Raw genomic sequence first — 243793 nt, forward strand, 5'->3', positions numbered from 1 at the left:
TTTATTTCTCCAGGTTTTGCTCCATTTGCAGAGCTGCATGGTAGGGCACCAACGCACACACACAATTATCAAACAGAATGTATCTCAAGAATTCAAGGTTGTTAGACCTCTTAAAAACCAAATGAGGTGGGGCTGGGGATATGGCTCAAGGGTAGCGCGCTCCCCTGGCAGGCGTGCGGCCCGGGTTCAATCCTCAGCACCACATACAAACAAATATGTTGTGTCTGCCGAGAACTAAAAAATGTAAATAAAATATATTTTTTTAAAAAATGAGGGGCGGTAGAGCGCTCGCCTAGCACGGACGGGATCCAGGTTCGATCCTCGGCACCACATAAAAATAAAGGCATTATGTTGTGTCCATCTACACCTAAAAAATAAATATTAAAAAAAAATGAAACTTTGGATTGTGTAGAGGGGAGTGAGGGAAGGGGTGGGGCTGTGTGGACAGTAGAATGAGACAGACATTATTACCCTTTATACATGTGAGATTACACTACTGGTGTGATTCAGCACTATGTACTGCCAGAGGAATGAGAAGTTGTGCTCCATTTGTGTACAATATGTCAAAATGCATTCTACTGTCATGTTATTAGATCATGTTAATTAGCTCATTTTTAAAAAAACAACAATTGATGAAAATTACCATGTTTCTAGAATAAAAGAGAAAACCTATTTCACTTATGAATAATTTCACACAATTCAGTATCCATTCATAGTAAATTCTCTCAACACTAGGAATAGAAGGAAATATCTTCAATATGATAAAATATATCTACAAAAACCTGTGGCAAGCATCATGCTTACTGATGGAAGACCAAATGCTTTCTCTTTAACACCGGAAACAAGCACACATACCCATGCCACCACTTCTATTCCCTATTTTACAGGAAAGCCTGATTAGTGCAATAAGAGAAGGAAAAGACAGAAAAATCACATTATATTAAAAGAAGTAAAAACTATCTTTATTTTCAGAAGATATTCACATGTACATAGACAGTTCTAAAGAATATACCAACATATCTGTGAAAATAATAACTGAATTTAGCACGTTTACAGGATAAGACTTCAATAATTTTTTGAAGTGTTTTTTTTTTATGTCTTGACTCTTCGAGAAGGAATGAGAATTACCAGAAGCAAGACCTGATCACATGCCCTTATGGTTTGATGGAAGGAAGGAATTTTAATCAAACAGAAATTGAAGAGAGGAAAAAGAGATTCAGCAAAATTCTATATAATAAGAAGGAAGAGATTCCAGCTTCTTGCAGAAAGAAAACCAAAGCTCTGACTGATAAAATTGCTTTTCGTGTATAAAATCTCAAACTGTGTACAGAATTTCTGAGGGGCAGAGATAGATAGCTTTTCCTGTGAAGCAGCCATGTCTGGGCTAACTCCTTGTACTCAGCCAAGCATAGAAGATACTGATCTTAGGATCTGGGCAGGTTGCTTACATAAAAGAATGTTGAAGCTGGTTCCTTCTGGCTTCAGTTTCATGAGGGACCAATTCTATGACTGACAGATTGACATCAAAGTAAGAATAAGACAGACCTCAACCTATATATTCTTTTCTTGAATCCCTAGGCTAAATCAAGGCTACAGAAAATGTTCATATTTGGAGAAGAGAAATTTATGGGGAAAAAAATTTTTTCAGAGAACTGCTGCCTAGTTCTGCCCCTGACCCCTCTTTCAGATGAGAAGTGTGTTTCTCTCTTCTTCTTCTCAAGCCTCTAGGAGTTCCCTAGTGAGTCTTATACATGTCCCCCGGAGTCCAGGCTGCTGTGGACTCCACAGTTAGATTCTGGTCAAGGCATCATAGGAGGAAGGATAAGGTCTGACTGAGTCACTATTTTGGTGATGTTAGCAAAGAGAAGGCTGCCATGCCAGAATTGTCTGCATTGCTTTAATGGGTCTTAGGAGAAAAAAATGTCAGTGATTTCTGTGAATAAGACATCAATCACAGGAGTGTGGAGCTGGGGCTATTGGGGGTAGAACGGACTCTATCAAGGTAAACCTGGTGGAATTAGTAATGAACTAGAGTTTGAGGGCAGAGTGTTCAGGGAATCAAACACATCTCCTTTGTTTTGAGGATCGTGGTTATGAGGCTACAGGGAGCCTCTGCAGAACCACCGAAAGCACCCACAAGACAACTATCTACTCCAGCCAGAGAGGATGAGGTCACCCCATCAAATGAGAACGTGTATCTTTCCTCCCTCCCTTTGACTCGCCCATGATTACAGATCTAGGTAGGAACAAAGGAGTGAGGCAAGTGATGAAGGATGTCAGAGTAGAAGCCAATCACAGCCCAGATCCTTAACTAATGTGCAGTGTTAGCCAGGAAAAGGAGGCAGAGGATTAGCTGTGGATGAAGATAGAAGTGCTGATTCTCATATCTGATATTTTCATTTCAGAAATTAAAATTTGAAACTGAATTATATATGCTTAAAATTGTAAGAATAAGCCAAAAAAAAGTTGTCACAGAGATTGTAACGTGAAAAGCATGGCACATGAAGAGAAATTGACAAGTTGTAGTTTAAAAAATTGAAATTTTTGCTCTGCAAAAGGCAGAGAATAAAAAGACAAGCCATAAATTGGGAAAAATATTTGCCAGATACATACCTAATGAAGGACTTCCATCCATATTATACAAAGAACTTTTACATTTCAACAAGAAAACAAACAACCCAACTAAAAAGTGGGCAAAAGAGCTGAATAAAAAAAGAATGATATGCAGATAGAAAATAAGCATATGAAAAGAAGTTCAATACCAATGGCCATTAAGGAAATGAAAATTAAGACAACAATAAGATACACCAAATACATATTAGGATGGCTAAAATTTCAATAATGACCATACCAGCCAGGTGACTTGGCATACCTCTAATCCCAGCAATTTAGGAAGCTAAATTAGAAGGATTGCAAGATTGAGGACAGCCTCAGCAACTCAGAACCTAGTAACTTAATGAGACCCTGTCTCAAATTTAAAAAAGAAAAAAAAAATGGGAAAAGAACTGGAAATGTAGCTCAGTGGTAAAATTCCCCTGCATTCAATCTCCTGTACAAAAATAAATAAAATAATGACCACATCAATTAACTGGAAAGGTGCAGAGCAACAGGAACACTCATCCATTCCTAGTAGAAATGCAAATGGTACATCCACTTTAGAAAACAGTTTGCCAGTTTCTTAAAAAGCCAAACATAGTCTAACCATATGGTCCAGCAATTACACCCCTAAGTATCTACCCAACTGATGTGAAAATTTATGTTCACACAAACACCATCAAGTTGATGTTTGCAGAAACTGTGTGTGTGTGTGTGTGTGTATGAAAAAACCTGAAAGCCAATAATGTGTCCATGAATAAAGTTGAAAGGTGAATGGAAAAACTAGGTGTGGTACATCCACATGACAGAATACTATTTAGCAAACTAAACAAGCAAAAATCACACAAAAAATAATGAACTGTTAATCCACATGAAGATGAACAAATCTCAAATGCATGGAAGCCATTCTGTAAAGGCTTAATTCTGTATGATTCCAATGATATACTATTCTAAAAAAGACAAAACTGCAGGGATTGTAAACAGATCAGTTGTTGCTTGAGGTTCAGGGTGGGATAAGTATTGAATAAGTAATGCACAGTGTTTTTTAGGTGAAACTATTTTGCATAGTATTCTAACATTGAATATAGAGTAGAACAGTGCATATTTGTCAAAACCCATAAAATTTTTTTTTAATTTTTTTATTGTTGGTTGTTCAAAACATTACAAATTTCTTGATATATCATATTTCACACTTTGATTCAAGTGGGTTATGAACTCCCATTTTTACCCCATATACAGATTGCAGAATCACATCAGTTACACATCCATTGATTTACATATTGCCATACTAGTGTCTGTTGTGTTCTGCTGCCTTTCCTATCCTCTACAAAACCCATAAAATTTTACTGAACAAAAAACAAACCTTAATGTATACAAATTTAAAACAATCATTTAAGGAGGTCAGAAGATTCCAGGGTAGAATCATGGAATGCAGTGATGGAATGCAGATAGAACAAAAGAATCTAACAGTATCACAAATGTTTAAAACAATGTTACTGAAGGGGATGCAAAATAAAGGCACAGAATTTAGAAACTGAAACTTTTGAAAAGTAACTTTGGATATGAATGGAGTCTATGAGTCTCTAAAGGCAAAAGGTACTGCACATAAGCACTGAACTCTGTTTAATAAGTTATTTCCCACAGGAGAATGAGTGAATGATACTGATATTGCTCTGCATGTACATTGGAACTGAACATTAAGTAAATGAATGGCAGCTGCTGGGAGTCAGGATTTTGCTATTGGAGTGGGAGTTTATAGATAAGCAAGGAAAGAAAGTTAGATTAGAATTTGAGACACCAGTATAAGCTCATGTTTAACTTATGTAGATATAGATGGTTACATGTAAAAATGTCTACAACTATGTATTTACACACAAATTAGTATATACATCTCTATCTCCTTGCTTTGCCAAATGAAAGTTCCTAGAAGTAATGGCACCCAAGCAGCAAAGGGCACACCTGGCATCCAGATATTGATTTCTAAAATCAGTTTCCAGTAAATAGAGTGAGATTCCTTGGGAAAATAACTGATTCTCAGATGAGAGCAAGAAATACATAAGCTTGGAACATATCAGCTCCAGAAAACAAGGAAGTACTAAATCAAACAAATCCCAAGTTGAAGAGAGTGTGTCAAGTGGACACAGGAGCCAAACTAAAAGAGCTCCTTACAGCCAAAGCAAAATAAAGTAGTTTTAGACCATACTCCTGGAATAAAATAAGTATCATAAGTCCATATTTACATAAGTAAATGAATAATTAAGTGGGAGAAAAGATAAACCTGTGCAGCAGAATTCCAAGTAATTTATGTAGCTATTTCCATTCAAGGAGGTGCAGCATGGCTCCAATACTTAATTGTGGGCTGTGCCCCCAGTGACGTGTTCCAAAGAGTACAGCATAGAAAGGGGGGAATGACTTCACCATGAAAAAAAACCTGAGAAGTAGCACCTCAGCCAGATGATCATGTTTAATATGAGGAGTGATAGTCCACATTCACAGTGTGTACCTTTGATATAACATGATGAGAATGGCACTTTATTTCTGTGATCACTCCATCCACCCACCCACAAAATCTGTAATCCTGTCGGTCACGAAAGCATCAAACAAATCCCAATTGAAAAACATTCTTCAAAAAGATGCCAGAGCAGTACTCCTTAAAACTGGTGAGATCATCAAAAGCAAGTTTCAAAGAGCCTAAGGAGAAATAAAAACTAAATGAAATGTTGTATTCCAATGGGATCCTGAAACAGAAAAAGACCATTAAAAACTTAGGAAATGTGATTAAAGTATGGACTTTAGTTAAACTAGAGTAATGTATCCGTATTGGATCACTAATTAGGACAAATGTACCATAGCAATATAAGATTCTTATGTTAGGGAGGGTCATGTGTGGGGTGTAAGAGCACTCATTCTACTCTCTTCACAATTTTCTAGAAACCTGAAACTATTTTAAAGATAAATGCTTTTTTTAAAGAAATCACAGAGCCTGTCTAAGCTTTTAGCTAGGTATATGGGAAGATTACATAATGAATAAATTTTAAAATTATGGTGAAGTGAAAAGATAAAGATTGATTAAACAGGGACAATTCATCTAAATTCAGGGGGCCTTAATATTAACTCATTCCTGAGGATACCTACATACACGGCAATTTCACAGAACGTCTTTAGCCAATGATTCCTGCCAAATACAAGTAATAGGCAAAAATTACAAAACACACATAGGAATCCACTCTGGTTTAAAAAAGAGAGAGAGAGAAAGAGAGTTTTTAGGTATAACAAATAGGAAAATATGAAGAAAAGAAATGACAGATATGAACTCAATCTTTGAAGGACTTAGGTGTAGAATGACTAAGCTCAAACAGATAAAAGGAAGAATACTGTCTATAATTCAAGGAGAGGAAACAAAGAAAGAAAAGAGTGGACATATTTCAAAAATAAATATATAGTCATACTATGAATATAAGAAATAGGCATTTCAGGTGGATCCAAGATGGCAGGTCAGAGGGAGGCAGCATTCTGTGTTGCTCCGTGACCTGGGATTCAAGTAGTGAGAATACTGCTTCTCTGCAAGCAATATTCCCGTTACCTCACAGGAATCATCGTGCCTGTCCAGGAATCCAGGCCTCAGCATCAGAGAAGGATCCCAACCACTTGCCCACTCAGTACTACCCGGTACCGAGTGAGACCATCTGCTGTGACAGCACCCACAAAGAACTTTCGGCCACCCACCTGAGCAGAAATCATGTCCCATGCAGGACACCAGGCAGCTTCCCACACACAGGAACTCCAGCGGCCACTTCCATGTGGATCCCCATCTACCAATGTGGGGCTCCCCTGGTTGCTGCCATCTTGGGACTCTGCAGCAGCGCAGATAGTCCCCTATGTGCAGTAGCCTGCCCTCACCCAGGAACTTCACACAGGCTCTGAAGTCAGCCAATAGCCACACACTGCTTGCCACAGAGCTTGTCTCTGAACATTCAAGAAATAGCATGAAAAGACCAAATTTAAGAGTTATCAGGATAGAGAAAGGCATACAGTTCCAAACCAAAGGAATGATTAATCTATTCAATGAACTAATATCAGAAAAAATTTTCAAACATGAAGAATATCAAATTCAGGAGGCTTACAAGATGCCAAATATACAAAATCACAATAGATCCACACCAAGGTACATTATAATGAAAATGACTAACATACAGAATAAGGAGAAAATATTAAAAGCCACAAGAGAAAGGAATCAGATTACATATAGGGGGAAACCAATTAGATTATGTGCAGTATTCTCAACCCACACCCTGAAAACAAGAAGATCCTGGAACAACATATATCAAGCTCTGAAAGAAAATGGATGCCAACCAAGAATCTTACATCCAGAAAAATAAAGCTTTAGACTTGATGATGAAATAAAAACCTTTCATGATAAACAAAAGTTAAAAGAATTTACAACTAGAAACCCTGCACTACAGAATATCCTCAGTAAAATATTCCATGAAGAGGAAATGAAAAACAACAATGAAAATCAGCAAAGAGAGGTATTAAATTAAAGGGAAAACTAATCAAAGGAGAAACCAAGGGCTGGGGATGTGGCTCAAGTGGTAGCATGCTCGCCTGGCATGCGTGGGGCGCTGGGTTCGATCCTCAGCACCACATAAAAATAAAATAAAGATGTTGTGTCCACCGAAAACTAAAAAAAAAAATTCTCTCTCTCTCTCTCTAAAAAAGGAGAAACCAAGTCAAGTTAAATACCAAAATAAATAAAAATGGTTGGGAATACAAATAATGTCTCAATAATAACCCTGAATGTTAATGACCTTAACTCATCAATCAAAAGACATATTCTGGCAGATTGGATTTTTTTAAAAAATCCAACAATATGCTGCCTCCAAGAGACTCATCACATGAGAAAAGACATTCACAGATTGAAGGTGAAAGGTTGGAAAAATCATACCACTCACATGGATTGTGGAAGCAAGCAAGGGTTTCCATCCTCATATCAAATAAAGTAGATTTCAAGCCAAAGTTAATCAAAAGGAATAAATGGATATTTTATACTGCTTAAGGGGAGCATTCATCAACAAGACATAACACTAATAAATTTATATGCCCCAAACAATGTAGCACCTTCATTCATTAAAATACTTGGGAATCAACCTAACAAAAGAGGTGAAAGACTTATACAATGAAAACTACAGAACCCTAAAGAGAGAAATAGAAGAAGATCTTAGAAGATGGAAAAATATACCCTGTTCATGGATAGGCAGAACTAACATCATCAAAATGGCGATATTACCAAAAGTTCTCTATAGGTTTAATGCAATGCCAATCAAAATCCCAACGGCATTTCTTGTAGAAATAGAGAAAGCAATCATGAAATTCATATGGAAAAATAAAAGACCCAGAATAGCAAAAACAATGCTAAGCAGGAAGTGTGAATCAGGCGGTATAGCGATACCAGACTTCAAACTATACTACAGAGCAATAGTAACAAAAACAGCATGGTACTGGTACCAAAACAGGCGGGTGGACCAATGGTACAGAATAGAGGACACAGAAACCAATCCACAAAACTACAACTATCTTATATTTGATAAAGGGTCTAAAAGCATGCAATGGAGGAAGGATAGCATCTTCAACAAATGGTGCTGGGAAAACTGGAAATCCATATGCAACAAAATGAAACTGAATCCCTTTCTCTCGCCATGCACAAAAGTGAATTCAAAATGGATCAAGGAGCTTGATATCAAATCAGAGACACGCCGTCTGATAGAAGAAAAAGTTGGCTACGATCTACATTCGGTGGGGTCGGGCTCCAAATTCCTCAATAGGACACCCATAGCACAAAAGTTAATAACTAGAATCAACAAATGGGACTTACTCAAACTACAAAGTTTTTTCTCAGCAAAAGAAACAATAAGAGAGGTAAATAGGGAGCCTACACCCTGGGAACAAATCTTTACTCCTCACACTTCAGATAGAGCCCTAATATCCAGAGTATACAAAGAACTCAAAAAATTAGACAATAAGAGAACAAACAACCCAATCAACAAATGGGCCAAGGACCTGAACAGACACTTCTCAGAGGAGGACATACAGTCAATCAACAAGTACATGAAAAAATGCTCAACATCTCTAGCTGTCAGAGAAATGCAAATCAAAACCACCCTAAGATACCATCTCACTCCAGTAAGATTGGCAGCCATTAGGAAGTCAAACAACAACAAGTGCTGGCGAGGATGTGGGGAAAAGGGTACACTTGTACATTGCTGGTGGGACTGCAGATTGGTGCAGCCAATTTGGAAAGCAGTATGGAGATTTCTTGGAAAGCTGGGAATGGAGCCACCATTTGACCCAGCTATTCCCCTTCTTGGTCTATTCCCTAAAGACCTAAAAAGAGCATGCTACAGGGACACTGCTACATTGATGTTCATAGCAGCACAGTTCACAATAGCAAGACTGTGGAACCAACCTAGATGCCCTTCAATAGACGAATGGATAAAAAAAATGTGGCATTTATACACAATGGAGTATTACTCTGCATTAAAAAATGACAAAATCATAGAATTTACAGGGAAATGGATGGCATTAGAGCAGATTATGCTAAGTGAAGCTAGCCAATTCCTAAAAAACAAATGCCAAATGTCTTCTTTGATATAAGGAGAGTAACTAAGATCAGAGTAGGGATGAAGAGCAGGAGAAGAAGATTAACATTTAACAGGGATGAGAGGTGGGAGGGAAAGGGAGAGAGAAGGGAAATTGCATGGTAATGGAAGGAGACCCTCAGGGTTATACAGTGGAGGGGGTAGAGAGAGAGGAGGGGAGGGGAGGGGAGAGGTGGGGAGGGGGGAGGGTGGAGGATGGGAAAGGCAGCGGAGCACAACAGACACTAGTATGGCAATATGTAAATCAATGGATGTGTAACTGATGTGATTCTGCAATCTGTGTATGGGGTGAAGGTGGGAGTTCATAACCCACTTGAATCAAAGTGTGGAATATGATATGTCAAGAAATTTGTAATGTTTTGAACAACCCACAATAAAAAATTAAAAAAAAGAAGAAAAAAAAAAGAAAAACTCTTCTCAAGTTCAAGAGTCACATAGACCACAACACAATAATTCTGGGTGACTTTAACACACCTCTTTCACCACTGGATAGATCGTCCAAACAAAGCTGAACAAAGAAGATATGGAACTCAATAGTATAATCAATAACTTGACATAACTGACATATATAGGATATTTTATTCTTCAATGAATGAATACACTTTCTTCTCAGCAGCACATGGATCCTTCTCTAAAATAGACCATATATTATGCCACAAAGCAACTCTTAGCAAATATAAAAAATAGAGATACTACACTGCATTCTATCAGATCATAATGGAATGAAATTAGAAATCAATGATAAAATAAGAAATAGAAGCTACTCCAACACCTGGAGACTAAACAATATGCTACTGAATTAACAATGGGTTGCAAAAGACATCAAAGAGGAGATTTTAAAACTTTTTAGAGGTGAATGAGAACAGATACAATGTATCAAAATCTCTGGGACACTATGAAGACAGTACTAAGAAGAAAGTTCATTGCATGGAGTTTCTTCCTTACAAGAAGAAAAAGTCAACACATAAATGACTTAACGTTACATCTCAAAGCCCTAGAAAAAAGAAGAACAAATCAACATCAAAAGCAGTAGAAGACAGAAAAATAATTGAAATCAGAGCTGAAATCAATGATATTGAAACAAAAGAAACAACTGAAAAAATTGACAAAACAAAAAGTTGGGTCTTTGAAAAATAAATAAAGTTGACAAACCTTTAGCCATGCTAATGAAGAGAACGAGAGAGAAAACTCAAATTACTAACATATGTGATGAAAAAGGACATATCAAAACAGACACTACAGAAATACAGATGATAATTAGAAATTATTTTAAAAACTTGTACACCAATAAAATAGAAAACATCAAAGGCATTGACAAATTTCTAGACTCATATGACTTGACCAAATTGAATTAGGAAGATTTTACACAATAAACAGATCAATTTCAAGTGATGAAATAGAAGACATCATCAGAAGCCTACCAACCAAGAAAAATCCAGGACCAGATGGGTACATAGCCAAGTTCAACAAGGCCTTTAAAGAAGAACTAATACCAATACTCTTCAATTTATTTCAGGAAATAGAAAAAGAGGTAGCAGTTCCAAACTCACTCTATGAGTCCAATTTCACCTTGATTCCAAAACCAGGCAAAGACACAGCAAAGAAAGAAATCTTCACACCAATATCTTTAATAAACATAGATGCAAAAGTTCTCAATCAAATTCTGGCAAATCGAATATAAAAACATATCAAAAGATAGTGCACCAAATCAAGTAGGGTTCATCCCAGGGATGCAAGGTTGGTTCAACATATAGAAATCAATAAATGTAATTCATCACATCAATAGACTTAAAGATAAAAATCCTATGATCATCTCAATATATGCAGAAAAAGCATTTGACAAAAAACAGAGCCCCTTCATGTAAAACACTAGAAAAACTAGAAATAACAGGAACATATCTCAACATCATAAAGACTATCTATGCTAAGCCCCAGGCCAACATCATTCTAAAGGGAGAAAATTTGAAAGCATTCCCTCTAAAAACTGGAACAATACAGGGATGCCCTCTTTCACCACTTCTATTCAACATAGTCCTTGAAACACTGGCCAGAGCAATTAGACAGACAAAAGAAATTAAAGGGATTTGGATAGGAAAAGAAGGACTCAAATTAGCACTATTTGCCGACCATATGATTCTATACCTAGAAGACCCAAAAAATTCTACCAGAAAACTTCTAGAACTAGTAAATGAATTCAGCAAAGTAGCAGGATATAAAATCAACACCCACAAATCAAAGGCATTTCTATATATCAGTGACAAATCCTCTGAAAGGGAAATGAGGAAAACTAACCCATTTACAATGGCCTCAAAAAAAAAAAAATACTTGGGAATCAACCTAACAAAAGAAGTGAAAAATCTCTACAATGAAAACTGCAAAATGATAAAGAAAGAAATTAAAAAAGACCTTAGGAGATCTTTCCATCTCCCTTATTCTTGGATAGGCAGAAGTAATATTGTCAAAATGACCATACTACCAAAAGCATTATACAGATTTAATGCAATTTCAATCAAAATCCCAATGACATTCCTCATAGAAATAGAAAAAGCAGTCATGAAATTCATCTGGAAAAATAAGAGACCCAGAATAGCTAAAGCAATCCTTAGCAAGAAGAGTGAAGCAGGTGGCATCACTATACCAGACCTTAAACTATACTACAGAGCAATAGTAACAAAAACAGCATGGTATTGACACCAAAATAGACTGGTAGACCAAGGGTACAGAATAGAGGAAACAGAGACTAACCCACATAACTACAGTTATCTTATATTAGACAAACACACCAAAAATGTACATTGGAGAAAACTCAACTCAAAGTGGATCAAGGACCTAGGATTTAAACCAGAGACACTGCACCTATTAGAAGAAAAAGTAAGCCCAAACCTCCATCATATCAGATTAGGTCCCTACTTCCTTAATTATACACCTATAGCACAAGAATTATATCAAGAATTAATAAATTAGATGAATTCAAACTAAAAAGCTTCTTCTCAGTAAAAGAAACAATCAGTGAGGTAAACAGAGAGCCTACAGCTTGGGAGCAAATTTTTACCACTTGAACATCAGATAGAGCACAAATCTCTAGGGTATATAAAGAATTCAAAAAGCTAAACACAATAATAATAATAATAACAACAACAACAACCCAATCAATAAATGGGCCAAGGAACTGAATAGACACTTCTCAGAAGGTGATATACAATCAATCAACAAATATATGAAAAAATGTTCAACATCTCTAGCTATTAGAGAAATGCAAATTAAAATTACTCTAAGATTTCATCTCACTCCAGTTAGAATGGCAGCTATTAACAATACAAGCAACAATAAGTGTTGGCAAGAATGTGGGGGGAAAGGCACACTCATATATTGCTGTGGAAATAGTGCAGCCAATATGGAAAGCAATTTGGAGATTCCTTGGAAAACTGGGAATGAAACCACCATTTGACCCAGCTATCCCTATCCTCGGTCTATACCCAAAGGACTTAAAAACAGCATACTACAGGGACACAGCCACATCAATGTTTATAGCAGCACAATTCACAATAGCTAAACTGTGGAACCAAACTAGATACTAGATGCCCTTCAATAGATGAATGGATTAAAAAAAAATATATATATATATATATATATATATATATATATATATATATATATATATGAATATTACTCAGCATTAAAAGAGAATAAAATCATGGCATTTGCAGAATATAATGGCATTTAGAGAATATAATGCTGTGTGAAGTTAGCCAATCCCAAAAAACCAATGCCAAATGTTTTCTCTGATATAAGGAGCCTGATTCATAGTGGGGTTGAGAGGGGGAGCAAGGGAGGGTTAGACAAACTCTGGGTAGGGCAAAGGGTGGGAGGGGAAGGGAGGAGGTAAGGGGGTAGAAAAGACAGTGAAATGAGATGGACATCATTACCCTAAGTACATGTATGAAGATGCAAATGGTGTGAATATACTTTGTATACAACCAGAGATATGAAAAGTTGTGCTCTACATGTGTAATATGGAGTGTAATGCATTCTGCTGTCATATATAACAAATGGATTAAAAATAAAATGAAATCAAAAAAGAAATAGGTATTTATTTTTTTAAAAAAAATAAGTAATTGACTATATTCAGCTAAAGAGAAAAGCAATCCACTAAAAGATCTTTAGGAATTATGCAGGATGCAACACAGAGTCATAAGAAGTCAAAAAATATGAAAGGGAAATTAAAAGTCAAAGAGGATTTAATAAAACACTCCCAAACTGACAAGTAGAAGTTAGAGGGTAAGAAAAAGAGAAAATGGGAATAGGTAATATTCACTGTAATATTGTCAAGTAATTTTTCAGAACTCAAAAAAGACATAAATCCTTAGAGTGAAGATTCATACAGAATTCCAAACAAAATAAAGAAAAGCAAATACAAACTCAAAAACTTAGTAAATGTTCAAAATGTCAAAGAATAAGATACAATCTGAAAAGCTACCCACTTATGAGTCCAAAGGACATTATGTTTAGTGAAATAAGCCAGAAAAGAAAAATACCACAGGATCTCACTCATGGGTAGAATCTGAAGAGTTGAACTCATAGCAGCAGAGAGTAGAATAGATGGTAGCTGCCAAGGACTGGAAGGTGTGAGCAGGTGGTGAGAGAAATGGGGAGATGTTGCTCAAAGACTACAGAGTTTCAGTTCAGCAGGGTGAATAATTTCTGGAAGTCTATCATACAGCATGGTGAGTTAGTTAATAATAATATACTATATGCTTAAAATTTGGTAAAATAGTAGATCTTAAATATTCTTACCACAAAATGATAATTATGTGAGGTGATAGGAAGTTAATTAGCTTATTTAATAATTTTTATTTGTCATAATTTTTATTTTCCAATTATACCTTATTAAAACTGGGAGATTAAAAAAAAAAACTCTTCCTACAAAGGAAAGACATTCAAAGAGTGAAACGCTCATCCCTAAAAATAGATGCCAGAAACAATAAAATAATATCCTCAAAATATTAAGGAGAAAAGTGACAGTCAACCTACTATTGTTTATACAGCTTGTTAGTCAATTTTCTGTGACTATAACAAAATACCTGAAATAATCAACTTAAAGGAAGTAAAGGTTTACTTTGGCTCATGATGTCAGAGGTTCATGGCCGGTTGTCCAATGTGTCTTTGGGCTGTGACAAAGCAGTGCATCATGGTGAGAAGCACATAGTAGAGCAAATCTTCTCACCTCATGGCAACTGGGAAGCAAACAGAGAGAAAAAGGGTTGGGGCCCTAATATCTCCTTCTAGGACATAGCCCCAGTTACTTAACTTCCTTCCACTGGGCCCAACCTCCTAAAGGTTCCACTCACTCCTAATTGCACCACAAGCTGATGACCAAGTCTTTAACACCTGGGCCTTTTGGGGCCCAACTATAGCACAACTAAACTGTCATTCCAGAGTAAGGCTTAATAGAGTAAGTTTTTTATTTTTTGTTTGGTACTGGGGATTGAACGCAGGAGCACCTGACCACTGAGCCACATCCCAGTCCTATTTTGTATTTCATTTAGAAACAGGGTCCCACTGAGTTGGTTAGTGCCTTGATTTTGCTGAGGCCGGCTTTGAAATCTGGATCCCATTGCCTAGCCTCACAGGCCACTGGGATTCCAGGCACATGCCACCATGCCAGCTTAACAGAGTAAGTTTTAAAAAAAATAGAAGAAAGACTCGTGGAATAGACAAAGGGGGATGAAAGGAAGGGAAGAGGGACAGGATAAGGAAAGAGAGTGGAATGGATCTGACCTGCATTTCCTATGCACATATATGAATATACAACAGTGAATCTCACCATCATGCATATTCACAAGACACAGATTTTAAAAAATACTGTAAGTAAATAGCAGAAAGATCAGTAGAGTGGAAGGAAGAAAGGAGGATGGAGGGTGAAAGGAAAGGGCAAGTACTGGGGACTGAATTAGAACAAATTATATCCCATGCTTTTATAATTATGTTAAAATGAATCCTATTGTTATGTATAACCAAAACAACCAACAAGAAATTTTTAAAATAAAGTAAGTTTTAGACTATCAAATGCTGCAAGAGATTACTTTTTATAAATCTCTGCTAAAACACATACTTCAGGTTGGTTTATTTGATGATAATTCCAACTGCTTTCTTACATTGCTGTGTGTATATATATATATATAGAACATTTTAGACCCTTCTGTACCTGATCTGCATGTGACTTATGTTCTGGCAAGAGATATGCTCACAAAAATTTTGAAGCCAAAGTGAGCCATGAGAAGTGGAAACCGTGTCAAGGTCTAGGTGCTCTTCTAGAGGACACCGAGTTGGAGGAATAGAGTTCACTGGCGGCTGCAGCAGAGATTCTGCCAGCCTTAGCACTGAATGATGGCCGTGAGAGCATTTATGGCTGTACTGCTTCTTTGCTTTTTCAATTTGTACAATTGTCCAAATGTCATTCCCTAATGACCCTGAAAATTCTGTTTTTTCTCTGCTATCCTGTAATAAGATGTTTTTAGATTTAAAGTAGTCAAAACGGCTTGTTTTCTACAACAAAGAACAATGATTAACAAACAACTTGTTCCACAAATGGTGGCAGGTACAGACTTTTAGAATCTGGACTTAGTTTATCTCTTTTCCAGGATTTGAAGGCAATGAGAATAGGGTTAGCACAGATTTCCCATGGCATGCAATGACTAAGCAGTCACCATTTTACATTCCCACCAACCATAAGGGAGTCAAGCGATAAAGGGAATTTTGGCTTCATGAGCTTATTCTGTGGTTAGTCCCTGAGTTGCTAAATGTAGAGTGGGAATACTTAACCACTGGTGAATCTACACATGAACAGTTAGAGCAGAGTGCCAAGCAGACACCCCCGAAGCATCTTCTCTCCGTGGATTAGTGAGCCAACAGCAACATCATATCTTTGGAAGAATCCCAGAGACTGGTGCCTATATAAGTTCTTGAAAGGTGCACAGTTGGTGATCCCTCCTACAGTCCATTCAACTCATCTTTTTGGCCTCAATCTAAAATAGAAGGGTCTTAGAGCACATGCATAGGACTGACTCAGAAAAGTATCCAGTTTCTCAGCAGAAGATAGTGGAGCAACACTAGTAAGTAGGATAATGGCTCTCCCTGAAGATGGTCACATCCCAATGCCTAGAACCTGTGAATATGTCCAGGCAAAAAAGAATTAGGTTGGAGGATGGACTGAAGGTTGCTAATCAGCTGACTTTAAAATAGAGACATTATCCTGTGTTTCCCAGATGGGCTCAATGCAATCACGAAAGTCCTAAAAAATGAGGAGGAAGGGGCAAAAGAAGAGAGTCAGAGAGAAATGTGATGATGGAAGAAGTTCTGACATGGTGCTGCTGGTTTTGAACCTAGAGGAAGGGGGCCAAGAGCCAAGGAATGTGAGCCTGTGCAAGCTATCAAGGGCAGGAGAGAGGGTCTACCCAGAGCCAACAGACGGTAATGCAGCCCTTCTGTGTCAGACTCCTGATCTGCCTACAGAACTATAAGATAAGCAATTTTTGTTGTGTAAACCTCTAAGGCAGTGGTAATGAATTATGGCAGTAATATAAAACAAATACAAATGCCTTCAAAATTGTGAAAAAAACATGATTTTCAACTCAGTATTCTACACATTACCAATTAAATACAAGTTAAAATTAAACACATTTACAGACAGATCAGCTCTCAAAAGAAATGAGCACCGATGCACCTTTCCTTGGGATAATGCTGGAAGATGTGATCTTCCCAAATAAGGGAGTAAACCAAAAAAGAGAAAGACAACGCTGCAGAAGCTGAACTAGCTCTAATGCTGGAGAGGGCAACAGGCAGGGAGGACAGGTGTTCTGCAGGAGGAGAGCAGACAGAGTGGAGCCACTCAGGCAGCTCAGGAAGTCTGAGGGGACCAAGCTCGGGAGCTGGAGAACACTTAGGTCATGTGCCCATGTCACAAAGCAGTTTCGACTATTTTTAACACCAGAGAACAATTAGCGGCAGTGATTTAGAAAACTAAGCCAAAGCAAGTTTTAACTTCAGAAAAACAAGGTTGTTTTAAAAAGGAAAAATAATTGTCATGTCTTGGTTGTCTTAGCAGTGAACTCTAATTGCATGTTCTAATAATACAGATGTAAGTGGATTGGAAGAGTACAGGGAAGAAAAGTAAAGGCCTGGACCTCTCTCTAGGTCTCCATATCCATTGGTTTGTTGTTTTTTGGTTGGTTGGTTATAGACTTCAGGGGTGCATAATTGGATTCTCTATAACCTTGATCTGTGGCATGCTCCCTTTTGTCGTTGTTGAGATGGAGTATGGTGTGTTACCCAAGCTGGGATCTCAAACTCCTAGGCTCAAGCAATTCTTGTACTTCAGCATCCCTAATAGCTGGGACTATAGACTCCTGCCACCCATGCCTGGCTTCGTGGCACATCCTTCACATTGGTCAACACGTGACCTATTTTTAGCTATCTGGTTAGTTATTTGATTCATTACTTTTAATACATAATAAGCATCCATGAACCTATTGTCCAAAATAAAAGCTGGACAATTATCTGTATCTACCTTGTGGTCCCTACCCTACCCTGACACCAACCAGTACCCCAGCCTGCCATAATCAATATCCTAAATCCCATGCTTATGATTCCTTTGCCTTCTTCATAGTTAAGCTGAACATCTTAAATTCATGACCAATCTGAAGATAGGGTTCCTGCTGGGCTGGAAATGGAAGCAGGGGAGACCCTATGAAGTTCAACCCCTCTGTCCTCATGAAGCAGCTTAGTAGCTTATTCTCCACAATTCAGGTTATGATGCCTCAGAAAGAACACTGATCCCAGGGTTTTCTCACATTAGATACCACTTTTTTTTGTTTGTTTTTTTAAAAGGCTTCCAGCATTGCATTTATTTCTTATTCTTCTTGTGTTCCTTTCCCTAACTACTCATTGAAATGAAAGGAAATTTCAGGGGAGGAGTACATGGAAATGCTAACGGTCATCCTTCACAGCCTGGGAGGCTGGCTGCCATGGCTACCATCTTCAGGCCACACTCTAAGACATACATGTTTCACCCATGGATGCTCTAAAATCCCGGGTCTTATCAGATTCCTCCTGGATCCAGACATTCTGGAAAGGCTCCATCACCAGAGAGGCTCTGGTAGCACAGCAAAGGTTAGAAGCAGTAAGGGGTCATCTGAGTTCTGTTTATGTTATCTGAAGACCTTGAGGCCCAGGCTGGCTATTTTCCTTGGCAACCTACCATGGTCTAACAGGCACCAGCAATGTGAGAGTCACTTAGGAGCTTGCTTGGAAGATGATCTTAACCTAACAACTCATGAGGCAGCCATGTGACTTTTCTAGTACTAGAACCATGGATTTATTGACCACTGGGCTACAGGAGCCTTTGAGGCTCACCTAGTCAAGCATTTCCCAAAGTATATAGCTCAAACACTAATTATTAAGATGGTTAATAGATTTTAGATTTTTAAGATGGTTAATAAATTTTGGAGGATAAAAAAGTTATCTTCTAATCAAGAAAATTTAGAGAACACTGAATTAAAAAAAAAAGTAAGATTCTTTTCTGGGGCTGGGATTGTGGCTTAGCGGTAGAGCACTCGCGTAGCACGGACGGGACCCAGGTTCAATCCTCAGCACCATATACAAATAAAGGCATTGTGTTGTGTCCATCTACACCTAAAAAAATAAATGTTAAAAAAAAAAAGATTCTTTTCTGCATACTTTCTCAGAACCTAATGTTCAAGAAGGTAACTTGTTTCCTATTTAGATGTGTGCAAGTTATCTAAGTTTGCTGAGCCTCAGAAGAAATATATTTCTATATTTCTGCAATATAGAAATAATAATGCCCACTCTGAAGGGCTACTGTGCCTGTGAATGAGATAATGAGCTCAAAAGCCTTTAGCATGGTACTGAAATAGGAAATTTCAACAAATGTTAGTTCCCCTCTACTTCTTCTATGCCTTCCATTTTTCTTCTAATTTTCCTCTAAGTTTAGCAAATTACTCCAATTAACAACTGTCTGTGAAACTGTTTAAAATTTATTTTAACAGATGCTTTGGATGGCATCCGGGTAATTATGTGTGCAATGAAGGCTCCCACGCAGCTCCCCTGGCAGAATAGTGGGATCCCAGGCCCAGTATGGCAGATCACAGTAGGCACAGGGAAGGTGGTGCCCACTGCACACAGAGAGTGGGAGAATCACTCTCCAGTCTCCAGTGGCAGCTTCACCTCCTCCTCAGTCACCAAGGAACAGATGGAGTTTGGGGCTAAAACATGCAGCACTCGGCTGACTCAGAGGAGGAAGCTCTGGATCAGGAGACAGAGGCTTCTCAACTGGCTGTGTCCCCTCTTAATGCTGGACTCCTTCATCTGAGATCCCAGGCTTTGGGGTAGATGAGTTCCATGCTCCCTTCCTGAATCCATGTTGATCCCCATTTTAAAGGTTACCAGGTGTGACAGAATCACCAACCCAAGTGGCACAGCCTCCACACACACACACAAGATATTTTATTGAGACTGGAACAATTTACAGTGAAGCATTCTGTATATCACACTGAGAAAACTCAAGTTTTACAAATTTCACGTTCACAATTACAAGTCACTGTTTGCTCTGAGGACCACAGGAAACACACGGAAAGGGGCAGACAGGTGACAACAGGAGACCCAGACTTAAGGGTTTTCTCATAACTCAGCAGTATTTCTAGCCACCTTCAAAGACAAGGGGATGAAGCTGTCCCTATCCATGAGTCCAGAGCAGGGCACACTTTCTATATCCCTGCTGCCTCTTCTGGTTCTGGTTCATAGAATTTCTATTGGCAGCATGAAGAGGGACTAAAAGCTGCTTCCTGACATCACAGACAAGAACAAACACAGGAGCCATTTAGCCTGAAAAAACTCACTTGGGGATCCGTTTGGACTTAGAAAATGCTCTCAGCCCCCATGAAAGTCATTTTTTAAATCCACTTTTCAGAAAAAGATGATTGTTAAATTTTTTTTTTCTATTTTGAAAATGTTCTAACATCCTCATAAATAGACCAGTGTAAGAAACTCTTGTGGTTCATTATACAGAAGCAGATGATGAAACCAAGTTCAGTTTCAATTAACTGCCTGGAGATATAAGTGAATCTTGGCCAAACCCTTCTCCCTTAACACTGTTTCCCATTCAACTCCATCTGCACGCTTCCCTTTCAGGATTTCTCCAGGGCTGGTAAAAAACCTAAACCCAGCATGACAGCAGCAATTGTTCAGGGCTAGAGAATTAAGCTCAATTCTGCCTGACAAGTCTCTCTCTGAGTTGACACTGCGAGTCAAGTCAGGACCAGACGGAAAGTGACAAAAACATTCAGTCTCTGGAATGAGATTTTTCTGGCAAGTGGGCCCTTAAGGAAAAAGTTTCCTTAAGGATACCATAGGTTTTTGGAAGTGACATGTGAATTGCCAAGGTGATGATGACAGTGAGTCTTCTTTCAGAAACTGGTGTGAAAAAAATCTCATTATTCAGACAACATAGGGAAATGGCCTGTCTAGACAGCTTGGGTTGATGAAGTGGCTCAGCACAGTTATTTCCAGCATATTGGAAAGGCTGTTCCCTCATTTCCTGTGAAAACAGAACAACATTTCACCCCCTTTTGTTTCTGTGTGATTGTAAGAAAAAAAGGAATTATACCTCATGGCTGAGTCTTATCTCCTGGATCATCATGATGACCATCATCTGGGGAGAGGTACCTTAGCTGGTGCGGGGCCATCGTTGGCTGCAAGATGAAACCAGTTCTGTATGCTTGGGGACAGTCTTCATTTGGGGTTCCTCTCTCACCTCTTCTTTGATTTGTCTGGACTACTCTTGGAGAGAGGCTCATAAGTACTCTGCTGCACCCCTGTTCCTTGTTGATCATTACAATCTAATGGAAAAGTATAGTTCCTAATTTTAAAACTGCACACATGCATACATATACACGTCTACACACAAAGGGGAAAGCTGAAAATAAATTCACAGCGTTAGCAGAGGTGATCACAAATTGATGGGATGAAAAGATGGTTTTTTTTCTTTGTGCTTTTCTGAATTTTTCAATGTGGAAATAATGATTTCTGTTTGTTTTAAGGAAACTAATTTGGTCCTTTCTTGTCATGTATAGAGCTAATCTACTGAAAAATTGTGATTTATCTTGGTCCAATGACTTCAGAAGGCAAGGCATGAAAATCTATACCTGCTCTAGCTTGCTAACATCTCACTGGCCAGCGAATCTGTTTTCAGCAGAGCTCTGTGCATGTGGGTCAGCTGCACCCAAAGGATGACTTCAAGTTTCCTCTGTGGATGCTCAGCAGTCAGAAGGGCTATAAGGTAGCTGCCCAACAGTTGGAGTCCATTGACTGATTCAGCCCCCATCTGAGCTGAGGTTGCCTTGGTTCTCTTGCTCAGAGATCCAGGGTGCTATACCTCATAGCATTTTCTAAATAGGAATTTATGAACAGATGTCTAATTGGTAATTGAATTTTAGTTTGCACTTCAAATGGGGCTAGAAGGCCAGGCAGTTTCCTAGGAACTCAAGAGTCCTACTGTTTCTGTAGGAACTTGTTTCCAGCACTGTGAAGATCATGCATAAGAGGATAGGCCATTTTCCAATCTCCGCTGGAGGCAGATCCTCCCCTGCCTTCTCCCCACCTCCTCTAACTCATTGCCACAATGGGTTCCACAGATGACAGGTCTGTCTTCCCAGACTGGAGTTGCGAGGAAGGCAAGAGGTTATTAGGTAGTGGAGCCCTCCGACCATTGCTCTTCTCTGTCCAAGCCACCCTGAAGGAGGCAACTGGGGAGGGTGGCCTATCTTCCTGAGGCTTGGGGGGTCTTTGGCACATGCTCAGTAATGCCTTTAACTCTACCCTGAAGTTCTCATTCAGCCAGCAATAGATGAAGGGGTTGTAGCAGGTGCTACTCATGGCAAACCAGTGGAAGGCGAAGTAGAGGGCATTGTTGGTGCGGATGACCTTACTGGACAGGAGGAGGACGTAGCAGTTGAGAGGGAACCAGCAGAGGGCAAAGAGGACCACCACCAGCATCAGCATCTTGATGGTTTTCTTCTTCTTGCGGCGCAGGGCCAGGTACTGCTCGGTGGTCACATCGCCAATCGTGTTACACAGCCACAGCTTCTTGGCCACACGAGCATAGGCCACGGAGATGATGAGGAGAGGGAGGATGTACAGCAGGATGAAGGTGGCCAGGTCCAGGTACTTCCAGAAGAGATCGGCTGGCTCAGGGAAGTCTGGCAGGCATAGGGAGCGCACAATGTCCTCACTGCAGGCAGGAGAGAGAGAAAGAAGGTGACGGGGAGGAGAAAAGATGGAAAGCCTTCACCCCAAGAGGCGCCAGCCCCTCCCTCCCCTGGGCTCTTGGCACATCTGTCTGTTATAGCTCTTTTGACACTATAGCCTAAGTATCTGAACACGTTTCTCACTCCCCACAAGGTTGAGTTCCATAAAGGTAAGGAAGACACTGAATCTCTGACCCCTCTTAGTCTTGCGTTGTTCCTAGCCACAAACAAGATCTAATAGGTATTTGTTGAATGGTGAAACAGTAGTGTCCTTAAACTGAAAACTGATTCGTCCTTGAGGAAATCTTAGAATTTTCCATTGTACTAACTTCCCATTCCAAAGGGGAAATAAAATGACAGAAACAAATGAGAGGTCTTGGGAATGAGTGGGAAAGTCTGAACCAAGGAACTCATGTAAGCAGTTTCTATTTCATATAGAATGTACTCTGATCCTCTTCATATTTCTTAGTATGTCCATGTACCTTGTTGTTCTTATTATATGTAGCAAAATAAAAACTCCCTTTGCTCTTGTAGGGAAAAAAAAAGTCTTCCATGTGTGAAGGCAGATGGGGGGTGGGGTCTGAATGTGGGTGGATCTGAGTGTATGATTTCTTCCAATATCCTGGAATTCAAGAAGGGAGACTTTATCAATAATTTGAAAAATTGACCTTCAGGGCTTCTCTCTCTCTCTCTCTCTCTCTCTCTCTCTCTCTCTCTCTCTCCTGCTTTTGTCATAGAAGTAAGCAAAATGTGTCTTTCAAGGACACAGTGCATAGCCACTGTAGCAGACACTGGGAGTGCATTGTCTTGGTCCCCAGGACCCCCTTAACAGAGCATCAGCCCCCAGCTGCTGCCCTTCCAGCAGGAAATGCTGGTACCTGTGGTCTTCTAGGTGTCTAGGATTACCCTAGGGCCACTGAAAATTCTTTCCACAGATTCACTAAGAGCCAGAAGTGGGGGCAGTTTCTATTTTCTCTACTAAGCCTGGAGCCAGTGGCTGACAGGAATGTGAAAGCCAAGCTCTCTGGCCTGTAGCAGGGGAAACCCTGCTGCTCCAGACTCTACTCCTGACTCTAAAGATTGCTCCAGAGTCCCCAGCTTCCCCTTAAGCTACACCCTGGCATGGGTTCTCCCTTCCCAGTCCTGCCTCCCTACCCCCTCACCCAGTATTCCTTGGAGCATGGGCCTAATAAACTTCTTGCATGTGTGCATACCTTTATCTCAGGACCTGTTGGAACTTCACCTACAACAACGTGTGAAAGGTTGAAAATCCCTTTATAATCATTCATTCATTTATTCACTCAGTAAATACAGATTGAAGGCTTGTTACAAAGAGTATGGTTGAGATCACTGAGGTACCAAATCAGAAACTGAGCCAGCTTGGGCTGCGGTTGTGGAGCCGTGGCAGCACGCTTGCCTAGCATGTGTGAGGCCCTGGGTTTGATTCTCAGCAACACATATAAACACATAAAATAAAGGTCCATTGACAACTTAAAAAAATTAAAAATAAAAGAAACTGAGCCAGCTCTTTCTAAATTTAAGAGTCTACCAGGGAGATAGATCTTAATGAACTACTTTAAATTTTAAACACTGAATGTTTGAAAGAATTTCCCATCTGGTAAAAACACATGATAAAGAAATCTAGGTGAGAGGTGGGGGAATGAGGAGAATCCTGCCTCAGACACATACACTCATATATGTTTTCTAAGTCCTGTGAGAATTTAAACCTTGCTCGTTTTAAACTAGTTGCAGTTGATTCCCATCTCAGTCTATGTGAGCACATGCCCCCCTGGTGGCAAAACCTGGTAACTACTGCCTGGTCCTTGGAGAGAGATTGGAAAGACAATTAAGAGGAAGCTAAAGTGGTTGAGAAAAAAAAAAAAAAAAAAGACAAAAGCAGGATGGGGAGTGCAAAGAATAGGCATGGATCAGAAAGCAACATGATGGGAGAGAGGCCAGGATCATGGCTCAGTGAAGCAGGTACTTGTAACTCTGATAGTTGTGGATCCAGAGGGGCCTCCAGTTTCCCTTTGCCAGGGCTTCCTGTTGATTTGAGAGAAGGCAGGGATAGGCAATCTCCTCTGAAGCCTAGGCTTCTCCTACTTATTCATCTCACCTGTACTTGAAGGTAAACAATTTCTGACAGATAGCATGTGGGAGCGAGAAGAAGGTAGCCATTATCCAGATCACAGCGATGTAGATGATACCCTTTGTGATAGAGATTCGGGGCTTTAAAGGATGCATAATGACCTGAAAAACAAGCAAACAGCATCATTAGCTAAACAAGTTTAAAGCAAATGAGACTCCAGATACTGCAGCTCGATTGTCACTAATATATGCCTTATTTATTAAGCAAGCACCCTTTATATTCATTGTTGAGACCCTGAGCTGTACCAGGTATCCTGGGGTTGGGGGATGGGGACCATGCCCCACTCCATAGCCAACCTTCAGGAGTGTAAAAAATGGTGCTGTCTGGATTCAGAGAGTCTTGGCAGTTCAAATGCTTCTTGCTGCAGAGATGGGACCAAAGAGGACTTGTGGAGGAGGTCTGCTTGCATAGCCCCAAAGCAAAGCTGGTAGAGGGACAAGCCCATGCTCAGTGCCTACGTCCTTGAGATCTGACTTAATCTTCCCAGGATTCTAGACACCTTAGGTTATGCAGGGCTCTGAAAAGATCTGAAGCTGTTGTACCTCTCATGGAAAGCTGCATTGACACTTATTTGGGAGCTCACAACACTGTTTATGAAAGCTGCTAGCAAAATTGCAATGGGGCCCAGCATCCACACGCCTACAATAAAGCCAGTGTTATAGGCTTCAGGGTGAAATGCACTTGAAATTGCTACTGTATGCCAATCAATTCTTGTAAAAGGCTTAAATAAAAGCTTGAAAATTTAAAAGCATCTTCATTTTAAGATGCGAATCGTTACTTCTTGGGAAAGGCACTGGGGATAGGTGAGTTCAGGGTCAGGGAGACAGAGATTATACAGAGTTACTGCTGTCTTAGGACACTATCCTGAAACACATGCAATGTTCTGGATGTTTCTCGGAATTTTTTTTCTTCCCAATTTTTTTTAAGATCTTATGGGAGGTTGTGATGAGTTTTCGGAAGCTTCCCAGAACATCTCCATTCTGGACTTGGCCATCTCTGTCCCTCCTACTCCTGTGTTCAGGTTTGCAGAATGCAGTATTAACCTGGAAAAAAGTCTCCAGACACTGCTCAGGGATTTCATTGGCATTGGGTCAAGACCCTATGTTTGAAAATATGGCAACATGGTCAACATAAGCAAGATTTAGCCCCTGTTCCTCAGCCCCACTCAACCCATGCACCAACTCTTAACTGTGTTAGACAGGAGTAATCATAGACCAAGCACAGGTAGCCCAGAGATCTTATTGAATAAAAGGAGATTAAGAAAAAACCAGAAAATATTTGTATGTAAATGCTCACACTTTGCTGTAATGTATTTATAGCATATATGAAGAGTTCATTCTTACAAAACAATAGCATTTCAAAAAAATTTTTCAAAGTTTGGCTAGTCCAATTCCTTATCCCTTTGAAGACATTCTTATCAAGTTGTCATCCGGACTTTGCTTAGATATGGCTGGGAACATGGAATGCATTACCTCCCAGACAGCTTTGTCCACCTTTAGACATTTCATTAGAAAGTCATTCCTCACATTGGACTTCAGCTTTGAGCCTGCATCTTTGAAGCTCCTTATCCCTGGGTGCTACTCAGAATAAATCCCATTCCTCTTTGTCCTCTTTGTCCTGGTGGCCCTAAGGATACTTGTTTTTCAGGTTTCCTTGAGTCTTCTCACAGCAGAGTGGTCTAGTGATCACAGAATAGCATGGAGCCACATAGACCTTGGTCCTAGAGGCATTATTCATAGTCACATGATCTTGAAAAAGCTATCCATGCACTTTTCCAAGCCTTGGTTCTTTGATTCAGCATAGTCTAAACATACAACACAGACTCACTGAGTTAGCATAGGCAAGGCACCTGGCATGAAGCCATCCCCTTCCAGGATGGACACCCTCAGGTTCTCTGTGGGTTCCTACTACCATACCCACTCAGGGCTTCTAATGTCCTCACCCCAGGTGCTATCACCACCATGACACCTGCTCTTGCCATTGGATATCCTGGCTTGTTTTCCTCTTCAATAGTCTGGGCCAGTGAATACCCATCTCTTACTGAAGAGCCTATCTCCAACCTGCAATTATCTGTTGCTCTCTTTTCATCTGTAATTTTCCAGGTTTCCCTTTCTACCCCTAAAATGAGCTCATTGATTTCTGAGACAGAAAATGCCACCACTGAGCCTTCATCAGAACAACAAACTTTTTTTGAAACAACTAGGACAAAGTGTTTAAGATCCCTAATCTACATGCTTATCAATAAGAAAACATGCTCAATGAAATCTGGGCTAAAACCACTGTCTTGAGAGTATTTCCTGCAGACTCCAGGAAAGCAAAGCCTAACAGGGAAGGACAGTGTTGGAGATAGGTGCCCTCACCTGGTGGCGGTCCACAGCAATGGCCGTCAGTGTCAGTGCTGAGACATGCAGGGAGCAGTACTGGGCAAAGCGGCTGACATGACACATGCCCTTCCCAAACACCCATGTGCTGTTCACAAAGCGGACCTAGAGACAAGCAAACAGAAGTTAAGAGAAAGACAATCTTTGATTCTGACACCCCCTTGACCTCTTGGGGGTCTCTAAGGAGCATACCCTTGAGAGGCCTCTCCCAGCTCCTCCTTTCTTTCCATATATGAGGCCAAATCGTGATTACATGTGATTTCCCCCAGCACAGCTCATTATCATTCATTCAGTTCAACAAACCCTGATCATGATCCTATGTCATCAGGACAGGAGATCTTAGGAAAGACAAGGGCTTTGGAGGTGGACTTCCTACCTCTAAGAGTTTATCACTGTCCAACCTTGGCAATATATGTAACCTCTGTTAACCTCAGTTTTGTCATTTGCAAAGGAGGAAAAAAAAGGTATCACAATCTCTACCTTACAGGCTTAGTATGAAGTCTGTAAAGGATGAGAAGAAACTATCTGGCAGATTGTTAGAAAGCTATTAATAGAAAGAAGTGGTAGGTATTTCTATGTGTAATAATAGAATTCATTCTTTGCCCAACTAAGTTCAGTCTAGTGATTACATAACACAGCGTTTGGACTGTACCAGAAATTTGGGCTAAGCTGATCTTGTGACTTCTCATCTGGGAAGGAGAACCATGATGAGCTTGGAGTGGTATGAATCAGAGAGAGCTATGGTGCCCTAGGAGAACCTAATCCTCCTACCATGACAGCCAGGGCTGTTTGCTCAATTAATACATGAGCAGCTCCTGGGGAGTATTGCTGCTTGCCCAAGAGGGACCAAGCATGATTTTGATCAAGGAGCTTCCAATCTGGGCAGTGGGGAACCAAATAACCCAAGTACAGGGAGGAAAGAAGTCAATGCCCTATAGAGGCCCAGACAAAAGGCAATTAGATCACCATGTAGGGGTGTGAGTGGACAGAGGAGAGACAGAGGTGATGGAGACAGAAACAGAGCAAGTCAGCCCCACAGAAAAGAGTACAGTGTAGAGATTTACAGCAGATTTTTTGGTCATCCTGAGAAAGACATTTGGACCCTCTAAGCCTCAATTTACTCATCTGCAAAACGGAGCTGCCTCTTTTTTAGAAGGTTGTTATGGAAATCAAACAGGATAGGGAGAGGGAGCATGGGAGGAATAGACAAACTCTAGATAGGGCAGAGGGTTTGGAGGGGTAGGGAGGGGACATGGGGTTATAAATGATGGTGGAATGTGATGACCATTATTATCCAAAGTACATGTATGAAGACACAAATGGTGTGAATATACTTTGTATACAACCATAGATATGAAAAAATGTGCTCTATATATGTAATAAGAATTGTAATGCATTCTGCTGTCATATATAAATAATAATAATAATAATATTCATCATAAAAAAATCAAACAGGATGGACAACACACATCAAGTAGGCGCAACAGTGCCTAGAACCCAGCAAGTGGGTGACCCTATGCACTGCCACTGTGACTACATCAGAGACATCCAAAATGAGGAAGGACTTGCATGGGTGAAGATCAGACCAAAAGGCACTGAATCTGGATCATATCGTGGCTGGGAATGAGGAGTGGACAAGTCTGACCTGATCGTGAAACCAGGACAGCAGACGGTGGGCTTTCCTCTTTTCAGGGTAGACAGGGAGGAACCATTGAGGCTTTTGAGCAGTCTAGCCACATTATAGAGCTAGCAATATTCACCCCTACACTTCTCACCCCCACACTGAGTGAATGACCAAATCCAAACCTTTAATGGTTTTCAAATACATTCCCTTGTCCTTCAGCCCTGAGGTCATGGCCCTGGTACAGCTTCCTCCCCACTCTTAGCTCTTATCTCTAGCAACTCAGCCTGCACACCGCTGTTCGTAGCTTCCTTAATAAAAAATCAGATTGCTGTTACCAAACTGCTGAGCATGGCCCACAGTTCTCAGGCCACAGCCAGATGCCTCATCCAGGCCTGTTCAAACTTGGCCCTGGCCTTGCTTTCTGGTCCACCTCTGCCTCTCCAGCCCCAGGCCATCCCTCCTCTCATCTCTGCTGCTCCAGCTACACTGAACCACTCGATGTTCCTCAATACACTGTGAACTTTGATGTCTCCTTGCCTTTGTCTCCCTGGTCCCTCTGTCAGCATTGACTGTTCAGCGTGACCTGGAAACTCCCACTCATCTAGGTCCCTTTGAAATGTCATGTTCTTTGCAAAGTCTCCTTTGACCCTCTCATGGGACTCTGGTGGGTGGGAGTGAAAGACTCCCCCCTCTAGGTTCCACTGCATTTTGTGTATGTCTCTGCAATGGGAACTGTGAATAACTGTTTACTAATCTCTCAGTGGTCAGAGCTGGGCTTCTGATGACCGTAGTGAGTGAAGTAGATAGGAAGGGAGACATGGGAGGGAGGATACTCTCAACAACCAGCCAAAGCAGGATGCCTTGCCCTGCTGAGTAGACTAAGGGGTTAGAAGACCCTGCCCCCATACTCCTCTCTCTCCCTGATTACCATCACCTTATGACTTTAATAGGAATTTGGATTCAGCAGCTCTAAGGGTCAGGTTAAAGTCCAAGGTACTTTGGCTTATCCTGGATGGAGTGCAGGATTTTTAGCACCTTGACTTCCTCTCTTGCAGACCATGCTCTGGGGCAGGGGCTCCCAGCTCTCAGCTGTAGCTGGCCTTAGGTCCCTGGCCTTCTTGTTCCCCCATGTTTCTATAGCAGATTCAGCCCTATAGCCTGGCTCTGGGCAGTAGCACCAAGGCCAGGCCATGGAGACTTCCAGTTCCCACTGTGGATGACCCAGCACATCTCAGCACTGCCCACTGTCAGGTCAGAAACCAAGGGAGGAGGGGTAGATGTGTGGTGCAGTGGTAGAGCATTTGGCTGGCAGGCAGCAGGTCCTGGGTTCAAACCCCAACACCATAAAACAAACAAAAACCAAGGAGAGAAAGAGATGTTGCTTTCTTGTGAATCAAGGCAACAGAAGCAGTGCTCTTTGTCCTTGAGTTAGTACCCAAAGAACCCTGAATGGGCATCAATAAGTTCTATATAGACCAGAATGAGAATAGGGAAATTCCATAATTTGGAGCAGTGGAAGCAGAACATGGTCCTAGAGTGACCTCCATTCCTCTGGTGGTGTGGTGGACAGACATCTGGACTTGAAGTAGGGGATGTAATTCTTATCCTGGATCTGCATATTACTAGCCACACAGCCCTGAACAAGGGAACCTCTCTCTGCCTTAGTTTCCTTATCTGCCAAACGTGAGTGATGTTCTCATAACAAACCAAGAGAAAGAGAACGTAAGAGTTCTCCGAGGATTTAAGATTTGGAGGGACATTCACATAGGTGCATGGACTTACAGGAGTCAGCCTCTTCTTTTTGTTTTCTGTCATTTCTGGGTGTCTGTGTGTGTGTTGAGAGAGAGAAAGGCAGAGGCAGGCATGAACAGATTCTGCTTTGACAGTAACTCAAATAAAAATAAAGTTATTCCATAAATTGAAAAAGATGTAACCCACGATATACAAACAGGCAGATTGCACAGTCACAGCCTTCATGATTCCAAATTATCCATGAGAACTGCACTTTTAGGTCATAAAAGGACAGAGATTACACCACTAATGTTGAGTGGCCAGGGCTTGGGGAGGAGGCCATGAACCACCTGTGTGCTGGGGAGCCAGCCAAGCCAGGTGGGGCCCATGTTCACTTCACCCTCATCTCTTCCCCAACACAGATCTCATACACCGCCTCACTGTCAATCAACAGAAGGGAAATGAAATAAGCAATCTAGGAAAATGCACCTCAGGTTCCATTAACATTTAACAATTGTGTGATATTTTAGCTGCAGCATAAAACAGCACCCCATTGATATGTAGGGGTAGACCTTTAATAGGGAGAGAGGAGGTGATCTAATAGTCTCTGCTAATATTTTAAGGGCTTGATTTACTGTTTGATAATCAAAAGGGTGCATGCATCCAATAAGATTAAACAGCAATGAGATTATCCAGCTGCAGACACTGCAACCATTGACCCAATGTCACCATCTGCAGCAACTCTGGTTTAGAAATTAATGAGCAAAAGATGGGAGGGAGGGAATGAGGGAGAAAATGTGAGAGAAAGAGAGATGGAATGAGAGAGAAAATAGGAGAAAGGTAGGATTGACAGAAAACTAAGACCATAAGAAGAGAAGAAGGTGATAAAGGATGCAATAGAAACAGATAAGTAGAGAGAGAAATGAGAAACAGACTTCAGAGAGAGACAGCGACTGGTGGAAAGACTAAGAAAAATAGAGGAGGGTTGAAGCGTGATAAACTAGGGATAAATGACAAGAGAGACTAAAAGATGGAAGTCAGAAAGGCATAAGTACCAGAAATGAGGAGGTGGAAGAACCATAGGGGTGGAAAGATGGGGGTGGGGTGAAGAGTAGAGAAAGGGAGGGAGGCAATGACAGAAGGAGGGGAGAGAATTGAGAAATTAGATAGACAGATGAGAGGGAGACCAAGAAAGCCTGAGGCTGGGGAGCCAGCGGAGCCAGGGACCTTACCAAAGTGAAGGGGGTGTTGAGCAGCGTGATCATTATATCTGCCACCGCCAGGTTGACGATGAAGAGGCTGGTGGCCGAGTGCATTCGCTGGTTCTTGAAGATGACATGACAAACCAGCACGTTGCCAAAGAGCGAGAAGATGATGATGAAGGAGTAAGCCACGATGAGCAGGGCTTTCACCGTGGGGTTCTGGGACTCGGCCCCGTAGCGCCTCCTGCCCACAAAGTTCTGCCAGTCGGAGAAGGTATAGTTGTTCCAGGAGAAGAAGTGCGAGGTGTTGGGCACCGCCAGGGCCTCCTCCAGGCTCTGCTCCTCCGCCCGACCCTCGGGGCGCTCAGTGGCTTGCACCAAGTGGAGAAGGAGGAGCAGCAAGAAGTGATGGACCATTTTCCCGGAGCCGCTGATTCCCTGGGAGCGCGCTGTCGGGACGTTTCTCCCGGACTCGGGATGCTGGGAGCCGAGCGCGCCCGGGCTGTGGCGCCAGGGAGCCCCGGACCGCCGGCGCCCCGCTCGCAGCCGGACTCAGCCGGCTACCAGCCCTTGGTCGACAAGCTCGGGGCTTGTTTCAGCACTTTTATATCTGCTCCCCGCCAGGCTGCCAGCGAGCGCCTCGCCTATTGGGCAGCGCAGCGACTCTTGCGCCGACCGTGACGCGCTCGGGCTCTGACAAGCCTCGCTCGCTCCACGGTGCCTGGCGGCGTGGCTGCTGTCCCCACGCCCAATCCACTCCCACTCCAGCACACAACTCCCGTGGTGCTGCAAAGTGCTTTCTCCAATGCACCTTGGCTCGATTTCTCCTAACCTCTAATGAAGAGGACAGGTGGAAGCAGTCCTTGGGGGCGAGTGGGGATTATGTGGGATCACACATTGCAAAACTTGGTCTGCCAGGGGGTCTCCTTCAGTGACGAGGATAAATTTCATTTGTTTCCATCTGTGCTGTAGTATTAGCACAGTTGCAATATTGAGATGGATCATTGAGTTCTGGTGGACTAAGGAACGAAGCAAACAATGAAACAGAGGCCTTAGAATTGCTCCAAGCTCTCAGAGCATCTGGATTATAGGTGTGCTGGAGGGCTTTTTAAGGGCGTATTATTTCTTTGACAGCTCTCAGGAACGCAATGGGGGCGGGGGGACCTTTATTTTTCAAAGAAACTCTTCAGAACAGTTTTCCTGATAGATCAAAGGAAACAAGAAGGTTAGCTATGTGCCCACTTACTGGGTAAGAGTGAGTTTTCTGTCCTGAAAGTTGCAGAAACTGTATCTGATAGGAATATAATGATCCATGTTGCTTTTTAGTTCCCCACCTACTTCTCCATCTTGCTCACCTGTTTACACTTCCATTGTGCAGCCACCCATCCCCTGCTACTGACCTTTCTGACCTTGTTCTTAAGACCAGGGGGCTCTGAAATCAGGATCTAATCCCAGCTTTGTCACCTCCTCGCTGAGATATTAGGCAATTTATTTCACCTTTTTGGCCATGGTTACAGCTTTCTTTTCCTTTATGTGAGGTTTTCAGAGAACCCTGTACAGATCTCTCACCACACTACATTCTGTTACAAGAGATGCAAGATAGTTGACTACTTATAACTATGCCCTCAACTCCCCATTCTAATGGTAAACCTGGTGTAGACTTTCTAGTGTGTTCATCTACCCCTGCTGAGCAGTGCTCTTGAGTTGAGGCCTGAACAAAATACTCAAACCCAGATAACTTCTGAGCTATCCTCTTGGCCCTGGGGAAAGCCTGCTCCTTCCTCCCAACCAAAGCCTGGAGAACAGAACCTTCCCACCAATGTGCTCTTTTCTCACTGAACCAGCGGGAAAGCTCCAGTTACCTGCCACTTTGGAACTTTTCCAGGAACATTAGACTTCAGCTTCAATACTCCCTCGAACTCCAGGGACACAGCCCAGACTCTCCTGTTGATAAACAATCAGAAAATAAGTCAATAAGTGTCACCCTAGTAAAATACAAGGTGCACTTATCCTGGTTGGAGTCAGGGAAGTCTTATCAAGTGCAACTGAATCCTGAAAGAACAGCGGGAGACAGGTCATGGAAAAGGAGTCCTCAGTAAAGGAGTCGTAGTGCATTTGCAGACATGGAAGTCAGTCGTGTTGCAGGGAGGTGAGGGGAGAGTGAGCTGGAGAGGTAGGCAGGGACTGGAGCATGAGGGTCATTAGTCATGCTAAGAATTTGAAAGATTTCTGGGGATGCATGAAAAGACTATAGGTAGAGACTGATAGGATCAGGTTTGCCTTTTAGAAAGAACAGTCCAGCATATGAGTGGAGAATAGAGAGGCTGTGGCTTGAAACAGGTTTGAAGGCTGTTCAAGTAACCCAGGGGTAGAGGTGAGACCTAAGTCAAGCTGGGTGGGGGGAGGAGCAAATGTGACAGAGGTTGGAGGGAAAAATCAGGATGAATGCCCAGTTTTAAGTTTGGTTAAAATCAAACACAAAAAGCATGAAAGGTCTTTCTTTGGCCTCAATTTCTTCCAGAAATTTTAGGCTTTCTTCACTGTTTTATCAGTAAGTTCCTAGAAATCCCCTTTACCTCCAGTTTCTTGCCTTATATTCACCCTCCAAGCCACTTTTTTGAAGTGTTCCTCAATTCTGTTGATGGGCCTGGCAGGTCACACAGGATTATGTGTTGGAATAGAGGATTATGGACTGATCCCAGGAGAAAGGACAGGGTGTCAGGCTGATGAAATAACAGGTATATAGATAAAAAAAAAATTCAAGAGACTTCCTATAAACATGTAATCTAAGAGCTTGAATAGACTTGGTGCCCCATCAAGATGACTTGGAAACATTTCAGGGTGGTAAGGCTGGTATGTGGTGGTCATTTAGAAACAGAATCCTAATGAGTAGAAGAGGGCCAAAGAGCAACAAGCATAGAAAAAGATCAAAGGTAGACTAAGTGCCCTGCCGAACACTCCCTTCCAATCATCCTCCTCTAATCCATAGCAGGCATATTCTTAATCTGAGCCACGTTAACTAGTGCCTTTGCTTTGATTCCTTGCTTAGCCTGTCTACCTTTTAGGTATGAGGGCATTTGTGCCAGGTGCCTGGAATTGTCCCTCTGAAAGACAAGACGAGGTATTCAAGAGTTTATTTGGGAGGTGAAGGTAAACACCAGCAGGGAATGGGGAAGTGAGATAAGGAAGGAAAGGAAGGACAATGCACTCTTGACTGGCCACCTTTCCTTCCTTATCTCACTTGAATCAAAGTGTGAAATATGATATATCAAGAAACATGTAATGTTTTGAACAACCAACAATAAAAAATTTAAAAAAAAAAGAGGAAAGGGAGACTAGGAAAAAGCAATAGTCTAAATTACTGGTATTTGCTTGTTGGCTTAACATACCCACAAATTCTCCCATTTAAAGGAAAAGTGGAAAAAAAAAAAAAAAAAGAGTGCATTGTCAAGCCAGCTACCACTGTGAGTGACTGGAGCTTAGCCACCTGTAAAGTCAATATTAAGCACAGATGTCAGCTACCCAAGCCAAAGGGTAAAGGAACTGGGATGCCCATACACCAACTCCTGTCACTCATCAAAGTTTTCTCCCAAGGGGTGTATTAATGCTCCAGAATCGGCCTGCTAAGTAGGCAGTGGAATTAGGCACAAAAGAAAATAGAATTGATGTGCTCTAAAGGGGTGGGGCACTCAGAATATCCAATGGCAGGCACGGAGTCTGTAATCACTTCCTTTTCCTCTTCCCCAGACATTCAGTTCTCCATTCAGCCAGGTTTGGCCTCCCGACCTCAACTGAATTTCTACTCAGCACCATTGTCCCAGCTTACCTTGAATTTCTGGAACAACCCATTCACGAATAAGCAAGAACATCCTTCATGTTACCCCACACTAAGGTTAAGTTATTAGACGTTCTTTCCTCAGGTGCTTTATCTGTCCTGTAAATTACTGTTGCTCTAAGGAGTTATGGGAGGACACAAGCTGCTCTTATGGGGTAAACCAATTCCTTTTGTACATTCTGAGTAAAAATGAGGACACTGTGTATAGTCAGTGTGTGCCACATACTAATTAGATTTCTACATCTCCAATAATAGTTCCATGTATTAAACATACCAAAGAGAGTTTACTGTTTAACTCTCTCAAATGGCCTTGAAGAAAAGGAAGATGGGAACAAAGGAAGTAAAACACTTCATAAGTATTTTAACAAAAGTGAGACAGAGAATTACAGAGCAATAATTTCACACAGAGGCCTTAGAAAGAGGCATTTCTGAGCTCTTCGCCACATCAAGATTCTGGATGCTGCAAACAATGTTGCTTTGACACCAACATTGTTTTCTAAAAAGCTCCTACTTGAGTTAGAAACTCTCCACACTCACAATTCCCCCTGGCACCAATCACAGCAGCAGAAGGGAAAGAATTGCAAATAGCATGGTGACATGACAGTCACTTGAAGCTTGTTTAAATTGCACACGTTGGATATTGACATACTTGAATTACAAAAGAACCAAGTAGGCCTGAAATATCAAATATTGCTGAAGATTTACACAAATGCAGTAACAACACAAAAGGTATGGGTGGGCTAAGCCAGCAATTGCTTTCCAAGTCTGATACACTGGAGCCATCAAGTAAGAAGATATATTTAGAATAAGGGAAAGAAGAATACCAATGCTCCAAATTACAGTTTGTGACCCAAATTAAATTGCAAGTTGCTTTAACTTACCCTGCACTTTTACATAGAAATTTTTCATAAATAGTGATTTGGGTCTTGGGCCACCTAGTACCAATATGTTTAACCCATGTCATAGTATTAGTTGTACTCCAAGAAGGATAGGTAGTTTCCAGAATGGCATTCTCCATGATTTTGCTCATTTTGAACCAAATGTCCTTGTGAACGTTCCCAACCATATCCACAAGTTTAACTTTCCATCACTCATCACCAAGATCTATGTCTCTACTCACCACCTTTGTCAAGAGTTTCAGACCTGTATCACATATTCACTGTTGGCTGAATATTTTTACCTAGAATACTCCCGCACACTTCAAATTCAGCAAGCTCCAAAGTGAACTCATAGCCCATTCTCCCCCTACTTTCTTATACTTGTTCCCTTTTCTGTTCACTGTCCACCATGGTTAGAATCCTGGGGTCACCAATTTCACAATGGTATGTGTTTGAGAATGTTATTTCTCTACCTGCAAGCATTGTCTCAGCCATCCTAAGGTCAGAAAAACTCCTCTCTTCTTCAAGATCCAGTTCAAATATTGCCACTCCTCTGAAAACTCACTGATGCCTCACTTGACTGCCAAAGTCCCAGGACAAGCAAGGTCAGGTCCCAAATCTACTCTTTTTGTGTGTGTGTGTTGGCAGGGGTGGGGGAGGGGGGTGGGTACCAGGGATTGAATTCAGGGGTATTCAATCATAGAGTCACATCCCCAGCCCTGTTTTGTATTTTATTTAGAGACAGGGTCTCATTGAGTTGCTTAGCACCTTGCCATTGCTGAGGCTGGCTTTGAATTCATGATCCTCCTGTCTCAGCCTCCCAAGCCTCTGGGATTACAGGAGTGCACCACCATGCCTGGCCCAAATCTCCTCTTTTAAGAGTGCTCCCATAACATGCCATCCATTCTCTAATGTTGGACTTCCTCTGTTGTAGTCTTGTTGATATGCACTCCTTTTTCCCACTCAACTGTGAACTCCACCAAGGCTAGGAATGATCTTATTCCTAACATTACTTTCTGTAGCCTGGCACAGTACCCAGACAGGAGACATGGGTAATATTGTGGTAGACACTGAACTTGGAATCATCAAACAATTCAGGAAGCAAATTTCTCTGAATACTTTTTTTCTAGTAGGATTTGGAGGCATAGTTAATCATCTTCTACATGCAATGTAAAGCCTACCTTCTGTGATAATAACTATTTTCTGGTTCTGTTGCTGGTTAATTATTTAAAATGAACATGTCTTAATTAGATCTTGGAGGGAGCAAAAAAAAAAGATACAGTTCCTCTACTGGGTAGAACCAAGGAATCAATGTTTCCTTAAGGGATTTTGTGTAATTCCATAGGTTGAGTCATATTTCTTAGCACCAGTTTTAATTCTATGCTCTTAATTGCTGATGACCTATTTTTTTCTACTTCTTTATTATTTTTATGTGTGCTTTGTTTCAAATCAGATCCTTAGAATGTGAAAGAAGAGAATTACCCATGATATTTAAGCCATTTGAGAAATATTGCATCTTATATAAGGGGAAATGATGATTAAGGTGAATTTTTTTTTACAATACTCAGTAAAAATTTTGTTAAAGATATTTCTAGAAAGCATCACCAGATCTACAACTTATTTTCACCAGATGTAAGTAGTAGCCGTCACTGACATACCCTTTTGAAAAATGCTTTAATAAGATTTTTTTAAAATTATCACTTGAGGCCATTAATTTTGAGCTCCAGAGAAAAGCAGTCTTTTTTCATATTAACTTTTTCCTGACTTCTATTTCCTAAAGTTCATGCTATGATAAAGACAAATTCTAGCAATTACAGCTGAAAATCCTGCTTGCAGGCAGTGGAACCAAGGGAGGTTTGGTATTTAAAGTATGATGATGATGCCTCTTAGAGGAAAAACTGTCCACAGTGAAGTTAGCATGTGGTATTGGAAACGGACAGTCAGATCTTGAACCACCAGAGTATTCAAAAAAATCACATAAGGGGCTGGGGTTGTGGCTCAGCGATAGAGCGCTTGCCTAGCACGTTCGAAGGATGGTACCATTTATACTATACTTATAAGTTTAACTGCTAAATAAAAATTCTTAACAAGTAGTGACTTCTAGAAAGCTCTGGATCCCCAGCCTGGGTTCATCTTGGTTCATCCTCCCACCTCAGTCCTTTGTTACACTGTGTAATAACTATCCACACTCTGCCCTCCCATTGGACAGTTTCCTTAAGGGCAGGCTCTTAAGTGTCCTTAAACCAAGCCTAGCATAACACCTGGCACAGAGCAGGCTCTTACTAAATATTTAATGCATGAATATGTGAAAGTATAAATAGATTCTGTTAAAAGGAAAAATCCCAAAGCACTCAGAGAAATAAAGCTGAGCTGTTAATTCACTCCTTGACATCAAATGCTTCTCATAAATACAAAAAATGGCTGTGTTCTGCAGTGGAGGTAGTATACAAATTATAAAGCCAATGATTTGATTTCCCATTGCCAAAGACCCTCTTAGGTATAACTAAATATTGCACCCTGGTCAGATTGGCTCAATTGGCTAATCAGACAAGAAACCCATTCCTGATAGTGACAACAATAAGTAGCCTGTTATAGGTCAAGACTGACTGACCTCCTCTGTAAACCACTTGATTTTTGCCTAAGTTTATAAAACAATTTTTTTTGAGTATAAATTGTATTTGTAAAGAAAACTGAAAAATGCAAAAAAACATAAAAACATAATCACTGCAATCCTGCTATTAACATTTTAGTTTGCTTCCTTTAACTTTTTACATAATTGAAATGAAATTTTATCAGTTTTGTGTCCTGCTTGTATTACTATAAAAAACATATTTCTTGTTACAAAATTTTTCTCAAAACATCCTTTTAAATGCCTGCATAACATTTTGTTTCATGGAATACCATACCATAGTATTTTTTCACTATCATAAATAATGTTGGATGGAATCATCTTTTTACATAAATATTTTAGACTTTTTATATAGAGAAATGTGCATCCATCATGCAGCTTCGATCCATTTCCTTTCTGCTGGTCCAAATTATTGGCTAGGATAGAGTCCAAAAAAATAGAATTTCAGGTAAAGAGGATGAAAATGTTTTAAGGCTTATGATAATTTTGCCAGATTGCATTGTAGAAAGGATATATACATTTACACTCCTACCAGCAACATGAGAGCACTTCTTTTCACTGCACACTAACCAAACACCTAGTCATTTATTTGATTTTCTGAAATGCATTGTAAAAGGTTCCTTCTGTTGAATTTAGGCTTTAAAAATCTTCCTCACCCAGAAGCTAAGAGTAAGATCATTGGTCAGTCAGACCTGGACTTCAGTGCTCCCACTGTATAGCTCTGATTCATGCAAGTCAGTCTCTGAACATCTGCTTCCCATTCAGTGGATAAAAATACCTACCTTCATGGTGATCAGATGTAATGATGGTAACAAAGTGCTTAGCTCAGTTCCGGCTCAGAAAAAAAGAGCTCAATAAATGAAGTATCTCTTTTAGACTCAAAGCTTTGTGGGGTTATGTCTATCGTGGTTTTTTGGCATTTGCTTGATATAGAGCTGGAGCTAGCACTCACTATCGAAGAATAAAGTTCTGCTGTGATAGGTAAAAGTGATATGTTGTTTAAAGTTTAATCACTAACAAAGTCCTAGGCTAATTAGCTATTTGCATTTCCAGTCTGTCATTTTTAAGTTCATTCCTTTGGTTATTCAACCAGGCAACTTGACAGTTTTTACCAAGTCTTTAAATATGACCACACTGTATGTTCAATGCTTCACATCTAAGTCTATCCTATCGAAACAAAGAAGCTATTACAAATATACGTATGTATTCTTTATGCTGTTTAGGACTTTTCAGGTTTTCTACAATAGCACACTTTTGTTGTTGTTTAGGAAAAAAACTAATAAATATGATTTGGGTAGCAAAAACAATAAATAGAATAACTTCTTGTGTGAAATCACTATTAGATTTTTAGCTGATGGATACATTAAATCCAATTAATCCCAGGAATCCCAGTATAAACCAATTCTCAGTCTATCACCTATTACAGGTTTTATCTAAACCTATTGGAAGCTATTTGCATTTTCAACATTCACAATAACTTGGTCATCAGGTCACCCAAGGTTGCTACTCAATGTTTAATGACTCCCTGTACCATGTGAAATGTCTTTCTCTAAAGAAGAGCCCTCCTGTTGTTGTTTACCCTGCCTAGGCCAGTCGCCAATTTTAGACATGACTCATGTTCTTTCTTGGGCTTTTTCTGTCTTTTTTGTATAGTCCTGTTCAAACATGCTTCAGGATTTGAGGCTAATGTTTTTAGTTGTAAGTCAGGAAGTGCCTTAGGTGATGGGAGACAGGTGGAAAGAATGGAATGTGGATTTGGACAGAATTAGATTTAAACCTCAGTTCTACCATTTACATTAAAAATGCTTAAATTCATTAAGTTTAAAATTTTTATTTAAATGTCATTTCTGAGGTTGGGAGAGGTGGTACACACCTGTAATCCCAGCACTCAGGAGGCTGAAGCAGGAGGATTGTGAGTTCAAAGCCAGCCTCAGCAATAGCAAGGTCTAAGCAACTCAGTGAGACCCTGTCCCTAAATATAATAAATACAAAAAAGGGCTGGGATGTGACTCAGTGGTTGAGTGCACCTGAGTTCAATCCCCGGTATCTGTCCTCCACACCACCCCCCAAAATTATTTCTTACATTTAAATCTCAGTTTTAACATTTATTAGCTGTATGATTTTTTGCTTAAGCCCTTACCCTTCCCTACTTAAAAAAAAAAAAAAGAATATTAATGACTACTGTTTTAGTAAATTTTGTGTCACTGTGATAGGTAAAAGTGATATGTGCTGAGTGGGTACACAATACCCACTCAGCAAAAACAACTTAGAAAAGAAAAAGTTTATTGTTTACGGTTTCAGAGATCTCAGTCCATAGGTGGCTGGTTACATTTCTCTGTGCCCAAGGTGAGGCAGCACCTCATGGGGGAAGGTCCCAGAGAAGGAAAACCACTCATGGTGGAGATAGAAAGCAGAGAGCCAGAGGGGTCAGGAAAGATAACGGGAAATGGCCCAAGGGACCCAACTCCAGCCACACTCCCCCTGCCTATAGTTACTACCCAGTTAGTCCATTCAAACTAGGATGGACAGATTAGATCACAACTCTTATAATCTAATCATCTCACCTCTGACTATTCCTGATATTCCTGCATTAATAGGAGCTTTTGGGGGACACCTCATATCCAAACCAAAACACCTACTTTATAGTGATGTTATGAGAATTAAATAATATGTATACATAGCTAGGCCTGGCATAGAACAGTTAACACAATAGTTTCCTCCTTCCTTTATAGCACCTGCTGCATTTAATGGGAGAAGGAATCCATGGAGAACATGAGATGGCTGTTGAAGAGCAGGAAGTGAAGAAAAAAAAAGCTCTGGTTTCTTTGTTTCCAGGTGTGTAGATGGAGGAAAACTGGCGGATGGGAACAGTGAGGATCAGAACTGGAAGCAAGCCTAGGTTGGTTGTTCTGTAAAGGTAGGCAGGGTCTCAAGAGGAGACGGAAAGACAGCACATGCTTCACACAGGTTGAAAAAAGTGGAGGTGAATGAGATGGGGGTATAAGAAACGTTATTTCCCTCTCTTGACTGGGCCATGTCACAAATGGGTAAAGAATGGTAATTCAGGGAAGTGGGTTCATAACCATTTAGGTAGGAAACAGAAAGTCCAGCAAGAACAGAATGTTTCTAAGCTTTCATAGCAAGTTTTTTACCTCCAGGAACCAAAATCAGTTTATGTATCAAACAAAATGTCTCGTTAAGCTGGAATAAGGTCAAGGCTTTAATTAAATCAACTGCAATTGAAAATAGTTAAGAACTATAACACAACTGAAACTAGATGGATATTTTTTATATTACATTATGTCATGGCAGTATACATAATTATAAAATTTATGGAAAATGTAAAGAGCCAAGTTTTTCCAAAATATCCTTGAAGAATACGAAGTAGGAGAAACTGTTCCGTAGACAAAAAGGCTTATTATAAAGTTACAATAAGTAATTCCAAATAAGCCAATAGAACAGAACGGAGTCCAGAAACCAATTCATGCAGATGGGAACTCAAGGACTAAGGGCTCTACAGAGCAGAGGAATGGTAGTTATTTCAACAAATGGGCTGGAGCAAGTGCATTTTCACATGGAAATGTACCTTTACATTCAAATGAATGAAATACAACCCCCTCTCATACCATACATAAAAACCAATTCCTAGCTGCATTGTAAATGTAAAAAAAGAACAGACGGACTTCTGGAAAATAACACAAGAATCTTCATGACCTCAGTGGAGAAAGTGATTACCTCATGCAGGCACAAAAACAAAGCAGGCAACAATGGTTTAACTAAAAGGTTAACAAATCAGATATGAAAAAAATCAGGATACCAAAGTGAGCATATACCTTGAGAGAAGCACCAAATTACTTGGCTATACAAAGGGGTTCTAATTCAACAATGAGAGTAGTCATGCCAAAAGTAATTGAAGAAATGTACCTAATTGTTCACAAGGCACATGTGACAAGAGGATTACAAGGAAATATACACATTTTGCTATGTACTTCAGTATCTGAAGTTTGAAGAATAAGTATGCATTGCTTTCACCACCTTAGAATAGCTAAAATCAGATCTTATGATCTGTCACAAAAACATACAAATGTGCATGGCAATAGCAAACTATGAATTGGCTTTACAGAGATCAATTAAAATTTGAGTATTTCAGACCTAAAGAACATTAAATTCAAAATTCTTGGAAGTAAGATAAGCAAATGATGAAATGTGCATATTTCTCATTCAAGAATACAGAATCTCTATGGATAAAAAAACTCACATCTTTATTATGTAAAACTTTTATAATAATTTTAATGTAAGTTAGCTGTTAAAAACCATAAAATATTGTTAATTAAATGCTTGACAGATATAAAAAAGGATATCAGATCACTTTGGGGAAGTTACTTTTAAATATTATACACTTCCAAAGAAAAACTTTACATTGATAAACTCTTCTACTCAATTTTTCAAGAAAGGATTTTTGTCTTTATGAAAACATAAAACATTTCTTTCTTCTTGAATATTTATATGCAAAATTTATCAAACTGGCAATTTTTATAGTTACAGACCAAACCAGATAAAATATATGAAACATTTAAGATTAGAAGGCTAATTATGGTACTGTTGCATAGGTTTAATATTCCTGCATAGGTTCTAAATTTTTTTGGAAACTAGATTTCTTGAGCTTTGCAGAGGAAACATCCTGATATCTAGTGGTGAAAGCACCACCTTGTGGGAAAAACGAGCACTCTAGATTAGTCAGGACTGCATACTCAGAAGAGAGAACATTCAGTGGACTTCCAGGGCATTAGTGATACTCTGTTTTGTTACCTACATAGAGATTCCACAAGTGCTAACTATATAATTATTTGTTAAACTGTATGACTTTTTGGTATTTATTGTGATTAGAAATTTTAAGTTTATAAAAATAAAAACAAGTTTCACCTGTACCTGAATTAAAGATTGCCTCATCACTTGACTAAATGCCTGAATTGCCTAAGCAGTTCTATTTTCTAGAATTGCCTAGGAAAACACTGCGTTTGTACCCTTGCTGTATTTTACATAGGAGACAAGAAGTCAGCAAGATTTCTTCTTTGGTAAGCATGGAAGGACTCCCTGCAACATTTTCTTCACCATGTTTTCATCACTACTCTCACAGTCTCCAAGAGCAATTCCAAGTGGTCTGGAATCATTTGAAAGATCCCTATACAAACAGTTCTGAAAACTACCACAGAGAAACCAACAGTAGATTTTGTTGCCTCGATACAGAGAATCAAGGATATGTGGCACATTTAACTACGTTAACAATATTCAGTGAGACAAGTTTTCTTTACACATTTTATTTACCATATTTCTAGAGCTTGCCACACACTAACTATTCACAAAATGACTTGAATTAGTTGAAGAGATGTTCATTTTCTATAACTGCCACAGAATCACTTTTCTTAGCGGCTAACTGCATCATATTAAGTATCTCTGTTCATAACCTACAGCAGTGTTAAAGAGAGAAAGACTTACTCCTTTTGCCCAGGAACCTGCTAGTATACTTCAGTGGCCATGTCTTCACTTTCCCCCTTACCTAGGATCATTTAAACTGGCATGAGACCAGCCATCAGCTGACGCTGCCTGGTCCAAGCCAGTGTGCCATGTATATGGGTAGGAGGGCATGCCCTATCAGCTTCCCCACCACCATTTCACCCCAGACTGAATCTCTACTCCATTCAAATACAGGTCATATTGTGGATTTAAAGTGTAATAAAGATGTGGGCAGATCTGCCTTAGAGTGTTTCACAGAACAATGCCTTCTGCTAGGTTAATGCTACTTGCTAAAAATAATCCTTATGTTCAAGTTAGGCACAAAACTTAGTTTTTAAAGAAACTCATTAGAATGTTATAATGTAATTTTTGACTTAGGCCATTTCTAAGATGCTATAATATAGATATATCCATTATCTAAATGCTTCTTATAATTTGACAAGTTCCAGGTATAATTATTCTGATGCTAATGAATATTGTTTAATCAACTATTTGCTTCTATCTATGAAGAAATGTCAGGTTGTTGTGCCACAAAGATCCACCATTTCCTTAATGAGTCTTTAAACAGAACTGCCTCAAAGAATGAACTCTCTCAGCCAGACATAGTGGTGCCCGCCTGTTATCCCAGCAACTCAGAGGACACTGAGGCAGGAAGATCCCCAAGTTTAAGGCGAGTCTGGGCCACTTAGTGAAGCCTTATTTCAAAATAAAATTTTAAAAAGATAGTAGTGTAGTTCAGTGGTAAAAGATCCCTGGGTTCAATTCCCAGTACTGGGGGGGGGGGGGGGGGAGAAGGAATATTCTCAGGTATCTATTTTTTAAAGAGTGTTAAAAAGGAGAATGGGATTATTTCAATAAAACCTTCTTCAAGATTTCTGAAATTGCCCATTCAGAAATATTTTATAGGAACCAAAGTTAAAATTAAAAGAAAAGTTTTATTTTTGTCTTTTTGAGATGGGATCTTAGGCTGACCTTGAACTGTCTCTCCTCCTACCTCAGCCTCCCAAGTAGCTAGAACTATAAGTATCTCTTTTATTGAAAAAAGTTAACATTTGTAAAATATAAAATTTATTTAACATTTTTCTTCCTATAAATAGATGTAAGAAAGAGAACAGCCTTAATGACAGAGAATAATAGAGACAATTGCTACTACTCAATAGGAACATAATGTTTTAAATTTTTGCTACAAATGGAACAAAAACTCAGTAATTCTAACAGACTGTTTTGGTTTTTTTTAAATAAAAAAAATCTATATAGAATTATTCAAACTTTTCAGTACTTCTAATCATTCCAAATCTTTGGGTCTACTACTACATGAAGCACTAGGGGAAAAAAAAGAAAACCCATACTTAATGACAAATAGTGATGTGAGGCATAGTTTCACAAAGAATGTTCACTTCTGGGAAATACAAAGCCTCTAGAAAATTATTAAAAAAAAAAAGAGGTAAAATTTTATAAGCTCTTTCCTTCAACTCTGGCTAAATTAAACATTAAGATACTGATAGTCTTTGATCATGAAGCAGAAATGTATAATGGTGGATTTATTTTACTACTTATTCAAGAACAACCTTTAAGCAAAGCCCTTATTCAGTAAGATATACACTAACATGTCAGTAAAATACATTTTAAATTTTACAAAGCATTCCCAAATAATTTAACAATCAGACTAAAAAATGAGAACCAATGTTATTTTTAAAGCCATCAGCTGAGAAACACCTTCAGTAATAGAGTCATGTTCAGGAAATGATACTTAAAAATATAAATTCTTACATATTAGTTTATCTGTTAAGTAAGTCTTTTTCAAAATTTTCAGTTCACAGAAACAGTTTTAAAATCTTTTAACTATGAAGTCTTTGCTTGAAATGTTTTGATTCTTTCTGTAACTTGAAAATTTCTAAGTTACATTGAATATATTATCTTCTGTTTCTTCTTAAAGAACCAATGTTCATGAAAGGATCATCATCTTCATCCTGAAATGACAAAGATGTTAAATCAGTGTTGTTCCATGTTGCCCTGAAGCAAGACAGAAGTTCGTAGGACAAAACAGTAGCAATGGTGTCAGTGAGAGCCACTTTCGCTTCACACAGGCTAGATTTCATTTTTTGCATTTCCTTTATAAGTGTGAAACATATAATTCAATTCAAGTTCTTAATGAGCATTAAAAATAAAATTTGATCCTGCAATACACGAGTGTATATACACATATATAATGAACACCCATTTCTCTCAGTGATTAGACTAAATAAAAGCAAATGAGGTATGGGTAAGCCAGGTAAAACTGAATTAAAACATTTCTATTTGGTCTGTCAATAGTTTTTTTTTTTTTTTTTTTTTTCCCATTTCCTTCCCATTTACATTCTATTACAGTTGTCTGCTATCCTGAAAATTCACCAAAAAATAATGAATTCACATGCAGAAGATCTAACTTAGAAAGAGCTGTAATTCTTAGTTCCCATTTCCCATTTAGGGCTAGAAGTAGATAGCTACTCTCAGACTACTGAAGAAACAACTTATCAACGCAACCTTTTGGGTTTTTGAAAAAGAAGTAGATGGACTATTTCAAGAGTTTCCATTCTGATGAGCTGTAAATTACATGCATGTTGGAAAACAACAGGAATATGAATGAGATATTAACTAAGAATTTAACTAAAGAAAATGAAAACTAACAAACCTCAGGTAAGTTCAAGTTATATAATTTAATGAGGGATAATATAAATTGATTATATTCTATAATTCAATATTCAGAGGTAAAATAAATTTGTAAATTTCTGATTTATGTTTCTATTAAAAAATTAATAAAGGAAATCATTAGCTTATGTTAGTTTTATTGATGGTATTAACAAATTGAAGTGTTAGCTAAATTATCCATATCTGGTAAGAAATGGATACCTTGAGAAATATAAATTCACTTTCATTTACTGATTCATTTTCTGCTACTATCAAAAGCAGAACTTATTAAATATGAATCCAAAATGAAGGCCAATAGAGAGTTTTCTATCTTTGCAGTTAAACATGAACTAGTACACAAAATTTTAACTTTAATATATAACCACATGTATATACAAATGCTCTGCTTGCTTCTCTCCAAGAATAAATACGGTAGCATTCAATAGATAGAACGAGGTCTTGCTGTCATTTTTCGGCCCAGCTCAAGTTGTTTTAAAACTACAGCTGAGATACAGGGAACTTGGAAGGAGCAGTGGAAGCTCAAAATGAAAAGGGTAACTCATATGCCATACCATGTATGAATCCTGAGGACATTTTGGAAAGTTAATAAGTAAGTCACAAAACAACACATACTGTATGTTTCCATTTATATGAGCAGACAAATTCATAGAAAGAGAAAGTTTAACAGTGGGTACACGAACTGGGGAAAGAGGGAAATGGGACCATATTTAAAGGTTATAGAGTCTCGGTTTTGCAAGATTAAAAAGTTCTAACCTATCTATTATCCTGCATAAAACTCAAAGTGGATCAAGGACCCAGGCATTTGACAAGAGACTCTGGACCTACTAGAAGAAAAAATAGGCCCAAATCTCCATCATGTCAGCTTAGGAGCTGAATTCCTTAACAAGAGTCCTAAAGCTCAAGAAGCAAAATCAAAAATCAATAAATGGGATTATATCAAAACCTAAACATCTTCTTCACAGCAAAGGGAACAATCAAGAACATTAAGAGAGAGTCTATAGAATGGGAGAAAATCTTTGCCATCAACAACTCAAAGTATTAATCTCCAGAATATATAAAGAGCTCAAAAACTTCACACCAAAAACCAAATAACCCAATCAATAAATGGGCAAAAAAACTAAACAGACACTTCACAGAAGAAGAAATACAAATGGCCAACAAATATATTAAAAAAAATGCCCAACCTCACTAGCAATGAGAGAATTGCAAATTAAAACTACACTAAGATTTCGTCTCACTTCAGTCAGAATGATAATTATCAATAATACAAGCAACAATAAATGTTGATGAAGATGTGGGGAAAAGGGCATACTTATACATTGCCGGTGGGACTGAAAATTGGTGCAACCACACTGGAAAGTAGTATGGAGATTCCTCAAAAAACTTGGAATGGAACTACCATTTGACCCAGCTATCCCGCTCCTCCTCGGCAATACCCAAACGACTTAAAATTAACATACTCTAGTAACACAGCCACAACAATGTTTGTAGCAGCTCAATTCCCAAAAGCTAAGATATGGAAAACCAAGCTAGATGCCCTTCAACAGAAGATAAAGAAATGCATAAAGAAAACAAATGGATAAAGAAAATATGGTACATATCCAGAATGGAATATTACTCAGCCATAAAGAGAAATGAAATGATGGCATTTGCTGGTAAATGGATGGGACTCAAGACTATCATGCGAAGTAAAATAAGCCAACCCAAAAGATTAAAGACTGAATGTTTCTCTGATATGTGGATGCTGACTCACAATAGAGTGTGTGTGTGTGTGTTTCCAATCTGGGGTGGGGAGATAGAGGTTCCCTGATTGAATTATGGAATGGGGGGAATGATACGGGGTGGGAATGGGAATGACGATAGAATGAATGGGACAAGACTTTCCTATGTTCATATATGAATGCACAACCAGTATAACGCCACATCATGTACCACCACAAGCATAGGAAGTTATATCCATGTATGTATGATATGTCAAAATACATTCTGTTGGACTAGGGTTGTGGCTCAGTGGTAGAGCGCTCGCCTGGCATGTGCGAGGCCCTGGGTTCGATCCTCAGCACCACATAAAAATAAAATAAAGATGTTGTGTCCACGGAAAACTGAAAAATAAATATTAAAAAAATTCTCTCTCTCTCTCTCTAAAAAAAATACACTCTGTCATATATAACTAAAAAGAACAAATTTTTAAAAAGTTAAAAAAAAGTTCTAGAGATCTGTTTTACAACAATGTGAATGTATTTAATACCACTAACCTGTACGTGTTAAGATGGTTAAGTTTTATGTTAAAGTGCTTTTACTAAAATTAAATTTTTTTAATAAAAAGAAATAAATGAAAGGGCTGATAGGTCTAAGAGAAATACCTTCAAGGAATTCAACAAAAACTTGTAAACGTCCTTCAACTGGCAGTCATGTAGCTTTAATTCAACTTGATGAAAACAATAAATGAATGAAGGCAAGAGGCAAGTCTTGATCATACCTTTTCTATTCCTGCTCATTCAAGTCATAGGAGATTTAACATTTGTCCGATTCAGACAATCACCTTGAGTTTCCTCTATACATCTTATCAGAAAGCATTTCACTCAATGCCTGAACACTCTGACGTGAAAATCACCACCAGACACCATCTTATATATGAAACATGTGGAGCACACAGTGGGTAATTATTCTATTAAAGTAACATTAAAAGCTCTTACATTATCATCACCAACATTTCTTCAAATATAAATGGTAAAAGCTAAAAAACTATTCTTAGTTTTTATCATTTATATTTGAAGAAATGTTAACTGGAGTGAACATCATCTTTTAAAAATCTGCAGGACTTTCATATGAGAAATTACACAGACGGGCACTCAACAGATGTTCCCTATTGACTTTTAACATTATAGTTCAAAGAAAAGCTATCAATTAAACTATTAAATAACTTTTAGCCACTAGCTAGCAGTCTCTATTTACCTATCACAAAATTAAAAATTAATTAAAATTTAACAATAAAAGACTTTATTACCTCATCTGATTCAAAATCAACCCCTTTAGTTACTTGGCTCTGGGACATGTGCTTGCTTGCTGATGTGCTCGACCACCTGAGGCAAAAAATAAAGGGGAGGAGGGATAATAAACCAAAGACAATGACATAGAGAATGTATCAGAAATGCACTTCTAGTTAAGTTTCTCAATCCTGAAAGCACCCATGAATAAAAATAATACACAATTCCCTTCAATTGCACTACAGCAGTAAAACTCTATGTTTAGAAAAAGGACTCCTGGGCCGGGGTTGTGGCTCAGTGGTAGAGCGCTTGCCTAGCATGCATGAGGCACCAGGTTCAATCCCTGGCACCACATTGGAAAAATAAACAAATGAAATAAAGTTGTTTAAAAAAAGAAAGAAAGAAAAAGGACTCTAAAGTCAGAGTTTGGATCTTAATTTTTCCATTCACTAGCATGTGTCTTTAGACAAGTTTCTTTGTGCCTCAATTTCCTCATCTGTAAAATGAGAATAACAGTTTATTTTTTTTATTAAAGATTCAATGTGTTAATATGCTGAAATACACACAGCACAACCTGACATATCAAGCACTGATCAGAGGCTTAATTATAATTATAGTTCTTATCACATATCAAAATATATCTATTATCATCCCTCACTTCTGAAAATTATGGTAACACTGAAATATTTTTTATTCAAATCTCAGTTCTACAACAGAATAAAAGTATCTTTAAAAAGGCCCCACATATTAAAAGACAGAAAAAAGGCCCACCAATCTCCAGAGGTTTTCTTCTACCAGAGCCCACACTCCTGGCTCTTTATTTGAGCCCTTCCCATAAGCACTCACGATAAGGGCCTGAGTCATAATTTCACACATAATTATGTACTGATTCAATCTTCCTTTAATGGATTCATAAATGGGTTCAATTCTTTCCACAATTTAAGTTGCCTGAAGGCATAACCATATTAAAATAGTTGTTATGTCCCCCATCAGACCTAATATAATGCTCAAAAAGAAAATATTTAAAAAGGTCACTGATTATTTTCTTCGTAGAAATTTCCATTAATTGAGTTTTAGCTAAGCAGTGTTCACCCAAAATGTTAATTCTGAAACAAAATGGTACTACTGAATTAAGTCAAGCTCAACAGCAACAGGCAAAAAAAAAAAAAAAAAAAAAAAGGCCAGGAAAAGCATATAAATACTCTAAGGCAGAGTAAATCTACACCACCTCTTTTTAGCACTTAGTACAGCACCATGTGCAATTAAGTAAATAAACTATGGTAGTAAAGAAAAGCTGGAATCAAAAATTAACAAAATACAAAATTATTTTCTAGTAAATGGGAAGAAAATCATTGAGTAATAAAGACAAAAGGAAGTGAATTACAGGTTATTTACATTTTCAGTGACAATACTTAACAACACTGCAACAGTTTTACAATCTAGCCCTTTGTCTATTTCTTATTTCTGTACATACTCTACTAGTTGAAAATAATTCTGTTGAACTTATACAGCACAGAAAAATGTAAAACTAGAATTCTGGATCCTTTTTAATATTTTGGATTTTTTTTTTTTTTTTCAGGAAGTCCCCAACCTACCTTTGATCTGTTTTTGAAGTAGTAGGAAAAATGTCATCCTCATCTGATTCATCCACCTCAATCTCCTAAGGGTAGGGAAGGAAACAAAGCAACAATTTTTTTAGAATGGAACATCTATATATGAATTAAATAATTGAATCTGAAAGTGGTTTTTTAAAAAGTATATTAAAAAGTCACAAAAAGGGAGCCAGAAAACATGAAAGCAGTAACTATTAAAAATTAAAGTCAGCCTGACCTCCCTTCAATGTCCCTCTTTATTCACAAATGGTATTCTCTATCGCATGTCTTAGCTCACTTCTCTCCTTGCCCACACAAGGCCTGGGTACCTACAGGATACAAACTGGTGAGTGACTTGCACAGGCTTGAGGGCAGTGGTGACCTGTGATGTTCTTCCTGGATTCCGATGAGGAGCTAGAACTTCAGTGTTCCATCTCCAATTTTAAATGAAGTATCTAACCATGTGAGAAGTACCAGGTGTCTGTTACATTTGTCCCTGCTAAATACCATTTGTTAGAGTAAGAACCAACAAAGATATTTCTGATTTTTAATTCCATCATGCAAAATACTAGCTATTCCTTGACATTTTGTTATCTTGACATGCAACACACACACAAGCTGTCTTCACCTAAATGAAGCACAGATGAGGATAAAGCCCCTGAAACAACATCATGTAAGGCCAAGGATATTGCTAAACATCCTACAACATAAAGGACATTGCTTCATAAAAAAAGAATTATCTGATCTAAAATGTCAATAGTGCTGCTAGAGAAACCTTGATACAGGAGGAAGAGCACTGGCTTGGAAGTTAAGACATACGGGTTTTGAAAGTGAGGTACTAGGGGAGTCAAGCCCATTCTAGACTCTTTGGAAGCCAAAGGAAGAGAAGAAGGCCCATGTGAAATCCAAGCAAACCACGGAGATCCTTAGGCTCCAACCTTTAGTCTGTGTTGAGTCTAAACTTGCCTTGGATGTTAGTATTCCACACACATGCCCTTTTGTTTCAGTGTTGTTACCCTTGAAAATATTACCTTACATACACTCCTTATGGATATTTAGTAATGTGAACCACTATTTTTAAAGGAAGAAAAGAAATAAGAAGAATTCTGAGTTGCCCTCAGTCTATGTAAGTGATAAGCATCTTCTGGCTTTAATAGGTCCTCTTTTATTTACTTTGCAAGTCCAAGAATTGACAATTCATAATGCAGGAAACATAAATTATTAAAAGAGAACTATAAAACCTTTTTCTTACCTCTGAGTAATTCTTAGTAGCAACATTTCGGGAGGGCTGCTGTCTCACAGTTTTAAAAGCTAGAATGTAAAAGATAAAATACCATTATGTAATTCTTAAAATAACTTAGAAAAATTACACATTTCTTTAGCTGAAGATTTTATTTTGTTTTGTTTCTTTGGATTTTTTTCTTGGCTTTTAAAAAATGCTTTTATTAGTACATTACAGTTGTACATAATAGTGGGGTTCATTTCTACATAATCATATATGCATGGAATTTATTTTACTCCATTTCAGTCCCCAATGCCTCCTCTTTCCCTCTGCTCCTCCCTTCCCCTAGTCCCTTTCCCTCTGCTCCTCCCTTCCCCTAGTCCCTTACTGGTCTTAGCTCAATGTTTTTTAATTCCTATCTGCAAAAATCCATCATGACCAAGTATAAAACCATCTGTACCTTTTAAAATCGGAAGGCATATGGAACTGCATGTTCAAATAACTCAAGCTCTACCTGTCAGCCTTGCGCTTATTCAAATATAGTAACAGCAGTATTCACAAATACACCCGTACTAAAAATACTTAAAAATAATACCCAAAACATAAAACCTGACCCCCAACCACTGAGCTACAAAGATAATGAAGGTAAACCTCCCAATACCTTCCTTCTTTGTAGTCAATGATAGATTTTCTGTGGCTACATTATGAATTTTCTCATTCTATCTTGGTAGCCATATTTGGAAGGGTATTGGATATAACAGAACTATATCAGAGGGAAATTCTATAAAACAGTACATCTTTCTTTTATTCCATGATAAAACTTTCCTATGAATCTTTTTTTGCTGTATAAACTAGGTTCAAAGTTGAGGTTTAGCTAGCCCTTTACCTTTCCCCTTCTTTTCCCTTGAGATAAAAACTAAGGAAGGAGGAAGGAAGGAAGGAAGGAAGGAAGGAAGGAAGGAAGCGAGGGAGGGAGGGAGGAAGGGAGGAAGGGAAGGGAGGGAAGGAAGGAAAGGAAGGGAAGGAAGGGAAAGAAGGGAAGGAAGGAAAAGAAGGAAGGAAGGAAGATTGATTAACAAAGCCAACCACTCAAAGAATCTTTCAGAGTACAAAATTTCCTAGTCTGAAAACCTCAAGAATCTTTCTACCTAGCCTACATTTACTATTTGCTCCTGTTTCCTGTTCTAGATTCTATCCCCGATCTTGTGATGTCTGTCTGAGAGGAGAGATGAAAGGCAGCAGCAAAAGTTTGGTCTGACAAAATCATAGAATTTACAGGGAAATGGATGGCATTAGAGCAGATTATGCTAAGTGAAGCTAGCCAATCCCTAAAAAACAAATGCCAAATGTCTTCTTTGATATAAGGAGAGTAACTAAGATCAGAGTAGGGATGAAGAGCAGGAAAAGAAGACTAACATTTAACAGGGATGAGAGGTGGGAGGGAAAGGGAGAGAAAAGGGAAATTGCATGGAAATGGAAGGAGACCCTCAGGGTTATACAGTGGAGGGGGTAGAGAGAGAGGAGGGGAGGGGAGGGGAGAGGTGGGGAGGGGGAATGGTGGAGGATGGGAAAGGCAGCGGAGCACAACAGACACTAGTATGGCAATATGTAAATCAATGGATGTGTAACTGATGTGATTCTGCAATCTGTGTATGGGGTGAAGGTGGGAGTTCATAACCCACTTGAATCAAAGTGTGGAATATGATATGTCAAGAAATTTGTAATGTTATGAACAACCAACAATAAAAAATTAAAAAAAAAAAAAAAGTTTGGTCTGCTCTCTCAATTTTTGTCTCACATCCTACTCTACTAAAAAGGCTAGCAAATGAACAGAAAAGCCAATGACCATGACACTTGCAAAGAATATTTCTGCTCAATACTTATTTACTATCTCCTCAAACTCTGAGATCCTTTAAAAGAAGAAATCTTTCTTTTAATCCTCAGTGGATAGAAAAAGATGAAGATTTATGAAATAAATTAAGTTTATCAGAAAGATAAGCATACGTTTTGTTAGAAAGACAATATATTACAGTGATTAAGAGGCCTGGTTTTAGAGTTAAGACTCATTCTGACTTCCTCCCCAGGTAACTATGACAAGTTCCTTGGCTTCTTTCAATCTCAATATACTCAATTGTAAACTACTGTTAATACTTTATCCAGAAAATTGTTGAAAAGATAAAGAGGTATTTAACGCAAATTGTTTTGGCAAATGCCTAGTGGGCAATGGGCATTCACATACGTGGAGCTGTTAGTGGCAATACATGCAGCAGCAGCAGTGAATCTCATGATGGTAATCACACATAAATGCAGTGGCGGCAGAGGCATCTTTTAGTTGCTCAGTCACTGTCCTTGGCTAACTTTAATGGAAAAATCTGAGTTGTCAACTCTTCTTTACAACTGCTGTTAGCTAAAAGTGTAATTTCTACTGTTCCCAAAATTTCAGCAAAGCAATAGACCTCCAAATTCCATGGAGCTTATTAAAACAGAATTTGGCTTTTATTTTTCTCTTCACTCCTCCATTAATAATGGGGATATACAAGTTACAGTTTTAATGGTGCTTCTGTCCCAGTGTGATGACAAACATAGTTAATAGCCCATGGTTATTTTTTTAGAGACTTAAAAAAAAAACACCAAATCTAACAATAAAAATATTTCACACATTCATATTAAAAACATCAGTTTCTTTTTCAAAACAAGGCCCCCAAATTGGGAGGTAATCAATTAAATCAGCAAAACTATGAGATCAAATCAATTAGATAAAAGATAAATTTAGACTCATGATTTATATAGCATCCATCTGGGGCTAGGGATATAGCATAGCAATAGAGCACCACCCTGGCATGCAAGAGGCCCTGGGGGGTGGGGGAGTGCCACTAATACTAACTAGTGATCATCTATTGAGCTTTTTTTTTTTAAGAGAGAGAGAGAGAAAGAAAGAATTTTAATATTTATTTCTTAGTTTTTTCCAGCGGACACAACATCTTTGTTTATATGTGGTGCTGAGGATCGAACGCGGGCCGTACGCATGCCAGGCAAGCGCGCTACCGCTTGAGCCACATCCCCAGCCCATCTATTGAGCTTTTACTAAGTACTGTACTCAGTATCATGTATACTTAAGTTCACTTAAAATAACTATTCCATGAGATATGTACAACATTGTCAATTTTATAGCTCAGGGATCTGAGGTTTTCTGAATAATCACAGTTTACTCTTACTGAGACCTACCATGTTTAGACACTTGCAGGTCCCTCACGTAGATTTTCTCAGTAATTCTCAACATGACCCAATAAGGTAGAAACAATCATTACCCCACTTTAGAGATGAGGACATAGAAACTTCAAGATGGAAAGTGTAACCAATCTGCTGAAGGACACATAGCTAGACAACGGAGGAGTTAGGAGTACAAGCAAGGTCTTTCTGACTTCGGAATCATGCTCTAACCTTTACACTCTACAATCTCTGTGTAATTTTCATTTAATCAAGTTCAAGAATTTAATATGCATCTACTATGTGCCAGGCACTATGGATGCAATAAACAATAATGACCCAGCCATTGTTCCCCTAGCACTTACAGTGCAAGGGTAGCAGGTAACTAATGGGCCTGACCAGACCAAACCAGGACTAACTCTAGAGCTGGGTTCTAAATCATAATGCTACTCTGCCCATGGCACCACAATAAGATCTGGACCTTAAACACAACTCAAGGGGATCTGAAGCTTCAAATTAATGTGGTTTACTGACATAGCCTCTTTCAGAGGGGACTATTATTACTTTAAAAAATAATGTCATGATGCAGGCACATCAATGTTTACAGCAGTTCAATTCACAATAGTCAAGCTATGGAACCAAACTAGGTGCCCTTCAACAGATGAATGGATAAGCATGGAAGATTAGATGAATCCTAGATAGGGAAGAGGGGTGGCAGGGAAAGGGAGGGGGCAGGGGATTAGCAAGGACAGTGGAATGTGATGGACATCATTATCCAAAGTACATGTATGAAGACTCGAATTGGGTGTCAATACTTTATATATAAACAGATATGGAAAATTGTGGTATATATGTGTAATAAGAATTGTAATGCAAAAAGAAAAGTATACGAATAAAGGCATGAATTGGGCTGAGGATGTGGCTCAAGTGGTAGCGTGCTCGCCAAGCATGCGTGAAGCACTGGGTTCGATTCTCAGCACCACATAAAAACAAAATAAAGATATTGTGTCCACCTAAAAACTAAAAAAATAAATAAATATTTTTAAAAAAAATTTTAAAAAATAAAGGCATGAATTGGCATGAACATACTATATATACAAAGTTATGAAAAACTGTACTCTATATGTGTAATAAGAACTGTAATGCATTCTGCTGTCATGTATTTAAAAAAAATAAAATTAATAATTTTTTAAAAAAATTTTTTTAAAATATACACAATGGAATATTACTCGGTCATAAAAAAGTACGAAATTATGGCATTTCCCAGTAAATAGATGGAACTAGAGACTATAATACATAGTGAAATAAGCCAATGCCAAAAAAACCAAAGGCCAAATGTTTTCTCTGATATGCGGATGCTAACACACGATAAGGGGGCGTGGATAATAGAAATTCACTGGACAATCCAGTGAATGAAGGGAAGTGAGGAGGAATGGGAATATGAAAAACAGTAGAATGAATCAGACATAATTTTTCTATGTTCCTACGTGAATCCACGACCAGTAGAACTCCACATCATGTACAATCATAAGAATGGGATCTTAATTAGAATAAGTTATATTCCATGTATGTATAATATGTCAAAATACACTTTACTGTCATGTGTATCTAAAAAGAACAAATTTTTAAAAAGTGAAAAACAAAATAATGAAGTCAGTCCAATTTGTGATAAAGCACCATAACTGGCCCTTTGTCTTTCTACCCCAAAAGGAAATTTATTCCACACTCTCAATGCATAACAGGGCAGCTGTTATTAAATAAAAAGATGCTTTCAAAGTCTCTGTTGGCATAGTGATTCTAAAAGAAGCTGACACTGTCAAGTGAAAAATGCTCACAAACAGTATGAGCTAAAGTCCTCAATGCAAAGGAAGCGCTACAAGTGAATTCCAAATAAGTAAGGATAAAATCTCTGTATCTATTCACTATTTTTCATACAGTGCTTCTCCTGAAAACAATCCATGCTGCTCCTCAAGCAACAATAGAAAAATCTCAATGGTATTTGAAAAGCACATGACATAGCACAGAATTACCAGGCCAAAACAAGAAAAGCTAGAACTCAAAGAAGTACTAGTCCTTTTCCCTGAGGAACCATTCATTCATGGAAACATTAATGTTGGCTTTTAGAGAAAAGCTGAGTGAGACAATGCCTAGCGGTGGTAGGAGACTGAGGCATTTCCTCGACGCCATAAGCTGGCACCCCAACTGATAAAGAGAGAAGCAGAGGTAAACAAGATTTCATAAGTGCATGTCATGCCCCAACAACCCTCAAGTTGTACATTTAGTTTTAAGAGGCCTAAGATTTATTTTTTCAAAATTATTTCATGATTTTATTACTTTACATTTATCTCAAAATAAGGTTTTATTTTATTAGAACAATAAACTAATTTAAATTGACCTGTTTCACACAAATATATGTATACATATGTATATTTTTTATATGTTCTTTTTAGTTATATATGACAGAATGTATTTTTACATAGTATACATATGTATACATATGTAGTATAACTTCCCATTCTTCTTATAAATGATGTGGAGTTATACTGGTCGTGTATTCATACATGAACACAGGAAAATAACGTCTGATTCATTCTACTATATTTCCTATTCCCATTCACCCTGCCTTCCCTTCATATTACCCTTTGTCTAATCCCAAAGTACTTCTATTCTTTTCTACTTTTACCTTTACAGTGACTTTGTATCAGAGAGAACATTCAGCCTTTGATTTGGGGGGATTGGCTTATTTGATTTAGCATGATAAACTCCAGTTCCATCCACTTATCAGCAAATGCTATCATTTCATTTCCCTTTAGGGCTGAGTAATATTCCTTTCTGGATATGTACATTTTTTTATCCATTCATCTGTTGAAGGGCACCTAGGTTGGTTCCATAGCTTAGCTAATGTAAATTCCGTTGCTATAAACATTGTTGTGGCTGTGTCACCACAGTATGCTGATTTTAAGTCCTTGGGTATATGCCAAGTAGGATAGTTAGGTCAAATGCTGGTTCCATTCCAAGTTTCCTGAGGAATCTCTATACTGCTTTTCAGAGTGGTTGCACCAATTTGCAGTCCCACCAGCAATGTGTGAGTCTACCTTTTTTCCCACATCTTCACCAACATTTATTGATACTTGTATTCTTGATAATTGCCATTTTGAATGGAGTGAGATGAAATCTCCATGTAGTTTCAATTTGCATTTCTGTAATTGCTAGAAATGTTGAGCATTTTTTCATATATTCATTGACCATTCATATTTCTTCTTCTGTGAAGTGTTAAGTGGCCTAAGATTTGAGGTGCCCTAGAAGTCTGGAGAAACAAAGACAAATCTTTTCAAGAAGAACACTACTTCATCCAAGGTCTGATTATTCCTACTGACAAATTTTCTAGGAACAACAGATAACAAAACATCCAAAGAAATAAGTCACCATGAATAACAAACAACAGAAACAGAATTCACAAAAGAGGCCAAAGACATTCAGGCATTAAGTCATAGACACAAAACATAAAACAAGTGTCCTTACTACGCATACAAAAAATAAATAAATAAAGACCTAAAAACATCCACAGGGAATTCTTAAAAACTATGAAAAGTGACAGATCATATTTAAAAAGAATCAGATAGAATTTCAATACCGGAGTCCTCCCCCACCAAAAAAAAAAAAAAAATTCCAATTAACTAAAAATACAAAAGAATTTCAGAATAGATGAGTTAGAATATAGATCAGATATTGAGAGCTGCAAAAGAATCATTGCTTTGAAGTATGTGACCTTGGACAGCAAGAGGCCTCTCCTGGGTGCCTGGAGAAATGCCCACTCCCAAGTGGCTCCTGTTGATAGGGAGAATTCGATTCTTGTCATGGAATTTACTAGATCAAAAGCCTTGAATTCAAATCCCAGCTGCCTGGAGGTAGAAGAGTTGGGTTTAAACAGGTAAACCCCAACTAAGCTGTTTTACTTAAAACTTCCTCCTGTTTACCTCAAGAAGCCTTTTCATAGTGAATCCCTTTGATTTTTAAAACCTATATGATAAACATGCAGAACTTCAGCTCATTGTTCAGTCAGATCCCACCAGGGCTGATTCACCCACTTTTACCTGAGTAGTTCCCTCCCTTCCTCCCTCTCTCCCTCCCTCCTTCCTTTCTTTCTTTTTTTATTTTTACTTTTTGTGGTGCTGAGGATTGAACCCAGGGCCTTGTGCATGCGAGGCAAGTACTCTACTCCAGCCCTATCTTTATTTCTTGTACTTTCTTATTTTCCTAATCTGCCCACTGCCTGTATTTGGAGAACTGTTCACTCGCTGTGCAGGTCATGGCGATAATCAGATACGATTATTCAGAACGGAGTGCAGGAAAATAGCATATGCAAGAGAAATTAAGAATGAGCCAGGGGCAGTGCTGCACGCTTGTAATCCCAACGGCTCAGGAGGATGAGGCAGGAGTATCCTGAGTTCAAAAATCCCCAACCTCAGCAAAAGCAATTTGCTAAGCAACTCAGTGAGACCCTGTCTCTAAAATAAAATACAAAAACAGGCTGGGAATGTGGCTCAGTGTTCGAGTGCCCCTGAATTCAATTCCTGGTACCACTCTCCCCCCAAGAGAATGAAAAGGTCTCACAGAAGGAGGAATAAAATAGGAATGAGGAAATATCTGAAGGGATAACAGACAAGGCTTTTCTAGAATGATACAACACAAATTCAGAGATTTATGAACCAATAAACCCTAAGCAGCATAAAAAAGAGCACCATACTTAGATTTATAATAACAAAACTATAGAACACCAAAGACAACAAGGTGAGGGGAAAAAAATAGATTACTTAAAAAGAAAAAGGAATGCAGCTTAATTAACAGCTGATATCTTAACAACAGAGGAAGACTGACTTTAAATGATTAATTCTATTCACTCTATCAAGGAAAACTTCACATAAGTAAGCCAGGCAGAGCAAAGGTCATCGGGGCTAAGATAAAGGCAGGCCATCTATAAGTTGCCATCTGTCTGTAACATGCTAATCAACTTCTGGTGGTGTAACATAGAAGTGTTCATATTTTATTCACTCTCTTTTTCTCATTTTTTATAACAACAACATTTCATAAATGCCTACTATGTGCCAAAAATTTTGTTCAGAAAAGCCTAGTACAGTATGGATTATCATTCCTAATTAACATGTGAACAACCTAGGACTGTGACCTACTTGAGTAACGTCACAAAACTTTTCCATGTTGAATTCAGAGTTGAACTCGGCCTGCATTCTTTACAATATAAGATGCTGCCTTTTCTTTTTTTCCGCCTTCTTTGCTTTTGTAACTGAGGTATCAGAAATGGAAGATCTTCTTTCTGAACACCATTCTCTACCTGGCCAAAAAGACAAGTTTCTGAAATCAAAGCTAAGGATATTAGAAGACTCTTCAAAGTGCTGAATAATACTTCAGTAACTAGACCTTTATCTCTTCCCCTGCACTGAAGTCAACTCAAAATGGATCAAATATATCTAGGAATTAGACCAGAAACTATGCAACTCCTAGAGAAAAACATGGGGTCTACGCTCCAACATACAAGAACAGGCCATGACTTTCTCAACGGGACCCCTAAGGCTTAGGAAATATGCCAAGAGCTAATAAATGAAACAGCATCAAATTAAAAAGTTTCTGCACAGGAAAGGAAACAAGATCAAGAGAGAACCTACAGAATGGAACAAAATCTTTGCTAGCTACACTTCTGATAGAGGATTAATATCAAGAATACGTAAAAAACTTAACACCAAAAAAATCAAATAACCCAATAAATAAATGGGCAAATGAACTAAAAATACTTCTCAGAGTAAGAAATATAAATCACCAACAAATATATAAAAAAATTCAACATCAATAGCAATTAGGGAAATAACAAAACTACACTGAGATTTCATCCCACTCGAGTCAGAGTGGCAGCCATTAAGAATATGAACAAATTAGATGTAGAGAAAAGGAATACTTTTTCACTATTAGTGAGATTGTAAATTAGTACAACCACTATGGAAATCAGAATGGAAGTTCCTCAAAAGACTAGGCATGGAACCACCATGACCATCTATACCAATCCTCAGTATTTATCCCAAAGAATTAAAGTCATAACACTATAGCAATTCATGCATACCCATGTTATAGTAGCACAATTCACAATAGCCAAACTGTGGCACCAGCCGAGGTACCTATCAATGGATGAATGGATATCAAAACGGGGGTATATAAACACAATGGAGTTTTATTCAGCCATAAAAAAAATAGGAAATCATGACATTTGCTGGAAAATGGATGGAACTTCAGAACATTATGTTAAGCAAAAAAAACTCAGAAGGTTGAGGATCATATGTGTTCTCTCACATGTGGCAGCTAGAGGGAAAAAAGAAAGATGGTGGTAGGGAATCTCATGAAAATCAAAGGGAGATCAGTAGAACAGAGGAAAGGGACCAAGGCAGGGAAGACAGAGAAGACAAAGAAAGGGAAAATCCTGATGAATGATGTTGGCCAAATTATACTGTTATGTTGTGTGTGTACAAAGATATAACAACAAATCCTACTTTTATATACAACTGTAATGCACCAATAAAAAAACATGTAAATAAAACAGAGAGTTTTAATTGATCTGATGATTGTGTCCATTCTCTATCATCAGTTGCCATTCAATAAAGGCTGAAAAACTTCCTTTAAGGGAGAGATAATAATTCTTTACAAGGCAGCTTACTGCTCCTTTATTTTTATATTAATTAGATCCCATACTTCACTTTGCTAGGCAATCATGATCCCTCTGTCAAAGATAAATAATAATTCTATTTGTCTAAAAGAAATGATTTAAAACATTATTAAAGTTTACTCTCCAATAGTTTTGATGCATAACAAAGATCTTTTAAAGAATAACTTATCCTATAATCTTAATAGTCCTTTTAACTGTAATGAATGCAATACAAATAAATGAGGGCTACTATGAGGGGTTTCCTCAGTCTTTCTAAGTTGGAATTTATAAGTTCTGCTAGATAGTCACTTGCAGCCTGTACTCACCATCTATAATAGACATATTTCTAGATGTTGACACAGTGGCCTTTGAGTTCCTGCTTCGAGTAGAAGTCTCTAGAGCATTGCCTGCTATTAGAATAATGAACAGTCAATACACAATCCCAACAGTAACTAAGGCTTTTTCAAACACCACCAAAAAATGAAAACTATATAAAGTTATGCCAAAAGTTTGTAAAAACTGTAATTCCAGTCACTTGGTATCTGAGGCAGGAGAATCATACCAGCCTCAGCAACTTGGTGAGGCCCTAAGCAACTCAGCAAGAGCCTATCTCTAAATAAAACATTAAAAAAAAAAAAAAAAAAGGATTGGGGATGTGAGTAGTAGGTAAGCATCCCTAGGTTAATCCTTGGTTAAAAAAAAAAAGTTTGCAAAAAGCCAAAAGCCTATATTAGAAAATGTAGAGTCTGACCAATCAATTTTCAGACATTAGACTAATGCTTTTAGACTATGTCTGGTTCACATTCATCCATTTAAAATTTCAGAAAAAAAATTTTGTAAATATGAAGATAATGATATCACTAGAAGATAGAGATTTCTCTCACTGAAGACTTAAAGCTAAATTACTATTCATTTTGCCAACTTATAATTCACTTGAATAAATATTTAATGAAAATAATTAGGAAATTTCTTTAGGGACGGATTTAAACAACACATTAAGAAGTCACTGGATGACCATTTTTCATTGTCTGGACTATTCAATAGCAACAATAGTATATTAAATACAGAGATAAAAATAATTTTAACAATTGGTTTTAAAAATCAAATTATTTTGGGGGGGTAATTTTCCTTTTTGAATGAATTTTATGGAGAACACTTTATAAGATTGCAGGTATTTTACCTTAAACAGTAACAAAAATAATTCTTTTATGATCTGAAGTAGTCATTACCTAGCCATTTTCCTTAATGATTCATATTTGTCTCATTATTACTTTGCACATGTGAGAGAAAATGTGACAATAAATGTACCCATAATGTACTATGAGAGAAATACAATAAAGCTTCAAAAAAATATAGGTTAAGAACAATTAAAACTCTATGTTGGCAGGGTATGTTGTGGCACATGCCTGTAATCCCAGTGGCTCAGGAGGCTGAGACAGGAGGATCATGAGTTCAAAAGGCAGCCTCAGAATTAAATACAATAGCAGGGTAGCACATAAAAAAAAAAAAAAAAAAAAAAAAAGGCAGCCTCAGCAAAAAGTGAGGCGCCAAGCAACTCAGTGAGACGCTGACTCTACATAAACCACAAATTAGGGTTGGGGTTGTGGCTCACTGGTCAAGGGCCCCTGAGTTCAATCCCTGGTACCAACAAAACAAAACAACAACAAAAAACTCAATATTGCAGGTGACCATTCAAAATTCACTTAAGTTAAAGGTACATGTCAAAACTTAAAATGCCTTTTGCATTATAATAATCAAATTGTAACTGGGCATGGTGGTATACACCTATAATATCAGCTACTTGGACTTAGGCAGGATGATCTGCCTGGGAAACTTAGTGAGACTCTGTTTTGAAACAAAAAATAAAAAGGGATGGAGATGTAGCTCAGAAGTGTAGCACTTGCCTAGTATGCACAAGACCCTGGATTCAATCCCCACTATTGCAAAAAAAAAAAGGAAAAAAATGTTTTTTAAAGAATCATGTTCCAGAAACAAAGACGTGTAATAACACAATTCTGACCAAAAGATACTAGGTACTACTTCCAACTCAACTTCCAAGTCTGCAGCATGCAAGACAATATTTAGTACTAACCTCTGCCTCTTTGAGATCCTCCTCTTGATGCTGAATTCTGCCCTCTGCCTCCTCTTCGACCTCTGCCTCGGCCTCTTCCTTTGTTGAGTCCTGCTGAGATGCTATCATCAGAGTCATTTGCCATCTGTTCTGCTAGATCTATACTCATGAGGTCATCAGCACTAAAGGCAGATGTGTGGTCTTCTGATTGACACCTGAGAGCTCGGGCCCTATTCATGGCCTGTGTAACAGGAAAAACACACATCAGAAAATAGTGCAGCATCTTGACAATCACTAATTTTGTCATTCAGATGAACAGTTAATATTGTCAAACTGTACATTTTATTATTTTTCACTAACTGACTATAAAAGTACAAAAATTCAATGTATTTGTATAAAAAGTATAATCAAATTCGATGTCTATTATCTGTCAGGTCAATTTATAATACTACCCTAAAATGAAACCTTTTGAAAAGGTTTACCAATCAAAATAGAATTTAAAGAATCAAAATTTTAAAAACTAGATGGAAATCTGGCTATAACTCCTACTTCAAAACCACACTTACGAGCTACTTTTTAGAATGAGCTCTTAATAAACAACAATAAAAAAAACTTACACAAAGTAGTTATTTTCTCTAGGTGGTGAAATTTCAGGGTGCTTATCTTTTCTTTTTTATTCTTATACCTTATACAATATGCTTTTTCTAAAATGTTTGTTTCCATAAACAGAAACAATAAATAATCTCTTACAACTATAAGCATATTAAGGTTTGAGAAGGAATAAAAATCGTGGAACTAACAATATGCCACAAGTTTTTTATTTTGATAAGAAACCATCCAGAAAAGATAAGTTTGAGACTTAATCAAATATTCTAACTCTAAAATGAATACAGATTTTTAAATTAAAAATTGAATAAAAGCAATTCTGCCTTGTCTCTTTGCTTAAACTAGTAAATGTAAAAGGAGTACAAAAACAAAATGCATTTTTCAATAAAACTAGAAAATAATTCCAACCCCAAACACATAATCTATGAAGCAGAGTGAATAAATACAATGAACACTTGAGGTGGCTAAGGGAGAAAACTGAGAAGACTTCAGGAAGTGTAGAGTTCTCCAAAACAAATACAGATATCCCAGGATGTTATGACAATAGTTTTTTACTTGGAAAAGCAAGTTCTTAATCTAATAGATGATCAGAGCATTTCTAAGCATTATGGTACCACAAACGAGAGGCAGGACTAAAGAGAAGGGAACAAGGCATGCAGGGTAGAAATAGGAACGAAGTGTGGATAGGGCATACCAAGTAGACTAATTCAGTATTTAAAAAGTTAGGAAAAATAAAGACTTATGACACAATTGTACATAATTTGGAGAATTAGTAACATAAACTAACCAAGAAAAAACATGTTATCAACAGACTATCAGATAATACTGTTAAAAGAATGACACCACCAAAAAGAACAACCAAAAAATTTCATAGGTAAATTCAACCAAATTTTCAAAGTGATAATTCACTTGGTATTTCAATAGTTCTAGAACAAGGAAAGAAATCTTCCAAATGTTTGCAAACATGATACTGACAAAGGACTATACAAAAAGAAAATTAAAGATCAAAAGACGTAGTAATATATCATGAGGGCAAGGATGAGGGTAATAAAAGCACTCATACTATCGTGAGAGAGCAAACCCAAGTGATCTTTATAGCAGTAACTAGAATTTAAAATTCATATGCCCCATTACAATTGTTATTATTTTTTTAAAAGAGAGAGAGAGAGAGAGAGAGAATTTTTTAATATGTATATATATATATATATATATATATATATATATTTTTTTTTTTTTTTTTTTAGTTTTCGGCAGACACAACATCTTTGTTTTTATGTGGTGCTGAGGATCGAACCCGGGCCGCACACATGCCAGGCGAACGCGCTACCACTTGAGCCACATCCCCAGCCCTACAATTATTATTTCTTGAAGTTAATTACCAACCATCATTTCCAAATTCTACATTTTTCTCTTTGCCCAAACACAGTATCATCATCTTTATCAAACATTACATTTGAATAGCACTTTAACTCTACTTTTCTTATGCAGATTTTCATCATCCCAAACTGAAACTCTATATCCATGTCTGTTTATTTATATCAGGCTCTTTTTTTCATTCAGCATAATGTTTTCATGTTGTAGCACATATCTAAATTTTATTCCTTTTAAAGATTTAACCAACATTCCATTGCAAGTAGGTACCACATTTTGTTTATCCACTCATTTGTTCATAGACATTTGGATTGCTTCTAACTTTGGCTTCTTTGTCGTATCTACTTGAGTCCCTGCTTTCAATACTGTTGGTTATATACCCAGGTGTGGAATTGCTAGATTATATGGCAATTCTGTGTTTAATTTTTGGTTGCATCATTTTCCATCCCACCAGCAATGTATGGTGTTCCAATTTCTCCACATTCTTACCAATACTTGTTATTTTCTAAGTGTGTTTTTCTTAATAGCCATTCTAATGGGTGTGAGGTGGTATCTCACTGTGACTTTTACATTTCCCTAATCATTGGTGATGTTGAGTATCTTTCTACCTGTTTATTAAACATTTGTAAATCTTTAGAAAATTGTCTATTCAATTCCATTTCCCACTCTTTCAAGTGGGTTTGTTGTTATTGGTGAGTTGTAGAAGCCTTTTTAAAATATATTGTGGATACTAATCCCTTTGATATATGGATACATTATTTGCAAATAAGTTCTCTCATTGTGTGGACTACCTTTTCACTCTGCCAATAATTTCTAGTATCACATTTTGAAAGAGATTACCAACCCTAACTCTAATTCAGACAGAATATTAAGAAATCAGATAAACTAAGGACTATGCATAATATTTAGAAAAGTTTTTATATTCTTAAAAAGCTATTAAAAAACAACAACAGGGGTTGTGGCTCAGCATAGAGTGCTCACCTAGCACATGGGAGACACTGGATTCAATCCTCAGCATCACATAAAAGTAAATAAATAAAATAAAGGTATTGTGTCCAACTAAAAAATATATATATATATAACAACAAATTAGTATATGTGATTGAGACTACATATGATCTACAAAGTCTAATATTTACTGTCTGGCTCTCTGTTTCAATGTGAACTTATAATTAAAGAAAAATTTTTAATTTTTTCCATATGAACAAGAGTTTCAAAGTATAATGCTTTTTTCCTAAATGAAAGGACTAATATTTTTGTTTTGTCTGTTTGTTTAAATAATTTAAGCAATTATACTGGGATTAATATTCTGATCTAAATGATTATACAAAGCTATGAATTTGCATCTTGGGAAAATATCAAACTCTAACACCCAAGTTCGAAATAGTACACTGAGGCTGAAAATCTTTAATATCCTATGTATACAATGCTGAAAATTTTACCAGTGGTTTGAATGTGTCCCCCAATTTCATGTGTTAGAAATGCATATGTTAATAGTATTGAGAGGCAGGACCTTCAGGAGGTGACTGGTCATGATGGCTCTACACATATGAATGAATTATCCATCCATGAATTAATAAATAAATGAGTTATCAAGACAGTAGCTTGGGCTGAGGTTGTAAGTAGAGCACTTTCCTAGTATGTGTGAGGCCCTGGGTTCTATCCCCAGCACCATATAAAACTAAATAAAGAAAATAAAGGTATTGTGTCCATCTACAGCTAAAAGTATTTTTTTTAAAAAAAAGAGAGGCTTTATTATGAAAATGAGATCTCTCTAGCACACTTGGTGCTTCACCATGTGATGTCCTCCACCATGTCATGACCCTGCAGGAAGATATCACCAGCTGCTCACCAGATGCTTGCACCATGTTCTCTGGACTTCCCAACTCCAAGTACTGTGCGCTAAACAGATGCTACTATTTATAAACTGCCTGTCCTCAGACATTTTGTTAAGAGCAACAGAAATTGGACTAAAACACCTAAGAAGCCCTGGTCACTTGCAAAAGTTTTAGAAATATAGTTGAAAATCTAAACTCATTAAAGTCTTTCCTCTGAAAAATTCCAATTTGAAATGTGTCATATCCTTTCCTACCTTCCTTATGTAAAATGTGGAGGGTTTTTTGTTTTTTTGTTTTGATTTGTTTTTTTTCCAGTGCTGGGGATTAAACCCAGCACGTCATGCATGCCAGGCAAGGGTACTACCACTAAGCTATACTCCCAGTCCTCATTTTTACCCTTTCAAAAGATTAAGAAAAAATTGAAGCTAGCATCTTCAAACATAAAGGACCCACAGTAAGAAAGATTTCTATAATATGTTAAATTGAAAGAGGTAATCCTAATTAAGCTAGATGATCCAAGAACCAAAAAAGAACACTTCTTTCTAGCCTGCATTTTTGCTATTTGGCAAACTCTTTTCTATTTTAAGAGCAACTTGTAAAATGTAAAAAAAGGTAGCAAGGGATCCATAATCTATTGGCTCTTAAAAATAACTTAGCTTTCAAAAAAGAACTTATAAAAGTCATAGCAGTTACATCTATGTACAGTGATTTTGATGTCATTCATAATGGTTTTATAAGTTTTTAGCAATTCATTGGTCATGCATTATTATTATTATTATTATAACCTAATACTTTGATAATACAAAGGATGGTGGACAAATTTAGATTTCAAGGTTAAAACAGGTTCAAACTCTAGCCCCACCATGTGACCCTGAGTCTGGTCTCAGTCTTACTTGTAAACAGGAATTAAGATAGTGTAAGTAAGGCACCTATCAAAAAGAATTCAATAAATACTTTCTTTAGAGCTACTAAATGAAGAAAATCTTATGAACATAGATCACACCTTTTTCTAATTTGTATTTCTATCTAAAGTGGAACCATAACTGTTTAAAATGTCTGCTGATGGAAAGCAATCAAGGCAAAACCCAAGAGTAAATAATTTATGAGGTAACTTTTAAATACTAGTAGGCAAACATAAAACACTAAAGACAATCAGGAAAAAAAAAAGAAAAGAAAAACTGGCTGGGGATATATCTCAGTTGGTAGAGTGCTTGCCTCATATGCACAAAGCCCTGGGTTCAATCCCCAGCACCATAAAAAAAAAAAAATAAGAAAAAACTATTTCAATCACTAGATTGAACTAGATAGAAATGCAAAATTCTATTAGGTAGGGTCTCAAAACTTAATGAGGTGATTGCTAATTTGTTGTTCCTAACCTGCAAAGACAGAAACTAAGAGAAAAATTATTGTAGCCAAGCTAATTTTAACACTTAGATTGGACAACAGAAACTGCCAAGTCTTATCCAGGGTAACATTGCTAATCAAAATACTAAGCTTCTTTTTTGCCCCAAATAATAGGTTAGAACACTTGCCTAGTATATGTGAGGTCCTGAGTTCAATCTCCACTACCAGGGGGAAAAAATGGATTTCAAAAATATAAGCTCAAAGGATAAAATTTATCTTATATAGATAAGATGCTCTGATAGCAACTAGATATTATTCTGATAGAAAGAGAGCTTTTTTAATGTATCCCTGCCCCCACAATATAAACAAATTTTAGACAACAGCAAAAGAAAAAAAAAAAAGTAGCAATGCCAGCATGAAGAATACTGTAGGCAAACAAATAAATCAAAGGTAGCTATTCTCAGGCATCCCCTGCTCACTCCTGTCCATTACACCTGTGGACTGACTATTCTAAATAAACCTACTAGTTATTCTATTTTAACAAACTAAGATGAGTACAGAAATTAACAGCAAGAAAATTACCTCTCGAACTTCATCATCTTCTTCTTCAGTATTTTTTTGTCTGCTTTCTCGGAAACGACGTACCTAGGTCATAACACATTAAGTCACAAACATGTTGCTTATCCCAGTTAGGTAAATATAAAATAATGGACTACCACTGATTAAGAAATACTTTTCATTACAACACAAAACCTGGAAATTTAACTACAGTTTGTCTCACAAAAGACTGATTAAAGTCATATTTTTCCAGTTACTTAAATTAAAATGCTAGAAATGTTTTCTGAAGTAAATACGTGTGTATTCACACACACACACACACACACACACACACACACACATATATATATATATATTTTTTTTTTTTTTCTCTCTGAAGTTCTCTCTCTCTCAGAAAAATTACATTACCAGAAGCCAAAATGTTCCATGTTACTGAAAAAGTCTGTAAGACTGCAAAGAAAAAAGTTCCTAATATCCAATGGATATATATTTCAGTAAATAGTTAAAAACAAGTATTTCTCTTTTACATGTCTTGAAATATTTATTACATTCCTCAATTCACTCTTGTACACATGGCTGCAAAACACATAGGAGGCTCTCTAAAACAGTATCTGAAGTGAGTGGGTCCCTAAAGATCCATATTTGTTAATGGTCAACTACTAAATATTTGCTGACTGTGGCTCTGGACCCAAGAGGGGAACTACAAATCCCATGTTTTAATGGATCCTGCTCACAAGGATCTTACATAGCTAGAGACAAGCCCCATTTATTTAACAATGTACTCAGCACATATTTAGGTATTGAGTACCCACTATGTGCCAGGCACTATTGTAGAAAACAAGAAAACAAAAATAGTAAAAAAAAAAAAAAAACTGCTGCCTTCACAGAGGTGACAATCTAGTGAGTATATGGAAAAGAAGGGAGGACAGCCAATAACAAAACAAGAAGTTATATTGTTATTTAGAAGGTATCCAGGATCCAGTTAATAAAATTAACACTGGAAAGGCTTATCCTATGGGAGCCTTTGGCATCCTCAGGGTCAATGCATTTACTGATGGATTCAACCTACACATTATGATCACATGACCTTGATTATGTGAACAGAGGGCACAGAAGGACTACTTGGAGCCAGGCACAGTGTAGCACACCTGTAACCCCAGCAGCTCCAGAGGCTAAGGCAGGAGGATCATAAATTCAAAGCAGCTTCACCAACTCAGTGAGGCCTTAAGCAACTTTGTGAGACCCTGCCTCAAAATGAAAAATAAAAAAAGACAAGGATGTGGCTTAGTGGTTAAGTGCCCCTGGGTTTAATCCCTGGTACAAAAGGGGTGTGTGTGTGTGTGGGGGGGGGTTACTCCTTGGGAACACCTGCACAAATCTTGCTGCTCAATCCACGAACCACTGTTTGTGAATGTGGCCTTGGAGCGCTCATGCCTGGTGTCCTTCAGATTCCAACAGATGCCTTACTTCTTATTTTACTATATACTCTTTACCTTTAAAAACCTTAAGTGAATGTGCTCCCAGAAGTCTTGTGAATCCTTTCAAAAATTTAAACCTGTGAAATCTTTGCAAAAAGCCTGTTAAGTGCTCAGAGGAAAACAAAACAGGAAGAGAGACAGGGAGTGCTAGGGAGGTGTTGCATCTTTGTGAAAAGAATTATCACAAAGGCCTCAGGGCAAAGATCATATAATAGTGAAGATGTTAAGGGTGAGGCATGAATCAAGAAAATACTTAGGGAAAATCATTAAAATCAAAGGAAAAGGTATGTGCACTGCAAGGAAGTCACTGCAGCTAGAGCAGACAGAAGATAAAGAAATAATAGAAAGCCAGATTGAATAAAGCTTTGTAAGCAATTGTAAGTTTTTTGTTTGTTTGTTTTAAAGGCAGGAGTTACTAGATTCATAATCTGTTAGGATCACTAAACAGCTGAATTAAGGACAGAAATGGAGGAGCACTGGAAGAAGAGGAAGGGTAGGAGAAGGCAGATCAGTTTGGAAGCTACTGGGAAAATCCCCAAAATTGCCTTGGACTGTGATTGTAGTGTTACAGGTAGTAAGAGTAGTCAGAGTAGAAAAGACGGTGGAATGAGTTGGACATCATTACCCTAAGTACACTTTTGAAGACACGAATGGTGTGAAAATGCTTTGTGTACAACCAGTGAGTAAAAAATTGCCCCATATGTGTAATATGAAATAAATTGCATTCTGCCATCATATATAACAAATTAGAATAAATAAATAATTTAATTTTAAAAAAAGTAGTAGTCAGATACTGCATACATTCTAACAGTGGAGCCCAAAGGATTTCTAGACAGTCAGAATACAGGTGACAGAAGGACAGGAATCAAGGATGACTTAAAAGTTTTTGGCTCAGTAACTGAAAGAGTGGTGCTTACACTAGAACTGTAAAAGGACAGCAGGTCTGAAAGCAGAGTGTGAGGATGAGCCACTAAACTTAGGACTGTTACAAGTTTGAAATGCCGATTAAACATGCAGCTGGAAATGTCTAGCAGACTGTTAACTATGCAAGTCTTGATCTAAGAGGAAAGATTTGGGCTAGACTTTTGAAAATAACCACCAAATGCCAGGCTGGACAAGGTTATAAAGAGGATGTAAATTTGAAGAAGGGGTCCAAAGACAGTTCTGGGGACTCTAATTAAGAGGATGGAGAGATGAGAGGAATCAAGAATAGAGATTAGGAATACACAGCCAATGAAGCAGGAAAAATCCCTTAACAGTGTGGAGTCCTGGAAGCTACTGAAGAGAATGTCTCATGAAGAGGCCCAGGGACATTTAAGGTAGAACAATGACAGTAGATTTAGCAATGGAGGTCACCAGTGACCCCAAAAAGAGCAGCTTCACAGGAATGATGGGTCAAAAGCTTGATGGAGGACTGGGGTTATAGCTCAGTAGTAGAGCACTTGCCTAGCATGTGTGAGGCACTGGGTTCTATTCTCAGCACCACATATAAATAAATTAATAAATAAAGTAAAGGTCCATCAACAATTTAAAACATATATATATATGAGGTTGACGGATGGTTTTAAAATGAAAATAAGGGAGAAAACTCTCTGAAGCAATTCTTATGTAAAAGAGGAACAAAGAAACAGTACAGTAGCTAAAGGGAAATGGGATGCAGAATTGTTTGTTTTTTAAGCATAAAGATCAGTATGTTTGTTATGATTCAGGGAGGAATGCAGAAATAATAATCTTTTAAAAAGATGACATACTATGTAATAGTGTCCAGATGATATATAGCATACCAAAAGTGCCACTATTTGTAAAAGAGAATCAAAAGTCACAAAAAACACACCGAGCAGGCACTGTCTGGCAGCATCTGAGGATTTACCAGGCACTCATTCTTTTAATCCTCACAATACTGAAGGAGGTTCCATTATTATCTCCATCTTATAGATGAGGAAACTGAGGCACAGGGAGGTTGGAGAACTCACTGATGGGTGCACAGCTAATAAGGATTTTCATATCAAATACAGGTGGTCTGGCCCACAGTGCATGCTCTTAGCCACCATCCTACACACATGCTGGGAGCCTTCTGCAGCTCAGGAGTCAAGGTGTCACTTAGGGAGGGTCATGTTTTATTGTGGATACTCACCTGAGGAATCTACCTGTACTAAAAACTCAAAACATAACACATATGCTGGGACAGACTAGGTAGTTTTGGAGTATGGTTTACATGCCTGAATTTTAAAAATACTTGTCATTGAGTAAAACTAGTTACATAATAACACCATAAGATTTTAAGAAAACCATGTTAAGTAAATTCAAGAAAGGAAAACCCAAAGGTAATGTGTTTTTAAAACAATGCTTTATTCTTCTGTTTAAGGGGAATAGAAAAGGTGAACGCCTATAATACAAATGCCTAAATGTAACTGTTGATAGTATACTGGAATACTTCCAACTTTTATATACATGCATACACATACACTCTTGTATACAATAAAAATAAGGAGGATAATATTGTGTATAGCTCTACATCCTTAAAATTATTTTCCCACTTAACATTATATTGGAAATATTTTTCCAAGTTCTTAAAAAATGTAATTTTTCATGGCTGTAATGAATTCTATACTGTGAATGTTCCAACACCAAATGTAACAAGACATTTCCAATTATTCTTCACTGTGGATAACACTAAGAATAATTATTCCATATACAAATCTCTATCATACTATTTTCTTAGGAAAATTTCCCAGTTTAAATAGTAAATCTTGAGCTTCTTCATACACACTACCAAAATGCTTCTCAGTAAAGCTATCTGAACATAATCCTCTCATCAGCAGTATTCTAACTACTATTTTTCTCAAATCATTCCCAATTTGACAAATAAAAAATACATTTAATTAATCTAAATTTCTTTGATTATTCTTGGCTAACCACCATTTTCATATGCTTATTAGGCATTTATATTTCTTTAGTGAACCACCTATTCATGTCCTTTGTTCATTATCCTATTGGAATATTTAATATTTTTAAAGATTTATTATAGCTATTTAATATTAAGAATATTAACCTTTCTTCTGCCCACATACAAATATTGCCATGTCAATACCTTTTAATTTTGCTTTCTGACACTTTGGCATGCAAACATTTAAACATCTAATAGTCGAATCTGAAGAATGTTCTTCTGTGATTCTTCTGGTGCCTTTATGCTTAGAGAGAATGCATGTTGTAGATGAGACTCTAAAGCTCAATCAAAACTTATTAAAGCAGTGAAATAAAGAGGAATTTTCATCCTACAAGGCTCATCTTCAGGACAAGATATTTTCTAAGGGAATAAAACTAAATCATGAGGTCCAACCACATGTAAATGACTGTTCTAGGTACTTTCTAGATATTAGACATTTTAGTTTAATCTTCATCTTAATATCTCATCTTTATTGCTGAGGAAACTGAACAAATCAGAAAGGTTAAATAGTGGTTTATCAGAAAAAAACTCAGATCTACTCTTAGGAGAGACTGTCTAAATAGGCCTACACACCCAAATTAGTTACTCACCTCTTCATCAATTTTATCTTCTAGGGCATCGATATGACGTTCTTTAAGAAATCGCTGTGTTTTTTCCAACTGGTATTTCACTAATTCCTCAATGGCATCCTTCTCTTCCTTGTCCACAAATTCTTGTACTGCCTCACCCATCCCTCTTTCTGTTAGCAGTGAGAGTTGAACATTCTGTAAGAAAAACAAACCACTATTTGCAGAAATATTATCTATTCCTTTTAAAAATAAGTACCTATCAGCAAGGAAAATTACAGAATAATGTTATCAGAGACAAACAAGTTACCTAGCTATTGAAGGAAAAACAAAATTGGTAGATAGTAATCTAGCCTACTGACAAAAATTAAGGGTCAAAAAAGCAAACTCAAACCAAGAAAAGGAAGGGGAGCCCAGGACAGGTAAAGATGCAGAGGCCTGAATGGCTGGGGTCCAGAAATAGCACTGTAGATTAATAAGAGATTAGGTGAATATGTTACACAGCAAGTGAAAATTAAAGTTGTAGGAAATGAAGACTGCTAACCAGCTGACTGTAAAACAAGGAGATTATTAGGACTGTCCAGGACCACCCAGTATAATCATAGAGTCAAGAAAAGGAAAGGAGGAGGCAGAAGGAGGGGGTCAGAAGGAAATATAATTGTGGGAAAATGGCCAGAGATACAACATTGCTGCCTTTGAAGATGGATGAAGGGGACCAAGATCAAGAAACACAGACACCTCTAGAAATTGGAAAAAATATTCTTCCATAGAGCTTCCAGAAAGTAACACAGCCCTGCTGACACCTGGACTTTAGTCCAGTGAGATCTGTGTCAGATTTCTGACTAACAGATCTCAGATCACATAACAAAACTGTTATTTTTATACAACCAGAGACTCTTAGAGTGGTAGAATTTACTCAAACGGTTAAATTTAGTAGCTTCACCATCATGTGGCTGTATTTGTAAAGCAATTCTGAAATTACATCCAAATTAAGAGAAAATCAAATCCTGGACTGACTTTTGCAATAGAGACAAAAAAGAAAGAGGATAAAAACAATAATACAATAAAAACACACATTAAAAATATCACATTAATAATGATATTAAGCTGGGCACATGCCTGTAATCCCAGTGGCCTGGGAGGCTGAGCAGGAGGATCACAAGTTCAAAGACAGCCTTAGCAAAGTGAGGCATTAGGCAACTCAATGAGACCCTGTCTCTAAATAAAATACAAATACGTCCCCCAAAAAAGAAAAAAAAAAACAAAACAATTATATTAATAACCATGAACTAAGCATTAGTTTTTCTTGATATACAGTAACTACAAATGAATGTAACTAAATGTCACTCTACTTACTCATGGCAACACAGTGAGGATTCATTTTGTTTGACTATCGATTATATGTATTAAAATCTGTTATTATAAAATAGTCATTATTCAAAATGTAAATTATAAGAAATTACCTTCTCTGCAGTCTGAAAATACTGTTTGACAAGGTCTTCTACCCTGAGAGTTGTTCCTTCTGAAGGTTTTGTGATAAGCTTCCCAAAGTTGATCTCTTCTCCTAGAAAAATAAGTCCATCAAAAAAATAGCAGCTTCTACTAATATGTTAAAGTGGCTAAACTCACTGCAGGTTGCTGTCAGTGAGGAGGTAAGGCCTAACTCTTATCAACTGCCAGCTTGCCCAATATAGTACATTTCAAGACACTCCAGCCACTTTTACTAATAGCTACAGTCTTTTCCCACAGTTAGTATTCCCTTTCCATATCTCCAAGGAGTAGGTCTCTTACAGCTGTTCTCACGAAATGGTTCCCAGACGTCGGGAGGTCCCCAAGACCCTTTCAGGAAATGCATAAAGTCAAAACAACTTTCATGATAATATAATACTAAGACATTGCCTTTTTCACTGTATGGACATTTGCACTAATATACAAAAGCAATCATGGGTAAAACCATTAGGTTTTTATAAGCAATTAAAGTATAAACAATTTATAAGCAATTTAAGTATAAACAAAAAGGAAAATCAACAGACTACAACTCACCAGAGACAAAACTCAACTAAATAAGGTACTGTTATAATTCTGTTTTCTTATGAATGCTATATTCATGATCTTTCAAGGAATTGATAAGGATGCACAATTAAAGTAAATAATTATCAAGAAGCAATTAAATCAGGCTAGAGTTGTGGCTCAGTGGTAGAGTGCTTGCCTAGCATGTGTGAGGTACTGAGTTTGATTCTCAGCACTGCATATAAATAAGTAATAAATAAATATATAAAATGAAAGTCAAACCAAAAAAAACTAAGCAATTAATTCAATTTCATAGTATAAAAATATGATTCTCTGGTTTGGATTTCTTTCCTATAAAATAGTAGAAATGAGCTGACTGTGAAAATAGAAACCCATTAAATCTGAGCTAATAAAAATCAGAGTAGGGCTAGGGATATAGCTCAGTTGGTAGAGTGCTTGCCTCACATGCACAAGGCCCTGGGTTCAATCCCCAGCACCACCAAAAAAAATTAAAAAAAAAAAAAAAAACAGTAACTTTTAAACAGGTACATGTTACCATGAAAATTCTCTTATTCAATAGCTCTGAAGAGAAGAGTCTATACATTTAACATGATCAATACTTTTTATGAAACAGCACTATTTCAACCAATGACTTAGTTTTATAAATGTTAAAAAGGGCAATTAGATTTTATAAAATTTAATTAGAAATTAATTACCTACATTATCAGAAAACACCAAATTACAGGATACTTCTTATTTTCAAAAAGCCTGATAACTTCCTGATCCACTGAACACACCAGTATCAAAATACTTAATAATGCATAATTTGCCAATGTATTACCTGGACATTAATACTGCATAGAAAGTAGCAAATATTTATTTTGTGCTTTGTTTTTGTTTTTGCATTACAATTCTTTTTTTTTTTTAAGAGAGAGAGAGAATTTTTAAATATTTATTTTTTATTTTTTAGTTCTTGGCGGACACAATATCTTTGTTTGTATGTGGTGCTGAGGATCGAACCCGGGCCACACACATGGCAGGCGAGCGCGATACCGCTTGAGCCCCATCCCCAGCCCTGCATTACAATTCTTAATACACCTTTATCAGAATTTATTTTGAACAATAACATCTAAAGTCTATATATGTTATTACTCAGCAAAACTGTTTAGAAAAACTATATTTACAAAGACAGTTTTCCATTTCTTCATAATCCACAGGTTTAAAAAAATAACAACTAATTTGTAGAAGAAAAAGATTTAATTATTCCAACCATCTTTTTTTTTGTCTAAGATATTACAATAAACTAAAACATCTTCTATAACTATTTTATTTTCTTTTGTCAAAGACAGATTTATAAAAGTCTTACAATAGCATTCTTTAATTTATAAAAATAACTAGCTTACCTGTTTTTTCTTTTTGTTCTCTATGCCTGAAGAAATGGATAACATCTTTTGGATTAGCTACTCGATCCACAAATTTCTGGCTAAAGCGAAGAACATTGAAAGGTTCAAAACCTCCACTATAGTCCACCTGAAATACAGAATAACATATGAAAGCCAGGAAACAATTTGCCAATTTTTGAGAAACACACTCATTCTTCAGTATTTATATTTGGCATTTTTATATTTACTTATCCATACTTTTAAATTTGTAAAAATTACTTTTCTATAATATATTTTAAAGATCAAATTGGTATTATACCATTTATTCAATTGAGAAAATAATGCTTGGAAGGTTCATAAACTTAAAAGCAAAATAGTTTGGGCACAGTGGTGTACACCGGTAATCCCAGTGGCTCAGGTGGCTGAGGCAGGAAGATCCTAAGTTCAAAGCCAGTATTAGCAACTAATACTTAAACAACTTAGCAAGATCCCATCTCAAAATAAAAAGTTTAAGAAAGGGAATGCTAGGGATATGGCTCAGCAGTTAAATACCCCTGGGTTCAATCCCCACTAAAAAAAGCAAAATATTTTGATGGATCCAGGTTACAGCAAAGATTTCCACAATGCTGGAATTATTACATCTCCAATGACAACAAAGTTTAGGTACCCACTATGAGTACTATCTGAAAAGGAGATGGAATTTCTAAACAAATTTCTAAACTTTCAAACAAAAAAGACCTCTAATACAACAAAACACCAGCCCTAGGGCATTAGTTCCTTGGTCTATCATCTCAGGGATATGTATATCTTCAAACTGGGCAAGGACAAATACTGGGGAAATCCAAGTAGAAAAGAATAAGTCTATAAGCATTGGGAAATGATTACCTTCAAAAGATGGTTAGCTCAATGGAAATAATAACTCTCAAGGAAGACTATTCTAGAGAAGTCTACAATGGTAAATAGTCCTTTACAAAGAGAAACACAGCTTTCCCCTGAGGAGATACACTCACTAAATTAGCTATTCTCAGCGCATGCTCTGGGACCAGCATCACACAGCCTAACCAGAATACTCCTGACCTGATCATGACCCCACCCACACTCTTCATCACAATTGGCACCATCTTTTTATTCATTATGTTCATTTATTTGATATTTACTATGTCTCCCTTCATTCCTCTACCTCCTATAAGCTCAAGTTCAAAGCCATATCTTCTTTAAACCATCTCTATGGCCAGGTGTAGTGGTGCACACCTGCCACCCTAGCAAGTCAGGAGTCAGAGACAAGGATTTCATGTTCCATACCCATCTTGGTAACTTAGCCAGACTCTGTCTGAAAAAATAAAAATAGCTGGAGGTGTAGATTGGTGAGTATCCCTACATTCAATCACCAGTATCACTTAAACAAAAAAACAAAACAAAAAAAATCACTGTGTCCTTGTCAGGAGAAGTGATTTGAATCACAGTCTCTTATTGTCCTGTGGCAGGAGCACACCTGTGCTGGGAACTTCCTGTGCAAAGGCTACAGGTTAAGACTGCCCAGTTGCTATGGTGATGCCCCCCCCCCCCACCAGCAAGGAGGTTCTGTGTATAGCATGGCATTATCAGTCTTGACCCTAAATTCAGACACCAGCTGTGGGGGATAGAGGATTATGAGTGCAAAAAAGATAATTATAACTGGATACCTGATATACCTAAGCCTAATTCTCTCTTTAGATCAGAAGCCAGCTTGTCACAAGTTATGAAGGATTCATTTCTGTTTTCTGTAAAAATATTAGGATGTCTGTATAGCCTGGCCATTAGTTGATGTTGTAAAGCTGCTTGGAATGCCTGCCCGTGCCTTGAACTCACCCATGCCCGGTTTTCCCTGACCAGAAAACAACCCTTTCCTAAACCTTAGTGACGCCTCATAAATTCTGGCCTTCCCTAGCCAGATAAGGACCCTCTCAGAGGCTCTAACGACCTCCATAAATTCTGATGTCGAGGCCAGCAAAAATGTAAATTTGTGTTATGTTCCCCAGAGTTTTGTTATCTATAACCCCCCTTTGTGTAACTTTTTGGGCTATAAAACTGGGCTGCAAGGAAGCTTTGCAGCTGTCCTTGGCTCCCACGATTTTGATGGGAAAGGCAGCCCGGCCGGTCGAAATAATAAGCTTGCTTTAATTTGATTTTAATTGGAGTCAGTGGTCTTTTCTTGCAGAACTTTGTCTTTCAACCTGCTTGCTTTGAAGAAACTTTCTCACAGAAAATCCTTTTGATGTTAAAACCTATTTAATAAATGTGTTGAGCTAGCTCTGTATTGTTACACCTCCATTAGAGGGTAATGTCCCATATGGTTGCGGCTCTCTATGTCTGTTTGTCTTTTCTAAGCTCCCATCACCCCTCACCAGTTTTTCTGAATTAACAGCCATGCAAGTTGCATGTCCTCCAACATCCATAACACAGGTACTCTGAGATTTGTTCAATGAATTAATAAGGACCCTCTAATGGGTACAACGTATTTTGTCATACGACTTACACAATAATATCTGATCCTTTATTTCATGAATGAATAAATAATTTACTGTGTTTAGAAAAAGAATGCCAATTTGCTATTTAAATGGTTGGTTCTAAAGTTATCAGACAGACATAAATGAGAAACATGGTATCTTTTGTCCTGATGAAGAGAACTATGTTGTTCATTTAAAGTAACCTTCTTTGTATAACCCAGATCATCTCTTCTGCTGCCATGTTCTAAAAGTACTAAATGCAGAGGCAACTGGGTATCTCCCAAACTCCTTAGACATACTCTAGCCTAGATTTATTTTTAATTTTCTGCTCATAAAAATTACAAAACTTGTTCACTAAACAAACTTTACTGGGTGTCTTCAATGTTCTGGTACAGAGTACTCTGTTAAGGGTTAGGGACACAATCATGAACAAAACACAATCTTGGTTGTCAAGAAATTTACACACTGACCGGGAAGACAAATATAAATAATTGCATGCAGAATGTAAATTGTACTATAAAAGATATGAACAAAGTAGAATGAGGACACAAAGGAAGAAACTTCAAATTGGAGGGGAGACCCAGAAAGGTTTCTGTGGAGAGACAGGCTTTAAATGGTTGCTGAAGGAGACAAAAAGCCAGGAGCAAGGAAGTGCATTCCACACAGGATTGGCACAGGCAAAAGGTTCAAGTGAACTTCACCAGGCACAGGACCAGTCATTTTAGTCCAATATGACTAGAGCTTAAGAACATGCTTAGGAGGAAAAAGCCTAAGAGGCTGGTTTAGACCAGGTTCTATAAACACCCTAGTGCTACCCCCTCAAAAGTTTTGACTTGTTCCTGTTAGTGCTAGGAAATTATATTAAACTGTGTCCAGAAGGAAAGCCATGCAAGATTGTGTTTTACAAAGATCCTGTTGGCATTAGTGTGGAGAAAAGGCTAGTTGGCAGAGTGAAAAGGGAAGTGAAAGTTGAGTTCAGGTAGGATGTTGCAGCAGCAGGCCTGTAAGTGATAATAAGGGCTCAACTACAGCAATGACAGTGGGAGAGAGAAAGGGGACCAGATTACTTTTTGTACACCACTCACTATATAATTCATTTGGATCTCAAAAACTTATGAAATACAAATCAACAAACAAAAGATCCAGTTGTGTGAAGTCATACAACTAGTGAAAGGGCCAGAATCAAACCCAAACAGTCTAGCTTTAAACTGTAATCTTTACCCCTGCATCCTACATCCCAAGACCCCTCAAATTTTAATGTGTAGACAAATCTCTTGGGAATTTTACTAAAAGGCAATGGGTCTGACATGAGGCCTAAGATTCTGCATTTTTTCAATAATTTCCCAGTTGATGCCAATACCAAGTAATATGGCTTAAGGACCACAAAAACTGTACATTACTAGAATTTGAAAATTAATAAAGCTTAATCATGTAAAAAAGACTTACTCGAAGTCGTATAAGAGGCTTCTCTGGCTGTCGAGAATTTCCCAGACGTTCCCGTTCAGCATTTTCAAGCATTTCTTCAATCTCAAAATAAAAATTAAATAAAAGAAAGTACATTTAGTATAAATCAGTTGAATAATAGTTCATATTCCTACCACAGGAACTTTCCTGCATTACACAGTCATCTTCATTTCCTAGGTTATTTATAACACCTTTTAAAATATAACTTCTAGTAATGCTCTGATTAATGTTTTTCTTTTATGAAAGTTCTTAATAATTTTTCAATCTCTGTATTTTTTTATAAGAAAGTTTAAAACACTGCTTCTGCTCCAACTTTCTATTCATGTTTTGATATGACTTAGGCCTCATTTTATTAACTTAAAAGCAAATAAACCTAGATTTTTCAGTCAGATCAGGCAGAATATGTAGGATTCTATAACCAAAGGCTCTTGGATTATTTACTTTGAAAAAGTTCAAGCTAAAATAAAATAAGAAAAATATTTCAAATATCTGAAGCTATCTCATGGTATAATACTTGTCCTAAATTGTTCTAAGGTCAGAACTGAGATATAAGTAGACGAATTTTAATACAGTAACTTTCTAACAGCTGAAGTCCTCTGGAAGTTACCCAATCACCATGAACACAACCTTTTTGAAAATGATTCCTATAGTACTCCCTGTAACTTGGTTCCCTCCTCAGGAATAATAATAGAACAAGTATTTTTGTCCTTAAATCTCTTCCAGTCCTAAAATATTATAATCTGTCCTTCAAATTATCTGTAACAATGCAGCCCAAAATAACTTTCAATGATGAGGTTTTACATCCGTAGTATTCAGTATGGTTGCCATAAACCACACATATTCAGAGACAGCGCCTGGAATGTACTTGGTACAATGAAGAAGTGAATTTTTAATTTAATTTTAATTAATTATATTTAAATAGTTACATGTGCTACTAACTACCATCCTGAAAACACAGAGCTATAAGAGTATGATCTAGATAAATTATTTCAATTCAATGAGCATTTATAGAGGACCTATAGCCAAGTATTTGGACATGTGCTAAGACGGAAAAGTTAAAAGATGGGCCTTGTCCTCACATGCATATAAACAATGATATAATTAAGTACAAAAAAAGAAACACAATAGCATACAAATGTAACAAGGTTATGTGTACACCCAGGTGTTTAAAGTGGATCCTTTTTACTTTTGCTGGTCATGTGACCATTCCAAGTCCAGGGATCTCAATCAGGGACATTGTCAAAATCTGGAAACAGTTAATTCATGTCTGGGGGAAAAAGGAGCTACTGGCGTCTACTAAGGCCAAGGAGAACACTGCTAAACATACTATAATGTACAGAATAGCTTCCCACAACAAAGAAACATATAATCTAAAATGTTATTTGAGCCAGGGTTGAGGCAAGGAATATAATAAATTCAAAATCAATCCATGTACTTTTCATCCCCCTGATTCAGGAATTGTGCTTACCCCAAGCAGTAAAATTCAATGTTCAGGGTTTATTTGGAACTACTGGGAAAAATAATTCTTCCAGCTATAACAATAACAGAAGTCTGTGGACCAGCATGTGAGAATGTCTTCCATAAAGTGAAGTTTAGCATAGAAACCATAAGTGTGAGTGGTAGCAGAGGCCATAAAAACAGAGAGAAACCCACAACTTTAAGTTTGAATTTCTGGAATCAATCTCCTTGACACCAACATACTCTTAAAACTTTTTAGTTATATAAGCTATACATTGCTCATGTAGCTCTGACACTGGACAAATTACTTTATCTAAGGTTTAACTCATTGTACATAGATTGTGAGTAGTAGGGCTGGAGGTACAGATCAATGACAGTGCTTGCCTACCAGGCAGGAGGTCCTAGGTCTGATCCCCGAAACTGCAAGAAAATAAAAATAAAGGTAGACCCTAACTGCCTAGAACATAGTTAGATGGATTTAATGCAAAATGCTGTCCAGAGTGCACAGCATATAGAGGCAGTCAGTAAATATTAGTGTTCACAATTATTATTATTGTCATTATTACCCTAAATGATTTTTAAAAGAATAAAATGTGAAGTAGAAAAGCTGGCACAAAGAACTGAATGTCAGCAATTAATGTTGTTGTCAACCTACATATTATTAAAAGCATTCACCCAACTTTACTTTAGTAGGGGTTCGATTTTCTACAGGGGTTTATGAGTGGCAAGTCACACAGAAAGGGAAGATGGGGCTTATACTGAAGCTGTAGGGAATAAAGCAAACACATTTTAAGATTTTCTGTGGGGCAGACATCAGGGTGAAAGGTATGCCAAATGGAGATTACTGGAGAAGCTACATACCACAATATCCCCCCACTGCCAATCAGAGTCACTGCCCAGTCTCATAAGTGAAGACAAGCCAATTATCAAGTCAGGATTAAAAAGAAGAAAATGATTATAAGTACTTTTTTTAAAAGAAGGAAAGAAACTGAGACAAAGGTTTAATTAAAGTCTTATCAGCTTCATGAGAATATAATAAATACAAAGGCTTCCCTCTACTAAATTACTTTATTGAAGGTAAATAATTTCTCAACCAATGTATATCTCATTGACTTCATCTAAAAGAATTACCTTCTCCAAACAGAAGCTTTGTATGGCTTGGGTTACTTTAGGATTATCTGGGTTAAAAATATCTGTATGATTAGCCAGAACAACATCCTCCATAAAAAACTGCCGCACAGTACCAAGAGGGATCTTCTGCATATTCATCTTCCTCCCTTTAACACGGAGCAAACCAACGTGTCTGAAAAGGGAGAAAACTGGAAGCTTAACTACAACATTTATTTCCCCAGAAAATTAATTTCTAACTTTCTATAAAATATTTCCTTACAAAATTATATCCTTAAAAATAAATGTTTTTCTCAGTTTAATCTTAATGTCATTTTCACAGGAAAAAAATGGTAAACCTTCTTTCTCAGAATAAAATTCACTCATTCACTATTTTTCCTGTCTAAACAAATTACAGTCTTATAAGGGAAGATAGACCTAAGTATAATAAAATGTTATCAGGACAATAATAAAATTAATTTACAGCAGAACTACAAAGGGGGAAAAAACAAACATACATCCTATAAGCCTCCTATTATAACAATCTGAATGTCAATAGATCCCTAGATTAAAATCCCTTAAAAATGGAGTTTAGTCACTGTTAACTACTTTTTAAAATCACATCACTCTGTCAAAAAGAGATTAAATATATTATCTTATTGCATTTGTAACTAGAAAAATCACAATTAAGTGACTTTATGGGATTTTGTTTATAAATGAATTTTATGAAATTAGCAGCCATCAACATAGCGTTATATTTAAAACTTAATAAAAATGTTAGGTTTGAATTTGCCTAATGAATGGCAAAATCAACATCAAATGGATGTTTCCTTGTTGAAGATGGCTTAAAATCTGGGAAAACAGTAAAACCACATAGAATAACCAACATTCACAAATAAATCTTTCTTATATTGCCAATACCTTGAACCCATGGGATAATTAGGAGATTATTACAACAAGGATTTCTTTAAAATTGATTTGAAACATGTAACAATGACTCACTTCTTCACAGCTTCTCCTGGGGAAAGAGAAGTAACCACTGAGCTTCCAGGTTGTGATACATAAAAGAGCTGCTGCTCATTTTTGGTCGGAGCTATTTTACACTCATGTTCATGGCCCCAAATAACAAGATCAATGAAGTCATCCAAAAACTGTTCTGGAATGAAGTTTGTACTTCCATGTTTACTCCTATATCAAGATTTTTTTAAAAATAAATAATATAAATTCATAGCAATACAGAATAATTCCATATTAACTAAGACTATACAGATTTTTCTCTATTCACTTATGATATATTATATCATTCTTTGTGCCAAAAACTTACCATGAGATTGGGAATACAAAGATAATCAATATCTAGTTTTTTACTTTTAGGTAGTGACAGACTAGCAGAGCACAGTCAAATAGGATGTCAAGAGAAGGTGGTCAACCCTACATTCAAGGAGTCACAAAAGGCTTTACAGAGAAAGGTTCCCCAGCTTTGGTCAAGTCAGGAAAGCATGAGCACTGACAATAAGAAAAATCCACAAACTGAGCTGGGCTTGGTGGCACACACACATATGTAATCCCACCAGTTCAGGAGGCTGAGGCAGGAGGATTGTGAGTTCAAAGCCAGCTTCAGCAAAAAGCAAGACACTAAGCAACTCACTCAGTGAGAGACCCTGTTTCTAAACAGGATGGGTGGGGGGTAAACTCATACACTGCTGTTGAGACTGCAAATTGGTGCAGCCAATATGGAAAGCAGTATGGAGATTTCTTGGAAAATTGGGAATGGAACCACCATTTGACCCAGTTCTCTCTCTTCTAGGTCTATACCCAAAGGACTTAAATAAAACAACATACTACAGGGACATAGCCACATCAAGTTTATAGCAACACAATTCACAACAGCTAAACTATGGAACCAACCTAGATGCCTTTCAATAGATGAATGGATAAAAAATATGTGGCATATATACACAATGAAATATTACTAATTAATAAAAAAGAATAAAACCATGGCATTTGCAGGTAAATGGATGGAGTTAGAGAAGATAATGCTAAATGAAGTTAGCCAATCCCAAAAAAACAAATGCCGAATATTTTCTCTGATATAAGGAGGCTGATTCATAGTGGGATAGGGAGCGGGAGCATGGGAGGAATAGATAAACTCTAGATAGGGAAGAAGGGTGGGAGGGGAAGGGAGGGAACACAGGGTTATTAATGATGGTGGAATGTGATGATCATTATTATCCAAAGTACAGATATGAAGATATGAACTGGTGTGAATATACTATGTATACAGAGATATGAAAAATTGTGTTCTATATGTGTAATAAGAATTATAATGCATTCTGCTGTCATATATAAATTAAAAAATAAAACAAAAACAAAACAGGATTGGGGATGTGGCTCAGCAGCCAAGTGCCCCTGAGTTCAATCCTCCATGCCCCCCACCAAAAAAATCCACAAACTGATCTCATTATATGCACCCCCCCCAAAAAAAGAAGGCAGAAAATAAAATAAATCTAAATTTTGTAGTATAAAAACAAATTTCTAAATGTGTCCAAACCTTTTTTTTTTTTTTTGGAGGTGGGGACTGGGAATTGAACCCAGGGGTTCTTTACCTCAAACTTGAGGTCCTCCTGCCTCAGCCTCCAAGGTTGACCGGGCTACAGGCATGCACCACCAGCTGACCAATCATTTTTTAACATATCTGTTTCTTTTATGGATTATAAAAATCATGAGACAAACTGTCAACAAGAAATAAGAGTTTTTCAATATTAAATAAAATATTATATGAATAAGTGCTTTGCAAACCATAGTTTTATACTTAGAAAAGTTATTACCCAGTAAGAGAAAACAGAAAGAAAAGGTTTTCTCCAACATTAAATTATCCATTGGGTATTTAAGTGAAAATGCTCAAATACTTCAACCTAGCATTCATTTGATCAAAACCAATATTCATTCACTTAACCAACAAATATTTACTCAGGTCTAAAATGTGTCAAATGCCTCAGGCAGTTAACACAGCAGTAAACAAAATCCTTGCTCTTGTGGGGGAAACAAGCAGTAATACCATAAGTATATGTGTATAAAAATAAAACTTGTCAAGCAGTGATTGGTGCTTATCATAAGAAAAAAATAAAAGGAAAAGTGATAGGGAAGGATGCTACTCTACATACACGGGGTAGTCAGGAAATATCTCTCTGAGGAGTAAAAATGAGCAGAGAATTGAGATGAGGGATCCGTATGCAGAGGAAGAGCAGATGGTAAAGGTGCTGAAGTAGGAATGTGTTCCATGGGTCCAAGAAACAGTATGGAGATTCATATAGGTGAAAGGAATAACACAGGGAAGACAGGAAATGAAATCAGGGAAGCAGCAGGCTTAAGTATTTTGGAATGTTTTCATGTAAAAATTAAACATTTGCTGGGTGTGATGGAACAGACCTGTAATCCTAGTGACTGGAGGCTGAAGCAGGAAGATCACAAATTCAAGGTCAGCCTCTGCAATTTAGTGACCCTAAGCAAACTATCAATACCCTGTCTCAAAAAAATAAAAAGGACTGGGGATGTAGCTCAGTGGTAAAGCCCTCCTGGGTTCAAATCTCACTTAAAAAAAAAAAAAAAAATCTAAGGTATGAGATTATGACAATTACTTAGAAAAAGAAGGTAATTCTCAAATACATTATGATATCACTGTGACTTCATGGAGCAATGGCTCTTTCCTGGAATAAAGAAGGAAGATTATTCAAGTAGGCTGACTCTGATTTGTGACCTAGAGATGGATCAAAACATCCTAGTTGAAAGATTTTGCATGACAAAGCCCTCCTCAGCTTCAGACCACTCCTTCTTTCCCAGCAAAAGAAAAAAAAAAATGGTGAATATAGGAAAAAAAAATTACAAATAAAAGCAGCACAGCATAGAAGATTCAAGAATTCTCACCTAATCTGAGAAAATCTTTTGTTTTTTAACAACTTAAGGAAACAATAACAACAGACGTATCTAAGAATGCTAAGGCTGGCAAATTAATCTAAGAGTATTAAAAAAAAATCACAAAACCACAATGAAGAGGGTGAGGAAGAGGAAGTAAGTAACTTTGGAAAATGGTGTTTTGACTGAATGTAGTAAAGTTGTAGACAAAAATATACAAATATTGTACCTTGGTTGACAAATTTGTTTCTCACAGGGTTATGGTTTAGTAATTATGAAATTACCTTACATATAAACCTGGATCAAAAAAACAGGTAAATACATTATAGATGACACAATCCAGATTTCTGTTAGAGAAAAAAGTTACAAAAAAGGCAAGGGAGAAGACAAAAAATGAACCTTGTAAGTCTGGATTAGAATCAGCCTGAATTTATAATTGTGTTTCTAAACACATACATAGCCAGAAATAGAAATACAGGTGTGAATACATACATGCATTGCTATACATATAAAAATCTTTATTTCCTTCACTCTGTTTGTTCAGAGAGCTGAGAGAGCCACAGGAGCAACAAGCACACCCAGACACATAGGTATGTGTAGGTTTCCAAATATTACTTCCCAATAAAAGGAATCAGAGCTCCTTGGAGAAGTGGCTGATTCCAAGGCTAAGGGAAGAAAATACACGGTGAGACTACAATATCTTTTTTGGAGAGGGGGTAACAGGGATTGAATTTGGAGGTACTCAACCACTGAGCCATATTCCCAGCCCTATTTGTATTTTATTTAAAGACAGGGTCTCACTGAGTTTGCTTAGCACTTCGCTGTTGCTGACATTAGTTTTGAGTTCGAGATCCTTCTACCTCAGCCTCCCAAGCTGCTGAGATTAAAGGTGTGCACCACAGTGGCTGGCAGAGACTACAGCATCTTGAAGTGCAAAAAAGCTAAGGTTATACACAAAAAAAGAAAGAGGGGCTGGGGTTGTGGCTCAGTGGTAGAGCACTCACCTAGCACTAGGTTCAATCCTCATTACCACAGTAAGATAAATAAATAAAGTTATCGTGTCTATTTACAACTAAAAAATATTTAAAAAAAGAAAAAAAGAAAAGGAAAGGGGTAAGTGAAATAATACAGAAGCCAACATAAAAGAGCCGCCAATGGTCACAGCAGGATTAATCCATTGGATTATAACTCAAAGAGTAAAACAAATGATCCTTAAACCCATTATGACATGTATAAATGAATAAGTAAATAATGGGGGACAGGAATAAGAAAAAAATCTTCCTTATAAAGAAATTACTAAATACAGAAAGAATAAAAATATTTTAAAAACATCACAATTATAATACCACACTATTAATTGCTATAAAGATGATCCCAGTGGATGCTAAGATTAGTGGGACAATTTTAAGGTGAAAAAGTATATTTAGATAGTCTCCAAGTATTTTTCCCAAAATGTTCATTAATTACAAAGTAGAAAATAGGATCTTTATAGTGGAGAAATCTGAACTATACCGATTAATCAAAGGATGGCTAGTATCACCAGCAATGAGACACATCAACATCATGTTGACTACTTGTTCTCTGATCAATGTTGTCTTCTATCTTTCACGCTGGCTTAAATCTGGATCACTTTAATGAGTTTTCCTTCCAACTTTTCTCTACTTCGGCATAGTACAAAGTGTTGCAGAACCAGGAAGGCTCCACAAGAGAAGAAACACTTCCCCAATGGTATAAAGTTTCATGGCAACCACACAAAACAAAACTCTGGCTGGCTTTTCCTTTGAAGCTCATACTGTTTATTTGAGAAAGTACATAAAGCAGTGCAAATCTGTGTCCTTCTTAGACCCCGCACTTGGAAAAAGCCTGCATTCACTAATGCAGAGTAATCTGCATTCAATAAACATGTTCAATAAGTAAATTAAATAACAGGCCCCAAAACCTTTGGATTCTTCCTTGACAATATCCCAGTTCTCTCTCTTCTGTTTCAGTTTCACTGTCATCACTGTTGCCATCTCACATTTCCTACTATGATAATCATATAATAAATCTTGCTTCAAGTCTCTCTTCCTGAAAATCAATTCTGTACCCTACCAACAGATTAAACATGTTTCAACCACTGGCAAAAGAAAACTGACCCAGCTATATTTACATATTCTAGAATGACACTTTTACATATATGTACCAGAAAACATGTATAAGAAATGTTTGTAACAGCAAGGTTTTAAAAAGCAAAAAAAAAAAAAAAAAAAAGCCAGGCACAGTGGCACATGCCTATAATCCCAGCGGCTTCGGAGGCTGAGGCAGAAAGATCTCAAGTTCAAAGCCAGCCTAAGCAAAAGTGAGGCACTAAGTAACTCAGTGTGACCCTGTCTCTAAATAAAATACAAAATAGGGGTGGGGATGTGGCTCAGTGGTCAAGTGCCCCTGAATACAATCCCCCCAAAAGCAAAATAATTGGAAATAAAAATGTACACTGACAGAAGAAAAAATAACTGTACATAAACAATAAAAATGAGGTACAAATCTAAGCAACAAAATGAATGAAACTCAATAATGCAATATTAAACATAAGTTGTTTGTAAAATATACAGCATCATTCCAGTTATACTAAAACTAAATAAAATAGCAATTATGGCTATACATGTGATTAAAAATAAATTAAAGCACTGGATATTAATTCAAAGCTGAAAATAATGCTTCCCCTAGACTATGTGGAAGCACATGAGATCATGAAAAGAGAATGGGAAAATGTACTGGTAAGATTCTACTTTTTGCTGAATTAATTTTATAGTTATTCTTATGCCTCATCCATACATATGCTAAAAATATCCTTTTATAGAAATTAATATACATTAAAAACAATTTCAAAATAAGCCATGTGCAGCAAGTCCAAGTTTCCCTGATTCTGCCTGACACTTTGAAAGAATAAGGGCATTATTCACTAAAGCACGTGAGCTTGGAAACAGATTTGGGGAACCTCAATACTTGGCCCAACATTGTTCAGAGAATTCTTTTACCTGTTTTGATGAATCACAAATAAATTAAACCAAGAGTTCTCATCTTCTTTTGGTCTCAACATTGTTACTTTTTTATTGACAAACATTCGATAAAGCCTTTCATCTGGAATGGACCCTGAAATAGACATTAGATATCTTAAAATTATTTTCTTACTTTGGTTTAAAAAAAGAAATGCTTTTCTTCTAAATTATGCATTTCTCAAAGTATTTCATTTTACTATTAGAGATATATTTAAATTCTGGAATAAGTTATAAGTGATATCATGTACAAAAGTTATGTTTCAGGTTCTTACATGACAGCAGTTAGATACATTCAAAGAACATGTTTCATTTCAGGGCTATGTACCCTCAAAATCAGAGAAATATGAACTAAAAAAGGAAGTTTCTTATGCTTAAATTCTTATTAAAATCTTTAGTAATACTGTTTTTCACCCCCTTCTTTATTATAAATTATAGGCATATGTACTTTTGATCTAAGATACACATTATTACATGCACAGATATTTAAAAAGTTAAGATAAAAATGTATTTTAGCACAGTATTTCTATGTACATTGTGATTTGAAATTAAAATATCATGCTTTTTTAATAATTCAATATTTTTCAAATAATTCTTGTTATTTCATGTACACCACAGGCTCACCTTGGTCTAGTGAAGGACAAAAAACAAATAAGTAAACAAAATAATAACAACTTGTAAATATTATAAAAAAGGGAGGAAAGCCAGGATGATAACAAGGAGAATAACAGTGTCGGGTGGGAAAGAGGGGCAAGGCTGCTACTTTATATAATGATTACAGAGGATGTCAGAAGAAAAACCATCAATACAACAATGTATAAGAGCAAGAAGTAGCCCAGCTCCCAAAGTAAATACCTTGGTATGGCCATTGGAATAACAACTGAGGTAGAATATATAATATACATAACTGGAGATAAAAGTCAAGGTATACAATGCACAGAGCATTTAGAAGGCTGATCTACTCAGGTGCTGACAAAATCTGATGATAGGTAGGCAGGTAAAAAGTTTGAGGGGAAGCTGGGCACAGTGGCTCATGTCTATAATCCCAGCAGCTCAGGAGGCTGAGACAAGAGGATCATGAATTCAAAGCTAGCCTCAGCAATGGTGAGTTGCTAAGCAATCTGGCGAGACTCTGTCTCTAAATAAAATACAGATGTCACTCAGTGGTCAAGAGCTCCTGAGTTCAATCCCCAGTACAAAACAAAAACAAAACAAAAAAAGAATTTGAGGGAAAAAGAGGGCAATTTAGCCAAAAGGTATGAGCTTTAAAAAAGCAGGGTATTTGGACATAACTTATTCCAGAATTTAAATACATCATACTTTGAGAAATGCATAATTTAGAAGAAAAGCATTTCTTTTTTTAAACCAAAGTAAGAAAATAATATTTTTTTTAAATAACATAATGTCTAAAAGAAAGTAGTGGTGGGAAACAAGAAGAGTGATCCCCATTTCTGCCCAAAAGACCATAGTAAGAGAACTGCAGGAGACCTAAAACCCTCAGACACCCAGCTGGGCTTCAGAGAAGGTCAGAAAGTAGAGGCAACATTCAAAAGAGACAGGCAATGCTGGGATATGTTCATTACAAAGAATTCTAGAGTTTATAGTGAAAGGAAGAAGGTTGGGATGGACACAAAGTCCAGTTAAAGAAGGCATAACAGGACAAGATGAGCCTTTGGGAGAAAATGGTTAACTGAGGAGACATGTCTCTGATGGTACCAGAGGCACAATGGGACCTGTCTTCAGTCTGAAGGTAGAAGAAACTGTTTTCTGGAGATATGATCTCTAACACTGCAGTAATTAAAACTGCTAATTGCTTTTTTAAAAAATGTATTTAACCTCCTGCTATATCACTTGTAGAAGCAGATGTGAGGACATACTAAATGGACTTAAAGCACACTTATTTCTGGTCTCAAAAATACTTGACACATAAAATACATAAAATAATGAATGTATTCTTTTAAAAATAGTCTTTGGTCTTTCATTCACATGGAATCAAGCCTAGCAAATAAGCTTCTGTCTACTGAACACTGGATGAATTAAAGATAGTGAAGTCAATAAGGCAAATGCTTGATCTTTAGAGATGACACTCTTAGATTAGCACTGTCCACTAATGTGTTCTAAATATATAATCTGAAATTTAATAGTAGCCATATTAAAACAAGTAAAAAGAAAGACAAATTAATTTCAACTTATCTTTTAGTAAAGATATTCTACATTTTTCCCTCGGTCTTTGAAAACTAGTATGTACTTTACATTTCAAGTGTCCAATGTCTACATGAGGCTAGTGGCTACCATACTGAACAGTGATGCTTTAGATCTTTCAGAGACTTCTAAGATACCAAAATGAAGTTTTGCTAATTATTCTGTAATTCTAACATACAGGATTCTATATATATGTTTAAAAGAAAAAACTGAACACAATAAACAGATACTAAAGGAGAACTATATTTTAACCAAAATTGCTATTACGTATTAATGCTATTAAATTAAAGTTTTAACAAAATCTTCCAACTTTTTTTTTACAACCACCAACAAGTAATAAGGAGATCTGTTACACTTTTTTGCAGAGGATCACAAAGATATGTCCAAAATTCCATTTCACAATTGGCTAAACAATTATTTATTGATATAAACAGTAAAATGAAACCATCTTACCTAAACCATATAGAGCAATTTTTGTGGTTCCTTTTTGAAGCAAAACTGGACTAATGTCTATCTTCTCCACAGACATTGAACGTCCAAAGTGATTTATAAATCCAGCACAACTTAAAATATCCAGGGCACAGAGAGCATCTGCCTATGAAAAATATTTTCAAAGAATATTAATGTGTATGTACAAATAAACACTCTGCATAAATACCACACTACCTTTAACCAGCATACTGCACATACTACCTGCCTTATCTAAATGCTTAGGACCAGAAGTATTTCAGATTGTGGGAGATTTTTGGATTTTAGAAAGTTTCCATAGATTTTGTCAACTGAGTATTCCTAATCTGAAAATTCAAAATCAGAAATGATCCCAAGTCCCAAACTTTTTGAATAGCAAGTTTCATATTTTAGAGCATTTGGGGTTTTTATTTTTAGATTAGGGATATCCAACCTGTAGTTACAAAAACATAGGTTAGGATAGTGTCTTCTCAAAATTCCAATATTAAAAGTATCCACTACCTTTTTTCTACTCTAAGTTATCTACAGCAACTGGACTCACACATTAAATGCCAAGTAAGCATCTCACTACAACTACGTGGTGTCTTGGCCACTAAAAAGTAAAAATCAACCTAAAACAAGTGCTTTGTAATTTTAAGCATACCTCTTGAAACCTAGGGAAAAAGACTATAGGTAATAAGTGACTTAAAATATTTATGACCAGATTTTAAAAAAAGATATCTTGAGTTTAGGACCTCTAGTATTACCTCCATGACAAATAGGAAATAAAATACTCTAATTTAGATTTAAAGATGTTTGTGAAATAATTATATCCTATAAGTGAGATCCTCAAGAAATGTAAAAGCACAAGTAAACTATAAAACACTACACAAATATTAAGTGTTTATTCCTCCTGGCTACTCATTGCCAAACTCAGTTCTAATCAAATGAAAGCATAGCTGATATACCAATTCTTATTCTAGATTTTATTTTTATCTAAGCAGTAGTAAAAATGCTTATATTAGTGATAACAAATCAAATTTGACTTCTTGACTAAAAATTTGACTACAAATTGCTGAGGAAAAGAAAAGGATTGCTTTCCACAGATAAACTAAACTGAACATTTCTAAAATTTCAACAAACAATAATTACCCCTGTAGGATCATCATGATTTCCATGAATACTAAACACTGGAATTGAGATGTTGAGATTGCCATCTTGGTAGTTCACCCATGGAAATCTTAAAAAAAGAAAAGAAAACTGAAAGTTTCTACAAGGGACAAAAGTTGTTTTGCAAGACTTTCTTCCAAAAAAAATGCATGCGATTATAGACATATTGTACAATTTAAATTGGCAGATAACCACTAACAGTACTTCAGAAAATATAATCATAGATAACAATTCATTTCAACTAAAGCTTGAAAATATCTCACAAAGTACTACATTTTAATGAAAATCCAATAACATTAAATGGTGCTTCTGAAATGTATGAGTGATAAAGTTGATTAATAGGAAATTAATAGGCCTCAAAAAATTTAAAAACCTTTCCATATGGGGTTTTTTATTCTTTTTTAACTTTAATTTGTTATAATAACAACAGAATGAATTACAATTCATATTACACACATAGAGCACAATTTTTCATATCTCTGGTTGTACACAAAATAGTCAACATCCTTCATGTCTTCTTAAATGTACTTAGGGTAATGATGACCACTGCATTTCACCATCTTTCCCACCCCCATTTCCCCTTCCTTCCCCTCACTCAACTTTTCCCCTTGGTCCTATCTAGAGTTCATTTAATCCTCCCATCCCCACCCCAGCATATTATGAATCACCATCCTTAAATCAGAGAAAGCATTCAGCATTTGGTTTTTTGGGGATTGGCTAGTTTCACTTAGTATTATATTCTCCAGCTCCATCCATTTACCTGCAAATACCATGATTTTATTCTGTTTTAACTCACAACTTCCTTAATAAAATTCCTATAGCACAAGAATTAATATCAAGAATCAATAAGTGGGATGGATTTGAACTAAAAATCTTCCTTCTCATCAAAAGAAACAATCAGTGAGGTGAATAGACAGCCTACTAATTGGGAACAAATTCTTACCAAACCCACATCAGATACAGCATGAATCTCTAGTATACATAAAGAACTCAAAAACCTTAACACCCAAAAAACCAATAATCCAATCAACAAATGGGCCAAGGAACTGAAAAGATACTTCTCAAAAGATATACAATCAATCAACAAATATATGAAAAAATGTTCAACATTTTTAGCAATTAGAGAAATGCAAATCAAAACTACTCTAAGATTTCATCTCACTCCAGTCAGAATGGCAGCTATTATAAAGACAAACAACAATAAGTATCGGCGAGGATGTGGGGGAAAAGGCACACTCATACATTGCTGAGGGGACTGCAAATTGGTGCAGCCAATATGGAAAGCAGTGAGGAGAATCCTTGAAAAATTGGGAATGGAACCACCATTTGACCCAGCTATCCCTCTCGTAAGTCTATATTCAAAGGACTTAAAAACAGCATACTATAGGGACACAGCCACATCAATATTTACAGTAGCATAATTCACAACAGCTAAACTGTGGAACCAAACTAGATGCCCTTCAGTAGATGAATGGATAAAGAAAATGTGGTATATATTCACAATGGAATATTATTTAGCATCAAAAGAGAATAAAATCATGGCATTTGCAGGTAAATGGATGGAGCTGGAGAATATAATGCAAAGTGAAATTAGCCCATCGGTATAGTTTTTATTTGTCATTAGGACAGGGGAGAAAACACCTATAGTTTGGAATCCAAAAGAACTACATTAATGATCTTAGCTTTATCACCTCCTACCTGTACAATTTAATCTTCTGTCCACTGCTGTCCCCAGTCATCCTATTCTTCTCAGAGGCAAATAATGTTAGCAATTTCTATCACATCTTTTCATTGTAACATATTCACTTATTTCATTTAACATATTTTAAAAATCATTCCACAGCAGTACTATTCATGAGAAACTTCTGCTTTTGTGGCCACAATGTATTTCATTATATGGCTGATGATACTGTATTTAAGCAATTCCCTATCAATGTACATTTAGATCCTTTCTAGTCTTTTCTCTTATAAATAATGGTACAATTAATAATCTTGAAAAGTTTCCCTGTTGAGAGTGTATCTGTAGGAAAATTCCTAAAGGACACTACTGGGTCAAAGAATATATGCATTTGCAAGTTTGACAGCTACTGCCAATTTCCCTCCATAAAGGCTGTTCAGAATTACACCTAACACAATGACATGCACAAGAGAGAAAAACTTCCCCAACCTCACCAACATACAATGTTATCAAGTTTTTAAACCTTTATGCCAGTGCTCACTTTGGCAGCACATATACTAAAATTCTAAAAATACTGAGAAGATTAACATGGCCCCAGCACAAGAACAACACACCAATTTATAAAGCATTACATATTTCAAATACATATATATCTGTATGCCAGTGGTTCTCAATCCTAGCTGCATGTTAGAATCATTTGGGGATCTTTTAGGAAGTACCTATGCCCATGACACACTTCAAAAGATATATGACCCTTGGCATGGGCACCAGCATTTTTGAGTATTTCTAGGTAACTATAACATGCACAAATGACTGAGAAGCACTGATCCATGCCCATCTGAGTAAAAAAAAAAAAAAAAATTCAGTATAGCTTTATTTTTTATATGGCATTTTATTTCCTTTTCTGTCAACTATGTCCAAATTTTTACCTATTTTCCATTAACTCAAGAGGGTTTTTTTTTTGGTTTTCTGTTTTGTTTTGTTTTTTGAGGACAGGTACCAGGGATTGAACTCAACCACTGAGCCACATTCCCAGCCCTATTTTGTATTTTATTTATAGATAGTGTCTCTTTGAGTTGCTTAGCACCTCCATGTTGCTGAGGCTGGCTTTGAACTCTTGATCTGACTGACTCAGCTTCCTGAGCTGCCACTGCACCCAGCCAAATCCCAGTTTTTAAAACAGACAAAGGGTATAAACAGAAGAATATATCAAAGAAGATATAAAAATCTGAGAAGATGTTCAGTCCCAGTATTATTTAGGGCAATACAAATTCATACAATGATGTACAGAAAATTCAAAGAACTATATTTAGTATGCAAATAACTTACAGTGAAAGTGAAATAGCTATAATTGTTAATGTGTTTATGAGTATTTACAGAAAAGATATGCAGGTAACATTCACTTCAACATATAAATATACTTACTTACTAAAACCAAAGTTGACTGATTGATCACTAATGATTTCAAACTGTACAGGACGATCACCCATACAATATTTTCTTAATAATTCAAGGCATGTATGTAATGTTTTTCTTGAGGGCTTATTTTCATGGAAAAGATCACCACCTAACAAAATAAAATCCACCTAATCAAAAGAAAATAGTGTTAAAATTAGTAGGTTTTATGAGTATGACTTTTAAAAAATCTATAGATGAAAAAGGTAGAAAAAAATCTTTAATAATTAAAGACAACATCATGTATGACAATTTAAAATCTTATGTTTCCTTTGTACTTTTTGCTCATTTGTTTGTTTTTGTGGTGTTGGGGATTGATCCCAGGTCCTGTGTATGCAGGGCAAGCACTCTACCAACTGAGCTATATTCTCAGCCCCTTATGTTTCCTTTATTTAAAGGTCCTTCCAATCTGGTGATTAATCTTACTCCAATTTAGGTTCAAAAGCTGCCTTTTAAAAAGACACATTTAAATTACTACACCAAGTCCCTGACTCAAGTTACCCAAGGTGATATATATTCTTTTAAATTAAAATCAAACATAAACTTTGCACTTTAACAGAACACACAGAATAGATAGAAAATTCAACCCAAATTATTTAGTGTTCTTACAGGCACTGGTAGCTAAGGAAATAGCAATTTACAAAAGAGATGATGTCCTTTCCCTCATTAAATACTACGTGCAATACCCTGTACTGGGTCCTGAGGCTATAAGAAAGAATATTATATGATCACTATCCTTAATACGTTCAAATTCTAATGGAGGAGACAAACCATTATGCACTTAAAAATAAGTCAGACTCTGACATGCAGTAGAATGGATATGTAAATAAACATAGATGGCACTACAATGAATTGAGGGAAGATGTCCAACAAAAAATCCAGGGGGGATGTGTTAACATCATGGCATTTGAGTTATAAATGAAAGATAAATGAGATTTTTGAGGAAAAGCATTCTAGAAACATCAGTGAAGAAATAAAATCACACAAAAAAATTCCAACACACTCACACTTTTAAGAGGTATACAATCTACCTAAAGAAACTTAAGTTATTAATTATTTAAAAGACTGGAGTAGGGATCACTGTGGCTACAGTGGTCAGGGGGAGTTTATTTCAAATGCGAGATTTACGCTAGGCCTTCAAGACTGAATATGATTTGAATAAAGAAAGAAAATTATTATAATGGAAGAAACAAAACAAATACGAAAAAAATACACTGAGTCAGGCTTACAGGTGGTGCATGCCTGTAATCCCGATAACTCAGGACGCTGACGGAGGAAGATTGCAAGATCAAGGCCAGCCTGAGCAACTTGGCAAGGCCCTAAGCAATTGAGCGAGGCCCTGAAAAATAAAAAGGGCTAGGGTTGTAGCTCAGTAGTTAAGCATCCCTGGGTTCAATCCCCTGTATCTGCCCCGGCCCCCAGTCCCCCTACAAAAAATACACTGAGGGAATGAGAAGTAGTTGGTTAATGTATGTCACTTCTATAAAATGAAAGGAATTCTGGAGACTGGTTACAAGGCAAAGTGACTGCACTCACTACTACTGAACTCTGTACACTTCAAAAGATGGTGAATTTTAAGTTATGTGTATTCTATCACAATTAAAAAATATTTTTTTAATATTTTTAAAAAATAGTTTGTGGCTCCAGGAAACCCCGAGAAGGGCTTAACTCACTATTGTGGTATTCCGGCCCAAACTTGCAGAACCTGAAATCTAATTATGAGGAAATACCAGGCATACCCAACTGCAGGCACATTGTACAAAATAACCAGTCTGTACTCTTTATTTAAAAATATCAGGGTCATGAAAGACAAAGGCAGATTGAGCAAATATACCAGATTAAAGTAGATCAAAGAAATATGTCAACTAAATGAAACATGTAATCCTGGCTTGGGTCCTGGAGGCCACCTATCTGCCCTTAAATTGCTATAAGAGACATTACTAGGATAATCAACATCTTAAAACTACGTAAAGATATTGAATCAATATTACTTTCTGGTTGTGAATTGTGTATTGTGGTTACACGTGCAAATTATTAAGTGGTTCAGGGGGAAAAGTATGTGTATGTGAAAAGATAAAGCAAAGAAAGTCAATGTAATAAAATGTTAGAAAATCTGGATGAAGGACTTTTCTTGTAATTTTTTTTCTATAAGACTGATTATTATTTCAAAATTGAAAATCTGAAGTCTCCAAGGAACAAGGAAATAAAATAAGACTGATTAGATCACAAGGGCAAACATAATAGAGAACTGCAAAGTCAGGAAGAATTCAAACTTTAATAATAAATATTAAATTCAAATTAAGGGAAAGAGTAATTAAAATATGCATCTAGAAGTTCCAGCATGGGGCCACTGAAGATGGGGAGGTGGAAAAATTAAGGGATTCTAGCAAGAAACAGACCTCCTTTGGTAACAAGTTTCTCTGCCCTCAGGGAAAGAAGAATCCATCTTAAAAGGAGTTGATACTAGCTATCTCCTAGCTCAATTAACAAAGTTCTAAGAGCTCCTATGGCTTTTTAGATCTTTTATAAATATTTAAATATAGAATGAACATGCAGGAAAGATTTTTCACTCTCATGGAATTTACCCTCCAGTAGAGAATACAGATAATAAACAAACAATTCACTGAATTATTTCAGGTGAGACTATGAAAAAAATAAAACAGAATAAGGTCACAGAGTGCTTAGGGTTTTGGGGGGTTTTTTTGTACTGGGGATTTTAACCCAGGGACACTTAACCATTGAGCCATATCCCCAGCCCTTTTTTATATTTTTTATTTAGAGACAGGGTCTCACTGATAGGGCCTTAGTAGGTCCTCGATAAGTTGCTGAGGCTGGCTTTGAACTCACTATCCTCCTGCCTTAGCCTCCAGAGCCAATGGGAACACAGGTGTGCATCATTACACATGACACATACGGTATTCTTACTTCCCTATTTCTAATATCAGTACCACCATTCACCCAGACTCAATACACTTTAATTATTGTCTTTCCTTTTCCCTCATCCTCACCCTCTACAACTATCCAAACATTATAAATTTTATCATGTATTATCTTTTGCATTAACTTCCTCTTTTCTATTCCTAATGCCACTGTTTTTAAAAAGATCTTTTTAAAGATCTTTGACCTTGTATCTTTTTAAAGATCTAAAACTGGTCTGATTCAAGCGGTACTACCCTGCTGCCAGAGACTTTCTATAGAACTGGGAACAAACTCCTCAATCACTCTGGCATACAAAGCCCTCCTTAAAGGAGTTCAAACCCTCATTTCTAATCTTTTGGCACACCTTCTGATACATGGCCTATAGGTGAGCCAAACCAACCTGCTAGTCATCTAACATACTTGAAACTTTTTCATGCCTGTGCCTTCATTCCCGCTTCACCTTGAACATACATTCTCTGTGCTCTTCAAGTACCAAAATCCAGCCCTCCTTCAAAGCTCAAGTTAAATGTCACCTCTTTCATTAAACTCATCTTGCTATCCTCATCTAAATGTCATCTCTTCCACCTCTAAAACTCCCAGGAAATACTATATGACTTTCTTAAAGCTCTTACCACATGTGACCTTGTATCTGAGTATTTTGTATATCATATCTCACATTTGGATTTGCCATATGTTCTTTGAAAGCATAAACTATAATATCAATCTTTTCATTTCAAATAGAAACTACCACAAGACCATGCATTCATTAAATGCCTCATAATATATTTGTAAATTTTAAGACTATTTACCAGAGTAGATCCTACTGTTATTAAGGATACAAACACAGAATCTGCTTTGAGTTTTTAGCATATTGATATGTAAGGAGGCCACATCAGCACAAGAGCCTCTAAAAATAAATCTAACCTAAGAGACAAGAAACTATTGACCAAAGAAATATAGTAGAATCACACAAATATATACATCAAACTCACTTCATTTTCCTGGGCAAGTCTTAAAATTTCATCAAGTGTGACAAATGTATCATTTCCTCTGACTGCATCTTTCTCCATAAATCCAAGGTGAATATCAGTTGCAACTAAGATTTTAAATGTATTTTCATCATCACTGTATTAAAAAATAAATATCATTTCAATATAATGCATTAAAAGGATATTCAAGTAAGTTAAGACGTAAGCATAAAATAAATAACAGCAGTTAGGAGTAAAGTCATTTTTCTACTGTTAACCTTGTTCTGAAAATCTGAAGTACTCAACATCACATAATTTTTCTAACCACTAATTCAATACATAACAAATTTGTACATAAGTTTTAAAAGGTTCTGTAACTGCTTCAAAAATTTATAATCCTGTTATAATAAACCTAAAGGCCTGCTTGTTTTCCTATTCTGTCCCAGCACAAAAACCCAAAGGGCTTTGATCTTGATTACTAGATTTGGTTATTTTACAATCTAGGAAAATCAAGTTTAAAAAGTCTTCCTCTAAGTTTGTAAGTAGATTTTATACTATTGTGCTAGTAACTTACATTCAGGGTCCTGGAAACACCTGCTTGACTGTACTTTCAATAAAAAGCTAATTTTTCATTAATAAATTTTACCAAGTAAGAAAAGAAATTTCAATTCAAATAAAATCTGGCAGAGGCAATTTTATGTGAAGCAGCACTGGAATAGCAATTAACATTCTCTTAAACAATGTCAATTTTAATTTTCTAAATACTTTTATATCTATGATCTCATCATAACTCCTAGTCAATAAAGAGGTAGGCATTATTATACCTGAAAAATGAAAAGTCTAGACACTGAAAAATTGATTTATCACTCAACTAATTTCAGAAACAGGACTAAAAGCCACATGAAAACTCAGGTTATTTTTACTAAACTATAATCTTTAAAATCTTTTTTTTTTTTTTAGAGAGAGAGAGGAGAGAGAATTTTTTAATATTTATTTTTCAGTTTTTGGTGGACACAACATCTTTATTTTTATTTTTACGTGGTGCTGAGGATCGAACCCAGCACCCCGTGCATGCCAGGCGAGCTCGTTACTGCTTGAGCCACATCCCCAGCCCCAAAAATCTTTTTTTTATTATTTCTTAAATTGTAGATAGACATAATGCTTTTATTTTATTTTTATGTGGTGCTGAGGATCAAACCCAGTGCCTAACACATGTTAGGCAAGCACTCTACCACTGAGCTCAACCCCAGCACCTTTAAATCTTTTTATACAAAATTATTATTTTTTTTTAATATTTTTTTTAGTTTTCGGAGGACACAACATCTTTGTATGTGGTGCTGAGGATCGAACCCAGGCCGCATGCATGCCAGGCGAGCGCGCTACCGCTTGAGCCACATCCCCAGCCCTTTTTATACAAAATTAAAATATTAATATATGAAAAGCATTTCCAGAAATATTTCTCTTTAGTAACTTCAAAAATGATATGTACAAAGTTCTGATTACTGTATACAAGCTTTTCAGATCACATTACTACATCCTTCCACAGCAATGTATAAAGTATTTTCACATGATTTCTCTCATTTAAATCTCAAAATTAATCTGAGAAAGGCATGATTATTCCAATTATACAAATTAAGAAATTGAGGCTAGGCTCAGAGAACTGCTGAATTTCCAAGGTCATATATCTAATTTTCACCAATGTCTTAAAACTACAATGAAAGACTCAAAGTCTAAGGCTTTTTCCACCTAACATTTTTAGGCCTTTTATTTATTTAGATTTATCCAAATTCATTTTCAATATATTTGATACTACATTAATTTACTCTAAAAATCTGCTTAAACAGAACTTCATGAATAAAACTTTATCATGAAAATTCAAGGCTATCTATAGCTTCAATATTTTAATAAAGTCTAAGAACATAACCTTACTACAGCAACATAACAAATTACTCCAAGACTCCAATCTATAGCTTCACAGTCTTAATAAATATATAGAATGGATTTTTAAACATTGAAAATATTCTTTTTGATGATTAACACTTCTATTCACAGGCAAGTTCTTTATTTATTGGTAATTTTTTTTTTTGGTTGGGGGTACTGGGGATTGAACTCAGGGTGACTGGACCACTGAGCCACATCCCCAAGCCTATTTTGTATCTTATTTAGAGACAAGGTCTCACTTAGTAGCTTAGCACCTTACTTTTGCTGAGGCTAGCTTTGAACTCTTGATCTTCCTGCCTCAACCTCCTAAGCCTCTAGTATTATAGGCCGGCACCACCATGCCCAGGTAATTTATTTTTTTAAGGTGATCATAGTTAATAATCATTGTAAACCCAAAGTAACCAAAGGATTCTATAAGCCAAGATGGGCTTACAGTGCATCAGCAGTACTCATTTTTATGGTCAGTAGGGCTCCACAAGGGCAAGATTTCTCTCCAAGAACTCCTAGGTCCTGTGTTCAAATGTGTCAATCGTTTCCAAATTCTAAAAACAAATATCAAAAACATATTTGTTAAAAGGTTGCACATATTTAACCATTTTCAGTCAGACTTCTTAAATAATCAGACTGGCAATTCTGAAAGTCTCATTTTCATCTAAGCGCTTACTATTATTTTTTAATGAGTTTATAATAGACAATAACGAGTCTTCAGTGCCACTTTAATATCACTGTTATGGTTAACATATCAGTGTTTCTTTTCCCTTGCTCTTACGGAAAATTAATGCATATTAATAAATGTACGGTAAGGGTCACGTAAGATTCTAGTACAGCACACAATTCTGGGTGTTAAATTGTATGCATAGGATTTTCTGTAGTATGGCGGCAACCCCATATTTCCTGGCCCAAAACAACGTTTTTAAAAGACCGGGATTGTTTTTATAAGAGAGGGACCCCATGTTTAAAGCTAGAAAAAAATAAATCAAACACGTGGAGAAACACCTTTGAGAGCCTGCAGGACAACTTTTAAGTAGTCAGACTTGGGAAGGAAAAGCTGTCACCGGCTTACACGTCCGGTGTTCCAGGTTGCATTGGGATTCCAAGAGTCACCAAGCTCTATTCGCGGTGGGACTCCAGAGCCATGAGCTCTCCACGCCCCTCCCCATCCGACTTCGCGGCCCACGCTCGCCAGAGCGTCCCATTCACTCTGGGCTTCCGCCTCGGAACCTAGAAAGCTAGGAGATGGTTACGATGCCTAAATTACCCCACACCTGGACTCTTCAAAGCCCCACCTTCGGGACCAAGACTGTCTTCTATCCAGGAAGAAGGGGCGGGATTCGTGAGTAGAAAAGCAAGCAGTCAGCCCGGGAAACACGAAGGGTCATAAACCTAAATTAGGCGCGAGAGAACCGCATCTGTGTTTCTCGCGATATCTCGTTAATTACGTAGGCTTCTCAAGTCCTCTTCGAGTTTCATTGGCTGCGGAATGTCGAGAGCGGGTAAGGAAAGTAGCGGTAAGGCCCCGCCCCCGTACGGGAGCCAATCCTGAGCAGCCCAGGGGACAAACCCGGAAGCAAGATTCGCAGCGGCGACTTTCCTCTGTAAGGTGGGTAATTCCTCCAGGTCCCGGACCAGGTTTCCAGGTGGAGTAGCAGTTAAGAACTACTGGGTCCAAAGGGGTGGTCACCTTAGGCCCTGACCGAGCCCTGGAGGTCAGGCCATTTGGCGGGTCCTAGGTAAGATCGTGGTGGCTTGTTCGATTTTGGCTGTTTGGAAGGCCGCGGGCCTGCGAGGGACTAGCCGGTGGCAGAGTCAGGTCTGGCGGCCGTCTTTCCTCCGCCCCGCCCGCCTCACTACACCCTCTAGTTCTCAGACTTTATTCCCTGCTCTCCGTTGTCGCCCGTGAATCCCCGGCTTCAGCACATCTGTACTGCGTTTTTCTGAGAACAAAATATAGTGCAGTAAAAGTAATGTGGAACTTTTTAATTTGAAGATCGGGCTTTCAGCTCCACAGAAGGGTCCTTGATCTGAATTTGACAGGTTGTTTTAATCTGTCACTGAATTTGTCACCCTATTACTTCCTAATCGGATATCATCGAGTAAGAATCTTGATCATTTTATTTTAAACCCTGAACGAAGAAGATGCATCTGGGTTTGACTTTTTAAATTAAATATACCAAGGAAGTTTTGTATGTGATTTATTTTATCTAGAACTTAAAAAGTTCAGAATTTATATGAAGGGCTATGGAAAAAGAAAGACTTTTTGTGGGAAGTCAGTGAGATTTGTGCTAAAATATTATTATATCTGATATAAATACAAGCGATCCATACTTTATGTAGGTTCCATACTTTATGTAGGTATTTGTTACTTGTTTAATGAATTGTTATATGATCACTTTTGTGTTGCGAGGTTCAGAAAATAGCTTGAGAATAAAGAAAAAAGTGGAAACTCCAAGGGAACTAATATAACACAAAGTAAGTCCGATGAGGTCACTCAATAGACTCCAAAAAGTTGGATGGACCTTAGAAATTCTTTGTACAATCCTTACATTTTACAATGAAATTACAGGCCTAGAGAAGTTACTGGTCATAAGTGATAGATTTAAGCTTGAGTTTCATGATCCTGCCCCTAGTAAACAATATTTAATACCACAGTAGATTTGTATATTCTTAAATTTGTGGAATTTAGTAGAACAAAATTAGTATCTTAGGTGTATGACTAATTCTGGATCTTCTCAGAATCTATTCTAGGCAGAATCAAATGACAGGGCTTTAATTAAATTTAATACTATTGCTATTTCTCAATACTTGCTGTATAGAAGTGGAATTTAAATGTTAGTTAAACAAAGTCCTTAACCTTAAGTTCATGATCTTTAAGCATCAGAAACAAAGTTCATGGTAAAACAAGACAAAATATAGCACCAAAAAGAACAAAGGAGAAAGATCTAATTGGGAGGATCAAGAAAGAATGAAAGGGAGAACATTCTGAGAATAGTCTTGAAAGATTTGTTAAGATTTCAAAAAGTGCAGTTTGGAGACTGATAAATTATATTTTTAAAATAACATTTTCATTTTCTTAATTTTGATTAAGGCTTATGTGCTGTGTAACTCTTTAAGCTGACATTAATTTGTAAATTAATATTGCAGCTAAGCAGAATAAACATCTGCCGGAAGCTTTCTTCCATCTCCAGGAATGGGTGAATTATGACCCTCCTGTATACTCAAGGTATCTAGATAGGGTTCATATTATCTTTGCAATCACCTGCACTGGACAGGAATCTTCTTAAGGTAAAGACATGGATCTTGTTCATTATTGAATCCCAGTTCCTAAAAATTCATACTTTTTGAAGCAATGAGTAAATGACAACCAAAATTCAGTTCAGAAACAAGGAGCCAACTAAGAACTATAGTTTTCTGTCAGCAAATAGGACTACTTTTTGAAGCAATGAGTTTTCCTAGGCCTGAAATTATTAAAGTAGAAATAGGATAATTATTACAAATATAGTGATAAAATTATCTGTACCAGTGAGAGATTTGGGAAAGATATCATTTGGGGCCTATTTTGTCAAAGAATTTTTTCAAATTGTCTCTTGGAAACTAGAAATTTTTATTTGTGCTTTGTGTTATCTGTGTATCTAGTTTATAAAAATTGTTATTGTATCTGTATTTATTGTATTAGTTATACTTCAAAAAATTTAAGCATTCATCACCCTTCACTGAATACCATCATACTTAAACCAATAGGTTCAAAATAATAGGCATAGCCATTCATTTACTAGAAGGAAAAGAAGAATGGCTAGATCGTTAAAGATCATAGATAACTGAAATCTGTTAGCTCTAGTATTTAATATGAGCATCATGAGAAAACGACCAGTTTAGATAATGTTTATTTGTGCATGCTTGCAAAACTGGTTTCTGTGCTATTGATAAAGCTTCAGTTATTGTTTTGCTAATAATTTTTGTGTTTGTGTTTTCAGATCTTGATGAAAACAATAAAGCAGACATAATTCATCCCTAGAAAGATTATATCCTAGCATTTGAAATGCTTTTTACTTAGAATAGTAGTTAAAATGGAAAAAACAAAAATAAATGATGAAGGAAAACCAGACCCAGAGAATTCTTTGGACTTTTCTGAACACTTTAATCAACTTGAATTGTTGGAAACACATGGACACCTTATTCCCACTGGTACCCAAAGTCTCTGGGTAGGCAATTCTGATGAAGATGAAGAGCAAGATGAAAAAAATGAAGAGTGGTATCAATTACAAGAAAAAAAAATGGAGAAAGATCCAAGCAAATTGCTGCTTTGGGCTGCTGAAAAAAATCGGGTAAAAAAAAAAAAAAAAGGAAAAAAGGGGAACCATAAAATAGTAAGAAAAACTTTGGGTTTAGAACCTAAAGACCTGCCCGGGTGCACCCCTCTATTTGATCTTTGAGCAAATTCCATTTCTGAACCTCTAGTTTCTTATATGTAAAAATGGCCACCATAATATCTGTCTCTGTTGTACAGGATGGTGAGAATCAAATTAAGCAATGTACACAAAAGCACATATTAAATTACAAACTGTCATGTTAGGTATTATTTGGGGGTTTAAGAATAATTAACTATAAGGATAACAAGCAATTATCTATATTTTTAAAGCATTTATAAGTTATTAGGATTATCCTATGGGTAAACATTGTTTAAAATAGGTAAAATGGAAATTAACATTTATTAAATACCAACTATACCAGTTAGCTTACTACATTGTTTTATTTAATCCTCACGTGTCCATACAATAAGGGTTAATATTAATTTTCCCAGGATTATCCTAGTAGAATTAACACCAAAAAACTATTCTTTCTACTTGGCCACTTCCTCTTCACTTTATTATGTTCTCCCATGTCTGTGTTGGTAAACTAATAACTATAAGAATTTAGCATTGATTAATAGCTTTTTAGCTCTAGAACACCCAGCAGCCCTCTAGAGGTTCATAAACTAAACTGAAAATCACTGCCTGGTGGCAGGTTTCTGAGGTCATATTCAGAAGGAATTGAGCCTTTAAGTCCTTGGATTTCCTTTCACCATTTTATTCTTCTCTTAAAGGAAATTTCATTTTTATAAGTTTTATACACTGTTTATTCGAATGATGTTATTATAAGAAAATTAATGTTATATTTTCTTTGCAGATGAAATATAGAATATTAAATATAATTATAGCCTATATTATTCATTTAGGGCTAAAGCTTTTGTGCAGTAAGTCTTAATTAGACCAGGACTAAATGTATGGTTTGATATTCAGAGAATCAGATTCTTAGAAGCAATTGAGTATAGTTAACACTAAATTGTTCATTAGTAAACCAGTTGCCCTCTTGCACCAAAAAAGAAATCTTAAATTATTTTCATTTTAAAATTCATCCCTTAACAGTTTTTTATTTAACTTAATTAAATCTAAAACTGCTGAACAATTTCATTTTCTTTATTTATTGTTTTGCTTCAAGTTGGGTTTTTTAAAGAGCTCTTTTTTTTTTTTTTTTTCCTTTTCAGCTTACTACAGTGCAGAGACTACTTTCTGAGAAAGCCACTCAAGTAAACACTAGAGATGAGGATGAGTATACCCCTCTTCATCGAGCAGCCTACAGTGGACATTTAGATATTGTCCGTGAACTGGTTGCGCAAGGGGCAGATGTGCATGCAGTAACTGTGGATGGCTGGACACCTCTGCATAGTGCTTGTAAGTGGAACAATACCAGAGTGGCTTCTTTCTTACTTCAGCACGATGCAGATGTCAATGCTCAAACAAAAGGCCTTCTGACTCCCTTGCATCTTGCTGCTGGAAACAGAGACAGCAAAGAGACCCTAGAACTCCTCCTAATGAACCGTTATATCAAACCAGATTTGAAGAACAACTTAGAAGAAACTGCATTTGATATTGCCAGGAGGACAAGTATCTATCACTACCTCTTTGAAATTGTGGAAGGCTGTACAAATTCTTCACCTCAGTCTTAATAGTTCTAGTAATTTTCTTAAGTTTGTGAGTACCAGTGCCTCCTTTGTGTGTGACGTAAAATATTCCCATTATACAAAGTTGACATCAAAAGTCTTACTACAAAAATTCAGTGCTACTCAGTATAATCTTCTTCCTAGTGAATCGCCTGATCTTGATGTCAAAATGTATTTGAGAGTTGTTTAGATATATCTTTAATGATTTCTGTGGAGTTGTGATTTTTATGAGGAATAATTTTAACTTACCTTTACTTAAAAACTTGACACGGGTAGAACAGAAACTAAAGATATTTTTGGTGCTGATCCAAGAGAAATGTATTTTTAAATACCCCATATCCTGGATCTTTGTTGAGTATTTAATATATTAACATGTATTTTTATAAAGTTAGGTGACTCTAAATTTAATTTAAAAGTCTTAAATATATTGGTACAGCTCAGCTGTCTACATTATCATAATCAATTGCTTTTACTGTAAACCAGAAAAAGTAACATACTAGTGACTTTAAAAAATACAATTAAAAAAAGCCTAGATTTTTGCTTTATATAACAGAAAATTTTGAAAAGTAGTTAGCTGGGCATTTAGTCCATGAATTTTACATACTGCCTCCCCTGCCACAGTTCACAAAACCCTGTGCACAGTCCTACCTCACCCTGGTTAACCTACATAATCCTTATTATGGTGAGTCAGTATGACCTTTTAGAGATGCACACAACTATCCCTTGGTCCAGGAGATCATAATATATCTGCTACCCAACTGGTTTTACTTGCCTAATCCTGCTGGGTCAGCCTCTGCTCGTAAAATCTCTTTGAGTTCACCAAAAATATCAATTTTCCAAGGTCCTCAGTTTATTCAAACCATTACAAGGGCAAAGTGACAAGGGTAAGGAATTCTAAGAGTAAGGGGATTATAATTATATTGGGACTAGAACCACCAAGTGGCTCAGGTTTAAAAAAAAAAAAAAAACACAGTGTGGATAGTGATAAACAAATATTCAAGAAAAATAAAGTGCAAGTTTGACAAGAAAAAAGGCGTGAGTTCTTTTTTAACATGTATATTTTGTTTGACTTAACAGCATATTTATTCAAACAGCATATGCAACTCTCTCCATGTATTCAGCAGTTTCCCATTGAATACCTAGCTCCTTTGACTATTCCCAAAGGATCTTCTCTTAACCTCTCAACACTGGAACTAACGTTGTAGGGAAAGGAAACAACCAGCTATGCTTTTCTTCAGTATATTTTTTAAATGCCTACCAAATTTTGTCTCTTGAGCCAGCCCACATGACTCAACCACCCTACACTATGCAATAATATTTATTAATCAAATATATGCGGCAGGATTTTGTTTAGAACAAAATTGGATCATCTCAGAAAGTTAAAGATAATAAATTAACAGTCATTGTAACAGATTCTCAAGAGTTATAAAACTTCAATTATTTTGTGATCTCTGGCCTTGGTTTTAGAGTATCAATACCTAATACAAATAATTGTGCAGAAAACAAGAGATTGCTTTCTTTCCATTTTTTCTGGTACAAGTAAGTGACACCAAATGATAAGTACAGCTGACAGACAGTGATGGTAGAGTAGGACCCCATCTATACCAGTAGACTGCTGAACGAGGCTGCCTGATTATCTGAAATTCACAGAGCCTGCAGCTCCATTCTTAATTGGGAGTGGGTTATATCCATGATTTTATGTCAGTTTTCCCTTTATGGAGCCAAAGAAGACTATCTAATAAGGAACTGAGTTGTGACCACTCTTAAGGTTTTTTTAGTCCTCAACATTCACCAATGCTAAAAAGCAAACTTTGAACAAATAAAGCCTCTTTCCCAGAGGGAAGAATTTTTATTGTTTGCATCCTTTATACTTCACATTTACTACTATCCACAGAAAATATTTACTAATTGTGCTTTTGACTACCACATAGCTGTACTTTTACAGTTTAAGCAGGCCAAAAGTTGAGTGGCAAACAAAATTTTCTCTAATTCTGAAGTTTATCCAAAGACTTTTTTTTTAAAATCAGTTTTCTATAACTGAGGTCTTAAATTTGATTAACTTGTCTGCTTGAGGAAGAGACAACTCGTTATTGTTCAAGGTATACATAGGCCCATGGTGAAACTATTTGGCTTTGCCTATATAAATCTCAAGTACACTACAGAGAGCCTTGTGGCCCACAGCCTACCACAGTGATGGGATTTACAATCTTTCTATAGGAATGTGAGGACATTCATTTATTCCTATTTTTTGGCATCTTTGTAGCATCCACTACTCACTAGAAGCTCATGATCAAGAGAAACCCAGAAGCTTGAATCTCATACCAAAATGAAATCTCTGGATCAGCTCTCTTTTTTTTTTTTATTCTTTTTAGTTATACATGGCAGTAGAATGTATTTTGGCATATCATACATACATGGAGTATAACTTACCATTCTTGTGGTTGTACATGATGTGGAGTTTACACTTGTCATATATTCATATATGAACATAGGAAAGTTATGTCCAGTTCATTCTACTGTCTTGCCTGTTCTCATCCCAGCCCCATCTTCATTCCCCTTTGTCTAAATCCAATGAACTTCTGTCCCCTGTCCCATTATTGTGTGTTAGCATCCACATAACAGAACATTCAGCCTTTGTTTTTTGGGGATTGGTTTTTTTAGCATAATATTATCCAGTTCCATCCATCTACCAGCAAATGCCATAATCTCATTCTTCATTATGGCTGAGTAATATTCCATTGTATATAACACATTTTTTAATCCATTCATCTATTGAAGGTAGGTACCTAAGTTATATCCATAGCTTCAGCTTTCTATTTCTGATCAACATATATGCTATCTTCATCCTATCCAAAATGACTAGGAATTTATGAAATCTGCCCATGAAATATGATTACTAAATCAAATTATGCCTTTATTAATATTAGCTTATCATAGGATCCTTCAAGTGTTCTTCAGGATAACTAAATTACCATTAAACCAGTGTAATAAAAAGTGCTTCCTCTAAATGGAACTTAAGGTCTATGTTTGGTAAGTTCAGAAAGACAGAGAAGAGTTGAATATAGCCTATTGGTGTTTTTTAATTCCTGGAAATTTCCCTTGGAAACCCCCAAATTTTACTTCTGGAGAACTAAGGAGAAATTAAATAGTACTATCACAAGGAAACATAATATGAGCTGTAGGTAATTTTAAGTTTTTCCTAGTAGCCACATTAAACCAAAGTGGGTGAAATTGATTTTTAAAATGTTTTAACCCAGTGCATCCAAAATATTAATTTCAACATTACAAGGGCAATGTAATATGTAAATATGTAATTTCAACATATTTAACAATTACTGAGATATGCTACTTTTTTGTAGTTAAGTCTTCAAAGTACAGTGCATTTTATAGTATATCAGAATTCAGACTAGCCACATTTGATGGCAGCTACTATACTGAACAGCACAGGTAGATGCATGACACATGCCCTGGAGATATAGCAGGTTGGTTAAGAGAAGCATTAAACTGAGATAGTCACACTTATGTGCAACTTTGGGCAAATAATTTCAGTTTTTTCATGTGTAAAATTGGGATAATATCTGTTTTGTTGCCCGTTGCAGGAGACAAATGAGATAAATGTGGATATAATACCTATTAGGTGATAGGTACTCAAAAAGTGGATTGAGTTCTTTCTTTCCCTAGTATTCCAAGCAGATATGCCCTTCTTCTTTTAAGTATTTGGATTCTTGAAGACCAATTAAGTAACTCTCTCTTTATATTCCTATAGTTGTCCCTAACAGTTTTCCAGTAAAATTTGCAGCACAGAGCTTCTTTCAAGAATCTGAGAAACTTCTCTCCTAGAAAAAATGCCCACCCCATTTTAAGTGGTCTTGACCAAGTATCAAAGTTCTCCAAAAGAAGAAAAAATTAAAGCAATAAACAAAATAAAGGAAAAGAATTTTGGTAAATAATTGCAAGGACAGGAGGGAAAGGAAATTCCAAGAGAATGTATTTCCAGAATGAATACAAATCTTGAATAGCTTATTGCTCATTCTATATGCATCTTCCCAATGCCTATTAAATGAGTTGCTATTTAAATTCATACCCATTTTCCCCTCTTTTCAAGGTGGGTTATTGTTAATACTAAACAAAAGGAATAAAAACACAAGAAATAATCAGTTTATTTTAACTGATTTTACTTTCATTTTGTCCATTGAAAACTCAGGTGCATCTAATAATCCTCCAATGACATGGCATATCCTCCAATGGATCTCACTGTAGCAAGATTTGTGAGCCAGAAAATTAGCTTAATCAAAGAAATAGTGTATACAATTGGAAAGCAAGCTGATAATTTGTTTTATTTTTCCATTCATATTACAATATGTTCAGCATTTTATCTCTACTAGATGTATAGTAATTGAAAATTAGGGAACCATTAGAGAATTAATTTGAGTTCAGAAAGGGCATTGTCTCCTGAGCAGTCATTGGTGTTCCATTTTCATATACATCTACCTTAATCAGGCAATTTTTAGTCATCAAATAAAAAGTGAGGAAGTGAGCCTGCCATCACACAAGAAAGAGAAAAAATCATGTGCCTATCAAGTTTTTCCAAACCTCAGTTTAATATCTCAAGAAGAAAATATATACTGATTGCAGAGGGCAATCAGTAAAGACACAGGCTCTGCTATGAGGTCATAAAAAGACCTAAGATGAATCAAGTACTTCAGAGCATGTACCAGAAAAAAGGAGTAGGATTCAGATTTGCTTTCATGTGCTTTTGCATATTTCTTATTGAAATTGGAAGATATGTAAAACTTATGAAAAGAATCAAAAGCAAGAAAAATGTGTAAGTGTCCTTTCATCCTTTCTTTTGATTTTAGTCTGCACCCTTGGATATGAGTCCATCTAGAAAAGTAACAGTGTGCAAGGTTTCTCAACCTTCACATTGTTGACATTGGAGCCACATAATGTCATTGTGGTGGGCATCCAGTGTACTGTAGGATGTTTAGAAGTACTTCTGGACTGCACCCACTAGATGCCAACAGCACCTGCCAGGCCCTCACTCCCAGTTATGGCAACCAAAAATGTCTCCAGACATTGCCCAATGTCCCCTTCTTTATAGCATAAAATATCTATAAGGCAGAAGATTTCATAATTTGAAAAGCTACATGGTTGTTTTTATTAACATGCAAGTAAATTTAATTAAAGCATATGTTTTCCTTACATTTTGTTAGGCATTTCAAATATTCAATCTATCTTTAAATCATGTAATCATTGATTCTACTTTAGTTCTGTTTCATTTTGTTTTTGTTTGCCTGACTGTACCAGGAATTGAACCCAGGGATGCTTAGTCATAGTCCTTTTTTATTTTGAGACAGGGTCTCACTAAGTTGTTTAGGGCTTACTAAATTGCTGAGGCTGTCCTTGAACTTGTGATCCTCCTGCCTCAGCCTTTTGAGTTGCTGGGATCACAGGCGTGCACCATCATGCCTGACTAGGTTTTTAGTATTTTATTAATAGAATCATTGAACATATTCAAAAATTGGGCTAAAACATACAATTAGAAAAAGAGAGCTCACTAATACTGAAAGTTGGTTAGAAGAAAAGCTTAATCCCTATACTCAGTTTTGGCCTTTAGGAAATTTACCCTTTATCTCAGATGAATTTACGATTTTAAAAAAATCTAATTTCTGTGTCTCAATTGAGATAATAGCAACATTCTGATTTTTAATAGGTAGCACCATTACAAATGTGAATTTTTATTGTATTGCTGAATGAAGTTGACACAAGACTTTGCTTCTAGAAAAATAAGAATAAGAGAGATCAACTACTTCTGTCATGGAGGAAGGCCATGGTGAGAAAGCTAGGAGGTTCAGATGTAAATAAGTAGAGAAACAGAGAAAATTTCTTTTTTAGAAATTAATCTCTTAATGTTATTACAGACCTAGAGTCTTTGAGTTTGTTACTTAAATGTAAAAATCATGTGGTATAATTTATTTTGTCAATCACTTTTGTTTTATAAGGGAATTCTAAGATGAAATATATAAAAATCATTATTACAAAAAATCTATATCTGTGTATCAACCTCCCCCAAACATCTTTTAGCATGAGTGAAATAGACTCGTCTTTTTTATGAAAATTCTTAGGTATATAAGACATGGTACACCAACCCACTGTGCTAGTCTATAGGAGCTAACAGCTGAATGCCGACTATGAGCCGACTGTGCTGTAGGTGCTTCACATACACCACAATAGCCTCACAATAGCCATATGCAGTAGATATCATTGTAAAAATGAGGAAGTTGGGCTGGCAGAAATTAAGTGAATGGCCCATTGTCATACAGTTGTGCATGATGAAAGTAAGTGCTCTTCACCACACACTAGTATTTAATATTCACTTATTTGTAAAGTTGATTGGAGATTAAATTATTCTGCCTGTTTAGTGTATTTTCTTCAAAGTGAGTTCCCACAAAGCTCAAGTTCCCACAACAGCTCTTCACCTATAGTGTTCTTAAATATTAATAACTGTGTATAACTAGTCTATCAATAATAACAACCAAAAATTTTTTATTTTCTTTAATATTATTTTATGTGATATATTTATGGTGGGAAAGTTGAATTTGCTTTTGAAAGTTTAGTCAATATTTTAAAATTTGATTATTTACATCTATATATTTAAATATGTATGCTATATATCCACATATAAAATATATATTACACACATATATACATTTGTTAATTTGCTTTTGCCTTCCACATAAAATTCCGTGCTCTTTTTTTACATGTAAATGTCTTTATTTTATTATGGGAAGAACATCTAACTTAAAATCTACCCTTTTAAAATTTTAATTATACAATATAATATAGTTATCCATAGATGTAATACTGTACAGCAGATCTCTAGAACTTACTCATCTTGTATAACATAACCTTTATACCCAATGAGCGTCTACTCCCATTTCCCCCTTTTCCCGGCCCTTGACAATACATTCTACTCTGCTTCTCTGTGCTTACCTGTTTTAACTACTTCATGTAAGTGGAGGAAGGGGATTCACCTTAGTGGCAGGGTGCTTGTCTCAAATATGCAAGGGCCTGGATTATATCCTTGGTATATTGAGTAGGAAGCATGAAGGAAAACAAAATAAAATCCATACAGGTGAAATTATGCAGTATGCAGAAAATTGCATTTTATGGCATAAAAACATAAATAAGCAAAAATACCATCAGTTGACAATTATTAGAGCAAAAGCAGTTCTCAAAAAGAAAAACCAAGTTAGGAGGCTTATACATCCTGATTTCAAGATTAGCTATGAAACATCAATATCAAGGAATCAGTATTAGAAGATAGACTGCATATAAGTCAATAGAGAAGAATAGAGTCTAGAAATAAATCTGGATATAGATGGCCAATTGTTTTTTTTTACACAAGTACCAAGAATTGAATGGGAAATTCTCTCAAACAAATGGTACTGGAACAAATAAGAGTTCATTTGGGGGAAAAAAGGAACTTATTTATGGATAGAAGAAAAAACAGTTTGGTAACAGGGACACAGATTGGATTTTAAAATGGCAGGACAAATCATTTGGGGTTGGTTAAATTTTCTGTATCTGGATTGTGGTGGTGGTTTTGCAAGTGTATGTAACTTAAAAGTCATTGAATTCAGTAGTCCTTTAATAAAATGCAGTTTTTGTATATAAGTTATATTTCAATAAAGTTGATTTTAAAGTAGGTATTCAAAGATGACTAATTTTATTCCTCTGTCATTTTTCATAGTAAGCAGGGAAATATGATGGCCTCTTCTCCAAATTCTAGGGCTGTATCTTCACAAAGGTGTGTGAGTTATAAATACATGTGTGCACGCACACACATACACATTTAATCAATTGACTGCAACTTTTAAATCCCATGAAACAAGTTCTTTGTAACCAGGAGCATTTTCTCCAGTAAATGATAGAATAGGAAATAAAACGTGAGCTCAAAAACTTAGTCCATTTGGCAGTTTTCAAAAGTTTAAAAAAATGGCTAGTTACTACACAAGAAGAATTTGGTTGGCTTTTAAAATAATTTAGATCAGACTGTTAGAATCTTAAATAGGCCACCAAAGTGGTTATAGCATTTACTTCTCTGAAGAAAAAAGCAATAGCATTAAACATCCAAATGCTTATTCAATTACTCCAAAACTAAGCAGAAGAAAGTTGATTTCTTAAGACCTGTTTCATAGATACAGAATTGAACACAGAATAAAAAACTCAAGCCACCTACGTTTTACTAAAATGCCATTAAATAATATTAAGTTATGTATTAACTTTGGTGACTTTTATTAACTTTTTATTTATTTGATAAAGATAATATTTTTACATTATTTTATAAAGAAACTTTAGTCTTAGATTTTGCCTCCATCTAGTGGACATGTTGGTCTTTTTCATGTAATTGAAATGAAAAAAGGATAAATCAACTGCTCAATTTTTATTGCTCATTTTAGTTTTGTGGAATTGAAAAGAGGGGGGACCACAGTTCATAACTAAAACAGTACATTTAACACTTTTTCAATAATTTATTTCAAAGAGATTTTGAAGTGGTACATAATTGAAGACACATATGATCATTGGAAATTAAAAAAATCAAAAGAAGAAAATGAGCAGCCACCTAAATTAATATAGTTACTCTAATTTACAACTACATTATCTCCAAATCTTTTATATTGAGGAAAACAATAGTTGTATGATTATTATTTGATCAAATAAACCATATTGTTTTATGAGTAAAAAATTTCAAATTAATTTTTATAATTAGAATGTGCTCAATTATTTTAATTTTGTAGATGTATACCATACATATAATAAAATTCAAAAATCTTGAAGAATTATTCAAAGTTAACATACCCATGTGACTAACAGCTGAAGGTATGGGAAATAACTGGTATTCCAAAAGCCTATTTTGTCCCGCCCCTCAGTGTTCCTTCAAAGTTGACGACTGCTCTAGCTTTTACTACCATTATTTGAGTTCGACCTACATAAATGGAATGATTTACTATGTGTATTTGTGTGTTTGTTTGTTTGTTTTTAATCAATGTTATGCCTATGAGAGTCATCCATAATTCCACATACAGGGTTTGTCTTTTTCATTGCTTTACTCTGTTATATCAGCATATAATAATTTATAGATACGTTTTATTTTTTTATTCTCTTATGTGCCTTTAGAATGTTTACAGTTTGGGGCTCTATAGTATTATAAAATTATGATAATCAAGCATATTTTAGTGTGCCGCATGAAACCAGTGATCGCACTTTGAACTCACCTGTCCAGTACCTGCCCTCACTCCGCACTTTCTGTTGGTGACATATTTCTTGGACTTTGGATCCAGACTTTTCTGAGGTGACATTCCATCTGTGCCACACCCTAGCTGTGTGGTCTCAGGCAATTTTCTGAGTCTTTCTGAATCTCAGTTTCCCTATTAGGGAACTGTAAAACCTCTTTTGAGAAGCTGATGTGAGAAAGGAGAGATCAATGGAAGGTCCTTCGCTTTGATCAAAAACGAATTTAAACTCTAACTGCACGTCTTCTTTGGTTTGCAGGGCAATACACAAGGGTACTCCCAGGGCTGGCAAAAAACATCCAGGGCGGGGAGGATCCGCAGTCACTATGGCAACCGGAGACGCCTAGTTTACGCAGCTGACTGCAGAGCTGAAAAAGCCGGGCGACAGCCGACAGACCGCGAAACCCCTGGCGGCATGAGGCAGCAGGAGCCCGTGGTAGTGACCGTGGCGGCAACGCCCGAGGAGGGCTGCGATGGGGAGCAGCCTCGGCAGCTGGCAGGGCTGGTGTGCAGGGCGCCCGGCGTCTCCCAGGAACCCCACAAACAGTGTGAGTTCAGCTGCAGCCGCGGACTCTGTCGCAAGGGGTGGATGGGTGTGGAGAAAGAGTGAAAGCTGCAGGACATCTGAGTGGCACTGGCTGAAGAGAAGGTCAGAGCGGGAAGGGGTGGGGAGCTGCTGTTTTGGCAAAGGCAAAGGTGATGTCACTGTGATAGAAAGCATCCTGGACATTTCCCCAAGCCCTCCTTTACAAAAGACACCAAAGCCCAGCGTGGGCATCACCTATGACTTAAAGGATTGACAGTGGAATTATTCTGTAAGAGAATTATAAATGTATATATATAATTATACACACAGAGAGAGGCCTTTACATGTATATAACATGTAGACATTTATATATGCATGTATGTGTGTATGTGGATATGCACATCATTTTGACAATTCCTTCATTATACAGATTAAGAAATTGTGGTATAGAGGAGAGGAAGTAACTTGCCACCATTAATCCATAAGTGCTGGAGAAATACATAAAATGTTTTAATTCTCATCTCTTGAACTCCAAATCCATATATTATTCCCTGATCCTTTTGGAATCTCAGTTAAGGACTTTTTTTGGGGGGGCGGGGGGGTGGTTACTGAGGATTGAACCCAGGGGTGCTTAACCACTGAACCACATCGCTATACCTTTTTTATTTTTTTCTGAGACATGGTCTCACTAAGTTGCTTAGGGTCTCACTAAATTGCTGAGGCTGGCTTCTTCAAACTTGCAGTCCTCCTGCCTCAGCCACCTGAGCTTCTGGGATTATAGGCCTATGTCATGGTGCAACATTTTAACACACTGCTGTCCCGCGGCCCCCACCCCACAACATATAAGCAATGTTCAAATATGTAAAGACAGTTCCAGTCCACAGTTACATCCAGCATGGTTATAACTGGAGTCCTAGCCAGGTTTCAGTGCTCACCCACATTCTTTCATGAACTTACAGATACTTGACAGCCTATTGCACCCCACAGGTCTTCAGGTGCTAAGGATTGATGATGAAAATAATAGGACCAAGAGGAACACAAGCAGTTTCTAGCCTCCTTGATTGCCTCTCTGGGGAGTAGCCTAAGACTTCCAGCCTCCCTTCAAACTGGCTGATCCCAGAAGGGAGCACTGGGCTCAAGCTACTAGCACTTGTGCTTCAGTGGACCCATACCCTCCTCTCAAGAGATCTTGTCAAGGAGTCAGTCACTGAACCACTGCCTCCTGGGGAAAGGGGTCTGTCCCTCAGCATCAGCCCAAGGGTGTCTATGATACCTCATTCCTCTTTTTATTATTATCAACAGCAAACAGAAGCCTTATTTAAAGTAATTAAAATCAGTGTATTTAAGTATCAGAGATCCCTTACCTCTGGTTTAAATTAAATCTGGCAACTTTTCTATTAAAATGCTTTAAAAGGTTTAAAATGCTTAAAAGCATCAAAATGATTTTTTAGTCTAGGGCTTTAGGAATAAATGGTAGATTTATTCATTCATCGATTCAACATATACTGAGTCTTTATTAAATGCCAGGCTTTGGGCAAGTTGCAGGAAATAGGGAAATGAATGCATATAGGTACCAACTTTCATGAGCTCACAAAGTCAGGGTAGAGGCATGCAAAGGGTTTTGCCTCAGTTTCCCTGAGAACCTCCTTTCAAGGACTCAGACTAAGTAGAGAGGGGGCTGTTCATACCACACAACGTATTCTTTCAATTTTCAAATGTTTTTAATTACTGGAAAAGTCTTTAGTCTCTCTATAGCCTCTACTTTCTAATCACAGATGTGCTCTCAAATATACACAAAGTGTGGTCCTTTCCCACAAACATCCTTCAATTATATAAAGGTAACCTTTGGAGCACCCATAAAATGAATCAAAGAACTAATTAGCTTTATAATAATTTGTAGTGCTTTTGCCATTCTGTCTGGTCTCTTCCAACATTATCCCATTAATTAAATCACTGAGCCCAGTATTGTGGGTATTATCTGATTATACAATGTGGTGGAACTATAACTCCTTTGATCAGAGAACTATACTTCTATTAAATGGATCCAAAATAACATGTAAAACAAATGCAGTTTATGACAATCCTTAGTTTGTCTTTCTCCCTTTCCCAGGTTCTAGTCTCCTAGATTAGGTTTGATTCATATATATTCATATATCTATTCATGTATATATATTCATATATCCATGTATATATATTCATATATCTAAATGTATATATTCATATATTATACACACACACACACACACCATGTCTTTCCATTCACAACACAGGCCAGGCACAGGGCCTGAGCTGAGGTGTACATGGGGTAGACTTACTCTGCCTCCTTTTTCTATATAGTCATTGTAAGAATGACTTGTGGTAAGCATCAGGAGGCCTGGGCCATATATTTATCCCCTTAAATACCATCCTGTGGATTTTTGCATTTTCTTCCAGCTTTAGAAGCAGCCTTTGAGAATCCTAATTGTCATTCAACCACTTACCCATTCACCCAAGTTTATGCCATTCTAGTTCCTTTATTCAAATCAACAAATTAGATGGTGATCTCATCAAAATTGTTCAGTTCGAAGAAGCCTTTGATCTGTTAATCAGCATCCTACGTGTGGGCATTCTGCCTCCCCCTCCGGAAAATCCACTTTATCAGGCGCCTGGTTGAAATGCAGATATATTGTAACTACCTCCCCAGTCTAGTAGGTTAGTAACTTGAGGTATGGAAAAGTCAGGTAGGTTGGCTTTTTGTTTTTAGTACTTTAGTTTTATAACTTCAGACAGGTACTTTCTTAATAATAAAATAGAAATAATTATATTTACCCAGAGGTAATTATGAGGAAGAGAAACAATATGAGTATTAGATGCCTAAAGCATGGTAATATTGAATAAATTGTAGCACTTGCTACATGAAATAACATTGTTCCAAAAGAAAATCTAGAATAACATTGTTCTTAGCAGTCCCTCTTAAAACTTAATGGGACCAGAACCTTGGGAAACACTTGTAATTCCAGCAGCTTGGGAGGCTGAGGCAGGAGGATCACAAATTCAAAGCCAGCAACTTAGTGAGACCCTAAGCAACTTGGCAAGACCCTCTCTCAAAATAAAAAAATAAAAAGGGCTGGGGATGTGGTTCAGTGGTTAAGCACCCCCTGGGTTCAACACCTGGTACCAAAGAAGGAAAAAAAAATTAGTGGTCACTGTTTCTCACTGTCTGTAGACAGAAGCCATTTGTTTACCATTCACTCAAAATTTTGGTAAAGATCAACATAAAGCTGCTATGTTATGGTTTGTAGATTTCTTCCTTCCCTTTCTTCCTCCCTCCCTTGCTCCCTTCCTTTCTTCCTTCTTTTTCTTTGTAGAGGATAATAGCTTACACTTGCTCCTTTCTACTCTTCAATGTTCACTGTTCTTTAAATCACCTTTTCTGATTACCTCTAAATTTTCTTAAAAACAAAGCTGAAATTTGTCAGAAGATCTCACCCTACAGAAGGTAACTCTACCCATTATAGACTTTGCTGTTATAGACTAGCTGTTATAGACTTTGTTCCTTTTCTAGACAAGTTTATTAAATCCTTTCCTGCCTGAAGATTATGATTCTACAGAAAAAAAAATTTAAACCAAAATTAATGCTCTTATCTCTCATTAATATGACTCCCAACTTTTAGGAAGAATGAGACTCTGAGAGTCTCTAACTCTACCTTGTCTGTGTCTGAGGGTGTGATTGAGTCCCCATGACCAATAATGACCCAGGCCACTGTCACGGCAGCATGTCTCTTGCCCCCATTTAGCCAGTGTGTAGTCAAGTCAAATGAACTCCCTTGTGTTATTACTGGTTGGTCTGGAAAAGATGAGACACCTCCCATATCTTTGTAGGTTTAAAATTGAATCTTAAATAAAATGAGTCAGGTACGTTGGCACATGTTTGTAATCCCAGCGACTTGGGCAACTGAAACAAGAGGATGGCATGTTCAAAGCCAGGCACAGCAACTTAGCAAGACCCTAGGTAACTTAGCATGACCCTGTCTCAAAATTAAAAAATAAGGGCTAGGGGTGTGGCTTGGTAAGTGCCCCTGTACTCAAACTCCCAGTACCCCCCACTCTGCAAAAAATAAATAAATAAGTGGTTTGCTTGAGTTTTTCGTGGCTCCTTAAATTGAGCTCTTGGGTACCAAGCCTAAGAGCATGTTTCCTGACATTCACAGGTTGCGTTGTCAGGCAGGCACATAGAATAGTCTTTGCTTAGGGTTCCATCAAATCTAATGATGGTTGGTTCTACCTGAGCATACATCACTCAGACCTTTGTTATATGCCAAGTCCTCTTCTAGGACTCTGATAAACTGAAGAGACAATATCCCTACCCTTATGGTGTTCAATAGTCTGGTTAAGAAGACAGATATCAGCCAGGTATGGTGGTATACACCTGTAATCCCAGTGACTTAGGAGACTGCAGCAGGAGGATGACAGTTTGAGGCCAACCTCAGCAGTAAGTCCCTGTCTCAAAATAAAAAAGGTCTGGGAATATAGCCAAGTGATAGAGTGCCCCCTCCCATTTAATCTCCAGTATAAAAACAGAGAGAGAGAGAGAGAGAGAGAGAGAGAGAGAGAGAGAGAGAGAAAAGAAGAAGAAGAAGAAGAAGAGGAGGAGGAGGAGGAAGAGGAGGAGGAGGAGGAGGAGGAGGAGGAGGAGGAGGAGGTGGAGAGAAGACTAACACCTACACACATATTTGCATGTAAATGAAATGAAACTGCATTTAAAGGAAAGAAAAAAGGAGGAGAGTATGAGGAAAAAAATATTTCTAGCTTGTGGAGTCAAGGAAAGTTGCCCTGAGGAACTGATATTAAAGATGTGATTTACAATTTGAGTAGAAGTTATGCAGGAAAAAAAATCAGGAGAAAGGCAATTCAGGAAGAGAAGAGAACAGGTACAAAGGTGAGAATGCACAGAAGGGCGACTTGGCTGGAGCTCAGAGAACTACACAGAGAGGCTGATGAAGAGATTGGAGAGAGGCGGGGCAGAGCACAGAGCTGTTTTGTTCCCTAGAGTTCTATCCTCCGGGGTGAAAGAACAAATATCAGTCCTGGACTGGAGTAGTAAAAATGACCTATAGAGCTAGATTTAGAGGACAGAAAAAAGTCACATGTCCATCAGTGGTTGCTACTACAGAGAGGTAAGAATGATAGAGGTTTAATCTTTTAAAATTATAAATTCAATAAAGAGGCTGATTCACAGTAGGATAGGGAGAGGGAACATGGTAGGAATAGATGAACTCTAGATAGGGCAGAGGGGTTGGAGGGGAAGGGAGAGGGCAGGGGGTTAGAAATGATGGTGGAATGTGATGATAATTTTTCATATCTCTGGTTGTATATAAGTATGTTCACACCAATTCCTGTTTTCATACCTGTACTTCGTATAATAATGATCTTTGTATACAACCAGAGATATGAAAAATTGTGCTTTATATGTGTAACAAATTGTAATGCATTCTGCTGTCATATATATATATATATATATATATATATATATATATACATATAAATATATAATTATAAATTTAAAATGCTGAGGTTGTTCTACATTCTGCATCTGGTTTTCAAGGTCCATGCACACATCTATTTTATCCATTGCTCTCAGCCCTGGCATAGAAGGTCTTTAGTAAGAATCTATTGACTAAATTGAGTGAAAGGTTTCTTGAAATGAATGAGAAATCCCACATACTTCTTCATAATATCCAAAGGATGTACCTAAAATATCCCACAAGTTCAGAATTACATGAAAGTGTGAAGTCCCCAAAGAACAAAGTTACAATGGAGAGATCACTCTGAGAGAGAGCCTGCAGGGCAAATTTCTGATATTTGTATGGAATGGGTCTTTATATTAAAAAATTATTCATGTAGATGAAATGGCTAGAAGGTTAGGAAGAATTATGATAACTAATCAATTTTGTCAATTCCTTTATAGGGAAGAAATTTTTATATTGTGAGCCACATAAGAGAATTAAGGAAGTGCTGGAAGAAGAACTTTATATTAAGAGAGATGAATGCCACATTAAAAATCCACCTTCAGGTAATCTCAGTAACAAAGTATATTTGTGAAGTGAAAATTAAATTGCCTATTTGATGAGAGGGTGATTATTATATTTATTACAAAACTATAACTACCAAAAAGAAAATAGGTTCTTGGGAAATTTTTAAACTACTCTATAATTACTTTTCTGATGTTCAAATAAACCTTTTGTGTTTAGAAAAAAATGTACTGGTATGTACTTCTTTGCTGTCCCAATGTTTGGTGAAGTTATTTCTACTTAATGAGAAGTGCATTTTTCCCCAAATGCTTGAAAACCACAATGACATCTTCTGTCTTATCAACACAGGTATAACCAATAACAGTAATTCCCAAACTTTAGATTATCTCAGAATTACTTGAGAACTTATTAAAGGTAGACTTCTGGTCCCCATACCTAAGAGATCTGGCTCAACAGGTCTGAGATAGGGCCCAACAATTTTTTTTTCTACCAACTTCCCACATGAGGTTGATACTGTGGGTCTAGAGACCCCATTTTTCCAACCTTTGACTCAGCAGAATTCTGGTTCACTCAAATAGGTCAAAACATTCAAGGGTTTTTGTGCCACGAATACAGGTGTGTATTTACATGGTCTGGACACAAAAACATCTCATTGATGGCTCATGTGAGGATAGATATGCTCTATAAGCCCAAGAATTTATGCTTTTTTTTTTTTTTTTTTGGTACTTGTTATTGAACCCAGGACCTTAGCCCACAAATGTTATTTTGAAACTGCCAGTACTTTGCATTCCATGGCTCCTTCTCAGTGAGTAGATACATATTCCATGCTCAGGTTTTTATTGTGATGCTGTAGGGTACCAGCAATTGCTAGGAAAATAAAAATAAAAATAAAAGAACTGTAAGATAGGACTCCCATGCTCAGAAAACTTGATGTTTTTTAGGACAATTGTTGAACCTGCAGATGGGGCCCAATTCCCTCAGGATTCCTAAGAGCAGATGCTATAGGTCCAGAAGCCTACCATTTCAGACTTCATCGTGCATAGGCTCATTTTATGTTTCTAAACCAGCTATAGAAACATCTTTGGGACCTTCTTTTATTGTCCATTCTTACAGAAGTAGAGACCTATGTAATGGCCACATTTGCTCTTACAATGGTTTCAGGAAGTTTTAATTCTATGAATGAATATAAAGTTTGACATTTGTGAATGGATGCAGAATGACCTACAATATTTCTACTGTGAATGCAGCATAGATGTATTATTTCCTCCCTGGTTAATTTTTCAAAATCTACATTATATTTTAGATTTATCTTGTTTTCAAAGACTACCTACAAAGTTAATTTGTACACTAGTTGACTGTTATCTTATTCTTATTGGATGTGCTTTATTATGAGGCCATCTAGGTTTACAGAAAATATAGTTTGATTTATAAAAATTCATTTTTCTAAGCCCTTTTTCCAAATATTGTTCATACAAATGAAGACTTTTTGGGCTGCATTTTTATAACATCTATCAGGAGTTGCATGGAGGTATTATGTTAGCCTATAAAACATTCAAAACTAAGAATAGATCCTTAAGCTTAGGTTTTAAAGGTTCTACTTATTGAAAAGAAACATAAATTTTTAAAAGGGCTAGAAGCCCTACATCCTTGGCCAGAACACAGAACAAGTACCCAGGGAGGGTGCCACACTCTCTAGCCCTGAGCCAGTCACTTGACCATCTGGCCATTGCAGTGACATGCCCTCTTTCAATACCTGATAACAGCTATGGCTTTTCTTCCTGGAAGACACATCTTGTCGCACACACCCAGAATTCTGCATGAAACTTTTAGGGACTTCAGTGGCTCTTATAACTGCTATTTATGGATATCAAGAATAAATACATTTGGGGGACTGGGGTTGTAGCTCAATGGTTGAGCACTTGCCTTGCATGCGTGAGGCACTGGGTTTGATCCTCCGCACCACATAAATAAATAAATAAAATAAAGATTTTTTTTTTTAAAAGAATAAGTAAATTTGGGTTGGGGTTGTAGCTCAGTTGTTGAGCACTTGCCTAGCACATGTGAGGCACTGGTTTCAATCCTCAGTACCACATAAAAATAAATAAATGAAATGCAGGTTAGAAAAAAAAAGAATAAGTACATTTGGCCAGGTGTTGTGGCACACGCCTGTAATCCCAGTGACTCGGGAGGCTGAGGCAGGAGGATCAAGAGTTCAAAGACAACCTCAGCATCCTATCACTGAACTACAACATCCAGCCTTTTATTGTTATTTTGAGGTAAGGTCTTACTAATTTGCCCACGCTGGTCTCCAATTTGCAACCCTTATGCCTCAACAGGTAAAAGTATGTAGCCAGGACTCTAAGGCTTCCCTTCTCTGGACTTTTGATTCCCACTAGGCTCCTGATGCAGAGATTTGTGGGCACAGTGAGAAGCACAGGATGCTGGGGTGAAGGGTGATGATTATGGTAGTGATAATGGTGATAATAATAATTCCCATCATTTATAGAAGTATCTTCTGCATGTATCAGACTTTTTTGTTATTGTTTTGTTTTACAAATTATCTCTTTTTATTAGTGAAACAACACTTTTATTCATATTTTGCTTATCTGGAAGCTGATGTTCATAAGGATACATGATTTACCTTGTGTCACACAGTTGGCAAGTGGAATAGCTGGTCCTTGAACACAGGCTTGTCAGAAGCTGCAGAACTTGCTGTCAGCCATTGGGTTATTCTGTCTTCCTTTAAAGCATAAAACTGTGTTTTCAGAGAGGAATAAAAATTGAAACTACAATTTTATTAGCAGTATAGAGTCATCTTAAGAAAGAAAGGAAGAAAGGAAAGAAAGAAGGAAGGGAGAGAGGGAGGGAGGGAGGGAGGGAGGGAAGGTAAATTGCCATTCTTCTCTAGGTTGTTTCAGTTTAGCCTTCAGGTTCAAACCTGTGCTTCCAGAGGTTTGCCAATTCCTATCAGACCTATTATAGGCAGAGAGCCTGGACCTATTATAAAGTTTCGCATCATCCTGAAAAATAGAAATGCACTTTCCTCATCATACCTTCTAGTCAGTTGGATAAAGAAGAATGAAGCTAATGTGATTATTCATAACTTAGTGATTCCCTGAAGATTTCCCCTCCCCACTTTTTAAAAAGAGAAAACTTAGCTTTTGGTTTCCACAAACTTCTATGGAAGACTTTGTAAAAAGAAGTTAATATGTTAACAATATTTTCATGTAGCAAAGGCTTTTTTATCTTTCTAATTGAAACCTGCAGAAGTTATATTAGCCATGAAAATTTGATAAATGAAGCTCAATCAAAGTTTTCCTCTTATAGAATATTTCTTTTTGCAATGAATTTCAAAGTGTACTTCCAAGTCCATTAATATTTGTCTTTTTGTGCCTTAATACGTGATAAATTAACTTTGAGTCTTGTTTATTTACTGCGCTTAGTACAAATTTAGAAAGTGCAAAATGTTGTTTGAGCAAGGGTAAACCAGTTGGATATTAATTATTTCATTCAACAAAAGTGTTTTCATGCATCTATAATATACAAGGGTAATTGTGGAGCCTAGGAGTCACTGAACACAAATTAAAATTACTTGCATTTTTCTTCCTTTGGTCAAGTCTCTGAATATGTTCATATAAGGGAAGTATAGAAGATATGACTCTAAACTGGCTTTTTAAGTTCTCAGGCTCATTATTCACAGTCCAGAGAGAGCTAACAGGAACAAAAAATATTTTTAAAGGGTGAATTTACTTTTCCTGTGAGGCCAGGCTAGGTCCCACTGACAAGAATTTTTGGCATAAGCATAGTTTCATAATTTTTAAAGTTAGAATAAAAACACACTTAAGGTGTCCAGGTATAAGGGGTTGGGTGCATGAGAGGGAAGAAAGAAGAATCTCTGGAAGGTTCTAGGAAAAGGACTCAATTTCTTATTCTTCATTTCTCCCTTGCTGCCCATTTCTTTTTCAGGCCACGATGCCAGCACAGAGGTCTTGCAGGACCTGCTGTGTCTTTCTTCCACCTCCTGAAATGCACATGCTCAGAGCTGAGGAGTTCAGTTTCTAATAAGAGAAGCGGTTGCCTCAAAGGGCATCTGTGATTCTTTTTTTTTTTTTTTGGTATTGGGAAATTAACACAGGGGCACTCGACCACTGAGCCACATCCCAACCCTATTTTATATTTTATTTAGAGACAGGGTCTCACTAGTACCACACCTTTGCAGAGGCGACTTTGAACTCTTGATCTTCCTGCCTCAGCCTCCCGAGCTGCTGGGATTAAAGGCATGTGTCACCTGGCCAGCCATCTGTGATTCTTAATAGGCTTCTTTTTTCCCCAAGTGACTATATTGCCTTCTGAAATTCCTCACCCAAACATCAGACCAAATAAAAGTAGTAGTATTTTTTTCCCAGTAACCTCTATCCCTCAGGACAGTAAATTCTTATGTATAACTATATTTTGTTTTGAGGGTTTTAATGAATTTCTTAGCATCTGCATTTATATTTTCACTATTGATTATAAGCTTCAGCTATTCTTGTGATTCCACTGGAAAGAGCCCTACTAAATTCCCAATCTCTAAATTCTTTACTTCATTTGATGTGCTTGTTTAGCATAAATCTGCTTTCTGATTTTAAGCTACTTTCCATTTGCCAGATCTTCCCACAGTATATAGATGAATCTAAATTTATTTCCCTGGTCTCTTACAGGAAGTCATACACAAGTAGGTATTTAATAAATGTTGGTGGTTACCTGAATTTGAGTCTATTACCAGGGGCTGGGGATTATAGCTCTTTCCTATTTCTAGACAACACAGATGAGGAAACTGGCTTGAATGGCAGAGGAGATTTAAGTTAATATAGGATCTTGACAGAGAATGTGGAGTCTTCTCTGAAGGCCCTGGAAGAAGGAAGCTAATCTTGATAGATAGCTTGAGAGAGGCAAGAATTGATGCTCAGCTCAATGAGTCAGCCAGTGATTTCCTGCTATAAGTGAACCTAATAAGCTCATGCTTGAACAATAAAATCATTTCCCTGTAAAAATAATAGCAACCATTTATTAAGTACTGATCACTTTATGCCTGCCTTTCCCACATCCTACAATATTCCTTCAAGGAAGATATTATTATCCTCATTAAGAATAAATAAACAGCTAATGCCTGTAAAATACAAAATAGGCTGAAGGTGTGGCTCAGTGGTTGAGTGCCCCTAAGTTCAATCCCAAGTACAAAGTAAATAAATAAATACACAAATAAATAAATAAGGGCCGGGTGCAGTAGTATACACCTGTAATCCCAGTGGCCCAGGAGGCTGAGGCAGGAGGATCAAGAGTTCAAAGCCAGCCTCATCAAAAGTGAGGCACTGAGCAACTCAGTGAGACTCTGTCTCTAAATAAAATACAAAATAGGGATAGGGATGTAGCTCAGTAGTCGAGTGCCCCTGAGTTCAATCCCCAGTACCAAAAGAAAGGAAATTGAGACATATGGATTAATAATTTGCCCAGAATCACATAATTGGAGGTGGGAGAACTGACACTAAAATCTTGCTGTCCTCTAAACCCAAAGACTGTACTCCTAGTCATCACTGGGTACAAAATCACTTGGGGAAGGATTGAGTGTCATTGAGGATGCCAGTAGGCAGCTCTGGATCCATGAGGAGAATTCAGCATTAAAATTTATAGGCTCAGGGCTGGGACTGTAGCTCAGAGGAAGAGTACTTGGCCAGTATGCATGAGGCACTGGGTTCAATCCTCAGTGCCACATAAAAATAAAACAAAGATATTGTGTTCACCCATAACTAAAAAAAAAAAAAATGTAGGCTCAGAAATCAGAAAAACAACTTATGGCAATGAACCAGAATTCAGAAACTTACTTAACTTGGATTGTGGTTTTCTGCACAGTTAAAGTCCACATAATGCTTTTTAATTGACTCTCAAAACTTAAAGAAGTGATTGTAGGATATTGTGTCAGTCAGCTTTTTTGTCACTAAGACCAAAATACCTGATACAAACAACTTAAAGGAGAAAAGGTTTATTTTGGGCTATTTTAGACTTCTGAGTCCATGGCCTACTGGCTCCATTGCTCTGAAACTGAGGTGAGGCAGAACATTGTGGTGGAGGATAGCTGCTCACCTCCTGGCAGCCAGGAAGCAGGGGGATGAGTTGCGTGGGACAAGGTATAATAGTTCCCAAGGGCACTCCCCCAGTGACCTACTAGGCAAGTCTGACCTCTGGACATTGATACATTATGAACCAAGCCGTTGAGGAACATTCCAGATCCAAACCATAACAGATACAGAGGATAGCCCAGTGCAAATCATTACTAGAACTTACTGAATAGTGCCAGGATTTAAGACCTATAATTTGCCATGTACCAATGTGTACACATCACTTTCCAAGTACTTTGCTATGGTTGTTTTAAATGTAGGATCTGGGCTGGGTTGTGCTCAGTGGTTGGAGTGCTTGCCTAGCACATGTGAGGCATTGGGTTCAATCCTCAGCACCACATAAAAATAAATAAATAAAATAAAGGCCACTAGTATGGCAATATGTAAATCAATGGATGTGTAACTGATGTGATTCTGCAATCTGTATATGGGGTAAAAATGGGAGCTCATAACCCACTTGAATCAAATTGTGAAATATGATATATCAAGAACTATGTAATGTTTTGAACAGCCAACAATAAAAAATTAAAAAAATAAATAAATAAAATAAAGGCATTATGTATGCCTACAACTAAATATATGTATATTTTTTTAAAAAACGTAGGATCTGGTGATTTTGTTGTTACTTCTTTCAAATGGGAAATTAAACAACATCTAGTTTATAGTTTTTAGAAGATTCTTCCATCTATTGGATAAATTAATGTGTTTTTTTTTTTTCTTATCTGTAGAAATATTTCTAACCTGCTGCAGGAATTAAAAAAGAATCAGATAAGGCTGACTGAATACACTCTATGTGTTAACTTTTATTCCTGCTCTTTCTGTGTTTTGTTATACAAGTTCCTATTCTGACTTGTTCGGAATTTTTTTTACTGTTTCTTTATAACTATACATAGCATTAGGATTCATTTTGACATAATTTTGAAAGTATAGAATATAATTTGCTATAATTCAGGATTACCTGCTTTCTCTCTCCTCCTCCCTCCCCTGTTCCCTTCCCTCTACTCTGACATGCAGAAGCTAGTTCAAAATAAGGGCAGGGAGGGGACTCCATCAAAATAGAAGGAAGACGGTGGACTAAATGAAGGGGACTAAGAGGGGAGGGAGAAGGGACAAGATAAGGGAAGAACAGAGGAATGAATCTAACCTAACTTTCCTATATACATATATGCATATACCACTGTGAATCTCACCATCATGTATATCCACAAGACACTTAAAAAAAACCCTATTCTGACTTTTCATATATTTGTTTAGGTGTAAGATAAATTACAAAAGGGCATTATAGAGATTTAGTTGCATGGGGGATAACTGAATGCATGAAATGGAATAAAGACCTTGGGGAGTTTGATTAATTAAATCAAAAACTTACACCCAAATAACTAAAAATAAATAATCATCAAGTAAATACTTTAGAAACACTTGTGTTAAAAAGAGAATATGCTAATGATCATCATCTTGCTTTTGAAAATATTGACAGTGGTCCTGGAAGGGATCTGGAGCATTAAAAGGAATCTCCCTATGGGGTGCTTGAAGCCGGGACTGCCTAGCAGAAACAGTTTACTGCCACAAGCCAAATACTATTCAAGGCATGGAGGACTGAGAAGTAAGACTCTGACACCCTTGACTTCCACAGACACCCTAAGGGTACTGCGCAGTTTACAAACCAGTGGTATATACTTTGTTTAAAGATCTCAATCAAAACTCAACCTGCCCCTGTCTTTCTCTATAGTTACTTATTGTTTTGCCCTGTTCCATCATTGAAGAACTCAAAATGGTAACAGTTCAGTTAACCAATGTCCCCCCAGGGATACAATAGAAGTTTCTACTCAGACTTACACTGCTGACTTTTTTTTTTTTTTCCTCCTCAATTTCCTATCCACAGAAGACTTTCTAGCACATAGTCAGCTTCAGAGAGGAGGAATTTTGCTCTGTCTTTTCTTCTGGATGGATGGTCTCTGTTTACCAGTGGAAATGAGGGAAGGGAGATGAGGGATTAAGGAAGAACAAGGGAGATGAGGGATTAAGGAAGAACAAGGCAACTATTTTGCTTGGCTCCTTTAGTTTCACCTTTTCCAGGTAGCAGCCACCAGCCTGGGTCCAGTGAACTATTCCTCAACAAACAGAAACTTTAAGCAAATTATTGCTGTTTCCCTCACTGTCATAGCCAATGTTTGCCAGGAACAATTGTGGCAGAATGTGGGAAAGGCAGAGGGCTTGACATGGGAGCACAGTGTCCAGATAATGTAGAGACATGCAGCTGGGTATATGAGTCCTGAAGATCAGTCTACAGCCTGGAGGTGACCTGGGGAAAAGGAAAGAAATAGGTAAAAGCCAAGGATACATTTGTCCAGGATATAAATCATAATTGCAAATGTTAAATAGCACTGTTTATTCTAGATTCTTAACATATATAATATATATTTCCTGTTTACAACAATCACAGGAAATAGTTATGATTTATTTAACAATTGAGGAAACAGGATCAGAGAGGTAGAATAATTTACCCAGTGCCACTCAGCTAGTCAGTAGAAGTGCTGGGATATGAACCAGGTGGCCTGTTTTCAGAGGCCAGGCTTTCAGCCACTGGACACTGCTATAGCCTTGAGCCAGACACTCCCCAGGAGCTAGTGTGTCTATTAAACCTGAGTGAAATGGGAATGCAGAAGTGCCAGAGAGCAGGAGGCCAGGGATGCAACCTCTGGGATATGAATTCAATAAAGGAAAACACAGACACTAAGAAACTGAACCACACTGTTTAAAAAAAAAAAAAGTGTTACTAAGGGGATTTGTGTAGCAAGCAGGAGCCAGTAATGGGTTTAAACTACTTTATTATTAAATTGGGTTTAATAATAAAGTAGCCATTATTTGCATGGGCCAAGCATGGCAATACATGTTTTACATAGTTATAGAACCCCATGATTACACAAGTTGAGAATTATAATCTCTCTTCTAGGGAAGAAAACTGAGGCATAGAGACATGACATTACCTAAGAGCCCATGTGTTGGAAGCCGTGGAGCCCAAACTAAACCTGTATCCATCCAGCTTTCAAGACTATACCCTTAACCACCAGACCATGAGTCATGGTAAAGAATCTAGTCACCAGGCAAGAAGGGCCGAATTAGTCATAGGGTTGTGTTAAATAGGCACAGAGCCTGGGCTCTGGAAAGGCAGAGTGAGAAATCTGGGAGTCAACTGCACTCAGGATCCACAAAGATATCATTGTCCTGGAGTAATGGTTGGTTCAAGCCTAATCTGGGTCACTTGTCTATCAGGGGCTATTTATCTCAACTTTCCACTCAATATGTCAGGTCCCATTTATAGTGGGCAAATTCATCATTCCAAGAAAACTCACAAAGCTACTTATTTTAAAGATGGATAGTTTCCAAAATGCATATTATAAGACTGAAGAATAAATTACCTTTATCTGAAGACATATACGTCTAATAATTATCCAATTCATCAACTGGAGTCAAATAACAAAAATGTGTTACATTTGGACCATAATTGTATTGCTTTCATCTGTACAATTTAGGAGAGAAGTGTTCCTGGCTCCTTCCTGTACTTGTTGCCACTTATTCATGCTACTTTCCTAGCAGCCTTGGCCATCTCTCCCTAGCCCATATCTAGCCATTACAAAGATCAGATGTAATTGTTTCTGACAGGTTTAATTTCATCTCTGCCATATGATGATATCTACTGCTACTGTCTATGAGACAGTCACAACTGGTCCAATTACGTCAATCATACAGATAACTAAGAATCAGACATTTCTCATTATCAATCAAAAAAAAAGAGCTATGCAGAGAAATTTATATGAAACATTCCACAGACAATTGCCTGTAATCAAGAGATCCACAAAGACTGGGACTGTGTCTCCTCACCACTGTGTCTTTGGCTCTTAGCATGGTACCTGGCACAGTAGGTTCTCAATTGCTATTTGTCACCAGAATGACCAATGAAAACCAGAAAATGTACATTGGAAAAAAAAGAAAAAGAAAATGTATGTTGAATGTCTACTTTATGTTCAGGATCTTTTTGCTGGAAACCCATATACATGTTCCCCCTCCACAAAAGCATATGATTTTCTCAGGCAAACAATGGAGGAGGGGCAAGGGAAAACTATTGTCTTCAGTGTGTGAATTATGAAAAGTTGTATATATTTTATACACAGCTTGGAAATGACACTTTGAGGGTTTCAATATGTCCAGGAACTCCCATGTTTCATTTAGAAAATTCAACTAAAACTTACTGTCACTTTCTTTTCCTCTTATGCTTTTTTCCCCTTTCTCATGAGCAACGTGATCATAACAGTTGTGACTCTTCCAACATCTAATACACATCATTTAAAGTTTAAATTTAGAGTCATGATCACCCAGTTGTAATTCTAAAGCATGTTTTTGGAAACATCCTGAATTAGAACCCCAAACTATTGTGCTTTTTATCTCACTAACAGACTTCATTAATTTACTTTGATCATTTCCTTCTTATCCTATATCATATAACAAACAAACAAACCATTGTCTAGCCCAGTGCTAAGCTTCAATATGCCTGTGAATCACATGAGTATCTTACTAAAATTCAGATTCTGATCCAGGAGGTTGAGTCGGAGATTCTGCATTTAAAATTTCCCAGGTGATGCCAAAGCTAATTGTCTGGAAATCATGCTCCTGTTGTGAGGGTCTGAAAGACTCAGTAAAGGTTTTTATAGTTAAGGAGAACACAAGGGTGTGGCTTTTACATTCTACTCCACCTAATGAAATATCACTGGGAATATTAATTCAAACTTAGATTAAAGTGGGGTTGGTATTAAAGAGCATCTTCCAAACTAAAACACTTACTTATTTGTTCACATATTCTTTTTCACTCTAGGATGAAATGAGTATAATTTTCCACTGGGAAGAAACCTCTTTCTCTTTATGTTTGAAGAACACTGAAGAAACCCAAGTTGTTTCTTGATTTCAGATGTATGGATGGAGGGGAAGTATATTAGTCTGTAATATGTTTACATAGTCATCTAAAGTCATGAAAGACTATTGATATTTTGCTAAATACCTGCAAACAATGAAGGAATATCTTATGCTTATTTTTAGTTTTCACAATTGGAATAAACTGGGTTTCTAATTCAATAGAATTGGGTTATTCTATTAAATGAGTGAGGCACTAAGCAACTCAGTGAAATAAAAATAAAACAAAAGCAAATTTATTGTGTCTTTATTTCAAGATAAACATTGTAAACCTAACCTTCACTAAAGTTTAATGTGCTAATCCACTTAAAAATAGAAATAAATCCAGGAATAGACAATTGTCAGTAAATGAGTGACATAGATAAGAAGTCATTGATTGACTTGGAGACAATCATTTTCATACTGGTCTTAGTAAAGCTCATCATTCCTACAGAATTTGTTTACAAAATAGTAAATAGGAGCCAGGATATTTATTGTTGTTGTTAAGAGAGCTCTGTAATCCCAGAGCTCAGGAGACTGAGGCATGATGATCACAAATTCAAAGCTAGCTTTAGCAATTTAGTGAAGCCTTAAGTGACTTAGTGAGCTCTTTCCTCAAAATAAAAATCAAAAGGTTGGGGATGTGGCTCAGTGGTTAAGTGTCCCTGGGTTCAATCCCTGGTACCAAAAAAAAAATAAAATAATTTTTTTAAAAAAGAAAGAAATTTAAAGGGATAAATTCTTTCCCTCCCCCTAAATTTTCAAAGTAATATATATGTAATATAGAAAAACTAATAAAGAAAACTGGAAATTAAAATCTTGTGGGGATTGATTTAGAGGCATTTAACCACTGAGCCACATCCCCAGCCCTTTAAAAGTTTTGTTTTGTTTTTAATTTTGAAACAGGTTGTCACTGAGTTGCTTAGTGCCTCACTAAATTGCTGAGTCTGGCTTTGAACTCGCAATCTTCCTGCCTCAGCCTTCTGAGCCTCTGGGATTACAGGAGTGTACTACCCCACCTGGCTTTATTCTTCTTTTCTATGCTATTTTACTTTAGTATCTGAAATCACACTGTATAGTATATACATTTATTATCCCTTCTAGCACAACATTACATAATTTCCCATTCATTTATCATGCTAAATAATTTCATAAAAATCTTTATATATTTGTACTAAATTTATTCTTTAATAATTTTTTGATATTTGGATTTTGCTGACTTTTCATTTTATACATATCCATTGTTACTTATACTAATCCTTTCCTTATCCCCTAATTTAAGAAGTTCTTGTTTTTTGTTTTGTTTTGTTTTGTTTTGGTTTGGTTTGCTTTAGTATACTGAACATCTATGAGAAAGCAATTCTAATTCAATGGAAGAGATGCTGAAAGATTCAAGATTAACATCCATTATTAGCATGTAAAACTGAGGAAAAGATCAGTGAATTGTGCTTGTAGAATTCTGCCCCCATTGGATACAGAAGGGTCAAGCCTAAAGCCATCAATGGGAAAGATGAAGAAAGATGGGCTCTGAGAGCAGGGGTTTCTGGCTAGAAGCTGTTCTTTGCTCACTATGTCAATTTTTTCTCCCAGCCCCCTCAGGCTGATTCTCTAGGCTAAGATGGTGGAGATCGTGTTTGCTGTAGTAGAGAAAGGAAGTGACGGGCTGAGCCCAGTGGTAGTGCTAAAAAGCTTCCAGAATCACACTTGGCTCAGGCTTCTCCAGGGAAGATGGACAGAGGGAAAGGAGGTGCTGGCACCACGCGAGGGCTTGGCACAGGGCTCTGGAAAGTTCAGAGGAGATGGAGGCCCAGGTGGCAGGATACGCCTGGATAGCGACAAACTCCCATGGCCAAGAGAGTCTGCAATGCCCATACAAGGGACAGCAGTCCAAACCCTATCATGTATAAGCAGATGGAGTCACATGGCGGATGACTTGCCCTAACCTGTCTCCCATGTGGGACTGACCTCGCCCTATTAAGCCCATGGTGGGCATCCTGGGAGATGGGGGGTCAGGGTAGTCCAATGTTGGACAGGACACCATACCCCATCTGGTTTCTGGTTCATCTCCATCTCTCAAAGCTTTTGGACATGCACACAACTGAAGGAGGTCTCACTGGATGAGAACTTTGGAAAGCTCCCTCTAGTGAGACTGGGCAGGGGTGGCAGGATGGGGGTGGGGACTGCCTTGAGAAAGCAGCTGAGAAGAAGTTCTATTGTTCTTGAAAGCTTGGTCCTTGTTCCCAATATCAATCCAATAACAAGGACACAGTTCTGAGAAAAAGGAAAAAGAAGTTTTATTGCTTTGCTAGCAAAGGAGAAACACAGGGCTACTGTTCCAGAGGCTGTGATTCTGCCCATCCGGGGGAACAGGGAGCTTTTAAAGAGGTGATTCAAAGGCTAAATTTCACAAGTTCTCTGTCCTGAGTTGTAATTCACTTGTTAATTTGGGAGAGAGTCATTTCGGAGAGGACTTCTGGTGCCATCCCCAAGTCTAATTACTTCATTCCTGTGGTGGTATGTACTCAGAGACAGATAATCCTGCCCAGGATGGGGAAGAAAGGTAATCCTGTTTTCCCCAAGATTAAAAAGGAGGAGAGATTAAGGAGGAGGAAGGCCAGAGAAATAGAAACATATCCCTTTTTTTGGGGGGGGGGGTGGAGTGGCGGGGGTGTGTGGCTACTGGCTACTGGGGAATGAACTCAGGGTACACAACCACTGAGCCATATCCCCATTCCTATTTTGTATTTTATTTAGAGGCAGGGTCTCACTGAGTTGCTTAGTGCCTTGCTTTTGCTGAGGCTGGCTTTGAACTCTACTGGGCCCTGTGAAACATATTTTTTTTTAAAAAAGAATAGGTCACAGTGGCAGAGTAGCAAGGGTGATATTCAAAGCATAAAGTGAATCACTGTTACACTTTCTCCTAGTATTCTGATTTCACTCTCCCTCTCTAGCATAAATTCATCTTAAAACTTCCTCCAGTTCACTAATTCATTACTCTTTTTAATGTAATAAATCAAGTTTAGTCAACAAAGATTGTTGACTGGGTATGTTTTGTCCCTACTTAAAATGTTTATACTGTGCTACAGTCAATAATCTCTTGAGTCAAGAGTCAAACTTTTCCAGACTTAATATAAAAATTTCCACTTAGTTCATGCACATTAGATGAGATCCTACCTGTAGGCCAATTCCAGCCACCACCATGTTTATGGAACTCTCATCCTTGGCTACTTCAAAAACAGTATTGTAGGCCAATAGCTAAAACAGAGGGATTACATTTAAATCTATAGAGAAATATAAAAACTACTAGAATTAGGGTGAAGCACTTACTATTCCTACAAATCTAAACTTCAAGCTTCCAAAAATTGTCACCATCAACCTCTTTCCACATGTTAGGTTGCTACACAAAAAGTGCAATGGATAGAAAGTATTTACTTTGGTTCATCCATTAGAAATTATGTTCTGTTCCTATTTGAGTACCCAGTAAGACTTTATAAACATGCTCAGGGATTTCCTTTCTCACTTCCACTCTACTCCTGCCAATAAACAAGCTCCCTGTTTGTTTTCAGCCTTGCTGCCTCTGCTGACTGCTTTGGGTCAGTGCCTTTCTGAGCTGCCTTTAATGTTAACAAGGGCTCATCTCTGGGCACCTTTTCCTTGCTAGGGTTTCTGAAGGAGGTCTCACTGGATGAGAACTTTGGAAAGCTTTGTTGACTGGGTATGTCTTGTCCCTACTTAAAATGTTTATATTGTGCTACAGTCAATAATCTCTTGAGTCAAGAGTCAAACTTTTCCAGACTTAATATAAAAATTACTCCACGCTGGGGCCTGATTCCTTCTGCAGTTACATACTGTTCTTCAGTGCTCATTGCACATTTTCCCAAGTGGATTCATGTACAGGGTTTTCCATACCAACATTACTTATAATGTTACTGAAACCTCGGTCCTTGTCCCTGATGCCAATCCAATAACCAGGATAGGTTTTAAGAAAAAGGAAAAAGAAATTTACTGCTTGCTAGCAAAGGAGAAACACAGGGGACTCCTGTCTCAGAGACTGTAATTCTGTGCATCAGCAAGAACAGGGGCTGCGGGGGCGGGGTGCTTTTAAAGAAGTGATTCAACATTTCATGTGTTCTCTGATGGAATTCTAATTCACTTGTTAATTTGGGAGACAGTCATTTCTGAGATCTTCAGGTGCCATCCCAAAAGTCTGGATTACTTCATTTCTCTAGTGGCTGTGTATTCCAGGGCAGATAAATCTGCCTAAAATGGGGAAGAAAGGTAATCCTGTTTCCCCTGAGATTAGGGAGAAGGAGAGATTAGGAGGAGCAGGGAAAGAGAAGAGAAAGAAAGGTCCTTTTCAAAAATAAATTGCAGTGGTAGAGCAGCAAGGGCTATCTATATTCAAAGCATAAAGTGGATCACTATTACAATAAGAGTGAGTTAATTAACTGAAACCACCTAAATGCTAATGTAGGGTATTGACATCAAATCAATATTGGCATCAGATTTGCCATTTTTATCTAGAGTTTCCAAAGTTTCAATTCTGAGGCAAAGCTGCTTAACTCCCCTAAGAACAGGTGCCTGCTGTCAACCCCACCCCAGCTTAAACTCCTAAGCAGTTTATGAGATTCCTCTTGGGGCCTATAAAGCTGCTCTATGAGTGCTGACAGGCTGCTTCTCTCCTCAGAAGTACAGCCTTGTCGGTATATCTCATGTTACCAACAATAAATCTCTTGCGTGGGATTCTGGTGTGTGGCCAGGTCTTTGGACTTTGCATGGACTCTGGGAGTATCCTTTCATAGGGGATGATTTTAAAAATTACTTGGGCCAGGGATATAGCTTATTTGGTAAAGTGCTTGCCTTACATGCAAAAGGCCCTAGGTTCAATCCCCAGTACCACCCACACACAAAAAAAAAAACCCTATATGATTTTGACTGTTTTATTTTGCTTCTTTAGTAAACATTTTAAAATAGAAACTCTTTTTAAAACCAGAATTACAAGACACTTTATTAAAATGATAAAAATACACAGTAATCTTAAGTCAACAACTATTTTTATACTTGATGAAGAACACTAGAAACATTCCTTCTGAGGCTCAAAATAAAACAAACAACAAAAAAATTTTTTTTTCCAAAGATGTTTGCAGGATGCTCACTTTCACTCTTCATTGTTTATACCTGCTGGCCCCAGGGTCCTTCAGTTCCCTTGTTCCTTCAGCATCAGTGCAGGTACTGGGTGGACTGGTGTCATAGGGGCTTACACTGCACTTCCTAATTTGGCAAATATTTGTGGCAAAAGCATCTGTGATCCACACAGACTAAAGAAAAAGAAAGAGAAAACAAAGAATCAGAATGATTGGGAAAACCATTTTCTTGTCATTAGATGAGACAAGTTTTTTTTCCTAAAAAAAAAAAGACAACTTAGTTTTATTTTTAAAGAGCTTGATTTCCTGGTTTATCTTATTAACACATCCTTTGTCTTACAACTGAAATATTTATAAAGATGGAAATTATACAATGAGGAGATTTGGGGGTTTTGTTTTAATAAAAACATTACACATTACACATATGCAATATTTTATTTTATAGCCCATGTTATTTCATTCAGCCATTTATTATGACCATTTTCTATATAACATATATTTATCTAAATCATTATTTTATGGATTATATAGTATGTCATGATATGGCTATACCACAACTTATTTAACATTGTCTCTATTGATGCACATTCATTTTACATTCAAGTCTTCTAAACTTTGCATTTTAATGGATTTTTCCACCTCTTCTAACACATACAATGAAAAGTAAACATTTTAGATTTTCCTCTGGAAGTTTATACTCTGGAAATAATAAACCAGAAGTCTTTGGATGAAAATAGGGCAATCAGATTCAGAATCAACATCATCCATTTTAAGAACTCTATTTCCTTAAATCCAGCCAGATTTATGCCCTTGTCTATACATAGACACTCATATACACCACACATAGGACAAGGAACTAGAGGTTAACATGGATGAACCTGGAGTATATTAGGCTACGTGAAATAAGCCCAGTCACAGAAAGACAAACATTGCATGATTCCACTTATGCTAGGAACTTAAAGTAGTCAAACACATAGAAGCAGACAGTGCAATGGTGGTTGCCAGTGACTGGGGTAAGGGGTTGCAACAGAAAGAAAGAGTTGTTAACAGTATAAAATTCAGTTATGCAAGATGAGTAAGTTCTAGAGATCTGTTGAACTTTGGGCTTATAAGGAGCAATGTTATATTAGACACTTAAAAATGGGTTACAAGGGAAGATCACAGGTTGTATTCTTACAACAATAAATTAAAATTGGGGACAAAAGATGCTGATTAAATCTCTATGTGCATGGGGGGCTGGGGATATAGCTCAGTTGGTAGTTGCATGGCATGCACAAGGTTCAATCCCTAGCACGGCCAAAAAAAAAAAAAAAAAATATATATATATATATATATATATATATATATATATATATATATATATATATATATATGCCTGAACTAGGATTGTTGACTAATATTTTTCTCCATTCATAATATTTACAACTAGAAGAATCCTCAATAATACAGCTGCCTTTAGTTTTATCTGTCTGAATTATAGTTGTTGCTTGGAACACACATGTGTGGGCTAAAGCGCTTCCTTCTAATTTATAATTGCACATTTTATGACTATGACTAAAGTGGGGAAAATGGAAACTACTGGGAAAGTGGAAACTATTGGGTGGAGAACTCAAGTCTGTCCCCTTCCTGCAACTGAAACTTGCTGTCCTTTAACTTGAAAGATTTTCTTGACAATCTGACAAATCTTGCTTATCAGAAGGCAAACAGAAATTATTAAGTTGCAAAGGTAGGTGCCTAAAATAACTTTCTGCTCTGACAGTGACACTTGATCCAAGTTCAAAGTGGCAAGGTAATCAAGGAAATGTTGCTTCAAAAGGCATGTGAATAGGGTTCCTGGAGGGTGAACACACAGCTTCTCCTCTAGACTCTTTATGTTGGGGTTTTTTTTTTTAAGCTGTAATTCAAATGGGTAGGGTAAGCAGGAGAGCAGCATGTCCCTCAAGGGCAGAGGTCTTTTTCTGTTCAGAAAAAAGTTGTAGCTTTTGCAAGTTTATAAGCCCAAACAAAAGCTGGCCCTAATGTAGCTCTGCAAATATCAATATTGAACAATTCCCAGTGTCGGATTGCTTGGAAACACTTTAGAAATAGCTCTACAAGCCTGGTAATGGCAAAGAAGTCATGCTATAATCTATAAAACTAAAGCAAATCCAAAGTATTTTATCTTTTAAAGGAACACAGAAAATTCTGGGGTCATCATTTCAAAATCTAGGCTCAAAATAAAATACTAATACTCATTAGTATGTCTCCATTAATAGTCCAATAGTCTCCATTAATAGTTCTCAAACTATAAATTGGAACACAGGGTCCAGGAGAGCTTAAAGGGAGCCGTAGAGGTGAGACAGTTTTTCAATGTTAGAAATGAAGAATGGTGGGCTCTGCAAAGGTGTGGAACCATGGAATCTGTCTTTCATTGAAGAATTTTTGCTATTTCCATACTGCCTTAGATGATCCAGGAAATTAGATCTGACCTGCAAACACACCTGAGAAAGAGGCTTTCTTTATATGCAGTGCCCACAGGTGCTGCAGGACAGAACTACTTCCTGCAGTACAATTAGACAGCCTGTCTGTCTGCCTGTCTGCCCCTCTCTATCATACATACACCAAGACCAAAAGTTTACTGAATTGCACTAAAGAATAAAGATTAAATACAGTCCAAAGGTCTTTTTGGAAGGGTGGAAAATCATTTATATATCCCTGATTTTGTTCACTTTAATCTCCAACAAGTGCCCCAGGCTCCTTTTAGAGAAAGGATCACAGCAGTGAGTGTGATCATGCCCCTCAAACCCAATGTTCTGCTACTTGACAGGAATTTACTGATCAAGGCAATGATGTAACAGGACAACATATCTTCTCTCCTGAAGTGTGCCCAGGGTCTGTATGAGGAATGGGGTCAGACAGAGGGGTCGTGAGGGGAGTCAAGATCTTGCTTTGATCTGCAGAGAATTGGGTTGCCCCTCTAAGTTAGGGTCTTGAGTGAGGGTATAGCCTTGCAAAAGAGCAGGTACCACAGTAATTTCAGACCAGATAAGTTTGAGTTCCCGAAACTGTAGAGGATTTGTGGTAACTCATTTGATAAAGTATTCAAGCAGACTTGGGGAAGAGAGAGAGGATGGTGCTAGAGAACTGAAATTTGATATGGACAAGGTTTTGTGATATTTATAACTTTTACTCCACACTTTGGTGATATACTACTTATCATGGTCATTATTTTATAATTGAGAGTCTTTTGCATTATCTTCTTGAGTGTAAAAATTGAATTGCTTCACTACTGTTTCATGAAATATAAAATTAATAATGATGTTCATTTAGTCATCTATTAATTTATTTAATAAATACTCATTAGTATGTCAGGCACTACACTGTGTAATATTAACATGTTTATCTCAACATCAAAATAGTTTTCTTTTGGGTAAGTATTGCATTCCATCATTTTAACATACGACTGCAAAGAATCTGTGTTTTAGGAAAGTATAGTTTAATAAGAATAATATAGAGGTAAACCATTGAAATATTTTAAATATCATGCAAATATTTCTAACTTTAATCAAAATTTCACTATGTTCATTTTCCTGAACATTCCAAAATCTTGCATTACTTGTTCAGTCAAGTAAATGTCCCAGAAGAATTTGAGTACATAAATTGTAAAACTCTAAAATAAATTTAATAAGTTTCCAAATTGACTATCTATAACAATTTCTGTTAGGACTAATAAATTATTTCACTTGAATTAAAAAGGAGAAGAGGTGATAAATTTCTTTTTTTTATCAAGGTTTTTTATTTTTTTAATATTTATTTTTTAGGTGTTATTGGACACAATGCCTTTATTTTATTTATTTATATGTGATACTGAGGATCGAACCCAGGACCACACACACACATTCACACACACACACACACTACACTCTCAGCCCTTCTACCAAGGGTTTTTTAGCAGGGTAATGGGCAGGCAATAAATTAAGGGTTGTTGTTAATCTCACACAACTCCTAACAATTTTTAACCAAATGCCCTTTCCTTATCATTTGGCCAATTACAGTTAAAAAAAAAGTTTTGCCTAACAAAGGAAACAATCCTCGCCTATTTGCCTTTCAACCACACCTGCTCACTAGCCCTTTACCATTTTCCAGGAAGTAAATAATACTGGGAAAACTTTTGAACTGCCTTTTTTTATTTCTGGAGAAAAAAAAAATTGAAAGTATATGTATTTGTTAACCTCTTGTCACCGGGGGACAAAACACCTGAGAAAAACAACTTGGAGGGGGAAAAATTTATTTTTGGCTTGAGGTTTCTGAGGTTTTAGTTCATGGTCGGCTGGCTCCAAGGCCTTGAGTCTGAGGTGAGCCACATTATGGCAGGAGGACGTGTAGCAGCTTTGCTCAGCTTATGACAATCAGGAAGCAGAGACCGAGAAGCATTCAGAGTCAAGAAATACCCTTTCACGGCACACCCTGGTGACCTACTTGTTCAAACCAGGCCCCACCTTCTAAGATTTCCACCCCTTCCCACTAAATGTCAGGAAATTATCAGTCCATCAGTGGGTTCATCCGCTGAAGAAGTCAAAGTCCTCATAATCCAGTCACTTCCCTGAAGCCCTACCTCTGAATATTGATGCACTAGGGACCAAAGCTCCAACATATGAATCTTTGGGAGACATTCCAGATCTGAACTATAGTAGTATATTTGGCAGGCCCATGTTCAGTCATAGAAATCTCAGATCCAAACCAAGATAACCCCTTTGAGAATAGCTCAGGTCTCACAGAACTTAAAGTGACAGTTTGGTTATAGCTGGAGAATGAGGTAATCAGAATATATTTGAGGGTTTCCATAGGAAATATCAAATCTCCGGTGAGTAACATTAAGATTAAAATGAACTAGGGAATTCTGTCTTATATAAAATTTTGGATCTGAATAGGTCACCCCTGGGACATTGTTAACTAATTATTCATTCACCTTGACAAACTGAGCCTTGAGTTACAGAGCTTTTTTTCTACGCCATTTTGGCAACCCTCAGGATCCTAAATCCCTTCCTTATACCTACCTGGTCTTGCTGTTGTCTTCATGCTTGCAACTGAAAGAAAGCCAGTTCTTCCTGTGTAGTGTTCTGTAGAAATTGAGGAGCTTTTAAAAACACAAATCAATGATTTATTGTTGCTAAATTAGAAAGAATTAAGGAATCTTTAAGTTCCTAAGGTGATTCAGAGTTCATTTAGTCCAATCTCTTAATTTTGAGAATAGTAATCATTTCTTATATATTGAAGTAGATACCAAGAAAAGTCTTAAGTAGGGGAAGTTTGTGGTTTTGAACCATAATGAAGTAAGTGGACACAATGAAAATTGATGTTCATGAAACCTAGGCCATTCTCCAGGTAAAACATTGGTTTTATTGGAAAATTTGGAAGATGTAAGGGAAAATTAAAAACAAGAGAGAAAAGCAAGTAAGAAAGCAATCAGGTCAATATTGACCTCAATATTGACCAAGTGCCTATTTACCATGTGCTGGGTACAATTTTGTGCTGTACCTCTGATGATTTATTTAACTGAAGTAGAAGAAAAATATGCATAAATGTACTGATTTTTGAACTGCATAAAAAAGAAAAGCTAATACATTCTTTCCTTTTTTCTGGTTGGAACAAGTTATTTGTGACTTTATAGCTTTCCTTTTTTTTTTTTTCTTTTTGAGACGGGATCTCACTATAGTACGCAAGCTGGTCTTGAACTTGCTATCCTTCTGCTTCAGTCTCCACGGTAGATAGGATTACAGGCATGTGCCACCATGCCTGACATAGTTTTTCTTTTACATAAAATAACAGGGTTGGGGTTAGGCGTGTAGCTTAGTGGTAGAGCTTGATACCCTGAGTTTGATCCCTAGCATCACACAGAAAGTAAGTCAGTTTCTAGTTTTAGATTTTAAAATATTGAATTTCTATTTCTAATTTCTATTTTTCAAATTTAAAAAACCCAGAAACATTTAAAAGGTTTTAGTGCATAGGAGAAAATGATAATAGATTGATACCTTCCATCTAACTTTTAACTGCTACTGAGGGTTGGCAGGCAGAGCCACCTCAAATTGTTACCTAGCAGGGGCCTTTGCAGAAACTGAGGCAATTAGAAGACCACACCCTGCAAACCCCAAATCTTTAGATCAAGTCAGAAAGATTTTGGCCATGTAGCTCAGAATAACAGGAATGAGTATATTGAAAGGATAGGAAAAGGAAAAGGGGACCCTCTCAGAGGAGAGAGTGGGTCCTCCCAAAGAGGAGAGAGACAATGGGTCTTTCCTACACTCCCATTTTATTGGGGATCCCAGACAAGTTTGCAGAAAGTCCTGCCAGGGCTCACTTCTTGACTTTTGACTGACAGCAAGATAACATCAGACTTTTAAGTACCCACTGCCATGGCAACTCTAGGTTGGCCTGTGTTGATCATCTAATTGGATTCTTAACCATACATTCTTACAGATTTAATGGTAAAGAGGAATCATCCTTATCTCTTGGATTTTCAGGATCTGGTCACAAAAGTGTTTCCCTTCAGGGTTACTACCAACATTATTTTGGGCCTACATTTCTCCTGTAGTTAACAGTTTGCTGAGGAATGTGACATATCCTGTCCAGTTAGGCAGGGCTGCAGGTAAATTGCTTCTTGGAAAAGAAAGCATGTGGGGGTCAGCAGAGCGGACTCATTTTATAGAATTATTCTCTTAACCTCATGTTTCCACCATCCTCATCTGTCTGTCCCCTAACAAAACTACTTTCCATAGAAGCTTTAACTTTCAGATTTTGGGGGCAGGGGGTAGTACCGGGGATTGAACTCAGGAGCTCTCAACCACTGAGCCACATCTCCAGTCCTATTTTGTATTTCATTCTGAGACAGGGTCTCACTGAGTTGCTTAGCGCCCAGCTTTTGCTGAGGCTGGTTTTGATCTCCTCCTTCCTCAGCCTCCTAAACCTTTGGGATTATAGGCACTTGCCACCACGCCCGGCCATATTTTTTTTTTATGACTTTTTTTATTTATTTATTTTTATGTGGTGCTAAGGATCGAACCCAGGGCTTTGCACATGTGAGGCGAGTGCTCTACCGCTGAGCCATAACCCCAGCCCCACCTCTCTGCCCCCACCAGATTTTTAATAACAAAAAGTGAACATGTATCAAAACATCACATGGTAAATATGTACAATTCTTATGTAATAGTTAGAAATTAAAAATATAAATTTAAATGAAAAATCCATGTTTATTTTTGATACTAATAACATCAAAAGTAATTGGCAGGCTGGATGGGGTGGCACCCTCCTATAATCCCAGCAACTGGGGAGGCTGAGACAGGAGGATCCCAAATCCAGGCCAGCCTCAGTAATTTAGTAAGATCCTATCTCAATGTAAAAAATAAAAAGGACCATGGATGTAGCTCAGTGGTAAACCACCTCTGGGTTAAATCCCTAATACCAAAACAAAAAGCAAAAACAAACCACTGGGTGTGATGGCACCATTCCCAGCTTTCTAATATCCTGTAATTTATATCAGACTCTACACAGCTGTGATCTACTAAAAGCTTTCTCAAAGCTGCCTCCTTTCTTTGGGTCAGCACCTCCTCCTCAGGCCTATTTAGAATTCCATGGAATAAAAGATGAGTAATATAAATGAAGGCCCTAACCCAGAAACTTAAAGTTAAGTCCTAGGCAAAAAAAAAAAAATCTTTGCAGTTCTATACATTGTTGCCTTACTGATAAACCTGGATAATCTGGAGAGGACAGTGCTATTACATAGCCTTTACTCAGGTAAAGTTTAGCCTAAACTTGGGTGCAATAATATTTATCTTATATAGTCCTGAGTATTTTGCATAACTTTCATTAGTGCAGAAATTGTTTTGTAGTGTTGAGCAATATTAATAGCGATGTCCATTCACTTGTCCAAATGAATAGGCCGTAAGTTCCTTAAAGACAAGGGCCTCAGGGGCCTTATCTTATCTTTGGTTTATGAGCCCTGTGCCTCGGTACACACTCCCCCCCCCCCAAAAAAAAAAAAAAAAAAAAAAAAAGAAAAGAAAAAGAAAGAAATGCTATCAGCCAGCAGTCAGAAATATTCTGTGGGGAAGTAAGGAAAGAACAAGTTTTCATTGCTCAAATAACATTTTGTTCTTCTCTATCCTCTTGTCGGGGCTATAGGCAAAGGGTATGTTCTTAGGACCACTCGCATTGAAAACTTAATTTCACAAAACGCCCAATCTCAGTTCGCCCAGTCTCAGGGGCTGACTCCACAGCTGGCCGGTTTCTGCAGGCCACGAGGTCACCACCACCACCACCTCTGCCGGCATGTTCCAGCGGTCTCTAGGGTTGCCTCTCTGATTCCCTCCCTCTCTCCCTCTCTCCGGAGGGAGTCGCTGGCGGGTAGCAGAGCCCTGCTGGAGGAAGCGGATTCTGATCCTCAGCCCAGAGGAGGCCCAGCTCCCGGAACGCCTGCAGTTCGTGCCTCAGCCTGCTCTCGTGCCGCAGCGGCTTCAGGAGGATCTCAAGACCCCTGCACGCACCCAGGGATGAACTGAGCCCTAACTCCAGAAGATTAAGTTTCAGGCCACGGTGAGTGAGGTTCCGGTGACAGCTGAAAGAGGGGTCGAGGCGCAAGACCCGGACCGTGGGTTCGCACAGAGAAGCTGCGACCCCTGGAAAACAGATCCGGATGAGACTCCTGTGGGACTCTGTCTAGGAGCCCGGGAGCACTGGAAGGGGTGGAGTGTGGGCAGAGGCGAAGCAGGAAACCCCAGGCCAGGCCTGCCTGAGCTGGGGGCACTGTGGAGGGGAGGGACAGAGCGACGCCCAGCTGGGTTGCCCGGCCCGCTTACCTGCACTGGCGACGCGTCGCGCGCCCGGCCCTCGGGAGGAGGCGAGCCTGGCCCGAAGGCCTTTGGATTCCGGGACCGCCCCCTCCTGCTCCCTGGCTGGCGGCGACCGGCAGAGACGGCTGGAGCCGCAGCGGCAGGATGAGAGTCGATGCCACCCCTTTTCGCCTGCGGACGCGCGGCAAGCGGTGCCGGCTCAGCCTGTGCGCTCCATGGGGATGCCGTGGGGCCCCGCGGTCGGCGGGCGGCGCGGGCGGCGTAGAGGCCTGGGGCTACCACCGAGCGCTTTGGCGGTGGCGGCCGCCGGGTTGATGTGCACCGCTCTGGTAGCCTACGCCTGCTGGGGACAGCTGCCGCCGCTACCTTGGGCGACCCCAGCTCAGTCGCGGCCAGTGGGCGTGCTCCTTTGGTGGGAGCCCTTCGGGGGTCGCGGCCCCGCATCAAGGCCGACACCTGACTGCCGGCTGCGCTTCAACATCAGCGGCTGCCGCCTTCTTACCGACCGTTCGACCTATGGAGAGGCTCATGCGGTACTTTTCCACCACCGTGACCTCGTGAGAAGACCCCCCGACTGGCCCCCGCCCTGGGGCATCCAGGTGCGCACAGCAGAGGAGCTGGAGCTGCGAGTATTAGATGACCTGGAAGAAGAAGCGGCGGCTGCCGCCGAAGCCCTGGCGATCTCCAGCCCCAGGCCCCCGGGCCAGCGCTGGGTGTGGATGAACTTCGAGTCGCCCTCCCACTCTCCGGGGCTTCGGAGCCTGGAAAGTAACCTCTTCAACTGGACGCTCTCTTACCGGGCTGACTCAGACATCTTCGTGCCTTATGGCTACCTGTATCCCAGGAGCCACCCTAGGGACCAGCCGATAGGTCAGGTACCGCCGCTGGCCCAAAAACGGGGGCTGGTGGCCTGGGTGGTGAGCAACTGGGACGAGCGACAGGCCAGGGTCCGCTACTACCACCAGCTGAGCCAGCATGTGCGGGTGGATGTGTTTGGCCAGGGAGGGCCAGGGCGGCCCGTGCCTGACAGCGGGCTTCTACACACTGTAGCCCGTTACAAGTTTTACCTGGCTTTTGAGAACTCGCAGCACCTGGATTATATCACCGAGAAACTCTGGCGCAACGCGTTGCTGGCTGGGGCCGTGCCAGTGGTGCTAGGCCCAGATCGTGCCAACTATGAGCGCTTCGTGCCGCGAGGCGCCTTCATCCATGTAGACGACTTCCCTAGTGCCTCCTCACTAGCCACCTACCTGCTCTTTCTGGACCGAAACCTGGCAGTTTACCGCCGCTACTTCCACTGGCGCCGGAGGTACGCAGTACACATCACCTCCTTCTGGGACGAGCCTTGGTGCCGGGCCTGCCAAGCTGTGCAGACTGCTGGGGACCAGCCCAAGAGCATACGCAACCTGGCCAGCTGGTTTGAGCAGTGAGGCTGTCTGCCCCTGAATGTGACCTTTTTGATCCTTTTCTGCACATTTTCCTGACTGCCAAATCATGGGACTAAGTTCTCCGAAAACCTATTTTTGCTCTATTAGGAAAAGGTGATTTACCAATTAATATTATTTAGCACAAGGATGGAGTGGGGAAGATCCCTGGTTCTTACATTTTTTGCACAACTAGTTCTCTGCTGTTCATGGGTTATCAGTGTTTCTCATGAAGAAAGGGTTCTTTCCATGCTCCTTACAGATGTGAAGAAATAGCTTAGCTACAAGATGCCTTTAGGAGATTTCTTTGAATTTCCTCATCTGCCTTAGTTAGGCCTTATCTGTGGCCTGTGCAGCCTCAAAATCTCATACGTAAGGTGCCCCACTCACATTTGCCTGGACAAAAGTGAAGCAAAGCACTGTTTTTAGCATTGGTGTGAGATAGTGGAAGGACTATGCCCACAAATGGGTCTTTTTTTGGTTGCATTAGTCAAAACCTTGCTTCTGGCTGGTATGGTGACAATTGCCTATAATCCAAAGCCTCTTAGGAGGCGGAGGCAGTAGGATGGCAAGTTCCAGACCAGCTCCAGCAATTTAGGGGAACCTTCTGAAAATAAAATAATAAGAATTGGGGTGTAGCTCAGTGGTAGAGTGCCCCTGGATTCAATCCCCAGATTAAAAAAAAAAAACCCCTCTGGGAAAAGGAGGGTAGTTCAGAGAGCCATTGACTTTGACTTCCTTAATAAGCACTGTTTATTCCCCTGCCCTATAAATGCAAACAGATTCTGGATTGTGCTTGGAGGACAGTTAGGAAGAATATATGGTTATACCTTACTTTACACAAGAAATGTATTCCAGAAAAGCTGCATCTATATCAAATCTCAAATTCAGTGCCCTAAGAGAGTTCAGTATTTAATGGAACCTTATGGAGAATCCCTTTACAATGTGAACAGTCATCTTCTAATTTATTTCTTCTGTCTTTAGTTTTTCTATAAACTGGATTTTAAAAAATTACAATTTCAGATGTGAAAATAAAGCACAAGCAACCTTCTTTTCTCTCTCTTCCTGGCAAAACAGCCTGCATTTACAGACAGAAGACAGAGAAGCCACAATGTCACTTTCCACAAAATTATGGACATTTCATGTCTTTACTGGACCCCCAAATTTAAACTGCAATCCAGTGCTTCAGAGGTGCTGGCATTACCTGTATAGAACAGTGAAAGAGATTGTACTGTATTGTGGAATCATGAAAAAGGAAAAAAAAAAATGGTGCGTGTTAGAGGTAATTTTTGTTTCTACCTGACAGTTTTTAGTAAAATGTTTTAATCCAAGGGAATAGGAACTAAACTAGTGCCTTCTACTAATGGACTCTGCCTTTTGTTAAAGGCTGAATCTGCAGTGCTGCTAATGCCAGCAGGTTTCCTTCTTAGTCTGCAGAGTACTACAGCAATTTCTCACATTTCTAGAGTCTTTGAGAATATGCTGTGGGTCAAATTTTAAAATAATATGCATTGACTTTACAGGAAGTTGAATGAACATCATATTCAACAGATATCACGATGTGCCTACTGTGTGCCCAACATTGGGCTTGGGCCCCTAGGGAAGATACAAAAACATATAAGGCAAGGGCTCTTACAATCTACTAGTGCCAAAAAGTGAATAATGACTTTGATGAAAAAGCTGGTAAAACCTATTTGACTAAAGTGAAATTCTTAGAGATATAGACCATAAATCAATGATTAGAAAGCCATTTGATTTAAAGCCCACTATAATGGCGCTTTTCTCTTTGAGTTATTATAATAAGGATACCCAATGATTAATTGCTGTGGGTAAGTTCCAAAATAAATTAGTTTTATACAGAGTTCTGCTGTAAATAGTAATTTTGTATTTGATTTGTACAATTAGCTTAGTCAAAAAGCAAGTTTTACCTCTATGTGCATTTGTTGCATACATACTTGAAAAGCTCTTAAAACTTAAAACTAGGTGCTTCAATTCTTTCTTTTCTTTGAAAGGAAAATTAAAATGTCAAGATCATTGTACTGTCATGTATAACTAATTTTAAAAAAAGAAAAAGAAAGGAAAATTAAAAGCTGTGGACAACATTCCTCGTTAAAGTATTATAGTTTGGGCAGAATTTCAATTACAAAGTGAGAGTCACCCAGTAAAGATAAAAGTTTTACTCTTGAAGTAAGTAATAAGATATTGGCAAGTGATTTTTTGAAGGTAGTTTGGTTTAGATTTGAATTCTATCTATGTGACATTGGGCAAATTAGTAATAATATTGAGTGTCAGCTTCCTCATCTGTAAAATGAGGGGGAAAAGTATTTCACAGCTCATTATAAGCATTTCAGAAAATAAATGAAGATGCCAACACTTAGTGATTTTAGGATACCCTCATATATATTTTATGTCTGAAACTGTATCTCAAGGTGTATTGCAGAATAAATATGAAATAAAAAGGAAGATGCTTCATATTGTGTATTTCAAATCAGCCCCTACAGCTAAGCCATATTTCAGGAATCATCACTACCATTTAGATTAAGCCCGAATTTGCAAACTAGCACTAAGCACCTATGCTTTCTTTGAAAAGAAATTTGTGTTTTGGTTAAGTTATATAATTAAATTAGTAGTAATTATTTTATTGACACCCTTTTGGTATTAAGTTGGGTTTTTTTTTAAAAAAAGAGAGAGAAGAGAGAGAGAGAATTTTTTAATATTTATTTTTTAGTTATTGGCGGACATAACATCTTTGTTTGTATGTGGTGCTGAGGATTGAACCCGGGCCGCATGCATGCCAGGCGAGTGCGCTACCGCTTGAGCCACTAACCAGATATTTACTGAATATTTAGCATGAGGAAGAATACATATGAATGCATTATATATATATATATATATATATATATATATATATATATATATATATATATTTATTTATATTTCAAAAATTACTTCTCTGATTATCATGCCCTCCTTTAAAAGGCATACACTTTTCTTTTAAATTTATTATGAATTTAATTTTTTAATTTTTTTATCACTGGGTGTCTCTACATGAGTGAACCTTGAAAGATAATAACATCATAAAACAGTCTGATTTGCTTGCAATATTCACAGATCGTTTTCATCTTCCAAACCTTCCCCTAACAGCAAGGGGAAGACAGTAGGGAAGACAGGGTGTCTTCATGAAAAGAGCTTGCAGTTTGGAGTCTGAACCTAAATAAAGAACTTAGGAGAGTTTTAGCTTCCTTCTTAATAATGCATGAATGCCCCTACAAAACCAGGGTTAAACATGATGATATGTACCAAAGTGCTTTGAACATTTTAAAGTACTATACCATTACAGGATATTCAAAATTTTCAAGGCTGTAGACCTGGCATCAGTAAACCTTTTCTGTACATGCCAGACAGCAAATATTTCACGCTTCACAGGCTGGTTATGTAGTCTGTTGCCACTACTCCGCTCTGCTGTGGGAACACAAAAGCAGCCACAGACAATGTGTAAACAAATGGGGTGGCTGGATTTGGCCCACCAGCTATTGTTTGCAATTCTGCTCTAGACTTCTAGAGATATAAGGAATTTGGGAAATTAAGTATATAGTTTTAAAATCTAACCTAATGGGGTTTCTTAGAAGGGATTTAAGGAATTGTAATTTAGGAATTCTGGTGGCAGATATTCCTGGATTCCTAGACCAGTTTTTGCAATATTTCCTAGTTGATCTTGGAAAAATTATTTAAGCTTTTTGTGTTTTGGTAGCTTCAGCTCTAATAAAAGTAATCATATATAATTTATAGTCTTGTTGAGAGTATTAGATAACACGCTTAAAGTACTAAATCTAGTGCCTGGCACATAGGAAGAACCTAGAAAATGCTAGCTGTGATTGCCACCAATCCCTTTTACAGAGGGAGGAGTCAAAGTCCAGACCCACTGAAGGACTTGTCTAAGGTTAGATAGTAGTGTCAGAAGCAGCCATGCCTGTGCAAATCACAACCCCTTTAAGCCTCTGTCACTTGAACTTCAAAATGAGGGGGTTGCACAAAATAAACTCTTGAGACCTTCCAGTTTCGTTTGCTATCATTCTACTAATTGGCACCCTAGGGCTTAGCTACTTCACCTCACAGTGTCCCTTCCTTACAGTTTAGAAATGAGTTCATATATAGGAGCAATAAACTGGCAGAAAACCAGGCACAGGCACCAGAAAGGGAGAGTCTGCTTTAGCTTACACACACACACACACACACACACCCCTCAGATATCAAGGAGAGGATCAAGTCCATGCTAATTAGTTTGGTAGATAACTATTGCATACATTTCAAGTCACTCTTGGATGTGTCTCAGGGACTTTTATGCTACACATTCTTTTAACAAATCAAGTCTTAATGTTCAGATTATTTTGACAAAATGATTAAAGTAATAAAATGGAAAATGGCTTGTTGTTTTTGATGTGTACCTCCATGCACCTACGTGTTCACCTGTGACCCATGGGATACTTCTTGTTTGGGGCAGTTTTTGTGAATTATATTTTTTTCTAGATTAGTAACTGAATTGCAATGACTTTGCCTCTCCTGAGTTGCACTAGGTCCAATTTACCCAGTCATTTTGTTTCTTCTTGCCTGTTTTTTTTTCCACTTTAATAACTTGGTGACTCATCTCCAAGGGCATAAGAAGTACATCCCTCTCTGTCAGTACAGTTTATTTTATTAAGTGCTCTGATGCCCTTTATGCACTGTCTTTATCTCCTAACCATCACATTAAGTAATGTCATCTTGAGAAGAGCTGAAATAAAGCCTGGGAATGTGATGGTGGGCAAAGAGCTGATAGGGCAAGCTGCCTTCTTTATAGCAGATACTGGAACTGTTCAAAGGGGAAAACATGAAGTTGGAATAAACACTGAAGATTCTCTATCTGCCCTCCCCCAACACTTTTGCACACACTTGCTGACATGCTCATTTAAGTACAGACTTTGAAAAATTACCATGGCCAGCTGAGATAGGAACAATACTGGAAAGAAAAGAAGATGTGATTATGAATTGAGTAAAAAAGAAAAGTGCATTATAAAATGGAGCAGGCAGTGCATATGGAAGGGGATTAAGAAAAAGGAAAGACATTGAGGTCAAGGAATACAAAGTGTTTGAAGAGAAAAAAGATTAGATAAAAGAAGGGAAGAAGGAAAGATACGTGAGAAAAGTAGAGCAAAGACTAGGAAGGGTTAAAGGACTACCAAAGAGGTAGGATAAAGGAGGGGCATATGCAAAGACATCAAGGGAAGAGTTACAGGGTTTTTATTTCAGTACTGGGAATGGAACCCAGGAGCCTCCTTTATATTAAGAAACACTCTATCACTGAGCTACACCCCCATCCCAGAGAGAACAATTTCAAATGCACCATTCAATGTCACTTTGCTGAGAAGAAACCTTTGTTCCAGCTTAAGACACAGAGTCTGTCAACAGATTGGAGCAAAGTCTAAGAGTATGAGAATTCACTGACAGGGAGAGTCAGGAACTTAGAGAATAAACTAACATTTCAACAGAAATATAAAACTATCTAGCCAGGCACAGTGGCGCAGCTCAGGAGATAGAGGCAGGAGGATCAGGAGTTCAAAGCCAGCCTCAGGAACAGCAAGGCACTAAGCAGCTCAGTGAGACCCTGTCTCTAAATAAAATTTACAAATAGGGCTGGGGATGTGGCTCAGTGGTTGAGTGCCCCTGAGTTCAATCCTTGGTATCCACTCCCCCCGAAAAAAGAAATATAAAACTATTTCTTGATTCATTACAGCAGATGTTAAAAACTCTTATGAATGCTTTTTTCATCTTGGAAGAAAGTACATTAAGTGCCTTTTATCATTCCTAGTTAGTGTACTTCGTCTATACTCAATATCTGCTTTTAAATAAATCTATTTTTATATAGTCATAATCACCAATTTATTCTTTTAAAGAGACTAAGAAAAATATGCAAAAGATTCAGTTCATTAATATGCTTATTAGTTTCTTGTAGAATGTTATTACAAAACTATTTCAGGTAAGATTTAAAGAATTGGATTTTTTTGATTCATTTTGAGATGTTTGATTTAATGTTTTTAAAAATTACTGAATCTCTGCTGGAATTGTAGCTCAGTAGTAGAGCATTTGCCTAGAACATGTGAGGCACTGGGTTTGATTCTTAACACCATATATAAATAAATAAATTATATAAAATTCCATCAACAACTAAAAGAAATATTTTAAAAATTACTAATTCTTACCTAATATCCTGAAAATAATAATACCATATTAGGTCTTGAGTGCTAAGCATTTTCTGAATTGTTTTTAAAAGCAGAGAGAAATGGACTATTCAGCATTTAACAAATGTCATTATTATCATCACCTTCATAATGACTAATCTCTGTAGGGATTTTGTTCTCCCAGCAACTAGGAACACCTGTCCTTGCCCTGTGATTTTTTTTTTTCTGGTTCTTCTAAGGTTAAGTAAACATGTTAGAAGGCTCTATTCCATTATCTGAAACATCCCCACCAACAATTATCTTGGTGTTCTAAAAGTAATGCCTTTCAATAATGTTATGGTTTACCAAACCTTTGTTGGGAGGTAGAAATCTATGGTTTTATACAAAGATTTTTTTTCCAGAAGTGATAATTCATTAACATTTTTTGTAATGGAGCTACTGCTATAGGTAGAATGCTTTATACCCATATTTTTAAAAATATTTTTTGTAGTTGTAGATAGACAGCATGCCTTTATTTTATTTGTTTGTTTTTATGTGGTGCTAAGGATCCAACCTGTGACTCACACATGCTAGGCAAGCACTCTGCCACTGAACTACAGCCCCAATCCTATCCATATTTTTTTTTCTATTTATTACTCTTCTGTTAAAAGCATTATAATCAGTGCCCTCTAGGATGACTCTCATTGGTCCCTGCCTCCTGGTGTCCATGCCTTCATGTAATCGTCCTCCCTGGAGTTTGGTCTAGATTTACTGACTCACTTCTAATGACTAGAGTATTGGAAAAGTGAAGAAACTTCTGAGTTTCGGTTATAAGAGTATTCTTCCTATCCTCCTTCCCTTATTTTTCTTTCTTTTTGTTGCCTCTTGTCTGTCCTTCCTCTCTCCCTTCATTCTTCCCCCTCCCTTCCTTTCTTCCTTTTCTCCTCCCCTACCCATGCCCCTTTTAATGGGAACATAGGAAAAGAAACCACTTGTCAAGGATTTTTAAGCATTATGTTATATATTTATTGGTCTATCCCAAACAGGTCTCTCTTTCTAGTGCTAAAGATCAAAACACAGCACAGCAAGCATGCTGGGTAAAGGCCATACCATCGAGATACAGCCCCAGTATGTTCCTTTCATTTTATACTTTTTTTATATTATATTTATTCTTTCCATGAGTCTTAATAGTTAAACTTTCCTTGAAACTAAAGTAAATGAAGGTCTTCATTCATTACGTATTCCTCGCTTTATTTGAAAGCACTTTATTTTGCCATCATTCCTCTAGCATGACTAATGGAGTCCTAAATTTATTTTTTATTGTTTCAGGATAAAATAATCTAAAGTATTACATAGTGCTTTTGGAAATTAGTCATACTCAGTTCCTTCTTCAAAGTTTTATCAAGATCCTTTATTTTCCAGTAACTCTATAAACATGTATAGTATGTACTATAAAACACAGTTATTTAGACGCCAACTTTGGCAACCTTGTCATCCAGCTTGAAATTCGATTTATACTTTCTTGGGATTATGCTATATCATCTCACTTTATTTCCTGAGTATAATGGTCTATGACATAGGCCTTAGGCAGTGAGTAGCTGAGCCAAGGATGCAAGATTCAAGCCTATTTCTTTCTCTTTTTAAAAAAAAAAAAAAAAATTTGTAGTTGTAAATGGACAGAATGCCTTTGTTTATTTTTATGTGGTGTTGAGGATTGAACCCAGAGCCTCACACATGCTAGGCAAGCGCTCTGCCACTGAGCTACAGCCCCTACCCTCAAGCCTATTTCTTGCGTCATCATTTGTGAGAGTAAACAATTTTGTCTTACTTTAACTGGTATTTTGCTTTCTGTCAAAAATTTTTAATCATTTGGGAAACATGATTAAAGGGTTGGAATAAAAATTTCTTACGAAAATGGGTGAAGACTTGAGAAAACATAAACCAGAAAAGCAAAAGCTGAAGGGGAGTTTTGTTACGGTCTTTAAGTACCTTCCATCATTCAACAAATATTTTGTCAAGTGCTGAGCACTATTCTTGTCACCGGGATAAAGCAGCAAACAGACAAGGCTCAATCCCTCATGCTGGAAACATGTAGAGGGAAGAGAAAATAAACAAGTTACTAAAGAAATGATTTTCTATAGCACATGAGGTCTTATTGTTCTGAATGATATCCTACATCCTTTATCTTTGCTGGGGCTCAAATAAGAGATGGGATAGAACAAAAATGAGGGAGATAGAATCTCTCTTTTAACTACTTTCCTTTATCTTGTCTGTGTAAGTAATCTTAAATCCTTTCTGGAACACAGTGGGACAAGGATACAGATTATGCCTTGTTACTGTGGTCAAGAAAGCACAGGATACACGTTGGAAAGAGTTCCATCCCAATGGTTAAGCATTTTAACATCTAATCTTTTTTTTTAATTTTTATTTTTTAGTTGTAATCAGACACAATCTTTATTTAATTTCTTATGTGGAGCTGAGGATTGAACCCAGGGCCTTGCACATGCTAGGGGAGTGCTCCACGGCTGAGCTACAATCCCAATCCCTAACATCTAATCTTAATGGGACTTTTTATTCCTTTCAACATTTTAATAATATATTTTTCACAATTTGTTATAAAAAAGAATGTTCACGTTACAGGTTAAAGAAGACTAAAGAGCTATGGCAACTGAAGATGCATTATCCTAACCTAACTGCATTCTGGATCAGAAAATTAACTAACTAATTAATTAATTAATTTTTGCTTTCTAGCACATTTGAAGACAATTGGCCAAAATTTAACTATGGACCATAGATTAGACAGTAGTACTTTATCCATGTTAAATCTTCTGACTTGCATAATTGTACTATGGTTATACAAGGGAATGAAAAAAAAATTTGTTCTGAACAAATAGACACTAAAATATTTAGCAAAGGGAAAGATTTCTACAACTTCTTTTTAAATGGATCAGAAAAAATACACATATAAAAAGAAAATAATAAGGCAAACATGGCACAATGCTAATATCAATCTTGGCAAAGGGTTTATGGAAGTTCATTAAACTCTCCTTGCAACTTTTCAGGAAATGTGATGTATTTCAAATAAAAAGACAAAAAGAATAGGAATGTTTAGGTTAATCCAATAGTATTTTGGAAATACGGCCCAGTGAAGATAATACAACCATCTATACCTGGGCCAAGGGAATGAATTTTGTATTAACTAGAACCATGGATACTAAACAAGTAAATTAGCTGATGTAGACATGCATGCCCTTACAGGTTGTTATTATTTACAGGATTTTCCTGATTAAAAAAAATTTAAATTAAGTTAGCACCACAGGACTGAATATGTGAAAAACTGAGTTTTACAATTGACTCTCAGGACAAATTTAGGCAAATCTTTGAACTGTGCTTTCCCTCACTGATTAAATTAAAATACAAATACTTAGGCATTATTCCATGCCAGGTATGAAATATGTTTTAGAGTGACTATTGCACTTTATTACCGAACTATGCTAGCTTAGATTCCCCCCAAAATGGACTTAAGATAACAGCTTGCATGCAGATAGTTTATTTTGGGATGTGATTGCAAGGAGCAGGAGAGAGGAACTGGGAAGAATGAAGTATGGAAGTAGGAAGAATGAAATATTAGGTCCATACTCCTGTGGCATCTGGTACTTGATCCCACCAGGGACCACTGTTGAAGACCTAGGATACACCACAGAATTGCCTGTTCAATGGATGGAAAGGGGAGCATTTAACACAACTGGCCAAGGGTTGACCCATGAAGTGTTAACTCCCACATACTCCAAGGCTTGCTTCTACACTAGAATGGCTGAGTAGATTTCAAGGAGTGTCCAGCATCAGCAGAGAAGCCCAGGAACAGTGTGAGAGATAGAGGCTCAGGTAAGGTGAGGCACCGTGAGGTCATACTGTGTGCAGCTGATTGCCACAACAACAGTTGGAGTTAACAGGTAGAATGAGGAAAACATGAAAGGCAGCATGAAACAATATGTTCCTATGACCAGAAACATCGGCCAGTGACAAGGCACCTACCTTGGCAGTTTCCTTTTATGTCAGTTGTACTCATGAAGTATTTGACACAGATTCAAAAGGATGACATAGCTATTATTGTATTGAATTTATTTTTTATAAAATCTGTCTATTACAATTATTATAAAAATAACAATTAGCTATCCAATTTTTTATCGCATGTACTAAGCATTGTAATTATTTCATTTCATCTTCAAAACAACCCTGAGAGATAAGCCACATCCCAATGGTTCTCACCCAGGTCCTGCAGGGAACATCTGATCATGTCAAGAGATACTTTCAGTCGTTAAAATTAGAATTGGGTGTTCCTGGCACTTAGTGAGTGAAGGCCAAGGATACTGATAAACATCCTGTTATATGTAGAGAAGACTGTCCCCTGCAATAGTTGTTTGGCCTAAAATGTAAGTAGTGTTCAGGTTGAGAAATCATGGCATGCCTTTATAATTGAGAAAACTGAGGCCAAATGAGATTAAGTACTTTGGTGGTGGGGGGGGGTGTTCAGAAATTAGTGAGTAATGGAGTTGGCATATAAACTCTGGTTGACTGACTCAAGCTCTTGCATACTTGCGACCATGCTGTACAGCTTCCCTATGGAGAGCACAATATGACGAAATTGTATGTCAGTTATTATAGTGATTAAAGCAGAAATTGAAAGAAATGCAGACAATGATTGGAAATCATCAGTGTTTCTGATTTTATAACAAATCAGCATTTGGAAAATGGAAAGGATTTGACTATTAGAAGTTATGGTATTAGGGTTCTCCAGAAGTACAGAACCAATAGAATGAATGTATAATTATAACCAGGATTTATTATATTGGCTAACATAAGCAGATGATGGATAGGCTGTCTGCTGACTGGAGGCTAGGGGAAATCAGTAACGCATCAGTCCAAGAAGCTGGAGGCCTTAGAAAAAGAGGGACAAATGATGCAGCCCCAGTTCTGGTCAAAGGAACTCCCTGCAGAGCCCCCAGAGCAACATCATGTTCAAAGGCTGAAGAATCTGGAGTTAGATCTATAGGTGATGACAGTTGTGCAGAAAATTGAGAATTATGTGTAAGAGCTTCCCCTTCCTTCACTTTTGTTCCATCCAGGCCTCCAGCCTATAGGATGGTGCTGCCCACCTGCAGGGTGAGTCTTCTCCCTCAGTTTCCTGACCAATTGCCTTTGAGGTACCCTTGCAGACACACCCAGAAGTGTGCTTTACCATTTACTTTCCTTTTGGTGGTGCTGGGGATTGAACCCAGGTCCTTGTGTGTGCTACTCAAGCACTCTACCACTGAGCTAATATCCTCAGCCCTTGCTTTACCAATTTTCTAGGCATCTTTCAATCCAGTCAAGCAGACAACAAGATAAATCATCAGTTTCTTCAGTGTATTCTCAGCTTTTCTTGTCACTCTTTAGACCTATCACATCTGTGTAAGTTACATGCAAAGTAGGGCAGTATTAGGAGGTGGTAAATTTGGAAAGCATGGATAAAGATTATTTTCATATTCAGAAATAAAATGCAGACTTTCAAAGGTAGATTCATTTTGAGTCTGTTTTCATCTGCCCCTCCTTTTTAATATAGCAGTTTATGATCACACACAACTTTCAGATTCATTTACTTTTTTTGTTTTTTGATTGATTAATCACTTTTTAAAATGAGAGCTTAATGGGTATACATAGTAGTTGGATTCATCCTGACAACCTCATACATGCATAGAAATCTATTTCAGTTCTTCACTTTCAAAGAAATATATTATTGTTCATTAGAGTGGCTTCACTGAACCAAACCTAAGACTAGCCATCTGTGCTCAAGGGCATAATTACTTCTTGCACTTGCCAGCCATCAGGGTTAATGGTTTTCTAAAGAATCTGACAAAAGGGTATTCTGATGGAAAAAGAAAGCAGAGCATGGTATATTACACAATATTTGGGCTTTTTCCTCTACTAAGCAATGTATCTAAAGTAAGACAGATCATCCACTTAGAGGGAAGAGAGCAAGAAATGAGCGGATATGGTGTGATGAGGGTCACAGGTAGGCCCTGAGTTGAAGTTTCAGCTCTAACACACGTTATATGGTCTTGCCTTGGGAAAATTATTTAGGTTTCCAAAGTTATCAACTATAAAATAGGGGCAGTAATGTCCTCAACAGAGCTTGGCCCACTGTAATTATTCAATAAACATTACTATTATATTTATTTAACTACATGACCTCAAGTACAGAAAGTTATATTAATTGTATTTTGCAATTCATTGTACATGACTCTGAAGCATCTGTGCAAATGATGTTAAAAAAAGCTCCGGTGTTAATGCAGGAAAGTTCAGAGGTGAAATGATTGAATTATGAGAGCTATAGCCTAATCAGTCCATCTTAGTTTGAATGGACTGACTGGGTGATAACTATAGGCAGGTGGGATGTGGTTGAAGGAGATGGATCCCTGGGAGCATGCCCTGGACGGGTGCCTCTTCTCTGTGACCATTTCCTGGTCACACTCTCTCTGCTTCCTGACCCCCACCATGAATGGAAGAGCTTTTTTTCCACTGGGCCCTTCTCCAATGATGTGCTGCCTTGCCTTGGACCCAGAGAAATGAAGTTGGCCATATATGAATAGAGACTCCTGAAACTGAGCTCCAAATAAACTTTTCCTCCTCCAAGCTATTCTTGTTGAGTTTTTTGGTCATATTGATGCAAAAGCTGACTAAATCAGCTGTATTGTATTTTGCTTTTCCTTTCACCATCCCATTCAAACTCCTGTTCTTTTCTCTTACATAGATACTCAAAGTACTGTAGATACAGTATATTATTGTTATATATTCTTAGATATATGTGTTTACTTGAAAAAAATTATATATATCTGTATACATATGTGCCTAAGATTTTAAAAATTACTGTATAATATTTTGCCATAATATGGATCTCAATTTTTAAAAACTTTTTATTTATTTATCATAATGTGTTAAATATTGCTAAATGTGTCCCATGGAATCATTCAGGTCATTATTTCTGAATTCCAGTATTCCACTCTTATGTATCTACCCCATTTTACCTGCCCGGTACCACTTTTGATGAGCACACAGGCTGTCTCCAACTACCTGCCACCCCAAATAACTTTTTAATGAACAGCCTATACACATGCCATTATAATCTCAGCACAGTTTTTAAACTGACCCAGAGTAGTATTTAATAAAGTTCTATATGTATACAGGACTAAAATAATCTAAAAATTAGAAACAGAGAGAAGCTTCCTTAAAATGATAAAAGCTATAAACCAGATATTTACAACAAACTTCAAATAAAATGAAGACATTTCAGAGACAGCCCTATTAAAATCAAGGATTGATTTCTAGCTATTACAATAAGCTTCAAAATATCACAGTAACATTTAATGTTGTGCAGAATAATTTGACCAATGTGATAAGACAAGAAAAAGACATAAGAAGAATAAAATTAAAGAGACAAATTGTCATTATTTGTAGATCCAATTGTCTACATACAAATTCAATGAAATCAAGACAAGCTATAAGAATCTAGGAGATCAGCAGACTTGATAAACAAGTTCAACTTCACAAAAACAAGAGCCATGTGTCTACACTAACACTTACCAATCACTGTAAGTACCAATTACAAAATATTGTTAAAAAAAGATACAGATCACAATAAGAAAAAGGATAAAATTTTTAAAAATTAACCTAAACAATATATGAGACTTTTATGACAAAAATTTAAATTTGTTAAGGGAAACAAAGAGAAACTTGAAAGAACTGAAACTTTTGACATTGTACAAATGAAAGCTATTTCCAAATTAATTTATTATATTAAATACAATGCTACTGAAATTTAAGCAAACTTTTTAAAGAAACCACAAACATTTTAAAATCACTATGGAAGAACAAATTTTGTGAATAAACAAAGTAGGGGGAAAAAATCAAAGAACAAAGGTTCATTCCACGAGATTTTATGAATAATACAAGTAAACAAGAAACACATATGAGTAGAATAGAAATGAAAGACATATTGCTTTCCACATTGGCTGCACCAATTTGCAGTCCCACCAGCAATGTATGAGTGTACCTTTTTCCCCACATCCTCGCCAACACTTATTGTTTTTTGTCTTCATAATAGCTGCCATTCTGACTAGAGTGAGAAGATATCTTAGAGTAGTTTTGATTTACATTTCTCTGATTGCTAGAGATGATGAGCATTTTTTCATATATTTGCTGATTGATTGTATATCCTCATCCGAGATTTGTCTGTTCCGGTCCTTGGCCCATTTGATGATTGGGTTGTTTTTTCAGTTCTTAGCTTTTTAAGTTCTTTATATACCTTTTCTCTGATATAAGGAGGCTGACTCATAGTGGGGTAGGGAGGGGGAGCATGGGAGAAATAGATGGATTATAGATAGGGAAGAGGGGTAGGAGGGGAAGGGAGGAGGCAGGGAATTAGCAAGGATGGTGGAATGTGATGGACATCATTATCCAAAGTACATGTATGAAGACACAAACTGGGTGTCAACCTACTTTATATACAAACAGAGATATGAAAAATTGTGGTACATATGTGTAATAAGAATTGTAATGCAAAACAAAGTACATGTATAAAGACATGAATTGGCATGAATACACTTTATATACAAAGATGAAAAATTGTGCTCTATATGTGTAATAAGAATTGTAATGCATTCCACTGTCGTGTATTAAAAAAAATAAAATCAACTAAATAAAAATGAAAGAAAGAAAGAGATGAAAGGCATAAATTACTCCTATGAACCCATGCGTCATTTGTAGGAGGTGGCTATACAAACCATTAGAGAAAGCATGAATTGTTTAATTGATGAAGTTAAGGAAAAATGGCCTAGTATATGAAGATAAACTTGGATCCCTACCTTGCACTATGTAGAATCATATTTGTGTTTGTGCATGTAAACTCTTGAAGGACAGAGGATGTTTAATGTGAGTAGTAAATTTACAAATTTAATATAATGAAATGTCATATAATGTCTTTTTGAACCTAGGGCAGGGAAAATTTCTTAAAAAAAAAACAAACAAACAAAAACAAAACCCCAAAGACACAAAGCATAACATTTTAAAAGCTGCTACAAAAATGCATCAACATTAAGGATTTTAGTTACATAAAACACTTCATAGTCAAAATTAATAGGTCATAAATACTAGAGCTGCTTGTAATATGGGGGGGGGAAGGCTTCCTCTAAATCATAAAGAAAAAGATGAGAAACATGACTTTAGAAATGGGCAACTGACATAAACAGGCAATTTTTACAGTGGAAAACTCCAAAACTATCACACACCTATAGAGGTGCTTACCACCCTGGAGAGTAGAAAATCAGACTGGAAAAAAAAAAAGAAGTTTAACGCCATTACCTCACACACGTTAATACTGGGAAACCCCAGAAAGTTGGACAACGCCTAATTTGCTGTGTGAGGGGCAGGTTAAAGCAAAAGCCACGCCTGGGTCCCGCCCCGCCAGGCCGCTCACGTGCCAGTGCCCCACCCTGCGACCCCAGCGCTCTCCGCCCACGCGAGCTTCCCCAGGGCCCAACGCACGTGGCCTGGCCCTCTGTAAACCTAAGTCAGAGCACTGTGGTTGAGACTGCAGTTCTAGAAGCCACTCAGGATGCTGGGGAACATGAATGGACGAGCCCGCGTCAGGGCTCGAGGCATCACTCAGGGACAAAGTGCCACCAAGGTGGGGCAGGCACCGGCCTGGCCATTGGTATGTAGAAACCAAGGCTGGCCTCGTTTCTTTCCCTCCTGGCTGACTCTAGCTGGACAGTGCTTTCCTCTGTGTTTATCTTCTCTGAGTTACAGCTTTTCCTCTTCACTTTGAGCCTTTTTGTGGTTTCTCACAATTTTTCTTTCAAGGGGTCTTACCTAAGAATGATACTAATGTAGGTTCATTAGCTATGAAGAGGAGGCAAGATGTCAGTGCCATCTACTTTCTAGATTTTAATTACTTGATTTGTTTTTAAATTGCCTGGAAAAAACTGATATACTCTCAGACCATTGCATGGCATATCATCTAATACGATTGCCAATTGGTATATAAAATAAGTAATCTCAAATGCAAGTGTGGTTTAGGTTGAGCTACTGTTGCTTGGGCCTTCACTTCTAGTAGGAATCCTTGGCTGGACTTAGACAACTAGATGGAATTGACCTACAGATAAACAACTTTTGAGTGATGTTAATGACTGTGTATTAGTATTAGAGGCAACATTTTTGACTTAGGCCAAAAGTATTCAATTGAGTAGTCTGTGGTTATTACACTTTTATTCTCATGAAGTGATCTCCTTGTTACTTTTCTCAGTTTTTAGTAGGCCAAGATCTAGTAACTTCTGGAACAAAGAGAAGTAGTTTCTGTGAAAAAGGAAAATGTTAATGTTCTCTCCCTAATTGTTTTGTGAACTAATTTGGGGCCACTTACTTAGAGGGAGTCACCCTCTGGGCTGGTGCATCATATCCTCTGAGCTCAATTTATTTTCATGCCCATGGACCATGGCAGTTTGCGGCCTGTGCATGTCTGTGCCATGTTACTTCTGAATAGCTTCCTGAGTGGAAAGATCACATCTCTGCTTCTTTACACCTCCACCGTCTTATGCTGTCCCTGGTATTAAAATAAGTTTGATGAGCAGGGAAAACTGACACTCATCCTATCCTTTGTCTACAATGAGCACTCTCTTCTCATCTCTCAAGGGATTTGCCTGTTAACATTTTTTTTTTCCTAGATCATGCTAATCTAATGCCTTATGACATGATACTGTTCTTATTTTGTGAAACCTTTGGTTTGTGATTAAATCTGAAAAAAAAAAATGTTTTTGCCCATATAGCTCACACCAGCTGATTTTAGAGACAATGAAGTGTCCTCTAGCAGCGGCTTCTTGGGACCAAGTAGGATTCCACAGCGAGGTAGGTGCAACTCAGTTCGTTCCACCTAGTTCCAGGCAACTCACATGAAAGAAGACTGCCACCAGGCCTCATAGCAGCAGGCTGGCTTCTTTAGCATCCTGTTCTTCTTTTCTTGAGTGATTCCCTTGTCAGATTCCTTTGGGACTCCCTAAGGCAGAGTCTGCTGCTAAATTTTCTGAAAGTGCTTGGTAGACGAGAATCCACAGACACGAAGAAGCCAGTTTTCTGATTCTTTCTGTTCATGGAAGAATTTTGAAAAAAAAATTATAAAAATTCTTATGGTATATAGAGGCTGAGAATATGTCTCAGTGGTAGAGCACTTGCCTAGAAAGTACAAGGCCCTGGGTTCAGTCCCCAGCATGCCCCCGCCCCCCCTTACACAAAATCCTATGGTTTATAAATGCCAATGCTGTCACCTTACAGAGATGGTAGAAACTCGGTAGTATGCCTCCCATGGTTGGCCTCCTCCCTCCCCACCTGTGTTAGATGTCACTGCTTGGTGGTAGTTGTCTTCTCTGCAAAGTCAGATGTGGTCTCAGTATACTTGTCCACATGCTACTCCAAGTAGCCACACAATGCCAGTTGGTGTGCCTGATGTGTTAGTTTGTTTGGGCTGCTATAACAAAGTCACAAAGACTAATTAGCTTTAACAACAGAAATTTATTTTTTCATAATTCTGGAGGTTTGACATTTGAGATAAAGGTGTTGGCACAGTTGGTTTCTTCTCAGGCCTCTCTCCTTGACTTGTAGATGGCCACCTTCCTAGACTCACATGTTTCCTCTCTGCATTTCTGTATCCTAATTCTTTCTCTTATGACATCAGTCATATTGAACCTTAATGACCTCACTTTAATTTGACCCTCTCTTTAAAAATCCTATCCCCAAATACAGTCACATCCTGAAGTACTGGGGATTAGAACTTCAGCATATAAATCTGGTGGGGGACACAGTTCAGCCCATAACCCAGTGCAACCTGTTAGCCATCTCCTTTGTTCTGACCACAGAGTGAAGTGATAGATTTCTAACAAATGTGTAAGTCTAGGTTCCCCCACACTCTTGAGAGTCTGGTCCCCCATTCATTTCCTGACTGGCTCGATAGCTCTTGGTTGAGTTTTCCAGTGCTGCTTGGTATCCCCTGTGTGATCTGAACTCACACAACTGAATGTGCTGCAGGAGCCCGGAAGGCCTGCCCAGAGTGGCAGCGCAGTAGGCCCAGCATACCACCACTGTTCAAATAGTGCGCCAACCTGGGATTTTCTGTCCACATCTGCTGCCCATTGTTCTGAATAGCAAGTCACGAAAACCCTTAATCCTTTGAGAGCATATTGAATTTTTGTTTATTTAAATTGTAGTAAAATACATATAACATTTACCATTTTACCTATTTTTAAATGAACAGTTGAGGATACTGAGTCTGTTGGTATTGCTGTGCAGTCATCATCATCATTCATCTCTAGAAATTTTTTTTTCATTTTGCAAAATTGAAACTCAGTACACATTAAACAACAAATCCCCAAACCTCTTTTCCCCTAGCCCCTGACAACCACCATTCCATGGTACCTTGATGTTTTAGAAACGGTTCAACATCTTGTGAAACTAAGATCAATGAATGATATGGACAATCTAGTGAGGGTAATAGATATTTAAAAAAAATTAAATGAACTTTGTGATTCTCCTGAGGGACTCAGACTGCACTGAGGAAGGTGTGGACAGCAGTTTTGAGCTGGTGGCAGTGCCATTTGGGAGAACTGCATACAGTGAGAATATCATAGGGTGGGTCAAGTCAGAGTCCTAAGGACTATTAGTCCTGTTACTTTTCAGTGATAACCTGTATTTTTGATGGTTTATTTTATTTATTTTTATATGGTGCTAAGGATTGAACCCACTGCTTCACACCTGCTAGGCAAGTGCTCTGCCACTGAGCTACAGCCCCAGCCCGACAATTTTGATGTTTTAAAGTCATCCCCAGAATTCCCAAGGCACATCCAAAAAGTCAGCACCTTTTGTACTCACTTAAACAGTATTCATTTCAAAACAGATTTTAATTTCATATTTTCTAGAAACTGATTATGATAGGCTCCAAGGTAAAACATGGCTTTCATTCTCTTGAGGAATGATCTACAATAAAGACAAATTGCAGTGTTCTGGGAAGTTTCTCTTTTCACTGGGAAAGGTGAGAGGTTCAGCCCTTTCTGTGCAGAAGTTGGTGTGGGCAGTCCTACCCTGTAGCTCTGCAGGGTGTTACCCAGGAGCTAAAGGAGAGCTGCCATTTGCAAATAAGTGTGGGATAGGGCATAAGGAGATAAAGTTTTCTCCTTAGTCAAAGAGGAAGTCTACAATATTATAAGTGCTAGTACTAACTCAGTGCCTCTTATTTCTAAAAAAATATTTCAAGCTTTCTTTTCAGATTTTAACTTTTAGGCTAAAGGCTTCTGTATAGTCATGCATGTTTTCAGCAATGTGGGCAAGTTTTGTTAAAAACCACAAACATCTGAGTTTTGAATGTGGATGCATTTTTGATATAGTAAACCTAGTATCATTAGAATGAAATATATTACTGTGTTCTCTACATTTTTTAGATAATAATGGTTTACCTCATGGTGATGTTGAAAGTACCTTTGTGAAAAGAAATGTGAAAATGAGACAGAACTTCATGGATCTAGGCATCTGTACCAGAGAGAAATTGGCACATGTGAAAGATTGTAAAACAGGTACCCAGTCTTTATGAAGCTTACTTGTACAAATATTACCAAATCTTGCTTAAGGAATTTCTATCCCTTGACCTAAAATAAATGAGTTCATATACTCAATAGATACTAACTGAATATTTGCTGTGTTCAAGGCAAGTCTAGAGGCTTTACAATATTTAGCCTTAATTTTGTTTAGTTAATAGAAATGATGTTTTCCACAACAACAGATCTCATTTTGGGAAAAGATATTCTCCTGATTCTTGAGTTGTGGCTGAAAATGATGCTTCTTCTTTTTCTTAACCCTTTTCCAGTATGGGGAATAATAGTGTTTTGGACTTAAGCCAATGTGGGCTATTTTTTTTTACCCAGATTCCAGGCTCCCCCTGAAATTGCACACACATTTGTGGGCATATATGCTTTCTGGGAAATAGGTCTGTTATTTTCATTGGGTTCTCAAATGGTTTTGTGGCTTTCTCCTTACTTATGCAGATCAATGTTTTTCAAACTTTTGTATAAAACCAAGGCAGCTAATGGAGAAATAAATGTATTATTACCCAGCAAACACACAAAACACACATAGTGGCCCAGCAAACACACAAAACACACATAGTGGAAGCAAAACTTTCATGAAATAGTGCTTACCCCTACTTCACACCAGGCACTCTGGTTCATTCTGTTAAATTCTAGTCTTTTTCCTTTTTTTTTTTTTTTTGGTATATTATTTAGAAACAGGATCTCACTGAGTTGCTTAGCACCTCACTTTTGCTGAGGCTGGCATTAAACTTGTGATCCTCCTGCCTCAGCCTCCTGAGCTGCTGGGATTACAGGTGTGCGCCACCATGCCTGGCAAATTTATCTTTTCATTGAACATATTATCCACTTCACGTTTTATAACTGTAGCACTAATAGGGCTGGCTGCTATCTGTAAACACTGGTGTAGATGATCTCAAAGGTCTCCCAGCTCTGACATTCTAGTTTGACTTCTCTTTAGTCCATTTATATGAGCAGCTAAAATATGTTGTCATTTCCTCAGGATCTGGGTGAACAAAAGAAAGCCTTCCTTACCTAGAATAGCATAATGACTCCTTGCTCCCACCAGTTACATACCACAGAATGAGGAAATGCTAAGGCACACATGACAACTTTTCTTCCTCACCACTTTGGGGCTCATGTTTCCACTTTCTCTATGAGAAAGGCAAAATAGTGCCTATTTGGTATTGTTCTTTTCTAAAGGACAAACACTGGGTGATTCCCTATAAGGAGCTGAGAAGAAACTCCTTAGTATCCTCTTAGATTTTGTCCTGGGGAAATATAAGTCAGCCTGAGCATTACCTGTGCCCTGGCCATCCCTGATTTTGTCCTATAGACATTTCAGATGTGAATAAAAATTCCTATAGGGGAATGACATTCCTGGAAGCACACATGGCTTCCATGTGTCTGCAGAACCCCGCCCCCTTCAGATCCTGTCTGTTTTTGGACAGGAAAGGTACAGTTCCTTCCTCTCTTCCAACACTCCCCTCCCTCTCTAAGGCTCTTCTTTGGGACTTGAACAGCAGTCTAACCATTAATGGAATTTTTCCAGGATTTTTAGGAGTATTGTTAACTTTTGATCATCTGGTTTCCCGGAGGTTGGGGGTTGTAGTCATGCTCAGAACCATACAGTTTCTTTGAAAATGAGAGCAGCATAATTGCAGAGCAGCATATGAGAATATTACTCCAGTCGATTTGAATTGCAGAGAATAAGAGCTGGAAGGCAGGTGGAAGGAAGGTGGGGTAGTTAAATTCAGATGCTTCTCTTCTCCCAAGTCATGAATGTCATTGTTTGCTCCTGACTTCCTCTGAGGCCCGCTTCACACACCATTCACTCTAAATTCCAACACAGTTATTAGGCTGCAAGTTTTAGAGCTTATCTTTTGTCATCAAACAAAAATCCTTGCTTTATGCAACTACTGTGCACATGCAAACTAATTTTCAAATGATGTGATTAATGTTAACAGTGATTTTGTGTGTGTGTGTGTGAAAGAGTTGTTTTTTGTCTTCCCTAGGTTCCAGTGGAATACCTGTGATGTTGGTTACAAATCTCTTTAATTTAGATTTGCCCCAGGACTGGCAGCTATACCAGTACCATGTGACATATATTCCAGAATTAGAATCTAGAAAGCTCAGGATTGCTTTGCTTTATAGTCAAAGCATACTTTCCAACAAAGCAAAAGCTTTCGATGGTACTGTCCTTTTCCTCTCACAAAAGCTAGAAGAAAAGGTATAGTATGGTTATTTTGTGGAGATTTATGTGTGTTTACACATGCGTGTATGTACTTACTTTCCTGTTCCCTTGCTTGAGAGCAAAAAAGACTTACTAGTAAAAATGTCATTGGTAATTGATTTTTTAATTAAGAAGCTGGTGATCTGGCATCTTAAAAAATAAGAACTCTTGGGCTGGGGATGTGGCTCAAGCGGTAACACACTCGCCTGGCACGCGTGGAGCGCTGAGTTCGATCCTCAGCACCACATAAAATAAAATAAAGATATTGTGTCCACTGAAAACTAAAAATAAATAAAAAATTATCTCTCTCTAAAAAAAAAAAAAGAACTCTAAGTGTCCTTGAAATAGGCATCCTTTTAAGAACTTTTCCCCAAACAAGCAAGACTTTAAGAAACACCAGCTAGCCTGTGGCTTCAGAGCTTTAAATTTATTGTTCTTGTTTTCATTCCTGTACAGTTGTGCCTATGTACCCAAATAATTTCACATCAGTCTCTGAATCTAAAACTATCAGTTCTTTTCTGACTTGCTCCATTGTATAAATGTGAGTTATTGCTTTCAATTCTGAGTATTTAAAAAATGTGACCACTGGAAATGGCAGTTGAATATTTCATATTTTTTCTCCATTTTTTAACACTTTCAATCCTAAAAGAAAGATATTGACTTTTTAATCATATGCTTTGTTCTAAAATGATATTTAAAACTTGCTACCAAAAAACCCAGTTTTTCATATGAAGAGGTAAAACAGAACACGGGATTAAAGCTTTATGCTGCTGGCCCTAGGGAAGTTTAATCCTTTAGTTCAATTTTTTGAGCATATGGGGCTAATAGCATACATTGAAACTTCTAGCCAATAAGCAAATCTGTGAGTTTCCTTAAGAAATGCATTTCTGAGATTCTTGGTTTCTTTACCCTTTTATGAGATCCTGAGATTTGTAGGAGTTACTTGAGTAATTATTTTGTCTGGAGGTGGGACTTTAAAATTATATCATACGGTTACTTTTTTCTTTTTTTTTTGGTGGTGCTGGGGATTGAAACCAGGCCTTGTGCATGCTAGGCAAGCACTCTACCAGCTGAGCTTTATCCCCAGCCCCCTATATCTCACAGTTAAATCTAGTAGTTTAAGAAGTCTGGATCTGTAAATTCGGAAACATTATTACTCCCCATAAGTCCTTATTGGTTGGTTCCTTCAATACTTTGTTCTATGAGCAGATGTTGTTAGCATGCTAATACAGTTTCTCATAATTAAATTTTGTACCTCATGTGTATTATTATTAAAGATCATCTTGCTCTCATAGATTCATTTTAGCAATAGCTTAGAGTTTTAGGTATGTTAACATTACTTTATAGGACCCATGAATGATCTGGCTTGCTTTAATTGTACCTAACCAAAATGGACAAATTTTGCTCTGCAGGTGCTAGGATTAAGTTAGTGCTGCTCATTTTTCATTCAAAATGAGCATGTGATATGAGTCAAACACATTTCTGTCCGTGGGGGCGGAGTCTAAGGAGGAGGCCAGTGGCAAAACAGAAGATTAAATACATAATGTGTGACAAATCAGGCCTGTTTGTTTCATATCCAGACCCAGGTGATGCCAGGTTTAACAGTGTGTCGAGTGTCCTCTTGTTCCTTATCAACATATGACTTGCCACCCAGTTACTGTGAAAAGGGTCCCAACAATGAAGCTGTGATTCTCACTTCTTTTCCTGGTCCTAGTATCGATTTAGGCTTAACCCTGCATCTCTGCCAATCCTCACACATTTCCTGGTATGTAGTGTCATTGAAGAGCCACTCCACAAATTCACTCTCTGCATCCCCAGATGGTGTAGTTCTCAAAGTCCTGCTCAGCTGCCATCTGGCCTTTCTGTGTTCTCCAGACCCACACTGTGCACCTACAGCCACAACTGATGGGGTTGCTATCATGTCATATCTGCTTGCCACTCTCATACACTTATGAAGTGCCTACTTTGTGTTTGGTAGTATTATCATTGATTTCTCAAAAATTTCTAAGTTATTACTAAAGTTACAAATAAATATACAGTGCAAGGAAGAATAAGTTCCTAAGTACTAATTAATATTTTGATTATGCTAACATTTACTAAGTGTTAAGTACTATGCTTGGTTATTTTTAAATTAGCTCCAGCACTCCTCTCTTGAGATGAGCAGATCTACACCTTATTCCTAATCAGCAGCTGCTACCCCACTCCTGCTATTATGCCGACCAGACTTCATTGAAATTGTGGACTGTTCACTCTGCCAGGCTCTTAGTAACATGATTTCATTTAATCCTCTCATCAATTCTGGAGCCTGAGAGGTTCAGTATCTTGCCCCAAGGTTGATGTACAGAGCTTGATGAAAGGCAAGCTCACTCCTCATAGGATACTTTAGGGAGAGTTATTTAGATTCTTAGATAGGGTTTGGATCATTGATGTGGACAATGAGGAAGGGCATTCCTAGTGAAAAGGGGCAAAGACGCAGTGATAGGAAGGAAGGGTCGTATTTTAGAATATGATAAGACCTGTGCATTATCCTATTTAGTCTTTACAACAACCCTGTGGCATAAGTTAGGCTTACTCCTGCTTAAGAGATGAGAAAAGTTCTTAAACAGTTGCTTCCTCCAGGTTCACACAAGCTGTAAGAGGCAGTGAATTATGGTATTTCTGCTTCCACATCATGTGCACTTCAGCTCTGTGGTTAATAGTGGTATTGACACAGCTGAAATAGATTAGAGACTTGCTGGCATAGATGCACTAAGCCTCGCCAATTGATTAGATGGTGGATGGAGGAGGAGGATAAAAGTTCACTCTGAGGTTAGCAGCCTGGGGACTGGAGGGTGTGGGTCCAGTAACAGATGTAGGAAGTGAAGGAGCAGTTGGTGTTTGGTGAGGGAGGGGCAAGGGGGCTGAGGAGTTTGATCTTAAGTGGCTGCTGGGAATTGCACTTCCTGAGACCATCTGCTGCCACCTCCCCTTAACTCCTCACCTCCACATCCTTTGTTGTCTGTAATCCTTTGTCCTGAAGCCCCTGCAGTGTTTTGAGAACTGCACACCCCTCCTGCCTACCAGACTTTTCCTGATATTGATGAGCTCTTCCTGCAGCTGTTCTGATCTCTGTACAATTTTGTGTGAGGCAAGAAATCATCTCAATGAAATATGCCATCCCCTGGGAAAGGTCCATTTCTTTTTGTTTCCAGACCTTCATTTAACCTAAAAGTGGTTAAACTACACTGTAACTGTAGAAAAAGGCATTTATATAGAAATATGTAAATGTCTGCTAATTAGCTTACTTTTAATTCATTGCCCTTCTCAAAAATCCCTGAAGGCTGATTGATGTTTATTGACTGATTTGTGAACTCTTTTATTTCATAAGCCTGCACAGAGTCCTGTCTGGTTGAAGTAACTTTCGGTTTAGTTGGGGAGCTGTGATAGAAATCTAGTCAGGCATTCATCACATTGCTATAACACCAGTTCAGGCTACAAAAGAACTCAGGGGATTTCTCCAGACCTTCCACAATTTTTAAAATCAGATTTCCTATCTGTTCTAACTTCTACCACTTTCTCTCCTACCCTCATCCTCACTTTCCCTATTGTCTTCCCATGTCTGTTTTGCTTTCTTTTCTTTTTGCTTTAGGAATAAACTCATGAGAGACTGTGTTCTGGAATCTGTGAACTTGGGAGAGGCAAGTCAGTCCACTAATAGGCTGCTTCTGGGCATACACGAACCCTCCCAAAGTGGGTGCATTGTGGACTCTTGCATATGTGAAATTTTCTTGGGAGAATGTAACTAACTTATTTCAGACTCTTGAAGTAATTTGCGACCCATCTTCCCCCTCCCCTCCTCCCCACAGTAAAGGTCAAGACCCAATTTTTGTGGAATTCTTTTTGGATCAAATCTTTGAGCCATGAGCCTGGCTTTGACTCTCCTTCAAGAATTTGGAGAGCAGAAAGATGTGTTGCTTTCTTGGGATCAGTAAGACACAGGGGGTGGGAAAGAAAAACCCCTTTAAACTTAATGTGATGATTAGATTACTACTCATAGCTAACACCTTCATTTTTCTTTTTGTTAATGCATATTGAATTGTGATGATTTTATCATATCTGCATTCTGCGCACTTAGGGATAATCTGTAGAGTGCATTTTAAGTACCTCTTTTTCCAGGTCACAGAATTATCAAGTGAAACTCGAAGAGGTGAAACTGTAAAGATGACTGTCACTCTTATGAGGGAGCTGCCATCAAGCTCCCCTGTGTGCATCCAAGTTTTCAATATCATCTTCAAGAAGTAAGGCACTTGAAATGTGAATTTAATCTGGGCTAATGGCACCTTTCAGCATGGAGTCTGGGATTAAAATGGTCAACCACATGGTAGGCAGTGTGCCCCACAGTGCTGTATTGAGGGCAGGTCTTCACATACTTTTCAGGTACACAAGCAGCTATGTGCCACACAGTCATCACAGCTTCCCCTTGGCACAGCCATCATTATCCAAGATCGTCCAGGTTGAGACATAGAATTGGAGGGTAACTGCCATCTCATTGGCAGCAGGGAGGGTGCCCTTTGCTTTTATTTCTTGAACCTGTTTCCACTCCTGATTCCCTGACTGAAAAGTTCACTATATTTGACTTACTTAACTAAAGGTCCTATTTTACTCGTCATTGGTTGATGTGGGATCTAAAAAGCTTTCTGCTTTTGCTCCAGTGTGTACACATGGGGCCAGAAGGAAGGCCACAGTGGGGTTTTTCAGTGTTCTTCAGACTGTTCTAAGGATCAAGTGTTCCAAAGTCATCTTGAGACTAGAGTGGAATTTGTTAAGTATAGATTTCCTGGCTCCTCGATGGACCTGGTAAACAGAATTTCATGAATGGGACCCCCTAAATCCACATTTTCAGCACAATTCCCATAGGACAAGTGGATACTGTAAAGTACGCGAGCCACTTCGACATTCTGCTAGTGTGGAACTTTAAGATGAGCCATTCAGAAATCTTAGGTTCCATCCCTTTGTTCAATAGCAGCCTCTGGAAAGGATGAAGATAGGGAAGTTTGGGGTTTTGCTGAGTAGTAGGGTCACGAAAAGGAACTTCCCCCACACAGATGCACTGTTTCCTAATGCTAGTCAGATGTCTTGGGCAGTCTCCTTTGGTCATAGCTGGGCCTTGGTACACTGCTACACAGCAGTTCTTCAGAAGCCCAGCTGGCATGTGCCCTCTAGCTGACAAATGGAAGGTTCTTTCCAGTGACAAAGCTTTTCCCCTTATGCTTTCTATTCCTCCATCCTCACTGGAGGGCCCTGGTGTACCCTTACGTCAATTCCCATTTTCAGGTAAGGAGGCCAAGGCTCAGTGGTGTTTGTCATCCCAGATCACAGAGTTGGAATACTTGGATTCCGACCCAACACCTTGTACATCTCTCTCACACACTGACAGCCTCATATCAGTGATGTGTCAGGTTCTGGGAATAACATGGCTTGTTGCTGAAGAGGTATTTGGCGGCACCTGGGGAGCTTGAGCAGCCTCAGCAGAAGCAGCTGCCTCCTCTCAAAATGGGAAACAGGCCAGAAGAGCCTTCAGACATGGCTTGCCTCACTCCTTCCAGCCAGTCTGAATGTTAATGACCAGATGTAGTGGTAAATGACCGCCTAGTCATCATTGCAGTTAAGTCCACCCAGATAAAAATGATTTCAGTCATCATTCTCAAATGTGAAGAAGTGAGAGTTCTTATATAGACACTTTCATATATTCAGTATCTAAATGTTCTACAGCTGTAAGAAAAAGACCTCTATGTTCTATGTGTTTTTTATTACGTTCAGCATGAGTACAAACTTAGAATTATACTGTTATTGACTAATATTTACCAAAAACTAAAAAAAATATATACTTGCAGGATCTTAAAAAAGTTGTCTATGTACCAAATTGGACGGAACTTCTATAAACCTTCAGAGCAAGTGGAAATTCCCCAACACAAGTAGGTTTATTTATATTTTCTTTTCCCCTGAAATGTTTATAAGGTGAGCAGTATAATTTACATTGACCATTATGCCTCCTCTGAGTCTTTCTGTGATATGAAATGTAATGAATTTTTATAATCTTCAAGGGTTTTTTGTTTTTGTTTTTTTAATAGAGTGGTGAATGTGAACCTTGAGCTAGGAGCCCATTTTTTTTCTATTAGTGTACAAGATCATTATCATAAATTCTAGAGGGAATTCAGAAACTGAATTTTCTGTGTCAAAAGTAATACTGAAAGCAGAATAAGCTGTATTATGTCATAACACTTAGCTGGTGCTCTGAGCTTTTGTTGAAAGGAACCTAGTGCAGCCAGGGTGATTGGTGTGAAATCATCAGATAAACAGAGGTCAGACAGAGAAGTCAGCTAAACTTCCCTAGAGAAGGGTTGAGCCATCCTGAACACTTGGAGAATGAGTTTTACCCTGAACTGGAAATGTAGTGCTTCAGGGAGCATCAGGCAATGGGTTGAACTGGTTGGTACTCACCTCTCCAAAATGTTGTGGTCAGGCTAAAGACAGAAAGGCCACTGGTAGCCCAAAGACAGATAATCAAACAAGGGGAGAAGAGCATAAAGGACAGAATCAGGTGGAGTGATTGAAGTGCTGGCAGGTAGAGACAGCGATGCTGCTAAGCATCCTACAATGTCCTAAATATGTGTTTACTCTAAATATGTATTTAAGGACACATCAGCTAAAAACAACTTAAGTTTTAGTCAGCAACTGGAAGAAATCAGACTAAAGAAAAAAATTACCTCTAGAGAATTAGAATGAAAAATCATTTAAAAATCTTTACTGTTTTTCTGTTCTAACATCTTAAATATTAATTTTAAATTTTTTTCTTTTTATCTGTTTTTGCAGATTATCCCTTTGGCCTGGGTTTGCTATTTCTGTATCATACTTTGAAAACAGGCTCCTGCTTAGTGCTGATGTGAGTTATAAAGTCCTCCGGAATGAGACTGTTCTGGAATTCATGACTGATCTCTGCTACAGAACTGGTGTGTCTTGCTTCACCCAGACATGTGAGAAACAACTAATAGGACTCATTGTCCTTACAAGGTAAAAGTCTACATATAAGTGAATCTTCTCCAGAGAATGAATTATCTATGGAGTTTGGCAACAGGAAGTTCATTGGAGCTTAGGTTGGAGCACAGGTCTGATCAATTTGTTTAGAAGACTTGGCTGTTCTCAAATTGTCTTGAGTTAGACTTCCTTATGTGTCATTGTCAACTTTCTCAAACTGACATGATCCCAAATTCTCATTCTGTTCTCCCCACTCCAAATACTGCCTTTTAAGTTTCCATCTTCACAAAGTCCAGCTCTGATCTTCCTGACACCTACACTTGCCCCCTCAGTTGAAACTGTTTATTGCACTTCCTTAGAGCCATCCCTTATGTCCATTTTATTGAATTTTATTATGTTATAGCACAGAATGTGAAGTCCGTGCCTTACCTTCTTCAAAAGATTCTGAGGTCTTTTAGGCTGAGACCATATTTTGCTTCTTTGCAGATTTTTCTATGTATAATTTGCCAACAGTGCACATTGAATTAAACGCAGGCAGATTAAATGACTTTCTAAGTACTAAAAAGCTCACCATATACTGATGCCAATCCAAAAAGGTTTTTTAAATTTTTATTTTTTATTTTTAAGGGACATACTAGCTTTCTCCTTTTCTGTCTTGGAATTTCCTCCTAAAGTTGTTTTTCTGGTTGCATAGCAGAGGGGTGGGATGGTTGAATTGTCTTATCCTCCTGTCATGATCTTGATGGATTAGTTTATCCATGCTCCTTCAGTCATCTTGTAAGGTGCCCAGAGCTCTGGAGAAACCTGCCTTGGAGGTTTCTGCTCACAGGTTGGGGTATTTGAGAGGACATTCCAGGCCCTTCTCCTGGAGGGGAGAAAGAGCTTAGAATGATCCTAGCTGACCTGTTCTGCAGCTTTGCCAAGGACCAGCCCAGATGGGAGGTTAAGCAGGGTGCTACAACTGCTGATCAGTCGGCCTGCATTGGTGCTTTTTACCAGAAAGACAATCTGGGAGCTCAAAAAATCTGAGTGACACCTGAAGCCAACAGAAAAGTTTTGAGCAATGCTTCAGCATTCGAACATTGAAGAATGGTTTACCTGAATGTACAGCGTTTTAATAGTGAGCAAAACAGATTGCAGTCTAATGACTTTCTTGTGAGTTTCGTTGGAATTTAGAGATCTTCCTGTGTACTGATAAGTTAATGCTCTTCTCAGCTTTTATCTAAGAAGAGCATTAATTAAAACAAGAAATAAGTGACTCTTAAGTGTTTCTGTGTCTTAATTTCTGATATTCTGGAACATATTTTATACTTTGAATTAAAAGTGTGATGGAGTAACTGCTTAGCTGAGATGACTTGGAAACTTTATTGAAAGGGTTTTTTCCATTTGCCAGATACAATAACAAAACCTATCGCATTGATGACATTGACTGGTCTGTGAAGCCCACACATACTTTTCAGAGGCGCGATGGCTCTCAGATTACTTATGTGGATTACTACCAGCAGGTAGGTATTTTCTTTTCCTCTTAGCTTAAAGAGGTCTCCCTATTCCTTTGCAGTCTGTCAAGTCCACTGAATTGTTAGGGGGAGTCTGCCTCATACATAATTCTCTGTTTTCTCCTGTCCCTTCTTCTCCATTCCCACCATCCTGGGTTGACTGAGATGCTTATCACATCTCCTTCTGTCCTTTTTTTCGTAGTCTGAGGCCAAGTGCTGTGAGGCATACCTGTGATCCCAGCTACTCAGGAGGCTGAGGCAGGAGGATTGCAAGTTCAAGGCCATCCTGGGCAACTCAGCATGTCTTGTCTCAGGGGCCAAAAAACATTGAGCTGGGGATGTAGGTTAGTGATAGAGCCCCCCAGGTTCAATCCCCAGTACCAAAAATAAAATAAATCAAAAACATATATCTGATGATGTCACTTCCGAGCTCAAAACATTTCCATGGCTCTTTATTGCCTTAGGAACCAAATGTCAGCTCTTTTGTGGAATTTCCCAAGCCCTTCATGACCTGGGCCATTCCCTGCATTTCCAGCCACATCTCTTACTTCTTCCCATCCTTCCCTGTGCTCTTCTATACTAGTAGTTTGTGTGTACTTAACTCAGTTTATCCGCTATGCATTTTCACACATCTTCCTGGGTACCTCTTCACAGCCCAGATGAACACTAAACACCTTTTAGTACTCAGCGTGGCCATCAGCTCTCACGGAGGCCCCAGGGCACCCTTCCCAGGACTCCCTTCCATGACTTAGCTACATTGGGTCATCTGAGTCAGGATGTGAGTGGTCTGACCTCCCTCCTGGACCTTGGGCTCTCCCAGGGTTAGCATAGTTCCTTGTATGTGTCACACACTCGAGAAATATTTACCGATGGAATCTTATGCTGCCTGTGGAGGCTGTGTTCTCAGTGATCACAATTAGGAAGCCCCCACCCCCATCTTCCATGTTTTTGAATGTATAGTCATTCAGGTCTCTAAAGTCTCACAGATGTATTAAAAGACAAACAGACGACCACAACTACAAAAAAACCAGAAACCCTTCCTCGATCTTTCTTCACCTTCAGGGAAAGTTAAGGTTACCTTCATTGTTAGCTAACTCTGGAAACTTGTCTACGCTAGCTCCAAGCCCCCCTTCAGTTCTTCCTTCCAGAAATGTCAGCAGTCTGGTATCTGACTCTGTTACTGTGGAAATAGCTCGACAAAGGTCAAAATCAGTTACCCTTCTTATCCTACGCAGCTCTTAGTGGCTTTTGTTTTTCTTTTCTCACCAGTAATTACTTTGCTGTATTTTTACTTTTCAGTTGACAGATAGTTACACATTTTTATGAGGTGTAGAGTGTGATGTCTTGATACATTCATACATGTGTCCTGGAGATCATTCTGCTAAGTGAAATAAGGCACAGAAAGACAGAAACTGCATGCTTTCACTCATCTGTGGAATCTTGAACAGTGGAGCTCATTGAGCTTGTAGAGAGTGGAATAGTGTGTACCAGAGGCTGCAGGGGGCAGAGGACAGCTGGGTGGGAGGTAAGGGGAGAGACGGTGGCACAGTGTCCCGGTCACAAGGAGTAGTAAGTTCTGGTATTCTACACAGAAGGTGATTATAGTTAAAATGTTGTATTATTTCAGAAGCCTTTGATGCCTGCCTTCTTTCACTTCATGGGTCCCATCCTTATGGTTCTCTGTTTAGGGTTCAGGTTGTTCTCTTATCTTGCTTTGATGATTTTCTCCCTTCTTCTGCCTCAAAAAGAAGCATCATTCACCATGATTCTCTCACACAGGATCTTTTTTTTTTATTTTGAGACTGCTCAAATATAGTATTTTTGCCCTGTCCTCATTCCCAGGTTTCATATTCATATCCATTTCCAGAACATGTTTGCATGAATATCCTGCAGCCTTCTTAGACTCACATAATTCACACTGAATTGATTTTCTTTCCCATTCCTGTTTCTCTTTGGGAATTCTGTATCTCAGAAATCATTTTGCTTTCTTCCTCATTTTCACTTTCACCTCCTTTTCACTTGTCTCCAGAATGAGTTCTGCCTCTTTTATCCTTGAACTCTCTCTCGAACCATCCCTGCCTCCTCAGCCTGTCCTCACTACAGTAGTGCAGGACCCCTCATGGATTCCCCTCTGGGGTAGGTATTGCAGTCACCCTTGGTGGTCTCTGCCTCAGCTCTCTCCTCACCACAATCCAGCATTCTCACTAGCACGAGAGAGATCTTTCTGAGGCACTGCCCAGAAACGTGGTTAAGAGCATAAACTTAGATAAGAAAGTGTTGGCACTAGCTATATAATTTTGGGCAAATCACTAAACTTGAAGGTTAGTTTGGGGAACTGACTAAACTCATTGTTAAGGGACTTTGTCTACTTTCATTGCATAGTGTAGTGTTCAGTAGGATAATGGTGTGTGATGCCTGCACACTGTGAGCCTGGGTGGACACCCCACCCCCACTTGCCACCTACCCCTTCTTCACTCTAGTATCATGGAGTCTGGCTTCATCCCACCTTTTAGCTCAGCTCTCTCAGCGCCCCCACCAGGCATCCTGCTGTTATCACCCCATGCATTCTCTAGACACTGAATGGATGTCAGTCTTGGTGCAAGCTCACTAGACACCTGCACAAAGCCATCCAGTCCCTTCTCCCTCCACCACTGCATCAGGATCAAGTGTCGTCTCATGGATGTTGCTTTCTGCCACACAGGAGAGCTGGCTCTTCTCTCTCTAAGCTCCTGCACTATGCCTCACAATGTTTTTAGAACACATTTTTCTAGTAAGACAGGGATGGCTTTTGGAATCCTGGATACGTAGTACTGGCGAAGCATCTTGGGCCAAAAATGTGCTGTTTTTGTTTATTTAACCCATGGTTTATTAAACATTTAGGTTTTTTTCCTGCATCATTAAATTTGTTCTTACTTGAACAGATGTATTTTGTGATTTTCTGAAGAAGGAATCTTGGTAAAAATCTCTTTCTTCTTTTTTTTTTTGTAGTGAGTTGTGCTCTATTGCATATATATTGTAACTAGGGAGAGAAGAAACAAAATTGTGTCTTCCTCTCTGTCCCAAGAAAGGAACATTAAATTATTAGCTTCCTTCCTTCCTTCCCTCCCTCCCTCCTTCCTTCCTTTCTTTCTCTCTTACTTTCTGTTTTTTTTTTTGTTTGTAGAGGGGGCTGAACCCAGGGATGCTTTACCACTGAGCTACATCCCCAACCCTTTTCATTTTTTATTTTGAGACAGAACCTTTCTAAATTGCTAAGACCAGCCTTGAACTTGTGATCCTCCTTCTTGGCCACCTGAGTTACTGGGATTATAGGCCAACACCATTGCACACAGCATGTAGTCAGTTTTCAAAGTGGAAGACATTATTATATCATGAAAAGAATATTTTTAAAAGCTAAGAAACTGGGCAAGGAAAAAGGTAAAATCTGCCTTAGGCAGCAACTTTGAGGGTGGAGTTCTTTTCTGTGCTCCATCTAAATATAACTTTTTTTTTTTTTTTTTTGTGGTGCTGGGGATTGAATCCAGGGGCTTTGTGCATGCAAGGCAGGCCTAAATATAACTTTTTGCTGTACATTGCCCAGCTTTACATGAGGTATTTCCAGGGACTGTCCCACTTCCACATATTCTTCAAGGCCTTTCCTTGGCACTTCCTTTCTCCTGAAGCCTTCCCTGGTATACTGGCCCAGGGACACAGTTCTAAGAGGTATATCAAGCGGATCGAAGGGATAAATCCTGGGCTAGGCTAACTTCCAGTTATGATGCTTGGGAAAGTTGTTTAATCTCTCACAGCGTTTCCTTATCCATGGAGGGGATGATGATAGCATGTAATTGCCAGCTTTGTTGTCAAGATTAAATGAGGAAAATCATGTGCTTAGTGTATCATTACTTGTGCTTCTCCATTTACAGATGAGTAAAGGTGAGGACTCTGCCTCTTTTGTCTTTGTATTGCCTGCAGTTTCTGGAACATAGGAAGCATGCCATGTGCACTGAATCAGTGAGGTCATGCATAAAGACTCTTGATAAAGGCTTCTCCAAGCTTTTTATCCACATCGTTAGTTGTACTCACCACTTTAAAATATGATTTCTGAGTTGCTTTTTAAATTTATTTTGATGACTAAAATTCCTTATCAAAATATAAAAATGCATCTTACATCCTTAATTATAATGCCCAGGCATTTTATAAATTATAATTCTAGTTCTGTCACTAGTGTCCAGTAAATTGTACAGAAAATGGGTGTTAATTGGAACCTTTGTCATTGAAAACAAACTTTTGGGATGATGAGAATGTTTGAAATTCAAGTTTAGGAAGGGAATGAAGTGGGGTATGCATTGACAGTTGGCAAACCAGACACCGTGCTAGAGGTTTACCTAGCATACCTCTCACCTACTGTTATCCTCATTCCATAGAAGAGGGAAGGTGAGTAACTCCCCCAGTGTCACAGTCCAGGTAAATGGAGGAGCTGGGGATCAGATTCCCATTTGTTGGATTTCTGGGCTGATTTCTTATAACATCATACCAGCCTGAATGTTAAAGATGGGCTTGCTTTTTTGAGAAATCTGAAGTCTACTCAGTATAACGCTTGCCCTCATCTTGTGTATAGACATTTTCAGATTGAACACGGAAGTTTAGAAGCAGTTGTTTAATCGTGGGGCAGCGAGCCTCAGTCACAGATAATGGAAATGCTTGTTTTCAGTCAGCCCCAGGGGATCACTGGATTATGTATATAACCAGCTGGAGGCAATTCTGAATCTGGAAGAAACCCAGAAAAAGTAGGGTAATGACTTTTAAAAAACAGTGTTGCATTTTAAGAGATAATTAAAGGAATAAAACTGACCCTCAGATGTAAAAGACAAGTTCTAGTAATAAGTTGTGAGGAGCAGAAAGCCTTGGTTTTTTTTTTTCCCCTCCACTGAAAAGATATGCTTATATATTCATCTGGGGATTTCTTTGTTGCTTATGAGTAAGGATGCACTGTTTCCACATTGACCTTTTTTTCTCATTAATTTTGCATTTTATAGCAATATAATATTACTATATCTGACCTAAATCAGCCAGTGCTTGTTAGTCTGTTGAAAAGCAAGAAAAATCACAACACTGAGGCTCCAATTGTCCACTTGATGCCTGAGCTCTGCTTTCTAACAGGTAACATTTATGTTTTATAACTGTCAGGCTCCTAATCACAGTCTTCTGAGCCTTAGCAATGGGCAGAACCTTGCCAAAGCACTAATTTAACTCATGAAGGATGGGCCTTTTAAGGAATTTATCCAGTAGTAAAGACAAATGTGAGGATGGAGAGCCTTTGGAATCTATTTCATGTATTTCACTTGTTACTTTGTTGCAAAGTAGGCCTCTCTATATTTTCCTACAGCAAACATGCTCTTTTCTGTTTTTTAAATTCACTAGTATAGGAAGCAGTATGACTTTGATTTTTGTCATATGTTGTTAGCATGATTCCAAAATGATCCTTAGTTTCTTCTTGCATTAGCTTCCACAAGGTAATCCTCACCATATACTAGAATCTGAATAATTATCTCCAGTACTTCTAGTAATGTTTATCTAACTAATACAGTACAGCTAAGAAAGGAGGACTTTCTATTTTTTATGTATTTGTATTGCTTAAATCAGTTATTTTATACACACACACACACACATTTTGCAGTTACAAAAATAGGACTTAATCTTCGAATGGAGGGATGCTCATTCCTGGTTGTAGTGTCATATTGTAGCCCACCTTGTTGGTCATGAGCCACATGAGTTTATTGGACACTTGAAATGTGATGAGCTACATGGAGAAACTGAAGAAGGTTGTGCTGCAAATGCAAAATACAAAGAAAGAGGAAACTACTTGAGTAATGAAGTTTATATGCATGTAGAAATGATAATATATTGAATATACTGGGTTAAGTAATTCATATTACTTGAAATAATTTCATCTATTTCTCTTGGGCTTTTTAAACACAGCTAATAGAACAACTTTAATGACATGTAGTTTGCATGGGACAGTACTGTCCTAGTGAATCTGATTCAGTTTAAATGGAGGAGCTTCAGGTGTGTTTGAGATAGACTGGGGCCGCAGCGTCTGCTCATGTTCCCACACTGTATTTGTTGACACTTCGTAGGCTTGACTGACCAGGCAACCTCTGATTTCCAGCTGATGAAGGCCGTGGCTGAAGAGACGCGGCTCAGTCCTTTGGGCCGGCAGCAGCGCTTGGCCAGGCTTGCTGACGACATCCAGAGGTACTGGATCACCTTACTGAGGCTGCGTGTGCCCTGCCTAAGCCAAGTGTGTAGAATTGGATGATGTAAATGATGCTTCATTCTTTAGGCAAACATTTCATTTGTTGATTCAGAGAAAGTCCCTTTTGAAATGTGTTGTTTGGAGCCCAGAGATTTCATGCAAAATGCTCAGGAGTAGTGAGTTGAAGGGAAGAGGTGGGAGGCCGAGCTGGAGGGGCAGCACCACTGCAGTTAGACAGCTGTGCTTGCACATGTTTAACGAATTGAGGTCTGGGGAATTTTTTATGTAAAGAGCTATAATCTGAAATAAACAAACAAAAAACTTAAAACAAAAACAGAAGATAGCCAAAAACCCTGACAGGCTTCCAGTATTCAGGGTCAGGAGTGGCCTCAGGAGCTGGAACTGTAAGCTTTTACTACATAGACTTTAAATTTCAAGTGCCTTTGTCCTTTTGTTCAGTCAATCTGATTCTCAGACTGTGTCCCTGCCCTTATTTACAACGGTGTGGTGCAATGTGTGATGAGAGAATTGTGCTCCTTCCTGGGTCTCCTTTCTGATATCCTAAAATTGTGCTATCTCATATTATAGTCCTGTGTGGCTCTTGGGCACTTGAAATGTGGCAAGTAAATGCATCCTCAATTGATAATATTTTGGATATACTAAGTTACATGTTGTATGTTTAACAAATGATTTCATTTGTTACTTTTTAACCTTTTTAATGTGGTTCCTAGAAAAATTAAAATTGTATTTTTATTGGGCCACATTGTTGTAAAATGGTCATTTTCCTTCATTATTTATTATTTATTTATTTACAGAATCGGGGATGAAACCAGGGCCTCACACATGCCAGGCAAATGCCCTACCACTGAGCTATATTCCCAGCCCTTTATAAATTTTTTTTTTTTTTAATTTTGAGATAGAGTCTTACTCAAGTGAGACCCTGGCAGGTCTTAAACTTAGGTTCCTCCTGCCTCAGCCCCCTGAGTAGCTGAGATTACAGGTACACCACTGCCCCTGGCCAAACAATTAATTTTCTTTAAAATTAAAAAAAATAACAACTTACAGAAGAATTTGGATACGAATATAAACAAATTGAGAGAAATAACTCAATAATTATTTGTTAACAGATGAATCATATTTAGTGAATGATGTGTATTTTTTAAAATATTTGCAAATGCACATGATACTATTCTTTTTCAGAAAGTGTTATAGTATTATAAATCATGTTTTATAATTTTTTCATTCAAAGGTTTTCTGGAATGTTTCCATCTGATAAATGTGCATCTCTGTTATCAGGCTAGTAGCTTTGTAGTGTCCATTTTATCACATACTTTTTAAATTTATTCTGGACATACCCTGACTTAGGTCTACTGGAGAAATTCCCCTCTATCCCTTATTCTGGGCTGTGGATTATTTCTCCTGATATATCCTCCTGCCACCTTTGAGTAATGCCACTTACCTTATCCCATTTCTTGCCCAGTTATAGCCTTGTCCTCCCACTTTGGGAAGACAGTATATGAAGCAAAAATAATTAATTCAAAGGATTCAGTGTGACCAGATAAGACATAACCTTAATAGATGGACCTAATGAGCTGTCACAGAATGACAGTGGTTCCAACCTCTCTAAAGAGTGAGGTGGAGCAAGACACAGCAGTACATTCCTATAATCCCAGTTGCTTGGGAGATTGAAGCCTGAGGTAGGAGGATCACGAGAGCAAAGACAGCCACAGCAACTTATCGAGATGCTGTCTCAAGATAAAAAGGAGATCTGGTCTCAAAATAAAATAAAATAAAAAGGATGTGGATGTGGCCCAGTGGCTAAGAGCTCCTGGGTTCAATGCCTGGTACCAAAAAAAAAAAAAAAAAAAAAAAAAAATTGAGGTGGAGGCTTAATAGTGATACAGAGGTGTGGATCTCATAGTATCCTGTGAGTACCTGGCTTAGTGTATGCTGGATACTGTGTCAGAGACTGAAGACAAAGTCAGGAGCTTAAAGCACAGTAGAAATTACCCCATATCACAGCATCATCAGATTAAAGCATAACCTATGATTAAAGCTTATTAAGTTACAAGCCAATGTCTAGTCAAGCATGAAAGACTGTCATTGTTAGTAATATTAATATTCTCCTCATAGTTAACCTGTTTGCCTGTGTATCCTACAGGTTTTCTGAAGCTTAAATCCTTATGTCCCCTTTATCATCTTCCATCCACTCTCAAGCTACTGAATCAGATATTCCTAGAAGACCTCTTCATGTCCAGAGGCCCCCAAATGACTTCTTATTAACACATTAGTTATTGGAAATAACATCTACATTTACTGAGCATATAACATGTGAAAGTCATTTTCCATATATTGTCATATTTAATCTTTTACGTCAGCTCTCTGAAGTAGCTATTTTTGTTATCCCAATGTTTTGCCAGTAAAGTAACTAATACTTTGAAAGATTTAAGAATTTGCTAGAGATCACATATAAAGGTTAGACCTAGGATCTGGGGTTGTGGCTCAGTGGTAGAGCACTTGCCTAGCATAAGTAAGGCACTGGCTTCAGTTCTCAGCACCACATAAAAATAAGTAAATGAGATAAAGATATTGTGTTCACCTACAACTAAAAAAAAGTTAGAAAAAGAAAAAAAGGTTCAACCTAAACCCAGGCTGGCCTGGCTTGAGAGCTCATTTTTCTAACCAGTGTGCCCCACTGGAAGCCCTTTCCCACCCCTGCATCTCTCAGATGGGTATGCTTGTCCTGTAATTCTTTAGGGGGGAGCGGGGGATGAGTCAAAATAGAAGCCAGGAATCCTAAAGACAGAAAATCAGCCCCCGATGAATTCAGTGAGTTATAGTTTTATCTCTAATGATTAAGAACCTTTAGAGAATCATTGCTCTTTTGACTTAAAACACTTCTTTCAACAGAGACAAGAATGCTCGTTTTGAGCTGGAGACCTGGGGACTGCATTTTGGAAGCCAGTTGTCTCTGACTGGCCGGGTTGTACCTTCAGAGAAAATATTAATGCAAGACTATGTAGTAAGTACAATGGTTTTATTTTCATTTGAAATTGTTTACTTGAACATTTGTAAGTTTGATCCTTTGCCAGAGTAACTGGGCACTTACAGATATGTGTTGGGTTTCTTGGTGGCTATGTCCCTGCCCTCCCTTTGTCCTAAGGCTCAGGTCCCCTCCAATTTCCATTTCAGTACAAATTTACTTTCATGGACTTAGTGGCACCCAGTGGACATGATATAGGTCTGTTAGAAATTAGTATAGTATTTCAGACAGGCGTGGTGGTACACTCCTGTAATCCCAGCAACTTAGGAGGCCGAGGCAGGAGGATCATGAGTTCAAAGCCAGACTCAGCAAAATTGAGGTGTTAAGCAACTCAGTGAGACCCTGCTGTTAATAAAATACAAAATAGGGTTGGGGATGTGGCTGAGTGGTTGAATGCCCCTAAGTACAATCCCCAGGGCCTCCAAAAAAACAGTATTATGCAATTCAACCATACCCACCTATTATTGGCTATTATACTACATGACTTAAAAATAAAAAAGCCATAGTTAAGAAAATTCTGCTAACTGGCAAAGATTAATTCTACTAGACTGAGTTCCTTATACCAAAGCTAGTTTCTTAGTTGCTGTGTTCATTGTGTCTGTTAATCTTTCAAAAAAGTAAAGAGCTGTTCAGTTGATGTAAAACTGAAGAAATTCTCACGGAGCCTATTCCCAAACATAGCCTCAAGAGACAAATCATTGTTCCTTCTGGGCTTTAATTGAGTAACAAACCTATTTTAGATAGTAGAGGGAACTGGGACCAAAGACAGAGCAGGCCCAGCGGCCTGCTGAGGGGCAGAGCCGCCCCCCACCCCCCTCGCCTGCCAGGTAGGGGAAGGGTGACCACCGACAGAAAAGGCCCAGTGGCCCAGGGCGGGACAGAGCTTCCAATCACTCCTGCAAGGTAGGCGGGCCTGCGACCCACTGGCAGAAGAGGAGCAGCCGCCTGCTGAGAGGCTGAGCCGCCCCCTCCCCCTGCGCCAGCATAGTAGAGGGAACTGGGTCCAAAGACAGAGCAGGCCCAGCGGCCTGCTGAGGGACAGAGCCGCCCCCCACCCCCCTCGCCTGCCAGGTAGGGGAAGGGTGACCACCGACAGAAAAGGCCCAGTGGCCCAGGGCGGGACAGAGCTTCCAATCACTCCTGCAAGGTAGGCGGGCCTGCGACCCACTGGCAGAAGAGGAGCAGTCGCCTGCTGAGAGGCTGAGCCGCCCCCTCCCCCTGCGCCGGCATAGTAGAGGGAACTGGGACCAAAGACAGAGCAGGCCCAGCGGCCTGCTGAGGGGCAGAGCCGCCCCCCACCCCCCTCGCCTGCCAGGTAGGGGAAGGGTGACCACCGACAGAAAAGGCCCAGTGGCCCAGGGCGGGACAGAGCTTCCAATCACTCCTGCAAGGTAGGCGGGCCTGCGACCCACTGGCAGAAGAGGAGCAGCCGCCTGCTGAGAGGCTGAGCCGCCCCCTCCCCCTGCGCTGACATAGTAGACGGAACTGGGACCAATCACAGAGCAGGCCCAGCGGCCTGCTGAGGGGCAGAGCCGCCCCCCACCCCCCTCGCCTGCCAGGTAGGGGAAGGGTGACCACAGACAGAAAAGGCCCAGTGGTCCAGGGCGGGACAGAGCTTCCAATCACTCCTGCAAGGTAGGCGGGCCTGCGACCCACCGGCAGAAGAGGAGCAGTCGCCTGCTGAGAGGCTGAGCCGCCCCCTCCCCCTTCGCCGGCATAGTAGAGGGAACTGGGACCAAAGACAGAGCAGGCCCAGCGGCCTGCTGAGGGGCAGAGCCGCCCCCCACCCCCCTCGCCTGCCAGGTAGGGGAAGGGTGACCACCGACAGAAAAGGCCCAGTGGCCCAGGGCGGGACAGAGCTTCCAATCACTCCTGCAAGGTAGGCGGGCCTGCGACCCACCGGCAGAAGAGGAGCAGTCGCCTGCTGAGAGGCTGAGCCGCCCCCTCCCCCTGCGCCGGCATAGTAGAGAGAACTGGGACCAAACACAGAGCAGGCCCAGCAGCCTGCTGAGGGGCAGAGCCGCCCCCCACCCCCCTCGCCTGCCAGGTAGGGGAAGGGTGACCACCGACAGAAAAGGCCCAGTGGCCCAGGGCGGGACAGAGCTTCCAATCACTCCTGCAAGGTAGGCGGGCCTGCGACCCACTGGCAGAAGAGGAGCAGCCGCCTGCTGAGAGGCTGAGCCGCCCCCTCCCCCTGCGCTGACATAGTAGACGGAACTGGGACCAATCACAGAGCAGGCCCAGCGGCCTGCTGAGGGGCAGAGCCGCCCCCCACCCCCCTCGCCTGCCAGGTAGGGGAAGGGTGACCACCGACAGAAAAGGCCCAGTGGCCCGCGGTGGGACAGAGCTTCCAATCACTCCTGCAAGGTAGGCGGGCCTGCGACCCACTGGCAGAAGAGGAGCAGCCGCCTGCTGAGAGGCTGAGCCGCCCCCTCCCCCTGCGCCGGCATAGTAGAGGGAACTGGGACCAAACACAGAGCGGGCCCAGCGGCCTGCTGAGGGGCAGAGCCGCCCCCCACCCCCCTCGCCTGCCAGGTAGGGGAAGGGTGACCACAGACAGAAAAGGCCCAGTGGCCCGCGGCGGGACAGAGCTTCCAATCACTCCTGCAAGGTAGGCGGGCCTGCGACCTACCGGCAGAAGAGGAGCAGCCGCCTGCTGAGAGGCTGAGCCGCCCCCTCCCCCTGCGCCGGCATAGTAGAGGGAACTGGGACCAAACACAGAGCAGGCCCAGCGGCCTGCTGAGGGGCAGAGCCGCTCCCCACCCCCCTCGCCTGCCAGGTAGGGGAAGGGTGACCACAGACAGAAAAGGCCCAGTGGCCCGCGGCGGGACAGAGCTTCCAATCACTCCTGCAAGGTAGGCGGGCCTGCGACCCACCGGCAGAAGAGGAGCAGCGGCCTGCTGAGAGGCAGAGCCGCCCCCTCCCCCCCGCGCCTGCAAGGTAATCGGAACTGAGACCACCATCAGAACAGGTCAGACCTGCAACCGAGAGACAGAAGAGGCCCAGTGGCCTGAGGAAGGGTAGAGCCGCCCCCCCCCCCACGCCTGCAAAGTAGGCGGACCTGCGACCCACTGGCAGTACAGCCCCAGAGGCCTGCAGAGGGGCAGTGCCGCTGCCTGCGCCTGCAAAGTAGGCAGAACGGCGACCACCGACAGAACAAGCCTAGCGGCCCGCAGAGGGACAGAGCCGCCGCCCGCGCCTGCAAGGACGGCGGACCTGCTACCGACTGGCAGAGCAGGCCCAGCGGCCTGCCGGCGTGGTAGGCACATTGCCCCAATTGGCGGAGGGGCAGAGCCGCCGCCCGTGCCTGCGAGGGAGACTTTGCAACTATACAAGACCAATATAAATATATAGGGGGAAAATTCAATAGCACAACAGTTTCACCAAGAAGAAAGGAACGCGAACAGTATGAAGAGACAAGGAAAGAAAGGACCACAAGCATTGCAGGTCAACTCAACTTTAGAAGAGGTAATAGCTGCAGCTGATGGAATGTCAGATAAAGAATTCAGGATATACATGCTTCAGATGATCTGGAGTCTCAAGGAAGACATCAGACAGCAAAATCAGACAATGAAAGATCACTTCAACAATGAATTACATAAACAAATCCAAGAAGCAAAAGATCAACTATACAGGGAAATAGAGGTTATAAAAAACAAACAAACAGAAATCCTAGAAATGCAGGAAGCAATAAGCCAACTTAAAAACTCAATTGAGAATACTACCAGCAGAGTAGAACACTTAGAAGACAGAACATCAGACAATGAAGATAAAGTATTTCAACTTGAAAAGAACATAGACAGCTCAGCAAGACTGTTAAGAAACCATGAGCAGAACATCCAAGAAATATGGGATAACATCAAGAGACCAAATTTAAGAGTCATTGGGATACAGGAAGGAACAGAGTTTCAAACCAAAGGAATGAGCAATCTATTCAATGAAATAATTCGAGAAAACTTCCCAGACTTGAAGAATGAGACAGAACCCCAAATCCTAGAAGCCTACAGGACGCCGAATGTGCAAAATCATAAGAGACCCACACCTAGACACATTATAATGAAGATGCCCAACATACAGAACAAGGAGAGAATTTTAAAAGCTACAAGAGAAAGGAAGCAGATCACATTTAGGGGTAAGCCAATCAGGATAACAGCTGATCTTTCAACACAGACTCTGAAAGCTAGAAGATCCTGGAATAACATATTTCAAACACTGAAAGAAAATGGGTTCCAACCAAGAATTGTGTTTCCAGCGAAATTAAGCTTCAGGATGGAAGATGAAATTAAAACCTTCCACGATAAACAAAAGTTAAAAGAATTTGCAGCTAGAAAACCATTTCTTCAAAACATCCTTGGCAAAACATTACAGGAAGAGGAAATGGAAAATAACAATGAAAACCAACAGTGGGAGGTAGGACACTAAAGGGGGGAAAATAATCAAAGTGGAAAACAAACCATGTTTAGTAACATAAATAAACAAATATGGCTGGAAGAACAACCCATATCTCAATAATAACCCTAAATGTTAATGGCTTAAACTCACCAATCAAGAGACACAGGCTAGTAGAATGGATCACAAAACAAGACCCAACAATATGCTGCCTACAGGAGACGCATTTGATAGGAAAAGACATACATAGGCTGAAGGTGAAAGGTTGGGAAAAATCATATCACTCATATGGACTTCGGAAACAAGCAGGAGTATCCATACTCATATCAAATAAAATAGATTTTAAGCCAAAGTTAATCAAAAGGGATAAAGAGGGACACTACATACTGCTCAAGGGAACCATACACCAACAAGACATAACAATCATAAATATATATGCCCCAAACAATGGTGCAGCTATGTTCATCAAACAAACTCTTCTCAAGTTCAAGAGTCTAATAGACCACCATACAATAATCATGGGAGACTTCAACACACCTCTCTCACCACTGGACAGATCTTCCAAACAAAAGTTGAATAAGGAAACTATAGAACTCAATAACACAATTAATAACCTAGACTTAATTGACATATATAGAATATACCACCCAACATCAAACAGTTACACTTTTTTCTCAGCAGCACATGGATCCTTCTCAAAAATAGATCATATATTATGTCACAGGGAAACTCTTAGACAATACAAAGGAGTAGAGATAATACCATGCATCCTATCTGATCATAATGGAATGGAACTGAAAATCAACGATAAAAGAAGGAAGGAAAAAGAATTTATCACTTGGAGAATGAACAATGGGTTACTGAATGATCAATGGGTTATAGAAGACATCAAGGAGGAAATTAAAAAATTCTTAGAGATTAATGAAAACACAGACACAACATATCGGAATCTATGGGACACATTGAAAGCAGTTCTAAGAGGAAAATTCATTGCTTGGAGTTCATTCCTTAAAAAAAGAAAAAACCAACAAATAAATGATCTCATACTTCATCTCAAAATCCTAGAAAAAGAAGAGCAAAACAACAGCAAAAGAAGTAGAAGGCAAGAAATAATTAAAATCAGAGCTGAAATCAATGAAATCGAAACAAAAGAAACAATTGAAAAAATTGACAAAACTAAAAGTTGGTTCTTTGAAAAAATAAACAAAATCGACAGACCCTTAGCCATGCTAGCGAAGAGAAGAAGAGAGAGAACTCAAATCACTAACATACGGGATGAAAGAGGCAATATCACAACAGACACTTCAGAAATACAGAAGATAATCAAAAATTATTTTGAATCCTTATACTCCAATAAATTAGAAGATAGTGAAGGCATAGATAAATTTCTTAAGTCATATGATCTGCCCAGATTGAGTCAGGAGGATATAGACAACCTAAACAGACCAATATCAATTGAGGAAATAGAAGAAACCATCAAAAGACTACCAACTAAGAAAAGCCCAGGACCGGATGGGTATACAGCAGAGTTTTACAAAACCTTTAAAGAGGAACTAATACCAATACTTTTCAAGCTACTTCGGGAAATAGAAAAAGAGGGAGAACTTCCAAATTCATTCTACGAGGCCAACATCACCCTGATACCTAAACCAGACAAAGACACTTCAAAGAAAGAAAACTACAGACCAATATCTCTAATGAACTTGGATGCAAAAATCCTCAATAAAATTCTGGCCACTCGGATACAAAGGCACATCAAAAAAATTGTGCACCATGATCAAGTAGGATTCATCCCTGGGATGCAAGGCTGGTTCAATATAAGGAAATCAATAAATGTTATTCACCACATCAATAGACTTAAAAATAAGAACCATATGATCATCTCGATAGATGCGGAAAAAGCATTCGACAAAGTACAGCATCCCTTTATGTTCAAAACTCTAGAAAAACTAGGGATAACAGGAACATACCTCAATATTGTAAAAGCAATCTATGCTAAGCCTCAGGCTAGCATCATTCTGAATGGAGAAAAATTGAAGGCATTCCCTCTAAAATCTGGAACAAGACAGGGATGCCCTCTCTCACCACTTCTGTTCAACATAGTTCTCGAAACACTGGCCAGAGCAATTAGACAGACGAAAGAAATTAAAGGCATCAAAATAGGAAAAGAAGAACTTAAATTATCACTATTTGCAGATGACATGATTCTATACCTAGCAGACCCAAAAGGGTCTACAAAGAAACTATTAGAGCTAATAAATGAATTCAGCAAAGTGGCAGGATATAAAATCAACACGCATAAATCAAAGGCATTCCTGTATATCAGCGACAAATCCTCTGAAATGGAAATGAGGACAACCACTCCATTCACAATATCTTCAAAAAAAATAAAATACTTAGGAATCAACCTAACAAAAGAGGTGAAAGACTTATACAATGAAAACTACAGAACCCTAAAGAGAGAAATAGAAGAAGATCTTAGAAGATGGAAAAATATACCCTGTTCATGGATAGGCAGAACTAACATCATCAAAATGGCGATATTACCAAAAGTTCTCTATAGGTTTAATGCAATGCCAATCAAAATCCCAACGGCATTTCTTGTAGAAATAGAGAAAGCAATCATGAAATTCATATGGAAAAATAAAAGACCCAGAATAGCAAAAACAATGCTAAGCAGGAAGTGTGAATCAGGCGGTATAGCGATACCAGACTTCAAACTATATTACAGAGCAATAGTAACAAAAACAGCATGGTACTGGTACCAAAACAGGCGGGTGGACCAATGGTACAGAATAGAGGACACAGAAACCAATCCACAAAACTACAACTATCTTATATTTGATAAAGGGTCTAAAAGCATGCAATGGAGGAAGGATAGCATCTTCAACAAATGGTGCTGGGAAAACTGGAAATCCATATGCAACAAAATGAAACTGAATCCCTTTCTCTCGCCATGCACAAAAGTTAATTCAAAATGGATCAAGGAGCTTGATATCAAATCAGAGACGCGCCGTCTGATAGAAGAAAAAGTTGGCTACGATCTACAGTCGGTGGGGTCGGGCTCCAAATTCCTCAATAGGACACCCATAGCACAAAAGTTAATAACTAGAATCAACAAATGGGACTTACTCAAACTAAAAAGTTTTTTCTCAGCAAAAGATACAATAAGAGAGGTAAATAGAGAGCCTACAACCTGGGAACAAATCTTTACTCCTCACACTTCAGATAGAGCCCTAATATCCAGAGTATACAAAGAGCTCAAAAAATTAGACAATAAGAGAACAAACAACCCAATCAACAAATGGGCCAAGGACCTGAACAGACACTTCTCAGAGGAGGACATACAGTCAATCAACAAGTACATGAAAAAATGCTCACCATCTCTAGCAGTCAGAGAAATGCAAATCAAAACCACCCTAAGATACCATCTCACTCCAGTTAGATTGGCAGCCATTATGAAGTCAAACAACAACAAGTGCTGGCGAGGATGTGGGGAAAAGGGTACACTTGTACATTGCTGGTGGGACTGCAAATTGGTGCAGCCAATTTGGAAAGCAGTATGGAGATTTCTTGGAAAGCTGGGAATGGAGCCACCATTTGACCCAGCTATTCCCCTTCTCGGTCTATTCCCTAAAGACCTAAAAAGAGCATGCTACAGGGACACTGCTACATCGATGTTCATAGCAGCACAATTCACAATAGCTAGACTGTGGAACCAACCTAGATGCCCTTCAATGGATGAATGGATAAAAAAAATGTGGCATTTATACACAATGGAGTATTACTCTGCATTAAAAAATGACAAAATCATAGAATTTACAGGGAAATGGATGGCATTAGAGCAGATTATGCTAAGTGAAGCTAGCCAATCCCTAAAAAACAAATGTCAAATGTCTTCTTTGATATAAGGAGAGTAGCTAAGAATAGAGTAGGGTCGAAGAGCATGAGAAGAAGATTAACATTAAACAGGGTTGAGAGGTGGGAGGGAAAGGGAGAGAGAAGGGAAAATGCATGGAAATGGAAGGAGACCCTCAGAGGTATACAAAAGTACATACAAGAGGAAGTGAGGGGAAGGGGAAAAATAATACAAGGGGGACAAACGAATGTCAGTAAAGGGGGCAGAGAGAGAAGAGGGGAGGGGAGGGGAGGGGAGGGGAGGGGAGGGGAGGGGGGATAGTAGAGGATAGGAAAGACAGCAGAATACAACAGACACTAGTATGGCAATATGTAAATCAATGGATGTATAACTGATGTGATTCTGCAATCTGTATATGGGGTAAAAATGGGAGCTCATAACCCACTTGAATCAAATTGTGAAATATGATATATCAAGAACTATGTAATGTCTTGAACAGCCAACAATAAAAAAAAAAAAAAAAAAAAAGAATTAAAAAAAAAAAAATAGAATGATGTTGGCCTTGGGTTTAATGTATATAGCTTTTACAATGTTTTTCTAGTATTTTGAACTTCAATGGATGCTATATTTTGTCACATGCTTTTTTTGCATCTATTAATAATCATGTGATTCTTGTCTTAAAAAAAAAAAAAAAAAAAAAAACAAACCTATTTTATGCAAAAATTGCACGTTATCCTACTTTTCCCCTCTGTTTTGCCCATTTTTAAGGCCAGTTATATTTCATTTAGTTTAAAAGGCTTTCTTGTCCTTAGTTGGTACAATAAAATACATGTCTGAACTAATGTAACTGGTATTGGAAAAATGGGGATATTTTTCTCCTTTCTGTTGAGTAATCTATCCAAATTAACAAAAATTGATTGGAGATACTGAGAGAAAAAAAACTAATTTTCAAAACAAAGCAAATAAAACAGTAAACTATTACCCTACTAGGTCAGGGATCAGTAAAGAGAAGTGCAGTTTCAGGTCCATATGTGAAGCAGGACTCAAGATACTTAAAATGATTCATTTTATCATCTCTGTGAGTAAAATCATATTTAACAGAACTTTTATTTTTTTTTCATTTTTGTATTTTTTGATATGGAAATAGGTCACCTAGGGAGACTGGGCATTAAAATGGAAGAACCTGAACCCTAGAGGTAGGGGCTTGCTAGAAGTGACTATGTCATCAACTTTTTGGCCAATCATCATCATCATCATCATCATCATTAATATTATTTTGCAGTGCTGGGGATTGAACCCAGGGCCTCATGTATGCCAGGCAAGTGCTCTACTGCTGAGCCACAGCTCCAGCCATTGGCCAACTCTTTTCTAAAAGTCATAAAGAAAGATTCATAGGCACATTGTTCTGGGTCTCCTTCCATTGTCCACGGGATGACAGCAGGATTGTAGGCAAGAAGAATGTGACTCTCTTCCCACTGTATGTAATGAACCTTAGTTCTGATGGAACTCTCTGTGGAGGGCAACCTGTTCCCTTTTGTTCTCATGTTAAGGTCACTTCCTGGGTGCTGAGTCCCAGCCTGGCCACTTAAAGGCAAGGCATGATGAAGATGCCTGGTGGCTGGAAATGAGTACTTGGTAGAAAGTGCCCTGGCTGGAACATCAGGACACTAGCATTCTCAATCTGTCACTGCTGCCAGCTGGCTCTACAGTTTCTCTCCACCGCAGCTTTTGAGTCTGTAGAACAAGGGAATTATGTTACATACATTAATGCATCCTCTTTGTTCCTAAATGTAGCTTTCCTGCCATAAGATACAGTGCTAACTTCTCTGTAGGGCTTGTCCATTTTAGTATGATGAGAAGAGTATCAATAATCATCATTTTCTATTTGAGATATCAGAATGCATAAAGGAAACCAAACTGTACATCCTGTTTGTCTACATCACTCATAATAGAGGTCATAGGTTCTTAGAAATGGAAGGGAACCTTTGAGATCTTTGGATCAGACATAGCAGAGACCCATGAGGAAGTCTTACCCAAGGTTCTGCATCCAGGGCCTGGCAGACCTGGGATGATTCCCAGATGCCCCCACTCCCAAGAAGCATCTGTGTGTTAAGACTGTGACAATAGTTCTGTTCTGTGACAATAGTTCTATTGTGGCAAATATTGGCCATGTTTACACTGTATTTAATTGGTCTCTGAATAAATTTGTACAATCTTTTCATGATCATTTTCCTCAGTGTCAACCCGTGTCTGCTGCTGATTGGTCCAAGGATATACGATCTTGCAAGATTTTAAGTGCACAGCCTTTGAATAAGTGGTTGCTTTTATGTGGTAACAGAGCAGAAAATGTGATTGAGAACTTTCTGAACTGCTTGAGAAGAGTTGGAAGCCCCATGGGATTTAATGTGGGCTACCCCAAAATGTGAGAATATACTGAATTTTTATTTCATGCATTAAGTTGATTTGGTTAGAAGGTGGGAAGTAACGGCTGATGCATCTACAAAGGCTTATTTCAGTAATGTTCCCTGACATAAAGTGCAACAAAATAGTCATAAGTGGATAGATTTTTGTAATGAGTACATCTTTATTAAGCTAAAATGTATTTTAGGTTGATCTGTGTGAAATTTTGTTTTCACATTTCTTCTTAGGCAAGTCTCATGACCTCAAAATCTTTTCAGTAATAGAATAAATCCTTAATAAGTCCATATATTCTCTTCTCAATTTTTTTCTTCTTTCATATCAATTATTTAAAACTTAAGAACAAATAGGATATTTAAAAATAAAGTTGCATTTCCTGATTTACTTGATAGATTTTATGCTTTAACTTTTAATATAGAAATAGACCTAAAATAAGCATTTCTGATTCTGTTGCTATATCAAGATTAGTCATTTTTATAATATTCTGTTAACACTAAGTTCATTCATTTTTTTTGAACATTTGTTTTATATCTTCTGTGTGCTAAATACTAAACTTGTTTCAGGGGATGAGAAAGATGAAGAAAATTGCTTTAATTGAGTAAATACCTATGCAGTCATACTCAAAGTTTAACATCGTTTTGCTTTAAAAAATCCATAAAGTCTGTTAGGCCACACTTTGTTGAACCCGATATGCTTAGAAAGAACAATGGTTACTTCTTTTTCTTTGTTGTAGTGGAGGTACCAGTGTCCTAACTGGCAGGCTGGGAAGTTAGTCTTTAAACACATAGTTACTAATTAATTACATCAGCAGCACAAGTATTGTTGAAAACTATAGCTGTGCCCAAAGTCTCATTTTACACTGTAGTTTAGAATTCTCCTCTTATCAAATCTGTTAACAAATCGCCTGGTTTGAGTTTCCCCTGCTCTAGTTTCCCTTAACCAATGAGCTAATAGAGCAGGAGAAGATTATGAAAGAAGCCACAGTATGAAGACCCTGGGCTTGTATCACAGGCTCTTTCTTACATGAATTCAGTGAACAAGCCCAGGTCATGTTCTTCTCTGGCCTTTTTTGTTTCAAAGCCCATATTTTATTTCCCCTCCTTTTCCCCCCAGTGAGGTATCCATTTCCGTGTTTAGATTTTTATGCATAGCTTCTCTCACCTAAAACATTTGCCTAATGATTTTAGAAGGCATGGGCAGGAATAGTGGCTGAGTTGCATGCAGTGCAGGAGTTTGAATTGAAAAAGTCAGGACCATCTAGTTGTTGAAATACTGCTTGAGGCCATTCTTGTCCATCTTAGAATCAGCAGTCAGGTTGGTGGTCCTGCCACCTGCTGGAGAAATTTTAAAAGGGCACTATTGAGCATTGGGAGAGTCCAATCATGCTTATAAAAGAAACTGATTCTTCATAAAGAAACTGGACTTATGAACCCTGTGTGTGGGAGTTATTTCTGTAGCCTCTGGCCCCCTAACATACTGCTATCTAATTGATAAATAATTGCTGACTGATAGACTGATTAAGGCTAGATATTCCAGGCTCCAAACAATCCGGTAATGAGAAGTTCACCTCCCTTCCCCATTATGCAGATTAGTTGAATATTAAGGACTCATTGACCTGATGATTCATGAAAATTTTATATTAACATTCTCACATGAACCTTATCTCAGACACTTGATATTATGTGCTTGTGATTTTAAAAGTTCACTTTCAACCCCATTTTGAACAACAGAAATATTAATTGAAGGATTCTTTACAATTGAGAAAATTCCATCTCCACCAAATTATTTTTTTGTGCTAATAAAAGTGATTACTAAATATTTTTTGGCATATCTTGTGGGAAAAACAATTTTAACTCAAGGTTGTCATTTTTATTTAGTTTTTGTTTCCCCTAACATTACTAGTTTGTTATGAAAATTCATTTGTGGATAACGATGATACTTCATTGTTATTTTGAAACATTTTCATTTGTTTCAATAGCAAATTCATTCTATTAATAACATCATAATGCTTATGTTCCAAGAAGGGAATTAAATAGTTCATCTTTTTGTGTAGCATAAAAGTACAAGAAAATCCATCTGCGTTCCTTAGAGCTATCCAGCAACATGTGGACCCTGATGTTCAGTTGGTAAGTATAGGATACATTTTGGTTTTTGATAAATATTTTTTTTTATTTTTTCTTTATATCTATGGTGTTGAAGGAACCTGAACATACCGTCCCAAATTGTGTTGCAAATCACTGCATTTCCCCCAAAGCACTAAAAAAAAATTCATCTCAGTATTTTATTCAATAGTTAATTTTCCTATTTTTAACAATTTAAAAATACATGTTTTTACCCCCATTTCAGCCTCTCTTGGGTGCCTCACCACCCTTAGCTTCTGGGTTGCCCAGCATTTCTCCAGTATTTCAGGGGATTCTTTGAGGTTTTGGTCTTCCTTCCTTGCTCATGGTCCCAAGTTCGGGCTTCCTTGAGTCCTTGCCACCTACTGGGTGTTTCATCTTTCATAAGTGCCATTTCTTCCTGCACCACACCACACAGTGGACCATCTGCTGTTGCCTCATTTCCCTAAGTTGTGCTGGAGTGTGTGCCTGCATGTAGAGCTGACTTTGTAGGCTATTTGAAGCCAAGACATGATTAGATCATGCTCCAGCATTCCAGACAAGTTAAAATTGGCAAAATTTCTCAGCCTTTCCTATTTCCTGAAAATTTCTACTCTTCTGTTATGCTTCTGCCTGCTCCATATTGCAGTGCTTTTCCTATTCACCCTGTTTCCTCTTCTCACCTTGCTAGCTCGCTCAGCCCAGCCCTCACCACTCCTCTTCATACCTCATGCAAACTAGTGCAGTCATCTCTGCTTTTCCTGTAATCGCAAAAGAAAATCCAAAGGATATTATATTAAGTAAAGAGATTTCTTACCCTACTTAAATAAAATCAAATTTACAGAAAAGTTGCAACATGTATTTAAAAGAAGCCTTTCATGCACCTTTCCAAATCCCTAATTATTGAGATTTTGCCATATTTGCTTTATCATTTCCGGTCTCTTTCTTGAAACATTGGAGGGTACAGTGCCCTTTACTCTTGAATACTTTATTGCATTTAGTGAATTTCCTATGAACAAGGTCGGTCTCCTATACCACCATGAGTCAACACAGTTGTAGGAGGAAGAACTATTGAGAAGGGGATTTTAGGGCATTAACAGAATCAGATCAGGAGAGAAAATGAAGAGGAAGGGAAACCAAGGGAAACGGGCTAAATTGGAGTGCAACTCTGCAGAGCCAATAGCTGGTGAAAAGGCTTTTCAAGTGGTATTGATGCATTTGCCAGTGGCTTAAAGGTCATTTAAGGGAACTGTAGCTATGATAGTCTTATTTCTGAGGAACTTGGGGGCACAGAGTATTAAGACAATCCATGTAGTTATTTCTTCAAAAACTTTTCCCAAACATAATGAAATTGATTTTTTAATTTTTTTCTCTTTTAGGTGATGTGTATTCTGCCTTCTAATCAGAAGAATTATTATGATTCCATTAAAAAATATTTGAGCTTGGACTGCCCTGTCCCGAGCCAGTGTGTGCTTACTCGGACTTTGAGTAAACAGGGAATGATGATGAGTGTTGCCACCAAGATTGCCATGCAGATGACCTGTAAACTCGGAGGCGAGCTGTGGGCTGTAGAGATACCTGTGAGGACTGTCACAGTTTTCCTTTTAATGATCAATCAATCAATTAATCCTTAAATTAAAGTAGGAAATATTATCACATAATCCCAGAATTACAGTTGTCCCTGGACATCCTTGGGGAGTTGGATCCAGGACCCCCTGAACATGCCCAAATCTGAAAATGCTCAAGTATTGGATATAAGATGGTGGTATTTGCATATAACTTTCACACACTTCCTCCCATATGCTTTAAATCCTCTCTAGATTACTTCTGATAGCTAATATAGTGTACATGCAAAACCTATGGTTACAGACGGCTGAGCATATTTGGTTTGTTCATTGAGCTGTACCCTGGGTTCTATTATTCCCTGAGCAGAGATTCCCTGAGAAGGTGAGGCATGGTGCTCTTCTCAAGGAACTTCAGTTTAAACTTCTAACTTACAATGTTCATTTCATGAGTGAGAATTTAGTTTGTCATAGACTTGGGGCAGGGCTTGATTTGGATCCTTCCAGCTGCTATTTTAAAATCTATTCCCTGGCCTCCATCTTTACCTGATTTCACCAGAGTGCTGTCTCTCAGAGTAGCCTGGCACCCTGGGTGGGGGCTTTCCCAGAGTTTGGTGCAATGGCATAGTGCAGGTTCTGAAGCTCCTAAGTGTGATGGGAACTGAGAAATTTATTTTCCTTTTCCTGAACTGTAAACACCACAGGAGGAAGTGAGGGGAATGCTTCCCATTGCCGCCCACTTCCATACCCAGGTGCATAGTCAAGTGAGGATTTCTTAGCAATCTGCAGAACAGGAATGGAATTCCTCTCCAGATTCCTTTAGAACAGAACGGATTGACCACGTTCTTGAAATCTCTTTAGCCATTGGTGCCTCTTGCTCACCACCATAGAGGGTGATGGCTGTTTTGAACTACAGCAACTCTCTTAAACACAATATGTATCATGTTCTTCCTTCTTTATCTTTAACTCTGGTTTGCAGTCTAAAAATATGCCTCATCTGCATCTTGATCTCTCTGACACAAAGTTTAATTAAATAATTTAGTAACTAGTCTTTTTTTTAATGTCATATTAATCATTTTTGGGGGGAAATACTTACCCTATTAAATCTTAACAAATTTAATTTTGTAGTTAAAGTCCCTGATGGTGGTTGGTATTGATATCTGCAAAGACACATTCAACAGGGAAGTGGCTGTGGTTGGATTTGTGGCCAGCCTTAATCCTAGAATCACCAGGTACTTTTAAAACTACGCTGACATATTCTTCAGTTAAATTGTTAATGTAGTTTAACTATAGAACATATCAGCCCACTTCCATACTTTATATACCAAAACTTATGGTCACAAATTATATGTAAAATTATATATAAAAATGTGGTTGATAATATTGGAGTAATATGTAACCTCATTTAAATATATTTACACATTTATTAGGACAAGCTGATGCTTGTATTCTGGTCATTTTCTCAAAATTATGGATGTATTGATATTCTTGTGCATGTTTTATTTTCTGAGCATCTGCACTATACCATGCAGTGAAACAGGTACTCACCAAATATTATGGCAAGCATTTGAGCTTTGAAATCAGATTGCCTAAAGTTATATCCTGTTCTGCCACATATTGTCACTGAGGCATAGTTTAACTTTGCTGTTCTTTCCTATTATCTGTAAAATAGGGGTAATAATAGTGCCAAATTTGTAAGACATTTGTGGGAATTATGTAAGACAAAGTGCTCAGAACACTACCACCCAAAGTAAATGCTCAATGCACGCTTGATATCATTAACACTTGAAGACACTTGATGGGGCTATGGTGTTAAAATTAGAGGCAAGATTAGGGATTATGACTTAAGCAATGGCTAAAGTACTCATTAAATCATAGTTCCTGGAATTCCTTCAACATTTGTAACTAAACAGTATATATTTTGAGGTAGTAGCTGCTGATTGCTGTTTTCTTCCCAGCTTAATAGGTTTGATTGGCTCCATTAAATTTGTGGTCAGGTATCTATTTGGGACTGTGGGAAAGAGGAAATGTAACACCGTGCTTCTGTGTCACATAAGATCCCTGACGTACATGTCACTTCATCCATCAAGTTAATAAAGGACTTGTATTTTTTTCTTTATACATTTAGGATTTATATTTGTGAGGAATGAAGTAGGGAGCCACCTTAATGTTTTTCCTTAAGTAGTCACCATTTGTGAGAAAATTTCCTTTCAGTTTTCCCTTAGCTCTATTGAGGTATCATTGACAAGCAAAAATTGTATATATTTAAGGTGTACATCATGATATGTCGATAAATGAATCAAATCAACAAATCCATCACCTCACGTGTGTGAGTGTGGGGTGGTGAGAATACTTAAGATCTACTCTTAGCAAATTTGTTTCTGTTTATTTGTGTGTGGATATCCAGTTTTCCTCATATCACTTATTGAAGATAATTTCTTTCCTCATTTTGTGTTCCTGATGCTTTTGTTAAAAGATTAGTTGACCATGTGTGCATGAGTTTACTTATGGACTTTCTATTCTGTTTCGTTAGTCTATTATGGGCTTTCTATTCTGTTCCAAGTATAAAATACCTTGTTGTTAAATATAGTCAGCATGCCTTAGGTATACAGAATTTACTCATCTCACAGATGGGAGGCTTGTATTTTTGACAAGTGTCTTCTCATTTTCTCTATCCCCAGCACCAAGAAACGCCCTCTACTCTCTGTGTCTATAAATTGACTTTTTTGGATTCCACATATAAATGAGATCATGCAGTATTTATCTTTCTGTGTCTGGCTTATTTTTACTTAGCACAATGACTTCTAGGTATATCTGTGTTGTTGTAAGTGGCACGATTTCTTTCTTCTTTGAAGACTGAATAATATTCTTTTGAATGTTCATATTACAGTTTCTTTATTTGCTCCTCAACACTCAAATTGATTACACATCTTAATGAACATGGAGTGTAGCTATTGCTTTGAAATACAGATTCATTTTATTTGGCTAGATGTCCAGAAGTGCGATTGCTGGATTGTATGGTAGTTTTATTTTAATTTTTGGAAAAGCTTCCAAACTGATTTCTATAAAGGCTGTATCAATTTTCATTCCCACAACAATGTATAAGAGTCCCCTTTTGTTTACATCCTTCCCAACATTTCCTCTCTTTTGAATTTCTGATAATAGCCATCCTAACTGGTGTGAGATGCTATCTCACTGTGGTTTTGATTTGCATTTCCCTGATGATTCATGATGTCACATGGCTATTTGGCCATTTCTGTGTATTTGGAAACATGTTTATTCAGGTCCTTTGCCCATTTAAAAATTGTGGTATATTTTCTTTTTTTTATTATTGAGTTAGATGGGTTCCTTACATGTTTTGGATATTAAGTTCTTATCAGATATGTGGTATGCATATATTTTTTCCCATTTTGTAAGTTGCCTTTTCATTTTGTTGATTGTTTCCTTTGCTGTGCAGAAACTTTTTAGTTTGATGTATTCCCACTTGTTTACTGTTATCTGTGCTTTTGGTATCATGTCCAAAAAAATCATTGCCGAGACGACAGTCATAGATTTACCCCTTATGATGTAAGATGGATCAATTTTATTTATTTTTTTATTTGCTTCTCCTCCTCTTTCTTCCTTTTTTTTTGTTTATTTGCACATGGATATTCAGTATTCCCTATATAATTTATCGAAGATACTTTCTTTTCCTCATTGTGTTTTCTTGGTACTTTTGTCAAAGATTAGTTCACCACATATGCATGAGTTTACTTATGAGCTTTCTATTCTGTATGTCTGTTTTTATGCCAGTACATTCTATTTTGATTACTATGGCCTTACAATGTATTTTGAAATCAATAAGTATGATGCTTCTACCTTTGATCTTTTGCTCAAAATTGCTTTGGCTATTTGGATTTCTTTTGTAGCTTTACACAAATTTTGAGATTGCTTTCCTATTTCTGTGAAAAATGCCAGTGGATTTTCGGTATGTTTGAAATTGTTCATAATAAACAGCTTTTCAAATATGAAGAAAGAAAGAAAAAATGCTTTTGGAATTTTGATAGGAATTATACCGAGTTTGTGGATCACTTGAATAGTATGAACATTTTGACAGTAATTTTTCAGTCTATAAGTATGGGATATCTTTCCATTTATTTGTGTCATCCTCAATTTCTTTCCTCTTCAATTTATATTTTCCAGTATACAGATTTTTCATTTCCTTGGTTAAATTTATTTCTAAGAGTTTCATATTTTTGATGTTGTTATAAATGAGATTTTTCCTTACTTTTTTTTTAGAATAGTTCATTGCAGTGCATGGAAACACAACTGGTTTTTGTATGTTAATTTTTATCCTGAAATTTTACTGAATTTGTTTACTAGTTAATCTGTTAGATTTTTGGTAGAGTTCTTGGGTGTTTCTATAGATAAGGTCCTGTTATCTGCAAATAGGGGCAGTTTTGCTATTTTCTTTCTAGTTTGAATGTCTTTTTAAATTTTCTTCTGTATAACTACCCTGGCTAGGATTTACATTATTCTTCTGAATAGAAGTGGTGAGAGTGGGCATCTTTGTCTTGTTCCTGACCTCAGAGGAAAGGCTTTTTATTTTCACCATTAAAAGTGGTTTTCATAATTTTTTTTTTTTTTTTTGCAATCCATGCTCACATTTCCTTAGAGAGTCTTGATCTTCATGGATTTAATTTGGTCACCCTGACTATATCAGGCTCAGAGTTACCACTGATAAAATGGAAAGACAATAGAGGTATAATTAAAGACACGTTTGAATGAAGAAAAAAATGGTTTTCATATATTTAGATATCTATATTTAATTTGTTGAGAGTCTTTATCATGAAAGAATGTTAAATCTTTTCATTTTTTGCATATATTGTGATGATCACTTCTTTCCTTTATTCTGTTAGTGTGGTATACCATGTTTATTGATTTGTTTATGTTGAACCATCCTTGTATCCCAGGTATCTGATCCTTTTAATGTGCTGTCATATTTGGTTTGACAATTTCTTGAGGATTTTTGTATTTATATCTTCAGGAATATTGATATATACTTTAAAACATTCTTGTCTGATTTTGATATCAGGTAATGTTGGCCTCATAGGTTTAGAAATGTTCTCTTTTGTTCATATTTTTGGAAGAGTTTGAGAAAGATTCTTCCTTAAGTGTTTTGTAGATTCACCAATAAAGCCATCAGGTTTGTGGCTTATTTTTTTGGATTCAGTTTTCTTTCTCTTATTGGTATGTTCACATTTTCTATTTCTTCATGATTCAATCTTGGTAGGTTGAATGTGTCCAGGAATTTATTCATTTCTTATAAATTATCCAATAATTATTCATAGTAATGTGTATGATCCTTTGAGTTTATTTGATGTCAGTTGTAATGCCTCTGATTTCATTTACCTGAGTCTTTCTCTTTTTTATTAGTCTATCTAAAGGTTTATCAATCTACCTTTAAAAAACCCCAACCATTTTGTTGATTATTTTTATTGTTTTTCCAGTCTCCATTTCTACTGCCATCATTTCCTTCTTTTCACTAACTTTGTTGGCCTTCGTTTTTTTGTTTCCCCACTTCCTTGAGGTGTACAGTTGGGTTGTTTGCAGACTTCTTTCCTAAGGCAGGCACTTATCACTATACAGTTTCCTCTTAAAACTGCTTTTTCTGCATCACGTCAGTTTTGGTATAGTATTTCCACTTTCATTTGTCTCAAGATATACTTTGATTTCCTTTTTTATTTCTTTGACATATTGGTTGTTCAGGAATGTGCTGTCAGTTTTCTTATTGACATCTAGTTTCATACTATTATGGTAAGAAAAGATGCTTGTTATGATTTCAGCCCTCATAAATTTGTTAAAACTTGGTATGATTTGTCTTGAAGAATGTTTCATGTGTACTTGAGAAGAATATTATTCTGATGCTCTTGTATGGAATATTTTGTATGACTGTTAGATCCATTTGTTCTAAAGTGTAATTCTAGTTCAGTGTTATTTATTTATTTATTTAGGTACTAGAGATTGAACCCAGGGGTGCTTAATCACTGAGCCATACATCCCCTGCCCTTTTTATTATTTTGAGACAGGCTCTTGCCAAGTTGCTTAGGGCCTTGCTCAATTGCTGAGGCTGGCTTTGAACTTGTGATCCTCCTGCCTCAGTCTTCTATGCTGCTGGGATTACAGGCGTTTGCCACCACACTGGCTCCAATGTTGTTTTTATTGATTTTTCCATCTAATGAAAATGTGGGTATTGGATTCCTCTATTATTTTCATATTGCTGTCTATTTATGCCTTCAAATCTGTTAATATTTGCTTTATATATTTAGGTGCTCTGGTGTTAGGTGCATATATATTTACATATATATTGGTTTGTGCTTTTGTTAAATTGGACTATCATTATATAATTACTTTCTTTGTGTCTTGTGAGTTTTTTGACAAAAGCCCATTTTGTTTGATATAAGTATAGCTACCCTGGCTCTCTTATCCATTTAGCCATTCTCTTTTGGTTGGAGAATTTAATCAGTTTCCATTTTAAATAATTATTGATATACTATTGCCATTTGTTTTTGTTTTTGCAATTTTGTTGATTCTTTGTGTTTTTTTTATTCCTCTCTTTATGTTTTCTTTTGTGGTTTAATATGTTTTGATTCATTTTTCTTTCTCTTTTCTGTGGGTAATAAGGGTTTTGATTTGTGGATACTATGAGACTTAGACAAAACATTTTATAGTTTTTAAAGCTGATAGCAACTCAACTTCCATATATAACATACAAAAACATTTTACTTCCTCTCTACACATTTTTAGTTTTTAATATCACAATTTACATTTTTTATGTTGTGTATTTATTAATATTATTGTAGCTATAGCTATTTTTTTAACCTTTAACCTTATTCTTGGGTTAAAAGTGATTTATATATGTCCATATTAGAATACTCTGAATTTGACTATATATTTACCTTTACCATTGAGTTTTATACTTACATTTTTATGTTACTTAATTAACAACTTTCATTTCAGCTAGAACTTTTGTATTTCTTATTAGGTAGATCCAGTGGTCATAAATTCCCTTAGCTTTTGTTTGTTTAGAAAAGATTCTATTTTTGAAGGATAGCTTTGCTGGGCAGATATTTCTAGGTCACCCCTGCCTAGCACTTTGAGTATATCATCTCATTCTATCCTGGCCTATAAAGTTTCTCTTGAGTTTGCTGATAGGGGTTCCTTTGTATGTGATAAGCCCATTTTTTCATTTTCAAATTCTCTTTGATTTTTGACAGTTTGATTATAACGTGTCTTGGTGTTGTCTTTTTTGAATTAAGCTGATCTGAGGACTTTTGACCTTTATGTGGCAGGATGTCCCTTTTTCTCCCCAGATCTGGGAAGTTTTCAGCCATTATTTTCTTAAATAAACTCTGTCACTTATTTCTTCTCTTTTTGAATCTCTCATATCGAGAATATTAGCCCTCTGGATGATTTTCTGTAAATTCCATAAGCCTTCTTCATTCCTTATGTTTTAAAGTTTTTCTCCTATGAATTTTCTTTTTTCATCTAAAATTTCTTTTTCTTCCTCTGAGAAAACATCCTTTTACTGGAGCAATTCTGCTATCTATTGCATTCTTTATTTCATTTTGTTGGATTAATCAGTTCTAGGCAGCAGTTTGGTTCTTTTTGACAATTTTTCTCTTTTTGAAGTTAGTATTTTGTTTATGTATTATTTTTCTGATATCAAGTGGCCTGTGTTCTTTTGTTGTAGCTCACTGGGCTCCCTTAAAACAACTATTTTGCATTTCTTGTTAGGCAGTTTTTAGATCATTTCTTTGGAATTGGTTATAGAAATATTATTTTAATCCTTCAGTGTGTCACGTTTCCTTGATTTTTTTCATCTTCCTTGAAGTCGTACGTTGCTGTCTTCACATTTGAAGAATTGGTCATTCCCCTAGACTTTACTGACATGCTTTGAGAGAAATGACTTCACTAGTGATTGTGAGGATCTCTTCCATCTTTTCTATTGGTGTGCCTGTCCTACACTTCTTGTTCTTTCTTAGGGAAGTTCTTAAAGATTGTATACCTTCTCTCAATCCCAGAAAGCCATACCAAGTGCTGAGAGCTTCCCAGTTGTCTTCCATAGCTGGTGCTCAGAAATTCTCATATTTGTGTGTATCTTCTTCCAATCCTATAGTTAAGCCAGCTGGGAAGATGTCAGCCTTTATTGTATTTTCTCCCAATCCTGTAGACTTAAGGCACTTATTCTTACTATCTTGTAGGATGTGCTCAAGGGGCCAGACTTGGAGTAGAAGTGGCAAGATGTATGGAGCATTTTGGGTGCTTCTAGGCCAGTTGAAGGTGGGGTATAGCAAGGTATCCCAAACATCTCATGGGTGGGCTTCCTGATGCAGCTAATGGAGCAATTAGTATGGTCTGAAGTCTCCTTTACCTGCTCCCAGACACTCTCAATCTCTCAATTCAGTGTTCTGGGTGAAGCAAGAAAGAAGAGGGACTTTTTGCAGCACCCCGCAAGGCTCGGGGCACAGGTGTACTATGCTATATTGTCTACTGGAAATTTTACTACAAACCTATAAAGTAGTAACTACCTTACTGCCTTGTAAATCTCCTTGTCACAGATAAGGAAACTAAGGTTTAGGTTCACATAGCTAGTGAATATACAAGGATTAGAATCTCAATGCTAACACTGTGCTTTAATTTTGCTTAATAAAAAACATATTCTGGGGAGAGGTTCTTTTTAATATAATCGTGACCACATAGCATATATAAAATTAGGGTCATTGATTTTTACTCAAAGTGTCTATTTGTTTGTTTAATATTAAGGCATGTTTAGAGCAAAATTTTGAAATTAAGCTTTACTTTTTTCTTTCGCTCACTGTAGGTGGTTTTCACGCTGCATCCTTCAGAAAACAACTGATATTGCAGATTGCTTGAAAGTCTTCATGACTGGTACTAAAAAGGTTACAATGTGGGTGGGCTTCAAGGACTGCTTGCTCAGACCCAAAGTAGATTCCTTCCACATATTTTCATGAGAGCAGATAGGTAGAAGCAAACTCCCTAAGCCTGTCAGATTTCATGGAGTCAGAACTTTCCCAAAGCTGTATGCTGATTCATAGAGGCGAACAGTCAGACTGTGTAGCATTTATATTTGTATGTGTGTGATAAACAAAAGCTGAGAGGGAGGAAAGTTTGTGGCTACTGGTGGTCCTGGTGAGCAGTGTGAAGGCCAAAAGAAACCTACCCTGCAGAGACTTTGGGCCTGGGGTAGAGATGCTAACAGATAAAGTGTGGCATAGCCGGAGAAGAAGGGGGAGGTGACAGATGAGGAAAGGTGCCCTCTTCACAGTGGAATGCAATGGAAAGACAAATCTAGGGTTTTGTTTCCTCACTCGCCATGGCCCAGGTCTGGCTCTGCTGTTCCACAACAATGTGACATGTACAAATCTTTGTTCCAGACTGCATTTTCCACCTGGTAAATTTTGGGGAGGTTGTAATTTTTTTTTCCTAAAAAGGTAAATTTGATGATCCATGTTGATAATGGTCTTAGATATATGATTATCTTCTAAAAAAATAAAATGAATTTTCTGGACAATAAACTCTTCTAAAAACAAATTGTGCAATATATACATGAAAAGAATTACTGCATCCTATTACTTTCTCTACACTGGAAAATTTCTTTTAGCAGATGTCATTAGATGTTTCTTTTGCATGTGAGTTACTGTGATTTCTATTCTAAGGCAAATTCTAGTTAGAGTGGGTGGGAATGTTTTCAGAAATCCTATCATCAGAATTGGAATTGAATTGGTTGAGTCAGTTGAAGAAGTGTTTTTAGCAGAAGAGCCAAGTCCTTATGTTTTCATGTTTATTCTCATTAGGGAAGAAAATGATATAAACTCATCTAGCCTGTTTCTATTGAGAGGATTTAAAGACTTGAAGAAACTAATTAGCATTAATTTGGTTTTAGTAATATCTCTGTGTATTATGAATTGAATGTTGATTTGTTGCACAAATATTGAAATTTAGTTAAAGAAATATGGTAAATTTAAGAATGTATTATGCCATAGAAACTATTAAGATGTTTCAGAGGGCAGAGATGAAGGAAGGCCTCTGAGGTTATTCATTTTTACATTATTTCAAATGCAACCCAAATTAGGTCTGACCCTATTTTACAATGGTCTGAAATAGCCAAGTTATTTAAACAGTAAATTAAATGTAAATATATGTGTTGACACTGGACATGTCATTCTTTTCTTACTAATACCAAATTCTGCAGGAGCACTCAACAAGTGGTACAAGCACAACCACAGCTTGCCCGCGCGCATAATTGTGTATCGTGATGGTGTAGGGGACGGTCAGCTGAAAACCATTGTTGAATATGAAGTCCCGCAGCTGCTAAGCAGTGTAACAGAATCCAGCTCAAATATCAGGTATTAAATGGTTGTTCTTTTCTCTAACACTCCCAATAATAGCACATTCAGCTGCAGCTATTTGACATGAGGTATGCAAACATAACTTTAACTTTTTTTTTTTTTTTTGCTGCGTTTCTGCATCATGTCAGTATGGCTGATGAATCTTCCCTTGATTGGAGGGTAGTCATGGTGGTCTAACATACATAGCCAGGTGGTGTAAGCTTTGGGGTCCCAGGTGGGTCACTTGGAGGAAGGCAGGTATCCTTTAGAGTAGCTGGCACGAACTCAGCAGGAAGCCCACAGGACTGATGGCCAGTGAAGATATTATACATATTAATATACCATGGAAAAAAATAACTCTTGGTTTTAAATTTGAGGCCCCGATCAACACACAGAGCTGATGTGTCTGAATTACAGGCACTAATGTGCAGTTGAGGTAGTGAGAGGGATGAAAACTGAACCACATATGGACATCAGACCATCTTGGACATGAAGCATCTTGCTGCTTGTTGCTTTTCTAGATTTGGTGTTTCGGTACGAAATTTCCTTCAGTGATTATGTGAAGTGGCAACTCAATAAAAATATTAGAAATGGAAAATGAGGGAGGACAGTAATCTCAAGTTGGCATCTTAGAATATTTGGAAAGCATCTTATTTCAGTGAAGCACATAGAACTCCATATAATTTCACCATCATTCCCATCAACCAGAGCTTCTTGGCCTCAAATCACAAAGGAGCTGAGTCTTGATCTCAGCGAGTTAGTATTTAGAGATAATGGAGAGCCTCATAAGTTGGTGGCAATGTCACTTGCAGCCAAACTCTTAGAGTCAAAATCTCTCTTCCCACTGACCACAGGAGAATGTATCTCAGGCAGATGATTAGAAATTAAAGAAAATATGTAATCGAGAGAGGGGTAAATTTAGCAATTGATGAGGGGTTACTTTTCTTTCTCTATAGTATCAACTTTTTCAAAGTCCAATACTGAAAACATTCATCATAATTTTTTAAATAATTAAAATGCTTAAAATAAAACTTCCAAGTGATCTTTGCATCCCAGAGTTTCTTCCATAATGGTGAATATTTGGTTTTGGCTTTGACATTAACATTTGGCCATTCAGCATTGCCAGAATATAAATTTGATCTGTTCATCCATCTACCTAGTGAGTGTTACAGAATTCAGAACAGATGATTTGAGAAGCAAACTAAATTGATTCTTCTTTTGCTACTCAGATAAATTTGAGAGAAAGAGTGAAGGTGAAAATAGAGTGGTGCTTGCTAATGGAAAAAAAAAAACTTGTCTCCTTGGGTAATACTGGAACATCTTCTCTCAAAATGCAGTTCAAGTTCATTGTCTTGTGAATCATTCCTCCCATTGTCTTAAGTGATATAAATGAGGCAGATGACTTGGCATGGTGCACTTTTGCAACATAGAAGGACAATCCCTAACTTAAAGATTGTATGTCTCTCTAAGGAACGGATTATGGGTGATTTTACTTTCTCTGTTTTGCAGTGTTTTTTTCTAGTGAAATTCTTTATTTCAATTTAAAAGATAAAACTACAACAAAAACCAAAACTGCAAAGCTGCATGAATTGGTTTTAGTTGACTTCTTCTTATTTTTTTCCTCTGTGGTTCCAAGCTGCAGACTGTCAGTGATTGTGGTGAGAAAGAAATGCATGCCACGATTCTTCACAGAAATGAACCATACTGTCCAGAACCCCCCCTTGGGCACTGTTGTGGATGCAGAAGCAACACGTCCAAAGTGGTGAGTGCTACTGGAGATCAGTTTTTAACCAGCATTTGCTGCATCTTGTTTAGGTTTGGCCTTAACCAAGTGACTTCTTTCCCATACCCATTCCACATTCCTCTTCAGGTATGACTTTTATTTGATCAGCCAGACTGCCTGTCGGGGAACTGTCAGTCCCACCTACTACAATGTCATCTATGATGACAATTGCTTGAAGCCTGACCACATGCAGAGACTAACATTCAAACTATGCCATCTGTACTACAATTGGCAGGTGAGTGGAAGCTGCTTACTGATGTAAATATGATATTCAAGATGCCCACCTGGGAATTGTACCCAGTTCTCCTGTATATTCCTAGGCAAAAAAAAAAAAAAAAAAAAAAAATCTGACTTTTCACAAGATGAGATGAATGTGTGACTCTTTAAGTCCACAGTGGGAGGAACCCAGTGTGTCATAGAAGCAAAATAGTAATAACTATTAATAGACACAATAAATTAGAGGACTTTATTATATACATCATCTTAGGCAGGCTTAGGAGGAAATCAAGGTTTTCTTAATTCAGTGTTATAGATGAGGAAGTTGAAACCAGCACATATGTTCCTGGTGGGCAAGTAATAACAGCTATGTCTGTCCTGTGTACTGAGCATTAGTCCAAGAGCTGCTCTCAAAGTCCAAAGCCAAGGTTTTCTCTAAGCCCCTTGAGATAAGAGGTCAAAGGAAACTCAGATCAGGCCTGAGTGCAGTGTCTCCCAGTACCCAGCACCATGAAGCCTTCACCCTACCTTGCCAGGAAGCTTCAGTTCTGAGTGAGTGAGGCTGCCTATTGTCAGTTAAAAGTGATTATTGTTTATCTAGAGACACATTCTTTTGTCTGTATAATCAATAGTTGGAAAAACTCAGAAGAAAAATCATGACGAAGAGCAAATCATCCTCTTAATTATGATCACTATGTTTTTCTCCTCAGGGCTTAATCAGTATCCCAGCACCATGTCAGTATGCACACAAGCTGACCTTTCTGGTGGCACAAAGCATCCATAAGGAACCAAACTTGGAATTAGCCAATTCTCTCTTCTACCTGTGATGACACTAACCTTGGTGTCACTACCCGAAGAATCCAAGAAGTTGTTGGTATACTTTGTACAGATCTGCCAAAAGCAGGAGTCTGTCACTGAGGAAAGGAATCAAGCTTAGTTACTTATGGGAAAACCCATAAAATATCTTAATCTAAAACAGTCAAAAAAATGTGTGTTATTTAATGTTTAAAAAGTTATATGCTAGAGAAAGTTCTCATCGTGGTCCATGGAACTAAAGTACACCGTCTCCTAATAGAATCCTACAAAGTTAAAGATCTTTTCAGAAAATGTGTGTGCATGATATTTTGATGATAGATACATAGTGTCTAATCCCCTTTCAAAGTTCATAGAGGTTTCCTTAAATAATGTTGTTGAGTGTTTTGTAGAGTGTTTTTTAAATAATTATGAGAAAATAAAGTTCAGAGCATCACACATGCATTTGTTATTTGAATCTTAAGTTGACATTACATGTGAACCTCATTATTTAGTATTTTTAGCAAAGGCTCTTACCCACTAGACCACAGCTCCATCAGCTTTGAGTTGTAGTTATGAAATTGAACTTACCACTTGCTATGACAGGACAGTATTTCACTTACTAGCAGCCACTCTCACTGATGACCTTGCTTCTAATCAGAGAAAGCAGGCGACCTTCCCTCTCCTTTCTGCATCATCAGTTTTCCCCCCACTAACACTTCTCTATTGGCATTATGAATTTATTTCTCCCATCTCAAAAAGGAAACCATTTCTCTCTCCAGCTATCACTCCATTTTTGTCCATGTTTACAGAAAACCGTCTTAAAAGAATAGTCTGTGCTTGATGTATCCAATTCCTTACTCCAATTAGAATGTCACTTTTTAGAATTTCACTGCTATATAAATATTGCTTTGGTCAAGATTACTAATGGCCTCTGCTTTGCTAAATAAGATGGTCACTCTCAGTCCATGTCGTACCTATTGTGGCATTGGGCCCCAAAGATCATTTCCCCATCTGAAACACTCTTCCCCAGCCCCCTGGTGTAATACCCTTCCTGGTTCCTCTCCTGCATTCTCATCCTCCTTTGCTTATCTCTCCTCACCTTCTCACCCTTTCCAGGTTGAAATGAGAAGGTGGCTACATGCAAAAGATATTTTGATAAAGGAAAGATGAGAGTTGCAGATTCTGCTTATCAAGGAAAGGTTCTGTGGAAAGCTGCAGGGAGGGGCAGGAGGGAGATGACAGGTTAGGTTGAGGGACAAGGAGGAGCTGATAGCTGGAGAAGCTGATGCCTGGAGCGGCACAAGCACAGAGGTCTTATCATATTGCACTGTAAACATTCTTTCCTGGTTTGAGAGTTTTGTCCAGACCTGGTAGAAATGCACCCACTATGGGTCCACCCCAGTAATAGTAATGACAACCTTTGGGGGGCATGAGGCTGGGGGAGCTTGATAGGTTCCAGGCACAGTGCCAACCACTTTACACGTTTAATATTACTTCAACTATAAGAAATAGGATATAATGACCATTTCACCGATGATAAAAATAAGGATTAAAGATACCACCAAAAACTCACCAAAGCTTATGAGATTAATAAATCGTGGATCCAGAATTTGTCGTCATATTCGTTTGGCAGTAAAAACATGTGAGATCAACCACAATACTCTACTGCCTTAATCAAAGGTACTATAAGATTTTAGATGTTTCTCCCAGGATTCTTTTATAAGGCAGGGCCTTAGATGCTGATACTGGCATTTATAGCCAGTTTTTGGAGGCAAGTCACTGCACCCATCCCTGGTGGTGGTTTTTGCTTTTGTGCTCATGTTGTTTTCTTCCTTCAAAGTATAGGGCTGATGTGGGGCCCCACTGCCTAGCAGCTGGCTTGTATAAACTTACATGAAGCATGTTGACTGGGCAATGCAAAGGTCTGCCGAGCTCCCTTCTCTCTACCTATCAAGTACTACCCAAGATAATGACTCCTTACCAAGTTGTCCCACGAGGGGGCACTCTAGGACTGCCCTATGAGCAAAGTCCTTCACCTTCACTATATGATGCAACAAATGTTAGAAAAATAAGTCACCTTCAAGTACACTGCCAAAGGACAACACGGGGCTAAGATATCTTCATTTGAGCTCAGGTTGCAAAGCATTTACTGTTGAATGTGACGACTTTCCTCTGGGACTCAGTTACCCAGTCTGTAATATGAGCAGGGGTTGCACTAAACCAGGGATGCTCAAACTTGAGCACTTTAGAAAGCTTTTTTAAAAATTACATGCTTAGGTCCACCCCAGAAACAGTAATTGAGTTGATCTGGGATGAAGCCTGATCATCTGAATGCTTTTGAGATTTTCCAGATGGTTCTGATATGAGTTGAAGACTATGGGTCGAGATGATATCTAAGATCCATTTCAGTTTTCAAGTGATTGCCTCCTATCACCTACATTACCTAGTTTTCTTTTTAAAGTTACTAAGGACAAAGAGAAGAGGAAGCATGTGCCAAACTTCAAGGCAGTGTAGACTCCGAATCCTAAAATTACCACCTAGTAATAATGAGATCCTGGACAAGTTACTTAACCACACTGAGCTTTAGTGTGTCTACTTATAAAAAGTTATAACAATGTCCACATTGTAGTGTTGTTGTAAGGACTAGAATGTCAGACCTAAAGTATCCAGCTTTAATAAAGGTGCCATAGTATTATACCTGAGGAGAAGGAAAAAAATGACATGATTTAGTCAACAAATACAAATGCGTGCACATTATATGCTGGGCACTGTACTAGATTCTGAATTCTGCAGTTCTGTTTAAGGAGAAGCTTAACAGTTTCTCTACAGTCTACAAGTTTTTGAAGAAAATTTTTTAGTCTTGCTTTTATTTTGTGGGGTAGGGAGAAGACTCTGGAAGAAAGCATACTTTTATTTATTTATTTTTTAATTTTATTTAAAAAAAATTTTTTTTCTTTAATTGGTTGTTCAAAACATTACAAAGCTCATGACATATCATCTTTCATACATTTGATTCAAGTGGGTTATGAACTCCCATTTTTACTCCAAATACAAATTGCAGAATCACATCGGTTACACATCTACATTTTTACATAATGCCATATTAGTGACTGTTGTATTCTGCTACCTTTCCTATCCCCTACTATCCCCCCTCCCCTCCCCTCCCCTCTTCCCTCTCTACCCCATCTGCTGTTCAATACATTTCTGTGGCTGCTGTGCTGGTATATCAATCACGTCTTCCTTTAAAAGAACCTTCTCAAGGAGCAGGGTTGGCTGACAGCCTTTTTGGGATCCACTGCAGGGTGATGTTGAGACCATGCTCTTTCTAGGCTGCTCTCAGCTCTACTGAGCATAGCAAAGGAAACAGATTAAGGCCATTTCTGCCCAGTGTGAGCTGCTCTCAGGCTGCCTTTACCAGGGGCTCCTCTGACTTGGCCAAGGCTTTCTCAGTGCTGCACTGTAGTTTCAGGCTCTTACTACCAATTCTCCTTCCTTCCCTCTCTCCTTTCTTCAATGTCAGATTGGCATTGAGGTCTGAAGGCTCTCCTTATTTAATCCTGCTTCCTTTCGTCTACATCTTTCACAGGAGTTTTTCCCAGTGAATATCTTGAAAAATCTAATTTTGTTGTGACATCTGCTTCTTTGGGAAACCAAACTCACACAATCACTATCACCATCAAATCAATCTGTAGTTTTTATTAAAAATTAGTCTATTTTTAGCCTTAAAATCTCCATCAATCAAAACATGGAATTTTAAAAGAAAATCATTTACCTTCAGATATTATAACCTTTTAAATGGTCAGTTTCTAGTTAGTGCTTTCCTATGGGAAATTTACTCTTAAACCTTTCTAACAGACTTCAAGGTCTCAGACTTGAAATGTAAGCTACTCTGAGAGGAGTTGTCAAATGTTTTGAATTTTGTTGCTCAAATTAACACTCTCGTTTGACCTGATGTTCACACTGGCCAAGAATAAACCAACAGTTCCTACTGGAAAGATGGGTAGGAATGAGGAGAACTGAGCTAAGGTACTTCTAATTTATTGAAAAAGTTTTTTAATCAGTGATTTAAAATTATAAAAAATAATAGATCTACATTATGGACTATTTGGAAAGTATAAAAAAGTATACAGAGGTAGAACAAACTCACCAATACAGCTACTACCAAGTATAAATAGTCAGCATTTCGATAGATATTCTTCTTCTAGTCCTTTAGTTGTACTGTTAGAACTCCTGTGTTTATCAGGAATGTTTGCAGGTGAAGAGATTGGATTCTGAGAGTGGTAACCTAATCAGTCCATTTTCATTCAAGTGCTCTGACTGGGTGGCAATGGTAGGCAGGTGGGGTGTCACTGGGTACGTGCCCTGGAGGGGTTCATCCTCCCTGCACCTCCTTCTCCTGTCTCTCCACTTACCCGGCTGCCACAAATGGAGCAGCATTCCTGCATCTCTCCCCTCTACCATGATATACTGCCTCATCTTGGGTCCAGAGCAACAGATTTGGTGACAGGACTAGGAGTGCTAAGACTCTGGAACTGTGAGCCAAAATAAATCTTCTTTCCTCTAAGTTGTTCTTTCAGGTATTTTAGTTACCTCAATGAAAAGCTGATTAACACAAGTACTACATATCTATATTTATAATCTGTCTCCCTCTCTCTATATATGAGTATGTATGTATACACACAATATATAATTTCACGTACTTCATTTTTCACATGATTATGGTATGAGTATTTTCCTATTTTTATCATAAAATTTTTATAAGCATAATTTTAATGACTGAATGATATTTTACTGTGCAGATGTAACAAATTACTTTCTCTATTGTACCTCTAGATTGTTCCTAATTTTTCTTGGCTGTAAAAATATGGCATAAGTTTTTCTTTCCAAGTATTTGGAATTGTTTCCTTGGGGTAGATTCCTAAAAGTGAAATTGCTGAATCAAAAAGTTATAATACTTTTAAGGTGGTTAATATATACTGCTACTTTTTTTTTAATTAACAAAATGTCTCTTTGTGCTTTTCCAAGTGGTACCAGAGCAAGCTTTGCATATTCTCAAGGAAGAAAAAAGTTTTTCTAGTATAGTAGATGTTACTTTTATGTTTTTATTTCTATTTTTATTATTAGGAAAGAAAAATAATTTGAAAATGCTTATTAGCCATTTGTGTTTTTGTTTGTGTTTTTATCATCTACTTAAAGAGGGCTTTATATTTTCAAGATAGTCACCCTTTGTCATCCATATATTCCTCATTTACTACATGCTTTCAAATTTTGTTGCATTTTAAGCTACACACATTTACAGTTTATATATTTAAATTGTCACTGTTTTCTTAAGATTATTAAGGCCAAGCTGGAATTTAAAACCTTGAAAATATTTCTCCATTTAGAGACTTGAGAAATATTTCTGTTGTTGTTGGAATTTTATCTCTAAATTCATCATTACTGTATTTTACTATAAAATAAAGATGTAAGCTCTTTTGATGGAGAGGAATTGGTGGATTAAAAAATAATAATCAAGTAGAAATCCTAAAAAAAAAATAGGATCAATGAAGTAAAAATTTCTAAGCAGTAGACTAAAAACCAAAGAATAGAAAATTGGTAAATTGAAGGGCAGGCTTCAGGAAGTAACTTAGAATGACGTTCAGAGAGACAGGGAGATTATAAAATTGGACACCTCACTACAAATTTTGTAGAGGTTCCAGAAAAAAGAAATGCAAAGAATGAGGTGGAAGGAAAGTGGAAGCAACTTTGAAAGAGGTAATGTCTACTAGTGCTGCAACATTGAAACATACATTTGTAGAATGAAAAAAATAAGTAAAATAAATGAGAAAGTTTCATACTTAATACTAGTATTAAAAGTGCAGAACACCAAAAATAAAGGGAAAATCCTAAGACTCCAGGGAAGAAATGCAGACTTGCAGACTGCCTATAAGAAGCAATGACACTGATTGTTGGCTTCCTATTATGTTGAATAGATAAGAGAGAATGGAATAATATTTTTAAAGTCCTGAGAGAGAATAATAATGAAACTAAACTCTTGGTGAAGCTAAGTGATCTTTCAAGTGTGAGAGATAAATTTAAAAACTTGAATATAGTAAGAGAGCTTACTGCTTACAGACATTTCACACTGAAAGAATTACTAAAGAATGTACTTCCGCAAGACAAAAAAAAAAAAAAATGCATTAACTAAAACAAGAATGAGGAAGCTCTACGTTAGGAACTTTCAGGAAAGAGCTTGAGAATTTAATTTAAAAAAAAAAAAATCTCTGTTTTTTGTTTTGTTGTTGTTTTTGTGATGGTGGTTTAGAAAACTGACCCAGCTAATTGTCAAACTTTACAACTCAGCTCAACATCAGCTTCGCTGTTGCAATTTCTCCCCATCTCAGACGCCCACCCAGAATCCCACAGTGGCTCTCCTAACAGTATATTGTGGTTAGTTGTCTGCACTGTGCCTCTGGCTGTTTTGTGTGTTTTTTGTGAACTCATTGGCTGATAGTATATAACAGGCTCTCAATAAATGCTATTTGGATAAACTTTGGAAAAGATAGATACATGGAAAGGTTGCTTTAAAATAAATTGGGTGATTCTAAGAATTTAAACACCATCTGTCTTCAAACCCCTCAGTGGTGTAACCTTAATTTCTTTACAGTGAATGGGATCAGCCTCTTCTATCATCTCTGTGGAGTGAAATGTAGTAATATTGAATTTATTCCTAAATGTTGTTTTAGACTTGGATAATGGCCAGAGAAACTGGAAATATGAATATGTTTTTTACTTACTTTGATAGTTTCCAATTCCCAGCTAGAATTTGGTGAGTAATGCTTACACTGGGTCAAGCTGTTCAGTGCCTAGAGTAGTGCCACCAATATGTAGGTAGCCTCTAGCCACGTGTAGTCTTTGAAGTTTAAACTCAAGATAATTGGAATTAAATGTCATTTAAGAATTCCCTTCCTTGGTCCACCTTTTCACGCAAGGCCACATTTGGTAGTGGCTATCCAATGTCTTGCAATGTGCAGTCATAGAAATGTTCTATCATCACAAAGTGTTCTATCGGAGAGTGCTGATTAGATGATTCTTGGTAGTTTCCAGATCCAAGTAAGATAGCTTCTCTTATGCAAGACCTTCCTTCATCAGCCCCAGCCTGCCCCCAGCCAAGTTCCCTTTGGTTCACAAGGTTAGGCAGGTCTTGGACACCAGGAATTCAGAGATAAAAGAAAATGTGCTTACTACCCCGAAAGAGCTTAAAGCAGGGATTCTTAACTAGGGTAATTTTGCTGCTCAGGGGTCATTTGGCAGAATGTGGAGACTTAATGAAGTGGGTTCCCTTTGAATTTTAGCCTGTTAATAAGCTTCAGTATTTTGGGGGGAAAAATCCCTTAAATGATGTGGGCAAATACCACTCTGTCTTTGGTTGACTGTTTACTTTCCCTTTAGGATGTTTGACCTGCAAGAATCTTGATTCAACTGTTAATGTATTTTACACAGAGTCAAGATCCAGTTATATGAAGATTTACTAATCAAAAAGGAAAAGAGACTTCAATAAAAAGATAGGCAAAGGTAGGCAAAAAAAAAAAAAAAAAGGCAGTTCACAGAAGGGGAAATCCAAATGGCCAATAAATATCTAAAAAAGATGCACACCTTCACTAGGGATCAGGAAAATGTCAAATTCAAATGACAATGGGAAACTCTTTTATGTTTATTACATTGTCAGAAACTAAAATCTGTAGGGGCTGCAGTAGAGCACTTGCCTAGAGTGTGTGAGGCCCTGGGTTCAATCCTCAGCACCACATATAAATAAATAAAATAAAGGTATTGTGTCCACCTACAATAAAAAAAGAAAACTGTTTTTTAAAAAATCTGCAATATTGAGAGTTGGTAAGAACATGGAGAAATAGAAACTCACATGGTTACTTGTGAAAATATAAATTAGTACAACCATTCTGGAGAGTCATTTGGCATATCAAGTAAAGTTGAGAAGGTTGAAATCCTATAATCCATCTGGGATTCAAAGTTTTTCACTGCATCCCAGAATAGTGTTAGTAAAAACATAAATGTCCATCCGCAGAATGGATAGAGAATGTGGAATACTATTAGGCTGTTAAAATGAATGAAACATATCAGTATATACTAACATGCATATATCTTGAAAACATACTATCAAATGAAAAAACTCAAGTTACCAAATTATATACACAAAATGAAACACAAATACAAAAATCTTAAAAACCAAAACAATGGAACGAAGGGTGCACATTCATAATAAAAATTTAAAAACAAAACAGAAAAAGTAGACACCAAATGAGAATGGAATGAATGGGCCAACAAAGGCAATTTCTAACTCTATTTGTAAAGTTGTATTTATTTTTTTAAATGATGAACAAAGCAATGAAAAAAACTTTATTGTTTGTTGATTCCAGATTATGCAGGTTATTCTCTGTTACCATCTGGGGATAGAAATGAAAGGGAGAGGGAGGAGGGAGGTTGCAATTTATTCCCCCAGCTCCTTCCCAGCAGAAATGCAGGTTCCTGTTAGGAGTGCCTCCCGCCTCCATATACTAAGGTTATCCTCAGCCCTTGGGGTACAGCACTATCTCTTGTGGTTTTCTTTGCTCTCTCTTTGCCATCTATTTCCTGTCAGGACCTTTCTTAATATAAAGGTATTAAGGTGTTTCCTATAGATTTCTCACTTTTTTTTTAATTTTAAAAAACTATGCACACACACACACACACACACACAAAACAAGTATTAGAGATGTAAGGAGCTGAGAGGAAAAAGGCCCCAAATTATGAAAACCTTCCCCAAACGTAGGATACCATGAGGAACCTAGATACAAGTTTAAAAATAAGGAACGTGCTTGTGTTTTATGTGAATCATGTCTCCATGGGAGTCTAGCCCTCCCACCATGACACAGTCAGAGCATTCACCCAACCCTGTCATCGAGTTGATAGGTAATACAGAGATTGCTCCATACCTACCATTTACTCTCTCTAGTTGATTTAGTTCAATAGACATGACAGAGAACCTGGCTCAACCTGTGAGCCAGACACTGGAGAAACAGAGAGTTATCAGAACCTGATCCTGCTCTCAAGGGCTTTGTTGACAGGTGGGAGGACATTGTCTGGCAAGATGAGCATGTCAATATGAAGCAGAATCTGAGGACACAGTTTCCTTTGGGTCTCAGGAGCATAGGGTAGAACTCAGGGAAGGTGTCCTTGCAAGAATGAAGATAAGGTTGAGATTTACCAGAAGAGTATATTCGTTACAGATCAGTAAATGGTTATTGAACACAGTGTTATTTGTTCCTGATACCAGTTCTATGAGGATACCAGCAAAGCCTCCAAAATTCAGAGGAGCATCATTAGTAGAGCTTCCTGTGATGGTGGGAAAGCTCCATTTGGAATCATTAGCCACATGTGCTTATTAGGCACTTTTAATGTGGCTATGGTGATAACGGAAGTGAATTCTAATTTTATTTAATTTGAATTAAATTGAAAAACCTATATGTGGTCAATAGCAATCCTATTGGAGCATCACAATCTATGGGGACAGACTGTAGATCATGATTACATAGTATAGAAGTTATATCACTTTTTTTTTTTTTTCATTTGAGGAGCATGTTTTGAGAACTTAATATGAGTTGGAACCATGAAATGGAGATGACCAGTCTTTGGCAATTGTCACCAAGGGGACCATAACCTTGTGTGATTCTAACACCAACCAGGTCAAGAATCCTCTGTAACGTGTAGAACAAGCAGATATAAATAAGCCTCAGTGAAACCAAGACCATTAAGTATATGGGACTGGAGAGCATTTACCTACTTTGGCCCAATCTCAACATGGGAATCTCTACTGACTGTGACCATCAGTAGAGACCACTTGTTCTAGGTTTCCAAATTTACACAAATATTTCATTATTGAAGTTGATCCTTTAACTTTGAACTATATGAAGACCACAGAAGGATTTGTTAGTAATGTACCCACACACTGGATTGAGTGCCACATCCCTTACACATCACTGTACGTACTTACATAAAGCATTTCTGTAAGATCTACAAAGGATTCTGACACCAGTTCCTGACAGGGAGAATTGGCAAGAACTCTTCGGCAGCATGGCTGAGGTTAAATCCCTGTCCCTGCCCAGAATTGTCTTTTGTGAGCCTCCTTCTGTTCTTATCAGAACACAAGCTGTACAGTCTGTGCTGGAACATTCCCTCCTCCTCTGATTACCTGGTCATTTATTTTTCTTCTTTCTGCACTTGCTCAGAGCAGCTCTTTCTCAGCCATTTCTGAGAAGGGTTTTATAAGATGCTGCTGGCTCTCTGCTCTAAATTGGTCCCTCTGTGGCAGTACCTGCATTCTCAGCCGCTGCTCATTCTTATTGTGATATTAGCCTTTTTTCTAAGTGCTGGAATGACAGGAGCATAGTTTTAAACTCCTTTTGACAAGAAACTTACTTCTAGATGAAAACAAGTCCCTAGCGTTTGCAGCACATGGCATTACCATGGGACACACTAAACATGCCCCATTCTGCTCTCTCCACTACTACCCAAGGGCCTTGCTGCCAAACCACGAACCAGATGACATGGGGTATGCGCCTATTGGCTACTGACCACAGCACCCAACACCATGCAGTGACATCAGCCTCTCTCCGGGGACTAACTCCATTCTCTCCTCTCCACATGGTCACCAGTGAGTGATTACCAGCAGCCATGCAATGGCCTCTGTCTGTCCACCTGGCCAAGACAACTGCACAGAGAGGAGGGTCTGAGTGGAGTTCCTTCTCTAATTTAGAACTGGAGGGTTGGGAGTGGTGGAGGCAGGAGGGAGACTGATTCTGCCTGAGAGAATGAGCTGAGATGGAATGTATCTGGGACTGTGAAGCACCAACTGGAGAAGCTGGCCCACCTTGAGACAGTGGTGACACAACTGCACATGGAGACATAGGCTCCTGGTGGCATTCCACACCTGGCCTCCCCTCCTTCCTCAGGCTGAGCTGCATCATCACCCCTGGTCCACAAGACAACCTTGTTTCCTTAAAAAAAGATTCTGCTGCTTTTGTTAAGGTGAGTTGAGGTGATCCCATTTTTGTCATGCGTGCACATGTGCACATACCTGCAGAGCTCAGTAAATGGAAGGTGTGGTAGGTTGAATTTTTAAATGGCCTCTATGAATTCTATCCCTGGTATCCACATTTTTCTGTAATCCCCTTCACTTGTGGCAGGATTCTGTAACTTGCTTTTTTTTTTTAACTTTTGTTTTTTAGTTGTAGATGGACACAATATCTTTTTTTTTTTTAATTTTTTATTGTTGGCTGTTCAAAACATTACATAGTTCTTGATATATCATATTTCACACTTTGATTCAAGTGGGTTATGAGCTCCCATTTTTACCCCATATACAGATTGCAGAATCACATCAGTTACACATCCATTGATTTACATATTGCCATACTAGTGTCTGTTGTGTTCTGCTGCCTTTCCTATCCTCTACTATCCCCCCTCCCCTCCCCTCTCCTCCCCTCCCCTCTTCTCTCTCTGCCCCCTCTACTGACATTCATTTGTCCCCCTTGTATTATTTTTCCCTTTCCCCTCACTTCCTCTTGTATGTACTTTTGTATAACTCTGAGGGTCTCCTTCCATTTCCATGCAATTTCCCTTCTCTCTCCCTTTCCCTCCCACCTCTCATCCCTGTTTAATGTTAATCTTCTTCTCATGCTCTTCGACCCTACTCTGTTCTTAGTTACTCTCCTTATATCAAAGAAGACATTTGGCATTTGTTTTTTAGGGATTGGCTAGCTTCACTTAGCATAATCTGCTCTAATGCCATCCATTTCCCTGTAAATTCTATGATTTTGTCATTTTTTAATGCAGAGTAATACTCCATTGTGGACACAATATCTTTATTTTTATTTATTTATTTTTATGTGGTACTGAGGATCGAACCCAGGGCCTCATGTGTACGTGGCAAGCGTTCTACCACTGAGCTACAGCCCCAGACTGTAACTTCCTTTAAACCAATAGAATATAGTAAAGATGGAGGAATCTTGTAGTCTCTAATTAGTGGACTTTAAATTCATCAAAAGGGAGTTTGTCCTGGGTGGGCCTGATCTATTCGGATGACCCCTGAACGAGGGTCTAGCAATCAGGGACTCCTGCTTTTCCACTGGCCTTGAAAAGACAAGACGTTGGAGTTCCACAGCTGTGAGAAAATGAATTCTGCCAGCAACTGTGTGAGCTTGGGATAAGAACCCCAAGGCTCAGCAGAGACTGCAGGCCTGGCTGACCCACTGACTGCAGCCAGGACTCCTGATATACAGAAACTGTGTTCAGTTCTAAGCTGTTGATTTTGTCCTAATTTGTCATGCAGCAAATGAAGGGCTGTGTCGTTTCTTATTCTAGCCCTTCTTGTCTCACCTTGTTGCTGTAAACAACAAGCAGTGACGTCTTTCAGGTGACCGTCATGCCTCCAAACTGCTTGTCAGTATGGCCCCCTAAGAGGCCGGATCAGCTGCACTGTGCCTTCTTACTCTTGTCCCTCACCATGGCCTGGGGCTTTTCCTTTACTGCAGTCCTGGGAGAATCATTCCTCAGCTGATTTATCATGAAGTTGATGGCCTGTCATGAAGAATACCTCAGTCACTGGCATTAGGGAGAAGTGGAGGTGTCTGGTCCCAAGGACAGAGCAGGTGTGAGATTGTACCGGCTGTGACACATGACCAAGGGCAAGCTTACTGATGGCATTTTCCTCTTCTCTTGATGGAGATTAAGACTCTTGTGGAGAAATGAGGCAGAGATTCTGCTTTGGCAGGAAGAACCTGGCTTCCTCTTTGCCAGAGCTTCTTCTGACTCCCTCCCTCATTGGCCTAAGACTACCAGGTTGGGCACCAGCATGCTGCTCGCTGCTCAGAACCTCTCTGGAAACAACAAAGGCTAGGAGGCCTGTGATTTGGGTGTTGGGGCTGGTGAGTCTTCTAGTAACTGCCGCAGTCTGGCTGGGCACAATCAGAAGCCACTTGTCAAAAGAAACTAACTTTATTTTTAGAACCAAACACCCCAAACAAAACAGCCTCTCAGGAAAAATCCTCAGAGCCTCAACTGCCACCACTGGCTTTCCACAAGCCTGTCTCTCCCCCCACAAGCTTCTTTCCACCTCCCATAATCCTCCTGCTCTTGAGGCCGATTGGCTGGGTCACGTGGGCAGAGCCAAAAAGTCCCCCAATGAGCAGCTCCGTGGTCTGAAAGGGCAGGGAAACAGTCCAATGAGCATCACCGCAGAGGAGCCAATCAGCTAGATGTTGCTGGGGCCGCTGTGAGCCAATCATCAGCCGGCAGCTGGATTGCTGGCAGCTGGAAGTTTGCTGGGGCCCCTTTGGCTGTGGCTCTCAACAGTAACCAACCTAACTGTAAAAGAGTAATAATATATGATATCTGCATAATGTTCTACAGCTTCCAAACTGTTTTAGGCTCCATTCATCATTTGGTTCTTTCCATAATCCTAGAAGCAAAGCACTTATTTCATTTGTTTTATGGATGAGAAAATTGAAGCCCAGAGAAGTTAAGTGAATTTCCCAAGATTACACAGCTAAGTAAGTGGCTAGTCCAGTCTGGAAGCCAGGTCCTTCTTCACAACAAATCTTAGCTCACTTATTCCTTCTCTAGAGGTGTATCAAGGGCATTTCAGGTGCCAGGCGCTATGCTGGGATGTGGCAGCAAACAGGGAAGATGTGGTCCTGAGCCATCAAATAGACAACCACAGAAATAAGTGTCAGCAAAATGTGATTATGGAAGAGTGGTAGGAGGTTCTGCAGAGTTAGTGGGAGAACCTCTAACCTCGTTTGGAGAGTTGGGAAAGTCTCTTAGGAGGCAACACAATGTATAAGCTAAGATCTGATAGCCAAAGATTGCTACCAGGAGACCAGAAGTGTGGAGAGCATTCCTGAGGCAGGGAATTACTTGGCATCTTTGTGGAAGAAAAAAAATATATATGAATATAGCTGCAGGGTAGAAAAAAGGAGGAGTGGGGCTAGGTGAAGCTAGGGAGGCTAGCAGGGGCCAGACTACAAAGTGCCTTAAAGTTTTCATGAGATTTCTGCCATGATTCAAAGAGCAATGGGAAACCTCGAAAGTTCTCATCCGATGGAGTCACATTTTCAGATGTATTAGAAAAATGTCACCGTGGCTGCTGTGTAGGAAACAGACTGGAGGACGAGAGCAGAAATGTGGAGACAAATCCAGATGTGGAGCTATTGCAGTGGTCCAGGTAAGACCACGGTGAACACAATGGTAGCGTGGTTTGGGGGACACAGGTGGGCTTCAGGATGCTTTGATGTGGCAGGGGTGAGGGAGAAAGATCAGAGATTTCTGTCTGTCCATAGATGTTCATTAACTGCCAGGCTGGGTTGCTCTGTTTGATTTCCTTCTTATAAAAACAAAACCAGGTCCTTCTATACAGCCCCAGGAGGAAGCTTAGGCAGGTGGCAAGGGAGGCTCAGAAAAGCTCTTTAGATATGCATTGCTGTGATTCTCACAGCAGCAGGAAAGCAGGTACAATACTTTCCCTCAATGTCATCTTGAAGGTCAGAGTTTTTGAGGAAGACACTGAACCTCTCCTCATGTAAGAAAAATAAATAACTCATGAGACTGTTCAGAAGTGCCAGTGTCATGTCACACAAAATGTTCAAACTACTAGTTTGATATTAAGCCCACGGGTCTTAGCACAGTTTCTCAAAAACCCAAGACTGCTGCTCTTGAGAATGACAAAAGAATTGTTCAGAAATTATAAAATTTAAACAAAAAATTCCTGAAATTTTCTCCTCAAAATTCTGGGAGAGGGAGAGATTTACCAGGAAACAGGGCACATTGAGAGTGGCAGACCAGAGCGAAAGGGGTGAGGTGTCAAGGTGTCATCCAGTTTGTGACCATTTCAGAGTGGTATATTGGAAAAAACATGGGCTTTGGAATCTGAGCTGGGTTCAGTTCCTGTTTCTCTTGTTTATGAGCTGCATGAAATTGAGTGAATCACCTTTTCTGTATCACACATAATGATAAAAACCGATTTAAGAAACCCTCTAATTCAAAGGTCATTATAAAAATTAAGACCTTATTCAAAACTAGCATATGTGGTAGTATTGATAACTGTCAGTCTGCCTATACTCAAAGGGAAAAATGTTTTTAGGTATTTTTTGACTCTTTGGTGTTGAGTCAAAAATTTTCACTCCGACTAAAAATAATGGAAATCATTTAAATTTGAAATTGGAAGCTTATAAAACAAGTAATTTGATTTTCAAAATATAGAGAAATATTTGAATATTTACTACGTGCTCATCATTTTGCAATGGCTCATTAGATACGAACACAGAGAACAGTGGGTAAGGCATAATGCAAAGACCTTGGAAGGAAGCCTGTGAGGTGTAAGGGCACATAAGTGTGAAGGGAGGCTGGCTAGGGTGGGAGCTTCATAAACAAGAAGTGCTGCCTATCTAGGTGACAGGGATAATGTTTGGCAGGGTGTAAACAATAAGGCCCACTCCTCCCATGTTCACATATAGTCCCTAGAAACTAGTTCACAAACTATGAGGAACCTTTTTTTTTTTTTCCCAGAGCAATTCAAAGTCATTTTGAAGAGGGTCAGAATAGAAAGCAGTTAGGATCTAGGTGTAGGAAATTACTGCTTTTCTGTGTGCAGAGCAGGATTCATTTATCCTATGACTAAAATGAGTAATTCAGTGAGTTATCAACAATGAAAATCTGCTTTAGAAATAGCTGCCAGAGAAACTGAGGCTAAATAGACTTGCCTTACAGATTTGTCCTCAAATTCCACCGATTTTTAATTCAATTCAAGGTCACCAGCATCTTCAGAACATCTACTCTGTGCCAGTGTTGGAGGCTACAGAGCTGCTCCTGAAGATCTCGTGGGCCAGGGGACAGGCATGTGAACAAACAAGTTATTCACCAGCCTGTGGAGGACAGCAGGAGAGCAAGGTTCCCAGCTCAGAGGTCACATAGAAGAAGGGGCTGACTAACTGCACTGGGGAGGAGATGGAAATGACTGAGCCAAGTATGAAGGGAGAACAGTGGGAATTCAACCGAAGGATGAGAGAACACAGAAGTATGAAATAACGCTGGGGTAACTATAAGTGGTTGGGAACTTAAATGGGCCTGGCCTCCCCCAGCCTGAGGGTGGAGAAAGTTACAGCTAACCTTTCATGCTCCCAATGTGCAGAGCACCAGGCAGGTCTGTCCCAGATACCTGCTCACCATTATTCAGGGAATCCAGTTTTAGATAGTTTTGATCCTTGCTCAAGAACAGATACGTATTTTAGATTGTTGCTCTTCATTTATACTTGAATGAGGATGAGTCCTATGTGCTTTATTAAGAGAATGTTTTAGATATTTTAAAGAGCAGGACAATCTGAATCCCCAGCTGGGAAGCCCAGTTATATTCAGCACCCCCATTTCCCCACCTCCCATCAGTTTCAAAACTTTTGCTCAGTAAGGACAGCTACTAGTCACTTACACATTTGAAAATTTACAAATCTACTTATTTTTAATGCCACCTATTTGGCTATATTTGTTGTCAATTATGTTTTATTTTTCTAGGATACATTAATTAGAACCTCTGGTAAATATCAAATCAAATGGACTAATCTTAATATAGTTAGAAATTGACTTTAATGTCCTTCTCCTTTCAGATACTACACTATGAAAATGAATGAAAGGCAAAGAAAAAATAGTGTCTACTTTCTTCCCTTTTCCTTTTGTCCTTTTTTAAAGTTAGAATTACCTGGAGATGTACAAAGTGTGCTCTTGTTCCTCCAGGGGCTCAGCCCCAGGCCCTCAGAGGAGACCGTGTGCCTCTGTAACTTGCTTATGAATTCTTGAGCTGTTTTCCCAGCCATGAAAACACACATTTTGTACCTTGCCAGGTATTTTGTGTTATTGTTCTTGGTAAAATACTTTGTACCTTTATTTTTTTCCCAAAGGCAGAGAGGACAGAAGGACCTCTACAAGTCAGTCTGGAGATTCAATTACTCCGGATACTTGTGGAAAGTTCTGGGAACTGGAACTTTGAGCTGTAATCAATGTAGCATTTCCATAAGATTTTCAGTGGAAACAAAATATTAAAATTCTTGGAAGGAAAGAACCCTCGGAGGCCCCAAAGCACAGCAAGGCTGACTGTGTCTGAGATGTGGCCATTGGCAATGTTGCTGCTTCTGAGGGCAACAGAGAAGAGATGGTGAGCTGGCTGTGGAGTCTCTGGAGAAGACCTATTAGCTCATTTAAAAGAATCAGAACATACATGAGATTTTTTTAGGAAGAGTGTGGAGCTAAGAATGAAGGCCCTTGACTTTCAATAGACAGTCCAGAGAATCTAAAGTTACTTATTAGGCTCAAGATGATGTGCCTTTATTTATAGTCATGGCATTCTGAGGAGGTGGTGGCAAAAGCCGGTTAAGAAAATCAGCTTTGCCCCTCTCTAGAATCAAAAGAAGGAACCAGAATGTGAGGTACGGCTCACACGTAGCTCACACTTGACTGCTGTTTGTGTCTCTGCTGTTTGTATACCACAGACCCTCATTCTAGAAGGGATTATCTCAAGATGGTTACACTCTTTGACCCCCAAGAAGAGTCCTTTGGGGGGCCTGGTTTCCCGTGTGATATGGGGAAGACTTTAGCTAGAAGATCTTCACTCTCTAATCTGGTATCCAAGTCTTGTGGCCTGCACAGGCAGATCATGGGTGGGTGGAAGAAGGCACCCATCGTTGGCATTCATGACTCCAGATGGAGTCACTGACGTGGAGAATCAGCCACCGTTAGTTAGAACGTTAGGGGAAATCACTGATGAATAAGGTCAAGGAAAACCTCAGGATAATTTTAATGGTGTCAGGGAAGAGCAGGAACAACTTGGTAGAGAGAGAATAGAATGATGGCATTTGACACTGATATTACCCCAGGTGTATAATAGAGGAATATTTGCATGATGTTCCATGACAGGTGAAGAGAAATGGAATATGGAATATGTCAAACGGAGGGAACTGGAAATGATATCAGTAGTCTTTGGTTTCACTGTCTTCTTGCTCTAAACCATCTTATATTCTGTTGTCCAAGAGACAGTCCTAACATGAAAACAGGGCCTTGCCACATCCTAAAGTAGTTATTCAGAGGCTTTCGTCATTTCCACTCAGCAAAAGTTCACCCCTTGCATAACGCTCAAAGACAGATCTGATCCCTGCCTTCTTATCTAGCCTCAGCTTCTTGCTCATTGCCCACTGCACACTCTCACCCTGGCCCTCTGACCCTTTGCTCTAGTCTTACTGAAAAATTTACCTGCAAAACCAATTTTTAAAAGCTGTACATTTTCATATACTGTTCCCTTGGCCTAGAATACCTTTTTTTTTTTTGTTAGAAAAAATTTTTTGAGGCATCAATGCTGAATTCAAGAGATTTCTGGGAAGACTTACTTAAGCAGAATTAATCCCTGCACCTCTCTCCCTACCTGCTCCTTCATGCAATCACTGTACCCAGTGTAGTTGGTCCATGTTAGTACTTGAAGATTTAAATTCTGCGAGTTTGAATATTATCAAGAAACTGGAACATGAATGTTAAATAAAAATTTGCTAATTTTGCTGAGGCTCTGGTTTGGGTTACATTTCCTGGGAGACATATTCCTAGAAGGTAGTCAGTAGCTATTCAGGAAACCTAGACAACCAGCCAGCATTTATCTCTTTATGTGATTTGTCTCCCACACCTATGACCACATGGGCAGTAATCTCAGGGAGGGATGAAAAGCCTGGTTTATTCCTACTGATAATATCACCTGATCAATGCCATGTAAATATCTTCTCATTTAACTCTCACAATTTCCTCTGAGTGCTTACTAAAATTCCCATTTTACATATAAGGAAACTGAAATTCAAGAGAAGTGATTTTCCCCATTTCTACAGCTAGCAAATGAAGCCAGGGATCAAAAGCAGGTTTTCAGAGATATGAAAAATTGTGCTCTATATGTGTAATAAGAACTGTAATGCATTTCACTGCTGTCATATATTTATTAAAAAAATAAAATCGATAAAAGATTTTTAAAAAGTAAAAAAAAAGTTTTAAGGTAACAGAGAGGAACAGAGAACAGGGAACTGTGAATTCAGCTAGCACCTGTAATTTCTGAAGTTGGTAAAAAGGGATAAAAACTATGAAGTAATTATAAAAATGTGATTATTCTTAGCTTTTAAAAGGTCTTGAACAAATTAAATGGTGGGGAAATTAAGTTAAAGAAGAATTTGGAAATTCAGGAATTCTTGATGGCCTCATGACAAGATTTTGGACTCAAATCTTCAGGCATAGCCCTAAAAGAATCTATTCTACTTTGGCCTCCACATCACTAAATCCAAAAAGCAATCTGTAGATTCCCACAGCATTGGGTAAAACAGATCACACTTCTTCCTGGAAGCATTTTCTTTTCATGCTTCTGGTCCACCGTACACACTTGTTTCTCCTCCCATCTCTCTGGCTGTTCCTTTCAGTCTCCTTTGCTGGTTCCCTTTCAGATTGTTCTAATCTCTGAGGGTCCTGTGACCCTGTGGTTCTACTCTCCTCTACATGTACACTCCTCTTAGATGATTGTATCAACTTTTCAGGCTTAAATTTTTCCTATATGCTAACAACTCCCTTGGACTCCAAATATCCCTCTGCCTGCCAGACATTTCTATGTGGGTGTGTAGTAGACACCTCAAAAACAAAATATCTTCAAATGTCTTGTCTTCCTCAAATCTGCTCATCTTCAGTCTTTTTTTGGGGTGGGGGGAGTGTACCAGGGATTGAACTCAGGTGCACTCGACCACTGAGCCCCACCCCAGTCCTATTTTGTATTTTATTTAGAGACATGGTCTCACTGAGTTGCTTAGCACCTCACTTTTGCTGAGGCTGGCTTTGAACTCGCAATCCTCAGCCTCCCGAGCCACTGGGATTACAGGCGTGCACCACCACACCCGGCTTCATCTTCAGTCTTGAGCATCTTAATGACAACTCTATCCTTCCAGTGGCTTAGGACAAAAACCTTGGCATTGCCTTGTCTCCTTTCTTTCCTTTGCCTCATATGCACTCTCAGGAAACTTCTATTATCCCTGACTTAAATGTACAAGGGGGCCACTTCTCACCACCCTCATTGCTGCCACCTGGCCCAAGCCACCATCACTTCTCTCATGCATTATATAAGAGTCCCTAACAGTTCTCCTTTCTTCTATCCTTGTCACTGACCCCCATGCCCCACTGTCTATTCTCAACATAGTGACCAGAGTGTTGCTTTCAAAATATAAATCAGATTATATTACTTTGTTCAAAAACCTCTGTATTTCTTAGTAGAGGCCCATTAGTTTATAAGACCCCCACATGATCTTCACCCCCTCAGCCCATTGCCTACCAACATTTTTTATATTACTCGTTTATTGAGTAGGCTTGTCACCTCCCTTCCCCTACTCCAGAGAGCATGGATTTTGCTGTTTCAGTTGCTACATATCTCCCACCTTGGAGACACAAGGAGATATCAGGTGCTCAAAAGGTATTAGCCTAACATTGCAATGGATCTCACAGAGTCTGGTCCACTAGTGTGTGTGTATGTGTGTGTGTGTGTGTGTGTGTGTGTGTGAGAGAGAGAGAGAGAGAGAGAGAGAGAGAGAGAGAGAGAAGAATGTGTGTGTGTGTGTGAGAGAGAGAGAGAGAGAGAGATTTGGGGCCTCTATCACATGTGTAATGAATACACACATGGAAGCAAGGAAGGTGCAAGTTAATATGGAAAATAAATTAAGAGCGGCATAATTGCCACAGGCTTTCATTTGTGATACCGGTTTCCCAAATGAAAACTTCATTCTTAATGAAACTCTTTTTTTCAAATGCGACATTTTTTAAAATTAACCAGAGCAAACACCGGCCCAATGCCAATTTTACTGTCAAATGTCAATAGAAAATCAGCAGTCTGCTGCTTTAAACAGTACAAGGAGCCAGTAATTGCCTGGGTACCCAAGGGATCGGGATTAGGTGGTGGTGAGAATGGATATTGCCTGTCTGTCACCAAGTTTGTCGATGCAGAATGGGCTAAATTCTTCAACCTCTGAGTGAAAATTTCTAAGTGCGTTTTTTTTTTCCCCTTAAAAGAATCTGATTGTTCTTCAAAGTGCTTTAGGGTTAAACACAAGTAGAAGTAAGCTTTAATTTACACAGTAGGTATGTTCCAGCAAGCTGCAGATCAACATTCCAAACATTCACTGGTGTAAAATGCCTGAGGAGAGCTTATTCTTGGCCAGGACCTCGAAGGGGGTTTTCGAGTCGAGAGAGCTTGAGTTCTGCAGGATTGTGGAGAATCCTGGCTCACTCACTCCATCAGTAAAATGGGTTCATAGTATCTAACTCAGAGTGTTGCTGAGAAGATGATCTGAGATATTCACTATACATATGAAAGTGATTTATAAAGTGTTGTCTAAATATTGGTCTATGACAAAGTAGTAAAGCATTTTCATAAATCAAAGTGCTTGTCTCTAATGCAAGTAATTCACTTTATCCCCTTTGTAAGTTTGACTTCTCATATTCTAAACTGGATCATGTTTTTATTATTGCTGTTGCATTCTTGTTCATTTATCTCCATTTCGACCGCATGAACTGAAATTGTGCCTTGTCAGTTCATCATTCTGCTTCATCATTTTATTCAAAGAACAGGTTTTAAACTGATGGCATTTGGAACTGCCCAAGATCTTCACCAAATGGCTCAGTTGGTCAGTGTTATGATTGAATTGTGTCCTCAAAAAATATATGTTGAAGTCCAAACCCTTGGGATCTGTGAGTGTGACCCGGTTTGAACACAGAGTCTTTACAGATGTAAATGAATAAAGGTGGGGTCATTAGGGTAGGCCTTAATTCCAAATCACTTGTCTCTTTATAAGAAGAAGAGACATAAACACAGACACGCACAGAGGGGAGGCCAGGTGAAGATGCACAGAATGACATGTGGTGACAGAGGTACAGATCAGAGTGAGGTGTCCCCAAGCCAAGGGATGCAAAGTATTGCTGGCAGCACTGGAAGCTAAGAAAAGGCATGGCAAAGGCTCCTCCGTAGAGTCTTCACAGAGGTGGCCTATTACTATCTTAACTTTAGACTTCTGGCCTCCAGAACTATGAGAGAACAAATTTAAAGTCACCAAGTTTGTAGTACTCGGGTCTGACAGTTCCGGAAAGCTGGTACAACCAGTTAGTTCTGCCAGAGGCCCTTCCAAGGCAGCCTTGGTTAATGTGATGGGGACCATGGTACATTTTTCTAGTTTTAATGGGTGAACTGCTGAGTCTACAGGACTGATGAAAGACCGGACCTTGAAATAAAAGTAGCCTGGGGTACAGGTCCCACCCATGCACCTTCCTGGGTGAGTTGGGTCACATATTCTGTGTTTATAACTGGCAGGTGTTAACCTGCTCACATGGAAACAAGATAGTCCTTGCCTGTTTTCCCAACCTTTTAGATGTTGATTTTTTTTTCCTTCCACCACTCTCTACTTTGTCAATGGTTTAAGTTAAGCAATTTGCTGTTTTTTAAAAAAATTGTTTTATGATGTTGACTTTTTTTTAGTGATATAAATTAAAGAGTCCTATCTCAACCTGAAAGACACACCATCAGAGAAAATGCCAGAAATCAACTTATCAAATGTCCAGTTAAGTGGCCCCCAATTCTATCTGCACATTGTATGCACTGGGGCCTCTTAAAACAAAAACCACCCTTACCTGAGACCCACCCCTAGTGA

At 38.1% G+C, this 243793-nt stretch overlaps 6 protein-coding genes and 3 non-coding genes across 18 annotated transcripts; 6 read left to right on the plus strand and 3 right to left on the minus strand.

Annotated features, from left to right (window-relative positions):
- Positions 1 to 21929: 21929 nt before the first annotated feature.
- Positions 21930 to 32074, minus strand: Gpr83 (G protein-coupled receptor 83). Of its 2 annotated transcripts, XM_027951408.2 has the most exons (4): positions 31688 to 32074; positions 27080 to 27205; positions 24687 to 24820; positions 21930 to 22554 (listed from the first exon to the last, which is right to left on the minus strand). In XM_027951408.2, the coding sequence occupies exons 1-4, from the start codon at positions 32072 to 32074 to the stop codon at positions 21930 to 21932; spliced, it is 1272 nt and encodes a 423-aa protein (XP_027807209.2). The 2 variants fall into 2 exon arrangements, with proteins under 2 accessions (XP_027807209.2, XP_027807210.2); XM_027951409.2 differs by lacking the exon at positions 27080 to 27205.
- A 10132-nt stretch (positions 32075 to 42206) lies between these two features.
- On the minus strand, positions 42207 to 106724 carry Mre11 (MRE11 homolog, double strand break repair nuclease). Of its 4 annotated transcripts, none has more exons than XM_027951376.2 (20): positions 106615 to 106724; positions 105762 to 105870; positions 103412 to 103544; positions 99471 to 99631; positions 96350 to 96437; positions 95204 to 95345; positions 92531 to 92645; positions 86604 to 86789; positions 85626 to 85797; positions 83019 to 83099; positions 79108 to 79234; positions 77158 to 77258; positions 75719 to 75892; positions 70728 to 70790; positions 65008 to 65227; positions 63242 to 63325; positions 53033 to 53091; positions 51784 to 51848; positions 50209 to 50284; positions 42207 to 46483 (listed from the first exon to the last, which is right to left on the minus strand). In XM_027951376.2, exons 2-20 carry the CDS (start codon positions 105779 to 105781, stop codon positions 46427 to 46429), a joined length of 2124 nt encoding a protein of 707 aa, XP_027807177.2. In that variant the 5' UTR covers positions 105782 to 105870; positions 106615 to 106724; the 3' UTR covers positions 42207 to 46426. The 4 variants fall into 4 exon arrangements, with proteins under 4 accessions (XP_027807177.2, XP_071472725.1, XP_071472726.1 ...); XM_071616624.1 differs by having other exon boundaries at positions 106594 to 106724; XM_071616625.1 differs by having other exon boundaries at positions 106587 to 106724.
- On the plus strand, positions 78135 to 78206 carry Trnav-cac (transfer RNA valine (anticodon CAC)). The gene has a single exon. It is a non-coding gene; the product is annotated as a tRNA-Val (tRNA).
- LOC114105102 (U6 spliceosomal RNA) lies at positions 98579 to 98685 on the plus strand. The gene has a single exon (XR_003584952.1). It is a non-coding gene; the product is annotated as a U6 spliceosomal RNA (small nuclear RNA).
- A 151-nt stretch (positions 106725 to 106875) lies between the features above and the next one.
- Ankrd49 (ankyrin repeat domain 49) lies at positions 106876 to 112337 on the plus strand. 6 transcript variants are annotated; one of them, XM_071616628.1, is made up of 4 exons: positions 106877 to 106928; positions 108470 to 108610; positions 109300 to 109650; positions 110850 to 112337. In XM_071616628.1, the coding sequence occupies exons 3-4, from the start codon at positions 109393 to 109395 to the stop codon at positions 111309 to 111311; spliced, it is 720 nt and encodes a 239-aa protein (XP_071472729.1). In that variant the 5' UTR covers positions 106877 to 106928; positions 108470 to 108610; positions 109300 to 109392; the 3' UTR covers positions 111312 to 112337. The 6 variants fall into 6 exon arrangements, with proteins under 6 accessions (XP_027807207.1, XP_071472729.1, XP_071472731.1 ...); XM_071616630.1 differs by having other exon boundaries at positions 108470 to 108548; XM_027951406.2 differs by lacking the exon at positions 108470 to 108610 and having other exon boundaries at positions 106876 to 106928.
- An 8679-nt stretch (positions 112338 to 121016) lies between these two features.
- C9H11orf97 (chromosome 9 C11orf97 homolog) lies at positions 121017 to 135540 on the plus strand. The gene is made up of 4 exons (XM_027951387.2): positions 121017 to 121149; positions 127075 to 127179; positions 134771 to 134937; positions 135370 to 135540. The coding sequence occupies exons 1-4, from the start codon at positions 121017 to 121019 to the stop codon at positions 135538 to 135540; spliced, it is 576 nt and encodes a 191-aa protein (XP_027807188.2).
- On the minus strand, positions 123373 to 123502 carry LOC114105093 (small nucleolar RNA SNORA51). Its single transcript, XR_003584945.1, has one exon. It is a non-coding gene; the product is annotated as a small nucleolar RNA SNORA51 (small nucleolar RNA).
- Positions 135541 to 149773: 14233 nt separating the features above from the next.
- On the plus strand, positions 149774 to 156484 carry Fut4 (fucosyltransferase 4). The gene is made up of 3 exons (XM_071616989.1): positions 149774 to 149786; positions 151539 to 151834; positions 152077 to 156484. Exons 1-3 carry the CDS (start codon positions 149774 to 149776, stop codon positions 153634 to 153636), a joined length of 1869 nt encoding a protein of 622 aa, XP_071473090.1. The 3' UTR covers positions 153637 to 156484.
- A 13001-nt stretch (positions 156485 to 169485) lies between these two features.
- Positions 169486 to 221050, plus strand: Piwil4 (piwi like RNA-mediated gene silencing 4). The gene is made up of 21 exons (XM_027951413.2): positions 169486 to 169572; positions 170085 to 170106; positions 170706 to 170762; positions 173342 to 173473; positions 175498 to 175712; positions 179871 to 179992; positions 181589 to 181669; positions 182568 to 182765; positions 184123 to 184234; positions 189244 to 189367; positions 190345 to 190462; positions 193374 to 193485; positions 203992 to 204176; positions 206226 to 206298; positions 207651 to 207851; positions 208962 to 209065; positions 216697 to 216764; positions 218089 to 218242; positions 219861 to 219986; positions 220095 to 220242; positions 220934 to 221050. Exons 1-21 carry the CDS (start codon positions 169486 to 169488, stop codon positions 221048 to 221050), a joined length of 2556 nt encoding a protein of 851 aa, XP_027807214.1.
- Positions 221051 to 243793: the final 22743 nt, after the last annotated feature.

This window comes from Marmota flaviventris, chromosome 9, assembly GCF_047511675.1.
Source record: "Marmota flaviventris isolate mMarFla1 chromosome 9, mMarFla1.hap1, whole genome shotgun sequence".
In the NCBI taxonomy this organism is placed as follows: Eukaryota; Metazoa; Chordata; class Mammalia; order Rodentia; family Sciuridae; genus Marmota; species Marmota flaviventris.

Excerpts from the sequence above, each read along its gene's own strand:
- Gpr83 (XM_027951408.2), bottom strand. The coding sequence starts at position 32,074 with ATGGTCCATCACTTCTTGCTGCTCCTCCTTCTCCACTTGGTGCAAGCC. Across the intron at positions 27,206-31,687 it reads TCAACACCCCCTTCACTTTG|GTCCGCTTTGTGAACAGCAC; the intron begins GTAAGGTCCCTG and ends GCTTGTCTCTAG. Across the intron at positions 22,555-24,686 it reads TTGTTTACCTTCAAGTACAG|TGAGGACATTGTGCGCTCCC; the intron begins GTGAGATGAATA and ends TCCTGCCTGCAG.
- Mre11 (XM_027951376.2), bottom strand. The coding sequence starts at position 105,781 with ATGAGTACTGCTGATGCACT. Across the intron at positions 83,100-85,625 it reads AAAGCTTCTGTTTGGAGAAG|ATTGAAGAAATGCTTGAAAA; the intron begins GTAATTCTTTTA and ends TTTTATTTTGAG. Across the intron at positions 65,228-70,727 it reads AAGATGATGAAGTTCGAGAG|GCCATGAATAGGGCCCGAGC; the intron begins GTAATTTTCTTG and ends CCTGTTACACAG.
- Ankrd49 (XM_027951406.2), top strand. The coding sequence starts at position 109,393 with ATGGAAAAAACAAAAATAAATGATGAAGGAAAACCAGACCCAGAGAAT. Across the intron at positions 109,651-110,849 it reads GGGCTGCTGAAAAAAATCGG|CTTACTACAGTGCAGAGACT; the intron begins GTAAAAAAAAAA and ends TTTCCTTTTCAG.
- C9H11orf97 (XM_027951387.2), top strand. The coding sequence starts at position 121,017 with ATGAGGCAGCAGGAGCCCGTGGTAGTGACCGTGGCGGCAACGCCCGAG. Across the intron at positions 127,180-134,770 it reads CATTAAAAATCCACCTTCAG|TGGTCCTGGAAGGGATCTGG; the intron begins GTAATCTCAGTA and ends AAATATTGACAG. Across the intron at positions 134,938-135,369 it reads CTTCCACAGACACCCTAAGG|GTAGCAGCCACCAGCCTGGG; the intron begins GTACTGCGCAGT and ends CACCTTTTCCAG.
- Fut4 (XM_071616989.1), top strand. Across the intron at positions 151,835-152,076 it reads CAGCTCCCGGAACGCCTGCA|GAGCCCGGGAGCACTGGAAG; the intron begins GTTCGTGCCTCA and ends GACTCTGTCTAG.
- Piwil4 (XM_027951413.2), top strand. The coding sequence starts at position 169,486 with ATGAATGGACGAGCCCGCGTCAGGGCTCGAGGCATCACTCAGGGACAA. Across the intron at positions 169,573-170,084 it reads AGGCACCGGCCTGGCCATTG|GCCAAAAGTATTCAATTGAG; the intron begins GTATGTAGAAAC and ends TTTTTGACTTAG. Across the intron at positions 209,066-216,696 it reads CTTAATCCTAGAATCACCAG|GTGGTTTTCACGCTGCATCC; the intron begins GTACTTTTAAAA and ends CGCTCACTGTAG.